This window comes from Xenopus laevis, chromosome 5S (genome assembly GCF_017654675.1).
Source record: "Xenopus laevis strain J_2021 chromosome 5S, Xenopus_laevis_v10.1, whole genome shotgun sequence".
Taxonomy (NCBI): domain Eukaryota; kingdom Metazoa; phylum Chordata; class Amphibia; order Anura; family Pipidae; genus Xenopus; species Xenopus laevis.
The window spans coordinates 77,533,451-77,782,656 of record NC_054380.1 but is presented as its reverse complement, the minus strand read 5'-3'; the positions used below and the strand labels follow the sequence as shown (position 1 = coordinate 77,782,656).

Sequence of the window (249,206 nt, the reverse complement as noted above, 5' to 3'; positions counted from 1 at the left end):
ATCAGACGAAGACAGGTTACTCAGCAGAGCAGGTATTTTCTTATTTGGAGGCAATTACTATCCCTAGTCTGACACAGGAGGAGAGGGAGTATCTTGATACCCCGATATCTGAAAAGGAAGTGGTGGAAGCGATATCGGTCCTCCCCTCGAACAAAACCCCGGGCCCAGATGGCCTTCCAGTTGCTTGGTATATAGCACAGGGTCACTCTCTGGTTAGACACCTACATGAAACCTATATGTCTGCCTTTGAGCAGGGGATTCTCCCACCTTCCTTTTATGAGGCAGTTATTGTTCTGATAGCGAAGGAGGGCAAAGACCCTGCGTTGTGCGATTCATATAGGCCGATATCGCTTATAAACACAGACGCCAAGATATTGGCAAAGATCTTGGCCACCAGATTAGCTAAAGTAATTCCCTCTATAATACATAAAGATCAAACGGGCTTTATGCCTGCTAAGTTGACTACTATTAACCTGAGAAGAGTCTTTACTCATTTACAGACTAATCATATAAATGCTGGGTCAAGGATCATTGTGTCTCTGGACGCTAACAAGGCGTTCGACTCAATAGAATGGCAGTATCTGTGGGTAGTCATGAGGAAATTTGGGTTCGGCCCGGGTTTTATTAGATGGGTTCAAATGTTATATTTTAAACCTACGGCATGTATTAAAGTCAATGGCATGGTGTCCTCCTACTTCTCCTTGGCTAGGGGAACTAGACAGGGATGCCCCTTGTCTCCTTTTTTATTTGCAGTAGCAATTGAACCCTTAGCTACCTGTCTCCGTCAGGCTCCGAGGGTTGTGGGATTTAAGTATGGTACACTGGAAGATAAGATTGCTTTGTACGCGGATGATATGTTATTGTTCTTAGAAAATTCGGGCTCATCTTTGCAAGAGGCCTTGGGTATTATAGAGAGATTTGGTGATTATTCTGGACTAATTATAAATAAATCTAAGTCCGTTATTCTCCCTATTGATGTGAGACCTAGTCAATCTACTAGTTCACATGGTATTAAATGGGTGAATAAGTTTAAATATCTGGGGATTATTATTTCTCTAGATCATAATCTGTATATCTCAGATAATGTTAACCCAGTAGTAGAACAACTTGGAAAGGCAGTTAAAGTATGGTCCTGTTTACCAATCTCCCTATGGGGTAGAATTAACCTGTATAAAATGATTTATCTTCCTAAGCTTTTGTATAAGCTACATAACTCTCCTGTATGGATTTCAGAATATCATTTTCGCAAGATTAATTCTGTTTTATTGCCTTTCATATGGGCTAATAAATCCCCACGCATTTCCTGGATTTCATTAACAGCTACGTTGGATAAAGGGGGCTTGGCTTTACCCCATTTACGGTACTATTTTATGGCTAGTCAGATTTATCATATTCACAGTTGGCTTCATAGTGAGGTGGAGGATCCAGCCCTGTTAATTATGGCTTCTAGAATTGGATCACTGGAGGCCCTTAAAAACTTGCCATATAGACGGCTGTGTGATTATGATGACTACTAATCTACAATAGCGGTCCCATTTAAAGCATGGGAAATTGCTTGTTCGTATACAGGCCATAAGTCCCCTTTGATATCGCCCTATCTGCCATTGTGGAGGAATTCTAATTTGCCCCACTTTAAAACTATGCAAGATTGCTCGTACTGGACTGCAAAAGGATGTAAGTTGCTGGGAGAAATTCTGGTAAACCAGGTATTTCCTACTTTTCAACAAATGAAGGCACAACTTAGTGAACCAGAATTGCAGTTCTTTCGTTATCTCCAGCTGCGCCACGCTTTTAAGGCTCAGTTTTCATCTCTGGAGGTGATATATAATATCCCCTTGATAGAGCGGATATTGAGGGATTCAAAGAGGGATAAACTGACTGCTAGGCTCTATCAGGAGTTACTGAGTACTGTTCCTGCGCCATTTGATAGAGCATGGAGACACTGGCATCAGATAGTCCCTGATATTAGTGAAGAACAGTGGGAAGAGGCTATTGGCTCAATTTATGGTGATCTAATTTCTTTACGGGATAGACTTGTTCAATATAAGTTTATTCAACAGTTGTATATAACTCCTATAAAGAGGCAGAAAATGGGTAGAGAAATTGAGGCAAATTGTCCAAGATGTCAGGAGCCAGATGCATCTTTTTTGTATATGGCATGGTACTGCCCCCCAGTGCAAAGGTTTTGGAGGGAAGTGATTAGATATTTGGCTGACAACTTAGCACTTCCCTGTGGTTATTCTCCAGGAATATGTTTATTGGGACTGGTGGATGACTTAGTACCCTTGAACAAAACTAGAGCACTTATGCGGGTTGTACTATTTTATGCCAAGAAATTAGTGATAATGAACTGGATGGGTAAGAACAATCCGACCATAACTCAATGGGTTACTCTAATTAATAAAACACTTCCCTCTATCAAGCTTACTTATCGGGCCCGAGGGTGTCCGGAGAAATTTGAGAGAATATGGAAGCCATGGCTGGAGGTTAATGGTGTGCGAAACCTGTAGAAAGCTATATTTATAATCTAGTTAAAATCAGGTTGGATGCTGGGTATAACGTGCTGTGAATTATGATCTTATTTAAATGGTTTAAGCGGATTAATCAGTTAGTACTTTGGTGGATAACTGAATTTGAATTTATACTTGAATTGTATTTGTGAACCAGGTTTGGTGTTGTGTCTATCTTTTCCTCTCCCCCTTTCCCCCCTCTCTTTCTCCCCCCCTCCTTTTTTTTTTTTTTTTTTTTCTCTTCCTTCTTTCTTCCTTCTTGCCTCCTGGTGGTAGTGAATATGAGAGGCTGGCGGAATCACACTATAATAGAGGTGACCATTCAAGGGGTAATGGTACTGGGTGAGGGTAACAATGGGACTAGTGTTGATAAGGGAATAAACGAATTGGAATGGTTGGGAATATTATCGGTATTGTTGTGGTTAAGGGGGAGAGAGGACACAGATGTGATTGAGTGAGGGGAAACACTGGGATTGTGTGATAAAGGTATAACCTAATGAGATTGGTAATATAAATTATTCACATTGTAACATTGTGGGTAAGGGGAGGGAGGACACAGTTATGAGTTAATGCGATAGCACATGTATAATGAATCGCACAGGGGGGTAACATATGTAGCTACACACAGTAGCCTATGGGTAACGTATATAAAATAACAACACGGAAGGGGTCACGAGATTGGATGTATACACAAGGGTTGTGGAATGTACGGTGGGAAACTCCCTCAGCTTCTATACGTACTACCGAGTACAGGAGGATGTAATGTATTGTGTCATGTATTTTTTTTTTCCTTGTTTTGTTTTTTGTTAAAATTCAAATAAAATAATGTTTGTTTTTTAAAAAAAAAAAAAAAAAAATGAATTTTCTGAAGTTTTCAGTTTTTATTACAGTTCTGAAAATCAACACAGAACTTTATTGCACTTTGACCCACATGTTCTTTAGTACAAAGATAAAACATAATAAATAAATTGGCAAGCAAGAGTCTCCTGAACAAGCTATGTACTGTATGCATAGGATTACAAACCTATGAGCTATGAATAGACCCTAAATTGAAAGTGGTTTGTATGAAACCACATGGCTATCATTGTATCTCTCACATACTGTAGGGCACAAACTAGTTTACATGTGAACGACGTGTCTGTTGAACGGATGTGTCATAAGGTATGGATATAAATCCAGGTACTCAAATTATGCGGCATGCAAAGTCTGTAAAATTTAAATACTGCTGAGGAGTGTTCAATGGAACAAGACGACAATAAAGAAAACAATAAAATCTCAAAAAAATCAATAAAACAACTTCAAGCAATTTAAAGAGGTAAGTTAAAAAAATAAAAACTGAAAAGTTGCTTTGCTATTCTAGAACATACTAATAGTTAATCTGAAGGTATGAAAATATAAAACTTTGTAATGAAGTAATGAAAATATAATGTACTTTTATGCTGCACTATATCAAGCTGCTGTGTAGCCATGGGGACAGCCATTCAAAGATTAAAAAGGAGAAAAGTCACAGGATACAAAGCAGATAACAGATAAGCTCTGTATAGTATACAATGGGATTCTTAAGAACTAATCTGTTATCTACTGTGCATCCTGTCCTTGAATGGCTGCCCCCATGGCTACACAGCAGCTTGTTTATAAATTATAGCTTTGATTCTGAAGCAAACACACCAGTTTTACAAGTGGGGGCAACACTACATTATACTGGTATTCCTTCAAAACACTTTCATTTTTTGGTGTTACTGTTCCTCAAAAGGTAAACCACCCCTTTAAAAACAAAATATCTCACAGTGAGAAAGGTGGACAAAATCCCTGTCCCACTAGTCTCACTGTACAATTAATGTTTTACTAGCAAAATAAGTACTCAAAAAATTACATAAAATATAATGCATCACTAAAACAAATTGCTCTAGGACCACAGGATGGCAATTGGACCAATATGGCAGAGATGCAGGAAGCAGCTCTGGGAGGCTGGAGGTCACAGAATAACTGGCAAAGTAAGGGCAAGGTATGGGCAAGGGGGCTAGATGGAGAACCCCTGGCCTGAAGTAGATACCTGGGTAGCTTAGAAGGGCAACCTTTGTGAGAAATAGGGACAGCTAAATGGAGCTCTTTTTAGCAAACAATACGACCAACAGCCATTTTTTCAGCAAGAGTGTTGCTTTCCATCACAGGTGGGTTAGCACCTGCCCCCTCATTGCACTCAACCTAGGAACAGACAGCTTGCCCTTCCATCAATCTGAGCCGCCACCACCTGGAGTGATGACTTTTTGACGAAGGCATGAATTGTGATTTGTCCCCACCTTTGACAGGCAGCTTGCCCTTCCACCTCTCTCCAGTGACCTACACTGGTTCATCCAGTATTATGAAACACAGAGTTTTCATTGGTCCATCCTGTATTCTTGAAGGACCAAGTTTTCAGCACAGGGGGGACTTGAACTCATGACCTTTGGGACGGCAGGCAACGCCTTAACCACTGGATCATTCGGGAGGCCTTCCCCACTTTCAGTTGTTACAGTCATCCGGAATTGCTCCTTGCATGTTTAGGCTCTGTGGCTCAGTGGCTAAATCACTGGTTGTTCGTCTGTAGAGTCCAGAGTTCAAATAGTGGGTGGGTGATTAGCTCGACCTTTCAGGATTGTTTATAACAACAAATACAGAGCCATTTTCTTCAGGCTGCATTCAAGAGTGACTGCTACTTTGGAGTCTGCAAAACCTTCTCCATCATCCATCTGTTCAGTGGTGCATGCTGCTAATTACCTGGTTTCTTCCCCCAAATCAGCCTGGGGTGGGTACAGTTTGGCAGAAGTTGCCTTTTCTTCGGGCTACATTAATGAATAACGATATTTACGGTTCGGTAAAGCGCCAAAATTTTGCTTCTCAAATGTTTTTTTCAAGTAATCTACAGAACCCTGTCTTTGTTAAACAATTTACCAAGGTCAATTGTGAGCTGATGCAAGGCACGCCCCAAAGAGGGCAGCATGAGGGTTCTGACAGGCAACCCCTGTAAGAAAAAGGACATCCAAATGGAGTTTTGTCGAGACAGCCCTTCAGCAAAGGAAGCTGCCAACCACAATGTATTTTTTCACCCACCTTTGTAATCCAATTGGCTGACCTCAGGGCAGACAGCTTGCACTTCCTTCCATCAAAGGTAGGCTATCTTCACCCGCACCGTGGCCTGCCAACACTGCCTTTCAAGGTAAAGGCACAAGGGGACATCCAGTTGTTAGGCAAAGCTGCATTAACGAGTAACCGACCGCTGCCAATCAGCTGCCAACCGCATGTTGTTCTTCAGCAAGGCCCATCCTTCCATAACAGCCAGGCACCCCCCCCCCCCACTTTGGCAATGCCATCGACTGACCTGGGGGCAGACAGCTTGCCCTTTGTCAGATTTTTTTTGTGGTCGGAGTTTAAAAGGGGAAAAACACAATTTTTTCTTAGAAAAAAACCTCGTATTTTGCATGATTTATTAAACACAGGTGCTGTTAAAAGTCTGAATAAAAAAGTACTCCATCTTAGACCTGCCGAGATCATGTAATCAAGTTAATGGCAGATGCCCCTTTCACAATTGGAATATATCATGATCTACACTGGGTTTCGTACAATAATCCAAGTAATTTGTGATAATCTGAATAAATCTGAGTTTTCAGGCATTAATTCCAAAAAAAAGTATAACTGTGATTTGTTCATGATTTTATCAAATCTTTTCCTGCAGAAGATAATATTTAGTTAATTTAATGATGGATATGTTAAAAATGTGGATGGGAGTTTGGTTGAAGTGGTTTTAAGAAAATAAGGAGAAATTTAGTAAAAACTACTATAACTTCTACTCTAAAAAGTAAAAGTTGTCAAGATGCTATAGAAGTCGAGGGGACTGATTTTATTGGACTTTAAGTCCATTGATCAGCTCTTTTTTTTTTACTTTTTATATTTTGATCTTTTAAAAAATTCCATGACATCCCTCCCCCCGAAGGAATCACCACGGGGAGGCCCAAAGGTAACATTGCTAAATACTGACTATTGCTTGCATCCTGAGGTGCAGCTCTTTGTGCTCCTATACTGAATGCAGTTCTCACTCTGCATTTGGCAGTGCTGCATCGATAGGGAGCAGTTGGTAGGCAGGATCTGGGCATTCATAACAATGAAAATCTTGAATTAGAACAAAATAAGCATATTCGCTGAATCAACAAATCTCACATCGCATTTTTTAAATCAATGGGGGAATGAGACCCATGTTATTTCATAGGCACATTGTATGAGATGCAATATCCAAACCTGTGTTTCTGTGCCCAACAACACCAAATATAACACATGATGAGATTCCAATATGTCTCCAAATACTGGTAAGACTTCATTTTGTTAAAATAATTCAAATTTTAAAAAAAATTATTTCCTTTTTTATCTGTAATAAAAAAACAGTAAGCAATAATAAGTAATCATTGTTGGAGGCAAAACAATCCAATCGGATTTAATTAATGTTCAAAGTAGTTTTTTTTGTAGACTTAAGAAAAATTGCACATAGATGCAACCATTCTAGTTATAATGTTCTGATGTTTGAAGATGTAAACAGAAATATCCCTGCGTAATACAGGGAACCATATTTATATTAAAAATATAAATAACATATTTGTAAATATCCAAAATAATATGGTATATTATTATAAAGTATTTTGTATTTGTTTTGCATGTGCCCACACACTTTTAATTATATTTTTCATATACAAATAATCAAAGCACAAATATGCACATTCTAAACAACAGTAACCTACTCCAGTTAAGTACATATGCAGTATAACAGATAGAACACAGGGGATGGAGTCATTGGTTAATGAATGTTCAGAATGTGATTGCTTTTTAATTTAATAAAACCCAGCTTTGGAATATGTCTCCTGATACATATGGCACTATGTCCTTGTTGCTATTTAACTCAATTACTGAATAAGATAAGTATTTCTAATATATTGTATAACCATTCTCCATCACAAAATATTTAAGCCTGTGTTGTTTCAGTACTTAAGTAGCCTTTTCATATTATGATGCACCTGTAAAAGTGACTGAGACAGTCAGTATAGAAGGGGGTCTAAAGATATTTGTCTCTGTTCTATTTTCCTGCTTGATTTTAGTACAAGTAGTAGTAGTATCTGAGTTATTGCTAGAATTTGGAATATAATTCTGAAAAAAACCCATTATGCATATGTGACCAAATATGGTTCCCTGTACTGAAGGCTCTATGTATTACGCAGGGATATTTCTGTTTACATCTTCAAACATCAGAACTCAATGACTAGAATAGCTAAGTAAGTGAGGAGGCTTTATGAGAGCAACATATTGTTATGTAGCTTTTGTGTATATTGGTTACAGTTTATTTTATCTGTTTTAACTGGCCAAGAAGCATATCTTGTTTTGGGACCCATATGCACAGTTTAGTCTAATGAATTTACATACTTTGACTAAGGCTGAGTGATGGCATATTTATTCACTATTTGCACTAGCTGAAAGAAGCCAGAATTCAGGCAGAACATTTCATCTTTTAAACAAGATGGTTTCCAGATCCCAAACAGAAAATATTTCTTAAGGTCTACAAATGACACACATATGCATATTAACAAACTCTCATTTTAAAGGGGGCTATAATGCAAAAATACAACTAATATATATATTTAAAATTTTTAATATTACAATATTGCTTGATCCTTTTTCAGCTGGTAGTAAATGTGCTGTGCTTTATGCATTCATTTGTTGCGTGGCAATAAGTGGATAAAGTCCCCCATACCCTCACTTGTTCAAATAGAAAATGTGTACATAACTAAACATATGGCACCCAGCAGCACACTGTTTTGCATGACGACATGCATGGTGACATATAGTTTTTATTTTAAGTGTGTACAAATTTATTCTCTGAATTGAAGGTCAATTTAAAAAAAGAGCATTGGACCATAAGTTTTCTAGGTACATTTTAGCTAGGTGATCAGACACTGTTGGTTATTTGCACCTTACATACACAGCTTCATTGTCACAGCTAGCTGTTGTGCACAATGTTAGAATTAGAGTTATGTGCCCTCTGTGTTAATATAATTGTTTGGTATTTAACAGTCTGGTTATAAAGTTGTGACCAAACTTTTTGGAAATCTCTAGCTCTTTTCCTGTCCTCTTGCATTGACTCAGCCCAACAGCCCCTGTGAGTGTCCCATATCAGTCCACTCTGCTAACCATATTTAGAGCAATTATGAAACTAAAGCCATATGTACATATCTGGTGTAACTGTCAACCGATAAACCCTTTTGGAAACATATCCAACATAATATTTGCCTTCTCTGCTCCCCAAAAATACTTATAGACTGAGTGGTGATTTTGTCTTTATATTATTGTGACAGACATAATTTTAGCAGCACTTACTAAATTTACACTGACATATTGGGTTGAAATCTTGCAACAGGAACTACATATAATTCTTCACATAATATCACCTTTTTCTGTCATATCTAGGTACAATTACTATATCTATTCCAAGAAGTTCTAAGTTGGAAGGTCTACGGCATTTGTTCCAGTTCCAGATGTATAAAAAATGATAATCAATAATATTCTAGATACAGAGAATGTTTGCTTGAGGGTATGGGAGCCATCATAGCATTTATCAATTGTTTAAAGGCAAAGTCAATTTGAGCAGAGAAGCTTGTGTTGGAACATTCCCTTAAAACCTTGTGTTGCTTAAATATTTCACAATATCTCACCATATGACCAACAATTTAAAAAAAAAAAAATTTGTAGGGAGGACCCTGCCCCCCAATGTTTTTTGTAATACGTGTTGGGGGGGTGCTAGGCACCAGTGGCTTTTTTCAACATGTAGAGGGAAACACTGACCATCAATTTTTTTTAACTTGTAGACAGTAGTATAACTTGGGAGTGTCAGGCCCCCCTGCCAAAAATCTACTGAGAGGGCCCCTCTCCTGACCCACTTGCTCCACCTCCTGGGCCTGGATAGTACTGATTTTAAAGGTACAAAATGGGTTGGGGATAGGGGCTATAATACAACAGGCCACAAGGTATGTTGTATAGGTAGTTAAGCCACTGCTTGTAGGGGGGCCCTGACCACCAATAGGGTTTTACCCAGTGTGTTCACTGTTTTATCACTCATGTCTTTGTGGCCTTTTTACTGTGGTGTGTGGGTAGGTGGGGCCAAAAAGAGGCACCTGCCTAGGGCACAACTATGGGGGGTGCTGGGCAGGTACCTGTTAAAATAGGGGTGCCCAAAAGATAGATTGGGATCTACCTATCTTTCCAGCTGACACGAGGTCACCCATTCCGATTAGAAGAAAAGAGGTTCCGCCTAAATATTCGGAAGGGGTTTTTTACAGTGAGAGCTGTGAAGATGTGGAATTCTCTCCCTGAATCAGTGGTACAGGCTGATACATTAGATAGCTTTAAGAAGGGGTTGGATGGCTTTTTAGCAAGTAAGGGAATACAGGGTTATGGGAAATAGCTCATAGTCCAAGTTGATCCAGGGACTAGTCCGATTGCCATTTTGGAGTCAGGAAGGAATTTTTCCCCCTCTAAGGCAAATTGGAGAGGCTTCAGATGGGTTTTTTTTGCCTTCCTCTGGATCAACTGGCAGATAGGTAGTTAATAAACAAAAAAAAAAAAAAAGGTTGAACTCGATGGACATGTGTCTTTTTTCAACCTTACTTACTATGTTACCAGTAGACCTTTAGCTGGTGATCAGTAGATCTCAAGACATTGTCCACAAATGGCCCTCCTATATCATGCTTTTCATTCAGATATTTATTATGTTAAGGTTACAGAATAGTTGTTTTTGTAAATATAGCAATATACACTTTCTTAAAAATCAATATTTAAGTAATATTTTCCATGGAACAGAATGGTAACAATGCTATTATGGATGTAGATCATAATAGGACAACATCACTAAAAGTAGACTTCGCATTAGTAAAGTATGGGCATTCCTGTGTTAAAGGGTCTTCTGCCTACCCCTAGTCTGTTTTTGTTCCCATTTGCCACCCTCCCCTCCCTACCCTCCCCTCCCTTCCCTGTTACAGCACATGCAAGAGCATATTTGAGCTTGCTCGTATGCACGCTGGGAGGGGGGTGGGTCGGGATTGCCTAGGACTCCCAGATGGCTTGGCCCGTCCCTGGGTGGGGCCCTAGCATGGGGTGGGTGGGGTCCTAAAAATTTTGTTGTGCTGGGCCCTGTGATTTCTAATGGTTGCCTGCCCCCCTGCATTGGAAAGTGCCATGTTCAGCATTGATAAGGCAAATCACACACCTGGATGACGTTAAAACATTCCCCTTCTGGTTTCTTGCAACGAGATAGTAACACAATCAACAGCGTATAAAATAAAAAGAAATTAAAGAATCATGCCAAGCCTAACAGTTAGGGGCATATTTATCATGTAAAATACTGGAGACAAACATCACCAATGATGTTGCCCATAGCAACCAATCAGATCTTTGCTTTTGCACTGGTGATGGTGATGACTATGTGTTTGTAACACGAAGGGCGTAAGGCTGTGGACACATTAAACTTTTAAACAACTTGGTGGAAGATTGCCTATATTTGAGCACCTTCTCCATAGTATTTATTCGGTTCATCCGACCCCCATGCTGAGGGCTCAGGGCTGTGCACCTGGGCCACTTCCTTAATGTGGTGAGTAACTACTTCACTTTTTGGAGACCCACATTTAATCACATAAGCAAGATGCGCCTGACAAGTATGCAATTCACTGTTAGTGGCAAAGATTGCACCTGAAAATTAACCCGAGTGTGTTGTGTAAATGTAATGGGGGCCAGTGAGGAAGGGACTGGTGTTAGGGTTGCCAACTTTGTGCGGCTCACGGTCCGGGCATGGAGCAGGGCCACAACATCGCCGGGCCAGGTCAGGTGGAGCGTGCTACATCACATGGGTGGGCGTGCTACATCACCTGGGAGGGGCTATGACATGGTGATCAGCGATTGTCAGAACCTGACTGGTTTTTCTTGTTTGGAAAACCGGGCAGACTGTTTTGATCTGGGCAGCCATTCTGAAAACCGGGCTCAAATCCGAACAGTTGGCAACCATAACTGGCTATCTCTTTAATCCACTACTAAAAACATGTCAGTGCTTCATAAGTAAAACATAATAAATAAAACTCTTAAGAAAGACTTGGCTACCTTGCAGTATGTAAAAGGATTTTAGCTATGTATGAAGGAATAAAAAATATTTCTGCAACTTTACATACAACTGTGTAAACATTTCTGGAAAGCATAATGAGAACTTTAAGACCCCAGTCATGTTTTTCGCTAGTTGCTTTTATAAAAATGTTTTGGCTTAAACGGGTGGTTCACCTTTAAGATACCTTTAAGTGTGTTATAGAATGGCTAATTCTAAGCAACTTTTTTATCGGTCTTTATTATTTATTTTTTTATAGTTTTTTAATTATATGCACTTTTCCTTCTGGCTCTTTCCAGCTTCAAATGGGGGTCACTGACCCCATCTAAAAAACAAATGCCCTGTAAGGCTTCATATTTATTGTTATTGCTACTTTTTATGACTCATCTTTCTCTTCAGAACCTCTCCTAATAATATTCCAGTCTCTTAATTAAATGGATCCTAGCAACCAGATTGCTGAAACAGCAAACCGGAGAGCTGCTGAATAAAAAGTTAACTGAAAAACCACAAATAATAGTACATTAAAACCAATTGCAAATTGTCTCAGAATATCACTCTCTACATCATACTAAAAGCAAACTCAAAGGTGAACAACCCCTTTAACATTCTGCTTTTTAAAGAGAAATGATCAATTAAGCTAAGCAGATCATGTGAAAAAACACAGACATTCCTAGAAAAAGAATATATAATTGAATGTAATCAATCAAGATAAAAACTTGCATTTTTTCAAATGATCTTGTAAACTTACTATAACTCAGATAAATGTTATATATAATGTGTGGCAGTCTATATTAATAAATATAAACATAATGAAAACAGGACAAATGCAGTTCCTCTTACCAATGTAAAAACGCTGAAAAACTAATTTCTAAAGACTTTGTTTTAAAAAACAGAACCAGATGTTGCAACATAATGTTATTTCCCCAATGAAACACAAGTATACTGCATTTATAAAAATAGCAAAATATTATGCAAAATAAAACTACTACACAAAAGCGCCAATAAATAACATGCAAATGCAGACCATAATTGCACTCTCTTCTGACAAAAAAAAGTAGTCCAGCACAATATTCTACATCCAAGGCCAGTGTCAGCACATATAAATTCACCTATTTTTATTACAGGTGTGGGAACTGTTATCCAAAATACTTGGGACCTGGGGCTTTCTAGATAATGCATCGTTCCCCATTTTGGGTCGTCATACTTTGTCTAATAGAAAATCATGTAAACATTGAATAAACCCAATAGGCTGGTTTTGCTTCCAATAAGGATTATTTATATCTTAATTTGGATCAAGTACAAGGCATTGTTTTATTATTACAGAGAAAAGGAAATCCTTTTTTACATTTGGATTATATGGATTAAATTGAGTGTATGGGAGACAGCTATTCTGTAATAGAGAGCTTTCTGGATAACAGGTCTCTGGATAATGGATCCCAAAACTGTACTCAAATATTTTTAACCTAAGCTCTTTTACTCACTGATAAATATGAATATATGAACAACATGTCAACAGTTATCCTTGCCCCTAGAATGTAAATACTAATCACAACCTCTTTGGGCACCTGATCTTCCGTCTGTGGAATAATGAGGAAAGCAGTGTTGGGGTGTTTAGCTTCAAGTCTAAAAATAAATTCAAATATTTCTTCACAGGGTATAGTCTTGTGATTATTGCTTGTAAACATATCTGTAGTACTGCTACTCTATCACAAAAGAGGCCTGTAAAAATGGCTATACATAGTTAATCTGGGATGAAAGAAGACAACTGCCCATTAAGCTTAACCCTTCTGTTTGACCCCACAGCATCACTCAGTAATATAAGGAAGGAAAAGAAAAAACCTGTAAATACTTGCATACACATAAGCACAGACAAACATATATACAGGTACATGGGTATTTCACAATTTCACTGACACCAGAGTGATGAGCTAAGAGCTATTATTATAATTGTACTTTTAATAATAATTATAAATATTATTAGTCTAAAGGGGTTGCCTCTTGTTGTTCTATATGTAAAGAAGATTCCTGATTTCTGTCTATAATATCCTATAAGGAGTTATCAAGTTCCCTCGTAAGTGCCCCACTTAGCTAAAACAAACCTGACTTCTTTAGTCCCTCCTTGTAGATTATAGGGGTGGTTCACCTTTAAATTAACTTTTAGTATGTTATAGAATGGCCAGTTATAAGCAACTATTTTAAACAGTCTTCTGACTCTTGCCAGCTTTCAAAGGGGGGGTCATTGACCCCATCTAAAAAACAAATGCTCTGCAAAGCTACACATTTATTGTTATTGCTTCTTAGTACTTTATTACTACTTTAGTACTCATATTTCTATTCAGGCCCTCTCCTAGTCATATTCCAATCTCTTATTCAGATCAGTGTGTGGTTGCTGGGGTAATTTGGACCCTAGCAACCAGATGCAAATTGGAGAGTTGCTGAATAAAAAAGCTAAATAACTTTAAAAAAACACAAATGAATAAAAAAATGAAAACCAAATGCAAATTATCTCAAAATATCACTCTCTACATCATACTAACAGTTAATTCAAATGTGAACAATTCCTTTAAATGTTCCATTCCAACTTTTGTAGCATGTCTTTTTGCAGCTAATTGATGTTCCTCTTAAAGGAGAACTAAAGCTTAACTAAAGAAGTAGGCTAAAAATGTTGTACATTATGTTTTTGGGCTTTTGTACTAGACCCAGGCAACCACCACCCTTTTGCCTCTGAAAATGCCCCAGTAGCTCCCCATCTTCTTTCCAGCTAATTCACTGCACATGCTCTGTGCTGCTGTCATTTACTGAGCTTAGCGACCAATGTACAATATACTGTACATATCCTATGACAATTATGAAGGGCTTGATCATTACAGTTGCTAAACATTTAGTTTAGTTCAATATATTCAGTATGTAAAATTTGGCATTTCTAGCTGTATTCATTTAGTTCTCATTTAAAGCCCAAAACTACACTGGATACTCAAAGTGAGGCTTTACCATGTATCTATAAAGGCAATAAATAATCTATAAGGAGGCAAAAATTGACTGCTTGAACATTTGCTAGAGTATATCATTCCTGTGTAGGATAAAGGAAAAGCAATGGACTCACTGCAGTAATCTCCCACTAAATTCCAGACACACCTGAATCTAGCTCAGAGCCACTCTGATATCTGTACTAGCTGGAGCCACGTTGTCTCGTCTCACTGTGTATTTGTATACTGCTGAGATGACAATAAAGTTAATTTTGACTTTTGACTTTGTGTGATTATTTCTAGGGATAGGTGAATTTGTCCCGTTTTACTTCTGGGCTAATTTCCCGCAAAACTGGCGAAAAATTCTCAAAACTGGCAAATTTGCCACAAATTCGCACCTGGAGATAAATTCACCCATCACTAATTATTTCTACTTTGTTTTTGCTGTGCCAAAGTTTTACAAACCTAGACATTAATGGGTCCATAATCTGCTATACAATAGTATAATGTGGATATACAGAACTATTTTCTTGGAAGGGTGAGGGCATTACTGCACATCTGTATCAAAAACTGAATAAAAATATATAACTGAGGAACCGGCACACACAGATGATTGCAAAAGGGGATTGACCCCTACGTGTTTAATGTGTCACGAAATACACAACGTTTCGGGGGATGGCCCCTTTGCCTGGTGATCATCTCGGTGTGACCTTTTCACAATTGTTTGATTCCTGTGGATCCAGGGAAGGGTCGTCTCCCTAGAGGGCACCAGATATCTATATACAGGAGGGCCTGGGAGTGCATGCGAAATTTACTAGGACCAAAAATATATAACAACATATTTGGCTCCAGTGCATTTTATATTCAAGAGAAATGTAGTTTTGTTTGTGAGCACAGTACCATCTTGTGGTTATACATTATATACGTCCATGTACATATGAGTAACTGAATGAATTAATGTTTGTTTTAACCATGTTTCTATGAACAATTACACTAGATTGATGGGGAAAACGAGTGATTTATAGAATGTAACATGGCTGGATTATACAATTTTTTTTTTTTCAAGTATAGCCATGCACTGTATTGTCTTTTAAACAAAGGTTAGTAAAACACGAGATAAATTAATAAACACACGCTACTTTGTATTTTTATTAAAGGGACATTTACTCTTTCCACCTTTAACAGAAAAGTGTGGGTATGCTTTTAACATGCTACCCCAAAGCTCACACTTCTAATTTGCCACCCTGCTTTATTATGTGAATCACTCCCCAACGCAGCTCCTCTCCCCACTTTGCCATAAGTTAATGCAAGCTACAGAGGGTGAGGATAATTCCTAGCCTAACAAGGCTTAGCTCCAACCCCACACCAACTGATTTTTGACAGTAGCTCTATCAGCACACTTCAAAATGGGTGCTGCAAGGAAAAACAGAGGTGAGATTAGCATAGGGTGAAATATGATTATGCAAAAATTGCAGGTGTTTTTTCTAAATGAAAACCATCCTATGTGTACAGTGGCAGGTACTTGCAATAAAAGTAGCTGTCAGTGCCTGCTGATCAGAGCAGTACTGACAATTTCTCAGCTAGCAGCAAACAAATACACATTCTACTTGTCCCCATATTAACTATATCTAATAACATATCTAATAACTAAACAACATCACCACGCAAAGTATTCTACAACCTCACTATCCTCACTGTGAAGAATCACCTACTCTCAGTAACGTAAAGTGATGAATTAATAAGGAGAACAGACCAGCAATGATGGGTAGAAGTCTGTATAAATGGAGTAATAAATTAATATAAAATGATAACGCCACTTCCCCAAAGTTCCCTAATTGTGGCCCCTATAATGTCATATCAAACTGTGTTCACATAATGCCAAGGCCCTGCTGCCAGAGGCTAAAGGGTTAACATCAGTTAGGAACACAAGATAAAATTGTAGCTAACAGAACTGCAAGTACATATCCTGGCTATATTTTAGTAGCGTTAGACCACAAGGCTTGCAAACCGTTGGACACAGGAAAATGTTACTTGTGCAACATGTTTTCCAGTAATACTTGCACCTGCTCAGATGTATAGTCATATGAAAAAGTTTGGGAACCCCTCTCAGCCTGCATAATAATTTACTCCACTTTAAAAAAAAAAGAAATAACAGTGGTATGTCTTTCATTTCCCAGGAACATATGAGCACTGGGGTATTTTTTCAACAAAGATTTTTAGTGATGCAGTATTCAGTTGTATGAAATGAAATCAAATGTGAAAAACTGGCTGTGCAAAAATTTGGGTACCCCTGCAATTTTGCTAATTTGAATGCATGTAACTACTCAATACTGATTACTGGCAACACCAAATTGGTTGGAATAGCTTGTTAAGCCTTGAACTTCATAGGCAGTTGTGTCCAATCATGAGAAAATGTATTTAAGATAGGCAATTGCAAGTTGTGCTTCTGTTTGATTCTCCTCTGAAGAGTGACAGCGTGGGATCGTCAAAGCAACTCTCAAAAGATCTGAAAACAAAGATTGTTCAGTATCATGATTTAGTGGAAGGCTACAAAAAGCTATCTCAGAGGTTTAAACAGTCAATTTCAACTGTAAGGAATGTAATTAGGAAATGGAAGGCCACAGGCACAGTTGCTGTAAAACCCAGGTCTGGCAGGCCAATAAAAATACAGGAGGATATGCGGAAGATTGTGAGAATGGAGGTGATCTTTGGGTTGTCTGTAACCAAAGACCTGCATCTTCACTCACGCCACACACAGAGTCACTTGTATGCAAAAGTTCATTTAGACACAGTCATTTTGGAACAAAGTGCTTTAGACTGATGAACTAAAATTTAGTTATTTGGTCATAACAAAAAGCAATTTGCATGGCGGAAGAAGAACATCACATTCCATGAACAACACCTGCTACCTACTGTCAAATTTAGTGGAGGTTCCATCATGCTGTGGGGCTGTATGGCTAGTTCAGGGACTTGTTAAAGTCGAGGTTCGTATGAATTTAACCCAATATCAACAAATTCTTCAGGATAATGTTCAAGCATCTGTCACAAAGTTGAAGTTACGCAGGGTCGTCACAGTCCCCTGACTTGAATATCATCAACAATGTATGGGATGATTTGAAGCAGGCTGTCCATGCTCGGCAGCCATCAAATTTAACTGAACTGGAGAGATTTTGTATGGACAAATGGTCAAAAATACCACCATCCAGAATCTAGACACTCATCAAAGTCTAGGGGGGGGGGTTAGAGGCTGTTACATTTGCAGAAGGAGGCTCAACTAAGTATTGATGTAATGTATCTGTTGGGTAGCCCAAATTTCTGCACCTGTCTAATTTTGTTACAATGCATATTGCATATTTTCTGTTAATCCAATAAACTTTATGTCACTGCTGGAATACTACTGTTTCCATAAGGCATGTTATTTATTAAAAGGAAGTTGCTACTTTGAAAGCTCAGCCAATGATAAACAAAACTCCAAAGAATTAAGAGGGGTTCCCAATCTTTTTCATACGGTTGTAAGTATTTTCTTGACAATGTATGGCAATTCCATGTACTATTAGTATTAACTTGGTCAGATATGCATGCAATTTGAAGCTCTCCATGCCATGCTAAGTGTGACATTGTGACAAGCTTCCCAAGATTAAGTTTTGTCTAATAAATAAATTAGTTATTCGGAAGAACATGCGATAACACCCCCACACCCCAGGAAGTTCCACCCTTGCCTACTCTGCTTTAAATTAAAGTTCTGTTTCTCTGATCTAAAGGGGTGGCCGCTAGTGAATTGATATTTTCTATGGGGAAACCCTGCTGTCTATAGTGTTTGTAAAGTATAATCGTGTCTTCTTGCAAGTGCTTTTTTTTACCAGTTTAGTTCACGTCTCTGCATTCTCTCCAGTTCATTAATATCATTTTTAAGGACTGGGGCCCAAAACTGCACTGCATATTTAAGGTGAGGCCTTACCTATATAAAAGGCAATTCAAGTATGCATAAAACCCATGCTGGCACAAACTCATAGTATTTGCCATGTATTTGAGTATCTGGTTCCTTATTACTCCTTCTAAAAGCTTTCCTACCACTGAGGTCAACTAACAGGCATACTGTTTTTTTAGGCTAAGAACGGGTTCCCTTTTTGAATAGTGGCACTATATTAGCAATTGCCCATTTTCTCAGACCTCAAGGAATCCTGAAAAATTAAGTAAAGAGGTTTAGCAAGCTTGTTTAGTACCCAGGGATGAATTTCATCTGGTCATGGATCTTTGCTTACATGTTGAAGTGTCTTTTCAATTACCTCTTGAGTCACCCATACATTAATATTATTAGAAATGGATCTAATAAAAAGGAAATCTGTTTTTTTACATTCTTTATTGGCCTTCTTGTACCTGAAATATGTTTCAGCTGTCCCAGCTACTTGAATGCCTTAATATAAACAATGTATTTCTTCTATAAAAGTATATATTTTGTATGATGATGTATAGTATTTTACACCAAGCACCAATTGTGGTAATAATAAAGAAGTCCATAAAGTCTCCTTGTAGGTGGTGTTGGTGGTGAAGCTGGCAAGAAAAAAACATGCCTCCCCCCCGTCAACCCCCAAAAATATTTTTGCCTAATTAAAGAAAACATAATTCTAAGAAACTTTGCAATATACATTTATTATACATTTTCTATGATTTTTAGATTATGTGTATTTGTATTGCTATTGAAAGCAGTGCTTGTCAGTCCCTTTCTATTCCTTACCCTGGTGGCTTTGGCTTTTGAAACAATATAACACAAGACAAGGATTGACAGAACAGTCTTGCTAGAGGAAACTGGCTTTTCCAATTGACTATGGAGATATTCATTCAGGTCATGGCGTATCTAGTATAAGTAATTCTAGAGCAAATGGACTTGCTGACTAATCATTGAATGTTTCACTACTCCGAACAGCTTCTTCAGTTCAACTGACTGGTATGGGAAGTCCGCATCATATAAACTCTTCCACTAATCCAATCACAATGGCACATTGTAACTCTTCAGAGAGGTGACACTTGAAACACTTGAAATTCTGTGGGGTTACTGTGATAGGATTATCCAATGTGTCATGCAACTTCTAGAAACAGGTGTTACTTGTGAGAGTTGCATGAAAGGATGTATGAAGTGTTCTGTAACATTTTTTTTCCAATTAATTTCTACATTCTATTTGTGACCATTTTTCTAAAATTGAAGTGTAAAGTTCCATCTTTCACCTTCTAAAGCAGCTTTTGGAAGGGGGGTTGCCGACTCTAGGGATGGGAGATTTTTTTCGCTGTGGAATTGCCACCCATAGACTTGTATGGCATTGCGCGACAAATTTTTTTTGATGCCCATAGACTTTAATTGGCATCGGCAAGATTTCGCCGGCGTTGAATTTTTGGCAAAACGAAACAGGTAAAATTCTCCCATCCCTATTTAACTGTTTTAAATTAGTACATTTAGTTGATACATATGCCCAGCAGGATCCCTGAGTTTTATTAAAAGCAGGTGTAGGAATTGATACAATAGTTGCTAATATTCCAGAGCTGCTGCTCAAAAACTAATTGTAGAAAATTGTAACAGTTCATAATGCGCCTGAATCACTGAGCTGCCACACTAAAACACTAGAGACAGGAACATTAAACTTTAAGCATACATTTTGGGTAAACGGTAAAAAATAAATGATGGAAAGCATTTGAAAAAACTCTTTGTTTATGGCGAACAGTCTGAAAACAACTGAACTGAAAAGAAATGTTTGGAAGGTGAATAATCCCTTTAAGCAAATGCTGCTTTCAATAGCAATTACATTTACAAATAACTTTTAAAGCATTAACAATTTGTAATAAATTCACATTGGAAAATTGCTTATAACTTTTTTTTATAAGGCAAAATATTTTTTTTGAGTTGACATGTCCTTTAAAATCAAGGTATCCAATATTACAATATGTGCTTACCACAGCAACTGCTACAGTCTTCCGAAATTTTCCAGGCATTGGACTCTGAAGGTAACAATCCAAATAATTTCTGTCAGTCCTTTAAAATTGCCTTTGAGTGATGTACTGTTTTGATTTTCTGCAAGGATCTCACAGTTGTGCTTGAAAGAGCGATTTGACCAAGTTTAAGAGAAGAATATAATGCCTGTATCCAAGCAGAGTTCACATTACAGCCACAGAAGGACCATGCAAATGGCACAGATAAACTTCATTTGTGTCAGTGGGAGGAAAGACTGCATTGTAGACATTTTTGGCTGAAAAGTACATTCCTTTTGTACAGTTATTTCACGATTCTTTGTACGATGGAATGCAGTGATGTGACAAACATTTAATACTTTCCTTAACTCATAAACTCATGTCATAAAACCCTTACTATATCATGTCATCTGATGTAAAACAGGCTAACCTCCATAATCTTTAAACACTAAAAAAAAATGTAAGTGATTCATTTGAATGGACATACCAGATATTTCTATTCTATACAACTTGTTTTGCTTCACGGAAAATTCGCGAAACATCGAAAAATTTGCCAAATGCATTGAAGTCTATGGGGCAAATTCACTAAGATCCAAAGTTGCTCCAGCGACAGCTTCACCGCACTTCGCCAGGCGTAGTTTCGCCAGCGCTACAAAAATTCACTAAAATGCGAAGTTGCGCTCAGGGAGGCGAATGGTAGCGAAGTTGTGCTACCGTTACTTCGCCAGGCAAAGTAAAGTTACGCTAGCGATGCCTAATTTGCATACGGCGCAAAGTTAAAATATAATGGACATATATGCTGCAGCAACTACATTACACTACACAAGCCCAGGAAACCTTTAAAAAATAAAATAAAGGTGTTATATTGCCCTACACATGTGCCCACTGTATCGTTGAGTTGCCATATGTTAGGAAATGTAGGGGGGAAGGAGAGTACCCCCCAAAAAATAGCCCCTAATAGTCATATTGAAAGTGCCTCTGTAAGCTTTTTTAGACAATTATTACTTAACAAGAACTGGTAGGACCACAATGATAAGTCAGAAGCTGTATTTAGAAAGGCAGTTCGAGGTAATTAACTACAGGTATGTGGTAGTTAAAAGGAGGCGTGGAGCAACACCTCAGGGCTGCTTCCCTATAGAGACCTCCTGGAGTGGATGAGAGTGAGGGGCCACATGTGCTTGTGAGCAACAGGGAAAAGAGTGATTCCCATGAGCTGGAGAGAGGACCAGAGAAACCACTCCCAGGAGACAAGAGTATCTCAAGTATGCCCAGAGAGGATTCTGGGGTTTGTGGTCCGCTGAAAGTCATTGAGGGCTAAACTCAACTCAGAGTAAAGTGAACAACAATGAGGGTTTTAGAATTGGGACTGTTATTGCTATGATGTGAAGCATATGTGATTCCCCATGTGAAGCCAGTGGGCTGAAGATTTTGTGTTTTGTGCAAATAAAAGCCAGCAAATCGGCAATTTGAACTCTTTTAGGTGATCAGTCTCCATTTCTGTGCTGAAATCTGTGCCGGGCCTTGGGTTTTGCTACCGGGAGCTTACAATACATATTTATATATCTTGGACTTTCTGTCATCCTTTGTGGCCCAGAACCCTAAACCAATGAAACCGCCATCAGGACAATTTTAATAGTGGCCTATTATATTTTTGAATTGATTCCACAGTAATATTATTCCCATTCAAAAATACTAGTAGCTGGCTAAACACAGATCTTTTTTTCAAAACTGATGATTTTACATGGTCTATCACATTCAGTATGTAATAAACTGTAGCATAACGATCAAATGTGTTTCTCTACATAAAAAAACCTAATTAGTTTTTACTATTTAATAATGAGAGAAAACAGTAGTCTTAGTACTGTATTATTAAAGGGATACTGTCATGGGAAAACATGTTTTTTTCAAAACGCATCAGTTAATAGTGCAGCTCCAGCAGAATTCTGCACTGAAATCCATTTCTCAAAAGATCAAACAGATTTTTCATATTTAATTTTGAAATCTGACATGGGGCTAGACATATTGTCAGCTTCCCAGCTGCCCCAAGTCACATGGCTCTGATATACTTCAGTCACTCTTTACTGCAAGTTGATGTGATATCACCCCTCCCCTTCCCCCCCAGAAGTCAATCAGCAGAACAATGGGAAGGTAACCAGATAGCAGCTCCCTAACACAAGATAACAGCTGTCTGGTAGATCTAAGAACAGCACTTTATAGTAAAAACCCAAGTCCCACTTTGACTCCTTCAGTTACATTGAGTAGGAGAAACAACAACCTGCCAGAAAGCAGTTCCATCCCAAAGTGCTGGCTCTTTCTGAAAGCACATGACCAGGCAAAATGACCTGAGATGGCTGCCTACGCACTAATATTACAACTAAAAAAAATACACTTGCTGGTTCAGGAATTACATTTTATATTGTAGAGTCAATTATTTGCAGTGTAAACAGTGTAAGTTAGAAATAAAAACTACATTATAAAAATCATGACAGAATCCCTTTAAAATCACCTAAGACCAGTTACAGGGAATGATGAATCACACCTAGGTGGAACATGTACCTCTACATCGGACAGGCATGCGGCCTATGCTTTAGTGCACAACAGAGAATAATAAATAATTAATAATTGTTTGTGATTTACTTGATCCATGTTTAGGGTTAACACCTTTAATGAAAAAAATAACCGGCTGGTGGGGGGCGGGTACAAAAAGGAGGCGGTCCATGACACAAAATGGGGCAGGGCAACATCGCGGCGATGCAAAGAAGACTACAAAAAAGGTAAGTTCTGCGCAAATGGGGGTAGGCTGAGGGCTTTTTTTAAAGGATATTACAAATTACCGGCAACTGCATTGCCGGTAAATTTGTAATACCGGCCCTGGCCTTGGCAGGTGTTTTACCGGCTAGGCCGGTAAAATACCGGCCGGATGGAAACCCTATCCATGTTTAATCCTTGAAAGATTAGGGTGAGAAGGGCTATCCCCCCCATTGAATCCTTCCATGCAACCCTGCGTAAGTCACCAGCCACCCCTACCCACAACTTGCATACCAAATCCCACCAAAAAGTAAGCCTGCACATCTGCACACTCGGTGCATCAGAATTAGAGAAGGGCCTAGAGGAAGGCAGGGAGAAAAGAATTATGTCCTGTGCCACGCATCCATTGCACCCTGGAATGTGTGGGACAGGAGTTTAAGTTTTTTTTTTTATATAGTAATTTGGGTGTAAAAAAACATTTAAACATTAAGGGGCAGATTTACAAAGCTCGAGTGAAGGATTTGAATTAAAATAACTTCGAATTTCGAAGTGTTTTTTTGGCTACTTCGACCATCGAATAGGCTACTTCGACCTTCGACTACTACTTCGACTTCGAATCGAACGATTCGTACTAAAAATCGTTCGACTATTCGACCATTCGATAATCGAAGTACTGTCTCTTTAAGAAAAACTTCGACCCCCTACTTCGGCAGCTAAAAGCTACCGAAGTCAATGTTAGCCTATGGGGAAGGTCCCCATAGGCTTGCCTGAGATTTTTTGATCGAAGGATATTCCTTCAATCGTTGTATTAAAATCCTTCGAATCGTTCGATTCGAAGGATTTAATCGTTCGATCGAACGAATAATCCTTCGATCGTACGATTTTAGGATTAGCGCTAAATCCTTTCGACTTCGATATTCGAAGTCGAACGATTTTAGTTCCTAGTCGAATATCGAGGGTTAATTAACCCTCGATATTCGACCCTTAGTAAATCTGCCCCTAAATAAAGCAAATAGGAGTGTTTTGCCACCAATATGGATTCATGCAACTTAGTTTCCATTAAGCAAAAGTACTATTTTATTATTACAGAGGAAATTGTTAAAAAAATTATTTGATTAGGATGGAGTCTATAGGAGATGGCCTTTCTGTAATAAGGCAACTGTTCATTTATGTGGATTTACTGGTGGAAAGGTTTCAAATTGATAATTCAAAAAAAATTTGTGCTAAAAAAAAAAAAATTGATTGCAAACGAAAATTGCTTGATCATTTCAGTGAGGCTGTAAACTCCGAACTTGCTTGAATGCTACAGATATACCCCCACTGACGTCTTACAATCATGACGTGAATTTTCTTGTGATAAATCAAGAAAAATTAGATTTTTAGTATTCTATTTGAATGATTTTAGGACATCACTGGATCGGTTTCTCTTAAAAAAAAAGAATTCAAGACAAAAACTGTATAGAAATATGTTTTATTGTACATTGTATAATCAACTAATTTTAGACATCTCTTTATGTTTTATGTACTATACAGGTATAGTGATCACCCTCTAAGTACAGCAAATGGGATCGCTAAGGAGAACTAAGAAGCACAAAATGAGGCTCATCTTCATTCTAAAGGGTGAAGTGGCCGTCGCTAGTGAAAATTCACCGAAACCACACTTTGCAGGGTCATCACCAACTTACTAAAATACGTAGAAGACAATTCGCAAGTGAAAGAGTTCAGCGCTAATGAAGTTTTGCGTCCTTTCACCAGGCGAATTTTCGCTCAGACGAATGATCGGTACTCTGCAAATTAATCAAAATGCGAATTTTCCACTACGTTACTCTTTTCATCAAAGTCTACTTCGCCAGGTTATACCCGGCAAATTAATAAGATGAAGCTACATCCTCAACAATATTGGCAGCGACATCATATCCTGTATGCTGAAAAATCATAAAAAAAAGACACAACTCTGGCGTTTTTTCATACTTTAAAGTGGATTTATGTTTAAAAGTTGTAACAGTTAAATATATTTTTTGTAATAGTTTTTTTTTTTAACCATTTGAAGGTTAATTTGTTTCTGTGTGGGATCATGTCTAGGACAATAGAGGATCTCTTTTTTTCTTTATTTTGCTTCCTTGGACATTTTTAATAATAAATGTCCTTATCAAGCAATTTCACTAATAAAGATATATATATATATATTGTGAGCAGGATCATAGGAACAGACGGGTCTTGAACAGGGTAAAGTCCATTTATTGTTCACATATAAAGACTCTGTGAGCAAAGCAGCATAAAACAAAATAAAACAAAACAAAATCCTTGTCCCCCTTAGGCTCTAACTAATACACAGAGTAGTTTCCCTCTCTACTACCGGTCAAACACAAACAGTACAACTCCCCAGAGTCACAGTACCTTTGCAAAAGTCCTTTCCCTTTGGGGAAAAATAAACAGCCGCTTCCAATGGCTACACTCAGCTCTCCTCAGTGTGTGTCTCAATCTTTCACTCTGAGCCCCAACCCTCTCTAGCAGCTAGCTGATCTAGCCTGCTTATTATTCCCCAGGTGAGACTTTCTAGGGGAATTAACCCACTCACTGTACATATGGGAGTAAGACATGAACCTCGGGGAAATATATCTCCCTTCACTGTGTTCCAGTTACCGGTTCACAATATATATATATATGACCTACATGTACCCGTCCTATTCAAACTGACCTAAGAGTAAGTGTGTTAAATTTTTGCTAGGCAGAAATGAACGTTAACAAAAGCTTCGTATGAAATGCTCGTGCTGAAAAATTTACACTAGCTAAATTTCGCCAGCGTTCGACTGCCGAGATGTAACGTTGCATTTTGATGAATTAGCATAATGATGAATTTGATGAATTAGCATATGTGTTTGTGAATTAACATCATCCCTCAAAAGCTGAGTGGGAAACTAAGCGAGCTGGGATTAAGTACCTCTTTTTTGGATCTTGGACTTTCTGTCAGAGAGAGGCCTCAGTCTGTTCGTATCGGTGACAATGTTTCCAGCACCATCAGATTGAGCACAGGAGATCCTCAAGGATGTGTTCTCAGCCCGTTGTTGTACACATTGCTGACACATGACTGTATAGCTAGACACAGCTCAAACCATATCATCAAGTTCGCCGATGACACAACTGTGGTGGGGCTCATCAGCCACAACAACGAGTCGAGGTACAGAGATGAGGTTCAGCAGCTGGCTGTGAGAACAACCTGTCACTGAATGTGGATAAAACGAAAGATGGCTCCACAGTAGAGACAGTAAAGAACATCAAATTCCTGGGAGTCCACACCTCTGATGACCTCACCTGGACCACCAACACTGCCTCCATCACCAAAAAAGGCTCAGTAGCGTCTTCACTTCCTAAGACGACTGAAATGGGCCAGCCTTCTGCCTCCCACCCTAACAGTGTTCTACAGGGGCACCATAGAGTGCGTCCTGATGAGCTGCATCTCCATCTGGTACAGTAGTGCCAGCTCCGCTGACCGGAAAAAGTCTACAGCGGAGTGTCAGAGCAGCTGGCAACATCATTGGAGCGGCTCTTCCATCACTGCAGGTCATCTTCCACAAGCGCTGTGCAAGAAAGGCCTCCTGCATTGCACTGGACTCCACACACCCCTCACACGGACTGTTCTAGCTGCTCCCATCTGGCAGACGCTTTCGCAGCATTAAAGGCCGAACAACCAGGCTGCGTGAAAGCTTTTTTCCCAAAGCTATCAGACTCCTCAATTCACTGCCTGCCCTCCCACTACATTCCAGACACACCTGAACTGTGAATTTAACTTTGTGAACTGTTAATTTATTTGCACAATTCTAAAGGTTTACACATGTATATATCCAATTTCTGCCAATATATTGCACATTTCAAATGTTGTGTATTTTAAGTGCATTTCTCTGATATGAACTAGCTGGAGCCACGTCGTCTTGTCTCCCTGTGGATTTGTATACTGCTGAGATGACAATAAAGTTTGCTTCGACTTTGAAATATGCCAAATGTTTAGCAGCATGAGGGCCCACTGACACCAGGGCCCACCAGGAGTTCTCCAGTCGACACAGACTCTAGGTAATTACACCTGGTGAAAACATTTTTATTATCATACCTCCTTTGTCTTTGTGTTGCCTGTGAAAAATGTTATGTGCTGCTCAGACACCATATGACCAAGTATTTATAAAACATTAATGATACACTTTGTCCCAACTCACTGCAATGTTGCTTCATTCAGTAACTGCTGAGACATCCCACTATGCTGCACAATAAAAACCGCCTAGATAGTATCTCAAAAATGTGTATATTTCTTTTTTTTAAAAAAAGGTATTGTGTTGAGTTACAAACATGAAGTATACTGTGCAGCACTTTTGAGTAGTTAGGGGCCCCTGAAATGGTGCATTTTGATGAAGAGAAATACCATAAAACTGTCATCTTGGGCATTCCTCTGGCCTTACCAGAACTCTGCTGTAATATGCAAGTGTATAGAATCCCTTTTGGTGTACTTATCTAGATGTGCCAGAAAGAATCTATGTGCTCATTCCAGTGCTCTGACATACAAACATTAGACTTAACTTGTTCAAAAGTGTAGCCACATTAACAATAGATATCACTTGCAAACAGAGATCAGAGCTAATGTACTATTCCATGTTCTGAAATAAATACCACAAGCAGTGCTGTTGGTTCCCTTTACTACTCGTAAAGTTTTCATATTTTAAGGTACTAACATTTCATTTCAGATAATTTGTTTCTCTCCTAGGGCTGTATTTAAGTATTACATAGGTTCCTATAAGTCCTATGGAGGATAGTAGGACTGACACAGCAGTTATACGTTGTTTCAGTTTCATTGTTAGGAACCAAGGAGAAACATAACCAATGTGACCGTTTCCTGCTCTATAAGAGCCTTATTCTAACTTCTCTCCCTCCCCCTCTATATGTTATCCCTGCCAAATCCCTAGCCCAATACCCACAATAAAGATACACACAATGACTTTGTGGTTAATCTGTGTAATCCACAGCTTTATTAATAATTACATAAACTACACTTTTTGATCGCAAGGAAGGCAAAAAACCTCTGAAAAGCAAATTTCCTTCACTAGAGGGAAAAATTCCTTCCTGACCCCTTAAAGGCGATCAGATTTACTCCCACGATCAATGCGCCACATTGAATCAAGGGAAGTGGAGGGGGGGAATATGGTAAGGTAAGGGACTGCGTTGAAAGCATGAGAAAGAGAAGGGAATAGGGCAGCATAAACATGGGCACATTTAAGCCACACGATGAATGCTGCATTCCATTCCATTGGACCCTAAACAGCCTGCAGACCCCGGCATTTGCAGTCTGAGGGATGGAATGAAAAGGAATGCAGGGTCTACCAAGTGGCTTAAAGGAGTTCCTGTGTATAACACCGTATTTTGGATAAAGGGGAGGAACCACTGGTGGAACTACGGTGGCTGAAAGCACCGCTGGTGAAAACGCAATGCATGAAAGGGGGGGCATCACTGGTGGAATTGAGATGCCCCATACTTACTGCTGTTACCTGAGGATGTGGTGCCTAGACTGAGGTGCATCGGTATTTGGTACCGAGGAAACTGCTGGTGGTGCTGGTATCATGTGCTCTTTGTGAGTTATTCCAAGGACCATCTGTAAAACCAAACAAGATAACTCAGACTATGTATTTTTTTACCTTAGCAAGTCATATCCCTGTAAAATCCTTATACGGGTATGGGACCTGTTATCCAGAATGCTTGGGACCTGGGGTTTTCTGGATAACGGATCTTTCTCTACTAGTCTACTAGAAAATCATACCTCTACTAGTCTACTAGAAAATCATGTAAACATTAAATAAAACCAATAGGATGGATTTGCTTCCAATAACTATATCTTAGTTTGAATCAAGTACATGAAACTGTTTTATTATTACAGAGAAAAGGAAATGATTTAAAAAAAATTGGATTAGTTGAATAAAATTAAGTCTATGGGAGATGGACTTGCCGTAATTGGGAGCTTCTTGGATGATGGGTTTCCGGATAACGGATCCCACACCTGTAATATTTAGGAGCACATTAAGCACATCAGGTTATTAAGCAAAATGAAATGATTGACCAAGTGTGGGAAAGCAAAGGATGGATTATATACTGCACCTGAATATCTCTCATTGTTCTTAATCAGTATGGCCTTGTTAATCTTCTCTAGGTCTTTGTAGAGGTGTTTCAGGTGGGCCTTGATGTATCTGTAGTCCTGCCAGAACTCGTTCTTAAGGTGTAATTTCCACCATTTTGTAATTGTCACACAGTCCTTGGCCATCCACAGATCGTAGAGTGCAAACCTGATGTCATTGGTGATCTTGTCCCTGATGCACTCGAGATAAGGGCCCGCGAGTGGATCCTCAAAATCCCTGATCTCAAAGATGTCCAGATCAGGCGAGATCCACGGTGAGGGCTAGAAAAATGTAAGAAGCAAGAAAACATTGAGGTCAGGGCACACACTATGCTAATCCCTGTCAAATTTCTGTTTCATTGTATCTACACAGAAGATATGTCATGTTTAGCATTGGGTTAGCCCCTCCTTTAACCCCTTGGATACCTTTCTCAGCAGTCAGAAAATAAAATGAGGAAATTAGCTGTGAGCACCTTTACCTTTTCATAGCGCCACTGGTAGTAAAGCCTGCTACTTGCACTCATGCCCATCTTTGATGTTCCTGTAATATAAACTAGAGATTTGGGAAGGTTAGAGTTAACATATGTAAGTACCCAAAATAAACACAATAAAGAGCAGAGGTAAAAATAGCAGCATATTTACACCTTATTTAATAAGAACCCTTTTCATTCAGAAACTATGGTTTTAAGTTCTAGTTAGAAACAAATGCTTACTTATGTATATAGAATGCCCCTCCCCATCAGCTCCCCATGTCCCCATTTTAAGACAATACCATCCCATTTTATTTGGTCCACAAATCAGCCCATTATTTCTGTCAGGGCCCTACTTTCCTTTGGATCAGCAGTTACACAGAAAGGTAGACCTTGATGGACGTGTGTCTTTTTTCAGCCTCATCTACTGTGTAATACGTATTACAGATGGGAACAGGGCCCCCATTAGAAATCACGGGGCCCCATACAACAAAATTTTCATGGCCCCCTGGGCCCTGCCAACACTTGCGCCCGAGCCCCACCCCGGATCCAACCCACTCCACATCACAGTTAAAAGACCACACAGACATTAGCGCTAAAAGGTAACCCTCCCACACACACAAGTTATAAAAAGCTGTTGATGGTCAGGGCCCCCTTATAAGTTAAAAAAAAAAAACATTGGCGACAGGGCCCCGCATAAAAGTTTTTTTTTTTAAAAAAAAGCATTGGTGCCAGGGCCCCCTTATAAGTAAAAAAAAAAATTTGGGGACCAATAAAATATTTAAAAAAAAACAAAAAAACATTGGTGGCAGGGGCCTATAGAATATTAAAATAATACATTGGTAGCCAGGGGATTAAAAAAACAAACCAAAAAAACACAAATTGGTGTTCAGTAGAAATGAACTCATGGCTTTAGGATTTCAACTTCGCCTCCTTACGTGACTTTGGATCTTTTCGCCGCTTCAGGACTTCAATTTCTGCTGTTTTCGTGCCTTCAGGTCTTTTCGGCGCTTTGGACTATTTTTGTAGCTTTGGGAGTTCGGCTGTTTTCGTGACTTCGGGTACTTTGGCTGTTCGGCTTTTCGGCAGTTCCGCATTTCGGCTGTTCGGGACTTGAAAAAATGGCCGCACGGGTCAGGAGCTCTCAAGGGGGGTCTGACTCTTTCAAAAGTGCAGCACTGCTGGGCCCCCCTTCATGCCCGGGACACTTGTCCCCCCTGATGGTGGCCCTGGATTGGAAAATGCAGGACCCTTACCTTCCTCCAAATAACCCACAATGGGTTGGGCAAGTTGTTTTTCTGCTCCTGATGAAAGTTGATAGTCTTTAAAAAGACTTTTGTGTTTCTTCTTTATCTTCTTCTGCTCCTGGGAATCGCTGAAAATCGCTGGGAATCACTAGGAATCGCTGAGAATCACTAGGAATCGCTCGTATTTCACTTTATGGGGAGGGAAAGAGAGAGAAGAGATTGTGAATTGAACCCTCTCTTCTATATATATCTGTATATACTGGATTTCCCTTAATAGCTCAATACTGTGCTACTGAATATGGTTGTGCCTTATAAATAACCAGTAACACCAATCAGCAGCAACTTTAATAGAATGAAGGAGCTGATTGGGAGAGAGAATTTATTGGTGCAATCAAGGGCTCTAGAGACCCCTGCTAACCAAGGTTGGGTCCTGGTGACACAATGCACAAACTAATAAAATGAACACTTGGAATCATCCTCATTTATTTCTATGCCAATTGCTTTCACAGGGCTCAATTAAATTGAATTTAGAAATGAACGGGGGTGATCATTTGGGAGTGAGCATTTGGTTGGCCATACACTGAACTGGAAATCACATGGGTACAAAACATCCCAAATCCCCCCTCTGTGCCATTAATGTAAAGCTGTATGTTACTGGCAGGGTGTAATAGGGGCAGAAGACACTGGTTCCCATTAGAGGCCCAGGTGAGTAATGGACCCACTGGGGCTTTTCATAACCAGTCAAGCTCTGATCAGTGCCCCTGCACCCATAACACAAGGCACCCTAATTCTAGGCATCTAACTATTGTTCTGGTTTGTGCTACTTGTCTTTCTTCTCAGGTCCTCCCTTACCCATCATCTACTCTAATGCTAAGGCCACTAGGATGAGTGGGACAGTTGGCCAATGGCAGTTGGAAAATGGCAGTTGATATTAACAGCTAAAGAGCAGCAGAGTAAATGATCTAACACTTCAAAAGCTGTAAACAAGAAATACCAAACACACTATATTCTATAACTACAAGTCAGCCACAGGGGGCGCTGTGTGTTGTAGTTAAGGCACAGCTAGATAAGCACAGATTTAGAGTCAGTGGGACAGCAAGTTCTCATGTTGTCTCACTCCCCTTAGCAATGGCACACAGGCAGAATTTTGGTACTTTTGCACACACAAGTTTCAGTAGTTTGGGAAGGGCAGGGCTGCCACCAGAAACCATTTTCAGGGCCCCATCATTGATTGTCCCCTTCCTTGTAGTTGTACTTCGTTGAACCCCCTGATGGCTTATCACCAAAATGACCCCCCCCTTTTGGAAAAGATGGAACTGGAAAGACCGATATCTCCAATGGACAATTTCATGACAAGCACCTTCCCAGACAATTACAATAGCAGGCAATGGTGGGGCAATTTTGGGAGCTTTGGCTCTAGACTAAAGACCAGACTGGGATTTAAAAACGGCCCTGGCATTTGAGACACACAGAGGCCCTCACAGCCCCCCCCCAGCAGCCCAATAAATAGTGTCTGTCTATTACTGCACCCCTTTTGGCATTTGCCAGAACCCAACGATTGCCAGTCCGGGCCTGGCTCTAGTTCGCAAACTACTATAAATCATGGAAGCCACACTGCCCAAACTATCCCCTTGTATCATTGACTTTATGCCCCCCCCATAAAGTCTGCTCCACTTACCTCTGAATCCAGAAATGAAATACCGGTCACTTGTGCCTGAGCCGTTAAGTCATCTTCCCTGGCAGCTTTCAGCCAATCAGTGCTGAGCTGGGAGTGATGTCATCCTCAAGTAAGGCATGATATACCAGTAATTGGCAGCCAATCACACACATGTGCATTTATGAAAATACAACAGACATCAAACATAAGCAGTCATAGAACCAGGGCCACCATCAGAACTCACTGGTCCCTGACTGGACTCTCCCATGCCCAATGAATGAAGGTCCTGCTGAGATCTCCTCTCCTAGCCCATCATCTACAACTCTGCTACTGGTTCTGGCTTTGAATGCTGGGAATTGTAGGTTAGCAGTGGCTAGAGAGATACAGTTATGGGATCACTGAGGCAGACACTAGTATTCTGTTGGGAATATGCTTTTTCACTTTACTCTTTTGCAGCTCTTTATGTTTGAATTGGAATAGTTTTCTTGTTTTAAATGTTCTACCTCCCTAGCAACCAGGCAGAGGCTTAAATAGACATAGAAAGGCACAGTATCCCTTAAAGCTTGCAGCCTATTGCCAAAGCCTATTGTCACTTGTCTATAGAGACTGAGACTAGAGCTGCACCCAACAAATATGCTTGAGTAGGGTGCAGCAGACCCAGCAAGGGCCTAAACATTTCCCCTAACCCCTCACCACCCCCCCCCCAAGTTCCGTCACTGGATTTCCAATGGAAATCCATGGCAGAGGCTGGGAATCTTTTTTTAATTTAAAAAATAAATTTATAGGCACCTGAGATTTTATAGGCCGCTCCCCAAAACCTGCCGCCTTAAGGTGGCCATACACGGGCCGATAAAAGCTGCCGACAGACCGAGTCGGCAGCTTATTGGCCCGTGTATGGGGGCCCCCGACGGGCTTCCCCGATCGAGATCTGGCCGAAAGTCGGCCAGATCTCGATCGGATGGGGTTAAAAATCCCGTCGGATCGCGGCCGCATCTGTTCGTTGATGCGGTCCCGCGATCCGACCGCCCGTTTGCGAACGTGAAGGATCCGATCGTTGGGCCCTAGGGCCCACGATCGGATCAGTCCGATATTGCCCACCTCAAGGTGGGCATATCGGAGGGAGATCCGCTCGTTTGGCGACATCGCCAAACGAGCGGATCTATCTGTGTATGGCCACCTTTAGGCACAGGCCCTCGGGTGCCTTAATATACAGTGTTTGCATGCAGTGCTTCCTTTAATGAGGACTGAGAGAAAAACAAATTGTTTGCTGCATAATATTTCCACACACTCTTTCTCTCACTCACACACACACTTCATAATAGAGGAGAGTCTCTTGCCATATGTAAAAAAAAATGGACCAGAAAAATGGTGTAAAGTCAGTGAAATGTATTATGCATTAAATATCGGTGGGACCACAAAAAGTTGTATAACATATGAAAATACTTAAAACGAGGGTATGTAAAATGAAGGCTTCACTGTATGTATCTAGTTGTAACTAGAACTCTAGAGTAGTGATGTGCCGGCCGACCAGATACCCGCGGGTTTACCCACAGGTCGGGCGGGTTCGGGTCCACCTCGCACTGCTTCTCGCGGGTGCGGGTTGAGCTCTTCTGCTCACCCCACCGGCCACCTTTAAATGGCGGCATCCGACTTCTGGTTTTATAGTCTCGTGTCTGCTCTCCCCACCCCTTTTGTGACGTCATGGGCGGGGCAGCACAGGTCTATAAAAGGACCCCAGAAGCGCGGGCAGCAGCAGGGCGGGTTTGGGAACATTCTACAAACCTCTGGCTAGTAATTTTGTTAAGAAAGTAGAAAATACCAAATCTTGGCAAACAAGCAGTTTGTGTCACTAATAGAATCAGAATGCTATACATGTGCAACAGTTACTACTCTATATATTTATGGAAAATATGTTGTTAGGTTTGTGTGGAAACCAAAATGAGGGTACAAGTAATTTGTGTAATATGTTTTCTTCCTTGATCCCCCCTGGAAAATTTTCTGTGGACACCCATGAATAAGACACAAATTCATATTTCAAAATCTGATGCCGTCCCCGAAAAGAAAATGCTGAGGAAAACAACAGACTTTGCCTCAGTTAATGCCCTGGCTGGAACCAAAAGAATAAAAATGTTACACATCACGTGGCAGCCACTAACATGTCATTCTCTACATCATACTAAGAGTTCATTTAAGGTTGGACACCTGCTTTAATGGAAATCTATTGAGCTTACAACAACCAGGGATGAATTCAACTCGGATGAAAACATGGGCAGAAAATACAACGCATTAAAACCACCATAAATAGCGACACTAGGAAAGAAGCATTCCAACTGCTGAACGCTGGGTAGTGCTTTGGAGAGGTTGGAGTGGCAAATTCCTGATGCTGCCAGCGACTCCCAAACTCTGTATCCCTTCCCAGCAAAACAAAACAGTCCCTGGTCCCCGCCATGTGGCGTCGTTTTAGTGAAGCGACGAAGTTGCGGGCACTCAGCGGCATGAGACAACGTGGCCAGATCCTCCTCAGGAACAGAGGGCGCTGCCGTGCCATCCATGGCATTTGAGCCGCTTCAGAGCCAGTCTATAAGCTCCACCTCCATGGCTCGGCCAAAGTGTATCCTGCTCCTCCTCCCCCAATCTTCTCCCAGCTGGGGCCTGTTTGTTTTCTAAGCTTCGTGCTGACTTCCTTTCAGTTGGCTTTAATTTCCCTTCACAGGCACCGGGCTGTTATTTACCCCTGCCCGGTCGCCTCACGGCTATGGAGTGAGCTGAAAGATGGCGGGCGGCGGAGGGAGCCAGCTTCTGGAAGGTGAGAACTAGGCCTTTTCTTCTTAAAACGGTGCCCTTGTCTTGGTCACTTTCTCCCCCTGCAGTACGTGTAGAGGCTTTACAGCATATTGTGTGGCAATACCGGGAGTTGTAGTCCAACAACAGACGTGGACGAGCAGGTTGAAACTAATAGGGATGTGTAGATGGTCAGGCTGTACAAACAAGGGTTATTTGTATTTATTGCAGACTCTGCATATATCCATGGTCCCTACTTTGTGTCCTGCAGCTGGAGTCTCAGTTGTGTTCAGGGAGTGCAACTTCCAGCCATTGCAATGTTTCTTTTTTTTTTTTTGCAATTTCTTTGTAGCTGTCAGTTTAGTAAAGTTACTGTTTGATGCTTGGCTGCAGTCAGGGATATCCATTCTAGTCCATCTAGCAGTTTAATAACAAGAATGATCACCTAAGAAGCTGGTGTGTTGCTACACACACTAAAGAACAGTACTGTATCCAGGTATTATAGGGCCTAAAAGATAGAACTCCCCTTATACTGGGCACTGCCTGATAAAAATGCTGCATATTCATTTTTACCACATGGCTCACAACATAGTGAGAAATGTCAGCAATGCAAGGTTGGAATGCTTCTACATCTTGCAGATCTTTAGGCATGTTGCCATTTGGTAGCGCTGATCCAAAGGTGCCATTAATATTAACCTGTATTTACAACATATTGCGCAGCGCTGGGCCATATTATAGGCCCCCATACACAGGCCGATAAAAGCTGCTAACAGGCCGAGTCGGCAGTTTATTGGCCGTGTGTGGGGCCATCCGACGGGCTTCCCCGATCAATATCTGCCCGCAAGTCGGGCAGATCTCGATCGGGCAGGTTAAAAAATCCAGTCGGATCGTGGCCACATCTGTGCATTTATGTGGTGCCACCACCCGTCCACCCGCCCACGATTGGATTGGCCCGATATCGCCCACCTCAATGTGGGCATATCGGGGAGGGATCCGCTTGTTTGCTGACATCGACAAACGATCGGATCTTTACGTGTATGGCCAGCTTAAAGGGATACTGTCATGGGAAAACATGTTTTTTTTCAAAACGCATCAGTCAATAGTGCTGCTCCAGCAGAATTCTGCACTGAAATCCATTTTTCAAAAGAGCAAACTGATTTTGTTATATTCAATTTTGAAATCTGACATGGGGCTAGACATATTGTCAATTTCCCATCTGCCCCCAGTCATGTGACTTGTGCTCTGATAAACTTCAATCACTCTTTACTGCTGTACTGCAAGTTGGAGTGATATCACCCCCTCCCTCCCCCCCAGCAGCCTAATAACAGAACAATGGGAAGGTAACCAGATAGCAGCTCCCTAACACAAGATAACAGCTCCCTGGAAGGTCTACTCTAAGGACAGCACTCAATAATAAAAGCCAAGTCTCACTGAGACACATTCAGTTACATTAAGTAGGAGAAATAACAGCCTGCCAAAAAGTAATTCCATCCTAAAGTGCAGGCACAAGTCACTTGACTGGGGCAGCTGCGAAACTGACAAAATGTCTAGCCCCATGTCAGATTTCAAAATTAAATTTAAAAAAATCTATTTTCTCTTGAGAAATGGATTTCAGTGCAGAATTCTGCTGGATCAGCACCACTAACTGATGTGTTTTGGAAAAAACATGTTTTTCCATGACAGTATCCCTTTAAAGCTGGCCATAGACGCAAAGATCCAATCATACGAATCGAGTATTCGTATGATTTTCGGACGGTATGTGGAGAGTCCTGACATTTTTCGTCCAGCGGAGAACGGTCTTTGGTCGATCGGACAGGTTAGAAAATTTCTGTCGGCTGCCGATAATATCTCTGCGTGTATTGCCGAATGTACGATTTTCAGTGGGAGACTGTCATTAGCTTTGTTGCACATCGTACGATTGCTGTCAGGGGCAGAACATTGGCTGATCTGTTCTTAACTACTTTATTTGATCTGAATGGTAAGACTTTGATCTGATCTGGTAAGTGGCAGGTCGGGAGATGGGGAAGTCCGATCGCTCAAGGATTCGAACGATCGGATCTTTGCATCTATAGCCATCATAAGTCTCGTACACACCTACCAGATTCCTGTGGCATCTCTTGGTATGTAAATTTTATGTGTAAATGTCAATACATGTCGAGTTGGCAGGTATGCAGTAAGATGGGATGTTCCTTGCTGCAAAAGCATGAAGACGGCCGATATGCATGAAGCTAAGGAAACTATTTATTATGCTGTGTAAAATTATTTACACCAGAAAAAATGCTCTAAAAAGTGGTATAAAATAAATGGGGAGTTTATAAAGTTGTGTATTTTCTATTATGCTGACCCATTGCCATATTTAATGGCCTTATGCTGTTTTTTTAAAATTATTATTAATGGCATAAAGTCAAGGAGAAAATTGTAGGTGGCAAATTCTGCAAACTGGCTTTACTGATGGATCATTGTTTTTGTATACAGCATTTTCAAGCAGCTGCCACTTTTTATTCTGAAAATGTATAAACAGTTTGATAAATACACCATTTTACACACAGTGCTGCCTGGCGATAAGATGGTATGATGTAGTGAATTTAGTTGCAGTTGTTTTTAACATGGCATGAAAAATAATCCCCTTAGAGTTTGTGAATTGTCAAGGTCAAGCCCCTTCTCACCTCTTAAAAATATTATGTGTATTAGGGATTTTCTGTTTTTACATGTCTTTACCCAATGACGCATTTTACTAATATTTTATCCTGCAATTACCCTATGGTTTGGTTGGATGTTTGGAAGGTTTTTCTTATGCTCAAAGCATCAGCACATAAAACTAAATTTGTGCTTTCCACGTCTGATGATATTCTGCATGCTGTTTTGCATATAGTTAGATAATTTATTATATTCATCAAAACATTAAAATCTTTTTCCCTTATCCTGGTTTGCAGCCTGTTGCTATATCACTGTTCTAGTACTGATTTGAGGGCAACACGTTGCGTTCGATGATCGCAGATAGCCAAACATTGGATTAGTATCTTAAATTGCAATGTTGAGCTGGTTTACATCACCATCATATTCTGTATAGACACACACATCTAAAAATCCTGAAGTGCCTGCACTTGTCTAATCTTAAAGGGGTTGTTCACCTTCCAAACACTTTTTTCAGTTCAGTTGTTTTCAGATTGTTCCCCAGAAATAAAGACTTTTTTTCAATTACTTTCCATTATTTATTTTTTTACTGTTTTTCCAAAATCTAAGTTTTAGGGCAAGGCCAGACGTGGCGTTTTTACGCTGCGTTTTTAAAAAAGCTCCGCCAGGCATAAATAGGCATAAACTGCACTACCACTGAAACTAATGGAAAACGCACTATGGCAATTCACACAAGGTGATTGCAAGCCGAAATCCACCACAGGACGCCAGTATTTGTGTTTTTCAGCAGAAACGCTAATACTTCAAGAAACTACCAGATCAATAGACTCTATGGGATCTGCACGTTTGAAACCACACTTTGCGTAAATACGCAGCGTATTTTAAATATGGCGTCCAAATTCTAAATGAGAACAATGAGATGTGCATGTTGGGAAAAGAAACCTACGTGCTGAAAAACGCATGTTGATGGTTGCGTGTGGTTTCAGTGGCGTATTTACACCCGACGTTTCATTTTTAAAAACGCCACCTCTGGCCTTGCCCTAAAGTTGAATGTTCCTGTCTGTGGTGTTTCAGTCCGGCAGCTCAGTAATTCATCTCTGGAGTATTAGCAACTATTGTTTCAATTCAATTCAACAGCTGCCTGTAATGAAACCCAGAGATTCTGCTCAGCAGGGACAAAGATAAGAAATGTATCAACTAAGTGTATCCATTTAGAACGGTTTACAGGGTCGGCGACCCCCCCCCCATAGCTGCTTTAGAAGGTGAAAATTGTCTATAAGGCTGGAGTGACTGAATTTCTAACACATTACCGAGAACACTACTTCCTGCAGCTCTCTTGGTTGGTTACCAGGCACATGGGTCATAACTGTTGCTTTTGAACCTGAGCTAAATGCTGAGGAAAATCTTGGTTTGGTATGAACCGTTAAGCTTATTAGAAAGTGGCCGGAGCGCTACAAAACGCGTCAAGTGTAATGGTTCTTTGCATTGCAGGCAATTTTTTGTACACACATTTTTTGTATTGATTTTAATGGATAAATAAAGTATTTGATTTTTTACGTTTGACTCTACATGGTGCTCCATGCTACACACAGGAATATTTGGTTTTGATGCTACCTGGAGCAGCTTTACATGTACAGCACACATAGAGTCTATTATCGGGGTGCTCCCTAGTGACAATTTTGTCCGATGAATGCTGAGGATCAATTGCAAACTCACTGTACAGCTATGTCCTATGTGGCCCCCCCGTAAAGGAGTACTAAACCCCCATCTTGAAAAGTGTCTGGGACACTCGCATGCTCAGTGGGCTCTGAGCAGCTGTTGAGAAGCTAAGCTTAGGGGTCCTCGCAAATTATCAAGCAGAAAAATAGGTTGGCCTTTAATAGAAGCTGATGCTACAGGGCTGATTATTAAATTCTGATGCTAGTTGCACTGATTTCTGTGCTGCCGTGTAGTAATTATCCATATTAATTACTAATCAGCCTTATTATATATGTGACATTTCTATTCTATGTGTACTGTATATTGTGAGTGGGTCCCTAAGCTCAGTAAGTGACAGCAGCACAGAGCATGTGCAGTGAATCAGCAGAAAAGAAGATGAGGAGCTACTGGGGCATATTTGGAGACCCAAGTCTTCCCTGCTAAAGGGATTTGGTTGCCTGGGGCTGGTACAAGAAGCCCAAAATATAATGTACAACATTTCTAGCTACTTCTTTAGTTCAACTTTCCTTGTCCTTTAAAGGAGAAGGAAACCCTGTAGAAAAAAAACCCGTAACCCTCCCCCCGGGAAAATGCCCCATACTTTTTACTTACTCCTCGTCGCAGATTCTGGCAGCGGACTTCATGGGCCCTGTCGCAAAGAGCTTACAATCTAAAAATGATCATGAGCACAGCTATATTTTTTTTAATACGGGCACCTGTGACCTATATCAGTTGCAGAGGACAAGTACCGATATAGGTATTCTCCATCATGCTGGGCACCTGGGGTATTCTGGATAAAATTTGGATCTTAAGTCTACTAAAAAAATATTTATAAATTAAATAAACCCAGTAGGATTGTTCTGCCACCAATATGGATTGATTTATCTTAGTTGGAATCAAGTACATGGTACTGTTTTACAGAGAAAAAAAAAATACTTTCAAAAAGTTTTACTTACTTGCTTAAAATGGAGTCTGTGGGAGATAGCCTTCCTTTGATTTGTAGCTTTCTGGATAACAGGTTTTTGGGTAAGAGATCCCATACCTATATATAGCAAGAGAGGTGCTGGAACAGATGCTTAAACTGTCTGAAATTATTTGATGTGTTGGGCTGTAGCATGGATCATGTATATTCTGGGATTTGGTTTTCTTTGAAAGGCTAGATTGCAAATGTCCTTTAAATTGTCCTGTGCGAAAGCAAGTCCTTGATCCCTGACATCAGCACATGCTGAGTGCTTAGCAAGTGCTAACGGGGTAAAGCATTGGCCAAACTGTGTTTGTTTGCCCAGTTAGTTGTGGCCTCATTATTTGATAGTCATTGAGCTCCTAGCTTAAAGGGATCCTGTCATCGGAAAACATGTTTTTTTCAAAACGCATCAGTTAATAGTGCTACTCCAGCAGAATTCTGCACTGAAATCCATTTCTCAAAAGAGCAAACAGATTTTTTTTATATTCAATTTTGCAATCTGACATGGGGCTAGACATTTTGTCAATTTCCCAGCTGCCTGAGTACCAGGCAGCTGTTATCTTGTGTTAGGGAGCTGCTATCTGGTTATCTTCCCATTCTTTTGTTTGGCTGCTGGGGGGAAAAAGGGAGGGGGGGGGGATATCACTCCAACTTGCAGTAAAGAGTGATTGAAGTTTATCAGAGCACAAGTCGCATGACTTGGGGCAGCTGGGAAATTGACAATATGTCTAGCCCCATGTCAGATTTCAAAATTGAATAAAAAAAAAAATCTGTTTGCACTTTCGAGAAATGGATTTCAGTGCAGAATTCTGCTGGAGCAGCACTATTAACTGATTCATTTTGAAAAAAATGTTTTTCCCCATGACAGTATCCCTTTAACGAGTAAGCTAGTTTCAGTGCTTTGCTACTTCTACTTTCTTTCCCTCTCTCAGCAACTATCTGGTTACTAGGGGCTCATTTACCCTAGCAACCAGGCAATGGTATCATTTATTTATATAGTGCCAGCAAATGACACAGCGCTTTATATTAATTTATAATGAACAGTGCTCTTACGAAAATTCAACAAACAAGAGTTTCCAGAGTAAGAATAGGATATAGAAGGACCCTACTTGCAAGAGTTTATAATCTAAAGAATTTTAATCTATTGGTAATGTAATGGTTTGAAGTAGAGATGGGCATATGACTAAGAAAGGACCTACACCGGAATATAAGCCTCACAGAGCAATAGTGGTTGTCTGCTGAAAAGAGGCAGAAGAGGAAGACACATTATTCAAAAACTATAAATTGCCAGGAATGTGGCATTCTATAACATACTAAAAGTTCACAAAAAACATGGTCATAACGTTCACCCTGCTATAGATTGTAAAATATGCATTCACTAGAATGTATTCATAAGTAGGGCCGCCATCAGAAATTGCAGGGACCCATACGACAACATTTCCTGGACCCCCTGGGCTGCGTCCACCACAAGCCCCACCTACAGGTCTGTCCTCCCCACCCCACAGGTCCACCCCCCCACCACACAGTAAAAAAAAAATTGGTGGCTAGGGTTCCCACATGTTAATAAAAAATAAAAAAAATATTGGTGGTCAGGGCCCCCCACGTAATAAGAAAATTGGTGGCCATGTTGCACTTAATTAATCACCCGCCAACTACAGAAGGGAGGAGGGGAGCACAGGTGGCTGCATCTTCTTCCAGTGACAGCATTTTCTTCCCTATTGGTCACAGAAATTCAAGTCCCGGTAAAGTTGCATGGTGACTGGATGAGCTGGAGGGGAAGTTCACACCTCGGCTATCCAATCCCTGAGCAGCTCAAACGGGACTTAAACTCTGTGACCAATAAGGGAAAGTAATGGACAGAAGATACCTCCCCCTGTGGTCCCTCCCTGCCTTCCCAGAAGCTTTCAGAAAGCAACAGGGCCCGGCTAATCAAGTAAGTGTGCCATGGCCGGGCCCCCTTACCCTAGGGCCCCCCTACAACTCTCCCCCCCCCTGATGGCGGCCCTGTTTATAAGGAGGTCACCACCTGAAAAGCTGCAGTACTGTCGCTTTCATGCAAATTCCAACTGATGAAATAGGAGGCATTATTGAAAGATTTTGGGCATTTTGACTCTAAATAATTAGGAGCAGCAAAACACCCAAAAATAGCTCTAAAGATCAAAAAGTTGCAGCTTGACCTGATGGAGGCTTTAAATGTATAGGGCATACAGGTGTTTATTTGGTTATTGATATTACATTTTAAATGGTTTTAATTGGTTCGCTTCTTTTCTCCTTTCAGCCTTGGATAGAACTCAGTCAAGGAAAGATGGAGGCTTTAGTAATTGCAGTTTTTACAACTCCGAGGACAGTGAAGATGATACAGAAAAAGAGTAAGCACAAAACCACAGCTTAGAATGAGAAACAAATTCCCTGTAATATATTTTTGACCTTGTGCAAACAAGCAATCTTTCATTTGTAACTTGGAACAAGTCAGGGACTTGAAGGGAGGCCATGCAGATCAGATTCAACTAACTGTCCCATATGGCCCCCCTTCAAGTCGCTGGTTACTGACTGGTAACAGGTTAGAGACCCACAAAGGAGTAAAGGTGACCATATATATAACAATTGGTCGCAGAAAATATTAATTCTCAATACAGACACTTAGAGCTGAATAATCAAATACACAGGTAGAAACAATAGAATTCTGCCTGTATCTGAGGATTAAGCAGCAAACCCTGGCTGATGTTTGGACACCTTCAAACCTGCCCGATCCAACATTTCCAACCTGACCGATTGACGAGCCAACCGATATCCCAGTCTTTTGCTGATATCGGTCAGCATTTCTCCCACCATACATGCACCGAATATTGTATGAAATGAAGTATCTAAAGTAGTGTTCTGGCTATTACTTTAAACATATGTTCACTCTAGCCTTTATAGAATATGTTTTTGGCTAACTAACTATATTGAAAACATTTTTATATTGCACAGCCTATCTTTACCCAGTATATTTTTTACACTGAACAGCTCCTTTAAGTTAGCCAAACATGTGAAGTGCTGCTTGTTTGGCAAGGTCACCAAATGAGCAGATTTTTCAGGGAAATGCCGACGTTTGCCTTGCGGTGGCAATATAGGACTGATCCATTTGTTTGGGCCTTGAGCCAACGATTGGATCATAATTCAGATATGCAACCTTAATTTTTTTTGGTTCTTGCTTTTAATTTGACAGTTTGTGTTACAATCTTTTTATAGCTAGGTAGGGGAAACTTTTTAAGCTGTTTATTCAACAGCTCTCCAGTTTGCTATTACAGCACTCTGGTTTCTAGTGTCCAAATTACCCCAGCAACAACACATTGATTTGTATAAATGACTACAATATGAACAGGAGAGGGCCTGAATGTTAATGTTAGCCGAACTATCCGATTACGATGTGCAATGGGCTCTGGCAGGATCGGTCGGGTCGAAATCAAACCTGACAGATCGACCGAACTCCACCGGACAAAAGATGTCGGCACTCTCCACACACAATCCGAAAATCGTACGAATCCTTGATTCGTACGATAGGATCTGTGCGCCAATGGCCAGCTTTACAGAGCTTTTGTTTTTTTAGATGAGTCAGCAGCCCCCATTTGAAAGCTGGAAAGAGTCCCAATAAAAAGACAAATAATAAAAAAAAATAATGGATGCAATCTGAAAAAAGTGCTTAGAACTGCCCATTCTATAACGTACTAAAAGTTAACTGAAAGGAGAACCACCCATCTAACGGCTATCACTTTAGTTTTTAAACCTTGCACATCCAAGTTTGTCAGTAAAAAAAAAATGTCTGTTGGAGTACAGCTCTTGTTTTTGATAATGCATTTTAACTTCAGAGCTGTTACGTTATCTTTTATTTAATATTGGTATATAAATAAAATATATATTGATATGTACATACAAAAGACCATGTAAATTATGTTTTGCCTGTACTTGTAGGGCTTGATATACATCACCCCTGTCCTTTTTTAACTTGTTTACTAAATTAAGCCCTCCCATACTGAGGCAAAATGTGTAGCTGATCGAATTCTTGTCTTCTGTCTGCCTGTTGCTTGGACAGGTGGTCTGCCTGTAGAAACAGACTGGCTGGAGTGACAATCGTGCGAAAATATACATCAGTAGAGAAAACCTTTCTCTTTAACATAGAGAAAGTTAATATACACTCTTTATTCGCACTTGCATATTTTACTTGTCACAGGTAAGTATACAGTAATACAGCCTTGTATTTGTGAGTGTTCTATGAAAAATCTGTCTCTTCTTTTACTTACTCTAATTTATTGTCTTTCCTGCAGTGAAGCAAATCTGCTGAGTTTAGATGAAAGTGATGATGCTGACTTACAAATTACAGAACAAAAGGTATGTGGTAGAAGCTATAAACACATGAAATCAAGTAAGAGTTTGATTAGTGCTATATTTTGAGTGAGTTGGATTCATATTTCTGTTCTGGTGCAGGCATTTGCTAAATTTAGAAACTTGAAATGCTGTATGAAAAATATAGTGTGCATTTGGAGATTTATCAGTGTTTTTTAAATAAAATGACACTCCTCAAATGCAAGTGTTTCTAGGATCATGTAATGCAAGTCTGGCTTACTGCACAGCCCAAAAGCTGAAACAAAGCCGAGTGCTTTTATACAGGTCATGGAATGAGGTGACTTCTAATATCCTCAATACCCAATAGGGGGTACATTCTTTATTATAATATGCAAGTTTCAGTGATTTATGTGACAGAAATTGCATCACTAAGCACCACTTATAAATGATGGCATCACTAGGGGCTGTTCATAAGGATATAATTTACAGCATATTCATGACTTTTGTGTACAGGTATGGGACCTATTATCCAGAATGTTTAGGACCTGGGTTATTCAGCATAACAGATTTTTCTTTAATTTAGGTCTTTAGTCTTAAAACCACTAGAAAATCATGTAAACCTTAAATAAACCCAATAGGCTGGGTTTGCGTCGAATAAGGATTATTTATATCTAAGTTTAGATCAAGTACAAGGCACTGTTTTTTTTTTTTTATTACAGAGAAAAAGGTAATAATTTAAAAAAAAGTAAATTATATGAATAAAGTTTAATCTGTGGCAGACTGCCATCCACTAATTTGAAGCTTTCTGGATACTGGGTTTGCGGATAACTGATCACATACCTGTATTATGCATAGTGATGCACCAAATCCACACTTGTAACCAAGTATCATCCACACTTGTAACCATATCATCCATACTTGTAACAAATCATCCATACTTGTAACCAAATCCACGCTTGTAACCAAATCCACGCTTGTAACCAAATCCACGCTTGTAACCAAATCCACGCTTGTAACCAAATCCACGCTTGTAACCAAATCATCCACGCTTGTAACCAAATCATCCACGCTTGTAACCAAATCATCCTCGCTTGTAACCAAATCATCCTCGCTTGTAACCAAATCATCCTCGCTTGTAACCAAATCATCCTCGCTTGTAACCAAATCATCCTCGCTTGTAACCAAATCATCCTCGCTTGTAACCAAATCATCCACGCTTGTAACCAAATCATCCACGCTTGTAACCAAATCATCCACACTTGTGGGATGGGTGTATGTATGGATGCTGGGTTTTCCTTTGGAGGGGTTGAACTTGATGGACTTTGTCTTTTTTCAACCCAATTTAACTATGTAACTAAATCATCCACACTTGTAACCAAATCCACACTTGTAACCAAATCCACACTTGTAACCAAATCCACACTTGTAACCAAATCCACGCTTGTAACCAAATCCACGCTTGTAACCAAATCATCCACGCTTGTAACCAAATCATCCACGCTTGTAACCAAATCATCCACGCTTGTAACCAAATCATCCACGCTTGTAACCAAATCATCCACGCTTGTAACCAAATCATCCACGCTTGTAACCAAATCATCCACGCTTGTAACCAAATCATCCACGCTTGTAACCAAATCATCCACGCTTGTAACCAAATCCATACTTGTAACCAAATCCATACTTGTAACCAAATCCACGCTTTAACCAAATCATCCACACTTGTAACCAAATCCATACTTGTAACCAAATCCACGCTTGTAACCAAATCATCCACGCTTGTAACCAAATCCATACTTGTAACCAAATCCACGCTTGTAACCAAATCATCCACGCTTGTAACCAAATCATCCACGCTTGTAACCAAATCATCCACGCTTGTAACCAAATCATCCACGCTTGTAACCAAATCATCCACACTTGTGGGATGGGTGTATGTATGGATGCTGGGTTTTCCTTTGGAGGGGTTGAACTTGATGGACTTTGTCTTTTTTCAACCCAATTTAACTATGTAACTAAATCATCCACACTTGTAACCAAATCCACACTTGTAACCAAATCCACACTTGTAACCAAATCCACACTTGTAACCAAATCATCCACACTTGTAACCAAATCATCCAAACTTGTAACCAAATCATCCAAGCTTGTAACCAAATCATCCAAGCTTGTAACCAAATCATCCACGCTTGTAACCAAATCATCCAAGCTTGTAACCAAATCATCCAAGCTTGTAACCAAATCATCCACGCTTGTAACCAAATCATCCACGCTTGTAACCAAATCATCCACGCTTGTAACCAAATCCATACTTTTAACCAAATCCATACTTTTAACCAAATCATCCACGCTTGTAACCAAATCATCCACGCTTGTAACCAAATCCACGCTTGTAACCAAATCCACGCTTGTAACCAAATCCACGCTTGTAACCAAATCCACGCTTGTAACCAAATCCACGCTTGTAACCAAATCATCCACGCTTGTAACCAAATCATCCACGCTTGTAACCAAATCCATACTTTTAACCAAATCCATACTTTTAACCAAATCATCCACGCTTGTAACCAAATCATCCACGCTTGTATCCAAATCATCCACGCTTGTAACCAAATCCACGCTTGTAACCAAATTATCCACGCTTGTAACCAAATTATCCACGCTTGTAACCAAATCATCCACGCTTGTAACCAAATCATCCACGCTTGTAACCAAATCATCCACGCTTGTAACCAAATCATCCATGCTTGTAACCAAATCCACGCTTGTAACCAAATCATTGGTTGCGCTTGTAACCAAATCCACGCTTGTAACCATATCATCCATACTTGAAACCAAATCAGACACAACTGCTTGGAGTGCTGCTTCTTCATTTAGTCAGCATAAATTGGAGTTGTTGAAGGCAGATTAATGGGTGTGGCCAGTCATGATGTTTAGCTGTTTTATTATTATATTACATTTATGGCAGCCAGCCAATCAATCTTTCCTATAATTGATGAAAATCCTTACAGCTGTTTACCATTTACCAAGTAATATCTCTACATGTATGACATTTTAAGGTTGCTTCTTCTAAGCAACCAGCTGTTTAGACAACAGATTAAAGATGGTTGAGCACAGCTGATGGCAACACATCATGGTAAAAAGCAGATTGTCTGTTTTTATAGAAGCTTTTGCTAAATTAAAAGAAATGTGTGGTATGTCTGTTTAAATTAATTTTAATGGTAATGTTTCTAGCTCAGCGGTTATTAAGTTTCATTGTTTATTGAATTGCTTGTATTTTAATTTTTTAATTTTTTTTTTTTAGCCAAAACACCTTAGAAGTGGAACAGCTAGAGCTCTTGGAGACTCTATTAAAACATATGAGCGAAGAGGCAGGACATTGCACTTCACAGCTTTAAAAGGCAATGCTATTGGATTAAACATGTTGGGAACCAGTAAAAAGCTTGGGTACAGTATTATTTTTTAATAGACTGCATGTCAAAAAGTTACATTATAAATCATTGACTTTTGCTGTACACACAGGCCAGATTTTGACACAAAATGCTGTATTTTAGTGCTGAAATCTAACCCTGTTTGCATTGTGTCAGAAGGTTGACATTAATGCAGATAAAGTCGGTACAGGCATTTATTTAGCTGTTTTTGACATTAGGTTTAGGGGAATATGTCTCCTGTTTTTTAAAGGGGTTGTTCACCTTCCAAACATTTTTTTCAGCTTAGTTGTTTTCAGATTGTTCACTAGAAATCAAGACTTTTTTTTTAAATTACTTAAATTAATTTTTTATTTACATTTTTCCAAAATTGAAGTTTAAAGTTGAATGTTCCTGTCTCTGGTTTTTGGTCTTGCAGTTCAGTAATCCAGGAACAGATTCCGATCTGTTAAAATTTGCTACATTAGTTGATACATTCATCTGCAGCTGTGGAACATTAGCGACTATTCCATAAATTATAACAGCTGCCTTTAATGAAACTCTAGGATTCTGCTCAGCAGGGTCAAACATACGGAATGTATTAATATTAGAAAGACAGTCATAAATAGAAAGGACAGGTATTGGACCTGTTATCCAGAATGCTTGGGGCCTGGGGCTTTCCAGATAACGGATCTTCATACCTTAAGTCTACTAGAAAATCATGTAACCATTAAATAATCCCAATGGGCTGGTGCTGCTTCTGAAAAGGATTCTGAAACCAACTGAACTGAAAAAGTGTTGGAAGGTGAGCAACCCCTTTAATGTACTGGCCCATCTCAGAGACGAATCTGAGCATTTTGTTGCTGGACAGAATGCTATAAAATAAATCGGATTTATCATTTGACTTGGTTTATGTTATTTTTATTTCCTGCCATGAGGAATTTTCATCTTCACTTCCCAATTTTTCATTCAAACCACTGCCTTGTTGCTACAAGTGGAAGCTTGTCAGCCAATTGAATTTCAGGTTGGAGAGCAAAACATGAAATTATCCGAAGGTTATATAAAATAAATTCAAATTGCAATTGTTGTCTTCATCATACTAAGGGCAAAGACACAAGGTCAGTCGACCCAGCGACAAATCTCCTCTTAGTTTTATATAGTCGCCCGAAGTTTCCTCGTGAGGCAACTTTGGGCGACTTCGGAAACCGAAGCGCACCGATTGCCACCCCGCCAGCGATTTACATTCTGGCCGGCAGGAGGCAGTTCGGGGAGATTGGTTGCTTGGCGACTAATCTCCCTGAATCTGTGCGTCTCTGCCCTAAACGTTTAGGCTTATTTCAGTTTATTTTAGCATAACAAATCGCGTTGTAAGCAGGTCATTTAACGTGAATTTATGTTTAAAAAATATATAAAATGTATAAATACATATATGTTTAAAAAAAAAATAGTCAGGTTGCTTTATTAGCAGATTCGTTTTCTAGTTTACTCTTTGCAAATGGGATTGCATTCATTTTTTTCCCTGAGTGACCTATTTTAACCATTAATACATTTTATTTTTTTCAACTAAATTCTGTGAGCGATTGACCCCAAATATGAAATCTCCCTATATATTATTAAAATATCCTTCCCATAAACTGAGCTACAGGAAAGTTATTTGTGTGTTGCCTTTGAGATCAAATCAGATGGAAAAAAATCTTAATGCTCATTAAGTCCCTTTACACTTTTTTCTTTACAGGGAAAATGCCCAAAACATACCAGTTACTAGTGGAACAATAGTACAGGGCAGAATTTTCCATCACACAAATATTCCAAGGTCAACTGTCAAGACTGCTGCACAGAGGTAGACACGTTTTTTTTTTTTCCTACTCCAATACGTAGTACTGTACAATTTTTAAAGGGGAACTATTGCGAAATTTAAAATTTAATATAAGCTTCAGCATACTGATAGAAACTTTCTAAATACAATCAATTAAATATTCTGCATCGCTTTTGAAATAATCAAGTTCATCTTATCTTCACTACCCCTCTCTCAGAGAGACATGATGTCTGGTGAGCTCTACATACATCTTCTAGAAAAGAACCCCCTCCCCCCTGTAAGATATATTGGATCTAACTGTCCATATTCTAACTGAATATCTGACTCCCAACTGCTGCATGAAGAGAGAATGAAGAGAAAAAGATGCTGAGAGATGGATAGTGATAGTGTTTCAAATATATAATAAAACTAAAAGTTAATATTGTATTAACGTGTTCACCAATTTTAAAGTTTTTTTTTTCCAGTATCCACTGTGTGAACTGTCTTAGGAAAAGTTGACAAGTTCCTGGATGAACTTGTACTATGAGCTATCTTCCATAACCCTATATTCCCTCACTTGCTAAAAAAGCCATCCAACCCCTTCTTAAAGGGGATGTAAAGGCAAAAAAATAAAACCCCATTTTTACTTTCTTTAATGAAAAATAAATCTATCTCCAATATAGTTTAATTAAAAAATGTGTATTGTTCTTATAAGAAACCTGACTGTACACAGTGATGGTCCCTAAGGTCAGTAACTGACCGCAGAACAGAGCATGTGCTGTGAATCAGCAGAAAAGAAGATGGGAAGCTACTGGGACATCTTTAGAAGCATAGATCTTTATTGCTAAAGGTCTGTGGTTTCCTTGGGCTTGCACAGAAGCCCAAAACATAATGTACAACATTTCTAGCTACTTCTTTAGTTAAGCTTTCATTCTTCTTCAGCGTGAACAATCCCAGCTTGGCCAGTTTTTCTTCATAGCTGATAATTTCCATACCGTTTACCAGCTTAGTTGCCCTTCTCTGGACCCTCTCACATCTTTTATAAAGTCTCATTTGAGAGCTGGAGACCAAAACTGTACAACATATTTTAGATGTGGCCTTACCAGCGCTGGAGACAGTGGAAGAATGACCGACTCTTCCAACAAATCTATGCTCCTTTTAATACAGCTCAAGACCTTGTTGCTCTTGAACCTGCTGACTGGCATTGCTTGCTACAGCCAAGTTCAAGAACTCCAAGGTCCTTTTCCATTATGGATTTGCCTACGGAAGTCCCATTAAGTGGCTTGTATATTTTTACATTCCTGTGCCCGGCTTTACATTCAGCAATTGTACGAATTGTAGCAAAAGAAATCTTCTAACCTGTTCTAACGTCCAATTGCCATAGTACCAAAAATGTTGGGATTCTCCATACACAATCTGAAAATTTCACAAACCTTTGTTTCCTATGACTTTATCTTTGCGTCCGTGGCCAGCTTTACTTAAACGCCCCCCAAATCATTAATGAAGATGAATAAATGTTAAGTAAACTTGAAACTAAAACAGTAAACATGAGCAAGTGCTGCTGGTCCTTGCTGGAAAATTGTGTTTTTTTCATCATTAATTGTTTTTTTATGTGAATATGAGCGGTAGTGCTTTTAAGGGGTAATTGAGAACTACACCCGACAGGCATGCTAATAGAGTGTTACAAAATTAAAAGGTTACATATAAGTTAGCATATACAGAACTGTGTCTGTATTTTTGACATTGTTTTCTTTTTCACATTTATGCAGTCTGGAAAAGAGGGAAAGGTAAGCTCATTATATTCAGACTAAACATTAAGCCCGTTAAATTGACGGGTGCTAGAACATATGTAGTCAAACATTTATAAAAACAGAATTGTTCTAGTCTAAAAAAAATTCACCAGAGACGGTCCGTGGGGCACATGCGCAGTAGCGCAATCCCACGGACACAGGGACTGGACGCAGAGACACTTCAACTTTATTATATAGGATAAAGGATGAGCATAATGTTTTAGAATATTGTAACAAGTTTTGCAACTCTCCTTTTTTTCTGTATGTATGTACTGTCAGTTATTTGAGTTTGGTGGTTTAATTTTGTAATCTTTCTTCCCCCCCCTCTGGTAAAGGAAGGAATACCCAGCCCATGTGCAAAAGGTTGACTCGGATCAAGGAAGATTACATACTTCTCTAAGATCAGGTAGGCTTGAACTTTAATTCTACTGATAATCTTAAAGTGTACCTGTCACCCAGACACACACATCTGTATAATAAAAGTATTTTTCAAATTAAACATTGTTTATTCATAGCTGTTGTCTGCTCATTTAAAATTCTCAGCTGTCAATCAAATATTGTCTGCCCCTCCTCTATGCCTTAGGCAAGCTTGGACTGGCAAATGCCAGAGTGTCTGCTGTAAGTTGGCAGAGACCGTTATTATTTATTGGGCCATTTGGGCCTCTGTGTACTTGAAATGCTAGGGCTATTTTGAATTTCAGCCAGAATCTGATGCATTTGGCCTTGGGTGTGGCTAAAAGTCTTTGCCAATTATATTTGAAAAAAAAATAGGTCCATTGTTTTCTATCCAAATACTATTATGCCTTGAATTTGAAGTTGAGGACTCTGGCTTTCCTTTTAAAAAAAACAAACAAAACAGTCAATACCAGACAGAACCAGGCTGCAATCCCTGAGTACTAATGATATGCGGGTATGGATTTTCCCGACCCTAACTCGCCCTACCGTGGCCACGCCCACCCGCATTCGACTTCCGGGTTGCTTTTATAGACCCGCGCTGACCCGCTCAGTCGATGACGTCCCAAAAGGGGTGGGCCGAGCAGGCTTGAACCCGCCCGACCCACGGGTCTCGCGGGTATGGGGCCGGCCCGCACATCACTTCTGAGTACGTACATCAGTGAAGCTCTCAGTAGCTGCATCGTACACGGGAGTAGTTGATTTAGTAATTTTTCTGCATTTTTGTTGAGTACAGAAATACTAAAATTTAATATTATTTATATTTTTTTTTTTAGAAAACGTGCAGGAAAGAAAAGAAGACTCTAACTTTGAATCTGAACAAGAGAAGATAAAAAGAAAGGCTCAGCAGAGACGGCGTAGTAGTGTACCAGAGTGTGATATGTCTTTGACTCGCACTCCACAAATGTGTTTAACACTCCAAGAGGTATGTATAAAATTGAGAGGACTATTCATTAAACTAATAGCACATGTGCTTAGTAGCTGCTAGTTGTAGCTTGCTAAAAATAGGTTTCTTTTTGGGGGAAACCAGTATTAAAAGTCTGAATCTTAAATAATTAAATATGGGGCTGATTATGGAACTTTTGCTACATGTTCTTGGCCTGCTTCGCCATATGTCTTGTATAAGTACTGTAAGTGTGTGGGGGGGGGGGATTTTCTTGTTAAAATAAATAAATAAATAAATAAATAAATAAATAAAAAAAAAACCAAATATATTGCTAGTTGTTTATTTTTTTTAAAATCTTTTGGCCTTTTGTTAGTGGTTAAAATTTGCTACTGAGAAACTAGGACCTAAGGAACTAAAGGGGTTGACTACTCGCATGCCTGTGGCTTATAGTTTTGTTTTCTTAAAAGGGGTTGTTTACCTTAAAATTATCTTTTAGTATGATCTAGAGAGTGATATTCTGAGACAAGTTGCAATTGGTTTTCATTTTTTATTATTTGTGGTTTTTGAGTTATTTAGCATTTTATTCAGCAGCTCTCCAGTTTGTAATTTCAGCCATCTGGTTACTAGGGTCCAAATTACCCTAGCTATCATGCACTGATTTGAATAAGAGACTGGAATTTGAATAGGAGAGACCTGAATAGAAAGATGAGTAATTAAAAGAAGCAATAAAAATAAATGTGTAGTTTTACAGAGCATTTGTTTTTAGATGGGGTCAGTGACCCCCATTTGAAAGCTTGCAAAAGAAGATAAGAATTTCCTTGCAACATAATAGGTACTCACTATAACTTACTCACTCAGGATTGTGAAGAGGTTGACTTTACCAACTAATATAATTCTTAACAAAAAGCAGTAAAACCCCTCACTCTCTGAATTGCCCATATCAATTCCAATAAATTATAAAGTGCTATAGTTTATAAAGTGCTTAGTGCCACTGCAATTGTGTGCTTAAATCACCATCAATTCAGTATACCGCACATCACAAAGTTAATTAGTGAATCTATTTGACTTAGCTCAATTCATTAAATGTATGATAAATCGAGTAATTAAAGTGCATGTGCTTAAAATATTAAAAAAGTGAGTTGATCAATATATGAATTTAAAATTAAGGAAGCGCCAGCAATACATGAGTTAAAAGATGAGAAATGGAAAATAGTGTAAAGGTGGAGTTGTCCGAAAGAAAACTTTCTATAAATTTGTGTAAGCCCTGGGAAACCACACGAGGGAGAAGGCAGTACACTGAGAACTGTGGTTTCATATATTAAGCTTGTCTATCTCATTGTAAGAGGACTGACTTTCCCTAAAAAAAACCCCACAAATCCCTATTGACTTTGAGTAAAATGAGAATCAGAGAAAATGAATATCACACTTAATTAGGCTAATCTCATAAACAGCTCTGCTGATCAGTTTTTTAAAAAGGAGAAAATTCATCAGTGATGAATAAAATCGATCTAAGGCTTGCCGACGCACGTTTCGATTACGCTTTCTCAAGTCAAAAGTGGGCTTGCTAACAAGTGCGTAGCTATCTAATTTGAGCAACGTTCAATTACGTTGATGCGCACTGCTCATTCGAACCCAGAACCTGACCTGAGCAGTGCAGCTCTCCTCCCATAGTGTCACGGACGTCCTCCAACACGCGTCATCCACTCTCATGGGAGCGGGAGAAACCACCACGTCATTTCAACAACAAGGAAGGGTTGTCATGGAAATTCTCAAATCCTATAATGGTGGCAGATACACATGCCACTAAGATCCAAGGGCACAGTTACCCTGTACTTCATACTATACTGTGGAATCAATTATCCGATGTATATGATTACTCTATATCTAATTAAATAAATTATTTTCATTATTTCCATGAGGATAGGTTGTATTGAGTTTGAATATCCAGTTACTCTCTCTTTTCAGTAATGCTTGTTCAAGGTTTCCCTTTCTTATACCCAAATTTATCTTTTCTATGGCCGAAAAATCTTAGACCTGCTGGATTCATGTTATAAAAAAGTTTGAAGTGCTAGGCCACAGTAGAGAGAGTTGCATCCGTTCTATCTATATTAGCCACGTTGCGGATAGAACTAAAATGCTGCTGCACTTTTTTTTTTTTTTTTTTTAACATCTGCATTGTCATTCCTACATATCTCTTGTTACAAGGACATTCCAAACAGTAAATTACTCCCCTGGATTTATTTAATGTAACAATTTACACTGACTTTTTCCAAAATGATCAGTAAAAGTGGAGATTTTTAACATATTTTTCACACGTTTCACTCTCCACAAGGGAAGCATCCTCTATTCCTGATTGGTTTGCATTGATTTGGGAAATTACTTCTAGATAAAATGTCCTTTAAATTTGGGTTTCGTTTGTAGCAGACGGATACCCTCTCCTCTAATATGTTACCTAAGATTTCATCCTCTCTTAAGGATAAATAAAAAAGGATGTTTATTGATAATATTCTGTATTCGACTGCTGTCTGTATTGTAAGTAGTTATGAATCTTACTGTACTATTATTTTTGGGTTTAGTTTTGATCTTTAATAACTGAGATCTCTCAGTGCATAAGGCTCTGTGGCATGCTTTCTTTGAGTTTCCCTGAATATCCTTTTTGTTTTAATCTTTTTTCCAATTCCCCTGATTGTTCTTTGAAAATGTCAAAGGAGGAACAATAGCGTTTTAATCTTTGGAATTCACCTGTTGGAAGTGATTTTTTTGATTGAATAAGGATGATAGCTAGAAAAAATTGAAAGCTAGAAAGGATCAGAAGAAAAAGGCAAATAACTCAAAAAGTATAACATATAAATAATGAAGACGAATTGTAAAGTAGCTAGGAATTGGACATGCTATAACATACTAAAATTTACCTCAAAGATGAATCGCCCCTATAGGGCTTAAGCACATGGGTAGGTTCGGGGAGATTTAGTTGCATTTTCATTTTACCAGGCGGAAGGCAGTTCGGGAAAATTGTCGCCTCGAAGAAGAATCTCCCCGAATCTGCCCGTGTGCTTAAGCCCTTAAAGTTCTCATAATGGGCAATATAATGCTATCCCATCCATTTAGTCTACTTCTCAATGTATTCCATGTCTGCCATTCATTTTGATTTTTGTGTTTTGTCTGGGTTTTTCAAATCTGGGTCCCTGAAGTCACAATGCAGAATGAGTGAGGCTACATTTTAGTCAGTGTCCCTGGAATCAGATCAATTTAAATGACAAAATAAAAATCTACATACCAAAAAGTGTTCACTTTTATTTATATAGCACTCTATTGTTCAACACACTTCTTAAACATTTGTGTATTCTCGTAAGATCGAGTATGAATATAAAATTAGGCATTTGTTATAGAAAAAATATGTAATGCATTTTAATACATTTTCACCTCTTTTTCTGTAGGGCGTCAGACAAGCTGAGGAGCTGCAGTTTTGCACAGTGTGTGTAAAAGAAAATAAAAAGACTAAATGCCAAAGTACTGAAAGTTCTCAAAGACTTTGCAAGCAGCCCATTGCACTAAATGAACTCTCTCCATTACCTCGGCCTGCTATTCATCAAATTGATGGAAGAACTGCCAAACTAGCATTTAACGTTAAAAGCTTCTATAGCTCAACGTGTAACCAACTGATACCCAATGACTTTGTTCAGCAATATCCTGCAAATGGGAAATTGGCCAGTGAAGGAAATACAAGTAAAGCTGCAAAAAATATGAGACTAAGAAGTGTAGGATCGTCAGAACCAAATGACCCCAGTAAGTATTTCTTTGAACTTATTAATGTAGTTTGATGTCTTCCATTCTAATGCCATTGTTAGCTAAGCAAGACGATAAGTTGTGGCAACATTATCCAGTTTGATTGCTTTTTTTCTATAGATCTACAGGTATAAGATCTATTATCCAGAATGCACAGTAAATGCATTTAGATAAGGCATCCTTCTGTAATTTGGTTCACCATACATAAATCTGCTAAAAATCATGTATTTACATTACAGCAGTTTGTAGGAGGGAGGGGTAATGACATCACTCCAACTTGCAGTGTAGCAGTAAAGTGTGACTGAAGTTTATCAGAGCACAAGTCACATGACCTGAGGGCAGCTGGGAAATGTCAAAATGTCCAGCCCCATAGCAAATTTTAAAATTAGATATAAAAAAATCCATTTCTTGTTTTGAAAAATGGATTTCAATGCAGGATTCTGCTGTAGTAGCACTATTAATTGATACATTTTGTAAAAAACATGTTTTTCCATGACAGTATCCCTTTAAATAACTCCAATAGGATTGTATTGCCACACATATGGATTCATGCAAGTACAAGGTTTTATTATTACAGAGGAAAAAATTCTTAAAGGAGACATTTTATGTAAAAAAACCAAAAAAAAACCAGTGCATTATAATCCTTTAGATATAGAAGAATTGTGCTTTAAAAAGTAGTGTTTCAGGCTCATTTATTGAATATTTCTGCAAAAACCCTTCCACTTCCTGCTCCCTAAATTCCCAGGCTGTGCAGGGGTGCCGATAGCACTCCGCTCACTGCACTGTAGGACAGGAACCAATCAGCAGCTAACAGGACCTGATAGGGAACTGAAGCCTGTCTGTGCTTGTGTAACTGTAGGGCTGTGACTGGCTGTCCCCCTCCTACTGTGCTTCTGGCAGGGACCATTAGGACACGCCCACCCCTCATTTGAAACACAGACAGGGACCAGAGAACATCTATAGGGAGCTCCAATAAAGGGACTATTTTTAAAGATAATATAAATTTTTAGCACCATGTAAAAGCAACACCATATATTACTCCTAATTGCCTACAAAATTTGGGGTTTTTTCATTTATCATAAATGTCTCCTTTAAAATGGACTTCATTGAAGATACCCTTTCGGTAATTCTGAGTTCTGGATGATGAATTTCTGGATGAGAGATTCTAAACCTATACATTATTTACATTAGCTTCAGAAAAAAGCACTCCTGGCATAAAGCTGCTGACATAAAGCTGCTGACAGTGCTGTTTATCCATAGGGTATGTGTATAAATACTGTATAATCGGTGAAAAGTAACATCACAATTGATTTTTTTGTTGCAATTGAAATAGACATTGTATTGTATCATTGTATTGACATTGTATCAAACTGGTGTTATTCCCTTCCATGTAAATGAATACGTCTGGTAATATAATTTTGTATAGATGTTGGTATATATTTTATGTGAGTGTATGGAGGGGATGGTGTGTGTATGTATGTACACTGATTTTATTTTGGAGGAGTTAAGTTTGGTCTTTTTTCAACCCAATTTAACTATGTAATTATGTTTTGTGAAATTATTAAGCTTTGATGGTCTGTGTATTTGAGAAGTTATGCGCTTGAAATTCAGCGATGTAGTTATTAACTCAGACAATTTATCTAAATTTCTTTAGCTTAGTAGTATAACCAAGTTTAATCATGGCAATTATTGTTTTTTCTATAGAGGTGCAGCCAGTATAAGGTCCTGAAAATCCAAGTTTCTACTGTGCATATACTGAAATACAGGTGGCAGTTTATTTTTATTTTTTAGTATTTTTCACGAGGAGTGCTCAGAAGGCATTGCCAAGTTTTAGCATGGTTATTTAGCAATGTGTGTTGGTGTTCAGATATTGTCTTTATATTGTGGGGTAACTATGTGGTAAGTACAGAGATCAGGCAATGTTTTTACGTTTTAAGAGGACTCCGTCTTGCCCTTTCTTCTGCCCGTATAATTACCAAGATATTTTTGTTTCTTACTTTAAAACAAAGTAAAATAAAACAAATCAAGTATATTAGTCAAAGACTCCAAACAAGTGTAGGGTTGTATATATTGTCAATGATCATTCTTAGGTCACTAATAAACAATGAGCAAAGATGAACCTGTAATGTAGGACACATTATACTTGCTGTAATTATACTGCTGTGTTCGTAAATAATGTTTATAAGAGAAAACATGCAGAACACATAGCCTGTATACTAAGACATTGCCCCTTTATTTAGCAACCTTTACTTTTTGGTATCATGTAGACATGAAGTTTATACTGTGTGTATGGGTTAACATGGTCACCTTTAATCAAGTCAATTTCATTTACGTTCTAATTATGTCATGTGTTGTTGATGTGTGTGATGTTTCTAACTCGGCTCCACTGCTTTGTTTCCATTGTAGTTGTACTATCTAGTGATGATGAAGACAATGCTAGCACTGGAAGCACAAACCGAATTGAAAGCATATCTCCTCAGCCTGCTGATTCAGCATGCTCTTCACCTGCTCCCTCATCAGGAAAAGTAGAAGCTGCTTTGAAGGAAAATAGTTTCACTTTTGAGCATAGGTTTTGTAATAGCGCCATTGATGCTGCAAGCACTATTGCATTACCCAGAAAAGCAAAAATGAAAGATCAGGTATTTACAACAGTGTGACTTTACTTCAGTCAGGCTACCAAAACCATAAAAGCCTTCCGCTAATGCATACACTGGAAGTATTGCAGTCCTGTTTCTTTTTCCAATGTTAAACTATAAACTTTTCTGTTATTTGAGACACACATTTATCATAGTTTGATCAGTTTTTACAAATAGTGCCTTGTGTCTGTCAGATATTGTAAATATTGATATTTACTCCTAGGATACTCCAGCATAGTCGAGTAAAGGCATGGTAGGAATTTGCAGTTAAGAAACTGGGCATTATTGTGAGCTAAATATCCACTAAAACTTTGTGCTGGTTGCATTCTTGTTATCTCATATAGCATAAGGTGAGGAGCACAGAATCCTAGAGTGCAATGAAACCCTGTAATTACTACCTGCCTTAAAGGAAAACTATACCCCCAAACAATGTAGGTCTCTAAAAAAAGATATTGCATGAAGCAGCTCATATGTAAAACCCTGCTTCATGTAAATAAACCATTTTCATAATTATATACTTTTCTAGTAGTTTGTGCCTTTGGGTAATCATAAATAGAAAAGGGCCGCCCCCTGGGATTGTATGATTCACTGTGCACACAAACATACCTAACAAACTATACTTGTTAGGTCACATGAGCCAATTTACAGACAGAGTTCTGTCTTTTGCTTCAACACTTCTTCCTGTTACAGTTAGAGTTGTAGTATTTCTGGTCAGGTGATCTCTGAGGCAGCACAGAGACCATCACAAAATGGTAGTTCAAGGCAAGAGATGTAAAAGGGCTATATTTACTTAAGTATAGACCAGTTTGGTAAGATTCTTTAATATGCCACTTATTTTGATATAAGCTATCAGTTGCTTAAGTGTTCATTTTGGGGGGTATAGTTTTCCTTTAAGCAGGTACTGGGTTCCTTATATGCAATGTGTCCATATATACATGGTAAAGCAATGCCTGATTTTTAATCTTTGCACTTTGCTACCCTTTTGTAAAAAATCCCTGTGTGACATTTAGTGGAACTTTGTTCTGTATTCTGTGGGGTTCAAAGGAGAAGTATACTCACAGACAGCAGCAGTCATGTATTCTTTGGTTAAAACGCCTTAATTAGGACATGGGCTTTGACCAAAGCTCAGAGCCCATGTCCTAATAAAGGCATTTTAACCAAAGAATACATGGCTGGTGCTCTTTGTGAGTATACAGATAGAAGAGAACAGTGTAAAGTGGACATTGTATGACTTGCACCAGATTGAAGCCAATTCCTGGAGCGTGCTTACTAAACTACTTGCTGATTTAAAGGAGAAGGAAATGTTGCGTTTACTTGGGGGTGCCAAGAGTTAGGCACCCCAAGTTATTGTATATACTTACCTGAAATCCCAGGCTGGTGCTTATCCTATCAGCAGAAAATTGCACTGGTCCGAGGGTTCTTCCAGCAAACACCATGAAGCGATCCACTTCCTTCTTCTTCTTTCTTCAAATTTCCCAGGGCAGTTGCATGTGCAGTAGAACGAAACAGCCGACTTCTTTGTTTAAGTTCGTCTTTTCGCGCTACTTCACATTTGCGCCCATTACATGGTAACATTCATGCGTCTATGTGTAGGAATTGATAATGATTTTGCCAGGTATTTTCTGTTTTTGTGAAAGTAAAGTAAGGTTGTTTGTTTATTGTCAAGCAAAAGATTAATTAGTATCTCAAATTTCATTATTAGTTTGGTAATACAGTCAGCCGTACACCCGTTAAAAGACGCAAAGTTTTGGTTCCGGAGACACCACCTGAGCCTGCGCCAGATGCCAACCCAAACTGTGAAAGTCTTGTCATGAACTGCCGAAGTGTTCGGATAGGGTCATATTATAGAGAGGCGATAGAGCATGTTGTGGTGAGTGCTTTTTTTTTTTTAACACAATTATATTTGTATGCCTCTGTTTCCATTCTTTCAAAAACAAAAAATAACAATATTATTCCTTATGGTGATTCTAGCAGTTTTTTGATCCGTAACACAGCCATCCTAGTGCCTCCAGTAGTGTGCAACACTTAGGGCAGCCAGTCTGGACTAGAGTCCTGTGCGGAACCAATTTCTAAGACCCGCAGCCCGCGACCCGATTCGCAACCCTGCATATTTACCCACTTTGATCCCGGACACGCAACTGCCTTATACGCAACCCGCCGACCACCATCAAACAGGAAGTGATGTTGCTGTAAACCGGAAGTGGCATCATCAAAAGTGGGCAGGGACAGAAACAAGTTTTGTAAAACTTTAAAAGGAGTAAAATATAGACAATAGTACATAAAATAAGTTGTGATGAGACCCACAGACGCGCATCTATACCCTCACCTAAAAATCCTCCCCTCATTCTGCAGGGTGCCCCCTTTTTTTTTTTTTTTTTTGATGTTAACCTGCGGGTACCCGAGCTCCTGCAGGACTCTAGTCTGGACTCAAGTGGAGCTGCCAAGAAGGCTGCCTGTCCCAGTGAATTTTTACAGAAGGGACAAGAATATAGACTTTATTCTTGACACAAGTCTTTATAGACTTTAAAGATGTGTGTCGACTTGTTTGTGATAAAGTGGCACATCTCTGGCAGTTTGGGTTTTTTTTCTCCTTAAAGGGATCCTGTCATCGGAAAACATGTTTTTTTTCCAAAACGCATCAGTTAATAGTGCTACTCCAGCAGAATTCTGCACTGAAATCCTTTTCTCAAAAGAGCAAACAGATTTTTTTATATTCAATTTTGAAATCAGACATGGGGCTAGACATTTTGTCAATTTCCCAGTTGCCCCTGGTCATGTGACTTGTGCCTGCACTTTAGGAGAGAAATGCTTACTGGCAGGCTGCTGTTTTTCCTTCTCAATGTAACTGAATGTGTCTCAGTGGGACATGGGTTTTTACTATTGAGTGTTATTCTTAGATCTACCAGGCAGCTCTTATCTTGTGTTAGGGAGCTGTTATCTGGTTACCTTCCTATTGTTCTTTTGTTTGGCTGCTGGGGGGGAAAGGGAGGGGGTGATATCACTCCAACTTGCAGTACAGCAGTAAAGAGTGATTGAAGTTTGTCAGAGCACAAGTCACATGACTTGGGGCAGCTGGGAAATTGACAGTATGTCTAACCCCATGTCAGATTTCAAAATTGAATATAAAAAAATCTGTTTGCTCTTTTGAGAAATGGATTTCAGTGCAGAATTCTGCTGGAGCAGCACTATTAACTGATTAATTTTGAAAAAAAAATTTTTTCCCATGACAGTATCCCTTTAAAGTGATACTGTCATGGGAAAAAATGTTTTTTTTATACAACTGATAACTGCCTGGTAGATCTAAGAACAGCACTCAATAGTAAAATCCAGGTCCCACTGCAACACATTCAGTTATATTAAGTAGGAAAAACAACAGCCTGCCAGAAAGCTGTTCCATCCTAAAGTGCTGGCTCTTTCTGAAAGCACATGACCAGGCAAAATGACCTGAGATGGCTACCTACGCACCAATATTACAACTAAAAAAATGCACTTTCTGGTTCAGGAATGAAATTTTATATTGTAGACTGAATTATTTGCAGTGTAAACAAAATAAAAACTGCATCATAAAAATCATGACTAATAGCTGTATTGTTTGTATAAGAAAACAAAAAAGACAAACTGTGTCTGGGAAGTAAAACAGTTTCCAGTTCATTTTCACACTAGTTCATCGCTATCCCTCTTGTAAATAGGGTTCAGAAGCTGTATTCCTGGTATTCCCGAATGTTTTGTTGCAAATTGTGATTTGTTATCAGAATATTAAGGTCATCTTTATACATAAACATTTTTTTTTCTTTTTACAGTTTTCTATGGACTTTATAACAATAAAATGGGAAGGTATGTGCTGTTATGCTTAAATTAACACTGTGAGTGAGTAATTTCATTTGCATATTTATATAGTTTTAATTTATTGTATGCCAATACACTACACTACTCTGAACCTTGTGTTGTCCAGCAAATTTGGGTGGTGACTAGTGAGGGGCGAATTTGTCCCGTTTCGCTTCGGCACGAGTTTCTCAAATTTCCTGTGAATCTGTCGAAAAATTTGCGAAAGTCATTTTGACGCAGTGACAATTTAAGTCAATGGGCGTCCATTTGTTGTCGCCGGCAGCTAAATGGGCGCCAGAAAGAATTTTCAACGCCAGCGAATTTTTGCTGCAAATTCGTGAATTTATTCGCCGGCAGCGAAACGGGCGATTTTGCGTCTGTCGAATAAATCTGCCCATCAATAGTAGTGACATTTGACTTGTTATGTCTGGCATGAAAATATGATCTAAAAAACTTTAGGTAATGTCACATTTATAAATGTGCCTGGTTTTATACAATGTGCTTTGGTGTTAAAGTGACAGTGAAAATTGCATGAAAACATGCTTCTTGGTATTTGTGTCTGAGCTCATAGAGATCCTGAATTTCACCTGGCCTTAGAGACTTCTGCAGTGAGTTTTCATTTACAAGTTGTCACCTTTGTGTACAGACTTTGCCACAAGGTGGTGCTTTCTTGCTTGTCCTTGATAGGAGTTATGCTGCCCATGGTTTAAAGAGGACCTGTCACCTTAAGAAATAATTCCAAATCCTATTTTATGATGATAGTCAAGCAAAATAAACTTCACTTACACTCTAAAAATTATTTAATTTTTTTTTTTAGTTTCGAAAATCAAAGCAAGCAGGCAGGCTCCATTTTGTAGACTCTTATTAAACGGGTTGTTCACCTTTTAGTTAACTTTTAGAATGTTATAGAATGGCTAATTCTAAGAAATGCTTCAATTGCAGCTTTCAAATGGGTTTCACTGACCCCATCTATGAAAACAAATGCTCTGTAAGGCTACAAATGTATTGTTATTGCTACTTTTAATTACTCATTCTATATAGGCCCTCTCCATTCTCTTATTCAAACCATTGTATGGTTGCTAGGGTACTTTGTTTATATGACAAAATGGAGGGACCTGATGCCCCTGCACTGGCTATACAATTAGATGGTGAGGAGGGCAGTGATCTCTTAAAACATGACACTGCTTTCGCCACCATTGCATATGTCTGTGTATCTTTAATGTAGTGCACATTTCTAAGACTCTAAACCTTTCTGTTTCCAGTCCTTCCTGAAGATGGTAATTCTCAAGAGTTAGTCCTATACCCATCCGAACTTACAAAGTGTGAGTGGTGTGCAGTTCGTAAGCTCCCTGTTGTCTTTTTCCAAACTTTACCTGCTGCTTGTCAAAGCCTACGATCCCGTCTTAAATTGAGTAGAGAAAATGGTACTGGATGGTATGATTGCAGAGCAACAAGTAAGTATTCTTAGCCTTATGTGCTGTGAAATTTTCACTTTCTATTTCTGTTGCAGACTGTATCTCTGTTTTGCAGCTAACAATGAAGTAGAAATGGAAGCCTCATGGTACATGTTGCTTTTTCTCTACCAGAGTATTTCAGCTAGTAGAGAAGAGCCTAGAACCACCCTTTACCAACGTCCATAGTTTGAAGATGTAGATGGATTGTTGTTAGCCTAAGCATTCTCTTGTTCTTTTTAACATATTCTGTAAAAAAACAAAAGGGGGTTATTTACTAAAATCCAAATATTTTTCATTATTTTATGAAAACCGCTTTGACTAAACCCCCTTCTACATTTTTACCTTATATATCAATAAATTAACTCAAAATAACTCTATAAAATCGTGATAAAATCTGAATCATACAAATTTTTTGGTATGACTTTTGAAAACTCTGACTTTTTTCGTATTATTGTAAGAAACCCAGCACAGATCATGATATCTTAAGTCAGTTAAGGCAGATAAGTCATCTGTCTACATGACCTCGGCAGGTTTGAGATGGAGCACTTTTTTATTTGGACTTTTACAGCGTCAGAGTTTAATAAATCTTTTAAAATTCTAGTTTTTTTCCCTTTAAAGGGGAAGTAAAGTCTAAAATAAAATAAGGCTAGAAGTGCTGTATTTTGTATAATAAACATGAACTTACTGCACCACAAGCCTAATTAAACAAATGATTTATGCTTTCAAAGTTGGCCGCAGGGTGTCACCATCCTGTAACTTTGTTAAACATCTTTGCAAGACCAAGACTGTGCACATGATCAGTGTGGTCTGGACTGCTTAGGGATCGTCATAAATTATCAAAACAGCACAAGTCTAATAATATCTGCCAGAAGCCGATACAGCAAGACTGATTAATAATCAAAATATACAGACAGCACTGGGTCCTGTGTTGTCATGTAATCTAATGTGGATTTTATAGTTTTTGTATTGTTTTATACAAACTTTCTCCAGCTCTGCAGAACCAGTGGCTGCAGCAAAATAATCCTCCAAATAGAATCCAGGTTTATCTGTTAAAATCTGACTCAGTGAGCTTTGTCCCTGCAGCTGGAGTTGAAAACAGTAAAGGGGATGTAAAGCCAAAATAAAATCCACTACAAATCTCTACACAGTCACTGACTTTTCTACAGGGAAAAAACAAAGCTGATAGAGTTCTGCATGGCTGAGAAGTAAGGCAGGGGCTCCCCCTGCTGTTCATACGTATGATTGTTTCCCTGCCAAGCAGTCCTATCCACAGCAGTAAATGAAGAGAGAATTTCACTGCATACAGTCAGGTTTCTTATAAAAACGGTACACATTTTTATTCGTGTATTGGAGATAGGTTTATTTTTCATCAAAGTAAAATTCAATTTAAAACTCCAACTAGAAAAAATCAGACTTTTATTAAATAACTCCTAAATGTTTGGTTTCAAAATTGGCCTTTTTTTGAGAAATATTTAATAAGGGATATGCGCACTCGTTGAATAGGGTTTCTTTATTTCGGTGTTCACAATCACATTCACATCATACATTAGCATTATATCTAAACATGCAGGCTAGGCATCTGAGATGGTTCTCTATGCAGGTTCTTCTCTAATGTATCTTTGGGCCTTGCTACCTTTGCCTAGATAATACATTTGGCTAACTGTACTTGAAAAAATGACTGGCTCAATAGCTGGAAGCAGGAGTAATCTTATTATTTTAGATGCAATACAGAACTTTAATCAACGCAAATTTGTTCTATTTCTGTGAGATTAAACCTATAATAAATTTATGTTTTCATGTCAGTTCTTCTTGATTGGGCCACCATTGTGATGTTTTCCACTTACCGGTAGCTCTCAGACTGATGCTTTACTTCTTTATTTCAAAAGCTTTATATTTTATACAGATGAAACCTGAGATAGTTTGTTTGTATTGGGCTACTTTGTTCCAGGAACACCACAGAGACAGCTGAAATATTACATTATCTAGCACTCCCTACTAACTGTACATTCGATTTCATTAAAACCGCATATAAAAAAGCCTGTCACAAATGATTTTTTTCCAGCTGCTGTTCCTGTATTTTTTACCTATTTTTTTTGTTCGTAGATCTGGAAGAACAGTTCATCGTTTTAATCTTTGAAAATGCTCCAGATATGAAAGCAATTGTAGGGTTCGAAACAATTCTGTACAATATAGGTATAAAAAATGGTATCAAAAACTTTTTTATCAAAATTCCCTTTGAAGATGCCAATGGCAGACTTGTTGCTTTTACAAAAAACAGCGAAGACATTCCAGTGATGGGTTCAACACAGAAGGAAAACATAGAAAAAAATGTAATTACTTTTTATATTCATTCTGAAATGTGTATGCCTTTTACTAAATCTTTGAATTATGGTTAGAGGAGTTTTCATTCTGTTTAATAGTGGAAGTGAAATTTCTCTTGGGTTTTCCTGTAAATTGCAAGTACGGAGTGTGAGATCTATTATCAGAAATGCTTGGGACTGGGATTTCAGGATTACAGATCTCTCCATAATGTGGAGGACCATACCTTAAGACTAAAAAAAAAACCATTTAAACATTAAAACAACTATAAAACTTAGTCATTTAGTGTACACAGGGGCATTTTATTACAGAAAAAAGCATCAATCAAATATGAAAAAAACTGTTGTTTAATAGAACACAAGGAGAAATTGCATTGGTGTATTTCTTAGCTTTTTGGATAGTAAGTTTTTGGAGGCTAGATCCCATAACTTTACAAGTCTTCAAAATAGTGCAGAAATTAGGAAAAACTGAAAAAACAGCTTTTAAAGGGAAAGTTAACTTTTGGGAGCACTTTTCTCACAAGTCCCTATTGCCAGTAATAGTAAAAAACAAAAACCTTCTTTATATTTTCTAATAAAAACTCTTACCCAACATTAGGGTTATGATAGCTTATGAATTGGCCCAAAGCAGTATAGACTTTATAACACCTAACCTCCACTATCTTAAACTGCCTATATATTCTTGGGAGTACCTGGAAGAAAGCCCTTAAAGTGACACTGACACTTTCCTATAAAAATAATAGGAACGTGGAAGTATAAAGTAAATGCTGGACAAGGAATCATTTTGCTCAAAGCCGCCCCCAGCCCCCACAACTTGTGTGCTGCCGACTTGCTCACACAGCTAACTGATTTTCCGGGTTGCTTCAGTGATGCTGGGCTGGGAGTGAAGCGATCCTTCCATAGGCTGAATTCCTGTTTTAATTCGTAACTGCCTATGGAAATATTGCGCCGCCCCCAGCCCAGCATCACTGAAATGGCTCAGAAGGACTTTTAGCTGTTTCGGAAGGTCGGGTGAACACCGGTTTGCACGGGCTGATTCCTTGTGCATCATTTACTTTATACTAACACGTTCCTATGATGGTACTGTATTCTAAATACAGGAGATTTAAATTATTGATATAAAATCTCATCTGTACAGGCTGCAACAGAAACAAGGATGAAATTAAGAAACTCTTCTCAGCTTCAGATTTTTGGGGATGATGAGGGAGACACCCACACAGTGTTTGTAGGGCCAGTAGAAAAGTAAGTAATTACTTGGCGGTTTTATTATTTATAATGTAGATTTCTAGTGTGATAATCTATTTATTTTAACTGTAATCTTCTTATTTATTTTAACTTGGCAGTCATTACATTTAATGGCAGTGGCACACAGTGTGTGTTTGTGTTTTTAAGGTGCCTCCAACTTTTAAATAATGCAGGTTAAACCAAATTATCCCTCATTTGCCTCTATAGAAATCTGACAGTATGGTGATGCCTGTAGAAGCTCTTCTTTTTACCATTTATCATATGGCAGCTTATGTTGTCTCTGATATGAGAGAGTGTGTATGCCCCCTGAAATGGCTAAGTTTACATCCTACATTGTCTCAACACAAATGATACCTGCTGCCTTGGTCAAGTTAACATTTTTGCTTTGGCATGCTTTTCTTAAATGTAAGATAGCTTTCACTTATACTAATACTTACACTTACACTAATAGGCCATATTAATTGCATCTGCTTCCCCTCAGTAGGCAGCAATTTATGCAGGCTTATTTCATTGAATATTTATAAATAGAAGCTCAGCACTATTATGAATAGTTAAAAATAAAAACTGGGTAAATAGGCTGTGCAAAATAAAAAACTCACTGAACAGTTATGACCCATGTGGCTCCCTTATAGTCACTGACTAACTCAGAGTTAGAGAGCTGAAAAGCAGGTTGTATTCTGGCTATTATATTAGAAATCCAGTCACTCCAGGCTTTATACATTATATTTTTAGCTAACTGACTATATTCGAAACATTTTTTATTATTACATTTATTTATCTATTTACACCGTTTTTATTTTTTCACTGAACTGTTCCGTTAAGGCAGTTGTCTTATATTTCAGTGAATATCGACCATTGTATTTTTTGGGGGGGTTCATTTTAGTGATGCACCGTATTCACTATTTTGGATTCGGCCAAACCCCTGAATCCTTCGCTAACGATTCGGCTGAATACTCCACTGAATCCTAATTTGCATATGCTAATTAGGGGTGGGAAGGGGAAAACACTTTTTACTTCCTTGTTTTGTGACCAAAAAGTCAAGTGATTTCCTCCCGCCCCTAATTTGCATATGCAATTTAGGATTTGGATTTGGTTGAGCTGGGCAGAAGGATTCATTCGAATCCTGCTGAAAAAGGCAGAATCCCGAACTGAATTCTGGATTCGGTGCATCCCTAGTTAATTTAAATTGTTTTACCATGTAATAAGTTTTTCTGTTACTTTGTTTAATTTCAGGCTGATTGTTTATCCACCTCCTCCTGCTAAAGGTGGGATCTCTGTGACTAATGAAGATCTCCATTGTCTTAATGAAGGGGAGTTTTTAAATGATGTAATAATTGATTTCTATTTAAAGTAAGTTTATTATGCCTCATTCAGATATATACAGAAATGTTTTTTATTACAATTGTTTGCATATTCTGTAAAAGAAAAAAAATGTTTATTATAGCTCTGTGTAGCTGTAGCGGGGTCTCTGATTTCTGCATATATGTTATGCGCCTAGCTCTGGTACCAGTACATGTATATTAATCGGCATGTATAATGCTTTAATTGCCATTTGTGTTGGCAGTGAGCACATGGTTGGAATAAAAGAAATACCTGGAACCATGATGTAGACTCATGAGCAGACGAGAGCTGATTTTTTGTTAAAACTTTTTTGCAGGTATTTGGTTCTTGAAAAGCTGAGAAAAGATGCAGACAGAATACATATTTTTAGTTCTTTCTTCTATAAAAGACTTAATCAGAGAGAAAGAAGGAACCTCCAAGATACTGCAAACTTAACGTAAGTACAGATATATAAAGAGAGATGGTATGACAAAGTTGTAAACCTCTAAATTAGTCCACTTCAGGTATAGGATCTATTATCCAGAATGATTGGGGTCTGTTATTTTCAGGATAAGGGCCCTTTCTGTAATTTGGGTTTACATACCTTAAGCCATCTAAAAAACTTTTAAACATTAAATAAACCCAATAGTACTGTTTTGCTACTAATACGGATTCATGCAGCTTAGCTACTATCAAGTACAGGTATGGGACCTGTTATCCAGAATGCTCGGGACCTGGGGTTTTCCAGATAACAGATCTTTCTGTAATTGGGGTCTTCATGCCTTAAGTCTACTAGAAATTAATTTAAACATTAAACTAACCCAATAGGCTGGTTTTTCTTCCAATAAGGATTAATTATATCTTAGTTGGGATCAAGTACAAGCTACTGTTTTATTATTACAGAGAAAAAGGAAATCATTTTTAAAAATTTGGATTATTTGGATAAAATGGAGTCTATGGGAGACGGCCATTCTGTAATTCGGAGCTTTCTGGATATCGGGTTTCCGGATAAGGGATCCTATACCTGTACAAGTTAGTGCTTTATTGTACAAAATCAGTTTTCAGTTCATTAGAATTATTTGCTTTAAATGAACTCTATGGGAAATGGAATTCCCTTTATTTTGCCTTAGACCCTGGGAAATCAAACCCCATTTTATTAATACTACAGCAAGAATATTTACATAATAAATCATAGACCATGGGATATAAAATATGTTTTTGTTCCAGATTACAGCAAAGAAGACACGGAAGAGTAAAAACATGGACTCGACATGTTGATATTTTTCAAAAGGATTTCATATTTGTTCCGCTTAACGAAGCGTATGTAAAATCTTAAAATGTAAATCACACATTACTTGCGTTGCTACACTCCATACACCTTTCTAACCTTGTAAGACTTGATTGGGTTGAGCATCAGACTGATTCCCTGGGGCAGTTGCACAGTTGTTTGTCCAAGGACGTCACCTACTCTGATATTTACAAACCAATGTTTTGGTTATAACTGGTGCTTTTTTGCCTTCATTTTCAACCTTTTCTATTCTGGAATAGTATCTGGTATTGAACGTTCAATATGTCTCATTACTTAAGTATTTTTAAATGGAACAGGAATATTAAGCTGCAGCAGAGACATTATTTTTACATATATATATATATATATATATATATATATATAACTTAACCCCCTTAATAAGAAAATCCTTCCTACTACCCTAGGTAATCCCCCCTCGATGATCCCCCCCCCATAGTTTGTTACCCCTGAAACTGACCCTAAGAGTTTGCTCATGTATCGATGCGCAGCAGAGCTCTTGGGCACCATCTTACGGATCTCCGGTCTTCTTCTGTAAGTGAGCGTAAAGTTGGCATATGGGCAGTTGGAGCATTCATCTGGTTTGTAACTTCACATGCTCCAAAAGTGCCCGCAATAGCTGAAGAGAAGGACCCAAAGAAGACTGGAGATCCAGAAGGTGGAGCCCATAAGCTCCGCTGCGCTTACTTTGCACCGATACGTGAGCAAACTCGCGTATAACTATGGGGGGGGGAGAGCAGGGAGGGGGGACTACCTAGGGTAGTAGATTTTCTTATTGGGGGGTTTATTTCTCCTTTAACAAACTGGTATTATTGGGCTGACCCAGTGTATTCCGTGCTGCCTTTCATTAAGTATTTTATTTGACCTGTATACATCTGAACCTGGGTCTGTGAGGAGCACTGATCTTCCCAAATTTTTGTTTTGAATGAGGTCCCTATTAAACCTGCTGAATATGTAATGGGATGTCCTTCGTATTGAAACATAAATGAAAAAACATATTTGACCTCGTTACAACATTGAACGGCAGTCTTGTTGATTTGTACAGCATTTAAGAACCCATTTTGTTTTTTAACTTGCAGTGCTCATTGGTTTTTGGCTGTCATTTGTTTCCCTGGATTAGAAAAGCCAGAGCATTACCCAAATCCTTACTATCAAGGAGTTTCTTCCACGGCTACAGTAGGAGAAGGAGATAACACCAGTGCTTCTCTTCCTCAGAATGCTTCAGAGACTACTTTACAAGGTGTTTCTTCCAATTCACCACTAAAGAAAACACTCGGCAAAAACACTGGGACAGATGCTATTGATACACTGGGACCTAAACGTAATCACAGCTTAACACGGCACCGATCAAGAAAAAGTGATCAAGGGCTTCAAGAAGAAGATGTTTCTATGAAACCTGTATTTTCAGACTCTGAAACAAGCAATAATGATATAAACGGAGCAACAAATGAGTGTAAAACACCAGTAAAACCGAGAGGTAAGCTGAATGAATGATCTTTACTGCTAGTGGGCATTGTTTATTTATATAGTGACAGCATATTTCACAGCACTGTTAGAAAGATTATACAGCATTCTCTGTCCCAGTGCTGGTTACAATCTATTGTCTCCTAGTGTGAAACTAAATGGGCTGTGCAAAAAATGTAATCTATAAACATTGGACAGATGTCTAAGAAGCAAACTAATGGAACCGTTCTGCCCCGTGTGGCCCTCCTTCTAGTCCAGTGATCCCCAACCAGTAGCTCGTGAGCAACATGTTGCTCCCCAACCCCTTGGATGCTGCTCTCAGTGGCCTCAGAGCAGGTGCTTATTTTTGAATTCCAGGCTTGGAGGCAAATTTTGGTTGCATAAAAAACAGGTGTTCTACCAAACAGAGGCTCCTGTAGGCTGCCAGTCCACATAGGGGCTACCAATAGTCAATCACAACCCTTACTTGGCACTAACTAGGAACATTTTTCATGCTTGTGTTGCTCCCCAATTCTTTTTACATCTGAATGTTGCTCAAGGGTGGAAAAAGGTTGGGGATCCCTGTTCTAGTCCCTGACTGACTAGCAGCTTTTGAGCTGTGTGCCGTTAATTTAAAGGGGAACCATCTCTAAAATGAAAATGTAATACAGGTATGGGATCTGTTATCTGGAAACCTGTTATCCAGAAAGCTCCGAATTACAGAATGTCTGTCTCCCATAGACTCCATTATAATCAAATAATCCATATTTTAAAAATGTATTTCAAATGTATTTAAAAATTCTTTTTCTCTGTAATAATAAAACAGTACCTTGTACTTGATTCCAAGTAAGATATAATTAATCCTTATGGGAAGCAAAGCCAGCCTGTTGGGGTTATTTAATGTTTACATGATTTTCTAGGAGACTTATGACTCCTAGATGACTCCTTATGACTCTATGAAAATCCAAATTACAGAAAGATCCGTTATCCGGACAACCCCAGGTCCAGAGCATTCTGGATAACAGGTCCCATACCTGTATTTGCTTCAGCATACTGAAATAAGCAATGTTTTAAATACAATCAAATAAATATTCTGTACCGTTTCTGAAATAATCAAGTTTATCTTCATATATATTCCTCTCTCTTCATTCTGTCTTTATTCAGGAGTTGGGTGTCAGATGAATGATCCAATATATCTTATAGGGGGTCTCCTTTTGCCTAGAAGATGTATTATAGCTGACTCTTCAAATAATCAGAAATCCTGTCTCTCTACATGCAGAATTTGTGCAAAAGGCAGTTATTTTGTTTGATTCCAGTACAAACAAAATCAGTTATTTGAGTGAGCTCTAATTCCACCGCTAGGAAAGGGAGCCCCCCTTTTGGGGGATCATTCATCTGACACCCAACTGCTGCATGAGTACAGAATAAAGAGAAACAGATGCTGAGAGAGGAATAATGAATATAAACTTGATTATTTCAGAAACAATGCAGAATTTTCAATTCATTTTATTTAGTAAAATGTACTGTTTACTCCAGTATGAGGAAGCTTATATTACATTTGTGATATTTCCCCTTTAAGGCTAATGGCATGCTGGCATATTGAGCATTTTTTTCAAGTTTTCTAATTTAGTCTTGTTTACTAGTCTGAAATTGAATACTATAGATATTTTCAGTCACCAGATTATCAGCATGTTTTATTTTTCATGTCTTTTTTTATACTTTAAGATGGTTTGCACAGAATTCAGATAAGCTATACAGAAACAACAGATGATACTAAGAAATCTGAAGATGAATTCATAGATTTCTCTGATGATCAGGATAATATGGTGAGCAGCGTTGTGTCAATCAACAGATAGCATTTTCTGAAAGTGTGCTATAAGCTTTATACAAAAACATCTTTGCATCTTGAATTATTGTCATGCATTATTGAATGTATAACCTTGGGTGAACCGGCACGGGGGGATGTTTAATATTTTTTCCAGGGTAAGGGTCAAGCAGGCCCGGACTGGCAATCTGTGGGTTCTGGTAGATGCCAGAGGGGCTGCTGTAAGGTCCCATAGACAGTCACTATTTAGTGGGCTGGTGGAGGACTATATGGGCCTCTAGGTACTTGAAATGCCAGGGCCAAATTTGACTCCCAGTCCAGACCTGGGGTCAAGTACAACCTGTATGTTCTGCTCCAGTTTCAACTTTTTACAGTTTATTACAATACTAAACCGACATTAGTGTAACACATGAGGTTATTAATGTGAGACATTGGTCTATTTTGGGGATTCCTGTTGTTTTCTGGGAAAAGCGACTCAAAAGTTTAATGGATTTTGCTTTTGTCTCTGTACCCTAAAAAAACTGTCCAAATCATAATGCCATGTTTGCAGTTATCCATACAGCAGTATTATGTAAGAGGACTAATGCACAGGTTAAAGGCAAGGGACACAATACTTACAAATGTCTGTGATGTATCCTTCTATAAATAAGCGCTGTCTTTACTTTCTCACCCCACAGGATGAATGCAGTGATGATGCAAGCCTTACAGATGAAAATTATACGTCAGAGGCTGGAAAATGGCATCTGAAACAATTCTTTTGCAAGCAGTAAGTTTTCAATTTGTAGAAAAGAAAAGTGGCGTGTGGATCTTTCTACTGATTTGCATCCATTTTTGATCCAGTACCCTAATGAGGCAATTCTGATTGTGGACACAGCTTTTGCAGTGATCCAATGTAATCACAGGAAAATGTGAAAGAAGGCAATTTCCTTATACTAATCTGGATCACTGCAGGCAATATGTTTAATTGGTGGGATCACAATGCAAGCCATTTTTGCTTCATAATGATACCGAAAAGAGCCATTCCATACTAACTAGTTATGAGAAGCTGTGTCTGGGGGACCGGACAGACATCCTTCATGTTAGGTATCATTTTAATCACCCACCTATAAAACACATTGTGCCAATATTAAGCTGGTAACTGGGAAGTACTAATGCCATATCCCAGAAACTAGCCTGTAAACCCTACTATTTGATGCCTTAGTCGTATTAGATAGGATAGTATTAATGAGAAAGTAAGTCTCCGCATTAGAATAAAAGGGATACAATTCCCCTTTTATGGAGCACATATTCACGGACCCAATTCCATTGGAAATGTGTGCCCAGTTTTCAGCTAGTCACAGGGGAACAAAGGCATTTTCTTCCTGTTAACATAAAATAAAACACTCCGAAAACCCTATATAACTGTATATTGTATGTGTGTTTATTTTGTAATATCTTCTCTTTTTGAACATGCACTCTTCTTGAATATTGAATATAAAAATTAATGTTTGTCCTTGTTGCTCTAAAATGACCCATAGCTTGAAAGAAGCTCTGTAACAGGCTTTACATTAACCCTATGCATGCTATAAGGAATGATTTGTTTAGAAAGTGTGTTTAAATATAAATAAGCACTTTTACTGCTTGGTGAATGTGTAGAAGCGAATCATTTTACGGCTATGAAAGTGTTGTTGAGGCATGACATTTGACATTTTTTTCAATTCGACTGAGAAGTTATTTAAGAAAAAATTAGAACAGCTAATATTCGATCGAATGGTTCCGACCCGAAAATTTGAATCGTATTTGATTCATATGAATAGAATTTTTCTCAGAAAAGAAAACTCGAATGTCAGGAAGGCTATTAACTTCTCCAAATGGCTCAACGGACCTCTGCCATTGGCTTGTACATGAACTGGGCAGGTTTTAGGAATTAGGACTGTTTCCATGGTTGAGGTGTGAAAACTCACAATCTAATTTACATTCAAATAGGGGGATTAAAGTTAGAATGTGTGAATTTTGCAAACGTATATGGCTGTGAGGTGAATGGGATACCTGCAGGTGTAGTTTTTTCCTATGCTGTTATTGTTACAATTGGTAAGGTGATCATGTTGTACAGTAAAATACTCTAGAGATATCTGGTAAACATGTGGGACAAACGGAAGGTTTTCATCCAGATAGTCTGTAAGGTCACTAATATAGTATGCATGCAATGTATGCACTCTGTATATGTTTTAAAAAAACAAAAAAAACTTAATTTTAAAAGTAAGTTTTTCCTCTGATGCAATCAGTATCAGTCGAATTGTAGTGTTGAGATTTTCTCCACTGCCTCAAGGATGCTACTGGCTATAGAATTACATTGGAGGTGATTGATATGCAAGGACTGAGCCTAAAATGAAAAGGACACTGAGAACGTCTAACCACTTGGAATACTCCTTTTAAAAATCCTCCATAATTGAGTGAGAATGCTGACTGATAATCTTCTTAAGTTCTATACTGAATTTGTTATCTGAGAGAATATGGTATAAATCCGAGGTGCCTGTATAGTTAGGGTTTATTTCCAACTATCCTTAAGTTAATTGATCAAAAAGAAAAGTGTTTTATTTTCTCATTTATTCAAACCTTGACGTGTTTAGTAGTATTTGCATTGAAACACTACTTGGTCTTGGACTTTTATATGTGACTGTGTAATAGTGCATGTGTTCATTATTCATACATTGTAATGCAATTGTGAAGGTTTCAGCATGGTGTGTGGTAAGGATGCACCGAATCCACTATTTTGGATTTGGCCAAATACCGAACTGAATATGAATCCTAATTTGCATATGCAAATGTAGGGGTGGGAAGGGGAAAATATTTTTTACTTTCTTGTTTTGTGACAAAAAGTCATGTGATTTTCCTCCCCATCCCTAATTTGCATACGCAAATTAGGACACGGTTTGGCCGGGCAGAAGGATTCTGCCGAATCCGAATCCTGCTGAAAAAGGCCAAATCCCGAACCGAATCCTGGATTCATTGCATCATTAGTGTATAGTATAGTTTAGATATAAAATGAATGACTTCTCCTTCACTTGGCTGAATATTCTGTGTTTCCTCTTCAGTATACAAAATATTCCTTATATTTCGGTAAATATGTACTTGAAGATACTACTTGTTTTGTGTCTAAACCAGATACCACTGGCATTAATACTGCTGGTTTCAGTGATGGAGCTGCTTATTCTCTGTTTGCAGGCCATGTATTCTTCTAATGGATTCTCTGAGAGGTCCTTCTCGTTCCACAGTGGTCAAAACACTACGAGAGTAAGTGAATATTTTGTGATAATCTTTCCTACAATTAGACTTCTTATAGATGTGTTGTATTGTGTCATATTTTTGTCTTTTTTTTCAGGTATCTTGAGGTGGAATGGGAAGTCCGAAAAGGAAGTAAAAGAAGTTTTTCCAAAGATGTCATGAAAGGTTCTAGTACCAGAGTGCCTCAACAAAACAACTTCAGTGATTGTGGTGTTTATATTTTGCAGTATGTGGAAAGCTTTTTTGAGGTGTGTTTTCTTGGCATTTTTAATTATGTAGTTTAACATCTTGATATTCTTTTGATGAGCTAAATGGTTTATGTAACTATTCTGCCCTCCGTTGAGGCCAAATGTCCCTGAGAAGGTAGAATGCTTACTTGCCTTTACAAAGCAAAAAACTTTCATATCAAAGGAATTGTTCAGTATTAAAATAAAAACTGGGTAAACAGGCTGTGCAAAAAACAACCAATGTTTCTAATATAGTTGGTTAGTCAAAAATGTAACCTTTAAAGGCTGAAGTGACTGGATGTCTAACATAATAGCCAGAACACTACTCTATTGGTTTCCACCGATTGGTTACCAGGCAGTAACCAATCAGTGACTTGAGGGGGGGCGCATGGGTCATAACTGTTTTGCTTTTGACTCTGAGCTGCATGCTATGTATCAATTGCAAACTCACTGAACAGTTATGTCCCATGTGCCCCCCCCCCTCTTGAAATCACTGACTAACTCAGAGTTAGAGAGCTGCAAAGCAGGAAGTAGTGTTCTGGCTATTATGTAAGACATCCAGTCTCTAAAGCCTTTATACATTACATTTTTGGCTAACCAACTATATTGGAAACTTTTTTTATTTTAAACATCCTATCTATTTACCCAGTTTTTATTTTTACACTGAACTTTAAATTATCCATCACCGTTGTATTACTACACATTGGTATTTACCAGGCATTGGCTGTACGTTTGATCTAATTCCATAATCCATATAATGTCTTTCTCTTAAAAAGGCCATACACAGATACAATCATAATATATGCTTGATAGATATCAGTGGGTAGACAATCCCAAAATCCCATATACAGGTTCTCTAATACTCATCAGCCATCATGCTATTTTTTGACTGCTGTGTAGCCATGGGGGCAGCCATTCAAACACATTAGATAACCGATAAATTCTGAATAATCCCATTGTATACAAAATCTTATCTGTTATTTGCTGTGTATCCTGTGCCTTGTCTCCTTTTTCAGTTTTGAAGGGCTGCACCCATGGCTACACAGCAGCTTGTTTATATAAACCATAGTAGAGTTTTTGAATCAAACACACCAGTTTTGCCAGTGCAGGGCAACTCTGCATTATATTTTAATTACTTTAAAACACTTTCATTTTTTTGGTGTTACTGGTCCTTTAAAGGACATGTAAACCCCCTCCATAAAAATGTAATCAGTGAACAGCCCCGTTGAAATATTTAGATAACTGGCACTCTGGTTATTAAAAGGTTAACATTAAGGCTGCAGCATCCCCTTAATCACTTAGAAATGTTTCTCCTCCTCTAACCTATTCTGCCCCCTCCCTCTGGAATTTTGTTTGACTCTTGATTTATGAGTATGCTCAGTTCTTCTCAGTTTAGATTACGTTGAGCATGTTGTTTTTTAAGCACCCCAAAATACACACAAACACCCCTACCAAGGTGTGGAAGGTGCACCATAAGACATGTCCTCAAGCCTAGATTGGCAAATAAACCATGACCAAACTGCAAAAATGGTTTTATATCCGCAGACAACAGCTATAGCCGCACTCGAAGGGCTTCATTTAAAGAAAAATATTGAACTGATCCAACGTATCCTCAATGTTTGTCCTCTGACTGAGACCTTTATCAGGAGAACAAACCACTATAAATATAGAAATACTGCATGTACATTGGTTTAATGTACATGCACTGTTACCCGAATGCTTGGCACCTGGGATATTGCAGATAATGGATCTTTCCATAATTTGGATCTTCATACCTTAAGTCTACTAGTAAATCATTTAAACATAAAATAAACCCAAAAGGTGTGTTCTGATTCCAGTAAGGATTAATTATATCTTAGCTGGGAGTCCGAGTACGAGTTACTGTTTTTCATCAATAATTTTTTATTGCATTTTAAAACATACAGTATTCATGCCAACTGAAATATTAAGAGATGTCCTGAAACACGTACAAAGCATATTATTTTACATATAATGCTCTAACGTTATCATAATAAATTTACTTAAACATAGATCCTAAAAGAAAATAAAAACAAAATAAAATAAATATGTCTTTGCATACACAACACCAATGAGTCAGAAACTCCTAAAACGAGACCCACAAGGTGAAAACATATGTTTCAAGAGTTACTGTTTTATTACAGAGAAATTTTTTAAAAAATTTGGATTATTTGAGTAAAATTGAGTCGGCCCTACCGTAAATTCAGAGCTTTCTGGATAATGGGTTTCCAGATAACGGATCCCATATAACGTTTGTTTCAGTGGCAATTAAATTGTATTTTCCCCTTTCTCTTTTTGTATTATTCTCTAGCTTGAACATTTTTCGTTGTGCTTTAGATAACCTGTTTCACTATTATTTCATGCATATTTTTATTTTAGAACCCTATTCAGAGTTTTGACCTGCCTATGAATTTAATGGATTGGTTCCCTCAACAAAGAATGAAAACAAAGCGGGAAGAAATCCGCAACCTTATCCTTACTCTGCAGGGACTCCAAAGCAAAGAGAAGAAAGGGAACAAGGAGCCTAGCACAATGCAGCATGCTGCACAGGAGAAACCAGAGCCGTGTATCAGCAGTGGCTCAGACTGAGGCTTCGGGTTGTCAAATACACCTTAGTGATGAGGAAACTAAATGGACTGCCTTGTGCAGATTGAGGTGCCTACTCTAATGCACTGCTTACAAATCCTGTGAGTGTGAATTTAAAAACAATCGCTTCCCAGTGCATTAAGATGTATGAAGTGAAACAGGTCTGTACATATAGTAATGAGGCCATTTTTTCCAGTATTTATAATTCTTTATTTCTCCTTCACCCCCCTATTGTTAGCAACAATTTATGTATTTTCCCAATACTTAACGAACGGCTTCAAGAACTATAAATAAAATAAAAAGAAACTATTTATAGGATCACACCTCAATGTGTATTATTGTTTTTGGTATGATTGCTTATGGTGTGATGTTTTATTTGTTGCCCGAATGCCAGCATTCAACTGTTATATGATATGTTTTTTTTTTTTTTTTTTAATTATTCTCTTTATATCGTGAAAGGAATATGTACAAGTGGAATTCAAATGAATGCAGTGGGTCTCTAAGAATGCATTATCATAGTTCATAAAAACTGGTTTCATTAATTTAATATCCCATCTATCCTAACACAGCAGTTTTACCACTGCAGGGCGAAACGGCATTATATTTGTATTACTTTAAAACACATTGTTTTTGGTGTTACTGTTCCTTTACCAGTAAGCTCTGCTTTGATTGCTCTCTCTCAGTTCCTACTATGAATTGGTTTAAGTTTCTACACCTGGAGCGGAGGTGTTTTTACAGAGATCGAGATCTCAGGCAGACCCTAACCCAGTCAGTTTCACGTTTTTCAGAATTCCTGTAAGATGCAATATACAGACAGATCACTATTTATCCCTTTTTATGTTTCTGACTTCCCATAAGGGCTATACCAGTGTCATTAGTAACCTAACATTTGTATCCACCTAATTGTAGCCATAGATACTTTAAGCCATACTTCTATTTTAGTCATATATTCCCTGTCAATGATGGATGTGCAGAATGTGACTCTCTGCCATTGTTGGACTACAGAACCCACCATCCTACATATATTTCTAGAAGAACTTTTAATTAAAGGAGAAGGAAAGTCTCTAAACAACATTCCCTAAAAATCTCAGCCTTAATATAGTCTCTAACATATTCCCCCAGCTCAATGTAATGTTGCTTAGTTTGACTTTGTAATGGCAAAGTCAGGTCCTGCTATTAAGTACCTGTTTCAATCCAGAGCTGCTTCCTTTCTCCTCCAACAGAGATTTCCCCGTGCAAACACATGCGCACCTCACTGCTGAGCTGCTGCTGCCGTTTTTTTTTTTCTTCATTAGCATATTCAGCCTGTAGGTGCTGAAAGTCTTGCCCTCGTTAGCCCCGCCCACTTAATCCCATTGTCCAATCGGAACTCTCCTCTGTTTTTTCAAGACAGTCCTGCACAGCCCCTCTCCCTAAAGCTGCAGTTTACAGTGTAGGAGACACGGGCGGAATTGATGTCAGCAGCTTGAAAATGGCAACTGCAATCTATTCAAGAGAGGGCTTACTTTCAAGACAGCAAGCTGGATAAATAATGCTCATCCAGAAGAACTGCTATAGCTGTTTGGGAGGCAGAAGTATGGTAATTATATTAAAGGGATTTTCATGTAAATCCTTTCCTTCTCCTTTAACATCAGTAGCACAGTTAATATATCCCAATGTAATGGCTGGTAAGTCAAACAGGAGCATATTGGTATTGTTAAAATGATTGGGCGAGATATTTACAAAACTGCCGCCCCCAAGATTATAATTACCGCAGATGACATTTTTACTCCAGTCCGTGGAAGGATCCGCCCACTCCCAGCCCAACATGACTGAAGTAGAAGGCAGAGCATTTGATGTTCAATGTTTAGACCAGTGCTGCCCAACTTCCGAGACCCGGAATTTTTATCCCCCCCACGTGATGGAGGGCCTATAATGGAAGTCATTGTTGACTACTCTCTGTTTTTAAATCACATCCACTTTAAACCACACCCATGTTACCACAAGAAATGTCCACATTAATTGTGGTTGCACACCAAAAAAACAAATGGTTGGTGCTCACTGCAGGGCTATCACTCATGTGAAAATGCAAGTCCTATTAAACATACCCTTAAATGCATATACTTCCTCCCCAGTGGATAACACAGCACCTCCAGCATATTTACAAACAATTTACAAATGTTTACAAACCCCTACCAGGCTCACGTCCCACAGGTAGCAGGCAAAGTATAGCACACAGAGGGAGTATAGTAAAGGCAGAGTATGGCACACACAGGGAGTGTAGCCTGTGTGTGACGAGTAATACTGTAGCAACAGGTTGTTTGGTAGGTTAACTGACATATTGACTGTAGTTTGCCCTATACACAAAACATGTTAATTCATTTGTTCTTTTATTTGAATTCCCTTACTTATTTCTTGTTACATGGACATTTTGCCTTTTTTAATTTTATATATGACACTTATACATTGCAGGTATTTCTATGACTTTACAGATGTTTGTTTTTTCTACACAAAGCCAGAAGCTAAACCTTAAAAATGAATATGGCTAGAAATGTATTTTAGATATTGAGCATACTGTACCAGCACAGAGGTTCAGCATCCCTGCAGTAATGATCCAAGCTTTCAAAGTTGTCCACAGCATGTCCCTGTCTTGATTCTTATTGGTTTGTGTCATTGCATATGCTTAGGGTACTCTGGGCTAAGAAGCAAATTTTAGGGGTTGTTGGAAATCATCAAAACATAAATGATTCTGTTGTGATTTTTATGGTGTAATTTTTATTACTACATTATACTGTTTACATTGCAAATAATTCACATACTCTTTAAAATGTATTCTTGAACCAACAAATGTATTTTTTTTTTAGGTGTAATATTGGTGTGAAGGCAGCCTCAGTCTCAGTACATTGTACATCTGCACAACAGAACTGCTTTAAAATAAGATAGTGTTTCCCCTAAGGCAGTGCTGTCCAACTTCTATGGTACCGAGGGCCGAAATCTTTCTAATCTGCATGGTGGAGGGCCAATAATGGAAACCAGTGTTAGCCACTCCCTGTTTTTAGACCACACCCACTTTTAACTTTAATAGCACACCAAAAAAAACAGATGGTTGGTGCTCACTGCAGGGATCAGGGCCGGAACTAGGGGTAGGCAGAGTAGGTGGCTGTCTAGGACGCCATCATTGAGGGGCGCACTTTTAAGGGCCTTTTTTTTCTGTTTTTTCATATTTTTTTTTTTTCAAGCATTTATTTAATAATTTGTTCAGTAATCATGGTCACTCAGTCGGGTGGAATCCCCCTTCTTTACCTTCTCCCTCTTGCCAGCAAGTAATAGCTCCTTCTGTGCGGTGCGGTTGGGTGGCAGAGAGCAGACGACCTGCTTGGTGTGGCTCTCGCTGCTCTCAGCCTTGCACAGTTCCACTGAACTGAAGACATTCTTTCTATAACTGTGAAAATGTGAAGCTTCCTGCTGGCACAGCCAGATACAGATTTGGGCCGGGGCCATATGTTTGCCGTTGCTGCTGGGCTGGGCGCGGCACTAGTACATAAATACTTATATTTGTGATGTGATCAGATTTATTTTTGGCTGCTGCTGGCACAGGTAAAGATTGGGGGCAATATGATGGCTGCTGGAGGGCTGTGTGATGGATGGCTGCTGAGCTTGCTGGTACAGGTATGGGGGCAGTATAATGGATGGCTACAGGGGGGGGCAGTATGATGGCTGGCTGCTGGCACAGGTACAGGGGGGCTGTATTATGGATGGCTGCTGGTACAGGGGGGGCAGTATGATGGCTGGCTGCTGGCACAGGTACAGGGGGGCTGTATTATGGATGGCTGCTGGTACAGGGGGGGCAGTATGATGGCTGGCTGCTGGTACAGGGGGGGCTGTATTATGGATGGCTGCTGGGCTTACAGGTACAGGGGGCAGTAATATAAATGAAAAAGTGTTGTACACTTTCTTGTTTTCTCTTTTTTTAAACCATCATGGTAAGCAGGTAAATGGTAATACAGGACAGGGGGCACTGATTGAAACTCTTGCCTAGGGTGCCGAACTACCTTGTGCCTGGCACCGGCAGGGATGCCACTCGTATGTGAAAAAAGTTGTCATATTAAGACATACCCATAAATACATATGCCTCCTCCTCCCCTGTGTATAATACAGTACCCCAGCATATGATTTAACACCATAGGGGCCCCTAACAACAATTTTCAAATGCTAACAAACCCCCAGAACAAATACCAGGCTAATGTTTCAAAGGGATCATAGGTCAGGCAAAGTATGACACACGCAGGGAGCATAGGGAAGACAGAACAGAGCAGGAGATAGGAAAATCAGGACCATCATCATCATCATCATTTATTTATATAGCGCTGTCAAGATACGCAGTGCTAGTCTAATATGTAATGCATACAGTGAGACAGTGCTGGTGCCCCATTAGCATTTTGTATAAAGTGTGAACAATGTGGGCAGTTTCAGTCTGGGTCTCAGGTGTGAACAGTACAGGGCTTTAGGGGTGTGAACAATAGAGGTGTCACAAGTCTGAACAATGAATGCGGTCAGTTAATCTCTGTATTGATACCTTTTAAAGTTTACAAATGGTAAACTTGTACTCTGATTAACTTCAATCACTCTTTACTGCTGTACTGCAATTTGGAGTGATATCACCCCCTTTCCCTTCCCCCCAGCAGCCAAACAAAAGAACAATGGGAAGGTAACCAGATAGCAGCTCCCTAACACAAGATAACAGCTGTCTGGTAGATCTAAGAACAACACTCAAAAGTAAAAACCCATGTCCCACTGAGATTCCTTCAGTTACATTGAGAAGGAAAAACAGCAGCCTGCCAGAAAGCATTTCTCTCCTAAAGTGCAGGCACATGACCAGGGGCAGCTGGGAAATTGACAAAATGTCTAGCCCCATGTCAGATTTCAAAATTGAATATAAAAAAATCTGTTTGCTCTTTTGAGAAATGTTATTCAGTGCAGAATTCTGCTGGAGTAGCACTATTAACTGATGCATTTTGAAAAAAACATGTTTTCCCATGACAGTATCCCTTTAATGTCCAACAGCTGCACACAATGAGATCCCTCCCCCCATTAGGACAGTAGGAACCAATAGCAGAGCAATCAAGGTGGTAAGAAACCCCCCCCCCTCAGCTCTATGTTTTTTTTTCTGTCATACCTTTAGTACAGTTTGACTTTTTCTTCATTGGGCTCTGTAGTGAGCTTTGGTCAAGCAGGGAGTCAGCCTGGGCTGGTTTTCCCTGCTGCTGGAGTACTGCGCTAGCCCCATTCTCCCATTTGGTAGCAGTTGTGGCTGTATAGTGGATGACATACGCAAGTGCTTGTGATGTTGCCAAATGAGCCGATCTCTCCCCGATATGCCCATATTGAAGTGGGCGATATCGGGCTGATCAAAATGGGTCCAATATGGGCTTTCGGATCGCAGCACTGCATAGATGCGGCCGAGATCTGATGGGATTTTTTAACCTGCACGATCGAGATCTGCCCGACTTTCGGCCAGATATCAATCAGGGAAGCCTGTCGGATGGCCCCACACACTGGCCAATAAGCTGCCGACTCGCTCTGTCGGCCCCTGTATGGGAGCCTTAACTCCCACCGTGAATACGGTATGTCGTCCTCTGCTAAGTGTAAACCTTTAATTACAACATCAGAAGTTTCAAGGGCTAAGGAATTGGATTGTTCAGTTTAAAGAGCGCGTGCAGAACAAAGTTTCTAGAGAAGACCTCCTCAAGAATCTTCAGATTAAATCCGCTTCAGAGTTTCTTTCTTCTGAGATTCGTCTATTGCATCTCTTAAGCTTGCCTCTAAATATTTAGCTACTTTGGCTAGAAGAGTGATTTGGCTGAAACCCTGGAGAGCTAATTCTACTCTAGTGGGGAGGCAGGGACACTCGCATCCGTCTTGTAGATGTAACAATTACGATCATTCCTGGAAAAGATCTTTCCAAGAAAGATTATTTGTTGAGCTGAATCATCAGATGTACAGGTAGAAACAATAGAATTCTACCTGTATCTGACGATTCAGCACTAACAGTGGCCGATGGTCTGGTGCCTTCAAAAGCCCCTGATCAAAAGTCTTCTGCCGATATGTCTGCTCGTCTCCTGCCATACATGCACCGAATATTGTATGAAAATTAGTTTTGTACGATAATATCTGTACGTGTATGGCTACCTTTAGGGACCTGGAGGATGGAGGGGGGAATCTACAGAAAAAGATTCTAAGGGTTCATTTCGGCATAATGACATGTTCCTGTTAAAACCTTAAACTTACCAATATCTCTAAATATCCCCACATCACTTAAATTAGAAGAAAGGCTAAAGGTTGCCTTGACTGCATTGCAAAGGTAAAAGCATTGTGTTCTTAAATGGCAAAACATAGTGGTGCATTAATAAATCAGTGCTTATTTAGCATACAGTCATACAACATATAAGCTTGTTTCCAGCATACCTGCAAGTCTATCATTTTTCTTTTCTTTTTCTGGGATAGTTTGTTAAGGTGATCAGTTGGGTCAATGAAATACTCTAGGTATGCCTGGTAAAAGCTTGTGGGCCAGATGGAAAACTTCCTTATACAGAAAGGCCCACAAACAAACAGCAACTGAAAGCCGCTGCAGTAAAGGCCTGGCAGAGCATTAAAAAGGAGGAAACCCAGAATCTGGTGATGTCCATGAGTTCAAGACTTCAGGCTGTCATTGCCAGCAATGGGTTTTCAACCAAGTATTAGAAATGAGCATTTTATTTTCAGTTTTTTAATTTGTCCAATTACTTTTGAGCCCCTGAAATGAAGTGATTGTGTTAAAAAAAGGCTTTAGTTCCTCACATTTTTATGCAATCTTTTTGTTCAACCCACTGAATTAAAGCTGAAAGTCTGCAGTTCAACTGCATCTGAGTTGTTTCATTTCAAATTCATTGTGGTAATGTACAGAACCAAAATGAGAAGAAAATTGTCTGTGTCCAAGGATTTATGGACCTAACTGTATATACTGTACCTAATATTTTTTTAAAACAAAAAAACATACTTTTCAAATGAGGTTTTCCTCTGATGCAATCTTTAACAGCAGCAGTCTAATTGTGGAGTTGAACTTTTCCCCAGGTTTCCCCTATGTTAACTATGTAACTGCATTGTCGCTGGGGGTGATGATTATTATTAAGGGTTGAGCCGAAACCGAAAAGGACACTGAGAACTCCCAACCACTTCATCAAAAAAAAACATCCATAATGGAATGAGGAAGATCAGACTGTGGACTTCTAAAGCAAGAGTTTTATCTGTGAGAATACAGGATAACACAGAGGTGCCTGTATAGAGTTTTATTTCCAAATAGCAACTACTTAGCTGATCAAAAACAAAGGTGTTTTAGTTAAACCTATATTTAAACCTTAAAGCGAACCTGTCACCCAGACACAAAAATCTGTATAATAAAAGTCATTTTCAAATTAAACATGAAATCCAATTTCTATTTTTTACTAAAGCATTCATAGCTGTTGTAAGCGCATTTAAAAATCTCAGCTGTCAATGCCCTGGGCATAGAGGCGGGACAGACAATTACTTTCACTTTCCATTCAGAACTTCCTACATGTCACTGCTCTCCACACATTCCCCCGTTCTCTTCACCATTTAATTGGGACATGGGGATAGACATTGGGTCCCCCATTCTGGTGCACAAAGATTGTGAGATGATGCAAGGCTTGTCTTAATAACAGTGTGCACAAAATTTATGAATTCCCAGACTGAAGGAAACAAGATTCAAATAATTTATATAGTGTAAAGTTCATTTTGGTTGACTAATGTGATAAAATAGGATTTTGAATAATATTTTTGGGTGACGGGTCAGAAAAGGAAGTTCCAGTATGTGGAACACTTTTTTTAAGGTTGTGTTTTCTTGCTATTACATTGAGGCATTTTTAATCATACAGTTAGCATCTTGATTTTCCTTTATATTGTATGTCAGCTTGGTGGAGCTGTAGTTTTATTTTTCAAACTACATTTCATAATCACCATTTCGGCCTCATGCAGCACAGGGATACTTACTGATCTGCATATTTTTCAAATGGGAGAATAGTCCATCTTCTTCTGATGAGCTAAATAGTTTATGAAGCTATTCTGCCCTCCACTGAGGCCGTATGTTCCTGAATAGAAGAGCCCTTTAAAAACATTTCCATGCTACATACCTTGGTTCATGTTACAATCCATAAGGATTAACAAACCATAGGACTTATTTATAATGCCCCATTCAGTGTACAAAGTGCAAAAAAAAGCTGGAGTTAGGCTTTTTTTTTTTTTTTTGGGTGCAAGGTGCTTACTGAATGAGTACTAAGGCACATGCTCTTGCGCCCCTTAGTGCCCCCTCTGGGTCATAAATGGCCCCTCATATTTTTATTGTGACGTCATCGGCAAAAGTAACACAGGGGATAAGATCATGTTATTATGTTGCCATAATAATTGCATGTATCATTTCAGAATCCCATTTTAAAAAAATTAAAGGTTAATCTCGTGGAAATAAGAAACTTTTTAAATATAAGGAAGTAGAAATTCTGTACTATCAAGTCAAGTTACTCTAACCTAAATTATAAAGATCAGCGCTTATATTTTTGATTTGATTCATATAGTGTAAATAAGCTAATTTAGAGAGGAACCACTATTCATTTAAAAATTCAAATGTATTGGCATTTTTTGTTACCAACGGTTTTGGGATTGTTGGTTAAAGCAATCCTCCCCTGTTCACTTTTATCCATATTGGCAGTACCTGCCCCTAAAGGTTTAGCACAAAAAGCCTTTCAATGGTTTCAGAGCAAAGAAGGTGCTAAAATCTCCTTCATTGGTTTATTTCTCTTACATATCACCGGTACTTGATTAGGTATTAAATCGTGCAAAACTGGATCTAATCTCGATATCGGCCAAAATGTATTAAGGATATCCTCAACCCTATCTAGATGGTAACGGTATTTTGTCACAAATGTCAACTACTCTGGTTGGCTCATACACTGTGACATCCACTTTAACATCCTGAACCGGTTTTATATGAAATTGACTACGTTTCTTTCATTTCTCCTATCTATATATACCAATATTACCCCTACTCAGTTTATCCATAAAATATTTAGACGGAATGCTTTCTCCCAGCGATCCACTTAACTCTATACTGGATGAAAAAAGCAGAACATTAGCTAAATGGTCAAGGCACCAGGATGTATGATCCAACCTTTGGGAAACCCAGAAAATACCCTCAGCAAATACCCATTGTCTTAATACATTTAGAAAAACTGTAAAGCTATCGACTTCTTTAAAATGTGTTGTAGTAAAAAGTCTATTTCCTTCCCTCTGTTTCACCAAATATAAAAATACAACTTCTCTCATCTGCTGTATATGTAAAAATGAATGTCTCATCATTAGCATTCGTATAAGTAAACAATTTTTCCACCGAAGACACCTTGGTGTCCCAAATTATGAAAAGATCATCTATATACGTACGGTAAATCAGAAGACCCGGTGGGCAGGAGGCAGATAAATTGTGTCTCCATGTCACCCAAGTACAAATTTGCGTAACTGGGTCCCCATCGACATCCCCCTTTGCTGCTAGTAATACCTACCATTGAACAAAAAGTAATTGTGTGCTCACCAAGGCAATTTCGGGTGACTTTGGAAATCCAAAGCGTTCCCGACGGCGATTCGTATTCTTGCCGGCGGGAAGGCAGTAAGGTGAAATTAGTCACCTGCAGTAGAGGAGATTTGTCACTGGGCGACTAATCTCCCCATCTGCCACCACCCTGGTACATCTTCTAGGAAAAGGAACCCTTCCCAATGGATGTATGAGACCTAAATGCCCATTAAAATCTGATTCCAATTCCTACATGGAGAGAATAAAGGGATTGCTGAGAGGAGGATAATTAAAGGAAAACTATACCCCCCAAACAATATAGGTCTCTATAAAAAGATATTGCATGAAACAGCTCATATGTAAAATCCTGCTTCATCTAAATAAACCATTTTCATAATAATATACTTTTCTAGTAGTATGTGCTATTGGGTAATCATAAATAGAAAATTGCCATTTTAAAAAATAAGGGCCGCCCCCTGGGATTGTAGGATTCACTGTACTCACAAACATACCAACAAACCACAAGTTAGGTGACATGAGCCAATTAACAGACAGAGTTGTGTCTTTTGCTTCCACACTTCTTCCTGTTACAGTTAGAGTTGTAGTATTTCTGGTCAGGTGATCTCTGACAGCACAGAGACCATCACGAAATGGTGGCTCAAGGCAAGAGATGTAAAAGGGCAATAGTTACTTTAATATATATTCCAGTTTGGTAAGATTCTTTAATATGCCACTTAATATGATATGAACTATCTGTTGCTTAAGGGTTCATTTTGGGGGTATAGTTTTCCTTTAAGATTAAATTCATTATTTTAGACATAGTACAGAATTTTTAACTTAATATCCTTTAATTGTATCCGTAAATATGTCATGTGCTGGCTCCAAAGGATTACATTTGTTATGGTAATTCCTGTAGGGTGCAGTATACACACAGATCACTATCTGTGATTTATCTCTATTTGAGTTTCAGCCTTCCCATAGGGGCTCTACCATAGGGGCTCTACCAGTGTTATTACAAAACTAGCATTTGTATCCACCTAATTGCAGCCATAGATACTTATCATTTGAGCTATGCAACTTTTTAGCCATATATTCTCTGACAGTGATAGATAAGCAACATGTGACTGTCTAGATGGAAGGAATGCTGCTTCACCCATCCTATTAAATAGCAGTGGTACAAGGTGCACGTCACGATGGATGGTATAAAAGTGAAATGTAAGGTCCTACTGCTGAGTAATACTGTAGCTACAAGTTATTTGAGTGCTATGTGTTTGGTAGGTCAACTGATAATATCTTGACTTTAGCATACATAATATAGGCGAATTAAGAAAATATTTTTCTGGTTTATGTGCATTCTCAGCACAATACATTCATTTTGTTTTTGTGCTGCTTGGATGATTTGTTTATTATCCACACCCAGAAAATCCCATAATGCAGTAGTGACTGAAGATCTGAGGTCCAGTATATTTTTACATGAATGCCATGGATGTTTACCTTCCAAAAACTTGACATTTCCAAGTAATGTAAAACTCTGTAAAAACAAGAATGTTAAGTAAACTCTAAAAAAAACTCTGACTATGGCTAGAAAAGCTGTATTTGAGATAATGAACATACTGTACCAACACATGTTCAACAGCCTTATAACAGCCCTAGTCATCATGTCATTCAAAGTTGTCCACAGCAGCTCTCTGTCTTAGATCTTTTTAGCAGTGAGGTGTGACTTGAGAGAACTTGGCTATCTGGACCCAGGTCCACCTCATACTCCATCTTCGTAGGGTTGCTGTGACTCCTGGTCAAAAAGTAGCAGGGACTTCTGTGAGTCCTCCAGCACTGAGGTGGCAGTAAGGACTCCAGAGGCAGAAGTGGCACTTGTGACTTGTCCACTAACATTTTTAATACTACCTGCAGCAGTCTAGGTCTGCCACTACTGCCTATGTCTGCTGTGAAACTATGGGCTGCCCAGTTGTGGATTTAATCTGATGCCAGATGAGCCCCTGAAAGCAAATGCCTACTGCACATGCTCAGTGTGTACTGGGCACGCTGAGAAGCACGGAGGTTGTCTGAAATGATCAAAACATTAACTGAAGCTCTATGGAACAGAGTGCACATAATGTGAACTAGCCTTGTAACATGAAATGTATACTGTATAGTTGGAGTCGGTCCTTAAAGGGCACCTGTTGGGCAAAAATATTATCCCCAACCAAAGGTGTGGGCTAATAGAGCCAGCCCTCCAATTGGGGATAAGAGAAGTTTTTTGTTTTTTTTAAATTGCCCCCAGCCAGCATTAGGACACTTGCACTGGGAGGACACTTGCACCTAACCAAGGTGCTCATAACTATATTCGGGGTTCCAGCAATGTAATTCATTTCTATAATCCTGTTATTCTCATTTATTTTAAAACCCTGTCATTGAACAGAAGCCTCAGGTCAAATTTAGCTTACATTTATCCAGTCATATATAATTTGTATCCCTTATATGTGTAAAGCTAGCTATAGATGAAAATATATAGTCATACAAAGTTTTGTGAGATTTTCGGACCATGTGTGGAACGTCTCAACATTTTTCGTACTATGGCAATCGGTTGTTTAGTCGATTGGACAGGTTAAAGGATTTCTCTCAGCTAACAATAATTTATCTGCATATATTGCCTATCTGATGATATCAATGGGTGACTGACACTGTTATATGTCAGACATAACTTTCGTATGATTGCAAGTGTACTTACTGGTACAGCATCAACTTGTTAGTGCACATATAGAGCAGGTTTCCCCAGAAAAAGCTGTCCTGCTGACACCGTGCCTGTGAGTGCACTTGTATGAAGGAGCTAATGGGAACATATCTGTGTTTTTATGCAGGTAGAGAAATAGAACCATGTTCCACCAGCCTAAAGCTCCTACAAAACAGAGGAGGATACTTTAAATAAACAATGCAGTAAATTGAAACTGATGGCCAGAGGGCTAGGCTTATGAGACTGCTATTTCTCAGCACATCCGTTCTTAATATGGCCATTACATTTGTTGTTTAAACACCCTAAACAGCCAGGAGCCATCTGTGTGCTAATAATGTGACTGCAGTTCCAAACAATGCTCAGCATTTGAAAAGGTATCAATTGTACGTGTGAGCATCCCTAAGATGATGTCTTCTTGAAGAAGCCTGGCTCTGTGCACAGGCAAGGATATCAAATGACCGTCTAATTAGATGCTGTTTTTGTATTGGTTTTCATGGTGGGATAGAATGACATTTAGTAATTCTTGTAAAAAAAAGTTTTAGATTACTCTACATAAAAAATGTATGCATCTCTGCTCAGCATTTGCTGAGTGGTTTCTGAAGCAGAAGTGACATTTTATAGTACCTGGGAGATGCTCTGTTGCATCTAACGGCACATTTTTGCACTACAAACCGAGGGACTTCTTTGTTAGCAAACTATCATTTCTGTTTATCTTTCGTAAAGTCCAAAAGGGATTTCAAGTCAAACTATTTCACATTCCGTTCACACATGGTAAAATTTAACAGAACTAATTTCACATGTATTGCTAAATTGCATGTGCAATTGCCAACTGATCAGTCTAACCCCAGTTAGAAATGTAAAGCAATGTGTGCCAAAAGGCTTTGCCATGTCACTAGAAGCACCGAGTTCTTTATATTTGCACTTCTCTTTTGCCGAATTGTCAGCTTAACTTTTGGTAAGTATGACATTATTTTTATATTCTAGTACACACCTCTGTAGCAACAGATTTACTGTATACCCAGCACTTCCCACTGCACATTACCACTCCCACCCCTCATCTAAATCATTGGCTTATGTGCAGGATAAGGGTACTCAGAATGTCTGGCAGGGGCTGGGGAAATTTTGTTTTTTAAATTTAGATTTTTATTTATTTATGCTGTAGCTACCCAAGGGCAGCTCCGCTGAATTCCCCCCCCCCCCAGGCATAAGACTCAACTACCTATATGCAGATTGGGCCCACATTCCACAATTATTCCATTTGTACTACCCAACCACTTGATCTACGTAGGCTTCCACCAACATCCATTTCAACAATTTTTAAAAGTGAAACAATACATTAGTTTTTATAAATGCATGCTCTCTTCTCCCAGTAGGATGTGTCCTTCTTGTATGGAGAAAAGTCTGGGATGCTGTGGGAAAGTCTCTGGAAGTGGGTGGAATTTGTATATAACATATATAATGTAAGAGTTGTTGGAAGATGTTCCAAATGGCACAATTTTAGGCTCACACAACTGGAACTAATTACAAAGCATTATTATCCCTAAACTTTTCACTGTTACTTACTTCCTGCCCCAGGCAACCACTACTCCCCGAGGACTTGTTTCTACAGTGCGTCTGCAGCAAATTACAAGACAGATGTGCCAGCAAAATCCAGATAGAATGTAATGGAAAGATAAAAGTCAAATGCAGTTAATGAGATGAAAAAGAAGGGTCGGTAATGTTATGAACAATGCTAATTTTACATACAGAATATGTATGATATTGGATTAAGGAATGCTGGCTGCTATTGCTGATATGTCGTCCAGTTCTAAAAGATGCAAAGGCCTTCACATGTCCAGCTATTTTAAGACATATTTCTCAAACTGTGGCTTTTTTTGTTACCATTTGAAACATGGTGCACTAGTGAATGTGCTTTGGACTATGGTGCCACACTCTTTCTAAGTCTATACAACTAGATCTTATTTAAAACTACAGTTATGATGGAAAAACCCAAACATTCCCCAAAGATCAACAACCTGTATTTTTACAAATACGTAAGAGTTATGTTGAGCATAATGTACACTCTTATTTTTATGAGAATGACATAAGCTTTAGGCTTTAAAAGAACATGAGTTGGCTCTCAGCTCACCTATGGAGAGGGTCATGATACTGAACTTCATTGTTAATATTTATATGGTCAGGCCCGGATTTGTGGAGAAGCCACCAAGGCCCGGGCCTAGGGCGGCAGGATTTTAGGCGGCGGCATGCTGTCCAACCACACCCACATTGGTTCAAAAACACGAGGGGTGTGCAGGAGATAAAATAGTTTTTTAAATTTACCATTCGCCAATCCCCATTGCTCCGATCCAGACAATGAAAATCTGCATGAATCAAGGGAGGGGACGGGGCAGTGAACATCAGCGGGCCTAGGGGTGCCCACTATGTGAATCTGGCCCTGCACAAGGTTCTAGCTATATGTTACATTTAAATTCAGTGGAAGTCATGCAATTAAAGAGTTAGGATATCGCAGAAGGTCAATAGCCCAAACATATTTAGACAAAGGTGAGGTATGAACCTAAAGCTAGCCATAGACGCAAAGATATAGGGATTTGTACAATTTTTGGAGCATGTGTGGATTGTCACAACATTTTTTGTACCATGGTCGGCTGTTAAATCGTTAGACGATTTCTGTCGGCAGCAATCGAAATGTGCCATGTGCTCTTCATCTCTCAGCCTCACCTTTTACATATATTATTTAACTTACATGATGCCTTAGAGACTGTAGATCTATTTTCAGTTCCCAGTGGCCTCTACTCAGTAAGGGTACTGGCCAGCCCATACTCAGCTCCAACTATCCCAAATATCTCACTACAGGTATATGATCTGTTATATAGAAAAACCCATTATCCAGAAAACTCCAATTACGGAATGGCCATCTACCATAGACTCCCTTTTATCCAAATAATCCAAATTTTAAAACATGATTTCCTTTTTCTCTGTAATAATGAAACAGAACCTTGTATTTCAACCAAACTAAAATTTAATGAATCCTTATTGGAAGCAAAACCAGCCTATTTGGTTTATTAAATATTTACATGTTTTTTAGTAGACTATACTATACTATATTTAGGAAAACTATACTCCTCAAACAATGTAGGTCTCTATAAAAATATATTGCATAAAACAGCTCATATGTCAAACCCTGCTTCATGTAAATAAACCATTTTCATAATAATATACTTTTTTAGTAGTATGTGCCATTGGGTAATCATAAATAGAAAGCAGCCATTTTAAAAAATAAGGGCAGCCCCCTGGGATTGTATGATTCACACAAACCAAACAAACTAATCTTGTTAGGTCACATGAACCAATTAACAGACACGTTTCTTGCTTCCACACTTCTTCCTGTTACAGTTAGAGTTGTATTATTTCTGCTCAGGTGATCTCTGAGTCATCACTGAGACCATCACGAAATGGTGGCTGAAGGCAAGAGATGTAAAATGGCAATATTTACTTAAATATATTTTCCAGTTTGATAAGATTCTTTAATATGCCACTTAATTTGATATAAACTATCTGTTGCTCAGGTATTTATTTTGGAGGTATAGTTTTCCTTTAAGGTATGAAGATCCAAATTATGGAAATATCCATTATCTGGAAAACCTCAGGTCCCGCGCATTCTGGATAACAGGTACCATATCTGTAGTTAACATTGCTACCAAATCAAGGGGGGCAGCTATACCCCCAATGCATTAATAAAACATTTCCCATCACTATGTCATACTTCTGCGGTTTTAAAATGATAGCCTTCAAATCCTTTCCATATGTACTCCCCAAGCAATTCCAAATGATTGTAGTTATCAAAAAGAAAATGTACTTAAGCATTTCCATATTTCTTCAAAGATGGCTTTGAGTTTCATTTTATGGCTGCGTTTATTTGCAGTAACTGATTTAGAATTCTGCCTTTTCTCTTCTGCCTTATAAAATACCTGACATTTATTATTGAAAAGCACCAATGGCATGAAAAAATTAAAAGAAGAACTAAAAAAACAAGAAAAACATACCTGTAACAGAGAGGGGGAAATGTAGAAGGGAAATAGAAGACAATAAAAAAAAGAAATGTAAAAAAGAAAGAATACAAGTGCCTATAATACAAGAAGGGGGGAGGTTCATATGGTATTAATGAAGAGAAACACAAGGTGATATTAAAAATAGAAAGAAATGGGAACTAAGTTAACAGAGAAAGAAACGGACATGCAATAAAGACATAATATGGTATGAAAGAGGAATTAAGAAAATTGACATATTTGTTCAGCAAACAATTTCTTTCAACAAAGCATCTTTCAGATATTGGTTGATTCTTTATTTCATCTCATGTCAGCAGCCCTACCTACTTACATGGGCAGAGTGGTAAGGCTGCTGGGAAACAGTGTGGTTCATGGGTAGAGTTGCCACCTGGTCTGTATTTTACCAGCCTGGCCGGTAAAAATGATGGTTGATCCCAATGTTATTAATAGGGAAAAAAGATTAATATATAGGAAGGCTGGTATATTCTTCAGAAAAGGTGGCAACCCTATTCGTGGTGCAAGTTGCCGAATTCAGCACCTTATACATACTTTGCCTGCTCAGTTAGTGCTAGAGGCACATTTATAAACACTGGGCAGACTTGCACCTGGGCAGTTACCCATAGCAACCAATCAGTGACTGTCTTTTTACGGGCAGCTGCTGGTTGAATAATGAAAACAAACATTTGATTGGTTGCCATAGGTTACTGTCCAGGTGCAAATTTGCACAGTGTTTATAAATGAGCCCCTTAACACTAGGTGTAAAGAATTGTTTTCTCACAGTACCAGACATTTCCCGATTTCACTAGCTGTATGCATAATCCCACTAGCATTTATAGCACTTTATTGCTGCATATCTCAGCTGTGGATTGCTTTAAGGGAGGATCCCTCTGTTTGTCTGTGGAAACTGGCTGTATCACCTAATCCTGAAACTCACACAAAAAACATGATTTATTTTACTTCTGAAACATCTACTGTAGCCCTGGCTGCTGCTGCCATGGGGAATATATTTACTGGAACTCTTGTAGCCTTATTTTCTTTGTTCCGGTCTAGCTTTAGGACAGGGTTCGTAGATACCATTGCAAGTTTCAAAGCAATAGCCTCACAATGCACATGGCTGGATCAATTACATATTTATTTTAAAAGCTCAATTACACTTCGAAAAGAAAAAGGACTGTGAATGGATTCATGTAGGGGAAACAAAGTTCCATTGGTTGAATGTGTGACACCTGGGGTCTGCTCATTGCAAATCTGTGAAGCTTTCTCTCAAAATATATAGTTAGAAAAGGTTTCCAGCCTTTTACTTTATTTGCAGCTACATGTTAAATGACATTTTTTAAAAAGCAAACTTATCCAACTGTGCTACACCCATGAAACACATGAATAAAGACTTTTTTCAATTACTTTTTTTTTTTTACCGTTTTTTTCCCCAAAATCTAAGTTTAAAGTTGAATGCCCCTGTCTCTGGTGTATGTCTGGCAGCTCAGTAATTCAGGTGCAGACTCTAAACTGTTAGAATTTTGCAACATTTAGTTGATACATTTCTCAGCAGCCTCTCTGAAATATTAGTAAATATTGTATCAATTCTAACAGCTGCCTGTAATGAAACCCTGAGATTCTGCTCAGCAGGGACAAAGATAAGAAATGTATAAACTAAATGTATCAATTTAGAAGTTTATAGGGTCGGCGACCCCCCCACCCAGAGCTGCTTGAGAAGGTGAAAAATTAAACTTTGCATTTCTATATTAAAAAAAAACAGTCACACAAAGAAAATAGGAAGTCATTGGAAAAAGTCTTCATTTGTGGTGAACTGTCTGAAACCAACTGAACTGAAAAAAGCGTTGGAAGGTGAACAAACCCTTTAAAAGCCAAAAAAACATGTACAGGTATAAGATCTGTTATCCAGAATGTTCGGGACCTGTGGCTTTCCAGATAAGTGGACTTTCCATAATTTGGATCCTCATTTGTTAAGTCTACTAAAAAATATTAAACATTAAATGTAAATGTAAACATTAAATAAGCCCAATAAACTGGTTTTGCTTCCAATATTAATTATATCTTAGTTGGGATAGAGTACAAGCTACTGTTTTATTATTATAGAGAAAAGGGAAATCATTTTTAAAAATTTGTATCATTTGATTATAATGGAGTTTATGGGAGATGGCCTTTCCGCAATTTGGAGCTTTCTGGATAATGGGTTTCCGGATAGCATATCCCGTACTGCAGTCCTCAACTCTACAGCCCTATGAAATCCTGCATTGACTTGCCCATGGTCACAAGGAGTTGATAGAAACATGAAAATTCAGAAGCCCTGGGCCAGAAACCAGAAACTAAACCATTCAGATACTCCATTGGGCATATACAGTATTTCAAAAGGTAAACAGGCAGTTCCCTGAGAAAAAACCTTTAAAATTACATTTAAATTGAGATATATGGGTTATTCTCCTTTGGCAACATTATATATATCTTCTTATGTAACCCCAGAAGTACTGCATAAAGTGTTTATGTCATATTTTACACCTGCACCAATGTCCAAGCAGCTACTTAGTAGGTGGTAATATATTGTGGAGCTCCTGGGTGGAATCAGTGTCTACCAGGCTTTGTTATTTGTATAAAAGTGTTAAATGCAAGTGATCGATGGCAGAGAAACGGAAACTACAGGTGCCATTTGTGTTGTAATTTATGAATGCTTTTTGTAGGGAAACATTTCTTAGAAAAAAGTTTCCAATAGAAACATGATATATTTTAAGACATTCAAATTTGAATTACTGTAGAATTCTTTTAGACTAGAAAAAACTAAAAGTGGTAATGTCACCACTTTCTCTTGTTTAAAAAGTGTCCCTGAATATTATATTTCTATGTAACTGACCACATACTTGTAGCCCATGTTCCTAGCTGATTATTGACACAAATAGATTAGCTATTTACTAGCATCAGTAATGTTCTACTTCAACAAGTAAAAGCAACTGTACTGAAAACCCCAGAGAGTGATAACTAAGGGCTAGTATTTATCATTCAAGACTTGGCTTTAACTACATGCTGCATCCTGTAAAGATTCCTGCGAGAAGCACAGTATCAGTATCAGCCAATAACAGCCCTGCAGTCACACAAGTAAACAGGCAATGCCCTATCAGTTCTGCCTAGTTCCTATCCTACAGTCCTAGTACTGAGTGGTGCCGGCTCCCCTGCACTGCCTGGGAAAGGAGGCACTGCAGGGGGCACCTTCCTCAGGCCTCTCATTTTGTGGGCTCATGAACATAATGGCTGTGGGTAGAAGGTGGGTGGCTGGAATAGAAGGTGCCAGTGAATCCAGGGAAAGGGGACATAGAGATGAGATGGAGTTAGTGTTGTTTAGCAGCACATGATCATTACATGTAAGGTTGCCACCTGGCTGGCCTGTAAAAATGTTGCTTGATGCCAATGTTATTTATAGGGAAAAACCATAAAAATAAAGGAAGGCTGGTAATTTTTTCCAGAAAAGGTGACAACCCTAATTACATGAGGGGGGCAATGAGTATGTGTTGTGCAAGTATAATGGTTTAATTAGCCTGTTAGTAATCCTCTTGTAGCCCAGTAATGCCCAATTCCTTATAACCGGAGCCCACTGCGAGTAAACCAATAGCCATGCCAGGGATCCTCATTTTCATATAGACAATTTTGTTCCAACATCAGGTGGCTGCCATATCTGCCCTACCCTATAGCCACATATGTACCTTCATTGCTGCAGAGCAATTCCAACCAAGCGGGGAACACTAGCATACACGTTTCCCCCTTGCACCAGGTTAGGCCCGGACTGGCTATCTATGGGTTCTGGCAAATGCCACAAGGGCTGCCATAAGATGCCATAGGAAATTACTATTTAGTGGGCTGGTGGGGAGCTGATTGGTCCTCTTCGTACTTGGAATGCCAGGGCCTATTTTGACTCCCATTCCGACCTGCAGCAGGTCACAGGTCACGTGGTAGAGGCAGCTGCCAGTCACAGCAAGACCCACCCCATGCCACCAGAGTAGCGCACACAGACATAAGCAACTGGTACTGGGTGAGGCCACTCCCCTCCCTGTCCCTGTCCAGGTGCTGAGATCTGGCCCCGCCTTCCCTTCCTGGTCACAATGTGGGATTGGCTCCGCCTGGTGACGTTAGCAGTGGCTGGGCTCCAGCACTGGGCGGTGAGTTAAGGGGAGTTTTAGCTGCCCGGCTGAGCAGGAGTTTGGGGTTAGAGCCAGAGCGAGTCCGGTGTTCGGAACCTTGTCGGCCGCGCATCATAACGCTGTTGGCCGGAGTGTGTTTGGGGCTGCAAGGGAAGCTCAAGGTGAGAGAATGGAGAGTCCCGGTGCAGTAGAGGCCGGGGATAAACAGTTCTGATCTTTGCACTGCGTCCTCTTACATCCCCTACCCCCCCCTTCGCAGGGATCTGCTCTTCCATAACTTTACCTTGTATCTAGGACGCAGCACTGGAGCTGTCAGTAATTTGGCCAGTTTTCTGTGCGCCGCCAGATCCCCCACCCCTCCCTCTCCTGATGGTCCCCTCTCTCTCTACTGATGTTTCCCCCTATCTCTCTCCTGATGGTCCCCCCTCTCTCTCTCCTGATGGTCCCCTTTCTCTCTCTCTCTCTCTCTCTCTCTCTCTCTCTCCTGATGGTTCCCCCCTATCTCTCTCTCTCACACTCTCTTCCTGGATGTTTCCTCTGCCTCTCAGGGATCAATATGGAACTTCCCTGATTCCCCGCTAGCAAAGCCTCCCCCAGAGATGTCACTGGCCTTTCACTAACTAGTTCTGAGGGAAGTCCTGTCTGAAATTGCTCTGTTCCATGCATTTGTCCCTCAGTATCAACTTCCACCCACAGCATCCTTTGCCCTATTACATTTAAGGGGATTATGGGAAGTGTAGTTTAGCGGCTGCTTTGCTGTACTGTGGGCATCCCTGCTCTGCTGCCTCCAGCTCCAGGTTAACTTTCATTACAGTTTGGTGGATGTGGCTACACTTCATAGAATATTAGTGTCTTTGGTAAAATGAATTTCTTGAGGATTTGCCCAGTGAATATGATTGCTGTGTATGTATATTGGTGCTGGTATAAATTATATACAAGGTCAGGCCCTGTTGGACCTTTCTTTCTTTGCTAGCAAGCTAAGCGCATGAGCTTTATATTTCTGTAGTAATGAAGTGGTGAGGGTTGAAAAGGGTAAATGTTGGCTTCCTGGCAGCCACACCTCTAAGTGCAGGTTATTCACCCATGGGTATGTTCTCCAAGACTTAGAGATTCCATATTTCCTGGCTAGATGAGCCCTTATTCCACGAGTAATACAGCTGCCACAAAAGTAATTAAACAATCCTTTTTTATTTTATGATCAATTACGTTTAGGTTTATTCTTGTACCAAGGAGCGCTATACAAGCTTTTATCTTCCTTATGAACTTTGATACAGGCGTATCCACTGTGGTCTAATAACTTTAACTCAGTTTTTTTGTCTGTTATAAGACTGACACATCTTCCCTTCCTTATATTACTGCACTAGTCTCTTAACTTTATCTTTACTATCCCTATCTATGCCAGATATTGCTTCTTGCTTTGTCCTTGCATAAAATATAGAGGACATCCTTAAGGAAATAGAAGCTTTCCTTATGAATTGCTTAATGTGGTAATGTAAGGAGAGGGAAATGCTAAATGTTTTCAGCTTCTGTATTATTTGCATCAAACCACTGGCCTGTATAGGATAGGTGTGCATATGAATGATACACATCTCTGCTAGACATTTCTATCTGTTGTAGTTTCAGCCGAGCCATAAAGGCTACAGATTAAGTTGATCATTTTAAGAGTACAAGGGTGACTGCGGATGTAATCCATTCTGCTACTAATTAACAAACTGGCTAAACTATTAAAAGTCACTCATTTAAAGTTTGCCAATTGGTTTGCCAATATTGGATCCTTTCAATGATTCATTTGCAAAATCTGTGTTTAGAATTACATTTATTGAACTGGAAAATGAATGACTAGGCAAGGATAAATATAGTTTCATTTTGGGTGTACACATGAATTAGAATTAGGTTTCTGATAAAGCTTAAGGGGAATTAAGCAATTGTAGAGTAGCCACCACTCGGAGTTCATATACTCATAAGAAGAGATAGTAGGCAAGTATCATGTTTGACAGCAGTTTCTTCTGCAACTAAACCTCCTGATAAGTGTCCCTGCCAAGCACATTATCCACACAGGAAACCTACCTTCTCAGGTGAAAAACACAGCTCAGCCTACATTGTGACAGACAGCACCTCATTGTACGTAGGTGCTAGTGATGTCGTAATTTCAACTTTTTTTAAAATAGAAATCCTGCATTGCCTTTGTCTGTACACACCTAACAATACACCAGAAATAAACCAGTCAGTGCACATATATTTTGTTCATTATGTTGGGAGGTTAGTGCCTGCAGGCCAGCCCTTCCGAAAGTTGCAGCATCTGCAGACTTTTGACAGCAGAGCAGGTTTTGTAACATCAAAGGAAGTGAGATTCCATACTTTTAACTTTCCTCTTCCAGGTATACATCATTGGCAGATCTTTTGTGAGTTTTTTTTTTTTAATATGCTGGTATTTACCACCATTAATTAGGGTATTAAGCTATTATATTAGATTAGTTTATTAGATATTTTGATCCAGTTTTGAAGTGACTCTGTTATAATTGTATGTTTTTGTGCATATTGGAATGGAACAGTACTTCTCTATTGATAGAAATAGTGCTGCACAAAAGAACATGTCTGGGTTATAAAAATACCCTTTTTAAATACAGTAATACAGTGTTCTACTGCAAACTACTTTATTGTAGTTTTTAATTATATGGTAATGTACAGTATACAAGCTTCCTAATAATATCTAATATAAGTAATTAAAAAAAAGAAATCTTCATAGTCTTCCTAATAATATTTGTCTGAAAAGATTGTATTAATGCATAGCGTTCTGGCACAGTATACAGTACTAGCCAAGTAAAGGTATCCAGTACGTGCATTTCTGTATAGCCAATAAACAGGTTGTACAACTGATCATTGTATGTATACAATGATGAATATGATCATTTGTTGGAAAGATTGGTCAACAGGACGACCATGCATTTAAAGATGTATGTCTGGAAACAGAACATTTATCTTTCTGTTCTGTTGTTATTGTGAGGTTGACTAAACACAGACATCAGGATTTAAGGCAAATCGATATGTTCAGACCTGCCTGTTTGCAAAACAAGATAAATTCATGGTACAGGTATGGGAACCATTATCAGGAAACCTGTTATCCAGAAAGCTCAGAATTACAGATAGTCCTTCTCCCATATGACTCCCTTATAATCAAATCCAATTTCCAAAGTGTGATTTCCAGCTTCCTCTGATTATCTGAAAACCAAGAGATCACACTGCATGTGATTTTATTAGATTCGTTAGGTATTTAAAGGGGTTGTTCACTTTCAAATACTTTTTTTCAGTTCAGTTGGTTTCAGACAGTTCACCAAATATAAATACTTTTTTCCAATTACTTTCTATTTTTTATTTGTGACCTTTTTTCTAATATTGAAGTGTAACTGACACTTTAACTGTTCGAAATTGATACATTAGTTAATACATTTGTTATCTTTATCCCTGCTGAGCAGAATCCCTGAGTTTCATTAAAGGCAGCTGTTAGAATTAGTATCAACTAATTGTATCAACTAAATGTAGTAAATTGTAAGAGTTCAGATACTCCTGGATCACTGAGCTGCCAGACTGAAACACTTCAGACTGGAACATTCAACTTTTAACTTAAATTTTGGGAAAAACTGTAAAAAAAAATAAGATATAAAGTAATTGAAAAAAGTCTTTATATCTGGCAAATAATCTGAAAACAACTGAACTAAAAAAAAAAAGTGTGTGGAAGGTGAACAACCATTTTAAGTATTATTGCATACAACTAAAGGAGCTATTTAGGTATTCTAAATACTACCTAAGGGAGGCTCTTATACATGGCTTGCTTGCCGTTGGTTAGCGTATGTGTTTCAGTGAGTGTGATATGTCATCACTGATGCTGAAGTACATTAGTCTTAAAGGGGTAGTTCACTTTCCACTTTTTTCAGTTTTGGTGTTTTCAGATAGTAACGTATATACTCGAGTATAAGCCGACCCGAGTATAAGCGGAGGTACCTAATTTTACCTAGGAAAACTGGGAACCTGTATTGACTCAAGTATAAGCCTATACTATACTTTTGCCTGCAGGGTCACATTTTCTTTGAGCAGAATAGTCCATGTGTGCCTTTCCCTACAACACAAATAGGCCCCACGCCAGGCCTATTGCCATGTAAATGGTAGGAGATCAGGGGAGCAGGTGGTGTGCGTGCGCATAGAGATGGTACAGCAGTGACACCAGCACAGGGGTAAATCCCCATTAGCAGCAGCCAGGGAGGGGGCAGATGAGAGGAGCAGCCACCTTATCCCTGTACTTGTGCCAGTGTTGTGCCTGTTGGCTGCTCCCAGATTTGCAGTATGGCCGGAGCAACACCACATGGGTCTGTTTGCAACTGACAAATCTCTCCCCACCCCGTGCCCTTAGTTCGCACTCTCCCCCTAGTTCGCACTTCCATCTACCCCTCCTGTGCTGCAGATGCTGGGGTGCACAATAGCCGGTTGATCCCCGCGTGAGTGTGTGTGGAACCAGCTGGCGGCTGGCCTTCCACCCTCCCCCCACCTCCTGCTTGTGCAACGCAAGGTGATCCTGGGGAGATCGGCAGCCCGTGCACTCGCTCACCTACCTGCACAGCCCCCGCTCCCGGAGATCACAAGCAGGAACTGAAGATACAATCTCGGAGTCTGAGCCACTTTATCTCCTGCTGCTGTGCAGGCGTGAGGGGACATTAGTGGAGGAAGAACCACAAAGCTTTTCCGGGTTCCTTCAATTGCGTTGATCCTGATTGGACGATTGGGCCTGCATGTAGCGCTCTGCCAGTGACGTCACACTCAGCTCGCCACCTATTTAAAAGTTTTTTTTTTAAATTTCTTTCTTGGGACTCGGCGGCCCTATAAAGGGTGCAGGGGCACCGCACCCTTTGCACCCCTGGTAGTTCCGCCACTGGGGGAGCTGCAGAAGGAGAGCAGCTTTTTTTTTTTTTTTAAGTACCGTAATGACTCGAGTATAAGTTTTTTTGAGTGCTGAAAAACTCAGCTTATACTCGAGTATATACTGTACACCAAAAAAATTTTTTAATATTTGTTCAATTGTAATTTGTTCAATTGTAACATCTGTCCCAAGGGTGATGGCACATAGGACATTTTGTCACCCGTGGTTTATCTGCCCTACTGTGGAAGACAGAAGATGACTAGTTTTCTTCCCATCAGCAGTAATCTATATCACCATACATTTCACTTCCTATTTCTAAGTATCTTGAAGTTTCTCTTGTGAGCCAACTTTGGGCTACTACATAAACATGACATAATCAGCAGCAGGTATGTCTGTCCACCAGCAGTTTAGATTACTGCCAGTGCGAAAGAAACTAGGGGCCAGTGTGCCATCACCCTAAGGGAACTAAAGGCCCCCATACACGGGCCATCCAACGGGCATCCCCAAACAATATCTGCCCGAAAGTCGGCCAGATGTCGATGCATTCCCGTGATCCGACCGCCCATATTGCTTCCATTCTGATCAGATAACATTCTGATCATATTGGGCCCTCAATGTGGGCATATCAGGGAGAGATCCGTTTGTTTGGCGACATCGCCAAACGAGCGGATCTCCCATTTTATGGCCACCTTTAGGCATTATGCTCAGCAGGGCCAAAGATAATAAATTTATCAGCTAATATACTAAATTACAGTTACAGGGTTGGTGCTCCAGGGAGGCATAAGAAGGTGAAAAATTTAACTTTATATAGGTATGGGACCTGTTATCCAGAATGCTCGGGACCTGGGGTTTTCTGTATAACGGATCTTTCCATAATTTGGATCTTCATGCCTCAAGTCTACTAGAAAATCATGTAAATATTAAATAAACCAAATAGGCTGGTTTTGCTTCCAGTAAGGATTAAATATATCTTAGTTTGGATCAAGTACAAGGTACTGTTTTATTACTACAGAGAAAAAGGAAATTATTTCTAAAAATTTGATTTATTTGATTAAAATGAAGTCTATGGGAGATGGCCTTTCCATAATTCAGAGCTTTCTGGATAATGGGTTTCCAGATAACGCATCATATACCTGTACCTAAATATCAGAAATGGGTTAAAAGAAAAAAAAGTCAAGCAATTGAAAGTTTTTAGCTCTGACTTTTGTTTGAATGGTCTTTTCCACTTCTGGGTTCAATCATTTATTTACTCATGTGTTCAAACATTCATTATTGCACCTCTCAATCATATGATTGTTTTGCATTTGTAGCCTCTTGTTGACAGTAACATATGGCCATAGGCAGCCACATTTCCTTTGTTTGCAGCATATAATGACTTCACAGTATTGGTATATATATATGTGTGTGTGCCTCTTGCGGTTGCCTTCCATATGTTCTTATGCCATCTCAAATAGCAACAGGGCCCAAACATAGAAAAGTAATGGTTTCTCTGTTTACCTTATTTAGCTAAAGAAGTAACAAAAAACATAGATATTTCACGACTAAATCAGTAGGCAAAAAGCATGTTTAACATAAACCCTATTTAGTTAACCCATTTTGAACAGGGGGGTATAGTGCCCCTTTAAGTATGTTCCCACACCTGTCATCACTTTATGCTGATCTTAGGGTTTTCTATGTACAGGTATAAGGGCTCTTACACATGAGCGTTTTTACCTGCGCTCCCCTGCGTTCCGTTTTTCGGCGTTCAGCCGCAGGGGAGCGCAGGAATAGACGCATTTCATTATTTCAAATGGGGCTGTACTCACACAGGTGCATGTAGGCGCCGAACGCAGGTTGAGACGCAACATGCTGCATTTTTCCTGCGTTCGGCGCCTACACGCGCCTGTGTGAGTACAGCCCCATTTGAAATAATGAAATGCGTCTATTCCTGCGCTCCCCTGCGGCTGAATGCCGAAAAACGGAACGCAGGTAAAAACGCTTATGTGTAAGAGCCCTTAGACCTGTTTTCCAGAATGCTCTGGACCTTGGGCTTTCCAGATAACAGATCTTTCTGTAATTTAGATCTTCATACCCTTAAAGGAGAAGAAAACCCCCTGGGCGCAAAACCCCTCCCCCTCCCCTGTTTTGCCCCCCTCCCTCCTCCCCCCTGGCCTACCTATCCCCCTGGGCAAATGCCCCTAACTTGTTTCTCACCCCTCTGCGCAGGTCCTGTCCACGGAGTTCACAGGCGCAATCTTCTCCCACACGGTCTTCTTCCTGCTTTGACCGGCGTCTTCTGGCGCATGCGCAGTAGTAACATTTACAGGTACGGATCTACTGTGCATGCGCCGAATGTCACGAAGTGAAATCGGAAAACTTTGTGACATTTGGCGCATGCGCAGTAGATCCGTACCTGTAAATGTTCCTACTGCGCATGCGCCAGAAGACGCCAGTCAAAGCAGGAAGAAGACCGCGTGGGAGAAGATGGCGCCTGTGAACTCCGTGGACTGGACCTGCGCAGAGGGGTGAGTAACAAGTTAGGGGCATTTGCGCAGGGGGACAGGTAGGCCAGGGGGAGGAGGGAGGGGGGGGCAACACAGGGGAGGGGTTTTTGGCCCAGGGGGTTTCCTTCTCCTTTAAATCTATTGAAAATCATGTAAACAGTGTCGGACTGGCCCACCGGGACACCGGGAAAAATCCCGGTGGGCCCCAGTCCTTGTAGGCCCCCACGAGTCCGACCACACTCTAATATCTATTTTTTGCCAGCGCTCCGGTTTGTTCTCTAGTTTTGCATTTACTATTTCTACATCAATGGGCCCCTCAGCGTCAGCGGTGCCGGTACTCCACCTGGGCTGGCTACTCCCGAAGCAGCAAAGCTGCTCCCTGAGACCCTTACTCTGCTGTGCCGTTGTGTCGTGTGCTGCGCCTGCGACAGTGCGCAGTGCAGCGTGCCGTCTGTGCCTGATGACTGGCTGGCGTCCTTCACGTGGGGGAAGAGAGAGGTGCGTGACGCATCAAAGAGGGAGATTAAGCGGTACTGCTGGTGTGGTAGGGGTGGATCCTGGCTGGCTGCAATCGTTTTGGCTGCCTGGGCAAGTAACTTGTGCTGATAACGAGTGATAAGTGATTATTGCAGTCTTCTCTTCTGCCAGCCTAGCTACAGACAGTGCTTGTGAGCAAAAGATTTAAGGGGGGGTTGGAGGGACACACATGGACTATGTCGGCCTTAATCACCCTGGGGGGGAGCATGGGCTATGAATTGTGTTGGCCTTAATTACACCCATAACCCACATGGACTTTTTTTTAAGCTGACCATCTCCAATCTTTTCCAGTTGTTGCTTTATCTGTCTGTATCTGGTTGAAGCTGTGATATGAATTATATTACTGGGACTTGGGTGGGATTGCTTAAAATAAAAATGATACAATAAATGAAATTCTCAATGATTTTTTTACTTGATTAATGCAGTATAACATGAATTTTCAATCAATTAATTACCATTTAATTAAATTGAATGCAATTCATAAAGCTTACGGAGTACTGGTGTTTATAAAATGTGTGTATAATGTAATTTTCCTACTTTATTTGCACATGGGCTGCTTTTCAAGCTTCAGTTGTGTGGATTTTGCATACCAGGTGTTATCACATTTTCATCAGTCCCTGCCCATTGAGCTTACAATCTAAAGTCCCTATCTTATTCACAACCGTTCCTGCCTCAGTGAGCTTACAATCTAAGGTCCCTATCACATTCCTACTAGTCCCTTCCCCAGTGGAGCTTACTATCAGAAGGCCCCATCACTCCTTGCCCCATTGGAGCTTACAATCTAAGGTCCCTATCACATTCCCACAAGTCTCTACCCCAATGGAACTTACTATCTAAGGTCCTTATCACATTCAAACAAGTCCCTGCCCCAGTGAGCTTACAATCTAAGGTCCCTATCACATTCCCACAAGTCCCTGTCCTATTGGAGCTTACAATCAGAAGGCCCTATCACATTCCCATCAGTCAAGCAAGTTAGTATTTTCATTACTAAATACTAAACCGACCATCAGAATTTTAACCTGCAGCAGTGCATATGGTTCTTTACAGTCAGGACAGTGAAGTTGTGGAATGCACTGCCGGGTGATGTTGTGATGCTGATTCAGTTAATGACTATAAGAGGGACTTGGATGATTTCTTGGACAGACATAATATCAAAGGCTATTGTGATCTATAGTTAGTTGTATGTTTATTTATTAATGCAATCTGTTTATCCCGAAACTTGTATATATTAAATATACATTCATTTTTGCAATTGCATGCTTGCTACTGATTTTTTGCATCATGATCAAATTACAGTTCTGTGTTTTTAAATATAACATATTCTTTTTGCACAATTGTGAAATCATTCAGTTGCTTGGTGTAAGTAAGACTGTTTGGTGTGAAAAAAAAGTTATTCAATGACAGGCAGGCAGATTGGACCCTGACGTTATCGGGGAAAGAAAAATGTTAACTTTGGTATGCGTTTCCTTTTTTCCCTTGTGTGCTCTCGTGAGTATCGAGGGGCCCTTCAGATCAGGTTTTCTGGTGGGCCCCAGGTGCCCCAGTCCGACACTGCATGTAAACATTAAATAGACCTGATAAGCTGGTTCTGTTTCCAATAAGGATTAATTATATCTTAGTTTTAATCATGTACAAGGTGCTGTTTTATTATTACAGAAAAAAAGGAAATTATTTTTCAAAACTTGGGATTATTTGGATAAAATGAAGTCTATGAGAAACAGTCTTTCTGTTATTCAGAGCTTTCCAGATACTTTTTTATCATGTTATCCCTCATGCTGTTACAGGTTATAAAATGCCTAGGTAAATTCTAAATTCCTTATTAATCAATTCAATGCACTTAGGAGGTAGATACATATATTACACATGGTGCTTATTGCTGCTTGACTCCTTTCAGTGCAGATTTCACCTGCTTACATGAAAACTATACCCTGAACATTGCAATTCTCTATAGAAATACATTGTCTAAAAGAGCCCATTTGAAAAACAGTGTTTCATCTAAATAAACAATTTCAATTTCAATATCCTGTAAATTATATCCTTATAAAAAGCTCTTAGTGATGTCATTTTTGTCATATGACTCACTAAAACTTGTGTATTATAATAAATAAAGTATCCCTTGTTGTAGGGTACAAGGATATTAGAAGTAACCTCGGAGTTCCATGACCTATATAAAAGCACTTGCCTTTGCCCTTGTGCTTTTATATGGTTTTGGAACTCCTTGATAACTAATCATATCCTTATATTTTACATTAGGGGGTAATTTATTCACTATATACCTGTTGGCTAAAGTATTCATTTTGAAGGCAGAGTTCCTTTAAACTTCATTCAGTTCTCCTTTGCTTTTCTCTTACTGAAAAATAACTAGGCATCACAAATTTCCCCAGAATCACTTTTATTGTTCTACTCTTTTGATCTTTGTTTCTAGTTCTGTTATCTTTTCTCGTCTTTGAGCTTACTTTCCTTTCTTAAAGTCTTTTCCATATTCTTACTGTATGGTTATCTTTGTTTCCATGTAGTAAATATTAAATAAATGTTTAGTGTTGTCAGCATACCCATCCTTAAGGGCTAGTCCACACGGGGAGATCGGCAGGCGTTTGCGGTCGCGGCGACAAAGCGCCGCGCCAGTCGCCGCGACCGGCGCAGGCGACAGTTTTGTATGGGCGCCTATGTAAAAACGCCTGTGCTAACCACATCAGGCGATGCGCTTTTCAAAAGTCGCCTGAAAAAGCCTGGCGAGGCATTTTCAGGCGACTGTTGAAAAGCGCATCGCCTCGTGTGGTTAGCACAGGCGTTTTTACATAGGCGCCCATACAAAACTGTCGCCTGCGCCGGTCGCGGCGACTGGCGCTGCGCTTTGTCGCCGCGACCGCAAACGCCTGCCGATCTCCCCGTGTGGAATAGCCCTAAGTACTTGAAAATGTAAGGTTATTTGTACATTTAAAATTACAGCGTATGACCAGATTTGTGAGCCCATTTTGAGATGGTTGCATTGAGTATCTGTCTCATTGTTGTCAGGCTCATATAGTAGCGCTATCAGTCTTGGAATTGTGGGGAAATATGTTGCATATGAAAACATTAACCTGTTGCTATTTTCATTTTCCATCTGCATCTTTTTTTTTTTTTTTAAAAGTTGTTTTTATTAAAGATTTTCGTAAGCATGTCATACATCAATGGACCAGAAAAGTCCCAGTATCAGTCAACATAGTGAAGGAAGTATGCATGCCATATAGGATACGATACATTTAGAGAAAGAGAAAATAAACAGAAACATAAAACAAAGCTAGCATAACATTACCTTTTCACGGTTTCGTATTACATATATATCAATATTCCGAGATTGGACACAGATTCCCAGATCTAAAGAGACAGGTTAGGGCTATTTACCTGAAGTAAGACAACAGAAGCCTATTAGTACGGTGAGTCCTGGGGGGTGAACGAGTGGATGGTCTGGTTCCTTGAAGTGAGTTTTGGATGTAGTCATTTGTTTCTTGAAGCAAAGAATTACCTTTCAAGATTTCCATGTCATACCATGTAGCATCTGCATCTTTTGTTATCTCTGTAAAAGTTAATAAAATCATTTGCCAACATTAAAATGTTGATTAAAAGTAAAGCCAAAAATTTCCAGCAAATGATGTCAGAAAGTTTTCAACAACAACAAAAAAAGAAACTGCAAAAAACTCCCAAAAGATGTATGCGACTAACAATAAATAGGAAAAAGCGGAAAGTAATTTTATGGTGAAAATTTCTGAACCTTGGTATATAGGCACCCAGATGTGAAGAAAATAGTACTGACCGTTCCAGGGTTACATTAAAATAGAAAATTCTGTATTTTTACTAATAATGAATAGGTTATAAAGTATATTCATAAACTCCTACCAAAAAATAGTTTTGCATTGTGAGAGAAAAAAAAATTTGAAGTGACATTCCATTATACATTAATGAAACTTTTTGTTGTGGTGCAAAGTTTTTTGCAAATATAAGTGACTGTTTCTGTTCTCTGGCTCCTGAAATGATTTTGCAGAAGTCAATCCAGCCAGGTATTTCACTATGGTTTTGCTACATTGTTTCTGGAGTCTGGCCAGGCAGATACTTCTCGCAATACAGATTGCATTTACAAATAAGTTTTCAATGTCTTTGGGCGAATATCCCCTATTATGTGGCAAACAGTTTAAAGGGATCCTGTTATCAGAAAACATGTTTTTTTCAAATTTCTAATTCAAAATTCTACACTGACATCCATTTCTCCAAAGAGAAAACAGATTTTTTTATATTCAATTTTGAAATCTGACATGGGGCTAGACATTTTGTCAATTTCCCAGCTGCCTCTGGTCATGTGACTTGTGCCTGCACTTTAGGAGAGAAATGCTTTCTGGCAGGCTGCTGTTTTTCCTTCTCAATGTAACTGAATGTATCTCAATGGGACATGGGTTTTTACTATTGAGTGTTGTTCTTAGATCTACTAGGCAGCTGTTATCTTGTGTTAGGGAGCTGCTATCTGGTTACCTTCCCATTGTTCTTTTGTTTGGCTGCTGGGGGAGAAAGGGAGGGGGGTGATATCACTCCAACTTGCAGTACAGCAGTAAAGAGTGATTGAAGTTTATCAGAGCACAAGTCACATGACTTTGGGCAGCTGGGAAATTGACAATATGTCTAGCCCCATGTCAGATTTCAAAATTGAATATAAAAAAATATGTTTGCTATTTTGACAAATGGATTTCAGTGCAGAATTCTGCTGGAGCAGCACTATTAACTGATTCATTTTGAAAAAAAAAAAATGGTTTCCCATGACCGTATCCCTTTAAGAAACCTTTGCTTCCCTGTAATCCTTTTGCTTATGGTTTACATAATGAGCACTTGCAGAGGAGGACACATTTTGGAGTTGATCATGCCACTTTTGAGGGTGTGGTACTAACTGTGCAGTAGGATTTAAAATGTAAGAAGTACATGGAACTGGAAGATTCATACTTGAAACATTTTTTAGACAGTAAATGGTGTGAGCTGATGAAATAATACAAGAGCTGACTGTGTTCAGTGATTGCATTTTACTATTCTGTAGTGGCCATTCACTTTGCTCTAGAGATCATTTGTTATGTCTTGGGGGAAAATTGTTTTCTTTCCTGGGAAAAGCTGCAAGATACTCCCAAAACAATAGTTTTTATACCACTGAACAGCAAGGAGCACAAGGCAGTGTAATAAAACACTAGAGCATTCTTATCAGAGATTCGTAATACTATAACTAATGCTACAGGGATAAGTTTTCTGTGCATGGGCTCTAAGGAGCACCATTTTATACCATTATTGCTCCACCACTTCTATAGCAGTGATAAATAAGTCTTTATATTTCTTGTAAATGTGAAAACAATGCATTAATGCTTATTTGGCAAGACTGTAAGGAGCTAGTTACACTTTTCAGCATGTTTCTGGTTTCTGTTGATGTCTGGGAGCATTGTGTGGTAGGAGTAATCTCTAATTTATTATTCTACACAAACACTGCATTGTAGAATACAGGCAGCTAGTGTTATTCAATGCATTAGGGTTACAATAGGTGTCTGCTGCAGCCAAATGCTGTTTCATAGTATGCCCAGATTTTTTTTGGTTAATTTTGTAGTAAAAATACTACAGGGTTACAATTACAGTACGCTTTTTATTGTTGTAGCTGGTGTATATATTATTATGTTTCTGTGTTTTTCTAATCTTCCTAAATTTGCATAACTTTTTTATTGCTATTTAAACAAAAGGAATTCATAGAATGCTTAGCAGTGAAATCTCCCCCACTCTGTGGATGAATAATTATCTGATTGGCAGCCACTCTGTCTCACTGGCTAGAATTTACATACTATGTCACTCGCCCCCTCAGACTCGTAGTAAGGAGTTGCTGCTTTGTTGAGTAAACTTGCTTCTCTTTCCCCACTGCCTAATTGCATTTATAATTGTGTTATGTATATATATTGCATTTTATAATTTGTGTTATATAAATAACACAAAAATGAGTGAGCCATAATATATGTAACATTATGAAATTGCCTTTAAATGTAGCCTACCATTATTTTTTTTTTATTTGTTACATTCTCCTGCTTTTTAAAAGATTTAGACCGCTTTAAAATATATGAAAGGATTATACAGTTGAAGAACAGATTATGCATGGGTAAAATATTTCTGGTCAGTAAATGACCTGATAGTATTATAAATAAAATTAAGAGATTGATTCATATATTTGTTTTTCAACTTTAGCTTATTTACAGATACATTTTTCATATCCTATCATTGATGTCATTTTAAAGGTAAATATAAAAAATGACATGAGTATGTTTAGGAGGATTAGTGATTAGCCTGTTATTTCCCATTTTATAGATTGAAATTTTCATTATGTGATTTTTCGCAATTCAGCTGAAAAATGTTTTAATTTGTCGTTCAATAAAATTAGTTTACAGCTCAAATTTGCCAGGTCTAACTCATTGAAAGCAAGCCAAGGATTTTGCCAGAAGCTTACTGCAAAATCTCTATGTATACTGATTATCCAGAAAATCATTACATAATTTCTACACCTGACCTAATTGCATAATTACAATTCCATCATGCTGGGAGTAACTGTGCACACATTATGCAGATACACCAGTCAATTATGCTGGTTGTCAAATAATAACCACAGCTGAATGTGTGTGAAATGCATTTACAAATATCTTATTACATACCTCCCAGTTGTGGATGGGACTTTGACAGATTAGGCATTTGTCTTGGGTGGGGTTTATTTGTGGCATTACCTGAATTATCCCACTGTGATATTATTTATTGTAGTTCCAAAATGAATTAATAAATAATATAAGTCTTAAAACATTGGCCGTACTTTTAATTTGAAACTGGCCAAATTGGCTTACAGCATTGGCATGTGTGTGGCTTTACTGGTATCCACCCTGTTCCTAAGCTAAGTGTAGATAAACCTGTTTTTCAGCCACCTTTTAGTAAAGGCTCTCAGAAGTATTAAAGTATTAGCACAGCAGCAGCCTACAACATTGTTAGATTATATTCATGCTTTTCAGCCCCTCAACTGAACTGTTTTGTTTTTCATTGACATACTTTAGTGACATTAGCAGCTCCCAATATAATTATATATTTACAATGTGAATTGTTTTTTATAGTTTGGAAGGAAGAGCAAGTCTTCCTGCAGCTTGGCACACTTATAATTTACTAATTGGGGAATCCCTGTAAATTGTTAGCTATAAACTGTAAGTTGTTAGGATAAGCTCATTTTCTTGTACAAAGGAAGAGACAGTAATTATCTGGCTGTAGATTTAGTGTGGTTAGAAATAGCCATTTTAATAATTCTGGCAATGTTTATTTAGCATGCCTTCTTTTACAACAGTGCATGTTTATATTAAGTTAAAGCTTTATATATTATGACTATGAAGATTTTCATTCATCCAGGTCATGGTATATCTAGTACGGTATTATCCAGAATGCTCAGGACCTGGGGTTTTCTGGATAACGGATATTTTCGTAATTTGAATCTTCATGCTGGAAGTCCACTAGAAAATCATTTAAACATTGAATAAACCCAAAGGCTGGTTTTGCTTCCAACAAGGATTAATTGTATCTTAGTTTGGATCAAGGACAAGGTACTGTTTTCTTATTAGAGAAAATGGAAATCATTTTTAAAAAATTGGATTATTTGGATAAAATGGAGTCTATGGGAGACAGCATTTCTGTAATTTGGAGCTTTCTGGATAACGGGTTTCCCGGATAAAGGGTCCCAAACCTGTATAAGTAATTCTAAAACAACTGGACTTGCTGAGTAATTATTGAATAATCATTTTCAATGATTACTCGGCAAGTCCAGTTGTTTTTAGAATTACTTATACTTAATATATTGTTTTTGCTTTTATTTTGGTGACAACAGCAGCGAACTCCTGATCCATGTCTGGGTTGTGTGTGTCTGATTAGCATATACACACCTTTATTTGTCTACAGGTTAAATAAATTAAATTAACTGAAATAGAGCATGTGTGATTCATTTAAAGGTATACTGACATACATAATATATTCATATCCTTGTCAGCCCCAGTACTTCACTCTCTAGGGATTTGCACCACCGCAAAATATATAAAAGGAAAATAAAAGCACCACTTGCAAAACAATTCTGCAGTTCAGATCAGTTTCTCTAAGACATAAATGTTTTGGAACTTAAAGGACCAGTAACATCAAAAAAAAATGTTCAAAAATTCGTTAGAGCACAACAAAAAATGAACACAGAGACAAATGAAACTTTTAAATAGCAAAGACTTTATTAAGAAATAACTTACAGAAAATCCACTTCCTGTCCTCTTCAGAAACGACGAAAAGGCGACCATCCACACTGCAGCAATCGATTTCTTCTCCCTGGATATTCATCCTCCTCTCGTTGTGTCCAACAGCAGCTGGTTTGTTCCTGTGCTGGCGGCGATGAACTGACAGCAGCGAGTCCTCTCGCTTCCCTTCCACTGGCCTGGCCGTCTACAGTCTCCCAACGGCACACTTGTTCCTGCACTTTCACTGTGCATCGGCTTCCCTTCCTCTCTGGGAAGGGGACAGATTGTGCGTCTGGGATCTCTGCTCGTGCTCTGCCTTCACTTCCCCGGCGCTGGAATTGGAATCCGGGGCAGCATTTCCCACAGCGCGGCCACTGCCTCCTGAGCTTTCCTTCCCAAAAGCCGATCGTGGCGCTCGCTGGTGTGAGTGAGGGAGGAGGAAGAGAAGGGCAGCTAGTAACCAGACTCGATCCAGGTCGGAATGGAAGTACGCGGCTTGGCGCGCTGATTGTACATGAAGTTGCTTCCCTAGGGTCTGGGCAGGATCGGCTCTACTGCTGCTGAAAATATACACATGCATGCTGCACTGCCGGCTAGTCCAGACATTTTATATTCACAGTAACGCGTGATGTCTATAGCAGCCCATTGATAAGGCAGCAGCTTGGGGAGGAGGGGAGACGGAGAGGGAGGAGAGCGGAGCAGGGAAGCCGATGCACAGTGAAAGTGCAGGAACAAGTGTGCCGTTGGGAGACTGTAGACGGCCAGGCCAGTGGAAGGGAAGCGAGAGGACTCGCTGCTGTCAGTTCATCGCCGCCAGCACAGGAACAAACCAGCTGCTGTTGGACACAACGAGAGGAGGATGTCAGTGAATATCCAGGGAGAAGAAATCGATTGCTGCAGTGTGGATGGTCGCCTTTTCGCCGTTTCTGAAGAGGACAGGAAGTGGATTTTCTGTAAGTTATTTCTTAATAAAGTCTTTGCTATTTAAAAGTTTCATTTGTCTCTGTGTTCATTTTTTGTTGTGCTCTAACTAATTTTTGAACATTTTTTTTTGATGTTACTGGTCCTTTAAGGGTAAATCATCTTTGGATTGTAAGCTATAATGTGAAAAATTTAAGATACAGGAACTCTACTTCCTGTTCATGCTTAAGAATGTCTGTGGGTTTGTTAATTGTTTATGTTAATCTGTCCTTCAAACTGTAGTACTTTGAAATTTATTTTGTAAAAAAATGTTAGCCTGACGAAGAGATCTTAGTGACAAGAAAGCTAGCTTTATGAATTTATGAATAATGAGCCTTTAAAAGGCCATTATCGTCAAAAAGTGAAAAATTATTTTTTACATTTAGGGGCATATTTATCAAGTTTCGAATTTCGTTTTGAAAAAACTTCGAAATTCGAATTCAAAAAGACCAACTGAAATTAAGTAGAAGTTTTTTTTGGTTGAATAGGTCAGTTTTTGATCGAATAGGTCCGTATTCAAACTGTACGAATCGAAGGAATAGCGCATTCGATCTAATTTGATTCGCAGTTTTTCCCCAAAAAAACTTTGATTTTTCAAAGTTTTGGGGAAATTTTAATTTTTTGAATTCCAAAATTCACCTTGACCTTTGATAAATCTGCCCCTTAATGTTGTTATGTGTTGATGCACACCTACAAAGAAACTAGTTCTTGACAATAAGGGGCTGATTTATCAAAAATTGAGTTGGGTTTTTTCAAGATTCGAGAAAAATGCTTATATACTGGAGAATATTGTTCAGAAGCTTGAATAGTTGCTATTTGTTAAAGGAGAAAAAAACAAGAAAAGTTGCCAGAAAAACTGGGCAAGTAAAAAGGTTTATTTATAAATGAAATAGAAATCATGGAAAACTGTTTTTTTTTTTTAATTTTTTTTTTTTGATTCTCAGGGTTTTTTCCACCCCAACCTCAAAAATTAGGAAATACGCTTCTAAATGTCCTTTTTATATACAGGAAAGGTATTCATTCTTTAGTCTGGAATGGCCTGACCACTGTTTATCTTTCAGCTAAAACTTTGTTTTTTTTCTAAGGGTAAGGACACATGAGGAGATTCAGGGAGATTTTGTCGCCTGGCTACTAATCTCCTTGTCTTTTGAGCAACTATCTCCCTGAACTGCCTCAGCGTTTTTCCCCATAGGCTACAATGAAAAGTCGCCTGCGCTAATGCACACACGGTGATGCGTTTTCAATAGTTGCCCAAAGTTGCCTCAGTGAGGCAATTTCAGGCAACTATTGAAAACGCATCGCCCTGTGTGCATTAGCGCAGGCGACTTTTCATTGTAGCCTATGGGGAAAAACGCTGAGGCAGTTCAGGGAGATAGTTGCTCAAAAGACAAGGAGATTAGTAGCCAGGCGACAAAATCTCCCTGAATCTCCTCGTGTGTCCTTACCCTAAATTTGTACCTGTTCTATTCAACATGAATAAGTGTCTCATTGTTACACAGCAGATAGTAGCTTTAGTGTGAAGCAAGGAGGCAATTGTTACCAGGGCATGTAAAGACTAGCTATACACTAATATTTCCGCTTTTTGGCACGGTCAGTAAACAAGTAGATCTTTGCCCTTTTGCCCAATTTATATATAATATACCATCTGATTGGCTGAATCCTTGTTATTTCAGAAGTATCCATCTAGTTTACCTGTGATCTGGTTTGTGATATATCCCAAACTTCAACTTTATACATGCAATAGACTGCCCACTCCATTATGAGTTCTTCTTAGGGTAATTGGATTTGAGATTTGTTGCCTGCAGGAAATCTTCACTACCGAGATGACAAATATCTTAAAAATGCCTTCCCTTCACTAACATTTTGATCACCAAATGTAAAACACTTTACATGTGTCAGTCTTGCTTAATCTTGCATCTCCTTGTGTGCAGTTGCCTGTAGACATTGTGCACATTCGTTTTCACAACATGTATCCTATCTTATAGGCACACATTTTGTGTAAAATGACAATGTCTGGTGTCTTCTCTGTTAGCTTACTGTTTAACATAGTCTTTTAGGTCATAATTACAGGTCTTGGGCAGCCAGTGTGGTTTCCGTGGCATCACATGGTACAAGAAACAGTGAGCAAAATATCTTTTGGGCTTTATGCCTAATGGTGAATGGTGGATGGAAGTAGTAGTTGAGTCAAATTGCACTTGAGCTTAAAGAGCTAAAAACATATTTATTTTTCATTTGCTTTATTTATTGTGAAAGTATGCCTTGTCTAAAGTGACTGATTTGCATGCTGGCCACATACAGGTATGGGATCCGTTATCCAGAAACTCATTATCCAGAAAGCTCAGAGTTACAGAAAGGTCATCTCCCATAGACTGTTTTATCTAAATAATCCAAATTTTAAAATATGATTACCTTTTTCTTTGTAATAATAAAACAGTACCTTGTACATGATCCAAACTAGGATATAATTAATCCTTATTGGAAGCAAAATCAGCCTATTTGATGTATTTAATGTTTACATGACTTTCTAGTAGATTTAAGGTATGATGATCCAAATTACAGAAAGATCTCTTACCCGGAAAACCCCAGGTCCCAAGCAGTCTGGATAACAGGTCCCATACCTTTACTTGTTTTTCACCTTCCACTGGACTGTCATTGCATTTATTAGCCCAGTGATGTCAAAAATGGATGAGGGTCAGTAGGTATGGTATATCTCATTGAGGGTGTGGTCCACAACATTGCAATAAATATCTCTTTCCATAGCAGAGACAACTTCTTGACTTTCTCATAACCTATAAGGATTGAAATGGCGTGGGGGTATATATATTCTTATAGGAAATCAATCCTTAATGGATCCCATACCTGTATATGTATGTATGTATGTTATACTACTATAACTACCTATAACTAACTATAATTACTACTGCTCTGGTGCTGCCTTTTTGGATAGTTGGTGCTGTAAACTTCCATTGTTAATGAACAGGAAGTGAGAGGACAATGGAAAGTTAAAGGGCAAGGTAAATACCATTTTGAAAGCACCCACTTTATTACCTTTCTTTCTGACAAAACCTGCTAGTTGGGCAAAATAATGCTCTGCTGACAGCTTCCACACTTTATTGCGATATTAATCATATCTTAGTTGGGATTAAGTCCAAGGTACTTTTTTTTATACTGCGAAAAATGAATTATTGCAAATTATTTAATTAAAATGGAATCCATGGGAAATGGTCTTCCCATAATTTGGAGCTTTCTGGGTAACAGGTTTCTGGATAATGAATGTGTATACATAGGTTACGAAAGAACAATAACAATGTATTTCTCCAAAATTATAAGAAAAAACTTATTAAACATTCAATTCAAAATATCCACTAAGAAAGCCATTTCAGGCATTCCTATCAGCATTTTTCTCTCTAAGCCCTGTTAAGATGAATTGCTTGTAGCTTATGAAGCTTTGACAAGTGAAAAGGTGCTGCTTTTACATTTTTTTTAACCTTTAATATCAAATGTTTGCAAATAATGATTTTACTTTGTCTGCTCGTGCCGTTTCCCGCTCATGACGGGCAGCCAACTGCTAGATTGCTCATTTTGGCCATTATGCCAGTGCCTTATAGAACTCCCGCTATACATATATTTCAGTTTACAGTTCTTGAATTTTAGAATGTTATAATGTCTTAACAAGTTCATTCTAGACATGGTTGTTTTAACGTTGGTTACACATTTATTAAAATTCTCATTTAAGTTGTTTTAGAGTTTTTAGAAACCACAATTAAACTCATTTTGTCTAAAACCATGAATACCAAGTAATTAATAAAAGCAGCCTAATATAAAAAGCGTGAATGAATAAAAATTTGGAACTAATCTGAATGCTTTTGTGTAAACCTTGAAATCCTCTAATTTTGTGTGCAAAATTACAAATGAAAAATCTCATCAAATGATTAAAATTTATTTCAATACGAACTAGATTTCTGTTGCCTTATATCATGAACTAACCAATCTCTGTGGAGTGACAGAGCATGAGGAGATGTAAACAAACAGCCACAAAAAAATAATGGAAGCTTATGAATTTCCTCCCTCTTTGACACCTTTGGAGACTTGTCTGCCTCAGGATGTTAGAAAAGTTCATTGCACAGTTATTAGCTTCCTTACTACACTTCACACTGTGATGAATACTGACAATGCAGTCTCACTTGTGTGCTGTCATCTTCTATTATATAAGCTCCAGCGGTGGGATGTAAGTGCAGCAGTCAAGTCTCCATGCCAGTGTGAGAAGTTAGATTCTATTAGTTTTGTCAAGCTGTTTATTGATCTGCATTTACCAGAGTCAGAACTAATATGGAAGACAAACTACCAGTCACACTCATTTCTATATCTACTCTCTGGGGAATTTATGCTAAGTAAATTGTTTTGTTAAATGATAGGCATGGGTTGGCAGGTGCAATGAACAAAACATGTTATTCAAACATTGTTTGAATATTATCAGAAATGTCAGCAATTCAGTGCCATGAATAGCTGTAATGGCTTCTTTATATTCTTTATTTCAGTAAAGGGAAAGTCTATTTAATAATTCATTTCATATCTGGTACATAAAACTATTATTAGCTGCTTTGCAACCAGTCTTTATTTTATTTATTTTAATTTACCTTTCTATTTTACCTCTCCACAATTAAAAATGAATTAGGGAAATAGGCCCTACCAAACCTGATTTCTAGTTATTATCACAGTCTGTATTATAGTTATTATTATTATACCTATCAATTCATCTCCAGCCTGCCATTCAAACCAATTTCCTGGTTTCTAAAAATAAATAAAAAGCGTGAATTGTCTGATTTCTGCTTTCCACTTCGCACGGAAATAACAAAATGTGGGATCTATTTGGCAGAAATATAACTATGAACTACAACAATCAATTGCTGGTTGGTCTTGCTCTAAAGGCATCTTTCCTAATCTTGCCAGTAACCTTTATAAAGTATCTAGCCATCTAGCAATCAACATTAGTTTCATATATTGGTAGACTGGTAGAATGTATTACCACTATTTACAAAACCTGTTTTGTGCCTGTTTTCTTCCACTTCTATTTGTTTCTCTTTATTCTCGCTATGCCTAATTTCAGGTTCTACTGTATTATAGCCAGCATTATAATCTGTGTTTGCAGTTTTGCACAGAGCAGGGCAAACACCGTAAATTCCATTGGATACCATACAAAAACCCTCTACATGTAACTTTGGGACTTTGACGTCATACAGAATATATTTCTTAAAGGGCAAAAAGTTCAGTATACCACAGAAGAACTAGATGTGTGTGCAGTATTTTTGGAATTCTCCTCTGGTGAACTGGTTTTTAATAAATGTGCCCTAACAAGTTTTATTGGGATGGGGTACATGGGCAGGCTCTCAGTAGCCTTATGCTCTGAAAGTTGAAACTCCCTTAGAATACTGTGATGCATAAAAATGTATAAAAATAATTTTATAAAAGTGCCTCCCCTGGAAAGGGTCCCCTTCACCTTCTCTTCTCCTGATCCTCATCTGATGCTCCCCCTGCAGCTGCCCCCATAGCCTTGTACCTAAGCAAAGAAAGCAGAACAACAAAATGGTGCTGTCTGGTCATGTCGTCTATATGCCTTGATTGCTGGCACAAAACATGCATACTAGAAATCAATACCCAATCATCTTCCAGTGTCAATGCTCCTATCAATATACTCTCAGGAGCCTGCACAATGGATAGGTCATTGTCAGACACACCACCAACCACATGTGCTATACTGCCTTCTCAGCTCAGGCACAGGGCAAGTTGGGGGAACCATAGATTCAGTTTGGAAAGGGGGAAGTGAGCCCTTTCCAGTGGAGGTGCTGTTAAAAAAATTATATGTTATATGTTATATTATTGTGTTATAATCAAAATTATAAAATATGTTATTGTATTATAATAGTTCTGCAGAATATTCTGTTTTGTTTTGATAAGAATGATAAATGTTACTACAATCGCCTTGGTGTAATGAATCTGTTTAAATGAATGCTTCTTTGCTTACTTACATAGTCATAGTCATTAGTCATAGGGGCAGATTCCCTAAAGGGACGTAGTGACTAAGGCTAGCGAAAATTTGCCAATGTGACGTCATTTCAGAACTTCGCCAAATCCCTAATGGGTGCAGGCATCACTTCGCTAGTGAAGGAGCTTCACACTCTAACGCCAGGCGAATTTTCCTTCTGGCGAATGGAAAGTTGCAAAGTGCAATTTGGGATGCAAGATGTTTGCCCACAATGCACCATTTCCCTCCCATATTTTAAGCTTTGTTATGGCCATGAGGGAGAGAGATGTCTGATGTATCAAAACATGTATTGCACATGTGCATTTTATTGAATCAAATGCAATTTCGATATAAAACTGCACATTGTCTTTGCCTACTGCATGTCAAAGCCACCCTGAAACTACCGCACTGTTGTTGAGTGCAGCTATGCGTAAGTGCAAGAAACTTGTTTGAATGCAGGTACCTTTAATGCATCAAGTTGTTCAATGAGTTTTTCCTGCCTACCACTGTGCTTGCAGTGACCCCTTATAAATCCAAATTTTGTCTTTTTTTTATTAAGTAAAGGTGGCCACATCGCTAAACGAGCGGATCTCTCCGTGTATGGCCACCTTAAGTTTTATCTTGAATAATGTTTATATGTAAGAAGGTTTGGCTTGCATAGGCAGCTGCTGTGTTTTTAGTCCTCTAGGTTACTATGTTTCTTAACAGCCTTCTACTGCCATCAACTCCTTCAGGTTTGATTCAGACCTTAAAGGGGTAGTGGGTCTTACAAAAAGATTTTTTTGTTTGGTTTTCATTTTTAAATTTGTGTTTTTTTAATTATTTACAGGGTTTGTTTTGCAGCTGTTTGGCTTTGAATTTTAGCTTCTGTATGGAGAGAATGGCTTGTGTACTCTGACAACTAAGTAGCAGTTTTGAAGTCAGAATGCAGCATCATTGACCCTGACACACAGATATCCGTTTCAAAAAGAGGCTTAATAGAAAGGCTATTTATTCAAAAACCATAAAAAGAAAACCAATTGAAATGTTGCTGATAATTCACTGCTGGCAATATGATGCAATAACAGTTTGTTTAATAGTGAACAAGGTATTGTAGTTTGTTTATTTACAAGGAAGTTCTAAAAATGAGGGCTGGTTATTTTATAGTTGTCTGGAATCTTTGCATTAGTATTTTCCACAGATGTTTCCTCTGCTATTCGTTTTCACGGAATACTTCAGCTTGTGGTACAAATTGGAATATATTGTAGACTTAAAATATTGTTACGGCTTTAGTTAAAAATATAACAAAGTATTTGTGGTATAAAGTCAAACTAGTTGTATAGTCTTTAAGCTAGATCTACATGTGCCAAACACATTTTAAGAAAATACAGTTTGTAAAAGTGAACTGTCACTTTAAAGCTAAAATGTTTTTTAATAATGTATTTTCTTAGTTGCTTACTTTGTTAGATTTTATTTAAAAAATAAATTTGTTTTAAGCTCAGTAAGTAAAACAGTCACTGATTTCCTAAACTGTTTAAATCTGATACATTATTTAATAAGTTTCTCAGCAACATCAGATAAATAAAATGTTTCAGTTAGAACTTTTTCTTTGTAATAGAACTAGGTGCCTATTTATTATGCTGTGATGAAATTTGACGGAAAAACTGTGTAAAATAAATGGCAGATTGATCAAGGTGTGTGTTATTTTACGCCATGCGAAAGCCAAATTTGCTGCCGTTATTTTGCACTGATTCAGACCTTTGTAAGTAAGTTCTGGCTAAAGTTTGCTTACATACAAAATTGTCTTTAATTTCATATTGGACTTCTTAAGGGTTTGTGGCACATGTGGAACTTTTGTGTTGTTTGCTTTAGTATATTTTTTCTTTGCATCTAATTGCTTTTAAATGTAAGGTTTCTCATTATATGAGTATACTATTTAATGCTAGTTCATTCCCTTGCTATGTTTATTAAATCTAGACAGAAAATGTAAGAATAGGTATGGAATAGCTGCATGTTATTTGCCACAGTAAATGAAAATGTGCATATTTAATTCACTGGAATTTCAAAGTGGTTGTGTTATCACATCTTGCATGTTTGTGGCTTCAGATGCTCTGTGATCTGATCCCATCTGCTTTTTCAACCTGGAATAGTTCCATTCTCCAATTGACTTAATGAAGTCAGTTAGCAGGTAGCTCTACTGTAGTAAGATCATCTTACATGGATCATTTATCACAAGGGAGACTTGCCTGCTACCAAGTATCTTATATATATATATATACTCAAGTTTAGCAGTACCCTTTCAGAAGATCGGGTTAAACATCCTAAACTAAGGTTTAATATTATTTACTGTTTTATCTTTTTGCACAGGCAGGGAATTGTTTAATTTGTGTATGTGTGTGTATAAAAACAAAAAATTAAAATATAGCATTATTGCTTTCATTTGATTCTTAGATCATACATGTATCTACAATATGTAGCATTTACAAATGTGTTCACAATTAAAAGTGTATGCTGCATGTATAATGCCAGATCTTACATTGTAACAAAGTTATTTTGGTTGAAAAAAGACACACATCGATGCCTTAGCAGGTGCCTAATTGCTTCATGCTAGATTCCCTACTGTTTAATAGAAGCACCGATCGCTTGTTCTTTTATTATACACACTTTTAGCCTAGAGAGGTATAAAGGTAACCCATGAGCCAAAATAGTGGAACCAGATAACTGTTATCTGGAAACAACGATATCTTTCATATAGTTCCCTAATCGTCCCCTCATCATACATGGGCCAGAAACATACATAATTATTTTACTGGTTCATATTTGGCCATCTTTAGGGAGCAAAACTTTCACCTCAGCCCTTTAAACCAGACATATCATGCATGGATGTATCACCAATGTATCACCAATGCAGCCATGCAACATTCATTGCAATGAATTACTAATTCAGCTATTCAATAGTATTAGAGGGTTAGGGGGGCAACACTTTAAGGGAGAAAGACAGTGGAAGCAGAAGTGGGATTTCCCATGTTGATGTAGATGGTATCTGTTAAAATGGAGTTCAGATTATTATTTTGAGCACCGCTCCCATTTGGGAGGGAGAGGAGTCTGCAAAAGGAAAACATAAGAATTACAGATTCTTAGTTCCTCTGGCCTGTATTATTATTATTATTATTACCATGTATTTTTAATGCGCCAACATATTGCACAGCACTGTAAAATAAATTTGTTTATACAAAGAAATCACATGTATTACATACATATAACATACAGAATTGCATACATAAAGACCGGTACAGGTGCAAAAGAGCTGACAATCTTAAAGGGGAAGGGAAGTAGACACAAGGTGTGGGAGTGGTCAATATCAGAAATAAGTAGGTGAGAGATGTAGCAAATGGTATTGCATTTAGTAGCTAAACATAGTGTGGGTAGGTTTCTCTAAAAAGTTTTAAGATATGTTTTGAAAGCAGAAAGGTTAGGAAAAAGTTGGAGGAAAGTAGAGAGGCTGAAATTTCTATACCTTTCTGACTTGTTGGAAGAAATGTTAAAAAATGTTTTCGGAAGAATGAGAGTGCAAGGAGGAGAAATACAGGATAAAACTTTTCTGAAGTACGAAGTAACAAACTAGCCGGTAAAAACAAAATGTTTTCTTGTTTCAATTCAATGCTGATTGCAGAGAAGTCCAGTTCTGTGAGCCTTGTCAATGCCTTGTCCAACTGCCTTGTAAAGCAGAAGTGCTAAAGTATGCATTTTTGCACCAAACTCCTCTGTTTGTGTACACTGATCCCTTGCCAGTCAGCACATTCACATTCAGGAGAGAAGAAGGCAACACATCAGCTTTACAAACCAGTAGAAAGAGGAAACAATCCATCTGCCTACCCGCTTCTGTAAACAGTTTTATATTCGAGTGAGGGAGGTGCAAGCAGGACACTTGCAAAAAGTGTTGGATGACGCACCTGCTAAAAATGCTCTGGGGAGAACATTGTGCAAATAAAACTTTTTTCTTTAATTCATCTTTCTGCAGCAACTCATATTTCTGAATAATCATTATTTTCTGGGGGCAGCAAAATATGTACAATCACTGTGTTAGGGTGTATTCATTTAGGTCTTTTTACTAGTGCTCGGTTGGCTTTGTGCTTGCTGCACATTCTTCTGCCAAACTTCTCAGAAATTGCTAGTAAACTGCTGCCAAGTCTGGTTCAATGTACATCTTGTTTTGGAGGATTTAGGTGTCTAACAAACAGCATATGACTGGAATAATCAGGTGCTTTCAGATCCAAGGAATGTAGCTTAATGATTTCTACTAAATGTAGAGAGAGAACATTTCCTGCACATTAACTCTGCAGACAGGCACACATAGTACTGGCTTTTGATGCTGTATAATAGTCTGGCACAACAATGAAGAGGACTCTTTGCTCTACTTTCTGTTTAATTCTGTTTAATTTCAGACACGTGTGTACACACCCACACCCCTTTTGTGCAGTTATTGTTCTGTGTTGCACATGCATACAGGCCTAATGCTTCCAACAAGCAACACAATAAGTGAGAGGTTTCCTGCCCTGACTTGCAGTTCCCATAGACCAAATGTCCTGCCAGCCCTGCCTTTATTTCCTGGCCTAGCTACTAACTGAGGTTAAAAAGTATTTGACTTGTTACTCCATTTAAAGTGCAATTAATACTTTTGTGCAAAAAATCAGGGCAATTTACAGTGTTTTCTGTATTTTTCACTTTTCCCCAATGAATAAATTACCTACTGTGTTTGACAGCACTGTATTTATGAGGGGGGGGGGAGAGAATCCTCTCATCCCACTCCTGCTTGTTCCCTAAATCCCTGGCATTCAGAAGAACAAGTTAGGGAGTGCAACAGTGGATCCCTGTGAGCGTTAAGGGCAGCGTTACCTTTAGCCAGCCTGTGCTTCTGTTTGTCTAACAGGGTAAATTAGCACACATATCTCTATTACTTTATGTTATATTGCCTGTTTGTTAAAGAAGTTACATTTAGATTCATTTTGATTAAGATAAATCAGTCACCCTGGTGACCTACAGATAAACATAGACAACTTACCTCTGCTCCGCCATTTTTCTGCACGCATGCTTTGGCCTGGGGTCAGGTGGATTGAGTGAAATGCAGAAAATCCTAGAGAATGCATTGTTACACTGAAATCTGCTCCGTTTGTGTGCAACCTCCCCAACACCATGCCTGAAGGTGAAGAAACATCACAGAGCTGAGTGGTCAGGTTGTTTCTTTGCCTGCGTTTATCCACAGAGCTTCCACAGAAGATTTATATCATACGTAGAACATTGGTGCAAATCATTTTAAGTTATGGTCACACAGGCTAAAGACTTTGGCTGTTGTCAGCCTGCTGAGAGAAGCAGATTTACTCAGTGCCCCTGCTCCATTGATTTCAACGGATCAGCCTGTGTGTGCTCATACACCGTGGACATGAAGCTGAGGCCAGCCCGGAGGTGCCTCCTTTCTCGTTTTTGGGCTGACCTCAGCTTTAGCGCTGCTGTGTGTGAGCTGATTAACTACTTACAGACTCCCAAGGGGAAGCGCATCATCACATTCCAAAGGGATTCCTTACTCTGTGAAGGTAACTAGAAAGCAGGGGCAGAGCCCATAGTGGCAATCATTTTAATTGAAGTAAATAGATAAAGAGTAATAGAAAATTAAGTGAGTGATTAATCAGTCACTTTCCAAAATGCAATAAAACGTGGTGTTGATACTGTAAGTTCATACTAGTAATGATGTTGCTGGTGAACTCTTTTCTTTCATAGTTGTCACCCGAAGTGAAATCTTGCCTGACGTGTTTTGCTGAGGACAGCTGCTACTTTATTTAAAATATCCAGGACTGAATCATATCATATCACCCTAATAACATGGGATTAGTTGACACCTTTCACATTCCTTGTCCTTTAACACTAATAACAGTATATAGTTTTTTCATTTTAATGTAAAAGAGGAAACTACAGACCATCATTAATACCTACTGTGGGCTCTGTATGTATACATATTGATATGGTACATGTCATGTTTGGATATTTGTAAATTTATTGTTCCTTTTCCTATTTGTTGCAGTAGTAAAACGAGGCCCTCCTTAAAGAACAATGGACGATGGGAAGCCGGTGTGGGCGCCACATCCAACTGATGGCTTTCAGTTGGGCAAAATTGTTGATATTGGGCCGGGCTCCTTAACGATTGAACCACTTAATCAGAAGGGGAAGGTAAGTTCATCGTTTTGCATATTGCAAAGTTATGGCAGGTTCTTTATATCTTCTAATGTTGAAAGGGGGAATAAGAAAATAAAATTACGTTCAGCAGCCCAGTAAAGTAATGATCCATGCACAGTTGTCCACAACAACTCCCTTTCTTGTAAGCTTTCCATCTTTTCAGAAAACATCTGTCATAGCAGATTTGGGTTTGTTATTAGTAAAGTCTTCTATTTTCTATTTTGCACTGTAATGTAGTTTTATATACTGTACTTTGTTAGTAGGTCCCTAAGTTAATGTAACTGACAGCAGCCAGAGCATGTGTGTTGATTCAGCAGAAAAGAATACAGGGAGTTACTGGGGGCATATTCAGAGGCACAGCTTTTCCATGCTTAAAGGAGAACTAAAGCCAAACGAAAAAGCTAGAACTGTTGTACAATATATTTTGGGCTCCTGTACCAGCCCAAGGCAACCACAGTCCTTTAGCAGTAAAAATCTGTCCCTCCAAGATGCCCCAGTAGCTCCCCATCTTCTTTTCTGCTGATTCACTGCTCTGTGCTGCTGTCACTTACTGAGCTTAGGGGCCCACTCACAATATACAGTACACATAGAATATCAAAGTCACAATATAAGGCTGATTAGTAATTCCTACTGATAATGACCACACAGCAGCACAGAAACCAGTGCAACTAGCAACAGCATTTAATAATCAGCCCTGTAGCATCAGCTTATATTACAGACAAAACCTCATTTTCTGTTTGATAATTTGCCACAACCCCTAAGCTTAACTTCTCAACAGTTGCTCAGAGTCCACTGAGCATGTGAGTGACACTTTCCAAGATGGTGACCCCCTGTGACAAGTTTGAAGTCCTGGGTCATTGCTGCTATTAAGAAGCAGAAACTTTAGGCTGGTGCAATAAGTTTAGTATATAAAATATGGCATTTTTAGCCATATTCATTTTTATGGTTTAGTTCTCCTTTAAGGGCCATAGAGGCACTGGTAAAGAACCCAAAACATAAGTTGTAGCTGTTCTAAACTTATTTAAAATATATTAGCTTCTTTGACATGACCTTATTCGTTTGGGCTTGTGTAAATTTTTTTACACAGATGTAACTGCTTGCACAAGATCCAGGATCCCGCGCTTCGTAGTTCAATGCAAGCCTTCCCCAGCATTTTCAGACAATATGTGTCCCATCCATTATGCAAATGAAAGGGACTTCAAATCCAACATTACACCTTCAATCTAAGGGATGTTGGGAAATGTTTCTTCGTAGTATAATGGTTGCCTTTCAGTCTGTGGAATCAGGCGTGCGTGAAAAAAAAATTATATTATTTTCTGGAAGTTCAGCTACTGTTTATGTACCGACTCAAAATGGGCGTTAAATTTACAGTTTTAATGCTTTAGTTAGTTGTTACTATTAATATAATGAAATGAAACTAATAAGCCTGACCTGTAACATATAAGTTTTTTTATCTATTCTAAACAAATATAAAAAGAACTAAACAACAAACTATATTAACATGTTTCTGAATTTTATTATCAGGCTAACATTTATTTTATATTGTTCTTTTCAGTTTAATGGAAAAGTTTTTTCTTTTCATGACTATTTAACGGTAATTCACTAGGGTGCCATTCTGTTAGGCACTAGACTATCCCAGTGACCAGTTACCCTCTTGGTTTGGGGTATGTGCCCAATAGCACTGTCTTTTAATGTGCATCTGAACTTTCATGGTTTTGATTCTAGCAACCTGATGGCATACACCCAAAATTTCACTTTATGATCCCTTTAACAACATTTAATGAAAACTCATTTTTAAATTGACTTAGTTTTTAACATCTATACCTATATGTAATAAAAGGCACTAAGTTTGCCCAGGAGCAGTATTTTGAACAGGTAAAACCAGTAAATGCTACCTTCTGATTGGTTGCTGTGGGTTACTGCTCCTGGGCAAACTTAGTGCCTTTTATTACATATGGGGGTTAGTCTTTTGTATAACAGCTGTCTGGTTGGTTGCCCAAACTGGTTTCTGGGTCAGCTGTTGTGGCCCTCATCTCTACACTGTACCTTAGCTGACACAACGGTTCCGGCAGGTTACATGCAGGCAGGAGAGGAGGCTAATGCTCGCATAGGGGCTGGTTTTTGGCCTGTGTATATCAGCAGGCTGATTTCAGCCCCCTGTGTGACACTAGGCTAAAGCTTTCTGTACTGCTGGCAATATTGCATGCTGTTTTAGCCACACTTTACTGATTTAGCAACTATATCACCCATGCAGGGAGGGGGGCAAAACAATAGCCTTCCTCACCAATAGCTGGCCAGAGCTCAGTCAGATATCTTTCACTCTGGCTGTAAAATCCTGTTGAGGACTTCATCAGTTCATGGATGTAGTTCACTCCTGATAGGCTGGCACAGTATTTTAGATGACTGCATTTGGCTTGTGGTTCAAACGATAGATCAGGCTGATTTGGACTACAACCTGTGTGTATTTATGGTCTGCTTTAGAGTTGCAATAATGTTTCACATTTCCCAAGATCAATTACTGCATGTGTAATCTAGGTGCACAGTCAAGTCATATTTTACATGCATCTTAAAGGGAAACTCCACAAAAACATAACTTAAGCTTTTTGAAAAGTAAACATAATTTCAAGCAACTTTGTAATATACATCAATTAAAAAATATGCAGAATTTTCATGATTTGTAATGGTTTGGAACATTTCCCTTAGCCTAGCCACTGCTCTCCTGATGATCTGTCTGACTACTTTGCTGAGCTGGCTGACTACTGTTACTTTGTATCAGCAGTCATCTATCCTTAGCCTGCATCCTTCAAACCCTACAATTACCTGTACACGTGATTTCAATAAGGAAAGGAACATCATAGTGCAATGCATTGTGGGTTATGTAGTTTCTGCATGCTGTCTGTAAGCTGTGGAGACATTGTTACAATTTGTAACATCGGTGTTTAGTCCCGCCTTCCCTGCTAGGATTTCAAATTATGCAGAAAGAGAAGAACTGTTTAACAGCTGGATTTCAGCATTGGAAATGGCATTTATTTATACCTTTTGAAGAAAAAGGGACCTCTGATGGGTATATTAGGGGTTTCTGTGTTATGTGGACCTCTTTATCAAATTTTGGGTTGGAAGCTAGAGTTCCCCTTTAACTGGGACAATATGCTTGTTCTGCTACTATAGAACCACATAACTCACTTTGTAACACACACATTCATTGTCTATTGTACTGTTTAAATAAAGTTTAACAGTGTACTGCTCTGTTAGTAGGATTAGTTTCACCCTTGTCTCCTAAGCAAAGTGGCAGTCAGTGGGAAGTGCAATGCATTGCATAGAACCGTAAGGGCATATTCATAAACAGCCAACAAATATGATGTTGAAATACACAAACATTACCATTTCAACACCGTGTCATGCCATGTAAGATCACATGTATTTCTAAAAGTGTACAATGCTATAATGCAAATAAGCATCTTATAATACAGGTAGTTCACATTAGAAAATAAACTACTAAAACCAGCATTTGCACAGCTTACCATTTTACACATCATTTACATCATATTCAACAGGCATTTTTGGTCACCTGTGTTTGTTCCACATGTTTTAAAGGGTTACATAATGGCATAATTTGTGGTGTATGTCTGGCTAGATCTCCCTGATAAAAGGATTATCCTGCTTGTAAATGTATTGTATCCATGATCTGGACACATTTGTTAATTCACACATAAAGACAACATCAGAGCTTTATAAACTACTTTACATATCTATAGAAAAGTACTCCTAATGTCATCATGCCTACTTTTTTCACATTGGCAGTCTAGGTAAGAGGTATAGAAATTATAGAAAAAATTATGAAACAAAATCTTTCTTTGCAAAATTGGCACCATTTTTTTTGACCATAGAGCCAATTTATGCTTTTCTGGTGTTTAGTTGAGCTCATCTGGAAAGATATTGTTCTTCATAAAAACGCAGTAACAAAAACACCTGTGTGTAAGCGCCCTTACCCTTTGCCATTATTGTTTTGTTTTATTGTTATTATGTAAATTTCCCTGTCCCTGCTTTCACCTCCCACTGTATCCAATCACCTTATGGCTCTCTCATGTCTAGTTTAGTGCTTAGTCTAAGTACTAAGGAGCAGACACAAGGAAATTAAAACAGCCTCAGGAAGCTAAGGAATGGTAATTAGAAGCACACTCCGTGCCCTCCAATTCTGGTGAAGTCCCCCAAAAATGTTCCCACTACCAAGGATGGCATGAACAGTATTAAAGGAGTTGTTCACCTTTGAGTTAACTTTTAGTATGAGGTAGAAAGTGATATTCTGAGACAATTTGCAAGTGGTTTTCATTTTATGTCTGTGGTTTTTGAATTTTTAGCTTTTTTTTTATTCAGCAGCTCATTAAGCAGATCTCCAGTTTACAATTTCAGCAATTTGGATTAGAATCCCAATTACCCTAGCAACCATGCATCAGTTTAATTTAGAGGCTGGAATATTAATAGAAGAGAGTCCAAATAGAAATATGAGAAATAAAAAGTAGCAACAACAATAAATTAGACACCTTAGAGACCATTTGTTTTTTAGATGGAGTCAATGACCCCCATTTGAAAGCTGGTCAGAAGAAGAAGGCAATTCATTTAAAAAATAAATAAAAACTAATTGAAAAGTTACTTAGAATGGGCAATTCTTTAACATACTATGGGGCAGATTTATCAAGGGTCGAATTTCGAAGTTAAAAATATTCGAAATTCGACCATCGAATTTAAATACTTCGATACAAACGATTTTATCGTACGATCGAACTATATTACTTCGACTTAAAAAAACTTAGAGAAATGCTGTAGAAGGTCCCCATAGGCTAACCTAGCATTTTGGCAGGTTTAATTTGGCGAAGTATTGAAGTTGAAGTTTTTTTTTAAAGAGACAGTACTTTGATTATCGAATGGTCGAATATTCAAACTATTTTACTTTGACCACCGAATAGGATACTACGGCTTTGATTCAAAGTATCCAAAAAATGACTTTGAATATCGAATTTTTTTACTTCGAAAATTCCCACGAATTCACTTCGACCCTTGATAAATCTGCCCCTAAACGTTAACTTAAAGATGAAACACCCGTTTAATGTGACACACTGTTTATATAGCGCTTACTTATTCCACAATGCGAACCAAGACATTATTAATTTACATCAGTTGTTCTTCTACTTCTATTTATATGTAAACAAATAAAACATGAATGTAAGGGCTAATTTATTGCTGGATAACTATAGTGAATGTAATTGCTCCTTTAAAGCCCATAAACTAAGGACATGCATACATACAATCCCAAGAGATCCCTCAATTTATATTCATGCCTCTGGAGTGTCTTGCAACCTAGGTGCTCCTTCTTTGCGCTTCCTGAATGACATTCAAGGAAGGGATGTTCCAGGGGAACCCCACAAGCCCATGTTTCACATCTTCTGTATTTTGGCTCTGGCAAGTGCAAGATATTCTGCATCAAAACATTTGTGCAGCACATGTTGGTTATGGAGTTATCAGTGGTAGGCCCAAATCCGTGGGTTAAGGGTACATGTGCATTGTGGGCAAAAATAATCATGCTTTGATCCTTTTTTTTTGCATGCTTTGTCTTACCTCCAGCCCCCACCCTGTGTTAAATTAGCTTTTTAATAGTTGTTAAATGTCACTTCTCATTGATTGCTGTAGTGCCCATCACATGGGAATGGTCATTAAAAAATGTAAATGGTCAAGAAAAACAAATTAATTGGAAAACGATATTAACATTTGCATTGTTTACATTTACAATTTATACAATTAGAGAATTTGAAATGAGAAGTGTAAAGCTGAGGTTCACTGTAGTTGACACATTGGTTTGATTCTATATCATGCCTTTTTTCCCCTTTGTGTACTTCGGAGGACTTGTTTACTAATTAAGCACAAAAAGCTTGATTTGGTATGAATCCATATTTATGTTTGCATACAACAATATTTTAACACTGTCATTATAAACAGGTGTTATACAATATTGTATTTAGTATGGAAAGGATCACCCACATAATACTTTGTTTCATTCTTGCAGTATGGAATTCTACTGCCTTAGGCACCTGCAGAGTCTAAGTGTAAAATAAGAAATAATTGGTGATTTAAAAGTGAGCTAATTAAGGATTTGTTTTACTTATTTTTACAGACATTCTTGGCTCCGATAAACCAAGTATTTCCTGCTGAAGAGGACACCACCAAACATGTAGAAGACAATTGTGAGTACCCCAGAGTTTAGCAGAAGCATGCCCAAGACATATCACTTAATGTTTTCATTTTAAGTAAAATTGGTTCAAATAGTCATCATATTTCATTTATTTTTGGAGATTTAAAAGACATGGAATTTTTTAAAAAAAATAAAATTATTTTGCTCCAATTCAACATATATATTGTGGTGGAAATTGCAGTTATTACAGAAAGAAATTTTTGTTAGTTGGAACATGCAACAATTATCAGTCTCCCATTCAGTTCTGTGCCCTCCGATAGAGGGGCCGTGTTTGTATTAGGCATAAATGGGAGAAAGTGTAATCCATCCAGAATAGGCATTATGGGTGATGTGGAAGTTCCCATTGGTACATAGCTATAGAATATCCCCCTTGTGTTACAAAAGGTACTGTTTTCAGTGCTTGTGCTGAACATACCGTTTGCATTTTGTTTAAGTCATAAATAAAATCTATGGGTTGTTTGCCCTGTTGAGGAAAACAATGCGAACTGGGAAACTACCAGGGCACAGATCAATAGAAGGAGGATTATCTATGGATTTATAATCCAGTTATGTTCCTTACAATGACCAATCATGGAGGTAAAAATGCAACATCAACAGGGTATGCCAAAACCTCACTGCCCTCACAATAGAGAACCATTAGTGCTTCTTCAAATGAAAGTTCCGTTGCTCAATTCTAAAGAGGTGTTCTCTTCTATAACAAAAATATATATTTTCTATAATGTCCTCTGATATATTTATAAAGTGTAATCCTGTCACCTGTAGCTTTTTTTTTCTTAAACTTCCTCACTCAGCCATCAATAGTTACACTTGCAGAATTGGGTCTGTTAAAAGTAAACCCTCATTAACTGGTTCCTCAGTTGTGTAAATGAATGAAAAATAGTTCAAAATCTTTGCTTTTGCTCTATTCGTTGAGGTCAGTCCGTGTGAAGCTACATGGTGTGGATATCAGCATGCAGTCAGCAAAATGAAAGTATGCATTTTTGTGCTGAGTAGCTTTACACTGGCCAACAATGTCATTGTCATTAGAGCTACAGGGGTGAGCACATTAAAGCAGATTTGCTTTCTTTCACCTGTGTACAAAAAGCCACAGGAATGACTAGAAAGTGAATGGGGTTTTCTGTACTAAACTCTAATCTCTCATTTCGATCTGCCCCAAAGTATCTTAGTTTGTCCCATATGCAGTTGTCTCTGCAGCATATTCTCTAAGGCAGTTATGACCAATGTGTAGCTCACCAACTCCTTGCATGTTCTCTCATTGGCCCCAAAGCAATTTCTTATTTTTGAATTTTGGGTATGGAGTTAAGATTTTTGTTGCTCCACTTAGAAGCTTCCAAATAGCCAATCACAGCCCATAACTGGAACTCTTTGGAGTTTTTTGCATTTGAATGTGGCTCACTGGTTAATAAGTTTGGGGATCCCTGCTCCAAGCATTTTTGATAAATTAAAGGACATCTATATCTTTGAATATTGTAGGTCTTTATAAAATATATCACATAAATAAACTTAAATAATATATTGTCATTGTCAAATACTAAGGGCCACCTCCTGGATTGTACAGTTCACTGGAAACACAAATAATGTAGGACACACATATATGCATCAGCCAATGAATGGACAAAGTTCTGTCTTTTAACCCCACATTCCTTCCTGGTGCAGTTACAGTACAGTACAGTCCTTTCCTGACAGGTGATCTCTGAGGGAGCACACAGATAATCACAAAATGGTGGCTTAAGCTAAATATTTACTGATATGTATTTGCCAATTTGGTAAGATTATTTAATAGATAATAGATAATTTATTGCGATATAAATTATCCGTTGGTCAAGTATTTATTCTGAAAGTATACATTCATTTAATGCACAAAATGTTTTTTAAAATGCCTTAGGGGTTGATATATCTCTAAAAGCTGCTGCGTTCATGTAGAAGACAATTAAGTTGTTCTCGCCAAAATATAAGCGATTTTTTTCCAGTTTCTAGCTTTTCAAAATTTTCTAAATATTGAGAATCTGGTAGACCTATTAAAAATGATGCATAAAATATGAATTTAATGCATTTAAGTTCACATTTTTTAATAAATAAGAATAAATTCAAGTTTGGTATTATTTTGAGTTTAATCCGCATTAAATAAATTAGAAAATTCACAATCTGTAAAATAGACCTCCCTAAATCACAGCCTCATTGCACACCCACCTAATGGTTTAAAATTCAGCCGTGAGTGCAATTTTCCCTTTTTTTTTTACTATTTTCATAATATATTCATGGGGCAAACACTGGTCTTTGTGCTCCAAGTTTCTTTAGAACTTTTACCAGCTATTAACTTAGCTCTTGTTAAGCATAATTTACTATGAAAGGGCAGAAATAGCTGTGCATTGGAGCATGCACCATTCATTCTTTGTATACTTATAAGTTATGGACTTTTTGTTCTGAGACACCTCCCACTACTTATCCACAAACAAAAGAAACAAAGAACCTCATATGATTGATAATCTATTATCCTAAAGTTTAGCTATACATTAAGTGATATGTACTATGGCTGTTAATTATTCAAGCAATTAAGTATTACAGTGAACAAAAAGTACAGTAAATTATTAAAGGAATTCTATAGCCCCAAAATGAAAACTTAATCAACTTAGTTTCCATCAGATTAAGTGGCATATAAAAGAATGTTACCAAACTGGAATATAAATTTAAGTATATATTGCCCTTTTACATCTCTTGCCTTGAACCACCATTTCTTGATGGTCCCTGTGCCTCAGAGATCACCTGACCAGAAATACTACAACTCTAAGGGGCCGATTCATGAAGCTCGAGTGAAGGATTCTAATTAAAAAAACTTCGAATTTCGAAGTGTTTTTTGGGCTACTTCGACCATCGAATGGGCTACTTCGACCTTCGACTACGACTACGACTCGAACGATTCGAACTAAAAATCGTTCGACTATTCGACCATTCGATAGTCGAAGTACTGTCTCTTTAAGAAAAACTTTGACCCCCCTACTTCGGCAGCTAAAAGCTACCGAAGTCAATGTTAGAAGGTCCCCATAGGCTTGCCTGAGATTTTTTGATCGAAGGATATTCCTTCGATCGTTGGATTAAAATCCTTCGAATCGTTCAATTCGAAGGATTTGCGCTAAATCATTCGACTTCGATATTCGAAGTCGAACGATTTTAGTTCCTAGTCGAATATCGAGGGTTAATTAACCCTCGATATTCGACCCTTCATACATCTGCCCCTAACTGTAACAGGAAGAAGCGTGGAAGCATTATTGGTGTGCAGAGTGCCCAGGGGGTGGCCCTTATTTTTTAAAATGGCAATATTCTAACTAGAATTGCCCAATGGCACATGCTACTAAAAAAGTGTATTATTATGGAAATTGTTTATTTACATGAAGCAGGGTTTTACATATGAGCTGTTTTATACAATATATTTTTATAGAGACCTACATTGTTCGGGGTATAGTTTTCAGCTATCAGCTATGTTTTTTTATAATGAGACATAATGATGTAGCCTTTTGTGTGACCCCATAGATATACAGTATGCATAGATAGGAATGTCAGAATACATTTTTGTGGAATTATCCCCATTCTTATTTTGCTTTGGGTATTCGCCAACTTTGTTTGGTTACTTTCTGTGGGTTCAGCATGAAGTCAATTGTAAGATTAGGAATTTATTGTAGAACAATTTAGAGCAAACTTTTTAGATGTTTATAAAGGTACTGGGTTAGGGTTAAAATGTATATTGCATGTTTTAGGTGACAAAAATATGGCATAAAAACATCCAAAATTGCCTCTTTTGTCTCTAATTGTGTCCAGTTGGAGTCCCATGATAATATCATCTGCATGTGACCTACATGGTATAATATATACTGCATATATATGAATCTGCAAACAATGTAAAAGTCTATTTTTTGAGGGATACTCCTATGAAAGACGTATAGAGCTTCAAGATATTTTTTGCAATAAATATGGTGACTTTGCTTCATAAAAGTTCAAGCTAGGTCTGGGGTATGGAAGACACTACCATGTAGTTTACTATCCTGTTGTTGTCATTAAAGAATAAGGATGACAAAATAATATAAATGTAAAAAACTAGGTACACTCAAAATATGGACTTCAAAATGTAAATTACATTTCTAGTTTGTGAAAGTGATTTTGAGATTATGATTTTGAGAAAATGGCTTTTTGGTCTCTGGTCATACCTCTGGATTAAAGTATCCTATAAGATTTATATTTTACTGTCATTTGATTCATTTCTATAGTATACTTCTTCACTCTTTTATTCAGTTCAGTCAAACTGAGCTTTGACTTTTTTGCTAAATGATTAGTATCCTTTTGTTAATTTAGTTGCTCCCTTCTAAGCTATTCCCAGTTTAACCATTGATTTCTTGCATTTTGGTTCTGCAAGTTGTCAGCTGTTTAGGGATTAACAAGAAGACAATATTTGAATTTACAACACTTTCATCATATAACCTAGCAAATCTAAATTTAATTTTACTTCTGCTGGAACTTATTTAAGTTAGCATATTGACACTTATAAAGGTGGACTGAAACAAGATCTCTTATTTCGCACTCTGTCAATTACTTCAAAATTTACTTTAATTATAAAAATAATCAATTAATTATTGGAGTAGAATAAGTCAAATTAATTGAGGTTTATTAATTAACACACACAAATTTTTAATCAAAAATATACATAATTAATTAGTCAAAATTTCATAGTCATCATAAATAGTTATCCAGATTATTTATATACATATATATTTTTATATCAGCTTTTTGACCATTTTATCTAAATTCATAATGATCAATTAATTTTGTCCTCATTTATATACTTTTAACTTAATTGAATTTAGCAGCATGTATTTAGATAAATACTTACCCAGAAATAGAGATAAAAGCCTATACATTATATCCTTAGCCTTATGATCATGTTCTTGTGGATCTTTGTTCTTTAATAATAACCTACTTATATAGTTTTTCTGTTTTTTTTTGTCCAACTTTCCACTTAACATCTTAGTCCCCAATTTTGTCATTTTCCAGGGAAAACATATCATCTTATTGTATTACTTTGCATATTTTTTTGGGCAAAATGAATGCCAACACTATTAATTGTGGTTGAACAAATGTCTCCTCTAGACCTGTGTTATGAAAGACATATAGCAAGCCTCAAACACTTTTGAATCCTCGGTACTAATTGTGCATAATCTATTTGAAAAACAGATGGTCCAGTGCAGTCTTTGGTCTTCGTCTTTTTTACCCCTGGTTCTATTCATGTATTTTTCTATTGTACAGCAATGCATGCACAAGTAGTGCTTTATACACATAAACACTATGGTCTGTAATATGCAGCATGCAATAGCAGCTAACTATTGGGGAGGATTGTGTGAGTGTAAATAAAAAGACTCTTTTCTGCTAATATCGGCTCATAGACAAATCAACATTTTGTTAAGATTCTGGTTGGCATACAAATGCTTCACATAGGGAACTTGATTAATTTGCACTGTAAAAAGGTTCTGCTCCTGAGATAATTATGTGGTATGACGAACAGCATTCTTTAATCTGCATAAAAATCCTGTATAAATGACCAATTAACCAAGAAATGTGCCAATTTCCTCAAGACTGCCTATCCGTTTATTATTAACTGTTCAAAGTTCAAAAAGTAAAGCATAATTCAGAGATTCGGTTTATTTGAATTTGAAACTTGTATCCAAAAAGCTCCAAATTACGGGAAGGTCATCTCCCATAGTCTTCATTTTAATCAAATAATTCTAATTTTAAATATGATTTCCTTTTCCTCTGTAATAATAAAACAGTAGCTTGTACTTGGTCCTAGCTAAGATATAATTAATCCTTATTGGAGGCAAAACAATCCTATTGGGTTTAATTAATGTTTCAGCGATTATTTTAGCAGACTAAAGGTATGGTGATCCAAATAACTGAAAGACCAATTATCCTGAAAACCCAATGTGCTTGTTTACATTATAAAAAAGCTGTACTTCTCTTTTAAAGGGCTCCTGCACAGACTACTGCTTCTTTAAACTCCTGAAACATGTCCTGTACTCCCCATAACTCTTCCCAAAATACAATAGTTGTGCAGTGAAATTGGAGAGTGCCATGTTTCCTCTTATCAAAAGTTTTCAGTGCTGGGATAGCTAGTGTGGACACAGAAAGCAAGGACCAGGCCAGCTTTCAGTGTGTAGTCTCCACTATAAATATCAAACATGGCAGCAGAAAACACCATTTTAAAAGGACTTGGGAACCCATTTTGTCAGTATGATGAAGACCTTGGTGAGGGTGGGCTGTTAATGGGCCCTCACTTCATAAAATGCTTTACTTCTCCTTTAATATACAATTTTGTGAGTCAAGTCATGCTAGTTAGACAGAAAAGAAAGCTTAGCTGAGGCAAAGCCAAAAATGCACAGAACTTTCAAAACATTTAATTTGATGAAATCTGATCTGATCTGAAATTACACAAAACTATCAACACCTATGTAAAATATAAAAGTGTCATCACATGAGGAAAAAAAAGGTTAAAAACACAATATTATGTCATGTTAAATATAAATTATGTATTTTGTATATTTGTTTTGCTTATTTTAAAAATCTTTTATTTTAGCAATGGTATGGTACACTTATCCAGAAAACCCGTTATTTGGAACACTGAATTATGGGAAGGCTATCTCCTATAAATTCCATAAGCAAATCGTTTTCTGTAGTGGTAAAATATTTGTTAATTACTTTTTTTTAATTTTATTTACAGGTTCTCTGATGTATCTAAATGAAGCCACTCTTCTTCACAATATACAAGTGCGGTACAGTAAAGACAAAATATATGTAAGTGCTGGTGTTAATATCCAATAAAATCTCAGTAGTGTAGAACTGTAGCTGTAGTGGTGTCTAGGGCCGGGCCTGTCCGGGTGCCCTGGGCAACCTGGCCGGCAACGACGCTCTACCCCCAGCCCCGTGCAAGTGAGCATGCGCAGACACATTTTATTATTATTGTTATCAGAGTTGATGCAGTCCTATGACCCGTCAGCACCCATTTCCTTCATTGTAATTCATTGCCCTGCCTTTGGTGGCCATATCGGGTTAAAATCGAGGTTGCCAAACGAGCGGATCTTATCATGTAAGGCCACCTATAGGCATGCCTATCCCTAGTTCCGGCTGTCATGGTGTCCCTAGGTGTACACTCCATGTTTGATTTGTTGGGTGCTAGTTGAATGTATGAATCTTTCAACTTGATCTCCTAAAAAGCCTTCTAGGATTCCAAACACTAATGCCAGACCAATGTTATTACTTGATGCACAGTATCATGGAGAGGACTTCAAATCCCATCTGATGTCACTCTGCATCATTAGCTAATTTTGGAAAGGTCCAGTGGTTTTTTTCAGAAAATAGGTAATCATATATTGCCTTCTCCACCTCTATGCCTGAGGTATAGAAATAATTTTAACTTTTATTTTTGCCCTTCCTAGATGTCACTGCAGTCTTGACATGCTCCGCCCCCCTCTCTCACAGTCTCTCATTCTGTAGCTTACATATGTGTATATGAATCCAGTGGTGGGCCGGATCTCCCACACATGTTTATGAGGAGCATAGGTAGATGTACAAGATGTAGGGCAGTGGTGAGGCAAGCTTGGAGTAGGGCTGGTTAACAGCAGAGATATTTGCCTAGTGCCCCCCAGTTTTGCATCCTAGACAAGTGCTTCTTCTGCTTACTTAAGCTGCATTCATCAGGAATAAGGCAAAGCTTGCCTTGATAACAGTTTCCATGAAATGGTGCCAGCCTGTATTCTCTAATTGTGGGCTCCAAAAGAACTAAGGAAACAAGTAATAACTTATGTAGTGTAACTAAAATTTATTCTGCTTGACCAGCACAATTAAATAGGATTTGGAATTATTTTTGGGGTGACTGGTTCCCTTTAAACCCTTCCCTCCACTACCTCTCAATTTTCATCTGTCTCATGAAGTGGCTAAATAGTTAAATTTTCTAGTGACAACTAAATACCCTGCACATGCACCTGTAACATATCTTACCTGCTTGTGCTAACATAGTGGTATTGCTTGCCATTGGGGAGATTGTTATATGGGAATAGACTGTTGCTAATGTAACACTTGGCTTCTGAAAGTGACTTTTTCTTTCCTATTATTATACTAAGCATATATTTGGGTCGTTTGACACCTACTGGCTCAAATGACCGCGTTAATCTTTTATATTGCTATTGAGTTACTTAATTTTGCTTAATTAATCCTGACCAAATACAGAAGCAATCTTGCCATCTGCCTAAAAAACAGCGACAGCTGCAATATCTGTTTGCCACCAAATGTTTCCAAAGAGAAATTATGGTAATTGACACCTAGTTACCAACTTTGTACTTTCTGAGTTCTTTAGCTGACTTTTTTCCTCTGGTGCTATTGATTGTTTTGCATCTTTTTTTAATTGCCTTTCCCTGCACAGGTTTGTTTGCTTTCCAGTGCTGCCAAGTATCAGTTTATTCCCAAATAGTGTTGTGTTGTTTAGCTAGGATAGATAATTAATTTGTGCTCAGCAGTGTGAGGAGAAGCATTACATGCCCTTCTGTTCTTGATATCTAAAAGATTGCTGCTTGTTGATTAAACAAGTATTAATGTCAAGGTCAAATGGGTGACAGTCGCCCAGCATGGCTTTAGATATAGACTCAGGGGAGTATTTGGGTGGCTGGGTTTTATGATAACATTCTACACAAATAAATGTTCATGTGAAGCCTAATTCTAATCTGTCACTGCATCTGCAGTACAGGCCTAGGTCAGCTTTGCAGAAGGCCAGCTGTGTTTCTCCAGTAACAACTGAGTATAACCAGGACAGTGGTACAAGGAATGTTTTTTTGCAGTACCCTAAGCTTCTTTTTGCTATGTTTTGAATAAAGAATTCATAAATCTGAATTTAAAAGGCCTTCATACTTTGTCTCTGAAGTATTTGTCTTATGAACTTCTCTGCATATGTAATAAAAGGCATACCATTTGCCCAGGTGCAGTAACCACCTGCATAGCAGGCAATAAGATGTTTGGTTTTAAACAGGTGACCAGTAAATGTTACCTGGCTGATTGCTATGAGTTACTAGCTATCAGAGTAACAGAAAATGAAACAAAGTAGCAGTGCACCCGCAAGTTAAATTGTAACAATTGTAACAGTCATTTGTATCTATTGAGGAAATACAAGGTGGAACACATTATCGCTTCTGTGTCCCTCCTGCAAACCTCTAGTTAACTAGTTCAGGTGCTGAGGTGATTTATCAAATAAAATGTAACTTTTATTTATCTCACTTAAAAATTCACGCTACACAAACACATCATTGGGGATCCACCTCAATGAAGCTGGACCATGTCCATAAAAAACATGCAGCTTAAAAACACATAGGATGGAACCGTGGGGAAATAGTGTACTGATATCCAATCAGCCACTATCGGTACAACTATAATCTATGTTGGGGTATATGTAAATTGTTCCCCTGCTCTTATCTATTTTTATGCATATAGTAAGACGCCCAGTATTAGTTCTGATAATAAGTAGTAGGTTCTAGGATACCACAAAAGGATGGCAACCGCTCTTAGCCGAAAAATATATGAGTTACTGCACCCGGGCAAATTTTGTGTCTTTTATTAAATATCACCGTTATGCTGTGCTCAAGGTGCTATGAAGTATGTTCTACTCTATCAGAGTTTAATGAAGAACACAGGATATTTTCTCTATGGAACATTATAACTTGGGCAATAAAGACTGAAACTACACTTATGAACAGTGGCTGAATGCAAAGTCCTTTTGAAAAAACATACTCTATCCTATATTGTTTTTGCAGTGCCAGTTATAGTGTTTTGTTAAGTATTCTTCCTTACCGGACTAGTAATGGCATAAAGTGGAAATATTTTTTTTGGCCAACGACCCAAATGATTGAAACTTTCACAGGTCCTTTTCACGTCCTCATCTGCCTTTGCGCCATTCACCCAGAAACAAGATAATCATTGGTCTGATGGACCAAACTGCCTAACCATACCTGGGCATGCGCGCTAGCTGCCAGCTGTAGATCTTAGCTAATTACTATTGTTCATTTTAATGCATGAATGTCAGTTTAGAACTAACAGCTTATTTGTTTTTTTAGACCTATGTGGCCAATATCCTTATTGCAGTAAATCCATACTTTGATGTTCCGAAATTATATACTTCAGAACAGATTAAGCAGTACCATGGTAAATCTCTGGGAACGCTGCCGCCTCATGTTTACGCAATAGGTAGGAATCTTTTATTTTATTGTTTATGTAGTAGAAAATAGCAGATACATATAGCTACTGTCATCCAGAAAGAAATATGTATAATTTGGCTAAGCTTATGTTTATTCTTCAAATAAGAATGTTTTAGAATTTATTTTAAGAATAAATTTATTAGTGTTCTGCACTAGGAATATACAGTCATAAATCAGAGGAGCTAATGATTTAAAACTTCACATACTGCACAAAAGATACCCAGTGATGAATGTGTGAATCAGTGTAGCACTGATGTGTTGTGTTTGGTTGCTGATTGACTGAATAAATTACTAGATATTGCTATATAGTTTGTTTGAGTTTATTTTTCTGTTAATGCATAGTAAAGTCTATCTAGGTCATTTATCATTGTGTGTCTCCTGCCTTCTCCCAGCTTGTGCATTCAGAATGATGTGCAAGCTGGGGATGCCCATGTGCTGGCAACCCCTTCTAAATATCGTACTGCCCAAAATAGGAAGTGCTAAGTGCAGAGTCAGACACAATTTTTGCACGCCATTATATGAAGACACAGAATTATGCCTCAAGGCTGAAGGAGCAAATTCAAATGGGGCAAGTTGTCAAAAATGCCACTTTGTGTCTGATTGGAGCAGTTTGCCCCCTTTTTTTGGTAACTGAGCCCCTATGAATCCAGGTTAATATACATGTAATGCTGCATTTTTTAAAAATTATTTTTGGTGATGCCGTTCTTGCTCTGCTGAGGTGAAATTAATCGGTTTCCGTAAGACCACGGCACATTCTGCTTTCCTTATAGCTACTATGCGTTGATTGAATAGCACCCACATGTGACACTGTAAAGATGTGATGGTAATTGAAATGCCGAACTCTTAGATTCCACAGAGACATTGGCATCCAGTGGTCAAAATGTAGTGATGAATTGTGTATTCATCAGGTATTCCTTTTTCCTTTCTATCTCCCAAGGTAAAATAGCAGACAAACATTTTATCACTTCCTGTCCACTACCCAGTATCGCTTGGTATTCAAGGTTGTAGCCTTAGTTTTACTTTTGAACAAATGTTATATTTTTATATTGTCCTTGAAGTAGAGGAACAGTAACACCAAAAAAGTGTTTTAAAGACATGATAATATAATATTCTGTTTCCATGCACGGTTAAGATTGGTGTGTTGGCTACACAGCAGCTTGTTTATATAATAAACTATAGTTGCAAAGTATAGCAATGGGGCAGCCATTCAAGCACAGGATACACAGAAGATAACAGATAAGTTCTGAAGTATCAGAACAGGACATTGTATTTGTATTCCTTTAAAAGACTGTTCCTATGTGGAATAGTATGACATAATAAGTGGGCATTGTGGGACATTAAAGTATTAAATAATTTATTTTTTTATTCCAGCTGATAAGGCCTTTAGAGACATGAAAGTTCTAAAGATGAGTCAGTCTATTATTGTGTCTGGAGAATCAGGTGCAGGGAAGACAGAAAATACCAAGTTTGTTCTTAGGTACGTATACTATTGGAAACACAAACAAAATATTTCTTTAGTGACTGTTGGTTAATCACATACGCACATTTGCCAATAAAGGTGTGGCATGTCACAATTTTAAAACAAGATGCCCATTAAATATTTTAGTTATAACGTCTTTTTGGTTGCATGTCCCTAAATGTGCATCATACATACATTATATACCCGTAAATGTGTGGACCACTGGCTGTCCGCATTGATTTAGGGTAACTTAATATCAAGTACAAGGTACTTCTTTACAGAAAAAAAGCAGTTGACTCAATAATGAAGAATGATTTGCTTTAATTTGACTCTAGGATGACCGTTATCCAGATAATACCTGTATAGCATCTTTAGCAATTGCTCTTATCCTTATCCTATCACTGAACACACCAAAAAAACACCTTTTCACTTATTTTATGTCTCTAAAATAACAGACGTTTGTTGATAGCAGTGTCTTAAATGATCACATTTTGATTTTAGGTATTTAACAGGGTCCTATGGATCTGGACAGGACATTGATGAAAGGATTGTTGAAGGTATGTTTGTAAATTTGTAGACTTCATATCTTAATACTAATGTTGTAGTTGTTACACTGGTCTTAGTAGTTGTAAATACTGGTATAATTTTACACTAGTGGTTCCCAACTTCCCAGCTTGAAGTTAAATTAAGGTGATATTAGGGGTGAATAGTTAATTGCTTAAATATATATAATATATATATATATTTTTTTTTTTTGAGATATAGCTAAATGTTGCTCATATCTTTTATGTTGCGTTAAAGGTAGCCTGTGTCTATACCTTTACTACAGATTACAGATTTACTACAAATGTACTTATTAAATTTCTAATATGAGTTATTATCTATTTAAAATTGACATACTATATATTATTTATAAAAAGCCACAACTCCAACACATGAACAGAGAGCATGGAGCCAGATATACACACAGCAGGCAGATTTCTCATTTGATGATCTTGCACTAACTTAATTGCTGACCTTGGAGAGTTGTGAAAAGTGTTATCAAGTTTATGTTCCAGATATATTGACCTACATCCTCTACTCTACTAAAGCTGCAGAAATACAAAAGTGAATAAGACACCCCACTTCTAAAAAGGCTACATGTTCATTAAATATCTTCTATTAGGAATACTTTTAAGTACATTCATTGTCAGAACAAAAATGATAGCAGCTTTAACTTATCTGAATAAAGTCAACTATGCAAAGAAAGATAATAGCTGATTTTTACTAAACAAACAATGAATTATTTTTTCTGTGGACAGCTAACCCCCTGCTGGAAGCATTTGGAAATGCAAAGACTGTCCGCAACAACAACAGCAGTCGTTTTGGAAAATTTGTAGAAATTCACTTCAATGAGAAGGTTTGTGTCTAGATGAAATCAATATTTGGAACTATAGAAACACTGCCCTTACTGTTACACAATTCACTGGCCACTGTAATAAAGAATGGAGTATATGATTTGAGAATTTTGTATTAATAATAAACAAACAGCACTTAAAGCCCGATTGGCAGAAATGGAGCTGAATTTCTCCTCCACAGACCAGTAATTAATGTTTTTGCCTCTTGAGGCAACTTCGGCGACTTTGGAAAACAAAGCGATGCGAAGGCCATCCCGCTGACTATTCCCATTCTTGCCGGCAGGGGAGGCATTTCGGGGAGATTAGTCGCCCGAAGACGAGAAGATTTGTTCGCTGGGCGACTAATCTCCCCTGTGTGCCACCACCCAAGGGGCAATAAACTTAATGTGTTTGTCAACTCCCTAGACTGACATTAAAAAAAGTAAGTAATGAGAGTTCTTTTCTGGCTGTTGTTTGCTATTGAGGTTACAGCCTTTATTATTGTCAAATCTTATCTCTCAATCTGTTCTTTGAAATAAATAGAAAACGAACAATATACAGGTTTCCAAGTGTCTGGAGAGTATATTTTGACCGCACAGAAAAGGTTATTCTGTTGCTGAGTGAGCCTTTATCATGGAGTCTTCAGACAATGAAAATAACCTTTCCGAGCAAAGTGGCAAATAAGTTAATTTGTCTTTTGTACTGACGGAATCCAGTGTATAACAATCAGAGCTTTTTTAATTCCGTTTTAGTCTTAAATGCATTCAATATTTGTTGAGGTAGGAATTATCTAGCAAGTAGATTTAATTTTTTTTGTTCTCTTAAAGGGATTGTTCAACTTCCAACACTTTTTCCAACAATATGATTTCAGATAGTTCACCAGAAATAAAGACTTTTTTCTATTGCATTCTATTTTCTATTTGCAACCATTTTTCTAATAATGAATAAACTGTTCAAAACTAATACATTAAGTTGATACATTTCTTAGGTTTGTCCCTACTGAGCAGAATGCCTGAGTTTCAGTAAAGGCAGCTGTTAGAATTGATACAATAGTTGCTTATATTCCACAGCTGCAGCTGAGAAATGTATCAATTAAATGTAAGCAAATTACAAAAATTGTTACAATTAAATGTAACCGTTCAGAATCTGCCCCTAGATCACTGAGCTGTCAGCCAGGCACAAGGTAACTGTATTCTGCCATCTATGGGTTCTCTAATTTTTGCCATCCAGATGCACAAGTTATAGAGCAGCAGTGGATATAGGCCCAGTACTTGCCTCCAGAGCCCTGCCATACCCCTGGAATTGCTCTCTTGCACCCCTTATTTTTCTTGTAATTCTTTTTTTTTCACTCAAAATATTTTTTATTTTGCTTCCGGTTCACATAACAATCAGATACATTTTCACAATTATGAAATTTGTGATCACACATTGTATATATTACATTTCAAAAATGCAGCATTGCAGAACCAGACAATAAAAAAAGGAGAGAAAGAATAAGAAAAAAGGAAAATAAGAAACAGAACAGAAGAGAAAAAGAATGGATCCCCCGCTCAACACAATGTATATTCAAGATACATCTTTAATTATTACCCACATTTACTTGTAATATTACTTCAAATTCAACCGGCTCTCAGCCACATAATTCGTCCATGGTGCCCAAATTTCAATAAACTTGTCCATGTTATCCTGTACTCGTGCTGAAAGTTCTTCCATTACGCATATTGCATTTATTTTGTTCAGGGTTTGCTGCCAGGGTATATCTGGGGACAGCCAATTGATGGCTAAATTCCACTTAGCTGCTGATAGAATATGTTTAACAAGATGTCTAGCTTGTTTATTGAGCTGTACTGGTGGGAGATTATGTAGTAGTTCCCATGGATTTAGTGGAAAAGTTACTGTGCAAATTTCTTGTATGAAACCATGTACCTTATGCCAATGCTGCTGTGCTGTAGGACAATCCCACCAATGTTCTTGTAATTCTGCCCAGAGTCTTGGTAAAGAACCTTTTTATCCAGGGCATATAATTTCCCCCCTGCTTTCATTTTCAGAAATGATTTAAATTATTTTTAACAAAGCTTTATCAAACGCAGAGTCTACAATCATAGGCTTATGGCAAATAAGTGTTTTCAGGCTAGGATCTACTTCACAGTTAGTGACAGACAGTTAACATTTAAGTCATTGGCAGGGATAATAGGAAGTGATGGGTGGTTCTTCACTTGCTCTTTCTACCATTAGCATAAACTGGGCGAACCTCTGAATCACACCATGCTATAATTATGAGGCCCTTCCACTAATGGGATGAAGATAATCACCGACTGACTGCAAACACCTTTTAAACTTTGCTTATCTACTGAATATCACTGGAGTCTATGTTTGGGCATGTCCAGCAGTGATGCTTTACAAATCTCTGACTACATAGTTTGATGGCCATCATCCCGTGTGAAAAAGATCTAGTGTGTAATAATTATGTGGCTTTTTGCCTTCAATTTCCTTACCATCTAGTATCTTAAGCTGGCGATTCACAGGTAGATTTTGTGGACTAACCAGTTTATTTAATGAACAGTTCATCCATCAGTGGTTAATGATATGTGAGGAGACTTTTGTTGTATCTTTGTTGTGTTGAACTGATTTCATCGTTTCACGACGAACACATGTCTGCTCTACTGTTGGGATGACATGGTCAGAATGATCCTAAATTTTATGATCACTTGCACACCACCAATGTAAAAATAAGTAGGTGGTTTTATCGGATTGTCCTGAAATCAGTCCTAAATCTGAACTTATTGTTCTATCATTTCAGATCTCAGACGTTTTCAACAGAAAGTCCTATTTTTTTTTCTGTAGATCCTGATTGGGGACTTTGTTTTAATCAATATGCTTATCATAATATATATTTTTCTGCTTAGTAGAACTTAGTCACCAATAAGCAGGAAAACAATGATGTTTTTTCATGTATCATGCATAAGTGTCACTTAATTTTAGAGGCAACTCTTATAATAACTTGTAGTGGTTTATATATTTGGTAATGTCCGTATATTACTGAACAATATACAATATGATCAATTACTGTGGGTAAAAAAGAGTAGAAATAAATTATTAATTAGGAATGAAAAAACTGGTAGCTGTCAGAACTACGATAAAATGTGTTAAAGGAGAAGTAAAGCTTAACTAAAGAAGTAGCCTAGAAATGTTGTTCATTATGTTTTGGGCTTCTGTGGCAGCCCAAGGCAACCACAACACTTTAGTAAAATGCCCCAGTAGCTCCCCATATTCTTTTCTGCTGATTCACTACACATGCTCTGTGCTATTGTCACTTACTGAGCTTAGGGACCCACTCACAATGTACAGTACACATAGAAAAGAAATGTCACAGTATAAGGCTGATTAGTAATTAATACAGATAATTACAAAATGGCAGCACAGAAACCAGTGTACCTAGTGTCATAATGTAATAATCAGCCCTGTAGCATCAGCTTATATTACAGACCAACCTCATTTTCTGCTTGATAATTTGCGACGACCCCTAAGCTTAGCTTCTCAACAGTTGCTCAGAGCCCACTGAGCATGTGAGTGTCGTGAGACACATTCCAAGATGGTGACCCCCCATCTGACAAGTTTGAAGTCCTGGATCATTGCTGCTATTGAGAAGCTGAAAAGTTAGGCTGGTGCAATAAGTTCAGAATAGCATATTCATTTTTAGGCTTTAGTCAAATAGTACAAGTTGTTTGAGCTGCATCTGAATTACATGGTGGTTTTGTAAAGGTGGCCATACACGGGCCGATAAAAGCTGCCAACAGAGTCGGCAGCTTATTGGCCCATGTATTGGGCCCTCCGATGGGTTTCCCTGATCGAGATCTGGCCGAAAGTCACGTTGGATCGCGGCCGCATCTGTTCGTTGATGCAGTCTCGCGATCCGACCGCCCGTTACTATTCGTTAGGATCTCAAGGTGGGCATATCGGGGAGAGATCCGCTCGTTTGGCGGATCCCTCCGTGTATGGCCAACTTAAGTGTCTATCCTTTACCTGGCATAGGAAATCAATAGTAACTGGAAAATAGTTGCATAGTAAATATGCCATTTGATACGCATGGATGCAGCTTCCAAGTGTGACAATCCTAGTTGCCATGTACTGTGTTGCATATTTTACTGTGTGGGTGGATATGATAAGTAGCTACTTTCGTTATTTTAGTTTGTAATATATTCTGCAACACTGGACAGTGGATCCGGAAGAACACAAACCGTTCAAAACATAGAAACAAATCAGTTACAAGCAACAAAACTATCATAAAGAGATCACAAATTATTTTCAACCCTACAGTATTATTCAATTTAAAGTGTAAACGCCATCCTAAACTGTAGTGCCTGACATTTTTCCCTACTGCAAACAACCTATACTATTTGTCAGTGATTCAAAAGCAATTGTTGACTAGTGCTAGAATCAGCCATTTAAAGCAGCTGGAATGTGTCAATAACTATTTCACTTTTGCTTTGCTAAAAGTGTTAATGTGTCTGTATTAGCTTCAGATTGTTATTGCTTTCACTTGACTTATTTTTTTGACATTTGATGTTTTTCTTTTTCTTTTTTTTGCCCAGAACTCTGTAGTTGGTGGATTTGTATCTCACTATCTTCTGGAGAAGTCTCGTATCTGTGTGCAGGGTCAAGATGAAAGGAATTACCACATTTTCTACAGGCTATGTGCTGGAGCACCAGAGGACATCCGTCAGAAACTCTTCCTATGCTCCCCAGATACTTTTAGGGTAAGTAGAACTTTCAGGTGCTTCATGAGAGTACTTAAAAGAACACAAATAAATATATATCTACAGCTACATGCAGGGATCATATGGCTAGATAACAGGAACCAACATTTACAACAGGCACAATACAAGCCTTGATGCATCATTCACATCAGTGACTTTGTTGCTGCATGTTATCATTTAATAATTGAATGTAGTATTACAGGATTGTCTGAAACATTTAGGAATTCATTATTCTGTCTGTTACAGAGTTGTTGACAAAGATGTCTTCAGTTATGTTTTTATATGTTTGGAAAATATCATCATGCTATGTAAACTAGTGAATAAATTCTAGAAAGGAGCACTCTGGGGCCCCTCCCTCTGGGAAAACTTGAGTAATGATGTGGCCATTGTAGACTGCAGAGACCACTCCAAATGTATAATACAACCAAACAGGATTTGTAGTTTTTGCAGGCGGAGCGCATTAATCTTCAAGAGCATTTTTAGCTAAAATGATTACTTCTGAAACTGAACCTGTTTGAAGGTGTCTTTGGACTTCAGGCAGCAAATAGAAATGTCAGAGCTGTTGAAATGGCAATTACTTGAAAAGATGAATTGAAAGCAAATTTATAAATAAGATGTTAACACTCTGGTCCTGTAGATGTCTCTGTAGATACGTGATAAACTACTAAGCCTTTGTATACTTCTAACTTATATCAGGAGCTCTGAGAGCTTTTTAATAAGGAACCATCATTTTTTTTTGTATCCTTAAAAGATAAAAACAATTTTGCAGTGTTGTGCTTGAACATTCAACGTATTTAAATATTGTGGCCTATGTGAGATTAATCAAATATTTAGAGCTCCTTATTTAGTCAGAATGTGACAGGCGGCAGAGAAGAGCTTAATCTCCACGCCATCTTTCTCAACTCCACACGCGTTGGTGGTGTGGAGGCAGCTGTGAGTGAAGCCCGCGTCTGGTCTGAAATAAGACTAATAATGCGGCTGGAATGGCAAAAGAGAATGCGTTGGATCATTTTGTTGTCAGTCCTAGGCGTGCTCATATTTCCAACAGTGGTGGGCATTTTCTCTCTAGCTCAGGACTGTCTGGCTGGATCCCAACAGGCAGCAATTGTATGCCCCTTAGTCTGATCAAGGATTTTAAGTGTATCAGTATAATCTAGTCCTTGAATATGTAGCACATAAAACATGCAACTCTATTACCACAATGCTCATTTTTATCCTGATTATAATACCACCCTCATCTAACATAAAAAAATATACATGGAAAAAAACAGGCCTCAATGCAAGAATCAGTAAAGCTTATACACACATTGTAGAAAAAATACTTACAGGTTTTGAATATTACAATGAGGCAGCATCTTATTGCACATATGTCAGCTATATAATTTACAGTGAAACCTCAATTTTACATCCCCTGATTTAAAATTTTCCCTCGTTTTACATTGTTGTTTTGTGGTCCCACCTATATTTTATGCATAATACATTTCCCTGATTTTACATTTTCCTGGAAAAACATAAAACGGGGGTTCTACTGTATTGAGTATTCAAAGTTTGATGGTGTTTTTTGTGCTTACAAGACGAATATCTTCTGAAAAAAATGCTTTCATTACTTTGTGTTTTTTAATATTCTATATATGTGTCTGCATATATTTTTACATATATATGTGTGTGTATCATTATATTGTTCATTTGTGTTGAATAAAGATATAAATTCATCAAGTCAAACTCTTCCAAAAAAGCTCCAGAGCAAATAAAAACACTTACTGTACATAAATGTAATATATAGATAGATAGATAGATAGATATATTCTTAGATAGTTTCTTTTTCTTGCCATCTCAAGGTTGCAAAGACAGATTTAACCAAAAATTACAGTCTAACTTGAGTGACATTTCCAGGTTACAGATAATGTTACAGAATAGCTTTCCAATTCATACTCAACTGCCAATTATATAATTGTTCCCTTACTGTGCAGCTTCAGAGCTGTTCTGGCACTTAAGTGTTTGGAGTTAGTACGATGAATACTAAACCTTAGATGCAATAAGGTCTAGCCTGTTGCAGTTTTGGTTGTGTAACAATAAATATTTTGCATGTGCGATTTCATTCTGTCTTTGGGACCATATTAATTACATTTATTTATTGTTACCAGTACCTCAATCGCGGCTGCACAAGATATTTTGCTTCTAAGGACACTGATAAACAGATTCTACAAAACCGCAAGAGTCCTGAGGTATAGTAAATTAAACAATTGTCTGAATTCTGTGTCTTGCTGTTAGCTTTTGATAAATGTTCCCAGCAGAGAGCAGTAAGACGAGAGAATGGGGATGCAGAGAGAAGAGGTAGGAAGAAGATTAGGGCACATGAGCAGAAAGACATAGGCTATGAAGAAATACCCTTTTGCTAATAAACTTCTTTACATTCATTCCCTGGAGATGATGGGATGTGCTCTCTTTGTAGCCTTATAAGGCACATATAATGAAGTGTTAAAGCTACACTGTCAAATTCACAACCATGCTGCTGTTTACCACTAAACCTGCCATGAAATTTTAAGGACTTAGTTGTAGATGTAAGCACTAAAAAACAATGTGGTCCTCTTGAGGTGACAGATACTCCATATATACTTTATGTTCTGCAAAGAACTTATCATTATAGCTCATGTTCTTGCAGTTAACAGTCAGAAGCACAAGCCTACACTCGCTGCAGGGCCATAGGGTATAGCTGTACAAATTATGGAGCACTAGCTGTAATTTAGTGCTGACAATCCTTTGGGGATTCTTGTTCCTGTCAATAACAACAACATATTCATTCATAGCTGCACACATACAGAGACGTTTATGCTTTTGTTTTATTTAATGGAGCAATTAAAAGAAAGGCACAGAGCGTTTGGAGCAGCAAGAAGCACATTGTAAATAAGTTGTACCTGCTATAAGAGCTGTCTAAATACATGTCACTTACTAACACAATGTTCATTAAGCACAAATCAGAGCATTAAAGGAAAAATATACCCACCTTTTTGACATGAGCTCATTTATTTGGGCTTATGTATAAATGATATATAAAATTTTGACCTGCCAGAAATAAATATAAATTATTTAATTTCTATACAAACTTACCTGATTTCACAGATTGAAAGAAAACCGTGATACTTGTTTGAGCAATTTCATCTCGATCAGGGAAACCCGTCGGAGGGCCCCATACACGGGCCAATAAGCTGCCGACTCGGTCTGTTGGCAGCTTTTATCGGCCCGTGTATGGCCACCTTTACATAACCACCATGTAATTCAGATGCAGCTCAAACAACTTAGGCACACAATGTAATGCAAACCCACCCATGCCTGGCTCCATAATGTTAGGTGAATATAGCAGAGGCTACATAATACAGCTAGTGGCAAATCATAAGTTCTGCTTGTTTGGGAATAGACTAATGAATGTTATGAGGGAAAGGTATGATAAATCACATTTGGCAGGGCAGATGAATATTGTCTTGTATGTGGCCTCGTAATCGGATGCACTGGTGTGTGTAATAAGAGAGAGGCTTACAGATCTCCATTTGTCTCAGCACTTCTGAATTCTGATAGGAATATGCTAATAATCCCTCACTACCCAGTTTATGTAGCTTGGCAGCAGGGTAATTTATTTAAGTGACCAGAGAGATGTTCCCAACACTTTATTAACCTTCGGGCCCTGCATTTACATAATGTGCTGCAGGGCCGGCTGGAAGCCATCATACAAGAGTTTACTGTTGTAAGAAAAGAGAAGAAGAGCTTAAGATAATTGATAGAACTAGTTATAGGTTTTTGTCTGCATGTTCGATGGGAACAAATGGAGTTGAAAATTTGCAAATAATCAAAGAAAAAAAGTCTCTAATCATTGCATGCCTATAGCAAGTCTAACACAATGACCTAGATGCTATTTTGGATACTACTTAATTTCACTGGATTGAGCAGTACTCATTACATTAACATTTTAGCCTTTGAAACCAGGTTTACAAAACTGAATATTGCAAGTAATTATTCAAGCTGCTTTCTCCCCCCCCCCTTTTTTCCATATATTATCAGGAGGATGAGGTATTGTTTTGCATTTATTAGTTTAGCCTTGCTTGTGTGTAGAAAAGTGTGGGGTGACTTTCGTGGCAGCTGCATGGTATTTGTGATTTAGGCAAGAAAGTGAAGCACTCTTAGGCTCTCATTTTCTTGACTTATTACAATGACCAGCTGCTTATATTGCATGAATAAAAAGGGGCCATTTACAAACACAAGTGCAGTACTGATTGCAATAACCATGTTTATTTTCCACAATACAGCATTTTCCCCCAGAATTCCAGCACCATTGTGCCCTATAGGGAGAGTTGTGCCTGACACAGTTGCTGCTGATATATGAATACTAACACAATTGCGTTTACACTTTGGCGTAAATCTGTCCAATTGTGCTGAAAATTTCCCAATTCCAGTCGCCTCTTGAGATGCAAGTGCACTGTGCCTATTGCCTCAGAACATTGAAGGAACCCTGGATCCACCACCTGGTCCGGAAATGACAGTAGCTCCAGGGTTCCCCTGCGACAATTGATGCAACACCACTTAGGTTGGAACAGGAGGCAGGAAGAAGGGCAGAACAGCTGCAGGTGCAACTATAAAGTGCAAGGAGGGCATTTTGGCACAAAAAAATGTAATGAATGGGGTTTATGCTGACTGTGAGAAGTGTGTGTAAATGCAAATGCACTTGCGTTCGTAAATGACCCCTAATATCTCTAAAAAGTAGATGCACACTGTTCTGCATGTATCATTCTTTGATACATTTATCATTTATGAGCTGCTCACTAGTGTAAGAAGTTGCAAAATGTATTTACCTCCATAAACCAAAGCAAAAATGCTCTAGTTAGGAATTTCTATCTATTTGCACTCAAACTCTTCATCAACTGAAGATGTTGAGCTTTGTACTTTATAAAAGCTAATGGGTTTATTTAATTTAGTGCTAACTTATTTTGTGCTGTCCAACTACACACTGGCCTTTCAGAAGGTTGTACATGTTTAAAGGGCACTCTCCTTATACAATTACATTCTACTAAACTTGAGAGGAAGTGGAATAAATCTGCTTTATTGAATCTGCTTTCATTTGTGAGTTAGTCAACCTAACATTTTTTTCATGATTTTTTAATAGCATCAGTCTGTGAATTGAAATGCAAAGCATATGAGGCATTTTAAAGAACTGCACTGATAGTTAAGCCTGGCTCTAAATTATACCAATACAAGTAGTAGTTCTTCTAACCCAAGTTGGACAGCAGTGCAATGTACTGCAGTAATAAAAAAACCATAACAAAGATAGTTATTTGGAAAAGAAATGTTGGTTGTATCCATATGAGATGCTTCGGGTAATGGCACATGGGTGCACTTTGGGTGCATTAAGCACCATGTTTTTAGTAACATGTATGTAAATTACTTGACAAGAGCTTGTGTCAAAGTACTAATACTGGGAAAAGATAGTGAAGCCTCCCAGGCTGCTTATGTCTGACATGGACACTTGTCAGGAAATTTCCATTTATGTATATGTGGGCTGTTAGTTACTTTGGTGCCCTGTTTACTGGCTAATAAAAAACACAGTGCCCATGACTTGAGCTCTTCTAAAATGGACTGCTTTTGTTCAACTGTAAATATTAAGATGATTTGGGAAAGGTACAACTAGCACCTCTGACACCTGGAAGTTATTTCATAGCTTTGGAGGAATTTTAATTCTGTTGTGCCATTTCATCACCTTCAATTTTAGATCATAGCCAAATGGCAGTCCAAACACTTATTGTTTTCCTGCTTTGCATGTGTGTTTTCCACTCTATTTTGTGTTCAGAAATTTTAATTTTAACATACATACATACACCCTAATTCCCAAGGAATCGTTAACTGCTGATCATAATCCCGCTTCATTTGCTATCTGGCAACGTTGTATTTTAGTACGTAAAACATGGCGCACTGAAGGATCCTTTGCTGGATGACCATGGAGATTTTAATCGAATGTGCGTAGCTATGAAAAAGATTGGCTTGGACGACACAGAGAAGCTTGATCTGTTTAGAGTAGTTGCTGGAGTCCTCCACCTCGGAAATATTGATTTTGAAGAAGCTGGGAGCACCTCTGGTAAGATGTCATTTTCTTCCATTACTATTAATCTAGTGTAAATGTCATATAAAAAGAACCAAGTTTGAGTTGAGACACAAAGCACAGTGTTCTTTTAAAGGGGATAAATAAATGCTCTGGGAGGAATTCTCTTCATGGATTTATTATGATAGCACTTCAAAGACACACAAGTTTAAAATAAAATGGATTGAGAAAGTAGTGAGTATATGTAATTACAATTTAGATTCTAAGGGAAGGATAAGGACATTTACACAGGTGATTTGTAAAGGTCTCTTCCCAACAATAACAACCCTGTGTTCTCTGACTGCTGCATTGCAGGTGCTCTGCAGTGTTAGCCCTCCCAGGAGTCAACAGCTGTTTTGATAAATTGACCACACAAGCAACCCTGTGTCTTTGTTTCTTTTTCTAAAGGGCCCCGTATAAAAGCTTTTAACCTTTTATTGTCAGAAGGGTCTTTATTATTTTGCTGTTCCTTGAACATAAATGTGCTTTAGCTGAGCCATTTTCCATCTTTGTGTGCTGGATACCGAAGAGTTGCCCATGGCTACTTTTTATATAGCACAGATGGAATCATCCTTCCCCCCCCCCCTAAATATATAGTGAACAAAGTATACACTATTGTAAAATATAAGGACATTATAAGTCACCGAAGAGTTCCATGACCAAATAGAAGCACATGACCGAAGGCTGAATGCTTTTATACAGGTCATGGAACTCCGAGGTGACTTCTAATATCCTCATATTTTACAACAAGGGGTACTTTATTTATTATAATACACAAGTTCTAGTGAGTTATGTGACAAAAATTGCATCACTAAGCTCTCTTTATAACTGATGACATCATTAAGAGCCGTTTATAAGGCTATAATTTACTGGATTTTGATGGCTTTTGTGTATTATAAATATGTTACTGCTTATACCGCTACTAGATCTCTAATCCGTAACTCTGATATCCAGAAGGTTTCGAATTACTAGGTGACCGTCTCTCATTGACGCCATTTTAATAATTACATTGCTACAAATTTATTTCCTTTTTATCTCTTATAATAAAACAGGATCTTGCACTTATTAGCAACCAAGTTTGATAAATTCATACTGGTTGCAAAACAATCCTAAAGGGGACCTGTCATCCAGACATAAAACCTGTATAGTAAAAGTCCTTCTCAAATTAAAAATGAAATCCAAATTATTTTTTCATTAAAAATTCCAAATTATAGAAATTAAAACCAGAGAACGGCAGGTCCCAAGCATTCTGTATAATATATATTAATTCATATGACTAGATATATTTGGTTATACTGTTGTAAAAGGGCACCTTTAAAATGAAACATGAAAACTCAGAATTTAGAAACTGTCTCGTGTATATTTAAAAAAAAAAGTACTGACTGAAATGACAGAGCTCTGAATCTGCTGCCTCTCTGTCCTTGACAAGTCTGTTGGATGCTGTACATTTGAGGGTCAGACCTGAGAGTATGTTGTACACTCGTTAAGATATAAGATTGATAATCATTTTAATTATGAATTCATTAAAAAATAAAGTGGCAATTGATTGACTTAATCTGCAGTATCTTATAATGTATTTCCATTGAATTCAATCATCAGTTAAGTAATTTCCCAGTGGAAGCTTTACTGCTTGCTCACAGAAGGACTTAAATAGTTTTGAACAATAAATGGGCTAAGGGCAATGTGAAGCTCAGGTAGAATGGGTTTTATTATAACCAACTTTTTATGGTGAGGGATAGCAGCTGAAATACCAAAATGTGTCCATTATCCAGAAAACCACACATATACATAATCTCAGAAGTTAATGATAATATTATATATCTTTATACATATATTTTTTTTAAAGTTTTGGAATTTTAATTTTTTTGTCTATTTTTTTTCACCTTTCTGTAAGGGTAAAGGAAAGGTGAAATCACTGGGGGGTGCCAAAAGTTAGGCACTCCCAATAATTATCACTTACCTGATACCCCAGGAGTGATCCTCTTCTTCTCCTACTCCTTTTTTCACTACCCTGGGGCTGTCGTAAGCGCAGTAAAATGGAAAAGCCAGCCTTTTTGTTTAAGTTCGGCTTTGCACTCTACTGTGCATGGTCACCCACGCAAAGGCTAAACAGGTATATATGTTGTTAGACATTGGGATGCACTCAGTAAGGATCCATCTTCTGGAAACCCGTTATCCACAAAGCTCCGAATTAAGGAAAGACCATCTCCTATAGACTCCATTATAATCATATAATCCACATTTTTTAAAATGATTTCCTTTTTCTCTGTAATAATAAAACAGTAGCTTGTACTTGATCTCAACTGATATAATTAATCCTTATTGGAAGCAGAACCAGCCTATTGGGTTTAATGTTTACATGATTTTCTAATTGACTTGGAGGTATGGAGATCCAAATTACGGAAAGATCCAGAAAACCCCAAATCCCGAGCATTCTGGATTACAGGTCCCCATACCTGTACTGGGTTTTGCAGGAGAACATCCAGAATACTTTATCCAGAATATATGCCTTGTTTAACGCAAGCTAGATAAACCGGGTCTTTGCTGGAAAATGTATTCCACCAATTCATTTTAATTAAAAAAAAAAAAGTTTTTTATATTTGAATCTCTACTGTTTTCCATCCATACGTGGTCAGAAAAACACACATTTTCTGCACCTGTTGTTTCTATTATAATAGAACACACTATAACAGAAACACTCGGCTGCTGTTTTCCCACTGCCTTGCTCTCCAAATTATAGTGTTTGTAAGATAATGTATATTTATTTCTTCTAAATAAAAGCTTTAAAAATGGCCTATTACCTGTTTGTTTGCAAATGATATGCACCTGTGCTGTTGAGTACTGCATTTAACTGGTTATTTACCCATGTGAAGGACTTGATAGTGATGGTTCTTTTTCTCAATCACCAGGTGGCTGTATTCTGAAAAAGAAATCCAGCGAGTCATTACAGTGCTGTGCTAAACTCATGGGCCTTGATGAAGAGGATCTGCAGGTTAGCCTCACTAGCAGGGTGATGCTCACGACAGCAGGGGGCACCAAAGGCACAGTTATAAAGTAAGCAATCATCGCTGTCTGTGTTTGTAAATCAGTACCAACGATTACATAGGGCAGAAGTATTATTTCTTGGATGCTGCATTTTCACTCTGGTATGGAAAAAATTAGCTTCGTACCCTGAAATCATTTTTCTTATCTCATTGCTGTGCAGCAGCTGCTGGAAGTGATGTACAAATTATTAAATCCAGTATAAAAATAATGAGCGACCTAACCTGCAGCAAAGAGTGCTGTATAAGATGCCCTTCCCCGTTTACATTTTCCTATTCTTCAGAAGAGGCTGAGTGTGAAATATTATATACAAGAAACTCTGGTCTGATTTTATTCCAGCCACTCCTGTCATCACCAATGATTTGCTCTGTGTGTGCACTTGAGGTTTATGTGATGCAAAATGTATGTTGGGGAATTAGCAGTTAGAAATGGTGTGCATTGTAGTTCTAACTATGTATAACTGTTTTCCCTACATCTGCTCTTTTTACATTTTAGATTTATACTGTATCTGCAGATTCAACATGTATAGACTACACTTTCATGATACTGGCCAAACGTAGGCAAAATGTGCCCTAACCAATAAGATCTTTTCTGTCTGTTTTATAACTGATCTAAAATAGTCAGCTGCTGCTTGCTTCCTTTGGGCTACTGGATTAGGGCAAAAGTTGCCTTTATTTGCTCTAGCACTAAAGGAGGCTATAGATGTTATTTTCGTTATCGTAAGACCAAGATTATCCTGAATCTATTGTTTAAATTAAAACTATACCCCCCAAACAATGTAGGTCTCTATAAAAATATATTACATAAAACAGCTCATTTAAAACCCTGCTTCATGTAAATAAACCATTTTCATAATAAAATACTTTTTTAGTAGTATGTGCCATTGGGTAATTCTAAATAGAAAATTGCCATTTTAAGAAATAAGGGCCCGTCCCCTGGGATCGCAGGATTCACGGTGCACACAACAAATCATACAAGTTCACATGAGTCCAGAGTTCTTTTGCTTCTGCACTTCCTGTTATAGTTAGAGTTGTAGTATTTCTGGTCAGGTGATCTCTGAGGCAGCACACAGACCATCACAAAATGGTGGTTCAAGGCAAGAGATGTAAAAGGCCAATATTTACTTAAATATATATTCCAGTTTGGTAAGATTCTTTTGATTTGCCACTTAATATGATAAAAACTATATGTTGCTTAAATATTCATTTTGGGCGTAAAGTTTTAATTTAATCGTATGATTTGCCCATCAACTAAAAATACCATTTCAAGCGATATTGTCTAGTTGAAGCCAGGGAAATGGTGGGTAGCTGCCTGCTTGTCCCTGCAAACAATGGATACATTTCACTGTGAAAGATGAACATTTTCTAACCTGACAGATCGATTTTCTGAATAATGTCGGACGAAAAATTGTTAAATGCAAATCACCAAATCTTTGGTGTCCACTATCTCCCAATAATTTGATGGATTTGTCAGATTTGATGGATTTGTCAGGCACCAATCATAACTACTGTAAAATCATCTGCCAAGTGAAGACACCATGTTAAAGTTCAAGAAATCTGATTTTCAAAACAGCTAAAAAATCTTTATAATATAAAGCATCAGCTCATTATGCCCTCTGCAAAATCCCCCCATCTTCATTGCAATCCTTGCTGTGGCAAACATCTTGGAATACACTGCTTCATCCTACGTATATCGTTACAGCCCGCCTTGCAATCGCTCTATGCAATTTTCAAATCAGCCGATCTTCTGTTAGCTGCTGTTCAGTAGCCTGGCTTTCTGTCACTTTGAAAATGTCTGCTGTTGAAAGCACCCTCATTTGTTTGGGGCCTTTTATATGGGAAGCAAAACACCCTGAAATTATTATATATGGCATACCTAAATTAAAATAACATACACTGGGTACTGGTCAGGTTGAGTTTGGTTGTGATAGGTGCCCTTTAAGTGTTTCCTACCCTTTCAAATGTTAGTGTTTGTGTGTACGTTTTCATTTTGTACTGATACTTGGCAATTTAGAATTCAAATTGTATATCCGCTTGTTTGCGTAGTCTTGGTCACAATGAGACAAGTTCATATAGATTGAATAGGTAGTCATGTCAACATTGCGGGAAGATTTTTATTCATAAAATCTAGAGCCAAAGTATTCCAGGTAATAGATCTGTGCTTGGCTATATGTGTATTTATTTAAGCATAGTATATTTGTGAAAAATTAACTTCTTAGCTATTAACTATGTGTTTCCCTCTAGTCAGAAATCAGAAGCCTCTTGTATATGGAGCCCCCTCCCCATTTTAGCACTTGGTCTACTGGCCATCCATCAGCTTTTTTTGCCTGTACATCTCTATTTGTTATTTTCTGCTCTGTATGAGCAAGTGTGTACAATTTGCATAAACGTGCTCTTCACTTACCTTACATATACACATAGCATAGGGTTAGTATTGACAAGGAATTCATATGCAAAGTGAACATAACCACATTACTTACATGGGTTCCTTTTATTGGTTTCTTATTGATAGTTTCCCAGAAAGGCACAGTTCAGTTGCTACCAACTGAATACTGAATTGACATTTTTATTAAAGATTAAAAGCATGCCTTCCTAAGTCCTTCTCATTGTTCATCATAGAGAATTATACCTCGCTGTGTGTGTGTGTGTGGATGTGGGGCTTGTTATTCTGAGAAAACCTTTCACTTAAAGTCATTTATGACTATATATACACTGATTGAGTGATAATCCCACCTGTCAGAAACTGCCTGGGGAATGAAGCACTTCTTGTGACGTATATATAGGAAGGGCACTGTCAATCTTAGGAGTAGCAGAACTCAGATTCTTTATCTTTCAAGGAGCCCATATCCTTATGATCACTTAGTTTATGTGCTTAAAGGCTATAAGCTTGTAGGAATAGTATGAAAACACCAGGCACCGTTATTAGTTTAACCCTTGGTACACTGTCAGCTTTGACAACTATTTTAATTTGTCATCCCATCATAAGTAATAAAATGTTCATATTTTGCCCATGTGCAGTAACCAATAACAACCAATAAACTTATAAGTTTGCTTATAAAAGGTGCCCTGTAAATGCTTCCCGCTGATCAGTTGCTATAAATAACTTGACCTGTAGCAAACTTATCAGCTTTTGTTACATAACATACATAACATCTTTAAATCCTAATTACCCACATATATGTCAAGTTCATTTACTCTAAAGGTGGGCATACCTGGGCTAATGATTTCTTACAGTGTATTTCTGGCATGTCATGGATTAATGAACAATGTACAGTGTTCTTTATTTTGACAATGTATTTGGGAAATGTCATTTTCACAACCCATTATTCCAGACATGTCTGTAGTAAATGTATGGGATGGTGTCTTTTTCCTACTTTCTATTCTGGGATGCTGGTGGTTTGGTAAATGCTGGTGGTTATACATCGGATATACACCTTTTCTATCACTGCCATGTGAGATGTATCCAATGAACATTCTTAACTGCTATGTATTGTTTAGCAGGTATATCCAATGTAATCCATTTCCTATTGCCAACTTGTCTACAGTTATGTAAATATATAATGTCAAATTCTTACTCTTTATTGCTGGTAAGTCTGATATTGCTGGACTGCCCTCTCCTGTAATACAGCTTTATATCGTGACCAGAATTGAGCTAACAGTCCCTATCACATTCACATACTAAGTTCACTTTTATCAGGGGAACCAATTAAAGCTCAGGGAGAACATATAAACTCATTGCAGACACTGCACCGTAGGGGATTAAACTAAAATATTAAATATTGGTAGGAATTGTGGTTGCAGTATGGAATATACTTATGCAGTATGCTTTAGGTTATAAAACAGAGGAGAGAATATATTTACAGTGTATACATTTGAAATTATGCTTTGTATTCCAAGGTATAGGACTCACACACACTTACATGCACACATGTAGATTAGAATGTCAGGCTCATTGTATTGAGGTTAGTAGTGCATTGTGGGTTCTGCATTTCACTTACTCTCCAATCATTCCAGTGTTTACCTCCCATAAATAAGTTTGTTTAGAATAACCGCGAACATCATTATTTACTTTTTCCCTTGTGATATTTGGTACTTCTAAGCATTAATATCTACTTTGCAACTCATGAAATGTTTATCCCTCAGTATCTCAGTTTTATTTTTCACTTTCTCTGATTATGCCAGCTGTATATTATGTCTCCTACTTGAGATGAATTTATTGCTCAGAAGATTTCTATCAGTTCATTATAAAATGGATGTATGTACCCAGAGGCACAGTTTACAGTGTCACTGTAACATTCTTATGGTAGACCATAGTGAATTCAGTTGGGAATAAAGTGTTGGCTGCAATAATTTGCCGTTAATGGAAATTCCATGTGATTATCGGCTCTACTCTGCCTCTAGATGTTACTTTGCTTTGTTTTTATTGTATATTTCTTATTCAGCCAAATGTAATGGAAATGTATTAATAATTTGTACATCTCCTAATTAGATTTCGAAATTGTTTACTTGAATGCAGTAGGTTAAACTTTCTATTAGAGACTGTCAATGCAATGATTACCGTGCCTTATCTAAAATCAGACTATGGAGCACAAATGCAGATGCAATCTTAAATGTGAACCTGTGTTAGTAATTAGCTAGCTTTTCTGTGGGTTTCCCCTTTGGGTCTTTGGGGAGAAATAGTTGTTCAAGCTGGAAGTTAATTAGCTGTTCTGCTTATCCCTTCTTGTTTGTCTCATCCTTACTACCTGGAGAATATGAATTGCAAATGGAAATAAATTCACTGAATTTCAAAGGCTCAGTGCCTTTTCATCAACACTTGGGCTGAGGAAAATATAGTCTCCTGTGATGGCGCACAAACTTGATGCTGGTGGTTTGAAGCACATTGAAGAGGCAATAGCATTTTCCCAACATGCACCTGAATCCCAATTCTGTAATTCGTTTTTAAAATGTTCACATGTAACAAGTAAAACATGGTGAAATTGTTAATTATTGGCAAGGAACATTCTACTCAAACATTTTATGAACCATAGCTTTAGTACAGAATTAAGCTGGCCATAGATGCAGTGATCCGATCGTTCAAATCCTTGAATGATCGGACTTCCCCATCTCCCGACCTGCCACTAACCATTCAGATCAAATAAAGTAGTTAAAGAACAGATCAGCCGATGTTCTGCCCCTGACCGCAATCATACGAAAGTTATGTCCGACAAAGCTGGTGACAGTCTCCCATTGAAAATCGGCAATAAATGCAGAGAAATAGAAATCTTTTAACCTGGCCAATCGACCAAACGATTGATCTCCATGGCAAGAAAAAATGTCGGGACTCTACACACTGTCCCGTAGTAATCCTCGATTCGTACAATTGGATCTTTGCGTCTAAAGCGAGCATTACCATAGCCTGGGCGTTACTACTGCACATTCAACTGTGGAATGCACAAGATGTGCTGGTGAGTTTATTATACATTTTATATTTTTTTTTCACTAAAACCTAACTTTGAAGCTTTTAGTTTTTAATTTGGCATTAAATTTGGCATTAAGGCATACCTTGGCAGAACGATGGAAAAAGCCATTATATGGATCTATTTATATGGAGTGGCATAGTGGAATGGGACATGGTAATCTATTTATCCAAATGTATTGTAGAAAAGGGAAAAGCGGCATTTAGCAATATAAGTTCCACCTCAGCTAAGAACGGTATGTAAAGAGTTTTTGTTTTTCAATATACGGATGATGGTATATTACATGCTTTAGTGCAAACTTGTACCTGTGAGCATGATACATGCAAAACCAGCTTTGCTTTTGGAGTGAAGCCACCATATTGTAATCATTTTATCTTTTTGTTTATTTATTGATTCAATCTTATTTTTCTTTTACCTCTGTTTTTATTGGCACGTTTCTTTCTGCCTCATGCCATTCTTCCAGCACTTTGTTTCTGGTCCATTGCCTGAATGTCATTGGTTCCTTATATTACTTAAAAGGACAAGCAGTCAATCAACATAAACCTCTGGGATTAGCCTCACTGATCTGTTATTAGCATGAGACACTGTCAATGTTCAGCACCTTTTCTATTTATAAGGTTCCCGTCACTCCTCTTTGTCACAAGATTAATCAGTAAATACTGGAAAACTTCTTTGTGCAAGGGCAAACTGTTTTCACAAGTATTACATGTATATGATAATTTATGTATTCACAGCATTTATGTATTATATTTAATTATTTTTATGCAGTTTCTAAAAGTTTATTTTGTGATAAATCATTTAAATAAGCATGTAAGTTACAGTTACATTTATGAGTCATATTGTTACATGGGGTGTTTGTATAATACAGATGAAGTCACACATCCTTCACCAAAGTTATACTTTCTGTTGGCAAACTGAGACATTAGTAAATTGGACCCAGCATCCAGCTGTGTTTACTCTCTGCTGCTTCACAACCTTGAAGTAGCCCATTCCCTTAACAACTAGACTTTATCTTTCTAAGACGATTATGGGATTGTCACTGCCAGGAGCATTAAAATAGCGCATATTCTCCAGAGAAAGCGGACTTAGCACAGCAATAAAATCTGTTTTAGAAGTTATGAACCAAATGTAGATGGCGACACAGTAAAAAAACTCTCCAAACTTCATGTACCATTCTACTATAATAAAAGACAGTCTAGTTATAAAAAAGCTATTTTATGTATCTGTCTGATCGATATGTGATGTTGCAATGGATACCACAATCATACAACAATAAATGATGAATCAAAGTTCTAAACTACAATTAGACAATCCACTGTGAATAGGAAAGTCCCTTAGTTCAAGTGGTGCTTGAGGCAGGAGCTGTATGTACGTAAAGGGAAGACCTGAACAGGTTGAAGAGGGCATTGAGTCAGACTGGTACAGGTGCAGAGCGAAACAGGATGGAGAGGGAGAAGATCAGGACTGTACTAGACAGGATGAAGAGGACGAAGGTCAGGACTGGACTAGACAGGATGAAGAGAGGGCAAAGGTCAGGACAGGAACAGACTGGATGGGACAGGACAGTGCGGGCATAGATCAGATCAGGAGACAGGAGCAGACTAGAAGCATAGGACAGGACGGTGCAGGTGTAGCTTGGAAGTAGACTTGATATTGGGAACTGGAGGACTGGATAGCGGGAGGAGACTGGAGCGGATAGCAGGAAAAGACTGGATAGCGAGAGGACTGGAGCGCATAGCAGGAGAGGACTGGATCGCATAGCAGTAGAGGACTGGAGCAGATAGCAGGAGAGGACTGGAACAGATAGCACTGGAGTGGATAGCAGGAGAGGACTGGAAAAGGCAGGGCAAGATGCAGAGCAAGACGCGGGAAGATATAGACAGGGTACAGGTCAGAACAGAACAGGAAGCAGGAACCAGAAAGGCAAGGTCAGGTCAAGGTCAAGGCAGAATAAGGTTAAGGCAGGGGCGGAACTACCGGGGGAGCAGGGGGTGCGAGCGGGCCAGGGCCCGCACCCCCACAGGGCCCCCCGGCAGTCCGCCCGCCGCATGTTTCCCGGCCAGTTTCGGGTGTACGGAGGGGGACGGGGGGCCCGGCTGCACGTCCTGCACCAGGGCCTGCCCCCCTCTAGTTCCGTTTTTGGGTTAAGGCAAGATCAGGTTTGAAATGAGGAGCAAAGCAAGATTCAAAATAGCATGGAAAGCTGAGCCGGGCATGGTCAAGGCAAGGTTAAAGCAAGGAAAGATCAAGGTTTAAAGCAGGACTGGAACAGAACTGGAAGTCGAAGGTAAGGCAGATCAAGACAGAACAAGGTTCAGAGCCAGGCAGGACTAGTAACTGATAGCGAATAATCTAAAGTCTTTTTTCAAACTGGTGACCATAAACGCTCCCTGCAGATTGGTTGCCATGGCTTATTAGACCACTTGGCACTTTTTATTACATTACCCCCATATTTGTTTGTAAAACAAATATTAACAATATTAATATTAACAACAATTTTTGGTCAAAACTCACAGTTTAAAAACCACCAACTCAAGTTTGAATTTGAATGTGAGATTTATCATCTCAATCCCGGAAACAGTTCTAATTCGATACTTAAAATTCGCCACCTAAAACCTGCTGAATTCATGTAGAAGTCAATGGCAGAGGTCCGTTGAACCATTTAAAGATGTTAATAGCCTTCCTGACATTCAAGGTTTTTTTTTTTGGAGGAAAACTCAATTCCAATTTGATTCAAATATTCTGGTCGTTCCTATTCGATCGAATGTTAGACGTTCGTGTTTTTCTTAAATAACCTCCCACTCGAGTGAGTACATTCGAATTTATTAGAGTTAAAAAAATATTCACATAACTTCGAAATTCTCCTTTAATAAATAACCCCCTGAGACGATTATTAAAACATGTCCAGTTGTAACCCCTAGCAACCACCCATCAGCTAGCAGCAATTTTGTTATTGGGTGCTGTGTAGTGATGGGCAAAACGGCACCTGCGTCTCGTTTTTGACGCCAGCGTCTGTTTTTTGAAGCCGGAATCCATTTTGTTTTGACGCCGCCGAATTTTCTGCAGCAAATTTTTGTGCCCGTTTCGCGAATTTATTTGCCAGCTGTGAATCGCACAAATTCGCAGAGAATTCGCGCCTGGCGAATAAATTCGCCCATCACTAGTGCTGTGAGTTATTGGACCTGGTACAAACTCTGTGACTTTTATAACATAATATCATAACGCTGTTGCTGAAGACTACTGCCAAATTTATGGGCAGTTTGAGGCTATATATGGGTTATTTACTGATACAAGAGCTAAACGTTTCTTATTGGTCTTTTATAGCCTACCGTTTTTTACAGCATTCTTCATTTCTGCAGTATTTTTTTATACACATCTGACATGCTGTTGTTTAGTCCTTACTTATGAATTATTCAAAGCAATGTTTTATATATTTTGAAGCCCAAAATAAATGGGCATTCATCAAGAGTGCTATGTCCTACAGTTCTTGATATATGGCATTTGTACTTTATCTGTAGAGATACAGCTATATCTGAAGGCACTTACACCAAGTACAAAAAAATAATAGTGGATAATTCTTTTAAACAAATCATTTTATGGGTCACTGGTTTCACACACACAATTTATTGTTTATTTATCACAGGAATTGTTTAATAAAGCTTCCAATTGTAGGTATATTTTTTATGTAAGTAGTATTTTCTTCAGCCACACTGTTACTCTTGTGGTGCACATATAAAGCAGGGCTGTCCAACCTGCGGCCCAGGATGGATATGAATGTGGCCCAGCTTAAAGGAGAGAGAAAAGGAAGAAAAGGGAAAAATAAGAAATAAATGTATGGAAATACATAGAAAACAAGAGTGAAATAATGTGTTGTGCTCTCTAAGTCCAGACACATTAACCACCTCAGTCTGTTGTCTTGTTAGGAACAGGCTTACCATGCCAGGTTGTAACAATGTGGTGACCTATGGAGTAAGGAGGATGGGGGACTCTGCCCATTGCCCAGTTAGTAATAATAATATAATAATAAGTCTGTTTAATATCCAGGTGTCCAATATTCCAATGTATAGCTCCATCTGGTTATCCAACTGGAATTGTAGTTCTTTTCTGTGTATTTTCTTTAATTTTACAAATCAAAAGTGTTTTTCATGTGTGGCCCCAATTTTTCTTTTTCCAGTGTGACAAATTGCGTCAACTAGATAGTCCTTTGCTAAATAATTCAGTGTGTGCGTGTGTGTGTACGTTTACTTAATACACTATGCTTCATCATGATGTAACCTTGTAAAGAAAGTTGGGGATTGTATCTTTGCTTTCAGTTTTCTGTAAATAAAGAAAAGTCTCTTGTACAGGTATTGGGAACTGTTATCCAAAATATTCGGGACATGGGGTTTTCCAGGTAACAGTTCTTTCTGTAATTTGGATGATTTAGATCATACTTTAGGTTTACTAGGTCTACTAGAAAATAATGTAAACATAAAATAAACCCAATAAGATGGTTTTGTTTCCAATAAGGATTAATTATATCTTAGTTTGGATCTGAAGTAAAAGGTACTTTTTTTGTTATTACAGAGAAAAAAATAATATTTCAAAATTTGGGTTATTTTATTACGATGGAGTCTATGGGAGATGGCTTTTCCATAATTTGGATTTTTCTGGATAACGGGTTTCTGGATAACGGGTTTCTGGATAACAGATCCTATATCTGTACCACTTTTTCCTGGGTCAGCCGATGATTGCAGCGATTTTGCCTATAGCTTATAAAAGTTGATATTATTTAAGAATTAGCAAATATGTGGATAAGAAAAAGAACAACGGCAAATCCAAAAGAAAGTCCCCTTTATAGGGTAATAAAAATTATTTGTCTTGAAAAATCATTTGTATTTGAAAATGTGGGCTTTGCGACGTGAAATTACCCCTGTAAAATCTCAGTCAGTGTTTTCACCTTATAATGGCTAAATTGGTTTAATGCTTGCAGACATTACTTGGGCAATGTATTCAGCCTTGCAAGTTCTAGTTGTCATTGTTTAACTCAAAGATATGATGTATATTGATTTATTCATTCACAATTAATCAGTATGACATGCAATTCAGGTAAAAGATCACCAATGAATGTAATGGTTTACGATTAAGGGGCCAATTCATTAACTTCGAGTGAAGGATTCGAAGTAAAAAAAACTTCGAATTTCAAAGTGTTTTTTTGGCTTCTTCGACCATCGAATGGGCTACTTCGACCACGACTTCGATTCGAATGATTCGAACTAAAAATCGTTCGACTATTCGACCATTCGATAGTCGAAGTACTGTCTCTTTAAGAAAAAACTTCGACCCCCTAGTTCGCCACCTAAAAGCTACCGAACCCAATGTTAGCCTATGGGGAAGGTCGAAGGATAATCCTCCGATCGTTGGATTGAAATCCTTTGAATCGTTCAATTCGAAGGATTTAATCATTCGCCCCTAAATTTATGTAAGTATTGACATTCTGTATGTGGAAGGTTTATATACAGATATAGCTATACAGTGACTTATATTTCTTTTTATTCAAGGGCTGTCTCCTTTTATTCTGCTCTGCCTCTGCTGTACCCTCCTGTCCTGTCTGAATCCTTTTAGACAGATAAATGGCATCACCCATGTCTGTTAATTTTATTGTAGCGTGAAATTATAACAGTGAATACTGTCATGGTACACATGTACAGGTTTAAATATTCCTGAAATGGACAAATTTCCGGCAATACAGCTGTGCATGGGTTTACAATAACCTTAGTAATTGTAATCGTATTATATTGTAATATAGTAGAAAATACCTAAAGTAAATACATGAATGAATGGTTGCAATGTCTGCTCTAGACTATATGTCCAGGAACTGGCTTAATACAAGTTATGAAAGCCATGGATACCTCTGGACTGTTGTTTTAAAGACTTTAGTAATCCTATTTTCTATTTTTTTAGGGTCCCCCTGAAAGTCCAACAGGCAGAAAATGCTCGAGATGCCCTTGCAAAAGCCATCTATAGCCACCTGTTTGATCATGTGGTAAACAGAGTCAATCAGTGCTTTCCCTTTGAAAGGTCGTCCTTCTTCATTGGGGTTTTAGACATTGCTGGGTTTGGTAAGTATTCCTGTCCTTTGTAACTGGTTATAGAAGTAATCACTGCAACATTTTTTTCATCCTGGATATTGCTTTGCTTGGTTGCAACTCAGTGTCTTAAAGATGAGAAATAACTAAAACATTGGGCCAAATGCAATTCAGTGAGAAAAAGGGTTATCACGTGAAAACTCATGAATGGTATTCGATTTGAGATGCAATTCAATGAAAAAAAAATCTCATTGTTTATCTCATGAAAAATAATTTTTTAATAATGATATGTGCCACTGGCATAGGTACTACCTACAGAAATCATTTTGTCCAACTACCATTTCTTTAATGCCAAATAAAAATTTTCCTGATGTGGTGGTTACTAGAGTTCACTAACTATAATTTAGTTTGTGCTGAAAATGATTGATTTCTGTATTGAACTTACTTACTGCACTTTCCCCCTTTCAGAATACTTCGAACACAACAGTTTTGAACAGTTTTGCATTAATTACTGTAATGAGAAGCTGCAACAGTTCTTTAATGAAAGGATCCTGAAAGAGGTAGGAAAACGTTGAAATGTTACCTGTCAAACAAAAGCACTAGGTCTGTCTTCAGGGCCTTGAGGACTTTGCATAAAACAATTAACAAGATATATGACAGATGCCAACTTTTTAGCTCTTTTATTAGATTTATTATTAGATATTTTTTAGAAGCATCACTTTGCAGGTTCCTGCCTGTCTTATGTTCTATTAAAGTCCAAAATTATATAAATCTGATTATGTGTGAAGTGGAAAAGTACTATTAAAAATTAAATTGATGCTAGTAGTGCCAAAATTATAATTATTAAACAGCATTGATTTGTCAGCATTTCTTAAAGAGGTTCTTGTTATGATGAATTACACTGTTTACACTGCAAATCATTCACTCTACAATTTAAAATGTAATTACTGAACCAGCAAGTGTATTTTTTATTTGTAATATTGATGTGTAGGTCATTTTGCCTGGTCATGTGCTTTCAAAAAGAGCCAGCACTTTAGGATGGAACTGCCTTCTGGCAGGCTGTTGTTTCTCCTACTCAATATAACTGGATGTGTCACAGTGGAACTTGGGATTTTACTATTGAGTGCTGTTCTCAGATCTACCAGGCAGCTGTTATCTTGTGTTAGAGGGCTGCTATCTGTTTACCTTCCCATTGTTCTGTTGTTAGGCTGCTGGGGGAGAAAGGGAGGGGGGATATCACTCCAACTTGCAGTAAAGAGTGACTAAAGTTTGTCAGAGCAAAAGTCACATGACTGGGGGCTGCTGGGAAACTGACAATATTCCATTAAACAACAGCATAGCATCTTGCTCAGCCAACTTATGTCAACAATAAGCTTTGCTCTTTAGTTTTTGTTAGAAATGTGTTAATGCCAAAGAAAGGAAAAGCTGTAATATACAGCTATACTTTCTGATTCTGTATGCATTCATGTCTAGCAATTCATTAGTACACTTATTCAAAAGCCATCTTGCTACCTTTGCTTGATTGTATTGCCCATCTATTTATATAGGTTTTAAAACATAGGCTAGTGTGTGTGTGAAAAACTGCAGATCCAAGGGTCATTTTATCAAGTGTCTGTACAGTCATCTGAAAAGTTTTGGGAACCCCTCTTAATTCTTTAGAGTTTGGAGTAGCAACTCCCTTATAATATACTGTATAACATGCCTTATGAAAACAGTAGTATTTTAGCAGTGACATTAAGTTTATTGGATTAACAGAAAATATGCAATATGCATTATAACAAAATTAGACAGGTGCATAAATTTGGGCACCCCAACAGAGATATTACATCAATACTTAGTTGAGCCTCCTTTTGCAAATGTTACAGCCTCTAGGCGCCTCCTATAGCCTTTGATGAGTGTCTGGATTCTGGATGGCAGTATTTTTGACCATGCGTCCATATAAAATCTCTCCAGTTCAGTTAAATTTGATGTCTGCCTGCCTGCTTCAAATCATCCCATAGATTTTCCATGATATTCAAGTCGGGGGACTGTGACGGCCATTGCAGAATATTGTACTTCTCCCTCTGCATAAATGTATTTTGTAGATTTTGAAGTGTGTTTAGGGTCATTGTCTTGTTGGAATACCCAACCCCTGTGCAACTTCAAGTTGGTGACTGATGCTTGAACATTATCCTGAAGAATTTGTTGATATTGGGTTGAATTCATCCGACTTTAGACTTTAACAAAGGCCCCAGTCCGTGAACTAGCCACACAGCCCCACAGCATGATGGAACCTCCACCAAATTTGACAGTAGGTAGCAGGTGTTTTTCTTGGAATGCAGTGTTCTTCTTCCGCCATGCAAAGAGTTTTTTCTTATGACCAAATAACTACATTTTTATCTCATCAGTCCAAAGCACTTTGTTCCAAAATTACTGTGACTTGTCTAAATGAGCTTTTGCATACAACAAGCGACTCTGTTTGTGGCGTGAGTGCAGAAAGGGCTTCTTTCTCATCACCCTGCCATACAGATGTTCTTTGTCCAAATTGTGCTGAATTGTAGAATGATATACAGATACACCATCTGCAGCAAGATGTTCTTGCAGGTCTTTGGAGGTGATCCTTGAGTTGTCTGTAACCATCCTCGGCATATGCAGCTCCTGTATTTTTCGTGGCCTGCCAGACCTGGTTTTTACAGCAACTATGCCTTTGGCCTTCCATTTTCTGATTCCATTTATTACAGTTGAAACTGACAGTTTAAACCTCTGAGATAGCTTTTTGTAGCCTTCCCCTAAACCATGATACTGAACAATCTTTGTTTTCAGATCGTTTGAAGTTCAAGGCTTAACAAGCTAATCCAACCAATTTGGTGTTGCCAGTAATTGGTATTGAGCAGTTACATGCATTCAAATGAGCAAAACTACAAGGGTACCCCAATTTTTGCACAGCCAGTTTAAAAAATTGATTTCATTTCATACAACTGAATACTGCCTCACTAAAAATCTTTGCTCAGAAAACACCCCAGTACTCCGATGTTCCTGTGAAATGAAAGACATACCACTGTTATCTGTTTTGTTGAAAGTGGATTCATTTATTATTCAGGCTGAGAGGGGTTCCCAAACTTTTTCATATGAATGTAAATGTTACCAAGGGGTAATGATAGTTACCAAAATAACACTTATGCCTCTAGGAAACTGTGACATTTATTTATGGGCTTATGTAATAAAAGGTGGTGTTTACTGGTCACCTGGTTAAATGAAATGCTATACCACCAGAATGAATACTTAACCAGCAAATAGTTTATATCATATAATCTGGCCTATTAAAGAAGCTTACCGAACGTCAATATATATAGCAGTAAATATTATCCTTTTACATCTTTTATACTAATGGTCTGTGTGCTCCCTCGGAGATCACCTGACCAACAATACTGCAGCTCTAACTAACAGGAAAAAGTTGTGGGTTACTGTACACATGGTTTTATTACAGTACATTCCCCTCCTTAGTCAACATTCTGTCATCAACGCTATAAAGATTGTATGACTCTCATTCCAACCCTTCCAGGACACACCCATGAGACCATTGTGACTATATCTATTTCTATATCATCACATGAACCTATTACTTGCCAGACAATACAGATATTATCAAAGTTGAAAGCAAAGTAAAATCCGAGCTGGCACCCTTAAACTTGTGCTGGGCTTTTTAACCAGGGAAGCATAAAGTAAATAGAGTCATGGTCTCCATGTTAATATAAACAGTATGGGCACGCAAAGACTTTAAAGGAAATCATTCTTAGTTTTAAAGTTTACTTGTGCTGTGCCAGCATGGTGTACAATACATCAAATCAGCAAAATGTGCCGGGTTCCTGAAAGAAGCCCCTGAAAGGCATGAGCCAAGAAGTTAATTTGATTTGTGACATATACAGGAATGTTTCCATATTGTATATCTATCAATTTCAGCATGTCCTTCATCTGCTACAGGAATGTATTGCATTTTTCAGAATCAAAGGGAATCATGGGTTCTCTGTGACTGCTCTTTACCCTTTTTATAATATACATAAATGTGAAAAGAGGTACAAGTACAGTATTTCAAATACAAAGATGTTGACGTACATGAGTTAAATTGCACTCAGAGCTCACAAGAGATTTCCAGTATTGTGCTGTTAATAGCCTCATCCTTTCTTTTATTCTGTGGTTGGTAGCAAACCATTTAAAGCTGGCCATAGATTTTGAGATTTTTAAAAGATCTGATCATCAGATCTTTTAACCATCATCATTGGTTGGCCAGGTTATCAAAGATTTTTTAACCTGGCCAACCAATTTCCTGACAGATGTTGGCTGAAAGATGTTCGATCGTTTGAATCCCACTAACCGCACAATAATTTCAAAGGATTGGTCTGACTTCGCTAAAATCGGTCGTTCGACAAGAGAAATCTTTGCGTCTATGGGGACCTTAAGTCAGTCTCTGCGTCTGCTGTGCTACATGGGATCTGTGCCTGTACCTTGTCTGTTACCTAGAAATTAGTAGTTATTTCACATTATGCCTTGAAGCTCATTGGCAAACACAGACATACTTTAACAGAAACCATCGGCTCAATAGAAATGAAAACAAGCTGTTTGGTGAACATTTAGCTAAGGGCCAACATTTTTACTTAAATTATTGAAATGGCCGAGCAGAGAGAATGGGATTTTGAGAGTTTTCAAACTTCTGTGGATTTTATTACTGATAGGAACACCTGGTGGCAAAATTGCACGATAAATGCTTTCTACTTTCCACTTTAAGGATTAAACGCCTCTGGTAAAATAATACATTGCTAATATATAAATAAGAGGGTTTCTGCTGTGCTGCTATTAAATTATTAAACATTCAAATTAAAGGGGACTCCACAGAAACATAACTTAAGCTTTTTTAAAAGTAAACATAATTTCAAGCAACTTTGCAATATACATGAACAAGGCATAATAAACATGTCTTTAGAAGTGCTGTTACGAAACACTACAGGTATATTATGGGTTTCTGTGTTACGTGGGCCTCTTTATCAAATTTTGGTTGGAAGATGGAGTTCCCCTTTAACAGAGAAATGAAATATATGGTTGCTTCATGGCTGCACTTTCTCCCATATTGTGTTGTCACAGCTCACAGCTCCATTTAATTGATACAAGTTTAAGTCATAAGTTTGCTGGTAAAATACATCACAAATCACAATATAAAAATATATTAAATACATCACAAATCCTAACCATCTCCCCCCTGTCTTCTTAGACAATTATTTGGACTCTAGCAGTACATCCTTTTATAGTGGGCACAATGTGAGGCCTCTATGGGGCAAATTCACTAAGATCCGAAGTTGTGCGAGCGACAGCTTCACCGCACTTCGCCAGACGTAGTTTCGCCAGCGCTACGCAAATTCACAAAAATGCGGAGTTGCGATCTGGGAGGCGAACGGTAGCGAAGTTGCACTACCGTTACTTCGTCAGGCAAAGCAAAGTTACGCTAGCGATGCCTAATTTGCATACGGTGTGAAGTTAAAATATAATGGACGTATATGCTGCAGCAACTACATTACACTACAAAAAATAGTCTATTTGGCATACAAAAACATTCTCCTCTAATGCATTATTTGCACATTCGGCCTATTTCATGTCCACAGACATGAAAGGTAGGTTTGTATCCTGTCCAGAATTGTAATTATTAAACTTTGTCACGTTTTAAATCCCATGATTCCCAGAGGTATATGATACTCAAGGTGTGGTTTGCACAGCCCAAACCATATCTTAACTCATTGCTCCAGTACAGCACCATACTGCTTTTATGCTTCCTTTTCATGTTGCTCGTATATATTTATGATCTTTTCTCTGCCCTTTTTTTACATACTCTTCCTTAGTCAATATAACCTTCTCCTCTCTGTCATAATCAAAATTCATTTATATAGGGGCCAGCAATTTGCACTGTACTTTACAATCATTTATAACAAACAAGGGCAAGACCTTCCTTAATGGAGGCTGCAAGTGCGTGATATGTTTTAAAGGAGAAGGAAAGCTACGGAGGCATTTTATTGCCAATAGATTAGCTGCAATAGTACAAGCTAGAATGCTATATTTATTCTGTAAATTATTTTACCATACCTGAGTAAAAAGCTCTAGAAACTCTCTGTTTGTTTAGAATAGGAGCTGCAGTATTAATGTGGTGTGACATCACTTCCTGCCTGAGTCTCTCCCTGCTCTGGGCTCAGATTACAGTAGAGAAGGGAGGGGTGGGGGGAGAGGAGCAAACTGAGCATGCTCTTGCCCAGGGCAATGAGGTTTAAGCTGAAGGCAGGAAGTCTGATACAGAAGCCCATGTGTACACAATAGAAGGACAGAAATACTGTGTTTCTTTTGACAGAGGACTCAGAGCAACATTACTTTGGGGGTTTACTGGTATATTTAGATGGACCTTTCTGATAAGGCTTACTTAGTTTTAACCTTTCCTTCTCCTTTAAGTGCACACTTTTTCACAGACTTGCACCTAACCATATCAGAAGAACCACCAAATTGCATTGCTTGAAACATGTAAACTAAATGGTTTGTTCAGTAGTTTGTATTCTCCGTCGATATTTTTAGTTATAATATGGCAAACACATTGGAACATTTCTATATGGCATAGAACTTTGTGAGCTGTGAGTCGACATTGGTTAAATTTGAGCAGAAATTACTAGATTAAGCGTACTTTGCTTTAAATCTAATAGTGTTAAAGGTGACATTCAATCCTTTCAATATTAAACACATGTTCTCTCTTCTGATATAACATATTTCAAGTTACAGTTTTCCCCCTGCTCCCTGTGACTTGCCTAGGGATCATTTAAAGACAAAAAAGTACAGATATTTAAAGATGAAAATATTGCAGAAAGGGATTTAATGAGACGGAAAGCTATTGTGTTAAGTATACATTCTGTTTATGTAAGGACAGTAAATGTGTTTCTCCATCACTCATAGAAGTGAAAGCCTTTGCACATTTCTGAATGCTGGCTGCGTATTACCTATGGCAACATGCCAAGTATAAATAACTGGTTTTATAAAAGGAGAGAGAGTGTCTACCATTCTAATTATCCAGAGATTATAAAACTCTTTCTCTAGATTAGGGGTCAGTTTGCCTAGACCTTTTCAGTACGTACATCTTATCTATAAAGCACAATATTTTCTACAGGGTTTCTACTCTTCTTTCTTGCTTTGTGCTTTCATGTACAAAGCATGGTTGGACGCAGAGGGATTTTGGCACCTGGATAAGGAGTCAATGTGATGGTTGTGTTCTCATAAGAAACAACCCTCTGTCTGCCCTAACAGCACTTTCTGCTACAACATACTTGATCATCCTGTAACCCCATCTATGTTCTGTATTTTTTTTACACTTTTCATTCCGTTTTGTAATTTATTATAGTGCAACCTTGTAATGATTTTTTCCTTGAATATTCACTTTTGTATGTAACTTAAATGTTATATTTATTTCTAGGAACAAGAGCTTTATCAGAAGGAAGGCCTAGGGGTCAATGAAGTGCACTATGTGGATAACCAGGACTGCATAGGTTTGTATTGTTAATATTTTATGTTTTATATGCTGGAAAGCAGACCTCTGCAGCAGGATGCAGATAATTTGGTGTGATTGTTATGTTTCATTTTTTTTCTGTCTCTTTGTGATTCGTCACTCCATTACCGTTCTCATGTGTCCATATTCACTGATGGCTTGATAACAAGAGATGATTCCTAATTTGAAAGCTTTTACTATAGCATTTGCTGCGGTTAAAATTGATGCCTGGGGTTTAATTTCCTCCAGGTATCTCAACAGTTCTGCTTCTAAAGATAATTATCTAGAGTGAGAGCTGGTATCAACTTAAAACATTCTTATACATTTCATATTGTATACTGCAGATAAATAATCACCTACCAGTCTTTTTTTATTGTGCATTGCTATTGTCACCTTGGCTGAGAACTACAAAGGCTTTCTAGTGACATTTTTCAAAAGAAAATAAATTAACTGGAGGTAGCTATAATCTGCTCATTGAGTGGGAAAGCAGCACATTTTATTTTTAGTTTTTAATGTATTGAATACATTCTGTGGCATCCATTTTCTTGTTTTGTAGATTTGATTGAATCAAAGTTAGTGGGTGTCCTGGATATTCTGGATGAAGAAAACCGGCTCCCTCAGCCAAATGACCAGCACTTTACTTCTGCGGTTCATCAGAAACACAAGGACCATTTCCGACTCACTGTGAGTTGAAACTTTTCGCCAAACTTATTGGGAAAATGGCATCTGGTGGGCAGATCTTGGAATGAAAGCACTGAACCACCCAGCACAAAATGCTTATTTGCACAGTTTTCAAATCATACATTTCTTCTTGTATAGCCACGGGGTCAGAATTACTCCAGAGGCCAGTAAGAAACGTATTTATCTGACAAAAGCTTCTTTTCTTATTGCAGAATTGCAAAAATATAACCCTCCAGACTGTGCTCTGAAGAATTACAGTAGTATCATGTAGCAATCTGGAAAACAATCACAGTCCTTTCCCTATCTAGGTCATATTTCAATATATTGCAAGAGAATTCGATCAGCTACAACTTCCAGATTCTGGCTTAGCATGTTGGGAATTGTAGCTGTCAAGTGATGGATGGTTACAATTCACACATCCATGGAATGATGTCGATATTTAGAAATCATGTTATTGTAAACACTCAAACGAATATTGTTTTTTTTATTTTGTTGTGTATAGCATGAATGGTGGGTGCTGCATGAGAATGAGATGCCATTTATATTATTGTTGCTAGTGATACTTATCAATTGTTACTGTGACATATTCTCACTTTTTTGTGGGTAAGTCAGATGTGCAATATCTAGAAAGATTAGAATTTGACATGTTTATTATTGAGTATTGCTTTGATTTTTATTGCAGATTCCCAGAAAGTCCAAGCTCACTGTACACAGAAATATCAGAGATGATGAAGGCTTTATTATTAGACATTTTGCAGGAGCTGTATGCTATGAAACGGTAATCCTTTTAAACTTCATGCTGACGTTTTACTTGTGTTCTATGCAAGAGCCATATACCTTGCAGGTTTGAGAGGAATCAAACAAATAGGATTATGCTGCCACCCTGCCAGTAAATTCTGTGATTCTCTGCAGCATTACATTTGCTTTTCTCCTTTACTATATAATGCATGGTAATAGGGGTGGCGTGCTATTAGATTTTTGGTTAATAAATAGCCCCATGTATTTGTTGAGGTAACGGCAGGTTATTTGCAATTTCTTCAACTTGACAGTAATCACTATATTTTATAAAATACACTAAATATGTCCAGGGACAGTAACCTACAGCAGCCAATAAGAAGTTGTGCTTTTACACACGCAACCATTAGCCACTACCACTAGCTGATGGGTAGTTTTGTTATAGGTGATTAGACCAATCGCACACTTTGCACCTTTTATTATATTTGCCAAAAAAGTATGTCTGTGACTTGGTAACTGAATGTTGATCATTCAAAGCATGAGTTACAAGTTGGCTCAGCTACATGTATATGAGCTACTTGATTGAACTAGAAAGAGGTTTCCAAACTCCCTTCCAATTACCCACATATGCTAAATAGAGGTATAGTTCCTAATACAGTATGGACTATTAGTTCCAATTTGGGCAGTTGGCACAATCTATAATTTACTAGAATAGCGTCTGTGTTTGCTAGATGGTTAAATAAACTTGACAAAGGCATAACCTGCAGATACAGCACTCTGATTCTCTGAGAACAAGAGAGAAATTGTAATGCAAGAGATCCTAAACTTTTTTTGTACTTTTTCTTATTGTTGCCTCCTTTTTTTTTCCTTGCAGACCCAGTTTGTGGAGAAAAATAATGATGCGTTGCATATGTCGCTTGCATCCCTCATATGTGAGTCCAAGGATAAATTTGTCAAAGAGTTATTTGAAACTGCCAATAACCACAAAGACTTGAAGCAGAAGACAGGAAAACTTAGCTTCATCAGTGTGGGCAACAAGTTTAAGGTATTGTATGAGATATGTTAAGTAAAGAAATGGGTCATTGTTTCTGCACATCAATTGTATATTTATAATTTAACACCAGAAATTGAACCTTTTTTTTTACATCTACCATAAAATTGACTTTGCATGCTTCTTATAATTTTGCCATAAAGTATTTGCCCAATGCTTTTACATTACCTAAAGTATCTGACTCTGTGATCGCCTATAAGGAGGCTGCCATATTTGTGCAGCAGGAGTCCATTAGAATTAGAAACTTTAACTGAGGCTGAGATGGGACAGTCAGGTTTAGGAACTTCAACTAACAATTACTTAAAAAACAAAACTCTCAGAAAAAGTCAATCAGCATGACCTATAAGTAACTATTAATGTACATTCATATTTTAAAAATTATTTTTTTAGTGTCAGTATCACTTTAAATTTCTATTTAAATTGGTTGTGTCTTGAGAACTTCAGAAGGTCAGGTAAGGGAAAAAAAAACATATTGCCCGTAAAAAGCTTACTGCACCACAAGTCTAATCAAACAAATGATTTATGCTTTCAAAGTTGGCCACAGGGGATCACCATCATGTAACTTTGTTAAATATCTTTCCAAGACTACACACATGCTCAGTGTGGTCTGGGCTGATTAGGGATCGTCATAAATGATCAAAACAGGGAAACAAACAAAGCTGCTTGAGTTCTGCATGGCTGGGAAGTAAGGCGCGGGCTCCCCCTGCTGTTCATAAGTATGATTGTTTCCCTGCAGAGCAGTTAGGGACCATCTGACAATTCCTATCCACAGCAGTAAATAAAGGGAGAATTTCACTGCATACAGTCAGGTTTATTCTAAAAACAGTACGCATTTTTTAATTAAAGTATATTGGAGATAGGTTTCTTTCTCATTAAAGAAAGTAAAAAATGGATTTTATTTTTTTGCCTTTACATACCATTTAAAAGATACTGATTTTCATCATCTGTGATCCCAGAGCCTTATTTTAGGAACGCTACAGCATCCACACGTTCCATGATTTAATGATTCCATTACCTGATCATGGCCAGCACAGAATCTCCTTATATACACAATGTGACGTGTGCATGTAAACTGGAGCACCTCCTAATCCATAAACTGTATCCTAAAGTATATTTTATAGCATTAACAAGGCTATCACTTAGCAAGTTCTCCACATACTATACTGCCTTGTACATAAATGGCGTTATTTAAAATTTGGACATGTGAAAGTGCAATGAGATCAAAAGTGCACAGTTTTCCAGGATATATTTCTGGAAAAAACTGTACCTAAAATTTAGGATAATGTACACATTGTGCCATGGATATGAAAGTGAATATGGAAAAAGTATATACATGCACATAAACAATAGTTATGTATGAGACTGAAATTATATCCCAAGCAAGCCGTTCCTAAATATCTGGTATTTTTGATTCCTGGAACATCTCTGACTAGAATGTTGGATATCTGTGTGGGTTGCCACCGGTGTCTTCATTTCCTGCAGTGTGAGATTTGTTCCTCTGAAGCAAACACTTGTTTAAAACATGCAGGTTAAGAAAAAGACAAATGCAATAAACTGTTTACACCTATTGGGTCTTTCAGTTTTTCTGTCTTTCTGTCTTTCTATCATGATCATGTCACAAGTCTTAAATATCATATGTATTTTGGTTTCTATAGTGTAAGCATTGATCATTTAATTGGTTGCTGTTGGTAAGATACGAAAGCTCTCCTCTGTAAATTGTGGGGTATTCGTCAGGTTCACAAGTCTGACTAAAGCAATCACTTTTGTCATACTTTAATATCAGAATTGTGTTTATACCCTATACAAAAACATTGGGTGAAGTCATGATTTTTCCTGAAGTATATCTTTCCTTCTTCTCTGTAGTAATTTGTATGTTTTCCTTGCAGAAAATAGCTCTAAGTACATCTATTCATCACTTGGCTAGTGAGTAGTTACATAATATATGTGTCCTAGCATTTTATTATTTTATGTTACGACTGCAATTCCATGAGCCATGATGTCATGAGAAACGTGCACTGTTGGGTATAATGCATGTATATGTGGCTCCATATTGCATGCCAGCCACCTAATGTGCATATATCAGCCATTGTTTATAACAGAACTTATTTTATTTTACAGACCCAGTTGAATTTGCTGCTGGAAAAACTACGTAGCACTGTGAGTATATATTTTGCTTTAAGTTTTACATAATTGTTGTCATTGTTATTGCCTATTGCTTTATGTTGGAGGCTGTGGTTGTTTACTGCAGTACCTGTGACTACTATTTTCCGCCACATCTGGGTTACTATTGTTCCTCTTCTGGTTTAGTCGGCCTCCAGGACCCTGTAGCTGTCATGCATAGAACATATTGTAATCCATAGCTGCTGCATGAAATGAGCCATGTATTATTATCACAGAACTCAGTGAGCAGATAAAACCACTTTCCAACAATAGCAATAGTTTATTTAATTGAGTTAAATAATTGGAGTTGAAATTGAAAGTTGAATTAAGCTGCAAGAATTAGTTCATTCTGGCCTCCCCTCAGCCAGGATTGCCAAAGGTTTCCTTTTTCACAGGGATTCCTTTAGCAGCATTTAACTGTCCAAATGTAAGGTTACCAGATGAACTGAAAAATCAGGGTCGCTACTAATATATGCACGTTTCTAGGCTTCAATGTTTTTTTTTTTAAACTGATTGCATATAAATTAATTAAGCAGTAATTGCCACTGTTTTAGCTGGACTTTCTAAATTGTCCCTTTTTTTTGCTTGCTCTGGTAACCTTTCCCTAATAGTAATTGAAAACCGTTTATGCAGGAAGGTAGACGGCATGTGTGGTGAAGACCAGTATTTTAAAGGGGAACTATCGCAAAAATGAACATTTAGTATAAGCTTCCACATACTATAGTAAGAAACTTTCTAGCGTTTCTGAAATTAAACTGTAGTGTTTCTGGAATAATCAAGTTTATCTTCTATTTCCTCTCTCAGCATCTGTTTCTCTTCATTTTGTCTTCATTCAGGAATTGGGTGTCAGATATTCATTGACAGTTAGATCCAATATATCTTATAGAGAAGCTCCTTTTGCCTAGAAGATGTATTAGAGCTCACTCTATTAAAATCACCAGAAATCCTGTCTCTCTACTTGCAGAATTTGTGCAAAAGGCAGTTATTTTGTTTGATTTTGTTTGTACTGGAATCAGTTATTTGAGTGAGCTCTAATACATCTGCTAGGAGAGGGAGCCCCCCCTCCCCTATAAGATATATTGGATCATTCATCTGACACCCAACTGCTGCATGAAGACAGAATGAAGAGAAATAGATGCTGAGAGAGGGATAGTGAATATAAACTTGATTGTTTCAGAAACAATGCAGATTTTTTAATTGGGTGTATTTAGAAAGTTTCTTACTTCAGTACGGGGAAGCTTATATTAAATAGGAAAATGCAATGGGCAGCTCGTATCCACTTCGTTCCACAAGGAATTTACGCTACAAGGAGTATTAATGACAAAAAGTTGCAGGTTCTCTGGCCAGTGTTTAGGGGAGGATAGAAATTGTGGTACTGGAACATCTTTGGGGTCCTTGTGGACTTGTATTCCCAAAACAGGGCTGTCTGCTTCATGCGTTGTCCTCTCTTCCAAGAGAGAGACCACGCATGTCAGATAATTCCCTATGACTAAATTGCAGTCTCATCCACAAAGGGATATTCCCTTCTAAAAGGAAATCAGACAGAAGGCAGGAATATCTGGAAAAGAAGTTGTTGAGCCACAAAACCCAAGAGTGTTGGCCCAAAATAACTAATTTTGATGCATCAGTTCCTGTCCTCTAGAAAATGCTGCTGTTTTGCCTCCTTGTGCTCTCTGTTACAAAGCGCATTTAACCTTCAGCCCTACTGCTGTTGGGAATCCCCTGAACAATGGATGGATGGATTTAACTGGAGCACTCATTCAAAAAGTGTAAATATGGATAGTGGGTCTTTTTTTTTTAAAGCCTCTTTATATACATTTTGTCTTCTACAGACGCTAATTTTCATAGACTTCATTTCTTGATATAAAGTACATATATAATGTGTTTAAAGGGGAATAATACACACTTTTCCAAGCAAATGGGGCTTGTGCTGAACATACTTTTCCCCTATTGTTATTTGAAAATAGTATATAATAATAGTATTTTTTTTCTTTAAAAGAAAAGTATTTTTTCAGAAAATCTGAAATTGGTAGTAAAATCTGGGAAATTATTTCTGTTCTTCCCAGAACAATCAAAACAAAGCACCAGACCAGACCTTTGTATATTGAGCTCCTCCTTATTTAAAAACTTGCTCCAGCTTGGGGGTAAAGCATGGTTGGTTTATACAGAGGGCTTCTCGATGGACTGCCCATTTTCAAATTTTACTATGAAAACTATATGTAGTTATTATAATAAAACACAAAAAGTTTATTTAGCACAAGCCTATTCATTGAACTAACATTGAAATGCGGGTACTGGCCCTTTAAATTTATATTGAAATTGGTACTGTAAAAGGTTATGATTTTGCATTGTCCAAGGACATTTATCGCCAGCTTTGTAAAGAATTTGCCAAGTCTGGATGATCAATAAACATTACATTCATGGGAGCAGCTATTTTCAATTTCCAATATAATAATCCATTTCACTTCAGAGCTTTTTTGATTTTTTTTTTCATCCCAGCTGTGTTCTGAAGATCTCTATCAGTGCAGGAGATAAAAAGAACTGTAGGGAAAGCAAAATATTGAGCTGATGAGTTGGGAAAATGAAGAATAATGCATTGTATGTGTGTGCGATTTTCATCCTCTGCATTTAGTGACTGTTAATTATATTCCATGGTCACATTTAGAATGTGATGTCGTAGTTCTCTGCTTGGTAAAGCCATAAAAATGATGTACCATTTTTTTCTTTAAACAAATGATTTCCTGACTATCCCACAGGGATCTAGCTTCATTCGCTGCATCAAACCCAATTTAAAAATGACAAGTCATCAGTTTGAAGGAGCACAGATTTTATCTCAGCTACAGTGCTCAGGTAATGTCTATATTTTGTTTTTTTACAGCAGGGCTTTGGTTATGAAGAAGAATGTATGTATTTCTCTTGCTAGTATTATTATATTAACATAAAGAATTAAAGCTATAGCATCTATTTGCATAGATTGTTCACCATTTATATCAGCCCCTGTCCCAGTGGAGCTTACAGTATATAATGGATACCACATTCACTCAACATACAGTAGGGTCAATTTAATTAGAAGCCCTTGTGGTTTTTGGACTGTGGAATCTAGAGATCTAGAGATGAAACGTGTGCAAACACGCAGAGAATATGTTCCTATTAGCGCACTGGTTGCGAATAAACTGAGGACCCCAGTTCTGCAAAGCAGCAGTTCTAACTTCCGAGCCAACGTGCTGACCTTGATAAAGTTTGAACAGAGAGAAAAATCACTACTGAAATAAAAAGTTATTCAGAAAGAATATAAATAAAGGTTGTAATGCATGTCAAGGACAGCTCAGCAGAATGTTGATCAGCTACTGTTTATATTGTCAGAGTATTGTAAAACTGTGCTAAAAATCAATACATCTTCCAAACCAGCTCAGCCACTTCTTAAAACGACTACGAAAGCACAGTTGAACTCAACATTTTCAGCAGAAGCACTTTCTTGAATCCCTTTATATACTGACAGTATCACAGAGATACAAAAACACACACATTCATCTCTCTGCTCCTATATATGCCAGTTGTTGCTGCTACATCATGTAGGGCTGGACAGATCCTACTGTCACAAGATGTACCAATAACTGTAGTGTGTATTTTTTATTTTTTTTTATACCTGATTTACTGCTATTAATAAAAAGATGACTGTATGTTTGCTGCCTTAGGCAGGGGCTTACATTTATTAATAAACATTTTTTGCCCACCCTCCCCCTTCATCTCGCATGCCACCTATGAAGTCCCCCTCCCCTGTGTATATACACTTAGGGGTAAATTTACTTACCTTCAAAGTTGCGCCAGTGTTGGCTTCGCCTCACTTTGCCAGGCGAAGTTTCGCCAGGGTGCCGATAATTCACTAAAATCCGAAGTTGCGCTCAGGGAGGCGAAAGGTAGCGAAGTTGCACTAACATTACTTCGTCAAGCAAAGTGAAGTTACACTAGCGATGCCTAATTTGCATATGGTGCCAAGTTAAAGTACTATGGACGTATATGTAGCAGCAAATACATTACACTACACAAGGCTGGGACTTCGAAACAATTTCAACTTTTTTTGAAGCAATCCCTATCTACTCTATTGCACTTTGCCTGGTCTGAGGTGGTGCAGGCAAGTCTTGCATAAGTGGTAACGTTCAGTAAAATGCGCAAGTTAGTGAATTAGCGTAGTTTCGTCCCTTCATCATAGCGCAACTTCGCCTGGTTTAAGGGTGCGAAGTAGCGCTAGAGTAGGTCCACTTTGCTTTACACCAGCACCCGTTAGTAAATCGGCGAAGCAATGAAATGACGTCACGCTGGTGAATTTGCGCTAGCGTTAGCCCCTTCGCATTTAGTGAATTTGCCCCTTAGTGGCAAGCATAGAGACTGAGGGGGTTAGAAACACAATGCTGTGACCAAAGTCTTTACCGGGCTCCACTCTAACTGGGTGCCACCACAGGAACAGGGTACGTTCTCTGTGATGTTACACTACTGAACCTGTGGTTTTTATAATACTATTGCAAAGGTGTGCTTTCTGTTTGTAATTGTAGAATGTGAATAGCAATGTAGTCTTTCTCAGTGTATTAGATCTCGTGCAGAGAATTACTCTGTTTCTAAAGTAACTCCCTGCTGTTATATGTTCCCTGCCAGGAATTATACGTATTTCCTGCTATAATCTTATGCTTGTTATTACACTGACCTGATATATCCTGTGCATTCTAATATTGCAGCCATATTACTGTCTCTCATGGTTCTCATTTGTTGTTTCATTGTGAGCCTTCCATCCTATCATCTTGATACTGGACATAGTAATTCTGGTGTCATATTTCTCTTTTCTGGATTTTTATCAGAAATAAGAATGGTTTTATTTACCTTTCTGGCCATTTTGTACTTTTTATATTCCCTTTCAATTAACCCCATGAATCCGCTTGAGTCACATTTTAATGTCCTTTTGTTGGTATTCCTGAAGCAATGTATCTACAATACACATATATACAACAATTTATATCATGAGCAAAAAAAACAAAAACAGACAGATACTCAAAAGATAAGAAGTAGCACGCACTTATAAAAGCAGTGGAAGTTGCTCTATTTACTTAAACCATTTAGCTTGGATGGGGTAACATCTTCTTGCACTCCTTATCTTTTGAGAACTTTCTCTAAAAGCATACATTTTTTACTTAACATTATACAAATGATCAGATATTTGCTTGCTTGCATGGCTCCCATTGTACCCCATCTTACTATTTGTATTGTGGACCACATTTTCCCCTTTCAGCCACATCACATAACTTCGGTTAATGTGTTATTAGTAGTGATGGGGACGACTTTGTCCCGTTTCGCCGAAAAATGTGCGAAACTGTGCCAATTCTGACGCTTGAGCTTGACTGTCACATTTTCACTAGAATTTGTTTCAGTTTAGTTAAACTGTAGATGAGGCACTGACATCTAAAGAAAATAATTCTTAAGCCTCAGGCAATTTATTTTCCACACTGTTTACCTGCATTTGAATTACTGCTTCATGGCAAAGTCATTTCTATAAATGTTCCTAATTTTTAGCTGAATAAAAGTATTATTCTGTTGTCCCAATTGTACCTATAACCAGGGTCTGCTAATTGTTGTAATAAAACATTCTGGCCTTAGTTGATGTGGTAAGGTTAAGTGAGGAGTCACCTTAACTTTGATGCTGAGTTTGGCTCTGAAGTCAGACCGAGGATGTGAGTCACTCCAGCATCAGCAATGGTGGCTTACAACCATTAGCCACAGGCACTGTGACATGTATTTTAGATATCGGTTGCCATTCTTTGTGACAGGGTTATTAAAATCATGAAATTCTTCATCTGTATGTTTGTGGCAGACGCACTAGCACAGCTGGGTTGGATATTCTGCACTGAGGATAGAGTGTAGAATCCATATCACATGTTTCTGCATAATTATGAGACCCAAGTAGCATAGTTGACAATGTCAAATTTAGATATTATAGCTCCATTACTGGTACATGGCCTATATGTCCAAAGTGGCCACCCACATGTCCTTTGGCGAGAACTTGTTGCATGTCATGACTTAGTTATGCAATACAAGCAAGAATACAATAATAATTGTGCAAGGTGATATATTTTATATATAGTGCGTTGTTTGTAAGATCTGAATCTTTGGATATTGCGAATTTATCAGTCGTTCACTTATGACAATATGATTCTGCTAGCTAATGCATTACAGTGTTTGTTTGTAATGTAGCAGTTAACTAACTCTAGATGGACACTATAAGATGATGAGTTGACAGCTCTTCCCAAAAACTATTGTTTTCCTAAAATAATTGAATCAATAATGTTGAATGAGGCTGAAACAAAGTTCTAGGCCTGGGATTTTAATGTGCATGTTTATAAACCCAATAAATTATTGACCAGGTATGTATCCTCTCATATTTTCTTCATTAAGAACTACTCTTGGGCTTTTGTGCCTTATCCTAGGAAATGAATTAATATTTAGCAGAGCAAGTTCTGTAAAGGACATGTTGACTAAGCAGCCCTGCACACAGACTTTAAAGCAGGAAAATAGAAAATATTCTCTCTACTAGGAGTATAGGATGTATTATCAGTAAGCCTGTTATCTAGAAAGCTGTGGGATGGCACATTTCATTTCCCGTAATGTCCTGTTTAAACAAACAATACTTCATTTTTGATTGATTTATTTTTTCTCGGTAATAATATGACAGGGCCTTGTACGTCATGTTAGCCTAGCATAATTCCCTGTTGATGGTAAAACAGACTTGTTTATTTTTATGTCTAAATGCTTTTAGTAGTCTTAAGGTGTGGACCTCTACATTGCGGAAGGATCCCTGATCTGGAAAACACCAGCATTCCAGATAATAGATACAAACTCTTGTATAGAAAACAATTTTAATCCATGTTTTCATTCATCTTTCTGCTTGTTTGGCTCCCTCTATATAGGCATTAGATAGCTGTTATTGAAATATATTTGGACATCATTAGATTTTTGGATTATTGCCATAAAGTTGATATAATCTGCCAGAAACAATGAAATGGCAGTAAGACAATATAAAACAAAGAGAGGCAGATGGTTGGGGAGGGGTAATAAGAGTTTTTTTAAATACCAAATTTTTTAAAAAATATACCAATATAAATTTATTGCTATTCAATACAATACTGTATATAAAATATATGCGAAAGGGGTCTCCAAATTAGTAGAGTATTAACTCGCCACATTTAGGAAGTGGCCCAGGTGACCCACCCTGAGCCCTCAGCATAGGGAGCGGACAACCAAAAATTCTTTGAAGCAGGCACTTAAAAAGGCAGACTTCCAGCAGGCCTATGATTAAGTGTTTTCTACCATGAAACGCGTAAGGCTATAGATACTATAAACTACTTTTCACTTTGAAAACTTTTGCCTGGTGGAAGTCTGCCTTTTTGAGTGCCTGCTTCAAAGAATATTCAATACAATAGATGAACTTTTGGAAGGAAAATATACTCCATTTATAAGCACTAGTTATTTTCATTCACTTCCTGGGTAATTCAATTATTATTAAATTGGGTCCTTGGTCTATTCATTTAATCTTTTTTTCAAAATTAGATGGTAAAATATTTGAGGTAGGGTTTTTATTTTGCCTTTAAAGAACTTGTGCATGATACTGAGAATAATTAGTATTATGGGTATATCAGACCCTTAGACATTAGCACAAAAGAACCACGGAGAGCATCCCCTTTTCTTTTTAAAAAGCTGAACCTTTATGTACTGGAGAGATAATGTGCTTCCTCAAATTTTTTGTTTGCAAATCACTCAGTGATGCTGTTTGTTAACTGTACAATGGCAATTGCTGACTTATGCTGGTCTCAGCCATTTATATACTCAGGACACTGGATATACACTGTTCAATCGGCCTGTGGATCAATTGGATGAATACCATATAAGTGGCCGTACACATGTATGGCTATACAATTTTGTATTTGATTTACTTATATATTGACAAGTCACAACTTTATGTAATAGCCATTAACTATGTACTACATGAAAATATAGTTTTAGATTTAACTGAAGTATTTTTTTTGGTTCCTTAGGCATGGTGTCCGTTTTAGACTTAATGCAAGGTGGGTTTCCTTCCCGAGCATCCTTTCATGAACTCTACAATATGTACAAGAAATATATGCCTGCAAAGCTGTCTCGATTGGATCCAAGACTTTTCTGCAAGGTATTCCATATCGCAAATAGACCCCCTTTTTTTTTTAATTGTATCAAAACTTCTTTTCATGTGATGAAAATTACCTTATAAAATGTCTCATGTCTGAATTATTCATTGGTTGCTTTGAAGACTGTTTTAAGGGCTACGAATTCTTGCCTATTAATGTGTTTCTTTTATGTTACAGGCTCTTTTCAAAGCCTTGGGTTTAAATGAAAATGATTACAAATTTGGTTTAACTAAGGTGTTTTTCAGGCCTGGCAAGGTAAGTGTCTAATTTTATATATTTCTTTTTCCTATTCCTCACTTAAAATTCGATGACTCTAAATTAAGGATGCAGTCATATAAAATAATACAGTGAATTAATAAGCTTGTTCTTTTAACCTTTACCTTATGTGCAAATGGTTCTTATACCCTTGGACTTTGATTGAATTGAATACTTGATTAAATTAATATAATTATTAATCCCAGTGAAAGCATGCTCTCATTCTTCTCCAATAGCTGTCAAAATATATTTCTACATATTTAAAGCACCCACCTTAGCAAAAAAACATTTTTATGGCAACCCTGTCATGTTATCCATGTTATCCCTGGTGTCTAAACTATGTAGTTAAAACTGTCTAGTCTTGTTGAGTTTGGGTTTCAAAAATATTGCTTTAAAAATGGTAAATAAGAATCATACATGTTAGGGTATGTCATAAACATCAATAGAAAGGCTAAACTTAAATAAAATACATACTACTATTCACTTTTTTTGTTACATCTAAAATATCTGTTCAATCCAGACTACTCCAATATTAGTTTACAAAGAGAAATAAAGAGCATAATAAGTATTCTTCAAGGAAGTGGTTTCTTCTTATATTTTATTGATACATAGCTTAATGCTTATATCACATTTCTATATAAATGTAAAACAGTTTTTACCCAGTGGTACTAAAAAAATAAGTTTATGCCAAATAGTCTTTTAAATTTGGGATGTTTATTATGCCGAGGAAGTACTTTTCTCCCAAATGTTCCTCAAGCCATGTATTAATTTTCGCAATGGAAATGTCCCTTAGGATACTTAGTATTGTGTTTTTTACAAATCTGTTAGGTAGGGTACATTTCTTATACCAGAGATGCAGTCCAGCTGTTGTAAGCTACATCTCTCTGTTCTTGTTATCTACTTTGTAAGTTCTCATAGCCACACAAGTATTGCTTTATATAGTGTGTAGAGAGTTGATTAAACCTAAGCACTGGGAAATAACCTAGTACTTTATACACAATGCTTTGCATTAGAGGTATTTACTGGTGAAAATTATAAAATTATACTCATTATTAGTTCTGTTTTATTTCATATTCTGTCTAGTGTCCTTCTGTAATTACTTCATTTTATTTCCTTTCCAGTTTGCAGAATTCGATCAGATCATGAAATCTGATCCAGATCATTTAGCAGAGCTGATTAGGCGCGTCAATCACTGGCTTATCTGCAGTCGCTGGAAAAAGGTCCAGTGGTGTGCACTTTCCGTTATCAAATGTAAGGAGGCTGTTTTATGGTGAAGTATCATGTGCATTTGACTGGATTTTTCAGTTGTTTAAACAGTTTGAATGTCACTCACGATTTAATGTCATGCCTTCAATAATACAAGCCTGATATTTAAATCTTTTCTATCTAAACCGGTAAACAGTGTATGTTGCTACCTTAGGGTATAAACATATATATTTGTCACTATCAGGTTTTTATTATTGTAGACATGATATAAAATCATTGATGAAAGACTCTGACATTGGCTGAGAGGTCCAAACTTATTACATTATTAAATTATTTTGTAAAATCATCATCTAACTATCATGTTGTGGTATTGCTGTTATGTGCCATTTATATAAATTTATATAATTCCCCCTTTGAATCCTGTAAACCTCTTACTTGCTCTGCTGTTGTATATGGCCTGACAGCAACAAACCTTTTGGGTATATATACCTTGAAAGTACCAAAGATAGAGGCAGGTATTGAGATTACCAATGCATAGATAATGCCCCTGCATAATAGACTCCTACTTTTTAAACAGTTACAACAAATTGAAATTGGAGAACGTTGCATATTGTCCATCATCTATCTCAAAAGACCAAACATGGAGAAGCTTCAGTTCCCTGTCTGCCCTTTTTAGCTCAAGAAATAATAATTAAAAAATTAGGCAAAAAAGTATGTTCAACACAAGTCATATCCATTGTACTCATGCTGAACAAGGAGTCATACAGTCCCTTTGAGAGCCTTTGTTACATTAATCCCTAAGTATTTTTATTGCTAACATATAAATCACCAACCACTCGTTGTAAAAATGGTCATCTCTTTTAGTAAAAAACAAGATTCAATACCGGGCTTCAGCTTGCATTAAAATGCAAAAAACGATTCGAATGTGGCTGTGCAGAAGGAAACACAAACCACGGTAAGAAAGGATATTAAGCCGTATTCTCTATCTCTGTTCCTTTATGTAAGTAAATGACATCCCAGCTGCAGGATTTTCTGAATGGTGAAACTCACAATCACAGGTTGATTTCAGGATATAGTTGAAGCTCTGGTTTGGAAATTAAATCTGTACAAAACAGGTTTTTGGTTCCTATGTGCAGTGAGAACCATCAAAGATTTAAAATTGAGCAATTCATATCAGATGGATAAAACACTCAATTATAGGTTTCCTCCACAAACAGAAAAAACTAAGCTGACAGCATCAATGATTGCTAAAATCTAGAAGTGGGCTGCTGTTTATGGTGTAAGCAGCTAGGAAGCCTTATTGTTATTAGGAATACTGAATTATTTCTCTTATAATAAATAATATATATGGCTAAAAATGCCGTATTTTATATATTTAACTTTTTGAACCAGCCCAAAGGTTTAGTATTTCTGACGCCTTCAAAGTTGTCACAGGAGTTTCCTATCTTATATTATGTTATGCGACACGCACATGCTCAGTGGGCTTTGAGCAACTGTAAAGAAACTAGGCTTAGGGGTTGTCACAAATTATCAAGCAGAAAATTAGGTTTGCCTGTCATATAAGATGATGCTACAGGACAGATTATTATATTCTGATTTACGGCTAAAGGGCTGTGGTTCTCTTGGGCTGGTTTAGAAGCCCAAAACATAATGCACAATATTTTTACCTTACTTCTTTGGTTAAGTTTTCGTTCTCCTTTAACCCCAGATATGCAACTGAATGGCAGTCTATCTCTTATGCAAGGTTTGAAGGAATCAATATGTCCTTTTGATTCCTTGAATGGAATTGGGGTTTAGCCCAATGGTAGAAGGTTGAAATTGCATATTGGCAGGAGAGGCAAAGAAATGTGCAGCCTGTAGAAATAAAGTAGGGTAGTTGAAAATATTGAACATTATGTAGACATAGGCATAGAAGAAAGAAAAGGACAGTAGGTGGGATACTGGGTTGGTGGAAAATAGTAGTAGTAGATTAAAGAGGTGAGGGATGAGAATTAGGCAGCAGTATACCGTATATACTCGAGTATAAGCCGTCCCGAGTATAAGCCGAGGTACCTAATTTTACCTCCAAAAACTGGGAAAGCTTATTGACTCGAGTATAAGCCTAGGGTGAGAAATGCAGCAGCTTCTGGTAAGTTTCAATCAAAAAATTGAGGGTTTCTGCTCCCATTGGAGGTGCCAGTGTCTCGTTTTTGGATGCCGGCGACCATTCTTGGACGCCGGCGAATATTCTTGGAGACTATTCTTGGACACCGGCGATTATTCTTGGACGCCAGCGATTATTCTTGGACGCCGGCGATTATTCTTGGACGCCGGCGATTATTCTTGGACGCCGGCGACTATTCTTGGACCGATTCTTGGCGACCGTTTTTGTGCTTGACCCGAGTATAAGCCAAGGTAGAGTTTTTCAGCATATTTTGAGGGCTGAAAAACTCGGCTTATACTCGAGTATATACGGTACATGTTATAAAATTTTGATTCATACCGAAATCCTATTTTTACAGAATTGATGGAATGGTAAAGGTACAGACACTGAAAAAAAGGCTGGATAAATTTAATGAGGTTGTTAATGCCCTTAAAGAAGGAAAAGCAGAAATGGACAAACAAGTGAAGGAATTGGAGCTTTCCATTGATGCCCTGATCTCCAAGATAAAGGTGAGAGAATTACAACTAAATGAGGCATCTCTTGTATAATGTAAACAGCTCAGGATTGCATAAACAATAATTAGAAATTAAACCAGTACAGTTGAACATGCCTGTGATAACATAAAAACCACATTATAAATAACATACTCTTGCAGGATTCCTGATGGAGAAAGTTGGTGTAAAACATTGGTCTGCTGTTGCTGAATTAAACTTGCAGTGAGCCAGTGATTACAAATGATAATTTTATGGTTTTAACTTGCATGTTCTTTGTATCCTGACTTATGGTTTATTTTTGTGCTGTGTGCACTTATTTTGGAGTGGTGCACTTACTGTATTAATCATGTATGCCCAAGGCTATCTTGACATCCCATGCAATTCCAGGAGCACTGCCAGTTTTTCTTTCTGCTTACTTTTCTCTTATGTATATTTAGTAGATTGACTTGGATCTGAAGGGTAAACAACTCTATAATGTTTCTCTTATTGGCTGTGTCAGGGAGCCGGGAGCTCCCTCCAGGGAGGTTGTCTGGATCAAGGAGGAAGCCCTCTTGAGGGAACAAGGTCGCGGTATCCAAAGGGTTAAACGGAGAATAGTCAGGATCAGGCAAGAGTTCACAGGCAGGCAGAATACAAACAAAGTCCAAAGTCCAGGCAAAGGGTCAGGATACAAGGCAGGAACAAGATTAGGCAAAAAGGCACATAGGAAACCCAGGATATGCTTCAGGAAAGTAATCCTATTCTTGGGCGCCATTCTGGCGTCTAGTTGGCGTTTTTATTTTCAAATTTGGCGCCATTCTGACGTCATTGACGCTCTTGCGCCGACGTCGGCGCGCTGACGTCATCGCCCGGCGCCGCTACCCACGTGGCGGCCATGGGCGCTGCCATTTTGGGAGCGACGCCGGCGAAGATGGACGCGCCGCCCGGAGCTCCTGGGCCTGCTCCGGGCGGCGATCGTTACAGTACCCCCCCCTCACGGGGGGCCTCTGGACCACCAGGACTTGGCTTCTGGGGAAACTTGGAATGGAACTCCCTCACCAGACGAGGAGCGTGAACATCACGGTGTCCTTCCCAGGAGCATTCTTCAGGGCCAAAGCCCTTCCACTGAATGAGGTACTGAAGGGACCCTCTGGAGATTCTGGAGTCTAGGATTTTCTCCACCTCGTACTCGAGTTGACCCTCCACTGAGATGGCAGGAGGAGGAGACTGACCGCCAGAGAACCGGTTGGTGATGGCGGGTTTCACCAGAGACACGTGGAACACGTTGGGGATTCTCATCTCTGGTGGAAGCTGGAGTCTGACAGCCACAGGGTTGATTATCTCCAAGATGGGAAATGGTCCCACGAATTTTGGACCCAACTTGGGAGATGGTATCTTCAACCGGATATTCCTGGAAGAGAGCCAGACATTATCACCCACCTTGTAGAGAGGAGAGGATCTTCGACGACGATCCGCGAAAGTCTTATGAACAAGAGCACTCTTCTCTAGGTTCAACTTGGTCGCAGCCCAAATAGCAGACATATGGGCTGCGGAGTCGTCAGCAGCCGGGACGTCAGATAGCACAAAGTCTTGGGGAAAAGCTTGAGGATGCTGACCATACACCGACATGAACGGAGACCTTCCTGTAGAGGAATGACAAGCATTATTATGAGCGAATTCCGCCCATGGGAGGAGATCAGACCAGTCATCCTGGCAGAGGGATACGTGGTTCCTCAGAACTGCTCCAGGGCTTGGTTGACACGTTCAGCTGCCCCATTCGTTTGCGGGTGGTATGCAGATGAAAACTGAAGAACAATTCCCAGGTCTTTGCATAAGGAACGCCAGAACTTGGCAGTAAACTGGGTGCCTCTATCGGAGACGATCTCCACCGGGAAACCATGCAGGCGGAAGATGTACTGGATAAATAGCTGGGACAACTCCACCGCAGAGGGCAACTTCTTCAGAGGGATGAAATGGGCCATTTTGGAGAAGCGGTCAATAACAACCCAGATCACAGTATTCCCACCGGAGGGAGGAAGTTCGACAATAAAGTCCATAGAGAGGTGCGTCCATGGACGAGAGGGTACCGGCAAAGGCTGTAACAACCCACTGGGGCGGGAATGGCTAGGCTTAGAAGTGGCGCAGACATTACAAGCAGCCACAAAGTCCTTTACATCCTTGCGGATATCAGGCCACCAGACTAGGCGCCTCAAGAGTTCAAGGGTCTTAGCCGAACCAGGATGTCCAGCTTGCCTGGAGCAGTGGGTTTGTTGCAGGATGGCCAGGCGAAGTTCTGGAGGGACGAAGGCCATGCCAATCGGAGTATCTTGAGGAGCCGAGGACTGCCCAGCCAGAATCTGGTCGGCAAATTGGGGATACAGAGAGGCAATGATCTTGACTGGTGGAATGATTGGTTCCTGTCTCTCAGGGTCACGGTCCACCGGAGTGAAGCTACGAGACAAGGCGTCGGCCTTCAGATTTTTGGAACCTGGGCGATAAGTCAAAACAAAGTTAAATCGGGAAAAGAAAAGGGCCCACCTGGCTTGTCTGGGATTTAGCCTCTTGAGGGACTGTATGAACTCCAGATTCTTGTGATCAGTGAAAATCTGGACAGGAATTTCAGAACCCTCCAGGAGGTGACGCCATTCTTCAAGGGCAAGCTTGACTGCCAAGAGTTCTCGATTCCCGACGTCATAGTTCTGCTCTGCGGATGAGAACTTCTTGGAGAAAAAACGCACAGGGGTGCAATTTTCCATCAGAGGAATGTCTCTGAGACAGGATAGCTCCGGCTCCGACTTCAGAAGCATCAACTTCGATGCAGAAGGGTAGTGCAGGATTGGGATGTCGAAGAACAGGAGCGGACGTGAAGGCCTCTTTCAAGGACTGAAAGGCTTCTATAGCAGATGGAGGCCACAGGCTGGGTTTACCCCCTTTTCGGATGAGGGCCAGGATAGGTGCAATGCGGGAAGAGAACCCCCGGGATGAACTGTCGATAATAATTAGCAAATCCGATGAATCTCTGGATTGCTTTGGTACTCAGTGGGAGAGGCCACTCCTGGATGGCCGACACTTTCACGGGGTCCATCTCAAATCCCTCTGGAGAGATAATGTATCCTAGGAAGGGGATCTTGGATACCTCGAAAACACACTTCTCCAACTTGGCGAAGAGAGAGTTCTTCCTCAGACGAGAGAGTACCTCCTTCACCTGGGAGCGATGACTTTCAAGGTCCTTGGAAAAGATCAGGATGTCGTCCAGGTATACGACTACGAACCTTCCTAGGAGATCTCGGAACACATCATTCACAAACTCCTGGAAGACGGCAGGGGCATTGCATAGGCCGAAGGGCATAACGAGATATTCATAGTGCCCATCCCGAGTGTTGAATGCCGTCTTCCATTCGTCACCCTCCCGGATGCGAATGAGGTTGTAGGCCCCCCGGAGATCCAACTTGGAGAAAATCTTTGCCCCTTTCAGCTGGTCAAAGAGCTCGGCAATCAGGGGCAGAGGGTATCTGTTTTTCACGGTGATCTTATTCAGACCCCGATAGTCTATACAAGGCCGAAGGCCTCCGTCCTTCTTCTCCACGAAGAAGAACCCAGCCCCTGCAGGAGAGGTAGAAGGGCGGATAAACCCCCGCTGGAGATTTTCTTGGATGTACTCCTTCATAGCGGTAGTCTCTGCAGGAGAGAGAGGGTAGGTGCGCCCTCTGGGGGGCATAGCTCCAGGCAGGAGTTCAACCGGACAGTCGTATGAGCGATGTGGGGGAAGGAACTCTGCAGACTTTTTACAAAACACATCGGAAAATCCCTTGTAAGTGGAGGGCAAAGTCTTTAATTCCGCAGAGGAGACATTCACCTTCTCGAGGGGTTTTGGCGGAAGGCAATGTTGCAGGCAAAATAAACTCCAACGAGAGATCTGCCCAGTGGACCAGTCTATGGTGGGGTTATGCAGACGTAACCATGGAAGACCCAATATCACTGGAGTAGAAGGACAGGGGATGATGAAGAATGAAAGTTTTTCTTGATGCAGCGCCCCAACTTGTACAGATAGTTCCGCCGTGAACTTTGTGACGAATTCAAACTCCAGGGGTTTGTCATCTATGGCAGTAATTCGCAGGGGAGAAGACAATGGAAGCAGAGGAATCTTCATGCGTTCGGCAAAAAAGGCATCCATGAAATTGCCATCCGCTCCGGAGTCGAGGAAGGCCCTTTCGAAGATAGACTTACTTGCCAGGTGAATCTGCAAAGGAAGGAGAAGCCTGCGTGAATTTTCTTGATACTTCTCCAGAGAACCTCGAGTGATGCCCCCTACATGAGAAACCTGAGACATACCTCGGGGTACAAAACTCTTGGCTTTGGCAGGACAGGCGTTGGCAAAATGGGAATGCCCACCACAGTATAAACAGAGACCTGCCATACGTCTTCGGAGTCTTTCCTGCTCGGAGAGGCGAGTCTTTCCTACTTGCATGGGTTCCTCCAAGGGAGACGTCGACACATGGGTCACAGGAACAGCGGGTGTTTGCAGAATCGGCCTTTGAAAGCGAGGGGCCAACATGGGAGAAAATCGTCTACTGCGCTCTCTCTCCACCTGGTGCTCTCTGAGACGAGTGTCCACCTTAATGGATAGAGCGATCAACCCTTCCAGGGTGTCAGGAGTCTCTCTGGAGACGAGATCATCTTTGATGCGGATGGATAGGCCTTGGTAGTATACAGCCTTGTAAGCGTCATCACACCAGGAAGTCTCCGCCATCAGTGTTCGGAAGTCTATAGCATACTCATTGACACTGCGGCTTCCTTGCCGGAGCTGCAAGAGACGGGCAGGGGCGTTCGTAACCCGACCGGGAGCATCAAAGACTATACGAAAAGCTTGGAGAAAGTCTTTAACATCAAAAGTCAGCGGGGAATTCTTCTCCCAAAGAGACGTTGCCCACTCCAGTGGCTTGCCTTCCAATCGAGACATCACATACCCCACCTTGGAACGCTCGCTTGGAAACTGTGTGGGTTGGAACTCAAATTGAATTTGGCATTGCGTGGCAAATCCCCTGCAAGCTTGTGGGTCCCCACTGAAACGAGGGGGAGGTGGAATGCGAGGCTCACCTGTCGGGTAGCTTGTGTTCGTGGGGGCTGCCGCCATGGGGGGATCCCCAGTAGGTGGAGCAGTGGAGGACGCAGAAGGCACTTGAGCCAGCAGGACATCGAGTGCTTGCCCAATGCGAACCTGCTGGTTTTCGTAGTCCTCCATGCGGGATGCCAGTCCGCGGAGCGCTCGTCCGACATGAGGTGTGGCTTCCTCAGAAGGATCCATGGCCCAAGAATAATGTCAGGGAGCCGGGGAGCTCCCTCCAGGGAGGTTGTCTGGATCAAGGAGGAAGCCCTCTTGAGGGAACAAGGTCGCGGTATCCAAAGGGTTAAACGGAGAATAGTCAGGATCAGGCAAGAGTTCACAGGCAGGCAGAATACAAACAAAGTCCAAAGTCCAGGCAAAGGGTCAGGATACAAGGCAGGAACAAGATTAGGCAAAAAGGCACATAGGAAACCCAGGATATGCTTCAGGAAAGTAATCCTATTCTTGGGCGCCATTCTGGCGTCTAGTTGGCGTTTTTATTTTCAAATTTGGCGCCATTCTGACGTCATTGACGCTCTTGCGCCGACGTCGGCGCGCTGACGTCATCGCCCGGCGCCGCTACCCACGTGGCGGCCATGGGCGCCGCCATTTTGGGAGCGACGCCGGCGAAGATGGACGCGCCGCCCGGAGCTCCTGGGCCTGCTCCGGGCGGCGATCGTTACAGGCTGGTAGAAGCATGGCTATAAATCCCCTATTTAAATGTAAATGCCTTACTCACTGGCCAGTAAGATTTTGTGCACTTTGCACATGTTTGTAAATGTGGTTCTGCTAAACATGTTCTCTACCTACTTAATAACATACAGGTAAAAACCATTATTTCCTCTGATATGTCCATTAAAAAGCTGCTGGTGCCTAACTAGCAAATCCTACCCCTTGATATGCTAGTGAGGCCATTTAATGAAGACCATATGTGTTCCTTAAAAATCTTTCCTCCCAATGCCTGCCATAGCCTTGAAGTGCACTTCCTATACTAAAGTGTGTATTTTGGCTATCCATTATTGTGTACACTTTTTATGTAATTGTCATGGGAAAAAAGTCATATATTATTAAAACCTCTTTGCAGTCCATATCTTCCCAACATAACCCTGATATGGTGAACTATGCCTACTTACAAAAAGCCTTGTGTTCCTGCTGAAATTACCCAGTTTTGTAAAGCATTTTATTCTTTTTATATTTTTAATGTTGTATTTTTTCTTTTTTTGTCAGAACACTATAATGACCCGAGAGCAGATAGAACGAGAATATGATAATCTGGTCAAAAGTTCTGGTCAACTACTTAACTCTTTGCAAAAGAGAAAAAAAGAAGAAGAGGAGGCTGAGCGTTTGCGCAAAATCCAGGAGGAGATGGAAAAAGAGAGGAAAAGACATGAGGCTGTAGAGGAACTCCGTAGGAAAGAAGAAAATGAGAGGCGTCTGTCAGTAACCACATGCATTACCTTTGTGCTTTCCAACATTGGCTTTCTGTTTATGTAATGTCCAGGGCTGAAACCTGTCGTATTTATTTCTTCTGATGCAGAAAAGCTGAGATTGAAGCAAAAAGAAAACAAGAAGAAGAAGAGAGGAAAAAAAGGGAAGAAGAAGAAAAGCGAATTCAGGTTAGTCTGCAATGAACTTACATTAACTAATTATCTTACATAAATATCTGAGTAATACAAGTAATGCATAAGAATGAAGGTGAATTTAAAAATTATAGAGGTGGAATAAGTGACAGACTGTTAGAAGACATTTGCTTAAGTAGGGACCAGAGCAGCTGTATGGCTGCTGGACTATTATGTACTGTATGTACTGTATGTACTGTATGCATGGAGCATGGTTAGTTGAATAAACTACAAATAGTCAGCACTCAAAGAATCACTTACTTGTTGGTTGCATGCGTTTAAAGGAGAACTAAAGCTTAACCAAAGAAGTAGGCTAAAAATGTACATTATGCTTTGGGCTTCTGTACCGGACCAAGCCAACCACAGCCCTTCAGCAGTAAAGATGTGAGTATCTGAAGATGCCCCAGTAGCTCCCCATCTTATTTTCTGCTGAATCACTGCACATGCTCTGTGCTGCTGTCACTTACTGAGCTTAGGGACTGACTTAAAATATACAGTACACTTAGAATATAAATGTCACAAAATAAGGCAGATTATTAATTAATACAGATAATTACTACATGACAGCACATAAACCAGTGCAACTAGCATCAGAATGTATTAATCAGCCTTGTAGCATCAGCTTATATTACAAGACAACCTCATTTTCTGCTTGATAATTTGTGACGACCCCTAAGCTTAGCTTCTCAACAGCTGCTCAGAGCCCACTGAGCATGTGAGTGTTGCACTTTCCTAGATAGTGACCCCCTGTCACAAGTTTGAAGTCTTGGATCATTGCTGCTATTGAGGAGCTGAAACTTTTGACTGGTGCAATAAGTTCAGTATATAAAATATGGAATTTTTAGCCATATTCATTTTTATAGTTTAGTTCTCCTTTAAGCTCAAAATTTGATTTTTTGTTCCATCTGCTTTGACAGGTGGTTTCAGTTAAAAACAATAATAGGCTGCATGGGTGGATTAGGGTGCTCTTCCACCAGCTAAAAAAAATGTGCTTAATGCATTGCCTATTTTGTATTTGTTTCAGGGCATATAGTAAAAACGGCTATATACCATGTTAGTTCATTTCTGTACTTCCAGACACGTGCTAGTTAAAGTCATCCCACCATATAAATGTTAGCCCTATACAGTGTATGAGAATTATTTTGCAAAATGAAACAATTTGGTATATGCATTTTCCCACCGTATAAGCCCAACTTTTGTAGTATTATTAAAATTCATTAAGTGTAACAGTTGGAAATTGCAATTTTTCTGAAAGCCAGACCAATGTGTTATAGCCAATCAGGAGACCGCTATTTGATTAAAACAAAATCTTTATATAAGCACAGCAAATGTCACTGTCTTTATTACCAAAAGGCTGATTAACTTTTCTGTAGTGAAAATGCCAGTAAACTAACCTACAGTAGAAAAAGTAATCTTTCAAAAATAATATTGTAGTACCGAATATCCACATTTAAAATCCATCATATACTAACAGCATTACTGTTTATTTAAGGCATATACCAGGCAAACATTGTCTCGGCAGCTCATACACCATTTCCCAGGTGACAAAGAAAAATGACTGGGGTGTAGCGGCTTTCCCATAAATTCAGTTTGACCCTTGCCGTAGCTCTGCTTCAGTTCAAGAAGTACATTTGAGATCTGTCAGTCTGAAATTATGTTCAATGTCAAAAAGAAGCAAGTGAAGCTTTCATTAAGATAAATGCTTTGCCCGATATGCCCTTGGTATATATAAGCTCATCTATATAAGGCCAACTTTTCTATAAACCTTGCCAATGAACCAAAGAGTAAATACAGAGAGAAGTTCTGTGCTGGTAAACGTTTGCTTTATGTGTATCCAGGGTCTAAGCAGTTCCATGGCAAGGAAATTGTTTGAGGGCAGAATATGATGGCCTCAATAAAATGGTTTGTTTTTAGGCTGAAGTGGAGGTACAGCTGGCTCATGAGCGGGAAGAAGAATCTCAGCAGCAGGCTGTCCTTGAACAAGAGCGAAGGGATCGGGAGCTTGCTATGAGAATCGCACAGAGCGAGGCAGAGCTGATCAATGAGGAAGGGCCAGACTCAGCATTGCGCAGGTAAATTACTCTACACACATTACTGGGCATTGAGCAATATACAGAAAAAAATATAAAAATGAGTTAATGTCCATATTTTTATTTCAAAGCCAGAATAAGAGAAATGGGGCAGTGCAAAAGGACTGCCTACTATAGTTATGTAAATCAATGATGTTCAAAATGCAGTCCTCCAGTTGTCGTGAAACCCTCAATGCCTCCAAAGCTGGAGAGCCACAGGACCTTGCGGATTTAGTAAGAACAATGTTATTACAATTGTTGTTTACCAATTACATTTTAGGTGGGACTGCAGTGTATTGTTCTCTAAATGTTGAATTCCTACCAGCTAGGCATGACAACACTAAAGCGCTAAATAATGACTGCAAAAGGGGAGAGAATTGCCTGCTTGGGAGGCAAAATACTCAGCATGGTGGGGAATTACTTGTAAGTGACCACAGGGAAGTGAAATTAATTAGATACAAGTCATTAACATTTGCAGTGTTGCAAGTACAAGTTCAGCAGGACTCTGCCATAAAGCAAAGTGTGTCCTTTACATCACAGGCTGAGGGCTGTAGCAAGTAACATTTCTTCAATTTATGAAAGTGACTTGGCTGAATCTTCTGCGAGATTTCAACTCTTGGATGTGGAATGAATTTGTTCACATTATACAGAGCTTCCAGTGATTTTGCTGTGAATGTATTAACCTTACAGCATAAATCAGTCTAGATTTCCCTGTGCAACACAATGTTGCTTTAATCTCTACTTTCTTTAGCCCCGAAAAAGGGCACAATATGCATTTTTATACCTCCGGTACCAAAGGGATTAAATTAAGAGGTTTTTAGTTTCCATATTCAATGTTTTCACCAGTTATTTCAGGGTTTTGTTATTTGCATTAGAAATACAGGTATGGGATCCTTTATCTGGAAACTCGAAAGCTCCGATTTACAGAAAGCCCATATCCCATAAACTCCATTTTGTACATCATCCAAACTAAGATAAAAATGTTTCTTATTGTAAGCAAAACCAACCTATTGGGTTTATTTAATGTTTACTTGATTTTCTAGTAGACTTAAAGGGATACTGTCATGGGAAAAATGTCATTTCAAAATGAATCAGATAATAGTGCTGATCCAGCAGAATTCTGCACTGAAATCCATTTCTCAAAAGAGCAAACAGTTTTTTTTATATTCAATTTTGAAATCTGGCATGGGGCTAGACGTATTGTCAATTTCCCAGCTGCCCCAAGTCATGTGACTTGTGCTCTGATAAACTTCAATCACTCTTTACTACTGTACTGCAAGTTGGAGTGATATCACCCCCTCCCTTTCCCCCCAGCAGCCAAACAAAAGAACAATGTGAAGGTAACCAGATAACAGCTCTCCAACACAAGAAAACAGCTGCCTGGTAGATCTAAGAACAGCACTCAATAATAAAAACCCATGTCCCACTGAGATACATTCAGTTACATTGAGAAGGAAAAGCAGCAGCCTGCCAGAAAGCATTTCTCTCCTAAAATGCAGGCACAAGTCACATGACCAGGGGCAGCTGGGAAATTGACAAAATGTCTAGCCCCATGTCAGATTTCAAAATTGAATATAAAAAAATCTGTTTGCTCTTTTGAGAAATGAATTTCAGTGCAGAATTCTGCTAGAGTAGCACTATTAACTGATTCGTTATGAAAAAAACATGTTTTCCGATGACAGGATCCCTTTAAGGTATGAAGATTCAAATTATGTAAATATCCATTATCCACAAAATCCCCAGTCGAGCATTCTGGATAACAGGTCCCATACCTGTACATGAATTTTGTTAGACTTCTATAATTTTCTTCCCAATCCATAAGAGTATCCTTGTATCTGAGACATTTCCCACATCACATCCCATCTTCAGGTATCTGAGCTGTATAGTGCACATTTCACAACCAACCACATTCTTGTTTGCCACTAAGATCAAGAGTAATAGTTCATTGAAGGCATAGACCATCTCTACAACTCCCATTACCCACTGTCATCTGATGTTCGTGCTGGTTGATATGTTCAGCTTCAGTGCTGTATATAAATATTTCACCGCAAGGCAGTCTAATTTCATCTAATTGCAATATTCTTTTTTTCTTGCCATGCAGATTAATTTAGGATCCAAAAAATATATTTAATAATAGATGATATAATAAACTGTGCAAACATTTGATCATTTTAAGTAATAGATGGCAATTAAACACAATCCAGAACAAATTTGTCTAATATGGAATTTAAATTAGAAATATGTTGACTGATGGCCCGTTAAAACCTCTGTGCCTAATTAGCCTAACATTCTCATTAGTGAGAGAAACAGGTTTGTTAATCTGACTTTGTAAATGTTTTGAAGGCAATCCCTGTGCAGCTCCTAGCATTGTGAAACATTGTGTAGATCAGTGTCTCCTAACGTAACTTGAGTGGTCCCTGAAGATGGCAGTTTACTAAAAGCATTTCATGTGTAGAAATCATTTCTTCCCAGCGGATACTACAACAAAATAAAATCGATGTTCTGTAATTGCTCTGTCTTTACACAAAGCCATCACTACATTCCACATTATTTTCGCTGTATCAAATTGTTTATAAACTTTTCAAATACACATTTGGCTATTTTCCAGATAATCATTTTGGAATGGTTTTCTCTTGTAGAGTGTCACAAAATGCATCAGGTCCACACAGTTGATTTTTCTGTTTTTCCTTTCTTAGCCTGTTTCTGGTTGTGTTCTTTTAAATAACCGCAGGCAGTGCAGTGAACTCCTCATTCATAAAGCTAACTGTAGAACTGCTGCAGTCCTCCCCTGATGGGTCTTCATATAGGGCTCCTATTATGTTCAGATTGTTGGACTGTGAGGCAAGTCATTCTGATCTCATCATTTCAACCCAGGGTTACAATAGTATCATAATAGGGGCCTATTGAGACCCCTTACAGTAAACCATATCAACATGCTGATGCAATCATAATGGGAACTTCCAACCTGCTGAATCGAGTAGGATGTCGGAAAAGGTAGGAGATCTTCCATAGAGGTATGGAATCTATTATAGGGAAGCCTTTATTTAATATACCAATAGCATTTCCCATAGTGTCCTTTTTCAACAAACAATGCCACATTTTTTACTCCTTAGCTTTCTCTCTATAGTTAAAATACAATACCTTGTACTTTATTACTAAGCTAGTATTCCACTTAGTAATAAGCTTAAGTTATCTCAGACCATTGTGGTCTAGATTCCCTATTATTGTGTTAGCTAGAATATCAGTCACAAAGCATGACAGAACTGCTGCTTCGTGAACAAAGGTAAGGAGAATAAACCAGTTGCTTCTCTACATAAGCACAACAGTTATAATTCCTTTTCAAAATAAAGTCATGGAAGAGGCGTGCTCCCATGCGTAATAAAAAGCATACAGTTTGACTGAGTGCAGTAAACCATAGCACCCAATAACATGTTTCCTTTTAAAAAGGTGATCAGTAAATTCTGGTGCATGTTCTTAAGAAAGCAGTCAGTACTTCCACTGTTATATGACCAAGGTCCCTGTAAGTTTTATTGCAATGTTAAGGAAAGCTAGAGCATAATTGGACTCAGTAGTACATAACACCCATCAAGGTGAACTATAGCATGGATTGTAGCTTTTGAGCTAAGACATAGATGTGATGAATGCATTTTCAGATTAATCCAATATGAATTTCAAGTTTGATTTATTTCTGCTTACCCTAATTTGCTACTGAGACATTTAGCTTCAAGCTTATGCATATTGCATCCGAGATGCCTTGTGATGAAGCACAGTTTTGTAAGATGTAAGTTATTTTGTACAAGAGTGGTTAATGCATAAGTTCCACTAATGGCCCCAACCCTTTAATGAGTGATCAGTATAAATACTGGGGGTCATTTATAAAGACAGGTCAAACTTTGACCTGGGCAGTAACCCATGGCAATCAATCAGATGCATGCTTTCATTGTTCTACCGGAAAAAGAAAAATTTCCTGCAGCTGAGAAAAGCAAATTAGTGATTGGTTGCTATAGGATACTGCCCAGGTACAAATTTGCCCAGTGTATATAAAGCTATAGAGCCCCACTACCTCTTTGCTACCTATGCTTTCAGGCATGAGAAATCTTAGCTCTTTAATGGAGAAATATAATTATATATATATACAAAGCGCAGGTGGCAAAGAGGTAGTGTTTAGGTAGCAAACAGGTATATATGGCTTTTTAAGGCTTGTTAAGAAACCAGGGCCAGATTGGAGGGGCCAGTTTATGACTGAGCATTAGCTTTTCTCTGGCTGCGTTTTCTACACAGGTGGAGAAAAGCCGCTTTGTTCTCATCCCCTCCTATTCACAAGTACAGTGACAGACATGACATCAGCCTGTGTCTAGACCAGGGGTCCCCAACCTTTTTTTATTAGTGAGCCACATTTAAATGTAAAAAAGAGTTGGAGAGCAACACAAACATGAAAAAGTTCATGGGGATGTCAAATAAGGGCTGTGATTGGCTGCTTGGTAATCCCTATATGGACTGGTAGCCTACAGGAGGCTCTGTTTGGCACTACACTTGGTATTTATGCAACCAAAACTTGCCTCCAAGCCTGGAATTCAAAAATTTGCACCTGCTTTGATGCCACTGGGAGCAACATCCAAGGGGTTGGTGAGCAACATGTTGCTCGCAAGCTACTGGTTGGGGACCACTGGTTTAGACACACAGAGCAGGTCTTGGCACTATGTCTATCAGTGTTTTTGTAAAAAGGTGTGGACGGGAGCAGAGCCAAAAAATAGGGGAAGGCAGGAGAGCCAGGTGCTAAGGGTGCAGTAGTGTGGGGGAGCTAGTCATGTACCTCTTCAGAACTGCTGCTGAGCTCTAACACCCCAAAGAGCAAAATCCTGTGGCAGTTAGGCAACGGAACACATTCTGCTGAAGTGACTTTTCTGACCGTCAAGAAAATTATACATTTGCTAAAATTCAAACTGCTGGTTCTGTGGTTCAAATTTTGGTCTGCCCTTTAATGCTTCTTAGTAATTCTGCTGCAGAGATTTTGAAATACTGGATGACAGATCTATCGGTTTAGTCATATACAGTGTAAGTCTGTGAAATAAACTAATACAAAAGCTTATATCTTTGGATTTCATCTATACTTATGGTGTCCATAATACCTTGCAGTCAAACAGGCTTCAAATGTTAGAAGACTTTGTTCAAACACAAGGGGATTCTTTCCAAATGAAAGATTTATACAGAACTTAAAACAGTGCACAAGTGTTTATTAAGGAAGCCAAAAAGAGGAATGTTCAGCTATTAAGACTTTGTGCCTTACAAACAAAGTATTTTGCAGAACGTTCTTATAACACCTGATAGTTGCTGAATGAAAATAGATATACTTGTATCCTTTTGTATTGCTCAGCCTTTTTATTTGATGGGATCCTTAATGGGAATTAGCTTGGAAGGCCAGGATTTGGTTTAGAATATTCTCCTTTTAATTACTTGTCTATAATTCAAACCTATTATTATGCTGTAGGATGATATTTCAATTTGTTAATGGGATCATGTTGACCCACTTCTAAATAATATAGCAACCCTTTTTATGGTCTGACATATAGGTACACAATTCCTGATATTGTTCTTCCAATTACATAGTTTCATAGATAATTTGGGTTGAAAAAAGACTAAGTTCAACTCCTACAAATGGACCTTAGTACATATATATTCACATACTTATAAAGATCTATCTATACACTCACTTATATAAACTATATATAATAATGCTGGAAATTAATCTTTTGAAAGGACATTATGCTATGCTAATTAAAAAGAGAAATAGAAAGTGTGCCACAGATTTATTTACTATTGACATTGTATTCTTGTTCTGATTTAATATTTGTGTTAGTCTGTATTTACAGTAATTTACCCAGCAGGAAAGTATTAATTCTGATCATTCCTTCTACAGCGTAACAGTTGATGGCACACAACCTTCTCCAGTTAACTTCAAGTATGATGCATGTCTCCTCTACAAAAATGCATCTTTAAATGTTATATTTTAAATGAATTACCCACAACTCCGTTCAATCACCAGTCAATCAATGCAGAATAGTAAGGCATTAGTGACTGTAAAAAAAAAAAAAAGCGAAATAAAATTATAGCTGGGTACACTGAAATAATTTGTCAAATTTGTTAATTTTCACTATTGGTAATTTTATTTTAATTAAAATTAATTGTAAAAATCTATATTATCATCCTTTCTCTGGATCAAACAGAGATGATTTATAATATCCCAAATCAAAGGGAATGGTGTGCATGGGGTGACACCAGTTCACATTGGGATAAAACTAATTAATCCTGGAACGTTTTAAACTAATTCTGCATTGCTTTCTGTTTCCAGAGCTGGTGGAGAGAAAACCAAACTGACCATGTATGTTTTAATGTATATGAAGTCATATATTTGGAGAAAATATTTATATGAGAATCATTTATCTTGCACTGAAAACACATTCATTATAATACTGATGTTTTATCTTGATATTTATTCATTATGAACCATGCAATGTATGCATATTGGAGATTTAATCAGCAGGATTTATATAATATCACAGGAGTTTATGTCAGGCTAGTTTTAATCATTCCACTGAGCTCATGTAAGCACCTTTCCAATATTGCAGGGTTGAAGTAAAAGTTCGGGGAAGCCATTAATGCAGGCCAGACAGTTATCATAATCCTTCTGATGTCAGTATTTAGCTCGGCTGCAATACTTGATGTCTTTCTAACAATCTATTCATCTATTCAATTCATGTATTTTTTCTTACTACAGCAATGCTCCTGTCTGGCAAAAAAAAAAAAACCTTTGCAGAACCTTCCCGCCTTCTTTTTAAAACAGTGAAACCAATGAGGTTTGCCAGTCTATAGGCTGTATATAGCTATAAGACGATGTTACAATACAATTTTGCATTTCATCCCTTAATAAACATATCTGCTGGTGTTTTAGGATGCCCAAACCCAAACAGAATTTCTCTTCCCCTTCACTTATTATCATAGTACAAAATCATAAAACACATTTTTTTTTAAGCAAAAAAAAGCTTAAAACCTTCTGCAAAGCAGATATTCTGAAATTAGCACTTCTAAACTAACGGCACCACTGGATTTGTGATCCCCATCCCCTATGGAGCTAGACACTTTGTAAAAGACATAAAACAGAGCTGCAGTTCAGAGGGGTTTTTTTTTCTTTAGCTAACTAAGGGCTATTTTTTATGAAATGAATACTTTGCTGCCTTTAATTCTTAGATGTCAGCATCACTTTAATAATAGAGGGCCAGTTTGCCTTTTAAGATTCTCATTTCCTTTTAGCCATCCCTGCCCACCTGGAGAGCCAACAGCAAACACGTTTTTAGAAAGTGAATGTACCTGTTCAAAGACATGCCTAGTACATACTGTACAGCATGTGAGGGAGATTGGATTTAAATTTCCTCAGAAAACAGCACAGTTCGATTTCCAATTATGTTTCATTTTCTCGTTTCTTGTAACCAGTACAATGAGGTTATAGTGAATTAAGAAGTCTTCACTTCAAAGAAAAATCTTCTATCCACCTGATATTTGATGGACGTGTCTCAACGCCTAGTTGATTATTCAAGCTTAAGTCAGCAGTACATTTAGAATACTGTCCTAGATATTCACATTATTGCATTTTTTCAGTCTGGGAACAGTTCAGATTTTCTAAGTTAGCCATTTCTCTTTTGTCTATAATCAGAGAATTCTATTCTTAATTTAGTTGTTAGAGGTGGTTCACCTTTAAAGGGATACTGTCATGGGAAAACATGTTTTTTGAAAAAGCCTCATATGACTAGACATATTGTCAGTTTCCCAGCTGCCCCCAGTCATGTGACTTGTGCTCTGATAAACTTCAGTCATTCTTTACTGTTGTACTGCAAGTTGGAGTGATATCACCCCCTCCCTTCCACCCAGCAGCCTAACAACAGAAAATGGGAAGGTAACCAGATAGCAGCTCCCTAACACAAGATAACAGCTCCCTGGTAGATTTAAGAACAGCACTCAATAGTAAAAAGCCATGTCCACTGCAAAACATACAGTTACATTGAGTAGGAGAAACAACAACCTGCCTGAAAGCAGTTCCATCCTAAAGTGCTGGCTCTTTCTGAAAGCACATAACCAGGCAAAATGACCTGAGATGGCTGCCTACACACCAATATTATAAATGAAAAAATATAAACTTGCTGGTTCAGGAATGAAATTTTATATTGTAGAGTGAATTATCTGCAGTGTAAATAGTGCCATTTAGAAATAAAAACTGCTCCATAAAAATGACAGAATATATAGTGCTCATTTTCATAGCAACTGCTAAAATTACAAACTGGCGAGTTGCTGAGCAGAAGTGGAATAATTAAAAAAAAACAAACACAAACAATAAAAAACTGAGGACCAACTGAAAATTGTCTTAAAATATTTTTTTCTTCATCATACTAAAAGTTTACTCAAATGTGTGTCATATATGTACATTTTGCACATTCATTTCATTAAGGTCTTCATTATGCTCAACACCAGCAGACTATAAGTGCAGTGTAGGCACCAAAATGCAGTAATACCAATGTATGTGGGGGCAGATAGGCTGGGGTGTCCTCCAACAATTTAACATATATACACAACAAGAATGGGACTATAAGTCCCTGCCCATGTGACCCCCACCAGCTCAATTGTAAATAAATACTTTAAATATGTAAAAGGCAATATTTATTATTCAACACTATGCCATATATCAAGTTAAAACCAATTAAAACCAAACTAAGCAGCGCTGCATGTACAAAGGGATCCCTTGTAATATTATCTAAGTGTATCACAGCATGAATGGTAGTCGAATATGCTGTAATGTAGAAATGGCGTATCTGGAACCAAGCCGTAGCACTCCAATCTTATGCCACAATTTCAGTCCGTTGAGCAAGATAAACGGTCCCAGACCTCCAATATTGATGTTAAATTGGTTGTGGCCAAAGCGTAATACTGAAGTATCCCTAGGTCTAAAATGCGCCAAAGTCACCAAATGTATTTGAGGCACCCCTCCAGCATGGACCACCTCGAAAAATCAACCCCGTTAGATATTAGGGGGGGGGATGCACTTGCCGTGTAGCCGGAACCTTCGTAAAGGCACCCAATCAGATGTGGGTGAATACAGATATTTAGAATAAGCCTCAGTGGGATGTCCACAGATGCAAATATCTAAGCAAGTGAGGATCCCTTCACATAGGTCTAAAGTGCCAGGACTGCCGTACACCGCTCACCACGGAACCGCAGCGGAGACGTCTTCACACGTCACCTTAAGGACTCATTGTGAAACTGTTCACGGACTTCCGCATGGTCGGTAATATATTTTATATTTGTTGAGCGGGCACCCTGGGAGATATTTGCATCTGTGGACATCCCACTGAGGCTTATTCTAAATATCTGTATTCACCCACATCTGATTGGGTGCCTTTACGAAGGTTCCGGCTACACGGCAAGTGCATCCCCCCCCCCTAATATCTAACGGGGTTGATTTTTCGAGGTGGTCCATGCTGGAGGGGTTCCTCAAATACATTTGGTGACTTTGGCGCATTTTAGACCTAGGGATACTTCAGTATTACGCTTTGGCCACAACCAATTTAACATCAATATTGGAGGTCTGGGACCGTTTATCTTGCTCAACGGACTGAAATTGTGGCATAAGATTGGAGTGCTATGGCTTGGTTCCAGATACGCCATTTCTACATTACAGCATATTCGACTACCATTCATGCTGTGATACACTTAGATAATAGGGATCCCTTTGTACATGCAGCGCTGCTTAGTTTGGTTTTAATTGGTTTTAACTTGATATATGGCATAGTGTTGAATAATAAATATTGCCTTTTACATATTTAAAGTATTTATTTACAATTGAGCTGGTGGGGGTCACATGGGCAGGGACTTATAGTCCCATTCTTGTTGTGTATATATGTCTTCATTATGCTGTTATGAAATAAGACAACCATGAATATCATGATAAACATGTCCCCTTCTCATATGCAGACAGTGGTATTGGTAATCTTTAATGCATATTAACCCTGCAGAATCAGTCCTCTCCAAGCAAAAATATTTTCACCCAGGGGCGCTCCACCAATGAGGCGAGTTGAGACACTCGCCTCAGGCGGCAGCGCCCCCCTGGTTGCCAGGGGCGGCAAAAATGCCGCTCCTGGTAACTAAGAGGCGAATTTCCGGTTTTCAAACCGGAAATTCGGCTCTTCTAGCGCAGAGAGCGCTATTGCGCTCTCTGCGCGAATCGTCGCGGACCGCCCCTGCCCTCTCCGGCGCTATAAAGGTTAGTGCCGGGAGGAGGGAAGGGGGCGGCGAAAGAAGGCCGCCTCAGGCGGCATTATACCAAGAATCGCCCCTGTTTTCACCTAAATATAAACAAATCCCTCTGTTATTAATATGATGTTTGTGTTAAGGGAATATACCATACATGGTGAAATGATATTTAGTAATGTGCTAGCTTGTTCACCAAAGGGAATCAGGAGATAGAAATATATTTGTCTCTTTAGCCTATATCTTTGTGACTTGAGATAACATGTTTCTGAAAGCCCCAAGCCCTGTTTTATGACATCCACCATATCACCCTGCTTGGCTGGTTCAAAAGGACACGTACATAATATTATTCCCCCATGGTTATAATATGAAAATGATATTAAAGTTGTCAAGAAATGTGGCTTTAAGCATGGCCAAATCTAATATAAGTTACTGGGAAGTGCATATTGCTAAATTGTAATTATTTGTTCCTGGGGTGTTTTAGTGCACTGGAAAAATAGTATTTCTATATACAATATGCATAGTTTAACTCACACAGGTTTATTCAAGTTTAGCAATGCTAAAAATCCTAAAATCTGCCAGCTACAGTAATTAGATAGCTGTGACTTTATCACTGCTTTCTGTGAATTTATTATCTGGTGTTGTGATCTACAGAATATTGACTAATAATAACTCCAAAAGTCAGTTAATGAGGAATAGGGTGCATAGGACCAGAACATGTCAACTCCTTATTAATTCAGATACAGTATTGTCAGAATAATCTCAAAACAGGCACTACTGGGAGGGCAGGGACAGACATGGAATGTACTGATGTATAATCATTTTTGTCTTCTCCCATATCAACCTTTTTCTGCAGGGAAGAAATGGCCAAAGAAATGACAGAGATTCTGTCTAGGTGGGTTACAGAAATAAACCAAACCTATATATATAGTTGCAATAGCAGCCTTTTTTTCTAATGGTAAAAAAATTGGATTTCGTTCAACAAATGATTCTACTGTGTAACTTTAAGAAATAATTTCTTTACACTGGTTTAAAGGAGAAGGAAAGCTACTGAGGCATTTTATTGCCAATAGATTAGCTGCAAAAGTGCAAGATACAATGCTATATTTATTTTGTAGAATGCTTTACCATACCCAAGTAAACCGCTCTAAAAGCTATTATGTTTGTTTAGGATAGCAGCTGCCATATTAGCATGGTGTGACATCACTTCCTGCCTGAGTCTCTCCCTGCTGCTCATAGCTCTGGGCTCAAATTACAGAAGGGAGGGAGAGGGGAGCAAACTGAGCATGCTCAAGCCCAAGCCCAAGAGGTTTAAGCTAAAAGATGAAGTATGATACAGAAGTTCAGATGATACAAACTTTATTTTCAATGAATCAGCAGTTAAGGTTTTGATTCAATTTAGTATTCAGTGGTATATTTTTTTAAAGGATGATCAAAAAATTATGAATAACTAACAGAATCACTAACAGAAGCAAGGTATACAGGATAAATTACTTTGCCTCATGTTTCTAAGGAGTTGTAAATTGCATAATAATAATAATAATAAAAAGAGAGTGAATTTCGCAGGCTTAAAATAGTGACACCAGTTCTCAGTTAGAAGGAGATGAGGGTATTGCCACAGTAGGGCATTAAACTTTTTATCCTTGAGTCATTCCAGTATTAATATTACCTTGTGTTTGAGATTTTAGTCCTGAACAATTAATTTTTACTTATGATCATCAATCCATTCTTACATAAATCAACCCCACAGCATGGTGGTATAGTTCATAACTTGTAGAAGAAAATCCTGCAAGCCTTAGAGTTGTATTATTCATAAACCGTGCAAAAAATAATTTTTTCCTAATTTGAACAAACTCAAAATTTTATAAAACTTGAATATTTGCTTATTTATAAAAACAACTATGCAAAAATATGAAATGCATCAAATTGGTCTTTATTGTATCTTTGTCAATGGGTCTCCAAACTTTTGAAAAAAATTTGAATTGAAAAAAACGGCTACATTTTGCCTAGGACAACGCCCAATGAGTTCTACATGAACCCTCAAGCTTTTAGATCCCAAAGTTTTACATTCAATTTTTTTGCGCTTACAGCTGATCTTACATGTATTTTTACTTGAGAATTCAGTAGGGTTTGAGCACTGGTGGAGTGGTTAGAATTATTTCCAGCAGAAAAGCATCAACAATAATGCAGTTATGTATTAAGGGCTGGGGTTGCTATTGTCTGTGGAGAATTTGGGGGTTTACCCAAAAAAATAGTTACATAATGCTCAGATGTGCTGAGGCTAATCATCTGGCACAGAAATCATCTGCCTCAATGTGATATTTGCCACAGCCCACTCAATAAAAGGTGTACATTCAAACCACTATCGGGGGAATGTAATTAAAGTCTCAAACAATTTGCACCAATAAGACTAAAAATGCACATCTCGCAATGCAATATTGTTCCTTAAACTGTTATTGCATTGCAAATTTTAATTGCACACTCCTAAGAAGTGATTAAAGGTGTCGTAATCTTTTGGAGCAAACATAACGACTTTTACATTATGAAGTTTTATTACATTGATTCCACTGTCGGAAGTGGTCGCTAAACAGTTTCCAGGTTCGCAAAAGCTATATTAAATTCGCGCAAAGCAAAATTTGTTCGCTCAAATGAATAACTTTTCGCATTGCGAATACATTCCCCCATTTATGTTCCCTTCAGCTACTGTCATAGATACATTCCAAATAATATTAGAGTTGGCTTGTTTTTACTTTACTTTATCTTTGTCTCACATGGGAAGATACAGGGGTAGAAAGAAGCAAAGGATCAGATCATCATACAGGCATTAAACAACAGGTGGTCACCATACTTTTTACCTACAGTGTAGCATTTTTTCTTCAAGGTCCAATATAATTGCTCCTGCACCAAAGGGTGCAAAACTTCAAATCAAATTTGCACATCAAGTGCTGTCCCACAATGTGTCTTATGTAGAGGACAATTGTGGTAATATATTAATGCTTAGAACAAGTACAAGTATGTTCACAGGCACAACATTAAGGCAATTAGCATGCAATTCACCTTGCACTTGCACCTGGTCCTTATCAGAGCAGCTAGGCGTATGCGTGTGGGCAGGTATGGTACTTTGTCCATGTTTTTTTTTGCACTTTGCACCTTTCATAAGTAGAGAAAACCTCTTGTACAGTAAACTGGAAACTGGAAAAATATAAACTTTTAACATAAAGGGGAACCTACATTACCATGTCTTTAATGTACAAAGAAATCAGCCAGAAGAAAATTACATTTCATACTGCCATTTCTATGTGCATTTCTGTCTTTTGTTTCTGCTCAGTATATCACCATTGGAGACCATAGAGGTCTTAACATTCTTGAAATGTAGCTGTGGATGTGCAAAATCATTATGTCAGGGGATGCGTTTTTTTATTACATTTTCTAGACTAAACCCAGAGATAACCCCTCTGTTTCTTTATGAGAGTATTGTTTAGTCTAGTTGCAGACTGAGCAAGGATTTAAAGTGTTTTTTCCCCTTCAAGTGTCATTATTTCCCTTGGTACTTATTGGTATTCAGCGACTTGTACAAAATAATAACTATTGTCTCACCATTTTAGGGGTGGGCAAGTCCAAGCTACAAAATCTGCTTCATCTGTCAAAAAACATGATTTAAGCAAGTGGAAATATGCAGAGCTACGAGATGCAATCAATACTTCATGTGGTAAGCTAACTGACTGCTAAGCAGCCTATTCCATTCATGGATATAATCTTACATTTTAGTGGGTACAAATTGCTTTTTCTTAAAAGACATTTAAATCACCAATATGTTGTTTTAGGAAATATAATGGAGAACTAATACATGCTGCGCTCCTAGTTCCCTGCTTCTGCCTTAGTGATAGTTGTCCATAAGATCAAATACGTAATTGTTTTTTTTGTGGTATCCTGCAGTATGTTATTCAGCAACCCAGTTCCCCAGTACCCCAGCAGTATAACCTATTGTTACTACAGGTAGGGGAACTGTTATCCAGAATTCTCGGGACCTGGAGTTTTCTAGACAATTTGAAAATCCCTACCTTACGTCTACTAAACTAAATAAAATGAAAATATACCCATTAGGACTGTTTTGTCTCCAGCAAGGATTATTTATATCTTAGTTGGGATCGAGAGCAGAAAAAACAATTAAAAAAATATATATATTTTTTTAAATTGAGTCATGGCTGTCCACTTACCCCACAGTTTACCCCACAGCCACCCTCACAGGTCTGCTGCAATAGACTGAACATGAGCAAAGTAATGTGCAAAAAGGATCTACCTTAAGCCCTATATGTGAAATCATACAGATTGCTGTATGTGCTTTCTGCTGTGCAGGTGGACACATGGAGTGGATATTTGTTTATATAGATGACTATATTCCTAGTATGTATATAAACTAATGGATACATTTGGGGACGAAACACTTGTTTTTGAAGCTTTTGACAGTGATAGCTACTGTACTTTGTACTTTTGTTCTGTTATCTTCCTTTTTTCTGCATGGACCAGCCAGAATTTCGCATAACAATGCATGGGAGATCAAACTGACAGAGAGTTTTTAAAGATACCCGGGCAGTAGTATTGCATTTTAGAAATTATCTGTAGTAGGTCTCACATACTACATCCTGCATATTTGTTAAAGTCTATGCATGTTCTTATATGTTCTTTTGCAACCTCCAAAAAAAATATTATACCGGTGTGCTTTAGCATATCATTTTTCATATTCTCCCTTCGATTAAGGAGAGAAACCTTTCTTTGTGATCCAAAATGGTGTAGAACGGATGAAGCTTGTAGGAATCTTTAAATAGTTAGCTTTTTCTTTTAGCATTTAACTTATTCTTCCTGACATGCCTTTAGAGACATTCCTGTCTTGTTTTATTTCAAAATGAACTGGAACTGTTTCGATGTGGCTTTTCCAGGTAAGACTAGAGCTTCTAATGGTGTATTAAAAGGATGAAAGGCTGTAACCTTGGACAGAAAAGTCAATTTGATCTTTAAAGCGAATGATTTAGAAACGTGGATGCGACCTAGTTTTTGGGATAAGAGTTTTTCAGCAAAGCATATTAAATAATAGAAGTCTTTCGTATGTTGCTTTTACTAAAAGCTGTTATCTATGTATCAATCTGCCGGATTTAATTATTAGTTAATTATGGATCCGTCTTCTGAATTTTCATAGTAAACGTGTCGTCTTGAAAGTCTTATAACATATGAGGTTAGGATTATTTTTCTCTTTTTAAAGATGAGATGGAGATAATTTATACGCTTGGTCAAAGAGAAACACAAAGGCTTTAGCTGTAATGTAAGTAGAGTTTTTAAGTCACACAAACACCATATTTACTGCAGGTAGGGACGATGGGTAATAGGGTGGTATGTCTTAAATGTTGGGGTAGCACTGATGTTTGTATCCTGACAAAGGGGGGGGAAACATTGATGCACAATAAAAGTACCTGCAGTAAATATGGTTTTTGTGCGACTCTTAAACTACTACTTACAATATGCTGATGACTGACGACCGTCTAGGGAGTTCTGCACCACCAATGCAGGAGAGTCATAGGAAGCACAATTGGAGAGCACTCACCCAGGCAATGCAATTCAGGAGCCGACCAAAGAAACCAGCTGTGCTGACAACGTGGAAAACACCTCCGGATAAAGCGTAGCAAAATGTATCTGTAGAAGTCTTTAAACCACGGAGCACTAGACCAGGTCGGACGTTAAAATGTTTCAATTTATTAAAGATTCAGTATTGTAAATGAACATACAGCAACAGTGCATCAAACAAAGCCCATGCTTTACGCGTTTCGTGGCTTCAACGCCACTTCCTCAGAAGCATAGGATCCCAGTGTTCTCCCCACCCTTAAATAGTGCAAGACACCAAAAGTAAATTAACATAAATTGCAACCTATTAACCCTGCAAAAACACCCAGGTTAAAAACATTGTAGAAAACCCAATCGGTAAAAGATTTATGGCACTACTTCAAGGTATAGCGTAACTGAATGCCACTCAGAACAAATGAGCGCTACAGCAGATGGAAGAGAAATAGGGGAAAGCAAAATTCAGAAAAGGTACAAGTACAAATATAAAACAAAGTATCCCAGCACAATTATATTGTATGAATAAATATAAACTTTCTCACTGCGAGTGTGGAGCTCCCCATTCGTCCAGGCTACTCACGTGACCTCCAGTCCCACATCCTGGCATTGGATTTCTGTAACTCACTCGCTTAAAGCAGACTTGATTCACGGACACTTTTTGGATGTGTTTAAAATTCTTCACATTCTTTATTTCTTCACATTTAAAAGATTATCTGAGTACTCTGCGGAAGTGCCTGCTAGTAAAGGCACGAAACGCGTCAGTGGTGTGTTATATGCACTGTGCCAATGCTGATAATCTTTTAAATGCGAAGAAATAAAGAATGTGAAGAATTTTAAACGCATCCAAAAAGTGTCTGTGAATCAAGTCTGCTTTAAGCGAGTGAGTTATATGAATAAATATAGTCAATACAAGGATTAAAAAATACAAAATATCATTAATAATGTCAGGGATAATAGTAACCACAATTAATATCAATAAGTAGCAAAATATTAGTCACAAAAACACGAAAGCTCCCACTCTCTGTTCAAACCCCCATAATCCTCAGTGGTTTTTAAATGGTATATCCAAAACGTCTCCAACCTACTGAGTTTAGTCTCTCGATCGCCCCCTCTAATATCTCGTAATGGTTTATCTATTATGTGAAAATTAACCCTGGCAAATCCATCGTTAACCTCAACTATATGTTTAGCTATTGCCGATTTAAAATCCTTCCTGTCCACCGCCGACATATGTTCAAGGAACTGGGTACTAGCCATTCGAATGGTCTTCCCCACATATTGGGATTTACATTCGCGTGTAATTAAAGGAAAGTCATAGGAAAAGGAAAGGTGAGAGGTACAGTATATTTACATACTGGAGTTAGCTTTTATGTAGCATTTGCTTTGGCCCAGTTCCCCACTGCAATGAATTGGATAATACGTTATATTAGTTCAGTAGAAAACATCTTTAAGTGGCAGATTTTCGAATTCAGGATGAAAGCATATGAATACTTAGCCTTCTTTATTTTACACCTGTACTAGAGACTCGAGCCTTAGTTACAATATGTAAATCTTTAATAACATCGCAGGGAAAATTAATTCACTTATATTTTGAAAAATGGTAAAGTGATTTTTTTTTCTGAGCCTGCAGAATGTGTTTGTTTCCTATTTCTCCCGGTGCTAAAAATCTAATTCCTTCTTTTCTAAATGCAGCAAGGCTGCCATCCTTTATGAAAATTCTCGTTATCTTTATTAGAGAGTATTCTGGCAGAGTTGCCATGGGACTTCTTTTGAAATGGCTTATTTACAACACCGAAGGCTTTAGGACCCTTTAATAGGATTAATAGCAGAGTGAAACAAACACATAAGCATTACAGTAAGTAATAATATTATGAAAATTGGAGATTAATAGACTACAGAGTACTCATTTAAAGAAGGAAAAGCGTGAATAATAAAGTCAGATTAGCAACTAACTGGAATTGCTTGACAAATAAAAGTAAAAAAACAACACTTTCCATATTAATTCCAATGCAAAGATGCTATCATTCTAAAGAGAACCAAGAAGGTTTTTTTTTATGTTTTATACAGGCGTGGGGTCCCTTATCCGGCAACACGTTATCTGTGAAAAATGACTTTTCTTTTCTCTGTAATATTAAAACAGTTTTCGGTACTTGATCACAACTAAGATTTAATTAATCCTTATTGGAGGCACACCCTATTGAGTTTATTCAAGGTTTAAAAGATTTTTTAGCAGAGTTAAAGCATGCTGATCCAGATTACTGGATGGTATTAATCCCAGGGTACTAAGCGAGTTTAGCTCTGTGATTGCCAAACCTCGTTACTTAATTTTTTAGGATTCATTGAGGTCTGGCATGGGGCCAAAAGACTGGTGAATTGCTAATGTGGTGCCGCTATTCAAAAAGGGATCCCGTTCTCAGCCTCAAAACAATAGGCTGGTTAGTCTGACATCACTGGTAGGAAAGCTTTTTGAAAAGGGGTATTAATTACATAAATAAGGTGAGCAGGGACCTTGATTCTGGGATGGCAGTGGATGTGATCTACTTAGACTTTGCTAAAGCATTTGATACAGTACCACACAGAAGGTTACTGGTTAAATTAAATTTTGGCCTAGAACATAGTATTTGTACCTTGATAGAGAACTGGCTAAAAGATAGACTACAAAGAGTGGTGGTAAATGGAACATTTTCTAATTGGACCAGTGTTGTTAGTGGTGTACCACAGGGCTCTGTACTTTGCTTTCCAACTTGTTCATTAATGACCTGGAGGAGGGCATTGAAAGTACAGATTCTATTTTTGATGATGATGATGATGATGATACAAAATTGTGCAGAACTATAAGTTTCATACAGGATGCTGCCACTTTGCAGAGTGATTAGACTAAATTGGAAAACTGGGCAGCAATGAGCAGAAATAATATAAATGAAAGTTATACACTAAGGGGCACATTTACTTAGCTCGAGTGAAGGATTAGAATGAAAAATACTTTGAATTTCGAAGTATTTTTTTGGCTACTTCGACCATCGAATTGGCTACTTCGGCCTTTGACTACAACTTCGAAACGAACGATTCGAACTTAAAATCGTTCGACTATTCGACCATTCGATAGTCGAAGTACTGTCTTTTTAAAAAAACTTTGACTACCTACTTCGCAACCTAAAACCTACCGAGCACCAATGTTTTCTTATGGGGACCTTCTCCATAGGCTTTCTAAGTATTTTCTGATCGAAGGAAAATCATTCGATCGATGGATTAAAATCCTTTGAATCGTTTGATTCTAAGGATTTAATCGTTCTATCTAACAATTTTTCCTTCGATCGTTCGATCGAACGAAATGAGGTAAATCCTTCGACTTCGATATTCGAAGTCGAAGGATTTAACTTCAACTTCAATGGTAATTAACCCTCTATATTAGACCCATAGTAAATGTGTCCCTAAATGGCAGTTTGTTGGCCTTTATCTTAATTGAGAATGATCATGGGGTTTTTGTAGAAAACAAGCTGTCTAATTCTGGGCAGTGTCATTCTGTGGCCAACAAAGCAAATAAAGTAACGTGCATAAACTCAAGGGATGAAAACATAATTATGCCTCTTTATAGGTCCCTGGTAAGGCCTCATCTGGAGTATGCAGTTCAGTTTTGGACTCCAGTCAAGAGGGATATAAATGAGCTGGAGAGAGTGCAGAGATGTGAAACTAAACTAGTTAAGGGGATGGAAATCATGCATTATAAGGTTAGACTGTCAAGGCTTGGTTGTTTTCTCTGGAAAAAAGACATTTGCGAGGGGACATGATTACACTTTACAAGTACATTAGAGGACATTAAAGAAAAATAGCAGGGGACCTTTTTTCTCATAAAGAGGATCACCGTACCAGAGGCCACCCCTTCAGACTAAAGGAAAAGAACTTGAAACTTATCCAGAAAACCCAGGTCCTGAGCTTTGTGGGTAATAGATTCCATACCTGTATATACACTTGCATTACTGGGTTTGAGGCTATTTGTTATGAAATATATATATATATATATATATATATATATATATATATATATATATATATATATATATATATATATATATATATATAACTGTTGAGAGCATGAACCCTCTCCTCATCTGATACAACTACTTTTCTTTCAAAACCAAATGTACAGATATTGAACTCCTGGCCGCATGCAGAGAAGAGTTCCACAGGAGACTGAAGGTTTATCATTCTTGGAAATCCAAGAACAAGAAAAGGAATGCAGAGACAGAACAGCGTGCTCCCAAATCTGTCACTGATTATGGTATGTATGGCTTGCCTGCCTTGTACAAAATTCACTTTCTGTTACCACTGCATTCATAAATACAAGGAGTTTCTGAATAAGACACTTATCATTTCATATATTTTCAACATTCTAGTTAGGAATTAATATCTCTCTGAGGCTCGTAGACACAGTTATGATTTCTAATTTTTGTTTCACATCAGAAACTATAAAGGAATGCTGTTCATTGCATTCTTGAACTGTCTTTTCTGCCTTTGGAAATCAGCAGGAGTCCTATTATATAAGGTGCAATGTTTGTTACAGCTCTTATAACCCGTAGCAACCAATCAGCAATTAGCATTTACTGGTCACCTGTTTAAAAGCAAACATCTTATTGGTTGCAATGGCTGCACCTGGGCAAACTTAGTGAATTTTACATATGGGGTTCTTATAATTACACCAGAGAGCCCAACATTATTTCTTTATTCTCCTTTTATGTCTGCTGGAAGCCCACTCACCAGTAAGCCGTGCATTAAATGGGGGGGTGAGAATTACAGAAGCTTTTAAGATGCTTCACACACTAATATATAAATTGTAATAGAGGAACTTCATATTATGTTATTACCTTTTCTTTGATTATCCTTTTTTCTACAAGGAATATCACCTTCTAGACTGTGCAGTTTACTGTTCACTTCATATAACCTGCCATTCTTCCCCCTTCTCTATCTACATCATTATAAAAGTGTACTCCATTGCTTCTGTAAGGTCACATATAATTAAGTGCTAGATACTGCTGTTATTCAGATCCAACCGTCAGACCTATTCAAGCTATGTATTATCCTGGTTAATTAAACATCTTTTTAAATACTTATATAAGATACCCTGGAAATAAAATCAATCTTTACTCATTTTTTTTGCTAATATAGTGACGTAAAGGAAACCATTGCTTGCTTGCACCTTTTCTGCTGGCAGCTATTCATCTTCATTTCCCAGCGGCCAAAATCCATCAACAGGCCTGATCATCGATATGTAATTCATGTAACTGACTGCATGTGCAATGCATGTTTTCAATGTCAACAATGTCTGTTTTCAGATTTTGCTCCATTCATGAACAACACACGTAAGTGCCGACATGGTAAAGGAACTAACGTAATGGAAGTGGGGGATCATGTCCGAGCTGCTACTAACCCATTCTGTTTTGCTACAGTTATGTTAAAAACACATAAACAAATCTGTCAGAACACATTCACTATATTTGTCTTTCCCAAGAGGCCTAATTATTGGAAATGTTCTGAGCAAAGTCATAGATCAGTGCTGTTTTATACAGGGGGTAACATCTGTACCAGCTATTGTATCACTATAGTATGTTAGAAGGGGGGGTATAAGGAATCATGACGGTGACTGATGGCTGTGCTTTTACTGAACTATTTAACTCTGACAAGCAGATATGACTGCTTGTACATACAATTGCATGAGGAGCTGTAATGTATTGTCAGGTGGGTGCTAAGAAGGGATGTCGTTTATACTGATCCCTTGACACATAGCTCATACTAATCGAGTGCTTAGAGTTCTTTTTCCCCATGTGAAACATAACTGTAGCAAAGAGCTTAATAATCTGGAGAGAGAAAAATGGTGTTGGATATATAAACATACATTCATGAGGAATAGAACAGAAAGATTTACTGGAGCTGGTTTCATGCAAGGCCATTAAAATGCATCTGGTGACATGGTGACATGCTTGAATAAACAGTATTGCTGAGGCATGTATGATTTATAAGAACAGCCTTAGAGAAGCTTGGCAACAAAACATTCTTGATTGTTTTTTTTATTTCACTGAAAAGAATTCTTACTCTAAGGGGATTATTTGTTAAAGTCCGAATGCCAAAAACTTGAACATTTTAAGTTTTTTCAGTATAAAATCTGATTTTTTTCAGAATGTATTAAACCCAGAGGGTGTTAAAAATTTGAATAAAAAAGTACTCCAACTCAGACCTGTCGAGTTCATGTAGAAGTCAATGGGAAAAGTCCCGAAGATTTCCTGATCTGCTTTGGGTTTCCTGCAATAATCCGAATATGTTGTGGTTTTAAATCCCAAAAAAATCATAGTTTTCGGGCGTCAAACCCATAAATTCTTATGATTCAATTTTGTTTCTTGATCTTATCGAGTTTTTTCACGCACAGGAAACTTTCAGAAAAATGGATTGATAAATAAGGGGAAAAAAATCAGTCTGATTATTTTACCGTAAATTATAAATGAATACATTTTCGGATTTTGATAAAAAATGCCCCCCCCCCAAGTGCAGTAAATGGAGCTTTGTATCCACTTTGTACAGCCAGATAATCCTTCCATACAATCAAGAGATGCACCGTCTAGTAAAGCGGTATCCAATTGTATTTACAGTTTTACTAGTGTGCATGTAAATACTACAGTATGGTTGGACATTATTGGCCAGTGCAAAACACAGACAGAAGGTTTATTTAAGCAATGTCCACACATTCTTACTTTTTTAAAGAAAATCGAATCAGTAGGGCCTTTTTAGGATGCATTCTAACTCTAGTGGTGGATGGGCATGTTTATGGGGCGTTGCTCTCCAGCTCTGTGGATGGAAATGCTGTCAATAGCCATTGATTTTGCTACAGCTGGAGGGCTTTGGGTGAAAGTGGGAGAAAACACTCCAATCCTAGTATTTTATCAGCAGAGTCTAGTACAAATTTGAAGTTTGTAGATACCCTCTCATAGTGAGGGGACTATCTCAAATATAAAAATCTAAAATAAGCTTCAGCACACTAAAGTTTCCTAAATATAGTCCGTTAAAATTTCTGGCCAGTTTTTTAAATAATGAAGTTTATCTTCATTATCCCTCTCTCAGCATCAGTTTCTTTTCATTCTGTCTTCATGCAGCAGTTGGGTGTCAGATAATTATAGACAGTTAGATCCAATATATCTTATAGGGGGGGCTCCTTTTGCCTAGAAGATTTATTAGAGCTCACTCTATTAAAATCCCCTGACATCATGTCTCTCTACATGCAGGATTTTCATAGATTTGGTTAGTACTGGAATCAGTTATTTTAGTGAGCTCTAATACATCTGCTAGGAATGGAATCCCCCCTATAAAGGAGAAGGAAAGGTTAAAACTAAGTAAGCCTTATCAGAAAGGTCCATCTAAATATACCAGTAAACCCCCAAAGTAGTGCTGCTCTGAGTCCCCTGTCAAAAGAAACACTGCATTTCTTTCCTTCTATTGTGTACACATGGGCTTCTGTATCAGACTTCCTGCCTTCACCTTAAACCTCATTGCCCTGGGCAAGAGCATGCTCAGTTTGCTCCTCTTCCCCACCCCCTCCCTTCTCTACTGTAATCTGAGCCCAGAGCAGGGAGAGACTCAGGCAGGAAGTGATGTCACACCATGTTAATACTGCAGCTCCTATCCTAAACAAACAGAGAGTTTCTAGAGCTTTTTACTTAGGTATGGTAAAACATTCTACAGAATAAATATAGCATTCTAGCTTGCACTATTGCAGCTAATCTATTGGCAATAAAATGCCTCCGTAGCTTTCCTTCTCCTTTAAGATAAATGGATCTAAATGTCAATGACTATCTGACAACTGCTGCATGAAGACACAATGAAGAGAAACAGATGCTGAGAGAGGAATAGTGAATATAAACTTGATTATTTCAGAAACAATGCAGAATATTTAATTGACTGTTTTTAAAAAGCTTCTTATTTCAGTATGCTGAAGCTTATATTACATTTTCATTTTTGCGATAGTTTCCCTTTAATGATGACCCAGGTGTACAGTTTATGCAGCTCTTGATCTATCCACTTGGTGCCATGCTATGATTTAAAGGTTTCCGAGTGGGCTTTGTTGATGACACGGGTATTTTGACATATATATACACTTATTATTGCACTAATGCTCTCTGGAGTTAATAGTTTCTGATTTAATCATTTTTCTCTAACCTTCTGGAATTGGGTATTTACTCAATAAATTCATCTTCCTCTTTGTGTTGTAGCACCCAATCGGCTATTGATTGCACGTTCACACCTATATTAATAGATTTTCACTTTTTTTTAATGCTTAAAAAATCTGAATTGAGTTGGATTTACTCACATGCCTGACAAGCCTTATCAACTGTATTGTGTTCTAGAAATAGACTTGTCAGAATTATTTGGCGATAAAGTTGAAATCTGAAAAGATCAAAAGAAGTCTAGAGTTCTTAAGTGAAATGCGTCTCTGGTTTCATTGTAACAGATCCATTTCATGCGCAGTGTGACTCGCGTTACATTGTGTTCTGCCCTGGCATGTCAATCTACTGGATTTTTGAAAACATAAAAAAAAAATCTCCATTAGTGGAAAAAAAAGTGTACATAATGTAACTTTTAGGGATGCACCGTATCCACTATTTTGGATTCTGCTAAGCCCCCGAAACCTTTGCGAAAGATTCGGCCGAATACCGAACTGAATCTTAATTTGCATATGCAAATTAGGGGTGGGAAGGAGAAAACATTTTTTACTTCCTTGATTTGTGAAAAAAAATCACGTGATTTCCCTCCCCACCTCTAATTTGCATATGCAATTTGGATTCGGTTCGTCCGGGCAGAAAGAATTGGCTGAAACCAAATCTTGCTGAAAAAGGCCGAATCCTGAACCTAATCCTGTATTTGGTGCATCCCTAGTAAATTTTAATGTAGTGGTGGCCTGTTAGAGGATTGTTTTGGGCTGGGTTTTGTCCAAGGATATCCACTTTATAGGCTTTATTATTAATTTCTATTATCTGCTGTTTCATCTGCCCCTATTGCAGCTCTCTACTGGACATAATTTGCTGTTTTAATTTACTCATGTGGAGCTCAAGAGCTGCCCACCTGTACTAAAGGATTATTCTAAATTAAATATAAAACCTAGGCTACATTATGTAACTTTCATCTCTTCTAGAGCTTTTGTGGAGCCATATTGGCTGCTGGCCCATGACTTAATTAACCTGCGCAAAGATTAATTGAATTTACCAGCATGCACCTGTCATTACTTCTGAGTTCAAAACAATGTATTTTTAATATATTGAAGCTATTGTTTAGCTTGAATATTGGAATAGCAATATTCTTTAGAAATGTTCTTGTGCTAGAGACAGTTTAAAGAGTGAGACTCCAGAATTGATTAAAGGCTTATTTAATGTCTCCTCGTAGTACTATAGAATGAACTATACACATGGCAATATTTCTAGTAAATTTTGCAGTCATGACGCTTTTAAAACTTTTTACATACTTAGAGGCTGTATTACTGGACTGTAGGAAGTTTGGCTGTTTTGTTGAGACCTGGGTCTAGAATCTAGATGTCCAACTTCTGCTTGTTAGAAAATTACAAGAAAGTGTTTATAGGCTGCGATTTCTTAGAATAAGGATGCCTAGTAAGTATTTGCATAGTATTTATTTAATACTGATGCCTATTTAAATACAGTCTCTTGTGACTCTGTAGAGTTTTAGTGTCTCTTGTGTATTTAGTTTGAGCAGGCCAAGCTATTGTAGCTGTTTTCTGGTTCTTGGCCCAGTCTGGTATCTATTGTCACAACCCAGTAAGTAGAATGTCATCTCAGTACATTTATTTTTACAGAGTTCTCATATGTATTCCTTTAAGAAAGAAAATAAAACATAATTACCAGTGGTGTGATGTATTTGACAGGGCTTTGTCATACAGAAGCCAAAGGAACCTGTTTACATCTATGTTTACATTGCAACTAAACTAACAGGCTATAGGGGGGCGTGGCCGACTGCCGATGTGAGCTGACGCACTTTTAGTTCGCTCCGGTCTCCAGGCCTAAAATCCTGTATATATCGCTGATATACCGCCTTCATCACGGAATCTCAACACTGCAAGTGTGACCCCTTACCACAGAGAACAATTATGGGGCAAAACAAGGCACAGAAACGTGCTTCTGAGGCAGCATCCAAGTTGGGAAAGTATGCGAGGGAGAACAAGGATCAACAAAATGGCGGAGATTCACCATCGCAGAATCTGCGGGAGTCTCCCTCCCCGCCTCCCTCTCCAACTCCACCGGAGCTGACCCTCCAAGATATTCTCCAAGAAATCCGGGACTCTAAGGAGGCCTGTACTAGCATTATCACTGCTAAAACGGAGGAAATAAAAGTGGATCTGTCCATCATTAGACAGGACATGCAGAACCTCCGTGAGCGCACTGGTGACTTGGAACATAGAGTGAGTAATGTGGAAGATACACTGAGGCCTGTTGTTGGGGATGTACAGGGGGTGCAAAAAGCTCTAACTGACTGCCAGCGCAAAGCGGATGATCTGGAGAATCGTCTGCGCAGGAACAATCTCAGATTTGTGGGATTCCCTGAACGTGCAGAAGGTGATGCACCGGAGCTATTTCTGGAACTCTGGCTTAAGGCGTCATTGGGTGAGTCTAACCTCTCTTCCACTTTTGTTATTGAACGGGCTCATAGAATCCCCTCTCGCCCTGCACCCCCTGGGGGTCCCACGAGGCCGCTTATAGCCAAGCTCCTGAACGCCCGGGATAGGGACAGCATTTTGCGACTAACCCGCACCAAAGGTCAACTACAATTCCAAGCGCATAATATCTCTATATACGCTGACTTTTCGACCGAGGTACAGAAGCAGCGTGCTAAATTCTATGAGGCAAAACGACGGCTCCGGGAAGCTAAACTGGATTACGCCATGCTTTATCCCGCCAGGCTGAGAGTTATAGTGGATGGCAAATCACTCTTTTTCACCTCTCCGTTGGAATTAAATAACTGGCTGGACTCCAGGCGTTAGGAAGTTCTGCGGATGTATCCCTGAGTCTGGACTCCTAGTGTTCCATCTCTTATGGCCCCTGGAAGTTGTGTTGCAGACGTTACCCTTTTAGGTGGCTTAGCAGTTGTGCAACGATTGGATATGCCCGTAGTTTTGGTTTTTTTTTTTTTTTTTTTTTTTTTTTTTTTCTTCCAGGGTTTCATCATGGACCTGCCTGTCGGATACTTGATCTACTGTTCCCTATAAGACAGTTACCATCTGGATGTCGGATTTGCATGGACTTTCCATTGACTCAACCTTTATTGTCTATTGTGGGTGCTGACATGTGGTAAGACGTATGGCGCTGCCTGCGGATGCTTGTGATCGGTCTGGAGATAGGGGTAAAGGGGAAGTGCTGTTTGTTGCACCACAACCCTTACACGAGAGTATGGCAACCCTGCCGCCCGCGGCACTGCTAATGTTTTCTTTTTTGTTCGGGGGGCAAATTCTACCCAAAGTTGGGGGTGGGTGGAAGGGGAGGGGGGAGTTTCTGGGGGATGTTTTACATTATGAAGTTAATTCAGGTGCTATGATGCAAGATCGAAGTCGACTCAATCTCGCATTTGGAGTGATAGACTTTGGAGGCTTTGCTACTATACAGATATTTCTTGGGGCTTGTCCATGTCCTCAACAGCAGGTTCGTATCCCATATTCTGTTTACTGCTTTCACAAATTTTTGCGATGAGTCTCTCCTTACTAAGTTGGAATGTGAGGGGTCTTAATGACCCAATTAAACGTAGGCTGACTTTGGATTATATCAGGAAACGTAATCCTGATCTGGTGTTCCTACAGGAGACTCACCTCATGGGCAATAAGGTCAAATCTATTAAGAAACCCTGGATTGGGTGGAGTTATCACTCTACTTATTCCTCTTATACAGCAGGCACGTCTATTTTAATTAAAAAATCGGTGAGCTTTCGGCCCTACACTATTAAAATTGATCCCAGGGGTAGATTTGTTTTTATTCACTGTCAAATTGCTGCCAAGGAACTAATCTTAGCTAACCTCTATATTCCCCCTCCATATTCAGATGACTGCCTCCACCATCTTATTCCGTTTATTGCTGCTCGCCCGCATGCACAAATTATTTGCGCTGGGGATTTTAATTCGGTCCTGTCTCCCCAGCTTGACAGGTTGCATAGGCGGCCTCCACAAACCACTCCGCCTCCTACCAATTTGGCCAGTATAATGGAGGAGTTAGGTCTAGTGGAGGGCTGGAGACTTCTCCATCCTACAGAGCTTCAATATTCATGCTTTTCTACATCACACCTCACCTTATCACGCATTGACCTTATTTTCCTGACGAGAGGGCTCCTAGCTGGACTTTTGGATGTAGTATACCTGCCACGGGGCATTTCAGATCATGCCCCCCTCATGGCTACTTGGCACAACTCTCAGGCGAGTGAACAGAAGAGGTGGGCCTTAAATCCAGTTTGGCTGGAGATTATTGACAATGATGAGGGGCTCATTGGTAGTATGAGAGAATTTTTTGAGGTAAATAGGGACACTGCAGATCCGTCTGTTGTATGGGACACCTTTAAAGCCTATATGAGAGGGGTTTTTCATAGTGAAATCACTGCAGTTAAACGCATGTCCAAAATTGAGGAGGTGACCTTAGCTAGTAAAGTTTCTGACTGTGAACAAGCTGTAGTCATTGACCCTACTCCACAGCACTACGAGGACCTCCAGTCTGCCCAATCAGCTTACTCTACCTATCTCTGCGCTAAGGCTAAACGTAAATTGCTATTCACTAAGGCTTCCTTCTATGAGCACGGTGAGAGGGTAGGTAAGCTGCTTGCTTATATCTCCAGAGCTGATAATCCAACACCTGTAATAACGGAACTAGTAAGCCAGCAAGGGCTACGGTGTACTGAACCCAGTGAGATTCGAGACCTATTGACCTCTTACTTTACTGCAGTCTATAAATCTACTAATGTTACATCTGCGGAGGACAGGTAAAACTTCTTAGCTGGCCTTGGGTTGCCACTGCTATCCCAGGCAGATAAGTCCCTGTTAGAAGATCCATTCACCTTGAGAGAACTGTATGACGCTATAGACTCCTTTCCCTGCCGGAAGGCACCTGGTCCTGACGGCCTCCCCATTGAATTTTACAAAAGGTTTAAAGAGCATATTGGGCCCTATTTCCTATCAATGCTACAGTATGCTTTTCAAGAGGGACACCTCCCTCCTTCCCTATATGAGGCCTCTGTAGTTTTGTTACTGAAGCCTGGCAAAAACCCTACCCAACTGGATGCGTACAGACCAATATCTCTTCTCCCAACTGATATTAAAATTTTAGCTAAAGTGCTAGCGAATAGGATTAATAAGGTCATACACACTGTTATTGCAGCAGACCAGACTGGGTTTATGCAGGGGAAATCTACTGCTCTCAATATTAGACGGCTTTATTTGAACCTCGCCACTAAGCATGACAACTCCGGCCAGAGGGCTGTGGCTGTCTTAGACATCACGAAGGCGTTCGACACGGTTGAATGGCCCTATATGTGGTCCGTGTTGAAGCAATTTAATTTTGGGCCCTCCTTTATAGCTTGGGTAAGACTCATGTATTACTCGCCTAGGGCGTCCCTAATAGTAAATGGCATACCCTCACCACAGTTTCCCCTGGAAAGGGGTACGAGACAGGGCTGCCCGATGTCTCCCCTTCTGTTCGCCCTGGCCATGGAGCCCTTTGCTCAAGCAGTCAGAATACATGCTAATTTTCAAGGATGGCGCCTTGGGGATAGGGAGGAGAGGATCCAGCTTTATGCTGATGATACCTTGATATATCTTGGGGATATGGGGCCGTCCCTACACTGTTTAATTGAGATAATAACGACATTCGCGGGCCTTTCGGGATTGGTCAATAGTGCGGCTAAATCCAACATACTCCTAGTCGATTGCATAATGACCCAAGCAGGACAGCCGCAGTCTCCATTTCCAATTGTAGCTCAATTTACTTACTTGGGAGTCGAGGTCAAGCTACCCATCTCTGAATATTATCGTTCTAATGTTCTGCCTCTGCTGTCAATTGTAGAAAAGAAAATTAAGGTATGGGAATCCTTGATGTTAAGCCCAATGGGTAGGATACAGCTCATAAAGATGATCCTTCTCCCTAAACTGCTTTATATCCTTCTCCAAGCTCCGATTTGGATTAATAAGTCCTTCTTTGCCAAAATTGACTCTAGCTTCCGTAGGCTGATTTGGGTGGGCACTCGCCCTCGATTGAGTTTAAGCACACTTACTAGGGACAAGTTCCACGGTGGGGTTTCCTTCCCAAGTGTCTTCCTGTACTACTTGGCAGCACAGCTAGTGGTATGGGTGGGAGAATCTTTCCATCAGACTCTCTATCACCTACATAGGCTAATAATAGGTGGCCCCTTCCCCCCATTTCAGTGGCTTCTCATTAAAAAACCGCGGCCCCTGCAATACCCAAATCAAGTGTTGAGTTTCATGCGCACAATTTGGGGGAAGGCTTCTCAACTTGCCATGATCGATAAACTTCTTCCCCAGACACCACTCTGGGAAAACTTTTGGTTTCCGGGCGTGGCTAGACTGGGCAAGAATCCTATTTGGGCGAGGTGCGGGATCCTTACCATAGGGGAGGTTTGGCACGAAGGGGAGTTGGTCCCGTTTGCTAAGCTGCAGGAAGACTTTCGCTTACCTTCGCACCAATGGTTAAGATACACTCAACTGCAACAGAGCCTGTCCTATCAGAACAGACAGCAACCTATTCAGTTAGCTCATTATAGCTGGGTGGACTGCCTTTCACAGGGCTCCACAAAGGGCATTATCTCGAAGATTTATTCGGGACTGCACACTGTGCATTTTAATAAACCTCTACTATCCCTGAAGGCTAAATGGGAGTGTGAAGTTGGGGTGCTTGAGGATGAGGAGTGGGATGAGTTGGTGGCCTCTCCTCTTACGGTTTCCGTCAACTATAGAGATAGAATGATACAATTATACCTAATACATAGGGCATACTACTATCCAGCTAAATTGCACCGAATCTTTCCTGACTCATCCTCGGAATGCCCCAGGTGCCAGGTTTCGGATGCCTCTCTCACCCATATGATATGGGACTGTCCGGTTCTTGCTAAGTACTGGTCTGAGATCCTTGATTCTCTTGATGCAATTATGGAAACCAGTATCCCACGTTCAGTGAAAACCTGCTTCTTTGGCATAGGCCTTAATGATACCTTTACTTTCTTGCAAGCACTGTTTGTGAAAGAATGTTTGTTCTTGGCTAGGAAGCTCATCACGAGGAAGTGGAAAGATGCCCTTCCTCCTTCCTCAGTGCACTGGAGGCAGGAGGTTAAATCTCTATGCAGTTTAGAGGCCTTGATTTATAAAAAAAGGGGTAGCTCTAAGAAGTTTGATAAGATCTGGGTTCAATGGCTGGATTGGGTACATGACTAGTGGATTTTACTGATATGCATTCTATGTACTTGCTGTGATGCCATGTTTACTGTGTGGATTCGCTGTTACCTCTGAATGTGCCTTTGTACAAGACTTTTATTTTCTATGTGTAACCAAATGTGACAATGTGTTCTCTTGCATTGTATGTCTTATATATTGAGTTCAATAAACCACACCTGAATTCAAAAAAACTAACAGGCTATATAGTCAAAGACGCTAATGAAAAGAGACATGGGGTAGGGGGGGACGGCCCATTTTTGCAAAAATCTTCCTATAGTAATTTAGCTAAGTAAGTAGACATTCTGCCTTCAATATACATCATATTAATTATATTAATTAATTGCTGGATATATTCTGACTGAAACTATACTAGAATGTTAGGGGAAAAAACGAAAATGAAGGATCAAGCCAGTTCTAAAGCCATTATCGTGGCTGTATTTTCCCAGTTTTCCAACTCTGGGGCAGATTTACTAAAGGGCGAAGTGGCAGTCGCTAGCGAAAATTCACCAGAAATCCCATCTGCAGGAACATCGCCAATTTACTAACAGGCCTAGAGGAGAATTCGCTAGCAAAAGAGTTCATTGCTAACAAAGTTTTGCGCCCTATCGCCAGGCAAATTTTCACGATCATTACTCTGCAATCTGCAGTCACTAAAATGTGACTTTTCCATTACATTACCCCTTTCACCAGAGTTTCCTTTGCCACCAGGGCCGCTCCGGCCATGAGGCAAGGTGAGAATCTTGCCTCAGGCGGCATGGAGCGGCCAGTTACCAGGGGCGGCAAAAAGCCGCCTCTGGTAACTTTAAGAGCCGAATTTCCGTTTTTTAAAATGGAAATTCGGCTATTCTAGCGCAGCGAGCGCAATAGCGCTCACTGCACTAGCGATGCGGCCCCTCCACCCGCTCCGACGCTGGTAGTTAGAAGAGCGGAGCAGGAGGAGGGGCGGCATTGGGGCTGCTGCCTCAGGCGGTAGCAGCCCCTGAAACGTGCCTGTTTGCCACCTTAGACCTGGTGAACTAATAGGATGACGCTACATTCTTCTCAATCTTATGTCAGTGATCTCATATTCTGTATGAGGAAGTCTCATAAAAATGATTAAAAAAAACGCTGGCATTTTATCATATTTTATCAATTTTAAAATTGAGGGGCATGCCACATTTGTTTAAGGGTGGGCTCATGTCTAGGCCTAGGGCATTAGAGGATCTCTTTTGTCTTTATTTTGCTTCCTTGGATATTTGTAATAATAAGTGGCCATTTCAAGCATTTGCATCAACATCTCTAATAAAGATGTCCATACAACCTATATGTACCCTCCCTATTTAAATTGACCTAAGCGTAAGTGTACTAATAAAGTTTCACTGGGCAGAAATGAACGTTAGCGAAAGTTCGCTATGAAATGCTCGCACTGTTGAATTTACGCTACAGAAATTCGCCAGCTTTCGGCTGCCGAGACGCAACTTCACATTTTAGTGAATTAGTGTAGTGGTATAGATTTAACAGCTGGAGAAGTGGCGCAAAGTATGGCGAAGCTTTCACAGGCTATTTGCCCTTTAGTGAATTTGCCCCATTGTTAGAAGACTCCATGAAGGATAACAAGTTCTTGTAAGACGCCAATTACTTTGCAATGCGGTATTCCAAGACTTGATGGATAGAAGATAGAAGTTCTTCCTATATCCTCCTCTGATCTAAGTGGGGGTTTCACTTTTTGTTTGACAATAAAGAGGTTATCGATTCGTCTTAACATTCCTGCCTTGTCCCACCAAGAAACTGAAGTTCACTGTGTAAACGCCTGTAAGAGTTGGCTCCAGCATGCTACATATTAGATGAGGGATAAATTAAATAGACAAGTGCATTTAAAATGCCTTTTATCTAATGTAACATTTAAGGAACAATTTCCTTATTAACCTATTAACCTGTGTCTCCTAATTCAAGAGCCTGCACTTCTTTCCTGTCAATTGTAAATGGATGAACAGGCAGAGAATCTGATACCAAAACCCATCTCTTTAAGTAAAGATAGTCTCTATACACGTTTCCTTTTACTAAGTAAGAAATCCATTCTTAGAGGCATAATTGTGAACTATATTACTGTAGTTAAAGTATAAGAAATGAGCTGCACTACCTTATGTGTTTTATATTATGCAGTAGTCTCTGCTGAAGGAAATAATATAGACACGATAGGAAAGTGCAGGTCAGAGCCATAATTTAACTACCAATTTGTATGGAGATTATGTTACTTCTCTCAAGTAGCTATCTGAATATTTTAGGTTTCAGTGAGTGTGCTTGTGTTTCACCCTAACAAATGGAAATCTCTTGAAAAATTTAAAACTTGATAGAAGGAATTTTCTTTTTTACTGTCATTATTTATTCTATAAATTCATGTATTTTTATTTCTTCTTGTAATAGCCCAGCAGAACCCGGTAGTACAACTTCCTGCTAGGCAACAGGAGATTGAAATGAACAGGCAGCAGCGGTATTTCCGTATTCCTTTCATCCGTCCTGCTGACCAATACAAGGATCCACAGAACAAGAAGAAAGGGTGGTGGTACGCGCATTTCGATGGTACCTGGATAGCTCGGCAGATGGAACTTCATCCAGACAAACCTCCAATTTTGCTAGTTGCTGGTAAGTATCATATGTGTACAAACATACCAGTATACAAGCTTCATTTCTCATGTATAGTTTTTATTCCTTAAGGAACATCTATACATCATCCCGTTAGTGTTTGTTACATTTGGCTTAGATTTTATTTATTCTTTTTTTGTTTTTTCACCTTACAAATTCTAATACTTGAACATTTTCTCAAAAATATTTTAAGCTCTGGTTTTATTTTTGGACAAACTATAGCGGGTTGTCATCGTTCTTTTACAGGTTTTCATTCGTTCTAAGTAAAACCTGACTTAAAGGAACAGTTCAGTGTAAAGATAAAAAATGGGTAAATAGAAAGGCTGTGCAAAATAAAAAATGTTTCTAATATAGATAGCCAAAAATGCAATGTATAAAGGCTGGAGTGACTGGATGTCTAACATAATAGCCAGAACACTACTTCCTGCTTTTCAGCTCTCTAACTCTGAGTTAGTCTGCGACTTGAAGGGGGTCCACATGGTACATATCTGTTCAGTGAGTTTGCAATTGATCCTCAGTATTTATCTCAGATTCAAAAGCAACAGTTATGACCCATGTGGCCCTCCCCCAAGTCACTGATTGGTCACTGCCTGGTAACCAATCAGTAGAAACCAAGAGAGCTGAAAAGCAGGAAGTAGTGTTCTGGCTATTATGTAAGACATCCAGTCACTCCAGCCTTTATACATTACATTTTTATCTAACTATATTAGAAACATGTTCTATTTAGCACAGCCTATTTATTTACCCAGTTTTTATTTTTACACTGACATTCCTTTAATGGAGTGGTTCACCTTTTAGATTAACTTTTAGTATGTTATGAAATAGCTAATTCTAAGCAATTTTTCAATTGGCCTTCATTTTGTCTTCTTTTAAATTTTAATTATTTGCTAATTCTTTCAAATAGGGGTCACTGACCTCATCACAAGACAAATGCTCTCAGGAGCTTAAAATGTATTTTTATTGCTACTTTTCATTACTCATTTTTCTATTCAGGCCTTTCTTATTCATATTCCAGTCTCTTATTCAAATCAGTGGTTGAACCATAACAACCAAATCGCTCAAATTGCAAACTGGAGAGCTGCCGAATAAAAAGCTTAATATCCATAAATAATAAAAAATGAAAACCACTGGCACATTTTCTCAGAATATCACTCTCTACATCATACTGAACGTTCATTTAAAGGTGAACAATCCCTTAAATGAACTGTTTAATAAATAAACAACAAATCCAAAAAGTTTGCTACATGTGCAGAAAGTGAGCTCTCTGATATTTCACCCTACACATAATTTTGTTTGCATCACACAAAGCAGATCTGGAGTATAGTTCAGTAATGCAAGGTTATATTGCTTCTAGGGAAGGATGACATGGAGATGTGTGAACTGAATCTTGAAGAAACTGGGTTAACAAGAAAAAGGGGAGCTGAGATTTTACCTCGACAATTTGAAGAGATTTGGGAGCGCTGTGGAGGAATTCAGTACCTGAGCAACGCGGTTGAAAGTAGTCAAGCACGGCCAACATACGCTACAGCAATGCTGCAAAATCGACTGAAATAGTTCTCCATAAATGGATATTCGTTACTATCTTGCAGCTGACAAGAAGGGAATCAGGCGTCTGCAAGAGCAGCTAACATTGAATGATCTTGAAATAGAGAGTTTTATTATAAAGTGAACAGGTTTCATTAATTGTGGGGCTTCATTAATTTGTATTTTAGATGTTTTATTTTGATGTAGTAGTAGTAGTTTAATAGTGAAGTGGTCCTTGCAGGCACTTTTTTTTTTAGTCCAGTATATATATTTATGTTGCATTTGAAATTGAGGCCTTATATATAATGTCATTGTTTAGTGTGAAACGGGAGGCAAACTATATTCAAAACAACACTAAACCATGATGCACTTTCCATGCTACTGTACCTGTTTTCTGAGAGTGCCTTCTGGTTAATACTGCAAGACAGTGATATTTAAACATGTCATATGTCCCTTCTAGTCTAGTAACCCATAACAACAACCGTTTTATTGTTTGCTCTCTATCTGCTCTCTAACTGCACAGCAGCCAATAATAACCTCTGAATAACTGCTAGATGGAGCAAACATATTTTTTATTTGCCGTGGAAGTTAGTTTCTTTGAAATGCTTGGATATGATGCTTAACTACATGAATATTGTTTTATTCTCAAATGCTCAGGCAATGAAAAGATTCCAAGCATCTTATGGTGAGATACTGACAAATACTTGTTATTTCAAGAGTTGCCACTTGTACCATTAATAAGAGTGAGGTCTACCAACATTCCTGACTCAATAGATGTCAATTGTACATTGTCCCATAAAAAGAAAAGTATATTTACAGTACATACATTAGGGTTAATGTATGCACAGTCTTAAACTGTTCTTTTGCTGTACAATGTTTACAAAGTGCTGTGTACCTTTAACTGATGGAGCTAGATGGAGCAATGGTTATCCCTAAAGTTTTCTTGAAATAAATGACTCAAAATAGTGTTGCCACCCGTCCAGTTTTGACCTCAGACAGTCTGGTTTTCAGAAGGACTGCCCAGTTTCCAAATATGGAAAACCGGTGAGGATCACCTTGATTGACATGGCAATCAGCCAATCTATGATCGCCATATCATGGCTCCACCCCATGATGCACCACCCTTTGACATCACTGCCGCCCCATTGACATCACCTTCCCCACCAAATTGTGAGCCTCAGAAAGGAGGCAATGCTAACTTACAATAGGTTGAAGTCTTTTTTGGTTATCTGAAATGGTTTATAAAATCTTCAGTCATCTAAATCAAAGCCCAAATACATATCCAGAAAAGATTTGTGATAGTCAGCGCCCTATGGGTACATGAATTTGTTATAGCCCAATGTTTTCCTTCATTTATATGCTCCTTAAAAGAAATTGTACAACCAGGTGTCTGTGAGGAAAATATAATTGAAGGGGTTTCTTTTAGACATTGGTGCTGAGTCTTCTCTGAATGCCATTTTCTCAAAGGCCGGCTTTCTCCCTTACATTATGGTTCCACAGTCATCTCTTGTTATAACATCACACTTGTTATTATGAATTTTACAAAAACTTGAGATTATTTAACTGACTGAAATCCTCAGAACCAGATGTGTTTTAATTAGGTTGGCATTGAATGCAACACTGATAACATGTTTACAGTAGAATGTTACTTACAGCTGGAAACATAAAGGACATGTAAACCCTACATTTTCCTGCCAAATATATAAGTTGGGCACATCTCCCCCCACCAGAACAGCATCTTTTGAACTGCTTTGTTCCCCTTTTTTCACCAGCACCATCACATTTTCCTAAAAAGCTTTCAGCAGCGGGCATTTTTGCCTGTGACTAGTGATTGGCGAATTTGACCCGTTTCGTCCTAAATTCGCAAAAAAGTCGCCAAACACATTGAAGTCAATAGGCATTTTTTTGCTGCGAGACTGTGTGAAATTTTTTAAACCACACAACATTTTTTTTACTATCTATCATAGTTTATGGGTGTTTTCTTCTCAGCAAAAGAGGAAAGATAATTTACTCATCCCTCTGGCACATCATCAATGGCATTTAAAGTTCATGCAAGCAAGAATGCATGCTTACATAGAGACAACCTACTTTGATGGAAAGTCTTGCTTGAATTTAGCACTGTATTGGTTAAGATGAGCTCAGGAGAGGAGAAAGAAAGTTTCTATGGAAACCAGCAATCCTATCTGTTTAGTAATCTGAGCTGAGAAAGAACTGAGCATGCCCAGTAGCCAACAGCCAAAGCAAATTCCCAAAGGAGGGAGTAGGTTAGAGCTAGAGGATAAAAGGAATCCTAAGTGATTAAGTGGATGCTGCAACCTGACTATTAACCTTTGAATAACCGGTGTGGCACATATTTAAAGATTTCAAAGAGGCTGTTCGCTAACATTTTTTTGTGGGTGGTTTACATGTCCTTTAAGGAATAAATGCAATGCACTTTAACTTGTGTTCACCACATCTAAACTAGTGCACCCTGGACGTCAGTGTACAAATGTTACTTATTGATAATGTCAACAATGTAGGAGGGAGTGCACTGGTTTACATGTTTAACAATAAAGATCTAGATTTGTGTAAAGTATCTTTAAAAATGGCTTGGATAGACATAATATCAAAGGCTATTGTGATACTAAACTCTATAGTTAGTATAGGTATGGGTATATAGAATTTATGTGAAAGTAGGGAGGGGTGTGTGTATGGATGCTGGGTTTTCAATTGGAGGGGTTGAACTCGATGGACTTTGTGTTTTTTCAACCCGATTTAACTATTAAAATCTTAAACTATTATATACGTATATACGCATCTGTACATACTGACTTGCTTTCAAGCAAACTCTTAAAAAAGTTGGATCGGTTTATTAGATGTTGGTGCTTGCATCAAAGCAGCTCCTTAAGGTTTCCATTAACCGTCTGGGAATGTTACCATTTCCTGGAGAGCCATGTCCTTAGTGCAGGGGATCTGTGACAGGACCAAGAACAAGTATGTAAGCAGTGGGACATTAACAAGCACAACCTTAGAATTTGTCAGACTTACTGGGCCATTGACATTGCTCAGGAATAAAATGGCAGTGGCTTTCATTTGGTAAAATTCACCTACTACGACTATATGAAATGAATTAATTTGTGTGGAACGTTTTTGTTTGTGTCATCTCCTAAATAATATAAATTGTAGTCGAGATTGGTTTTTAAAACTTGATTTCAGCTGTAAATTTTTTATTTATGTTTAACCTGAAATGATCTCTTATAAAGTGTACTGTATTGTTAGAAAATAAACACATTCCTCGCAGAGGTGTCATGGTAGTTAGAATGAAGCCTTGCATAGTGCCGGAAAACTAATTGCAAAGTGATAATGGAACGAGTCGGAAAGAATACAACTTTTCACCTTTGTTCTTTGCTTGAATAAGCAGGGGAATGTGCCTGAATGTTTAGAGAAGATATACTTTTCTGTTATGTCTGCTTATTAAAGCGGCACTGAATGCTGTTCTTATGCATGGACGGTGCTGTGCTGGGTAAAACATCTTAAGGTCTTGCACATAAAAATATAAATGGTTTAAAATATAAGCCTTTAGATATAGGGGCTCATTCATCACAGGATGCAAAGCCTTCTCACAGCTGCTTTCCCTAAAAATGTTGTGACAGAACATGGTGACTTGTCCACAAAGTGATCTTGTAAGTAGCAGCTGACCTAGTTGACCTATACATTTGGACTTAAATGTCAACTAAAACCTCTGAAAATGTATGTGTAATTAAAGTGCACATCTGCATTAAGGTGTCTTGTGTACAGCACCTCATACCTTCTGAGTTCTCTTTCTTCTGTCCTGCACCTTATTGGTTCTGGTGGCCGTGCATATCTGAAACCTCTTGCTCATAGTAGGTTGATTTTTTAGAGCACACAGAACATGCATATAGAGAGTAACGTAGGCCATTCCACATGAGAAATTATTATTTTAATATGAAATAGCATCTTAGCAAAGTAATGAGAAAAGTTATGGAGGGGAGGAGCAGAGTGTGTGGAGAGAACAGCCAGGAATAAAGTGGAGTTCTACCCTGCAGTCTGGCATCTCTGTGCGGGTTCTTCAAGTTCTGCTATACACTGGAAATGAAAGAGCATGAAATAGAAAGAGGCTAGAAAAGAGATATGGAGACACCCAGGAAGTGACGTAATCACGTGTGGAAGTGACATCACTGTGCGGAAGTGACATCACTGCACATGTGCATTTGTCTGCCTGAAGCCACTGATTGCGGGATGTGCAGAAGCGTCCCGTGACATCACTAAATACAGTCATATGAAAAGGTTTGGGAACCAGTCTTAATTCTTTGGAGTTTTGTTTATCATTGGCTGAGCTAAACGCTTTCTGTTAATATATAACATGCCTTATGGAAATAGTAGTATTTCAGCAGTGACATAAGGTTTATTGGATTAACAGAAAATATGAAATATGCATCATAACAAAATAAGACAGGTGCATAAATCTGGGCACCCCAACAGAGATATTACATAAATACTTAGTTGAGCCTCCTTCTGCAAATGAAACAGCCTCTAGGCACCTATAGACTGTGATGAGTGTCTGGATTCTGGATGTCGGTATTTTTTGAACATTGGTCAATACAAAATCTCTCCAGTTCAGTTAAATTTGATATCTGCTGCGCATGGACAGCCTGCTTCAAATCATCCCATAGATTTTCAATATTATTCAAGTCAGGGGGCTGTGACGGCCATTCCAGAATATTGTACTTCTCCCTCTGCATAAATGTCTTTGTAGATTTCCAAGTGTGTTTAGGGTCTTGTTGAAATGATTGGACTGATGCTTGAACATTATCCTGAAGAATTTGTTGATATTGGGTTGAATTCATCCGACCCTCAACTTTAACAAGGGCCCCAGTCCCTGAACTAGCCATACAG

General features: G+C 38.5%; 2 protein-coding genes and 1 long non-coding RNA gene across 15 annotated transcripts; 2 read left to right on the top strand and 1 right to left on the bottom strand.

Annotated features, from left to right (window-relative positions):
- Positions 1-35,062: 35,062 nt before the first annotated feature.
- senp6.S (SUMO specific peptidase 6 S homeolog) lies at positions 35,063-81,171 on the top strand. 4 transcript variants are annotated; one of them, XM_018264385.2, is made up of 24 exons: positions 35,065-35,670; positions 43,220-43,310; positions 45,246-45,309; positions 48,569-48,711; positions 50,407-50,511; positions 52,236-52,253; positions 52,592-52,662; positions 53,486-53,634; positions 57,033-57,381; positions 59,788-60,020; positions 61,720-61,887; positions 63,818-63,851; positions 65,105-65,296; positions 67,400-67,626; positions 68,753-68,856; positions 70,093-70,209; positions 70,517-70,636; positions 71,407-71,499; positions 72,565-72,962; positions 74,654-74,754; positions 75,431-75,519; positions 77,958-78,026; positions 78,115-78,265; positions 80,642-81,171. In XM_018264385.2, the coding sequence occupies exons 1-24, from the start codon at positions 35,637-35,639 to the stop codon at positions 80,849-80,851; spliced, it is 3,330 nt and encodes a 1,109-aa protein (XP_018119874.1). In that variant the 5' UTR covers positions 35,065-35,636; the 3' UTR covers positions 80,852-81,171.
- Positions 81,172-101,279: 20,108 nt separating this feature from the next.
- Positions 101,280-247,589, top strand: myo6.S (myosin VI S homeolog). Of its 10 annotated transcripts, none has more exons than XM_018265481.2 (36): positions 101,280-101,377; positions 130,608-130,753; positions 136,926-136,995; positions 143,764-143,837; positions 147,140-147,269; positions 148,652-148,757; positions 149,241-149,296; positions 150,041-150,138; positions 154,708-154,872; positions 157,017-157,097; positions 160,810-160,990; positions 163,903-164,047; positions 175,437-175,594; positions 176,030-176,121; positions 183,030-183,102; positions 183,658-183,785; positions 184,465-184,560; positions 185,392-185,562; positions 187,687-187,725; positions 190,485-190,578; positions 195,804-195,934; positions 196,110-196,187; positions 197,309-197,438; positions 198,258-198,348; positions 199,895-200,045; positions 206,341-206,549; positions 206,651-206,729; positions 208,647-208,804; positions 214,719-214,760; positions 215,151-215,180; positions 219,951-219,989; positions 222,700-222,803; positions 228,852-228,983; positions 230,035-230,061; positions 242,568-242,786; positions 244,141-247,589. In XM_018265481.2, exons 2-36 carry the CDS (start codon positions 130,637-130,639, stop codon positions 244,338-244,340), a joined length of 3,894 nt encoding a protein of 1,297 aa, XP_018120970.1. In that variant the 5' UTR covers positions 101,280-101,377; positions 130,608-130,636; the 3' UTR covers positions 244,341-247,589. The 10 variants fall into 10 exon arrangements, with proteins under 10 accessions (XP_018120970.1, XP_041420600.1, XP_018120969.1 ...); XM_041564666.1 differs by lacking the exon at positions 101,280-101,377 and adding an exon at positions 101,384-101,520 and having other exon boundaries at positions 130,611-130,753; XM_018265480.2 differs by lacking the exon at positions 101,280-101,377 and adding an exon at positions 101,384-101,520.
- Positions 112,399-129,734, bottom strand: LOC121394255. The gene is made up of 2 exons (XR_005961589.1): positions 129,594-129,734; positions 112,399-112,844 (listed from the first exon to the last, which is right to left on the bottom strand). It is a non-coding gene; the product is annotated as an uncharacterized LOC121394255 (long non-coding RNA).
- Positions 247,590-249,206: the final 1,617 nt, after the last annotated feature.

Bases quoted from the DNA above. Each gene is read 5' to 3' on its own strand.
- senp6.S (XM_018264385.2), top strand. From the start codon at position 35,637: ATGGCGGGCGGCGGAGGGAGCCAGCTTCTGGAAG. The intron at 45,310-48,568 runs GTATGTGGTAGA...TTTTTTTTTTAG, and splicing joins TACAAATTACAGAACAAAAG to CCAAAACACCTTAGAAGTGG. The intron at 70,637-71,406 runs GTAAGTACAGAT...TTTTTGTTCCAG, and splicing joins CAAGATACTGCAAACTTAAC to ATTACAGCAAAGAAGACACG.
- myo6.S (XM_018265481.2), top strand. From the start codon at position 130,637: ATGGACGATGGGAAGCCGGTGTGGGCGCCACATCCAACTGATGGCTTT. The intron at 136,996-143,763 runs GTGAGTACCCCA...TTTTATTTACAG, and splicing joins CAAACATGTAGAAGACAATT to GTTCTCTGATGTATCTAAAT. The intron at 190,579-195,803 runs GTAATGTCTATA...TTGGTTCCTTAG, and splicing joins ATCTCAGCTACAGTGCTCAG to GCATGGTGTCCGTTTTAGAC.